At 43.5% G+C, this 288,358-nt stretch overlaps 2 protein-coding genes, 1 long non-coding RNA gene and 1 other non-coding gene across 11 annotated transcripts; 1 reads left to right on the top strand and 3 right to left on the bottom strand.

The window, feature by feature from the left end:
* Window positions 1-58,478: 58,478 nt before the first annotated feature.
* Window positions 58,479-64,719, top strand: LOC138819693 (uncharacterized). 2 transcript variants are annotated; one of them, XR_011369579.1, is made up of 5 exons: window positions 58,479-58,524; window positions 59,144-59,700; window positions 60,569-60,649; window positions 61,427-61,585; window positions 64,610-64,719. It is a non-coding gene; the product is annotated as an uncharacterized lncRNA (long non-coding RNA). The 2 variants fall into 2 exon arrangements; XR_011369578.1 differs by lacking the exon at window positions 64,610-64,719 and adding an exon at window positions 62,063-62,154.
* Window positions 64,720-85,497: 20,778 nt separating this feature from the next.
* Window positions 85,498-85,570, bottom strand: Trnaa-agc (transfer RNA alanine (anticodon AGC)). Its single transcript has one exon. It is a non-coding gene; the product is annotated as a tRNA-Ala (tRNA).
* Window positions 85,571-110,542: 24,972 nt separating this feature from the next.
* On the bottom strand, window positions 110,543-242,640 carry LOC138819667 (synphilin-1-like). 7 transcript variants are annotated; one of them, XM_070011158.1, is made up of 12 exons: window positions 242,409-242,640; window positions 173,046-173,148; window positions 162,413-162,485; window positions 148,763-149,625; window positions 146,200-146,379; window positions 139,730-139,843; window positions 130,685-130,810; window positions 127,155-127,324; window positions 123,118-123,210; window positions 121,407-122,475; window positions 119,757-119,827; window positions 110,543-111,200 (listed from the first exon to the last, which is right to left on the bottom strand). In XM_070011158.1, the coding sequence occupies exons 2-12, from the start codon at window positions 173,100-173,102 to the stop codon at window positions 111,116-111,118; spliced, it is 2,901 nt and encodes a 966-aa protein (XP_069867259.1). In that variant the 5' UTR covers window positions 173,103-173,148; window positions 242,409-242,640; the 3' UTR covers window positions 110,543-111,115. The 7 variants fall into 7 exon arrangements, with proteins under 7 accessions (XP_069867259.1, XP_069867260.1, XP_069867261.1 ...); XM_070011159.1 differs by lacking the exon at window positions 242,409-242,640 and adding an exon at window positions 241,954-241,979; XM_070011160.1 differs by lacking the exon at window positions 242,409-242,640 and adding an exon at window positions 241,559-241,624.
* Window positions 184,819-185,790, bottom strand: LOC138819683 (olfactory receptor class A-like protein 1). Its single transcript, XM_070011176.1, has one exon. It carries the CDS (start codon window positions 185,788-185,790, stop codon window positions 184,819-184,821), a length of 972 nt encoding a protein of 323 aa, XP_069867277.1.
* Window positions 242,641-288,358: the final 45,718 nt, after the last annotated feature.

Raw genomic sequence — 288,358 nt, 5'->3', positions numbered from 1 at the left:
TCAGGCCTGGCACACACAAAATTATATATATAATATATAATATGTATATTACATCTAATATAGATATTACATAGATTACATATAATATAGATATTATATATATTGAGATTCCTTAAATTGGCCATGCAGACATGATTTTGGTGTACAAGTATCTATATGTAGTATAAAACTAGATAAGTAGGTACACGGTATTGTCTAGTTTCTAGGCTAGAAAACCACAGCGTGAATAGTATTCGGATGTACAGAAGGGACACTCAGGCAATGGTCTCAGGATTTCGTGTCATGTAAGCTACCAAGCTTGAACGAAAGAACAAATATGAGCAGGACCCAATTTTAATTTTTGTGACTCAGAGTTTATGTAGTTGCATTCCCATGAATAAAATTAATACACTCACTACAAGTCCTGTGTGGGGTTTTGTTTCTTGCTCAAGCACTCTTTTTCTTTTTCTTTTCTTCCTGGTCTGATGGAGTAGTGTGCACAATAAAGATCATAGGTTAGAAAATCAGAATACTTGGTAATCTTGGGTCCAAAATGAATCCTATCTGCCACGAGTGGCAGGTTTTGTTTTCCATGCATTTTCCCTTTAATACGCCAAGAAGTCCTTGTCATAGTCTGTTGGTTTCTGTGGATGTCTAAGGATATCATCTGCCCTGATTGTCACACTGCAGATACTGTCTTAACAGACCTTTTCACAAGCTAGAAAGTAACACCTAAGGAGAGCCTGTAACCTTAGGCTCTTGAACTTCTTGGTGACAGAGATAAGTAACGTAAGATATACATCCTGAAATTATACTTCAAAGAGTGAAACCAATGCTAGACACTACCAAATAGATTCAGAATTAAAGAGCCCTGGATCAAATTCTATTTCAGCCAAGAAACCTGAAACCTTGCGAGTTCACACAGGTAATTTAGGAAAACAATCTTTTCCTACTATTTGAATTATTAAGAATAATATTTAAAACCAAATGGAGCTGAGTACTGGTGGCTCACACCTGAAATCTTAGCTACTCAAGGAGACTGAGATCTGGGGATCATGCTTTGTAACCATATAGGGCAGGAAAGTCTATGAGACTCTTATCACCAATTAACCCCCAAAAAGCTAGAAGTAGAACTGTGGCTCAAGTGGTAAAGCAGTGGCTTGAAGTCAAAAAACTAAGGGACAGAACCCAGGTCCTGAGTTCAAGTCCCAGTGTCATCACTCACACTAAAAAAGAAAAAAACCAAACCAAACCCAACCCAACCCCAAACCAAATCCAAGCAAAACATAAACGGAAGCGGATTCACTACCACACTGGGCAGGTTCTCATCTGAGGCACAGATAGACCGAAGAATGTGGGTGTGTTCCCTGGGCGCCATTCTCTGCAAAGCACAACAACAGGACAAACCCCAGACCAAACAGACACATTCGACTTCCTTTGGCTGATAAGATACAATCAAATGAAGGCGTCGTATTTGGGGTGATGAGAGGGTGGCGGAGCAGGAAGACCCGTGGGTAAGTCATCACTTTCAAAGGGTTAGCCTAGCAGAAAAGAAAGAGAAAAACCTGCTGTGAAGTATTTCATTTTTGTGATTCTTTCACAATTTGCAGAAGCAATGGCACATTAGGGAAGTTTCCTTCTCTTTGGGGAATCATAAATAAAACAGTGGTGTAATCAAAGGACAGAAGAAAAAAGAGACTTCGGGTATTTAATTCTTATTTACCTGCTTTTCTATTATGTATGACTCCCGGGCAGGCCGAGAGTCACAGAAAACCATCAGTCAGCCTAGCCCGGCTGCCGGAGCCCTCCAAACTCTGAGCCTGTAGCTCCATTTATTGCTTGCGCTCAGTGAGTAGAGAAGGATTGGAAAGTACAAGCCAGCTGTGAGGTTCCTGGTGGATGTGCTATCGGGGCTGTTTCATTTCTCTGATCGGTATTCCCCTCCTGTCCTCTCTCCAGAGAGCTCCTGCTACTGCTCGGTGAACTTTCTGGAAGCTTGGGCATCAAGGGAGGGCTGGAAGTCAGGGACCCAGGATGCTTCACTGAGCCTCCTGCACCCCTGAGGTCTCAGGGACACCCCGAAAACCCTGTGGCTGTGGCCAGAGCTCCTTCCTACTTCCAGGACCTGGAATCCTGCCTGCCCCTGGCATCTCTCTGTGTTTATCCTCTCAAGCCAGGCTCTGGGCAATAAAAGCCAGATGCTATTATCTCAGCAGCTTCCACTGAATACGAAGAAGTAATATAGTATATAGGAAGGAAAAGTTAGTTAGATGGATTCTGCCCGAAAAGATGGATGGCTGGGGCCTGAGAGATACCCAGAGACATAGCGCTGGCCGAGCCTTGTGCGCATATCTGCCCAGAGGCAGACCTGCTCTTGTGAAGTGATTCTAAATTCTTCCTTTTGTGTGAAGAATAGCACATGACTCCTGAGATGAGTGTGTGTGTGTGTGTGTGTGTGTGTGTGTGTGTGTGTGTGCGTGTGCATGTGTGCAGGTCCTGGGGCTTGAACTCGGGGCCTGGGTGCTAACCCTGAGCTTTTTTTGCTCAAGGCTAGTGCCTTACCACTTGAGCTACAATTCCATTTCTAGTGGGTTTTTTTATGTTTAACTGGAGATAAGAGTTTCACAGACTGCTGTGCTTGGGTCTGGCTTTGAACCGAGGTTCTCAGATCTCAGCCTTCTGAGTAGCTTACAGGTATGAGCCCAGAGAAGTCTTCTGAAATGCTTTAGAAACAAACGTCCTAACATTTCTCTCTGCAGGATCACGCACGAATGCGTCAAAGTGCAATGAAGGAACAGCTTGGGTGTGTGTCCCGGGACGGGTCTGCTGCTGTGTCTGACAAACAGTGACCATTTACCATATAAGCAATTACTAGACGTCCTTTCCAGGACCTTCCAAACTGTAACTTGACGTGTATTATTAAAATGAAGCATTTTAGAATTTAGTAATATTTTCCAAATTCAGTATTATTTAACATTTTGTTATAAGCCAAAATGTTTATTGTTTTATAGACTCACTATACCTTTTAGCTTTATCCCTACTGCTAATTACACACTAATGCAGTGGCAGGGATAAAGGTCCCATGTATGTCTTAAGATAGGTGTGGTAACACACAGCTGTAAGCCTAGCATTTAGGAGGCTGAGGCAGGAGGACTGTACTTCAAGGCCAGCCTGGGCTACAAGTGAGATTCTGTCCATAAAACCAAACCAAACCATCCCTGCAAGTTGGGCATGAACACAAATCAGTGACAAAATTGTAGCAATATGGAGGGCAGTGAAAAGCACGGTATTAGACTTTAAATCAATTGTAATCAGCGATGGGGAAATTAGTATTAGTCTTACGGTCAAAGTTTCCATTTGTGACATCACCACATACACCTTCTGGCCATAAGGAAAAGGGGGTCGTGGAATAATTTGCACACCAGGTATTGTATAGGTGAAAACCAAGAAGAAACTTTGTGTCCGTGAAATGGCACGAGTTTTCTGTCAAGAAAAAAAACAGAAATGATCTCTACAAGTCTTATTTTGGAATTAGAACTTGAAAGTCCAGTCATCTCCTGGGCACGTATTCCAGGAAAGGCAAAGCAACGAACACTAGAGACAGCAAGTTCACCACCGCACGACTCGCGACAGACAAGCTGCGGAATCAGCGTCAAGAAATGGTGCTGCACGAGCACAATGGAGGATTACGGTATTGAGCCGGAAGGAAGAGTGGCGTGTATCATGAATAAGAAAGTCGATGGACCTGGAGATGCTTACGTTGAGTGAGACAAGCCCATATCACGTGTTTTAGCACATGTGTGGATTTAAACCTGAAGTAGTGGAGGTGATGATGATGATGATGAAGAAGAAGAAAATACTGGGACATTAGCATAAAAGGAGAACTGTTTGGTGAGGAAAATTCAGACAGAAGGAAACAGGAGAAAGAGAGGGGACGGGGAAACTATGGTCAAGGTACATTATACATGTGAATATACATAGATTTACATACATACACACATACAAGATAGTGTGATGAAACTACTAAATACTGTGTGAAAAGGGGGGGGGGTGGAGGGAGTTATAGGGTGAGTTTGATTCCAGGGATCCTGTGGCAATATGCTAAAATCCCTTTGGACAATTAGCTTATACACATTAAATATAGCTGGGCGCTGGTGGCTCACTCCTGTAATCCTACTGAGGAAGCCATGATCTGAGGATCATGGTTCAAAGCCAGCCCAAGCAGGAAAGTCTGCGAGGCTCCTATCTCTGGTTAATTACCAAAAAGCCAGAAGTGGAGATGTGGCTCAAGTGTTAGAGCATTAACCTTTGAAAAACTTGTTTGTTTTTAATTGCAAGGGTGATGTACAGAGGGGCTATAGTTACTTAGGTAAGGAAGGAGTCCATTTCTCGTTAAACAATGTTACCTGCTCCCTCATTTTCTCCCATTTTTCCTCCTCCCTCAGACTCCCTTCCCCTGCAAGTTGTAAAGTTCATTTCCAGTACAGCGTCTAGTAAGGATCACTGGTAAACTGGTTCACCCTTGGTCCCACCATTTCTGTGACTCCCCTCCCCTTCCCCAATTCACATACACTTTTATACAAGACAAAGGGTACAGAAATCAAAAACAGTGACAACAGGGAATAAACCAAAGGGCAGAAAAACAAAGGAAAAAGAAATGACTGCAAACAGTACAATGAAAACGTCCCTCTTGATTCCATTTCTTTGAGTTTAATGAAATCATTTTTTTAAGTGACAGAAAAATTCTTCCCAATGTCAGACGATGTTGGTATGGTATTTCATTAAGATTTGCATCAGTATTTTCCCAATGGTCTAAAAAGAAAAAAATGGAGTTGGGGCTTTAGCTCGGTGATAAAAGACTTTTCTAGCATGTGTGAGGGCTTTCTAACAAAATCCAACCTAGCTGGGCACTGGGGGGCTCATACCTATAATTCTAGCTACTCAGGAGAATGAGATCTGAGGATCACAGTTCGAAGCTAAGCGGCGGCAGGAAAGTCTGTGTGACTTTTATCTCCAATTAACCCCCAGAAAACAGGAAGGGAAAATGTACGACTCCAGTGGCAGAGCTCCAGCCTTGAGTGGAAAAGCTAAGTGAGATTATAAGGCCCTGAGTTCAAGTCCTACCAATTAATAACAAAAGACAGACATCTAATGCATAGCAAAGAGGTGATCCTAAGCCCCTGTGGAGTTTTGAAGGAGAAAAAAATGTTTCTTGCAAGTGGCTCAATTTTCAGGCAAGATCTGTGTGCACCTGCATCTGTACAAGAGAGGGTTGCATCCATACATGTGCAATCTTAAAATCTAACAATAAATCAAGAAATAACTTGGCAATTGCAAACATTTTAAGGCACCGCACTTGTATATCACCTTACTAATCACCTTTTCAGTACATTTACAAAGACAGATTTTCTGCCTCCTACAAAGCCCCCCCGCCAATTCTTTGCATTTCAGTAAACCCACACAAATTAGAATGATCGCAGCTACGTGTCAATGTCGAAGGGTCAGCGCTGTGCTGATGACAGCGATAATTCAAGTTTCCAAGTGCGCTTGCCATCTCTCTTCTGCGGACAGATTTCTTCTGAGCCGTGGGTGGGCGCGTCCCCGGGGAGAGGAGGCTGCGGAGGCTGCCACCTGGCAGCCGCGGGCACAGACTGCGGCAGAGGCACAGATCGGAACCCAAGCCTCATCAGGCGCAGCTGGGACAGTGGCACGTTTCAGAAGTGGAGTGCAGATTTCACACCGGGGGGAGGGGGGGTCTTCAAAAATCATTTGGAGGTCTCCTTGGCTTTCACGGACTTTTAATGAAGTGAGAACACCTCTGGGGGAGAAAATATATATCACCACACTATTTGCAGGTGGATAGGAACTTTTGGTCACATTAAAACAAAACTGCAGTGGATTATGCTGTCTTCAAAATACCAGCTGCTAATAATAATTAGATCTCAGAGCAAGTCAGAGACCAGCTTGCAATCCTCACTACTTGGGTGGCTGAAAATCGAATTACAGTTTCAGGCTAGCACAGTCAGAAAAGTTGCTAAGGATGCTCTTTAACACATAGTTGGATTCAGTGGCAAGCATCTGCCATTCTCAGATCTGAGCACAGGGGAATTGTAGTTCGAGGCCAGCCCAGGAAAGGATCCACGGAGAGGAGCTGGGTACAGTGGTGTGTGCCTGGCAGCCCAGCAGCAACACAAGCCTGACATAGGTGGAATAAGGTCCAGGAATGTTTTCTTTTTTAAAAGGTAACATCCTACAGTCACAAAGAAAATGATTAAGCGGGGAGCCTGAGGAACTGAAGCGTACACTGGATTAGGATCATGCTAAACTCACCCCGGGGTCTCACACGGATGTCTAGGCCCCACTTCTGATGGGCAGCAAGGCTTGCAGGCAGCTCGTGGGAAGGGAGAGAGGATGAATCTGTGTGAGATTTCTATGAGTGTTAGGAAAACAACGCATGGAAGACTCGACTTTTCTATTTATCTTTAGTCTTAAAGACTCTGCAATGCCACCAACGTCATTTGGCAGAGCATTTGACCTCTTTTTAAATCAACTGGGTGATCACAAGCTTTTATCTTTTTTTTTAAAAGCATCCCTCAGTATGCTGCTCACAGCTATCCCTATCTAAGGCCCCGGTCCGCGTTTGGCTGTAAGGCTGGGGACTGGTTTTGAAGCAGATGGTTAAATCTGATCATTCCTGGTGGACAGTATGTTTACCAAAGGCTGTGGCAAGAGTGCTATCCCCCCCTGGCAGACTTAGGGGCCCCCCACCTCCTGCAAGGTTGTCAGCCTCCTAGAGAGCGACCCCGAATCCCTGCAGGGCAAATCTCACTCAGATTCCAGCTTAGTCCCTTAAAAACAACAGGAGCTAAGGTTTTCAGCTAAAGTTGACTCATGGTTCAAACGTAGTGGAAGTATTCTCCAGGACTGGTAGATGGAGAGAATATTAAACTCCAGTCAGGTAGGGTCAGGAGCAGGGCATTGTGGACAGGAAGAAAGCCTTTCATTCACCATCATTTGGCTGAGTCTCTTGACAACTCAAGTTGGATAGGTTTTATGTTTTTAATCATTTCATCCATACTTCCTGGTCCTATGCCTCCTCTTAGGGGCTCTTCCTCTACACTCACCCCTCCCTCCTGTGTATGAACTAAATGCTCAGTAAAATATGTGTGAATATTCCATTTCAGTGCATGTATATATATATATATATATATATATATATATATATATATTTCTTGAAGAATAAAACGCTAAAGGAATTGTATCACTGATCTAGCATTACACATTAAATGTAGCCTTTTAACACTTTAGAGTAGCGATGAACTATACCAACTGGCTAGATTCAAACAGAAGGCCTGCTCCCTATGGCTAGGAGAATGAAATCAACACCTTGTAATGTATAGGGTGCTGACAGGACTGCGTTCCGGCCGATGTCAGAAGCTGAGCTTTGTTGAGATTATACCTGCTCACGCTAGCCTCACCTGGAACATGGCATACAGGTGTACTTCACCCAAATGAATGACGGAGCTGGGGACCAGGAGACACAAATGAGACGGCGAGGTCCTGAGTGTCTGGGGTCCTCTCAGCTCACTAGACTCTGTCTATAGGAATAGATGCTGCCTTTTAATCTATACATATATTTTATAAACTACAAATCTTTATATTAGGCTAAAATCTGCTCAAAAGGTTATGGGACGTGAGATGAAGAACTGATCTTAAACTTGAAGCTCACAGCAATTCTGGACTCAACAAACGTCTGATCTGTAGACAGAATCGGTTAGAAAATTCTTTTGGTGTGAACTTGATAGATTCCATGTAAGTACTTTTTTTTTTTTTTTTTTTTTTTGCTGATCAGAGGACTTGAACTCAGGGCCTGGGTCCTGTCCCTGAGCTTTTGTGCTCAAGGCTAGTGCTCTACCACTTTGCCACAGCTCCACTTCCAGTTTTCTGGTGGTTACCTGGAGATAAGAGGTTTTTTTTTCTATTCTTTTCTTCTTTTTCTTCCTTCCTTCCTTCCTTTCTTTTTTCTCTTTCTTTCTTTCTTTCTTTCTTTCTTTCTTTCTTTCTTTCTTTCTTTCTTTCTTTCTTTCTTTCCTTCCTTGCTTCTTTCTTCCTTTCTTTCTTCCTTCCTTCCTTCCTTTCTTTCTTTCTTTCCTTCTTTCTTTCTTTCTTTCTTTCTTTCTTTCTTTCTTTCTTTCTTTCTTTCTTTCTTTCCTTCCTTGCTTCTTCCTTCCTTCCTTCCTTCCTTCCTTTCTTTCTTTCTTTCTTTCTTTCTTTCCTTCCTTGCTTCTTTCTTCCTTCCTTCCTTTCTTTCTTTCTTTCTCTTTCTCTCCTTTCTTTCTTTCTTTCTTTCTTTCTTTCTTTCTTTCTTTCTTTCTTTCTTTCTTTCTTTCTTTCTTTCTTCTTTATTAGAAAGACATACATGGCAGAGAAAGCGAGCACATGACATAGATATGCCACAGGGAAGACAAGACAGCCCTTCAACTCATTCTCAACCATCTTGAGCATGACAGAGGTTGGCCTTGGGCTAAACAGAATTGGAGTCCTCAAAGCTAGTCTTCTGTTTGGTGGGCTCCTTACTGCTTCCTGTAAGGCTGAGGTGCTAAGGATTTGAGTCCATCCATTCTTATTTGCTCCTTCTTACGTCCTCATTCTTGGTAGCCCTCTGCCCTTATTTTGTTGTCAGAGCAGACATTTTCAATTACTGAGCTAAGCACATAGTAGGGGCACAGCTATATTAAAAACAAAATATATATTTGTACTCCTTGTCCTACTTGAGAGAACAGTCACAAGAAGTCCAAACAAAGCCAGGCGCTGGTGCTCACGCCTGTGATCCTAGCTACTCAGGAGGCTGAGATCTGAGGATCGTGGTTTAAAGTCCACCTGGGCAGGAAAATCTCTGAGACTCTTGTCTCCAATAAACTACTCAGAAAAAGCTGAACGTGGCTCTGTGGCCCAAGTGGCAGAGTGCTGGCCTTGAGTCAAAAAAGAAGCTCAGAGACAGCGCCCAGGCCCCGAGTTCAAGTCGAAGGACCAGCAATAAATAAATAAATAAATACATTAAAAAGTCCAAACAATAAAAGTAAAAATAACTTCCCTGGGAGCCAGATTTTTCCCTCATGAGAGGCGCATATAATCTGTAGCTTTGTTGCGGGGAGGGCAGAGAGACAACTTTTACTGTCTTTTATCCTTCTATCCCTTTACTCAACGAGCACCCATTGAACAATGCTGCGGATCGGCTTTAGCTACATTCCAGGGACACAGAGATGAATGAGGCAGGATTTGCACACTCACCAAGCATGTATCTTTGTGGACAGCTTTGCTACTCCCGTGACCCAAGCATTAGGAAGGGAGCATGCAGGTTCTGCAAGCACAGAGTGAGTGGGCCTGGCTTGCCTGGTAGCCAGAGCTTACTGTGACGGTCACACTCGACAGGGTGACTGCAACGTCAGGTGGGCTGGAGGGTGTGACTTTGGATGCGAGCCTCATTATCAAGAGTAAACACGGCCAAGGGCAGTGCTCATGCCTGTACTCCTGAGATCTGAGGAACACAGCTCAAAGCCAGCCTGGTAGAAACGTTTGTGGGACTCTTATCTCCAATGAACATAAAAAAGCAAGAAGCGTTTCTGTGGCTCAAGTGGCAGAGTGCCAACCTTAAGTGGAAAATGCTAAGGGGACAAGCTTGGTACTGAGTTCAAGTCTCAGTACCAATATATACACACACACACACACATGTACAAACACACATATAGACACACACACACACACACACACACACACACACACACACACACACACACACAGAAAGGAAAATCCCCAGAGAGACTAAACATTATTTCAGATTCATTGTGTGCCTTTTAACCTACACGTAGACAATAAAGAACTAGAGAGTGATATGCTATACCTTTCACACTGCTAATTAGATACCTAATCTAAAATGTCTTCAGATTCTACTAAGCATCCTGCTTTGTGTTGGAGCAGTCATGTACAATCTCACACGTTGCAGGTGTTTCATTATTTATACACAAGATAAGCTCTGTTCTGAACCAGCTAGGTGTTGTGTGTGTGTGTGTGTGTGTGTGTGTGTGTGTGTGTGTGTGTGTGTGTATGTGTGTGTGTGTGTGTTCAAAGGTAGGATTCACAGGAGTGGACATATCAGGATTGATTTTTTTTCTGAAGTTTTAAAAATCAATGTTATGGTTATTATAAAGGTGATGTACAGAGGGGTTATAGTTACATACGTCAGGTAAGGAGCACATTGCTTTTTGGACGATGTCACCTCTTCCCTCACTCTCTCCCAGTGTTTCTCTTCCATCCCTGCCCACAAGTTGTATAGTTTATGTTCAACACAATGTCTAGTGAGTGTCACGGTTCCATTGTTCACCCTTTGTCAGGATTTTTCTTTTAACTACAAATGGCGAATCACAGGCCTTGAAGTCAGAAATTTCGTAGCAAATTGAATTAAATGGACAACATTTGGAGTAGAATGGTGACAAATATAGTCTCACTATTTCTGGTATAATTTTGTTTCAATTTTATGAGTGTGTGTGTGTGTGTGTGTGTGTGTGTGTGAGCGCGCGCGTGCACGCATGCGTGCGCTGAGGAATGTGACTTATTTCTTTCTGGGTCATAGTAGAGTCAAATGGAAAGTTCTGAGCGTCAACGCTCTGTCCCGAGCCTCTGTAGCAGGCTGGGCCTTCCCAGCGGTCTACCTGCGGTCTGCTTGCGTGGTCAGGCGATGAATGCCACATGCTGCGGCAGGCTGTAGGCTAAGCGGTCCATGACAGGAAACCTGAGCTGACGATCACATGACGGGAGAGAAATGCAAACATTCTAATTCCCGGGGAGTGAGGCGTCAAGATTCCAGAACTGTGCAAGAACAGCGCGGATAAGTAGGAACGTGCATAGAAAGCAGGGAGGCCTGGGTGTTTTCAGAACTGGGCTTTGCGCCGGGGCGGGGATGTTGTGCATAGTGTTGCTCAGCTACTCTCACCCAGTTTCTTCTTTGCTGTGTTACCTGGGTGGTGCCCGGAGCCGGGCTCCCACCTGTACAGAGACCCCCTGGGTCCACTCACTCAGCATCACACCCCTGAAGTAGTCCGTCCGTCCATCCTGGGTCCTGGGGCGGTGGACAGGAGGTCAGCTTTTACTGGAGGGGTTGGAGACCAGTCAGGACACTATGGGACCTACCTCTTGCTCCAGCCGTCTTGAGCTCAGTAGAGACACCTGTCTGCTTGCGGAGATGGGAGCATCCTGATTTCAAGGGCAGTCTGGGCCTGTGAGACCCTGTCGGAAAAAAGGGGGGTTGTCGGAAAGAGCAAACCGAGCAGCGTTCTTTGTTAGTTCCGTTGTTACTAACCACTGTGTGCTCCTGAAATTGCAGTTTTGGTTAGAAGCTGTGACAAATAAGATGACAAGCTTTGACAAAAAATGTTATCCTAGCAGACATGGGGGGGGTGGAGAACACAAAGCCAAAAGAATTAAGGAGACATCCATTCTCTACCTCCAGACCGACTGGTTTTGCTGCAAAGAAGGTTGAAGTTTCTTAGTACAGGCACCACGGCTCACTCACGCATGGATGGATGGATCCTTCCAGAAGCATTCCAGCTTCTAAGTCTCTTGTGCTACGTCACATACATACTTCAAAACTACTTTAAGTAAGATTTGATTGCTCTAGATCAGGTTTCTTTTTTAAAAAATTTTTATTGTTATTATCGAAGTGATGTACAGAGGGGTTACAGTTATATAAATCAAGTAATGAGTATATTTTTTTCTAGATAATATCACCCCTTCCTTTGCTCTCCCCCAGTTTGTTTTTATTTGACTCCTTATTTTCCCTCCTATCCACACCCACAAGTCGCATAGTTCGTTTTCCACGTAGTGTCCAGTGAGAACCACTGCTGCGTTTCTTCACTGTTTGTCCTTCCATTTCTGTGCTCCCCCTTTGATCCTCCCAAAGACAGATACATGAACAAACAAGACAAAGAGAAAACAACAAAGAAAAACCCTCTTGTTTTCATTTCCTGGAGTTCATTTTGAAAACTATTATTTTATATGATCAGAGGCCAAATGCACCTTTGCATTGCTCCTCTACGAGTGTTCTTCCCACTCCCCGTGTGTGAGCCCCGGGAGCCTCTAGATCAGGGTTCTTACTGTGAACGGATGAATGGAGGCCCTTCCAGGACTTCTCCACGAGTTCATTGCAGTGCTGTGCATCTAAGGAGTGCTGAATTCAAAGGGGAGGTCTCTGTAAGAATGCAAGGAATATTGGATTCTGCTAGGCGGTGCAAGTGTGTTGTAAAGGAGAGTTTTCTTCTGAAAACTATGAGTGCAATTCCTGATTTTGGTGAACAAGATGGTGCCCGGCTTCTGCCCTTCTCTGTCTAACTCGATTTTATCATCTCAGCCTCAGGCATGACTTTAAATCACTGTTGAGTATTTCACCAACTCTAAGGGAAAAAATTTTCTTTTCATTTGCTAAAACGTGTCTCTCCCTACCTAATTAAACATGAACAAGCTTTTGCCTTTGACCATTTCCACTTTGAGTACGTCATACCAACAGCAACAAAAAACCCACGGCAGACGGCTTTGTTGTGATCTAATTCCCTCCTTCGCCATTATAAAAGAATACAGCTTTTGAGATGGCACAAATGATCTGGGGGGGGGGGAAATGAATGATCTATCCAAATTAACTTCTTGGTAATTGTACGTGTCTATGTGGGAAAGAAGGAGAAGAACAAAAATCAACAAATGACTGAAAAGGAGAGAGAAAGAAGGAGGTAGACCATGTCTCATTTACATCCAGCTGTGAGAGCAGATCATTTGTTACGGAATCCTTGAAAGGAGAGGGCCGCTCTCGTTTATTTACATTTGTTCTCGGTTTGAAAGACAGCCCAAGAGGTAAAATAAAATGAGACTTCCTGCAACGCCTTCGAAACTTCCCCTGGAATTGAATTTCTTGTTTTATCAGGGAACAATACTTGCACTGATGTTAGGCAGACAGCTAAAAGGTCAGCAAGTTCCCGGTTGCCTTTTGTCAAGGGTTTTTGACTTGTCTGTGAATGAAGATCTCCCAGGAGAGAGGCAGGCTCTCAGTTGCTGTCATGCAGAAGACAGCCATGAATTTGAAAATGTTACAAAAAGCATGAGGGACCGCAGGCACACCTTCAGACCCGCTGCGGTGCCAATCGCCGCCCGTGTAAACATGTACACAGAAATGTTGTGGATTTGTTCTGTCAACTTTTGGTTGTGAAACAAATTGTTCTGCAGCTGCCCGCCCTGAATACGGAATGAAGCTGACGGATTCTCGTGTTGTTACTGCCTTTCACCTAATCAGCCGACACCGTGTTCCCTGTTCACGCACACTGTAAGATCGTGCTGTTAGGAGCCCTGGGCCAGAGGACTGGCGAGACTCCATTTTCCTTCCCGCTTCTGTTTCCTAAACCTCTGCAGATTGTGGTAGATTTTCCATTGTCTGAGATTTCTGTGTGCTAGCTTCTAGGTAAAATTATCTTTCTTGTTAACTGTTAAGTCATTTTTGGAAATTACTAAAAAATATTTTCCATATATACAGAGAGAAGTATATAAAGAAATATATAGAGAATTATTTACGTAAGTATATATATATATTTATGGAAATATAGATAGATGGAGAGATAGATAGATAGATAGATAGATTTATTTCTCATCAAGCTAAGGCTGAGAAATCCAATAGGAAGGAGCTGGCATCCATGGTTGATATTTTTCTGAGACAGGTTTTCCCTATTGACTAGGCTATACTTGAACTCCAGATCCTCCAAAGTGTCCCAGGATTACAGGTGTGAACACAACCCCTGGATATCTTCAGACTTTTCTTTTTTCCTTTTTTTTTTTTTTTTTTGCTGGTCTTTGCTGGTCGTTTTGAACTCAAAGCCTGAGCTCTGTCACTGACCTTCTTTTTGCTCAAAGCTAACACTCTACCACTTGAGCCACAGCAGTTTATTGGAGATGAAAGTCTCAGGGACTTTCCTGCTCCCGCTAGCTTCTAAACATGACGCTCAGATCTGAGCCTCCTGAATATCTACAATTCAGGAGTGAGCCATTGGTCCCTGGCATAAGCAGCCTTTTGTCACTGTTTTAGGGTGGGAATTTATTATTGTCTCTTGTAAGACCCATTTAGGGAGCTGAGGAGGAAGAGAACTAGGAAGAAATCACTTTGGCTCACTTCCTGAATTATTTATAGTATCCATGGAGTAAGGAGCATTTAAACGCCCTTATTCAAACAAAATTCAAGAACAGTATGGAGCTTAGTTAATAAAAATGCGACAAGATTGGATCATTGGTGTTAGTAAATGTATCCTGACGGAAAGCATGGTCAGAAGCCAGGGGAGGAGCGCTAGGGGAGGAGCTGAAGAAAGATGTTGGTTTGAAGCCAGCCTAGGCAAAAGCTTGTGAGGCTCCATCTCAACCAATGACAGGGTGGTCGTGGGGCTGTGGTCACCCACCTGACAAGTACAGGCACAGGATCAAAGGCTAGCCTGGCTTGAGTGAAATCTGAGACCCTATTTGAAAAATTATGAAGAGAAAATGATTAGGGACATGGCTCACGCGTAGGACCCCAAGTTCAAACTCCAGTACTGCCAAAAAATGGAAGGTTGTCCTATTTTTTATGTCAGTTTAAATAGTTGAGCTTTTCTAGGAATTTGCTGGTCTTGACATTTTGTCTGTAATACCACAATTACTATTATTAATTATACTATTATTAATTACTACTATTATTAAATATCCTTTCTTCCTTCCCTCCCTCCCTCCCTCCCTCAATCCCACCCTTCCTTCCTTCCTTCCTTCTTTCCTTCCTTCCTTCCTCCTTCCTCCTTCCCTTCCTTCCTCTCCATCTCTTTCTTTCTTTCTTTCTTTCTTTCTTTCTTTCTTTCTTTCTTTCTTTCTTTCTTTCTTTCTCTCTCTCTCTCTCTCCTTCCTTCCTTCCTTCCTTCCTTTCTTTCTTTCTTTCTTTCTTTCTTTCTTTCTTTCTTTCTTTCTTTCTTTCTTTCTTTCTTTCTTTTTTTCTCTCTTTCCCTCTCTCTCTTGCTCCCTCCCTTCTCCCTTCCTTCCTTCCGTCCTTCCCTCCCTCCCTCCCTTCCTTTCTTCCCTTGTTAGTGTGGAGATTTGACATTAGGACCTCTTGCTCTTTAAGCAGGTGTACAACTACTGAGTCATTCCTGTGGTCCTGTTATAAAATCGTTTAATATAATAGCTTCCCTCTTAATTCATTTGTTCGCATGTAATACATTATCCTCTCTGTGCCTCATGAAGTTTTTAAATTTAAATTTAAATTTATTATTGTACAGAGTGGTTACAATTACTTAAGTCAGGTAATGAGTACATTTCTTTTTGGACAATGTTACCCCTTCCCTTGTGATCTAAATTTGCTACGTGTGTGTGTGTGTGTGTGTGTGTGTGTGTGGTATGTACACGTCCATGCATGTGTGTGCATGTGTGTTTATGCCAGGGCCTACGCCCATGGGCCTTGGGCTTTTACCTGTCTTTCCTGCTCAAGGCCAGGTCTCTAGCACAGGGGTCATAAATCCAGCCTGGCTTTTGGCTGGTTATTTTGAAGATGAAGTTTCACGGGGTTTTCTGCCCAGGTTGGCTTTGGACTATGATCCTTCAAGTCTCAGCCTACTGAGTAGCTAGGATTACAGGCTTCATTCCCTTGTTGTTGTTGTTTGTTAATAACCTTGGCAGCCAGGCATGTTGTAGAATATACCTCCGTTTGGGTTTTCTGGTGTTTGTTCATGACCAGACTGAGATAGTTTGCCATTTCCTGAGTTCATGTCAAGGTAACAGGTTACTCACCTGTGCTTTCTTAAATATCTACAGGATCTATAATGATAGAGCTCTCACTTCAGCTCTAATATGGGCAATTTATTATTTCTCATTTTTTTCTTGATGGTTTTGACAGGAATTAAAAAATATGTCTTTTCAAAGAACTGATGTTTTTGTTTTTGCTGTGCTGTTATATATTTGCTGTGTATTTTATTGATTTACCTTGTCTTAATTATTTCCTTCCTTCTTTGTCTTTGGGCTTCATTTCCTGCCCCTTTTCTAATGTTGTGAATTGGATCTCTAGCTAATTAGTTTTTAGCTTTTCTTCTTTTCCACTAAGTTCAGAGTACTAAACTTAAGATCATAAATGTCTCCCTAAGCAATGTTTTAGTAGCAGCTACAAGTTTTGCTATGGAAAATCTACTAGTATGCTTTTGAAAATATTGTCCAGCTTGTCTTTTGATTTCATCTTTGACTTATGGAAGTCTTTTAAGTTTAGAAATCTTTTCTATTATTGAATAATATGAGGCTTTCTTAGATTTATGAGTATTTGTCCCAGATTTCTAGCTTCATTCTGCTGCTAGTGAAAGAATATATTTTATAAACTTGAATACGTGAAGTATAGCTTGAAGCCCACTGAGAGTTGCTTTCTGGGCTGGCATATGGTTAATATTAGCTAATGTTTCATACACGTTTGTAGAGCACAGAGATCCCCTTACCACTCTACTGTGTGTGATGACATGCCATCAATTCTGGACTTTTGTGGCTGTTCAAACCCTAGCTTCCTCCTGCAGTCCCCAAACAATAGGACCCGCTAGGGTTCTTTCGCAGCGTGACCCTTCTCGGGCCCTGTAGGTCAAATACAACCACTGAGTTCCTTTTACATTTCCAGTGTCAGTGACTCTGCTCTTACCAACCCTCCGCTGGTCATGAAAACAGTTCCTGCTTTTGCCTAGGCAGCATTTAGTCCTAGGGGGAGAGCTTTTGTTCTATTTCCATAAGCACCATACCCTTCTTTCCTATAAAGCATATTACCTTGTAAGTGATTACTGGTTTAAGCTGAATTGTGAAGTTTTAGGGTCAGAATGAATGACATTTCGCTGAAATGAATACTACTTTCTCTAGAAGAGCTTGGTGGTGGCCAAGGGACCCTCTGTGTCAACACTTCCCTAATTGGCAGCTGAGAGTCTATTTTTTTCTCATGCCAGTACTGAGGGTTTAACTCAGGGTTATTGTCCTTTGGCTTTTTTTGCTCAAGGCTGGTGCTCCACCACTTGAGCCATACTTCTACTTCTGGCTTTTTGCTGGATAATTAGAGACAAGAATCTCACGAACTTTCCTGTCCTGACTGGCTTCAAACTGGCTTCAAAGGTCCTCAGGCTCAGCGTTCTGGGTAGCTGGGATTACAGGTATGGGTCTTTTCAGGGAGCAAATGTTCTTCTTTACTGTGTACCAGACAAGTAGGCTTCCCGCAGCAGTGGAAGCTCCAAGGGCAGGCACTATGCTAATTGCTTTGCTGGTTTATTCCATTTATTTAATTTTTGGCAGTTCTGGGGTTTGAACTCTGGGCCTTGTGCTTGCTAGGTAGGTACTCTACTGTTAAGCCTTATTTCCAGCTCATTGTCATGCTGCTTATGTTTGAGCTAGGTCTTGCTTCCCGTCCGGCATGTATCAGCGAGGCGACCCACCTGTTTTGGGATTCCTGCTGTAGCTGGGGCTATGGGTTGAAAAGGGGTCTCCTGAACGGAACCCTTTCGTTCTCAGCCTTTCCAATGATCTTGGATTACAGGTGAGCCCTCCAGGCCTGGCTGCTCTCCTGGACTTCTCATTTGAAGGCTCCTACTATTACATTAGAATATATAACTGAGAGAGCAACATACGGTAAGTGCTGTCTTCCATAAGAGATTACAAACTTAACAACAACAAAAATCACAGAATTAGAGGGGCAGATTTCTTTGCAGGGATCCACGCGTTGATGCATTTCAGAGACTTCTGCTTCGAAGAAGGGTGAACATTGTCTTCTAGTCAGCAGTGGGGGGCTCAGGAAGCCCTTAGAGAGCTCACTGTGGGTCGTAGTTGGGAAGGCGCAAGGAAATGGCTTCCTTATTCTTTTTAAAGATGATAGATTAAAAACAAAATGTATACATCTTAGTGGAGTCTCTTATGGTTCAATGCACGTACGCATTAGCCAATGCGCAAGTCAAGTTAAACACATTTCTCTCCTCAATTACTTATCATTTCCTCATGGTGAAAAGTTTTCAAAACCGTTTCTTCAAATATTTTGAAAGGCATGTAAATACTGTGATGTATACTCAGCTCATGTTGCAGTTACTTCTACAGTTAAACAAAGAGTAGCTTCTGTCTAAATATAACTCAATATCGTAATATTGTCTTCTTCATGTATTCCTTAGGTATAGGAAGTTTGAGCGCCAGCCTGGACCTAAGCATTGGTTTCAAGCCTTGGCTTTTGGTTAGCAAAGCCAGCAAGCCTTAACTAGGTGAGAAGGCGCATTCTTCCCAAATTGGGGGTGGGAAGTGTAGGTAAGGGACATCAAGCCTGGGGCTGGCATCTGTGGAGAAGTTGGGTTTGCTCACCGGGGGCTTTGTGAAGGCTTTGCGAGCTCCACATATGAACTCATGGGCATCTCCTTTACTTCCTTGTGCTTTTTGTTGACACACACGCTTTAGGACCTTGAGAGTCCACTCTTCAACAGATTCTGATTTTCTGATTGTATTTCTCGATGCCTTTCCGGCCATTTTGGTGACTGGTTGTAGAATGTTCTTGAACATGACCATGCCCACCCCTAACTGGTTGGGAGGGGATCTAGAGCAGGGCTGTGTACATTCTTGGCAAGTGATCTACCATGAAGCAACATCCTGAGTCCACCCGACCTGCCCCATTTTGTTTTCGAAAGAGAGGATCTTGCTAAGTCTTATAGATTGAATCTTGCTGCTTGAGTCCTCTGGAGGGCTGACATTAAAGGCATTTACCACCGTACCTACCTCGACTGGTGACGTCGGAATACCTGTACCCAGGTACTTGCCTCCTTCTCTAGGTTTGGAAGTTTTCTGTCATTATTAGCTTGAATAAACTTTCTACTCTTTAGCATTCTTTTTTCCCCTTTAGCATCCTTAAATGCTTCCTGAGCATGAATACCCCAAGTATGGTTTCTTCTAAAGCATTTTAAAGTTCCCATAAGTTTTCTTCATTTCTCTCCATTCTTTCCCCACCCCCCCCCCCGTCAACTGTATATTTTTCAAGAAGTCTGAATTTTAATTCACTCATTTTTTTATGTTTGGCCTTCTTATTGAGGCCTTCTTTTAATTTTGTTGAGTGTAGTTTTTGGCTGAAGAAGTTGTTTTATTTTTTAATAGCTACCATCTCTTAAGTTGCTCTTTTAGGCTCCTAAAACATTTCTCTGGGTTTTCTTCAAGCTCACTAAATGGATTTTTTAAAACCAGATGTTTTAAATTCTCTGAGTTCTCCTATAAAGATTACCCTGTGGTCAGTTTCTGGTACTTTGTTAGGTGAGGTCACAGTTTCCTGAAAACTCTTGGTGCTTGTTGATATGTGACATTTAGCCATGGAAGCCCGATGGTATTTATTCCATTTTTCCTAGTCTAGCTTTGTTTGCACCTGTCTTCTTAGAAATTCTGTGTTTATTTTCCCTGAGCCTATAGATACATCTACTATTTTTGTACTAGATTCAGATTCGCTAGGAACCTGCTATCGGAATGTTGTACAATGTTTTAGTATTAGAGAGAAATCCAAGCCTAGGTCCCTTCCAAAACACACGATTAGTGTGTTTATTCAGTAAAGCAAAACAAAACAGGAGAATGTCTAGAAAGAGCTTCTTCCTAGGATGAGGATCGGCGTGTGTGCCTAGTCCACAGTGACCAGCCTGTGGTTAGATACTATGGGATTCTGTATGCAGATTGTTGATGTACTCATGGCCTAAGATTTGGGCCTCCAGCTACCATTGGTGTAGATTGAAGCAGAGTGGGGCCACGTGTCTCCCCTTTGCCATGGAGCTGCTCCAGTGGGGCCACGTGACTCCCCTTTGCCATGGAGCTGCTCCAGTGGGGCCACGTCTGCAATCAGTCATGGGGGTTGTGAGATTGGGATCTGCCCAGTGCTAAGTTTCACTAGTCTAGAACCAAGTTTCCTAGCCAATGAGGGTCTCAAGCCAGGCCGTGCTGCTGGAGTAAGGGTAGTGTTGATGCAGGCGGTTTTTTGGCCATGAAAATGGCCAGGCAGCTGGGTTAGTTTGCCTGAGTCTTACAGGTAAGAACTTACAAAGGCTCATGAGATCCCGCCACATCTTACAGTGATACAGGCTGAAGCACCCTCTGTCCCACTACGGTGCCAGGTTTCTGCCTGGTGATATGGAAATTCTAGAGCCCAAGTAGTGCCTGGGGGCTACCAGTGCTGCCCGAGATGGAGACAGGTTGGAGATGGGTGGTGTAGACAGTCCCTTGTCCATCAAAGCTGCTGTTAATTAAGCTAGTTTATGTCTGAGTCTCCCACACGGGGCTTTATACAGTCTTAGGTGGAGAGTGTCTTAGGCCCACTCTAAGGCTGAAAATGATGCAGGGGATAATAAGTGTCAGTCCCACTGACACCCGGGTCTCTGCCTGCTTCTGTGGCTAGTCTAGACGCTCATTTGTGAGTTCAGGTGTATGTATGGGTTGTATGTTTTGACCCAGCTCTGAGTCTCACCTCTGAGTCCTGGCCCTAGGATCCAAGTAGGAGATTTGTGCTAGCATTTATAGCCTGCTTTTTGCTCTGTCCACCAAAGATTGAAGAAAGGGTCATGGTTTTCAGTCATCTGCCTGGTCTAGGAAAGTTCCAGAGCTCAGAAATGGCCTCATTGTACAGTCATGGGTCTTTGCCCAGCACAAAGGTTTCGTTGTAGAAGCTTAATACTGAGTTTTAAATGCCAGGCTTGGACTTAATTGCCTCTTCCGCTCCTAGGAAGGTGAGTGCGCCTCCATACTGAGCTGCTTGGAATTGGAGGAGGGTCGCATGGCCAACTTATTCTTCCTGCCTTCTTCAAAGCATCTTTTCCTTTTGTTACATGGGAAGCAGATGCAATGGCCTCACCTCCCGTGAAGGGAGTTCAGCAATGACCCTTACTTGGTGGCCATCTTGCCCCACCTGGCCACTTAGTACAGCATGAGACGTTTAAAGGAGTCTTGTCTGTAACTTCTACAGAATTTTTGGTGACTAGCCCGAAAGGTGGCAGAAGAAGAGGGATGAGCTATGCACTCGGCACTGGTGGGCAGCCTGGGCTTTCTTGCAAACCAGGTGTAGGCCAGATGGAGAGAGCTGGAATGGAGCTCTTTCAAATCATTTTGAGGAACCCTGGCTAGGACAGTAGAGGCTCACAGGGGATGGTTTGGGGCGCGGGGAGATAGGGGAGATAGACGTGCAAGCTGGAAGTCATTTGTCAAAAATACAGGCTCATTTTATTTCACAATATGACCACAAAGTGGTGACACGGCTCTGAAAGAAATGTTCTCAATGTCCCACTTACATATCTGTGAGCCCTCGTATATTACCTTAGCGACAGTGAACAGTGTATTGTATACTTGGAAGTTACTGAGAGGGTAGATTTGGAATGTTCTCACCATAAAAAAATGTATGATAATGCACAGGCTAGTTTGTTTGACCCATTCCACAATGTATAAGTAGAACTTGGACATCTTGTAACATTATAAAAGTTTACAGTTATATATGTGTGTGTGTGTGTGTGTGTGTGTGTGTGTGCGTGTGTGTATATGTGTGTGTGTATGTGTGCGTATGTGTGTGTGTGCACGTATGTGTGTGTGTGCGTGTGTATATGTGTGTGTGCATGTGTGTGTGTGTGTGTGTGTGTGTGTGTGTGTGTGTGTGCTTGTGTGTCTGATACTGGGGCTGGAACTCGGGGCCTCTAGCTCTTGCTTGGCTTTTTCACTCAAGGCTGGTGCTCTGTCACTTAAGTCATACCTCACTTTCAGCTTTTTGCTAGCTAATTAGAGAGAAGAGCGGTGGATTTGTCTGTTCAGGCTAGCTTTTAAACAATCCTACATTCTTTATAGTTGTTGTTTCCTGTTTCTGTTTCTCCTTCCAGTGCTCAAACTATGCTGGGATCCCAAATAAGGCTTACTGAGCTAGAGAAGGGAAATATAAGCAAAATCATAGCATTAGCAGGGAAGTGCAACCTTTAAGTCTGCTTAAAGGGTGTGTTCAGGCTGAAGATTTTGTACCTGCAGATTATCTAGAAGATTCTTCTTCACAGGTGTGCACAAACACCGCCCATCTATCTTGCATCCTTTCTATTCAGTGCTGGTCCATCCCACATTACTTGGGAGTCACAAAGTCAGGGGACATCAGACCACTATGACGTTCTACACAAAATTGTATGATACCACCATTAAGAAAAATGCTTAAAAGAAGGAGAAAACTCAGAGAAAATATGAAAATGTTTTGATTTTGGCTAGGAACTCTGTCTTATTCACCTTTGCCTCAAGTGAAAAGTTTATTGAAAAGATGCTCTATGGACTGTATTTATGACATACCGAGAATGCTTGTCCCAAAGACAGCCTAAGACAACTTTCTATGAGAAACAACACCTCAACTGTGTCTGAAGTGAGATTTAAGATTTAGCCAGACAAAGCTCTTACAAACCCTAAGTTGAATGTTCAGGGTTAATGGGAAAAAAGGCATTTCTTCACAAAATGGAAATGTAGAAAGTGAAAGGAATGTGGTTAATAAGAATCACATTGTGTAAGTTTATCTGACTGGGGGAGGGGAGGAACACAGAAACGGCGAACCAGTTCTGCAGTGACACTAGACACTGTGCTAGAAAGGGACTATATACAACTTGAAGTGGGGGAGGGAAGTCAGGAGGGGAAAACCTGGAAGAGAACGAGAGAGAGGGGTGACACTGATCAAAAGGAAATGTACTCATTCCCTGACTTACGTAACTGTAACCCTCTGTACGTCACCTTCACAATAAAACTGAGAAGAAAATTTTTTCAAAAAGGAAGTACATTGCTAGTCAGGTGCTGGTGGCTCACGCCTGTAGTCCTTGCTACTTGTAAGATTGTGAACAGGAGGCTTGCAGTTTGAGGACAGTATGGGTAGGAAAGTTCTTGGGAGCCCTTCTTAACCCATAGCTGAGCACAGGGGCATATGTCTGTCATTCCAGATTGAGACTGGGGAGGATCACAATGCCAGGTCAGCCTGGGTAGGAAAGTCCATAGACTCTGGGTTCAAGGAAGGGAACATGAGGGAAGAAGGAGCCATGGGCCTGTGGCCCCAGAAATGACAGGAGGCCTGAGATAGGCACGTGGAAGTTCAGGATCACACCTGGAAGTGAGACCCTATCCTGCAAATAAGCAGTGAGATGAGGCAGAGGTCTGGATTATTCCTATCATTGGTCTAGCAGGCACAAGGGCCTGGATTCAAACATCAGTATTGCTGAACATTAAAATGAAAAGGATCATGTTTCTAAGCAAGGTTGGTCTCAGGGGTAATATTCATTGCATAGAAATAAATATGGTCAAGGGAGTCCTTTATTTTCTGAGCAAATAGACTTTAGTTCAGATTTCTTTTTTTTTTTTTAAATTTAAGACAGGGTCTCATTATTTGGCTCAGGCTAAGCTCAAATTTACTATCCTTTTCCCTCAGACCACTGAGAGCTGGGTTTGTACTATACAATCGATCGGCTTCCAGGTCAGTCTTTAAAAATAGACAAACAAACCATCAGGTGTGGTGGGTTGGCCTGAAATTCTAGCACCTGGGAGGCTGAGGCAGAAGAAACGCAGGCTGCGGCGGGGATGACAGTTACTCTGGCCGCCCTGGATAACACCAAAACCATGCCTCAAAAAACAAACCAAACCAAACCAAGTAAATAGGATCATGTCCATCAGCCTCCCAGGTCTCTCTCTCTCTCTCTCTCTCTCTCTCTCTCTCTCTCTCTCTCTCTCTCTCTCTCTCTCTCTCTCTCTCTCTCTCTGTCTCTGTCTCTCTGTCTCGGTCTCTCTCTCTCTCTTTCTTTTTGGTCCCGTCGTGGGGCCTGAACTCTGGGCCTGAGCGCTGTCCCTCAGCTCTTCAGCTCAAGGCTAGCGCTCTTCCTCTTGAGCCACAGCGCCACTTCCGGCTTTTTTCTTTTTGCTTATGTGGTGCTGAGGAATCGAACCCAGGGCTTCATGCATGCAAGGCAAGCACTCTACCACTGAGCCACCTTCCCAGCCCCCTCTCTCTCTCTTTCAAATTATTGTTAGTGTTTGCTTGTTTTTGTGTCAGTCCCAGAGCTTGAACTCAGGGCCTGGGTGCTATCCCTAAGCTTTTGCACTTAAAGCTAGTGCTATACCACTTGAGCAGCAGCTCCCCTTCTGGCTTTATTTTATTTTTTTGGTAATTAATTGGATATAGGAGTCTCAGAACTTTCCTGTCTGGGCTGGCTTTGAACCTTGATCTGTGGATCTCAGCCTCCTAACTAGCTAGAATTAATGGTGTGAGCCACCAGCACGAGAGTCACATTATCATTGGTGCTACAGTGGCATCTTGATAAAAGCAAGTTCTGTGGCATTTCACATGACTAGTGTTTTTGGGGTTCTGTCTATTTGTTTTGGTGCTGGCATAGAGGCCGGGTACTATCCTTTTGGTTTTTCACTCAAGGCTGGTACTCTACTGTTTGAGCCATACCGCTACCTCAGGCTTTTTGGTGGTTAATTGAAGATTAAAAACTCTCAAGGACTTTCCTTCCTCAGCTGGTTTTGAACCCCAATCCTCAGATCTCAGCCTCTCAAGTAGCTAGGATTACAGGCGTGTCACCAGAGCTCAACCTCACTGTTTGAAGACGGAAGCACCAAGCCGGAAGGATTCCAGCAGGAAAGGTTTTGTGCTTGACGAAGACGATGTACTTGACGAAGGCGATGTGCTTGCCTCACTTCAACCATCCTGTGGCCTGCCCGTGCGCCATCTCTTGGCTGTGTCATTGCTCCCAGAAGCTGTAGCGTTTGCAGTTCCCAGGCAGCCCTTCCGAGCCAGTTTGCAGGAAATCAAGCCTGAAAAAACTGTACAGGGCTGTGACGTAGACCACAGAGGGCCAAAACCAACATGCCAGAAAGACCTACTAAAACAAATGCCTTGCCAAAAACACACACAGATTAAAGTTAAGTTACAGAGTAACTCAGCAAGACACATAAAGTACAGATGCCAGTGCAGCTCACGGGTCCCCGAGAGCAGAAAGGCGGGCCTGTGGGCCGGCACATAGTTTCTTTTGTAGTTTTCTGTATGCCTGGCTCCTTTCTGAAGCCAGTAACATGCATTTGGACCTCTAGCAGTCTGGCCTTTCATCCGTGTGGGTTCTACCTTGGCTGGGGCATAGGTCAGCACAGACCAGCAGACAGAGTGAGTGGCCACGCCCACTCTGTTCTGCACACTTCTCGCTATGAGGGAGCAGCCCTGCCCTGAACCGTCAGAGCCAGCCCTGGCCTTTGTTGGGACATCCTTGCATCGTGAGCCCAACTCTGGACATAGCCTCTCGCTCCGAGGCTGTGGAGTGAAGGGCTCGGGCGGTGACTCTAGCCCCTTTCTGGATCTACCAGGATGGAGAAGGAGCAGTGTAGGGTGACTCACACCTGTGCTTCTGGAGCAGGAGAAAGCAGAGGTGCACAAACCCATGTTCAGGCCTCAGCACTAAAAACGTATTGTGTTTTGGAGTTATTTGTTATATTTCTCTCTCTGATGGATCATAGATAGAACTCTGTTGAGTGACATTTGAAGTACAGGAATTTGTTAATATGAAGAAATATCTATTATCCTGAGAAGATGAAATCTCTATAGGAAAGATGAACACAGGTTTGCTGGGCATGTGGATTCATGTCTGTAGTCCCAGCACTTGTCTGGTTAGGAGAAAGTGGGAGGATCTTAAGTTCAAGGCCATCTTGAGTGGCATAGTAAGACCTAGTCACAACTCTCTCTCTCTCTCTCTCTCTCTCTCTCTCTCTCTCTCTCTCTCGCTCTCTCTCTCCTGTGTATTCTCAAAGACCTACAGAACAAGCCAACAAACAACCACAAAAACCCCAAAGTAAAATAACAACACAGAATGCCAAGCTGAGGGCAGAACACTGCATTTAAGCAGAATTGTGAATTGAGCATCTCTGAATGCTAACAGAACAAGATGGTTTATGTTTTGCGGTAAAGGGGACTGCTAGGCAGGTGCCCTGCCAGATGGGCCCCACCCTCCTCCCCAGCCCAGATCTGAGGTTTTTACCATCTCACATGGCTTACTGTAGACATGGGCTCTTTTGTCTTAAGGTGTTACCCAGTAATTAGTCATATTGAAAACATTCCCATATGATAAGCCACAGATCCTTCCATCAGCAATTTGTAATTCTCATTGTTGGAAACATGCTGTGGCCAGAAATCAGACTCTGCCATATAGTCACTGTGTGACTTCAGACTAGTTCGTTAGATGATCTGGACCTAGACACAACAGTGTGCATGTTCTTGAGACAGAGGTGGCACTGGTGCAGGTGCAGTACAGAGTGGCAGGCAGGCGTAGATGGGAGCTCTTGTTCCTGCCCATCCATGGTGCTGACAAGCAAGCACCACCGACCCTACTTGGTGTGGCACGTGCTCCTTCCTCGGTTAAGCAAGGTAATAACCACTCAAGCACACAGCCGTGAGACAGGTGTCAGTGGCTCACATCTGTCATCCTAGCCACTCAGGAAGCTGAGATCTGAGGATCATGATTCAAAACCAGCCTGGACAGCAAAGTTCGTCAGATACTTATCTCCAGGGAACCACCAAAAAGCTAGAAATGGCACTGTGGCTCAATTGGTTGAATGCTAGCCTTGAGTGAACAAGTTAAAGGATAGTACCCAGGCCCTGAGTTCAAGCCCTAGTACTCCTACACACACACACACACACACACACACACACACACACACACACACACACACACACACACACACACTTCAAACCAAACAACCCAACATTGCTGATCTGGTTCAAGAATTTTACTAGAGCACTGATTTGTAGAAAAGTATAAAAATGCCCATTTCCCCATGGGTTCCAAAATAAGGTGTATTTTTTTCTCTTCTTTGTTATCCTTCCAGTTAGTTATTTCAGCATATCACAGCATTAAAACATTTTCAAAGGAAAGGTCATTCTTTCTCTGATCCAAACATTTCTCTGCTGCTCTGGTCCCAGAGGAGCTCCTGAGAACAGCAATCAATAAGAGAAGCTCCTGGAACCTTTCCCTCACCTTTGAGAGGAACAGCCATTCGACCACCCTCTCTTTTTGTTGTGATTTAGCGTCAATAATGTCTCTCATAATGACAGTTCCTAAACCACTGGGTGAAAATTACTTAGATATGATAATAGGGCTCCATTGGTAATCTTGAAAATCTTTATCAGAACTTTGACCGTAGCATTTTCTTTGCACATGAGCCTATTTCGATTATGTAATGAAACCAGCTTCTGATATTTCAAATGGAAGGAGTCGAGCTCTAAAATAAGCACTGCAACCCACATTTATTTTCCTATTTATTATGTGTTTTTAGCGAGAAGTAGGAAGAATGGAGATGAGTTCACTATCACATTTCTTCATCACTTTGCATGCTGTTTTTCTTCAGAATCTAAAGCCTGACATGGGAAGACAGGGTACTCTACAAGTTCACTGTATCACTGAGAAATAAAGATCAGTGTCAGTACTGGGGCTTGAACCTAGGGCTTGTGCTCTTGCTTGGCTCTTTCCTTCAAGGCTGGTGCTCTACCATTTGAAACATATCTCCATTTGTACCTTTTTTTTTTTTCTGGTGAATTGGTGATAAGATTCTCACAGACTTTTCTGCCCTGACTGGCTTTGAACTACAGTCCTCAGATTTCAGCTTCTTCTTCTTCTTCTTCTTCTTCCTCTTCCTCTTCCTCTTCCTCTTCCTCTTCCTCTTCCTCTTCCTCTTCCTCTTCTTCTTCTTCTTCTTCTTCTTCTTCTTCTTCTTCTTCTTCTTCTTCTTCTTCTTCTTCTTCTTCTTCTTCTTCTTCTTCTTCTTCCTCTTCTTCTACCTCTCCTTCTTTTGCAGGTCCTAGAGTTTGAACTCAGGGCCTCGGCACTGTCCTTGAGTCTCTCTGTGCTTGAGGATAGTGTTTTACCACTTGAGCCACAGCACCACTTCTGGCATTTTCTGTTTATGTGGGACTGAAGAATCGAACCCAGGGCTTCATGCATGTTAGGCAAGCCCTCTACCACTGAATCACATTCCCAGCCTAGATTTCTATGGCTAGGATTACAGGTGTGAGCCTGAAATGTAAAATTCATGATTTTTAACTTTATGGAAGTAGTCTCATTTTGTGTGTGTGTGTGTGTGTGTGTGTGTGTGTGTGTGTGTGTGTGTGTGTGTGCATTTTCTGACTTGTTTTTTGTGTTTGCTGAAGCTTTTAATGCTATTGCATGAAGAGATGATTCATTGGCTTTCACTGATTCATAGTGATCACGTATAAAAGAACTGGCATTTATTTATCCATCCACTCACTCTTTGGTAGACACGGAGCATTTGCTTTTGTAATGACAGGAAATGGTCTAACGTACTTCTGCACTGTCACTCTGGTAAACACAGGCAACAGTGCTGTCCGGGCGGTGCCCGCACGGCTGTTCCCAGCTGGAGTCTCGCTGTAGGATGTGGAGGGCCCTGGCGCTCACCTCCGACTCCGTTTGAGCAGCTTCACTCTCCACTTTACTCAGGCCTGGTGTCTCACCTTTCATCGCATGCTTCCTCCTAGAATAAGTGAGCGGGGGGGGGGGGGGGGGGAGCGTCTGAGACAGAGGATCTACTTTAGAGAGACGATCTAGCCCATTTATTGAGACGAGAAGGGCTAGACATTTTAGCATCCCCTGCCTCCCCCTCCCACAGACACAGAATCCTTCGCGAGACAAATGGATGCCCAGTAGCATGATGGGAGCTGCCTTCTTCTACCTCAGTCTCAGATAAAACTAGGTATTGAAGGTGAGGAAACTTTTGTGTGTATATGTGCTGATACCGGGGCTTGATCTCACAGCCTTGTGCTCTTGCTTGATTTTTTTTTTCTTCTCAATACTGCTCTTCTACCACCTGTGTCACACTTCTGGATTTTTGCTTTTTAATTGGACGTAAGAGTCTTTGATTTGTCTTCCTGGGCTGGCTGTGAATTGCAATTCTCAGATCTTAGCCTCCTGAGTAGTTGAGAGTATAGGCATGAGCTACTAACACTGGTCTTAAGGTGGGGAAACTTAAAGTAACCCATCAAAACCATAATTTTCCTAACTCATATATGCTCTGCTTAAATAATAAGTCTAGAGTCAGCTCTGACTGTGTCTAAGTAGCTCCATTCATCTCATAAGATCTTCATTTCTTTAGACTGGAGGGCTGAATAATCATAATAAATAAGATGCTTGTGTGTACCCCAGTCAAAACCCATTAGGACAGAGTTGATTCAGTGGTTGAATTGAATTCATTTACGTTCATGTGAAACATGGTGAACAGCCACCATAATAAATTTTCTTTCTGTAACTGAATGAAAATAGGTTTTTATAATTGAACTTCTTTGATGTTTGTCATATTTGCATCCTGGGGAAAAACAGAAAATTTATTATGGGTATGATATAAATTGCTCATCTGTAAAAATATTTTAATACCAGAGGTTTCTGTAATGACTGGAATACATGGAGAAATACAAATGAGTCTATCAGCCTTCTTTTATGATGGATTCGATTAAAGATACAACATTAACTTTATGAAATGATGGTGCTTGTGAATATTTAAAGAAATCTACAGGAATGGGCTGTGCAAGGTAGTGCGTGTCTATAATCCCAGCAACTGGGAGGCTGAGGGGAGAGGATCACAAGTTTGAAGCCAGCCTGAGTTACTTATCTCAAAAAAAATCTCAAACCAAGCTAACCCCAAACCAAAACTAACCAAGACAGGAGAGAAAGAAAGAAGGAAGGAAGGAAAGAAAAAAACCAGTGAGAGAGTAGAATAATAAAGAAAGAAGTAAGATAGACAAATCTATGAATATGGAGTAAGCCTTTGGACCAGAGTTTGAATCATTAGATTTATGTGATTTTCCAAGAAGACTGGATAATAGGTGAGTTGAAACCAGAAGCTTCCAATTCCTCTGACAATCTGTCAGGAGATTTTTGCATGAGTGCAAGGATTCAGGTTTTTTTCAGTTATGATTCTATGCCTAGGACTGCTTACCTGGAATATTGGTTATCTCTCTTGTAATTTATTAAAGTAGTAGTAATCTGCATAGGAAGCACTAATGCTCATTACTAATCCCAGTGAATTGACAGTACTTAATGCCATGCGTGGAAGATACTTAAGGCCAGTGCATGTTAAGTTCTTAATGCTGGTACACAGTAGATATTTAATACTAGTGTGTATACTTACAGCTAGTGCATGTTAGGTGCCACTTGATGCTAGTGCACAATAGGTACTTAAGTGCATGCTAGGAACTTAATTCTAGTATAGGTTAAGTGTGTAATGCTAGCACATACTAGGTAGTTAAGGCTAGTGCATGGTAGGTACTTCATGCCAGCACGTAACAGGTAACTCGCACTAGTGGAAACCATGCAGCTCTCTGCTCATGCTCTCCCTACGCTACCATGATCTATGAAGAAGTCAACGTGCTAAAATACCTACAAAGGTTTATACACAACCTCTTCTAGGGTCACACAAGCCATTCACACGTTTCTGACAATAATGGAAGCCCCGCAAGAGTCGTGTTTACTTAGTGCCTATGAACGGTCTGGAGACTGGATTAGACACTTTCTATTAACTTTAGAGCAGGAACAAATAATATCAGTTATATTATTCCATTTTGCACAGAAGTTAACTGAAACAGAAAAGGTCCAGAACTTAGATTCAGTTACTTCTGCTGCTATACCCCCTCTTCCACAAGAACATTTAAAAAGTCCTTCCAAGGTTCGGTTTATTATTTGAATCTCATTTTATTTTTTTTAATTAATGACTGAAGTTTGGGTCATTTTTGAAAAAATATTGCTATTGCTTCAAAGCAAAAGCTGTTTCGACCATTTTACACATGACGTGGAACTTTCTGGAAGTTCAAGAAGTCACCTTCAAATAAACAGACACCAGAAATACATGCCTCATTGTATTAATTTGCCAGAAAAGCAGAAAAATGCAGACCACTCAGGGGGAAATATTACAGTTTGGTCGTTTGCTAGGCCTAGAACACACATGGTCTGTGCAGGGTTGTCAGGTCACCTTTGCCTGGGCTGGAGCATTGTGTTCTTTCCTTCCAGAGCTCCACTCGGAGCAGAGGACTCTGCACAGGTCAGGGACTCGGTAGGTGGCTCTCTTGGAGGGACTGCTCCCCATCCATCTATTTCATCAAGGTTTCCTCCTTGAAAATGATGCAAAAACACCGTTTCCAAGCTAGGCGTGGAGCTCAGTGGTAGAGCATTTTATCCAGAATGCCCAGGTCCTGGGATTGACCCCAGAGCTGCAAGAAAAACAAAGCAAAACAAGAAAAAACCCAAACCACCTCACAGCTTTCTGCCAGTCTCCTTCCAATGCTGACCTTTAACCTTCATATGGTTTTCTGATTGAATAGAATCAATCCCTTCCTGGTGCGTCTTCTTCCCCTGTGGTGGGTGATTTCTGCGGGAAGGGATCGGCTAGAGGGTCTGCCCCTGTTAATGCTGAGCAGCATTCTCTAAAGACACCTGCCCAACGCTTAGTGACTTCATGAGGTCTAGCAGATGCGGACTCTCACCTTTGCCCTGTAGAACGACACGTCCTAAAACACCATTCGTTCCCACCCTAACTATCCCAATGATCCAGTACCTCATAGCTGAGAGCAATAACGAAACGCAAAGAACGGACACAGGGCAATTCTCTACTGCAGCAAAATTTAGCTCGCTATCTTGAAAATAGTCATACTAGTTTGGGATTTTCCAGTCAACTAAATCCAGGCAGCAGACCAAGGGGGCCATTTATGAGTTATCAAATTGCCTGGGTGACATCAGACAACTCATAAATGATTCAGTGAACTCACAGGATAAATCTTCCTTCTCCTAGGCACAAATCCACCGAAGACCCTGAGAGGTAAGGGAAGACGCACACGTCACATTAAGAACCTGACGTGACATTAGAGGAGCATAAAATGTTCAATTAAACATGGCAACTGCAGGACAAATGGCCCCCAGGATACAGTTCTTTGTTTGCCTTTAAGAACTTTAATGTGTCTTATTTATTGAGGGCCAAGAACATAAGGAGAGTACAGCCCGTCGGAAAGCGTTTGTGTGAGTGTCAGGACGAGGGATGGATGGTCCTGTCTCAGGATCTTGGCCTTTTCAGAAGATGGACCGAGCAGCTTCGGGCGGATTGCACCGGGTGGAATTAGAGCAGGCTTCAGGAAAACTGCTGTGGCATCTGTCTTCTTTCAAGAATGTTGTCAAGAGGAAAAACCAGCTTGGGGAGGGGTGGGGTGTGGGGTGGGGGCTGGGGGACTGGCAGGGAAGAGGGAGGGAAGGGAGAGAGGGCAGCAGGGCGGGCTGGAATGTGTGAGCCCCTACAGCTAAGCTGTCTCCTGGCCCCTTGACGGCCCCCAGAACTTGACACGCCCTGTGGGGAGCCCTCTAGGCCCCCCCACCCGTGGGGCTGGGCCACCACGGGCAGCCACTGGGCCGTGATGCCCTGCACTTGTCTGACCTGATATAATGGGCAGCTATTTACTGCAAACAAGGTAGATGGAAGAACATAGGCCTAAATGATGCTCTGGTGGAAGCGGGAATCCACTGGGATCTCCTGCAAACCAGTCAATCTCCTGTATTTTTTTTTAAAGTCTTCTCCCCCTTCCATTCACCGCCCCCCCCCCAACTTCTTTTAGGTTGGGACTATTTATTTCTTTCCCTTAGGACCAAACCACAGATGCTTGACTTGAAGTGATACTTCTCTCCCATCCAACCCAGATCAATAGACTGAGTTAAAGAAGCAATTGCATGACAATAAATTTAAAAAAAAAAAGAAAAGAAAAGAAAAAGGAAACCGTAAGTTTGGATACCACCACTTCTAAACAGACTGTTTACTGGCTGGCTTTCCTCCATGACTTTAAAAAAGAAAAAGAAAAAGAGAAGAACAAAAAGCTCAGCCCCAGGAGGCTTCCTGGTTAGGCTGTCAGATGGCGTCCACGAGAAACGCAATCAGATTTGATTTGTGAAGAGTGTCAAGGCTGTAGTGAATCATGTAAACATCCAGGTCTATTACGTGAGGCCGTTGGATGCACGGTGAAGCCTCCCCCAGTGCTCTTCTGAAGGCAGCAGACGTGGGTTTTTTTCCCCCTGCATCTCTGAACACACATTTGCTGGTCAAGGGGAACTATCAGCTCTGGTGGTGAACGTGAGTGGACTTGGAGAGTTTATAGTTTTAGCCTCTCTCCTCCAGGCCTAAGCTACAGCAGAAGAGGAGATGATCGAACAAGTCTTTCTGCCATTGTATCTTGCTTTTCTAAGAGCCAAAGGGCTTTTATTTCTGTGATCGCATTTATTTCCCACTAAGTGGAGCCGGGCAGGCAGGTATACAAAGAAGAATCTAAGACTCAGTGGTGCAGGGCAGCGTGTGCATAGTCCCTGTGGCAGAAGCTCCTTAGATCCCCTGTGATCTGATTTCCAAAGCTGTCCTTCCTCCCACAGACTCTGGAGAAAGAAAGCAAATCCTTTTCTAGAATCACATAAAAATGTAAATAGCACAGCCAAAAAAAATTCTTCTTTAAAAAGAACATTTTTTCCTAGTTTCCAGAGACTTGGCACATACCCTTCTGTCTTGCTCCCTTACAGAACAAGAAGCTCAAAGCCAGAGGCTCAGTTCCTGATTCCCCGCCATCAGCCAAAGCCAGGTTCCTATTAGAAAACAGTACTAGCTGTTTTTTTCCCCTCGTCCCTAGGGTAGGAAGCCTATGTTAACTATTGAGAAGAAAGACTTGCTATCGTTTTATTATCACACTGTAGTAGCTCTGTTGGACCTTCGTCCCAAGCAAGTCTAAGGCCATACCTGATTTTCAAATGAGCTCAAACATCTAGAAATTCACTTTGTATCTCTGCCAGCTGTTTCTGTGCAACCTCCTAGATGCTTCTTTTTTATTAACTCGCCTGCCACTGAATAATGATTTGCAGTGAGGTGCATTTGCAGTCCACAGATGACCTCTGCCCCTCCATGAAGGTCACCCTGTCCAACACATCCTCCGTTACCCGGCCTGGACACCGCGTCTCAGCAGAGCTGTTTTCTCCGCCTCCCTTGGGCAGTGCAGGCCAGAGGCTGAGGTTGAACAGGGTTGTTTTTTTTTTTCTGTTTAGTTTTTCCTTCTCTTCGTTTAAAAATAAACTTCTCTGCATCTGATTTTCTCTTTGCAACCTTCAGTTGCTCCCTCAGAAGGCCGAGCGTGGCTTTGTACATCAGGAGCACACTAGCCAATGCTGTTTCCTTTTTTAGGTTGCCAAGAGTGATCTCATGTTCTGGGTTCCTTTCCTATTTTCAGTAAGCTGTTGCTCTCCTATCTCATGTGAGAAATTCCACTCTCGGCTCTCAGCAGACTGGTCAGAGGCCATTTGCACAGCTCTAGTTTCACCCCCGAAGAAACGGAACAAAGACAACCAGTGTGAAGGCACCAGAAGGAGCCCAGGGAGCGGGGACGGCCGGGGAGGCCGGCGCGGGCACTGGAGGGAAAGGCCGAACTCGGTCTCATCCTCCTCCCCGGCCAGCAGGCCTTGTTGATCAGAAAGGCAGCTGTGTGGGAGCTGTGTGGCTACGCACACGTGTAGTCCCTCTCTTTCCTTCTGACAAAAGCGTAGTCCTCCCTCAACCCCGTAGACAATGGCGCAATCGATGGCCCACACGTTTCCAACCGTTCGTGAGTGAAGCCAGACCCCGGCAGAGCGGTGGCCTCTGTGTCATCCACCACGGGGGTGTCATTTATTTGACGGTTGTCACACTGAGAGAAGGCTTGAGTGAGGGCTGAGAGGAGAGTTTAGGGTCCGTGATAACAGGATGTACAGTGATGTGTTATCAGCGTCTCTGTGTTCGTCTCCTCCACTGCCCGCTCTGCCTCCCTCTGGACCCCATTCCCCCCCAGCCATTTCACCCTGCTAGGGCCTCAACCTGTGGTCCTCCTGCCTCTGACTCCTGAGTGTCGGGATTACTCGTGTGAGCCATGGTGCTCGGCTTGCATTCTCGGATCCAGGGAGAATCGCAGATCTTCTTTGACAAGTGCTCGACACTTTCTCAACTTCTGTAACGTAAGGTTCCTCAACCCGAGCGTCGCTGGCATCGCAACTGAGTCGGTTCTTCTGCTCCTCCGTGTGGACAGCTGTGCTGTGCACTGTAGGCACATCTGTCAAACCTTTCCCAAACCCACTGCCAATTCAGAATACCTGAACACAGGGCCAGGTTTCCAAGTCCCAGAACCGTTGAGGTAAAGTGACACATGACCGTGACTTTGTTTCCCTTGTCCCAGCAGATGGGCTTCTGGGGACAGCTGAACCAAGAACTCCATGGCTGCAATAGGATCCAGGCAGGTAAGCTCTCACTGTCCGTCTAGATAGAACCTTCCGGCTGTTTCCAGTTGCCACGACGGTCAGGCCTTCCCCAGGTTACTCCAAGCAGAAGACTTAGCACAGCAGGGTACTGGGCTGGTTTTTTTGTGGTGACATGGCTCTACCTGAACGGTATTCGCTGTTGGCTCCATGTATGCTCGCTCAGAGTTGCGCTACCATCTGGGGCCCTTTCTACCCAGCTCCCTTCCTTCCCTCCCCCCAGTGTCAGAGCTTCATCTTGGCCTGGGGGTGGGGGGTAATCTCTGCCTCCTTCCTCTCTCCCCTCAGTTTCACAGGATTTCCCGTCACCTCTTGCTTCTCCCGTTTTGCCTTGGATGATTGTCCTAGAGGACTTAGCCAGCCACAGTCACCATTGCACCCCTGCCGTTCTTTCCCCTTGGCCCTGGCTCCGTCTTCTATTACAGCTTGAGGAGCACCAGCGAAGGAGGCTCCTGGCTTGGACTGTGAGGCTTTTTACCCAAGCCTTGGGGAGTGGATGGAGAATTCCAAGAGCTCCGAGAAGCCTAATTGTCAGTGATTGTCTGGGAGGGAGGGAAGGAAGATGGGTACCCAGAAATCAGGTGAAATCATTTGGGTTGCTTCTCTGTAAGAATATGGATCTCTTGTTTGTTCAAGGAAATGTTTTTCTCTCTGGAAGAGCCTACTTTGGCTGGATCAATGAGCTCTGGAAAGATATTCCTGAACCCAAGACAGTTCCTGCGGGCTAGAGACCGGAGTCTCAAGGCCAGCTCTGGGTTGCTGCTCTCTGGTAGTCCCTAGTATGACAAGTCTACTCTTGTCTCCCAAGTCCACCTGGAGCCAATTCCCATTGTTTCCTGCTGGGAGAGGTCACTCAAGTTGTACTGGTGACTGATCTGTAATCCTGGCTAACAAGACCAGGTGAGAGGAAGCAATGGCTCCTTCTACAAGAATTAGCAGGTTAGATCCCACAGTTGGATCTTCCCAGTTTAAAGGAGACTCCTTATAAGGATTTGTATTGGGTTGTAAATGAATCACATGCTTGAGAATTCCAACTCTTTCCCAACACTGGGCAAAGAGATAGAAAAACCTAGTTCTAGCCAGATCATAGCAACTCCAACGAGACAGCAAGGAGGCACATTTAGCCATCATACTGGATGGAAGTGGCGTTGTGGCTCAAGTGGTAGAGCACCATACTGGAGACTACAGAAGAGAGGTGTTAGACAGATAAACAGTGTGCAGCAATAAGGAAGTGATTGTTAACGGGCAGACAGACCACTAAGGGAAAGATCATTCAAATGTGCTGGCGGGGAGTGAGGGGGCGAGGAGGAAAATAATGAATGAACAAAACAAAACATTACAAAACCCAAGAAAAGGAGGGGGGCAGACCTGTGGCCACAGAGACCTGCCGACATGGGTGTTTACCATCTCAGGGGGCCTCTCTTCTCCCAGGGCTGTGTAAGAGCTCAGAGTCAGTGTCTCTCCAAGGTTTTTTTGGCCTTCATGCAAATCACCTACACCACAGGGACTACACCCAAGTTTGTAGTGCTGGAGGTCCTAGTTGTGAGCCTAGACAACATAAATGCTTTTCTGGTGTGATTTTTCCATAGGGTTTCGAGGTAGAAATGGGCAAAGGGCCACCCGTATTGTCACCATGGCCACAGCCAGTGAGTAGTGATGGCTAAGGCTGCTCTTCATCCAATGAATCTTCTCCAGTAGCATCTTGATAGCCCATCATGCCTGCAAATTTCTTCATTGTCTAAGTGGAATCTACACTTGTGTAGAGAATGTAGCTTAGTGTAGGCATCTACGTTAGTGTCAACATTCTCCCATGGTTACTCCAAGTACAAACAGGGAGAGACGCTAGAATACATACTAGAATTCTCCTTGCCACAAATGGCCTCCAGTACCCCCTCTCCCTTGTTCCTTGGATCCTTTTCCTCTTCCTCTGCATCTTCCTGTAAAGATGTATCTAGATATCCGTGGGAGGGGTAGCTTCTAGACTTCTTTTTCAGTCCTGGGATTTAATCTCAGGAGCTTGCTGGACAAATGTTCTACCACCAAGCCACACCTCTAGCCCTGATGATTGCTGTTTTTTGTTTTTGTTTTTGATAGAATCTTGCTTCTCGTTCTGGGTGCACACCTATTGTGGGTTTGCCATTGTAGCTAGGATGACAAGTGTACACTGCTATGCTCAACTCCTTTTGTTGAGATGGACTCTCACATGGTTTTCTGACCAGACTGGCAGGGAAACATAATTCTCCCCTCTCTGCCACTGGGCCCAGCTATTGGCTGAGAGTCTCACTTGTATGTTGGGACTGGCCTCGAGCTCAGATCTTCCCAATCTCTCTCCTGTCGCTAGAATAACAACTGTGAGCCACTGGCACAAGACAGTCTCCAGATTTTTGCCGTTATTTGGCCTCACTCACCTTTTTTTTTTTTTGGTGGGGGGGGGGGGACTGGCTTTGAATTGTGATCATTCTACTTCTACCTCCCAAGTAGCTCGATTATAGGAGTGAGCTACTGGACCTAGTTCATCGAGTTTGCATTTTGTGTTAGCGTGCACTAGCTCTTGTCTGCCCAACTTGTAGCTCGAAAGGAGTATAGAGGAAGTATAGAGGAAAGCTCTATACTTCTCTAATGCTCTGATTTAGCCATTCTGGCTAAGTTAATTCCCTAGGGCTGTCCCTGTCCCTCCTGCCAGCCTCGGGCGTGTGATTGAAACGCTCTTCCTTCCCTCCCTGGCCTCCAGCTTCTCAGGAGTAAGCCCTTCCTCTTCACCTCTCCGCTTTGTTATTATTTCCTTAGAGCTTCCTGGAACCCTCCATTAGGGTGTATGTTTCCCAGTTCCACCCTCTCCTGGCACGGCTAGATCTCTCCCTCGTGAGCATTTGCCACGAGTTTAGTTTAGTTTATCAGCAGGTCATCTCGGGCTGATTGGCCGTGAGGGCAGATCTGCCACCTCAGGTTGTCTTTGTTTCAGCTCCATATGCTCAATACATAGCTACTGAATGAATGAATGAATGAATGAATGAGTGAGTGAGTGAAGGCAAGCCTTTCCTCTGAGGAAGGGCAGAGTAGGCCACGACGATACTCGTTCTGGGAAAATGGGAGTGTATTGGGATGTATGGAAACCTGGATTGCAGCTTCCACTCGGGATGAATTGTGGAAATGCATCTGTGATGATGCTTCTCAGGTGCTTTCTGGAAATACTTGTGGAACAGAAGTAGTCTGTGTCCCTGACATCGCCCCCCCACTTGTACTGTGCTTGTGCTGTTGGCTTTTACCTTGAGGATTTAGCACCTGGGAATTTCCCTTGAATCCCTGGACCAGCTGTTCCTATTCATTCCAGAATACTGAGCACTGCTGTTCGTGATTTAAATGCCAAATACTAGAAATTATAGAAAACACCGTATGTTAGAAAAAGTGAGAATGAACTCCAGAAACTACTAATATCTAAATGTTTTAATTTAAATAAAAACTGAAACCCCTCCCTCCCTCCCTCCCTCCCTCCCTCCCTTCCTTCCTTCCTTCTTTCCTTCCTTCCTTCCTTCCTTCCTTCCTTCCTTCCTTTCTTCCTTCCTTCCTTCCTTCCTTTCTTCCTTCCTTCCTTCCGTTGCTTGCTTCCGTGCCAGTTGTGGGGCTTAAACTCAGAGCCTGTGTGCTACCCGTGAGCTTTTTTGCTCAAAGCTATCACTCTACCACTTGAGCCACAGCTCTGTTTCTGGTTGTATGGTCATTTATTGGAGATAGGAGCCTCACAAACTTTCCTACCTGGGCTGGCTTCCAACCATAATCCTCAGATCTCAGCCTTCTAAGTAGCTAGGATGATGGGCATGAGCCACCAGTGCCAGACTCCAAAGCACTTGAAGCAGCATAAATTTAGGCTAAGTCCAGCCAGTTCCAGGTGGTGGAAACACCAGCGCTGGTCCCGGGAGGGCTCTGATGATTTGCATGGATCTAGGTAACTCGCACACATGACAGTTTATCCCTTGGCCACCTTTTGGCAGATTTCTGCAGACCCAAGACCCTCCTTACTCTGTATCTTCTCCTTTCAATAGTCAAGGTCTTTTTGAACAGATTTGTTGCCAGTAGTCAAAGTCACTCCAGCCTGGCACTGTCTTGTGAAGCCATGTGGTCTACTCTAACGCATCATTGCCGCTGTCACCGACTCTGAGAAATGAGCAGTCTAACCCCTATAGCTATCTTAGCCTCAATAATTTGGCTGTTTCCCTTCTGCCCTGGCACTTAGGACTGTATGAAAACTGAGACTCATTGGCTGCTCCACATGAACAGTTTACGAAGTGGGGCAGGTCCTCTTTGGAGACCGCAGGCCAAGGAGAAGAATGTTAAGTTCAAAGCTGGCAGCCTGTCCGAATGAAGGCCCCTCCACACCGGGCCTGGGCTCCTGGCACAGGAAATCCGCGCTGGCCGGGGGCCAGGTTCACACAGCAGGTAAACAGCTTTTTGCTTCTCCTTTGTTCTGTCAGCTTGCTGTATGTGTCTTGTACACACAAGTACTTATGCTAATAGCAAGATACAACCCAACTTTAAAAAGGCTGTAGTGATCAGTATCCATCATCTTTCCAAGTGTCTTGTCACCACATCAATTAATACAATTGAGCAAAAAATGTCATGAGCCGGGTGGAAAAAAACCTTTCCCCAGCCTTTCAGGGGGAAGTTTACTTCCAGCTTTTCCTTGCATTACCTCCTGTCATCTACAAAACAACAGAACCCAGTGGTGTCAATTATATTTGATTGACTGAGTAAAGCACGCACACAAATAAGCGAAAACAATGGACACAAAAATCTATATATGACTCCCCCTGTCAGACAGAGCGCTGGTCTCCTCCATTTTCATGCTGCACGGTGTCCTGCTGCTCTTGGCTTAAATGCTGCCTTCAGCCCCCAAACTATCACCAATTAAGTTAGCAGGGTCTTCAAAGGGTGTCAAACGACTCCCTAGGCAATCGGCTCTAACTGCTGTTCAATAAATGAGGTCTAATTTATCAGTTTAACTTCACTTCTAAAAACCTAATGCTTCACAGTGCTGGGCTCCATTTACCTACAGAGTGAGGCGCCGGGGTAGACAGTGTGGTGAGGGCTGAGGTTACCGCACGTTCCTAACAATGCCCGGGCTTTGGGGGTACGGCCACCATCTCGTTTCCTAATGTCTGCGCGCACACTCCATGTTTTACACGCACCCTGAACACAAGCTTCTAGAAGATCTGCTCAGGTCAACAGAAAACTGAGTGTGGCTTACCTGTGTTTTATTTTTAGTCATGGGCCTGGAGAAGTAGAACTGTCCTCTGAGTCAGACTGTGCCTTTGTGTTGTCACTGTAGAGAGAGTCACACGAACAAGACACAGCGACACTCCGGGAGGCTGACCTGGGCTTTGGAACAGGAGTTAATGTCTGCTCAGATGCTCAACAGAAATGAATGCAGGTTCATTACACAGCTATAAATGTGGTAAAAAGCACTTAGTTTAAATAGAAAGCCTTAGAAATAAACAGGCCAGAAATTTTAATTAATAGTTCATGAGTAAAAATCATTCCACTCCATTGATGAGACAAAGGAAAACACTATAACCTAAAAGTCAACAGACAAACAACATTAGGATTGCTTACAAGAAATGTCTTCTAACACCAGATAAAGACCATGCACAAAAAATAGGAAATACTTAGTTCAGCTCAGTGGTAGAGTGCTTGCCTAGTGGGTGTATAAGGCCATAAGTCCAATCTCCACCCCACCCCTTCCAAATCAAACCAAACCAAATCAACCAACTAGAAATGCCTTGAAAAGTGATTCATTTGCAGAGTAAGACCGTATGTAAATTGGGTAGTTTTGTGAATATATACTATAAATACAAATATGTACATATACATAGCATATATACACTGGAGATTTCATTTCAACGGGCATATATCCAATTTGCAATTCTACCCAGCTACGGACTAACTGAAGCTTGGATAAAAAATCACATTTGTGAGTAAATTTCCATCATTTTGGAGTCTCAACACTACTCTACAACGCTGAAATATTTCTAAGAGACACACGCACAGGATCAGTACCAGGGCAGTATTTTATTACTAAATTTACTCTAATCTACCTGAGGAATTCATCTGCCTACAGGAAAATTAGGCTTTCATTTCAGAAAGAACACATTCTTCAGTTCTCTCTCTCTCACTCACACAATGGAATTTTATAGCACAAAGAAGAATCATATAAACCAGGCTTGGGATGATATTTTACAGGCTCTATTATTCCCTCTTTAGCCTTTCACAAACCAAGATCCAGTTCATCAAGGGTTCCCATGATATAGACTCCTGCTTCCCCCTGACAGCTGGAAAAGTAGTGTGGTTGTTGTCTACGCAGGAGTCAAGGATATCTCCTCTTCTCAGAGAAACTGTGTGAGAGGAATTCTAAGAGGAGAGGAGAAGTTAGAGAGTGAGAGCCAGGGGAAGAGAGGAAATGCACAGACTGAACTGGGAAGGGCATGGTCTGCCGGAAGGGATTTTGATGTCTGGACTCCCTCCCTCCCTCCCTCTCTCTCTCTCTGTCTCTGTCTCCCTCACGGCCCCCCCGCCCCCTGCAGGTTCAGGTATTGGGGCTTGCATTCAGGTCCTTAGCTTTTTCACTCAGGGCAGATGCTCTATCACTTGAGCCACAGTTCATCTCTGGCTTTCCTGGGCTGGCCTCAAACTGCAGTCCTAAAATCTTAGCCTCTTGAGTAGCTGGGATTACAGACCTGAGCTAACAGTTCCTGGCTCTCTTTGTTGTTGATCTTCAGTCCCAGACTTGCTAATCTAGACTGCTCAGGCTCTGGTTGTTTTTTGTTTTTGTTTTTGCTGGTCCTGGGGCTTAAACTCAGGGCCTGGGCGCTGTCCCTGAGCTGGTTTTTTCAAGGCTAGCGCTCTACCACTTGAGCAACAATGCCACTTGCAGCTTTTTCTGTGTATGTGGTCCTGAGGAATTGAACTCAGGGCCTCATGCATGCAAGACAAGCACTCTACCACTGAGCCACCTTCCCAGCCCCTGCTCTGGTTGTTCTTAATTAAAGATTCCTTTGTCACCTACCTCCTCTGATTCTTCTTGCACTGTGTGTGTGTGTGTGTGTGTGTGTGTGTGTGTGTGTGTGTGTGTGTGTGTGTGTGTGTGAGCATGTGCTGATACTGGGGCTTGAACTTAGGCCCTGGCCTAGGTTCTCAAGACTAGTGCTCTAGCACCTGAGCCACATCTCTACTTCCTGGTTTTTGGTAGTTAGTTGGAGATAAGAGTCTCATGTCTTTTCTGTGTAGGCTGGCTTTGAACCATGATCCTCAGATCTCAGTAAGTAGGATTCCAGGTGTGAGCACAGGGGTTCAGTGACTTATTAGAGTCACTGGATTTATCTATGTGTGGTGAATTACTTTCTCTCTACTCAGTCTATGATACACCAGTTACTTTGGTATGTAGTATAATATTTTATTCTTTTGTATACATGTACAAGCTATGAGAAATTTGGACAGAGTCACGGAGAGGGGTTTACTTGGACCAAAAATAAATCCCACCAAAAAAACACCTCACCCCCACAAAGTAACAACCAAAAGCAAACCAATAAATCCCAGAACCAAAGAAAATCACACACACACATACAAAAAAAGCAATATCCCAAAACCAAAAAAAATCATACACACACACATACAAAAAAATCAGAAGCCATACTAAAATTCTTCTAATTTCTTATAAGCAAAACTATGGATTGATTTGCAGAATAAGATTATATTTAAAATGTAAAGTATTGGCTACTTGTTAGCTGTGAGATATAAAAACAGCTTCTTAAGCTGAAAATAGAGATAATCTTTATCCTATAGAATTGATTTGAGAATCAATTGAATTAATACAACAGGCTTAATCCAGAAACTGAGAGTTGCTCCTATTGAAAAAAATATGTGCCAGTTTCCCATTTGCCAGGCATCAATGGCTCATACCTATAATCCTAGCTACTCAGGGGGCTGAGATCTGAGGATCAAAGCCAGCCAGGGAAAGAAAGTTCACGAGACTCTTATCTCTAGTTAACTACCCCCAAAAAATCTAGAAGTAAAGCTATAGCTCAAGCAGTAGAGTGCTAGCCTTAAGCAAAGAAGCTCAGTGACAGCACCCAGGCCCTGAGTTCAAGCCCCAGGACTGGTGTGCACATGTGTGCATACCAAACACACACACATACATGCACACACACACACCTCTTAATACATTGACATGCATGGTCTAGCTCCTGCGTACCTTTCTGCTTGCCACATCTCATAAAACTAAACTTCATCCAGGACTGTGAGTGTGGCATGTTCTTATTCTCTCCCTGCTTGGAACAGCTGTGTTAAGAACTGTGTGACACCATACACATTGAATAGTAGAGGGTCAGAAAGGAATTGAGCGTTTTACCCTTCACTTTGCAATTTTACTTTATAGATGCTATCTTTAATGTCTGCAAAGTAATGAGTGTGACATTTGGATATTGTGGGTTTTCAGGATGTGAGTTACCAATTTTAGCTTCCTTGAGCCCTTGGCTGGTATATGAACACACCATACGATCTCACACGCACACTCAATTTCCAGTTTTTCCAAAAAAGACAGGGGATGTTTCTGATTTATAGCTGAAGTGAACTTGTAGAAAAATTGGAAATCACCTCACCAAAGCTCTTTAGGAGAAGAAAGAACAAATCCAAAGGATCCCATGGCAATAGCCTGATGAATCCTGTTTGTGTGTTACCTGCTTCTTGCTCCCATTTAGTTCAGAGACTGATTTTCTGGGCCATGATGGAGGCCTGACTGAATGGAAATCAACCCTGTGCTGTGTGAAAGAAGGTGATGAGAATTGAGAATAAGTGGGAATCCAGGCGATGTTTTTCATTTGTTTCAGGACTTCTCGTGGAGCTATGACTCAATTTTTCACATTCAAAGAGATCCTCTAGACAGAGTCAGCGGAGACAGGATGAGACGAAGAAAAATGACACCACAGTTCTTGAAGAAAACAAAACCCAATTCCGAACCCTGGCCGTCAGCTCCAGCCATTCATCTTCTCTCTCTGTCCTTGTCGCCTTGTTTTATTTCCATCAAAAACCCATCAGGCAGGGGTATTCCTTCTGAGTGATCTTCCCAGCACTGTGTGTCTAATTACAGCTTGGAGATTGTCAGCTCCAAGGCTCCAACAAAACTAAAGGAAAAGGAAGAACCAAATGGGCATCAGAATTAGGAGACCTGTCACTATATGGCAGTCAAAACAAGTAGAAATACCGTGGGAGATAAGTAAAAGCAATGAAGTTATCTTACTTTGAATTGCTTCAACACTCAGGGGTGTGTGTGTGTGTGTGTGGTGTGTGTGTGTGTGTGTGTGTGTGTGTGTGTGTGTGTATCTAAACGTGTTTTAGTATCAAGATGTGAATTTAGGTCCCAAACTTGCTTGGCTTGTTTACAGCAGGTGCTCTACCTCTTGAGCCATGCCTCTAGCCTTATTTTTTGCTGGTTAATTGGAGAGGGAGTCTCCCTGTGGACTTTTCTGCTGAAGCTGGCTTTGAACCAGGATCCTTCGGATCCCTGCCTCATGAGCAGCTAGGATTATAGGTTTAAGCCACTGGTGCCCACTTGGTGCTTATTTTTAAACCGACAATGTGCTATATCGGTTATTAAATTTTAATTCTTCAATTTGCGTTCAGGTGAAACACACTGAATATGCAAAACCCACCCTTATGTACCCAATAAATGGAAAAAAAACTATTGTCATGTTCCCCATATTTAAAATAAATGAGAATTCTAAGGGTGGTTTTAAGGATTACACAGATGCATAACACCATTGGTGATGTCTGGCTCCAAAGCAGTGATTACCAACATTACTTAAGACTCTGTCCCAGCTCACCAAAGTGGCTTGCAAAGTTTTCATTTAAATGGTATATACTTTCTCAGTACACTAAACTATACTGGTAATATTTAAGGATCTGGGATACTAAGTTGTAACTTGTGGATAATATCCCTTGTTCTTTCAAATTATATTTTGAGCAGCTGTTAGTTCAAGTCGTTTCTGTCAAAACACATTTTGGCCAGGCCTCAGTGGCTCACGTCTGTAATCCCAGCTACTCAAGAGGCTGAGATCTAAGAATCATGGTCCAAAGCCAGCCCAGGCTGGAAAGTCAGTGAGGCTCTTATTGCCGATTAATCACCAAAAAAGCTGGAAGTGGAATTGTGACTCAAATAGTAGAGTGCTAGCCTTGAGCAAAGAAGCTCGGGGAGAACATTTACGACCTGAGTTCAAATTCCAGTACTGATACCAAGAACAACAACAAACCACAATACATTCTGTCAATCTTACATAGCTCCCTGGTAACCAGGTGAGTCAGCAAACAACAGTAAATGTGCTATGCAGTAAAAGCAGAGAGGGAGGTATCTGTAAGATGATTTGGCCAGGATGGTCTCTTACTAATTACCTACCAATCCTCCCTCCCTGCCTCCCTCCCTCCCTGCCTCCCTCCCTCGCTCCCTTCCTTCCTTCCTTCCTTCCTTCCTTCCTTCCTTCCTTCCTTCCTTCCTTCCTTCCTTCCTTCCTTCCTTCCTTCCTTCCTTCCTTCCTTCTTTTCCCTCTCTCTTGCTCTCTCTTTGTCTTTCTGTCTTTCTATTTTTTGGGGGGCTGGGACTGAGGCTTGAACTCTGGTCCAGGGCACTGTTCCTGAGCTTTTTCCACTAACGGCTGGCATTCTAACACTTAAGCCACCACTCCACTTCCAGATATTTCTTATGGGCTTTCCTGCCTGAGCGGCTTCAAACCTCAATCCTTAAATCTCAGCCTCCCGAGGAGGCAGGATTACAGGAGTGAGCCACTGGCACCTGGATCTCACATAGTTCTTTGTGGAGGTAAAGTTTAAATCAAGAAAGTCTTGACAGGCAGAAAACGTCCATGCTGAAGATCAGTGGGCAGAAGACAAGGCCACACAGATGCTAGACCCATGGCGAGAAGCAGTGGAAAAGAAGACTTCACGAGGGACTGGGAAACAGCAGGATTCCTAAACCTCCCTTAGATGCATGGGCTATTCACATCACCACAGTGATGCTTTCTGACTTGTGTTTTGGTTGTTGCTATTAGAGAACAGGCGAGGTTATAGGAGAAGCTGTTCCTATGCATCTGGGTGGAGCATTTGTACTGTGGTTCAATCTACTATAACTAGAAGGAATGCTTCTAAGGTGATTCTTCTTCTCATGCCTAAAGACCTCCAGATCATCTCATTCAGGGAGCACGTTTCTATCAGACAGCCACTGTTTCAGAGGAGTACTTAGCCAGGTCACTTAGTGAGGATTACTCAGATTGAGCTTGGTTCTTACATCAAAGTTTCCAAGTCTGTCTTACCCACAGAAGTACTCACACCAGGAAAGCGTCCTGTCACCCATGCTAACAGAATTATTGAAGACTTCATTGACCCTTATGTCAGGATTGTTCTAGTTCTTTAAGGACAACCAGCCCCTAACACCTGAGCATTCAAGACTCACCTGATGGGAAACATGTGCTGTGAGATCCTGAAATGCAAAATATCCAAGTAACTTATTCTTCATTTCAGTGCCAAGGTGAGCCTCACGAAGTTGCTGATTTTGAGACAGTGTGTGTGTGTGTGTGTGTGTGTGTGTGTGTGTGTGTGTGTGTGCGTGTGTGTGTGAGCGTGCATGCGCATGCACTGAGGCTTGAATGAAAGGCCCAGGCTCTGCCTTGTAGATTTTTTTGCTCAAGGTTGGCTCTCTACCACTTGAACCAGTTATATTTCTGGCCTTTTGCTGATTAGTTGGAAATAAGAATCTCATGGACTTTCCTGTGGCTTTGAACTGTGATCCTCATATCTGTCAGCTTTCTCACTAGCTTGGATTATAAATGTGATCCTGTCAGATTCTTAAAAAATAATTCAAAACTGGCAATTTTGTATGCTGCAATCAAATAATGTTTTATATATATATATATATATATATATATATATATATATATAGAGAGAGAGAGAGAGAGAGAGAGAGGAGAGAGAGAGAGAGAGGAGAGAGCCTGGAATATTTTAAGAATCAATTTGGAGGCAAATTCATGTGGAGGGAAAACTGTGGCCAGCCTTCTTACTAAGAGGAAATGAGGGTTCCTTGTTCCCCATTCTGGGGAAGGATGAAGAGCCCCAGGCCAGGTTTCACCGAGGAGCATCCTCATTCCCTGTTGTAAGGAGGGAGTGTGCTCAACCGAGACCTCCTGCCTTCCTTCCCTAAGCCCGGCCCTCTGGTGCCTGAGACTCTTCTCCATTCCCGAAGCCTCCTTCCAGCCTTTCTGAAAAGCTCTTGGGAACCAGCTGTCAGCTGCCACAGTTGGATGCCAAGTGGGTCCAAAGCCACTGTGCTGTGGTGGCAGCTCCCAACTCCAAATCCAGCTTGTGTGATAGCTCCTTTCCTTTTTAGCCTCTGTCCCTCTGTAGGAGAAAGGATCTGATCCAAAACCACAGCAAAGCAACCCAAAAGTGGCCAGCCCATTGACATCCCTCTCACATTTGTGAGTTCTCTTTGTCCTAAAACTGCGTCAGGCTCTTTCTGCTATCAGCATAGGCCATGTGTGTAAGTCCCTTTATCTCTTATATTAAAAAAGTAGAAGAAGCCCCATGCCAGTGGCTCACACTTGTAATCCTAGCTACTCAGGAGGCTGAGATCTGAGGATCGTAACTCAGAGCCAGCCCATGCAAAAAAAATCCAGGAGACTCTTAGCGCCAATTAACCATTGCAAGTCAGAAGTGGAGCTGTGGCTCAAGTGGTAATACACTAACCTTGAGCCGAAAGGCTAAAGGACAGTGGCCAGCCCCGAGTTCAAGCCCCAAGACTGGCACCAAAGCAATGTAATTTGATCTAACCGAATTCTCTTGTTACCCAGTTGAGGAAAGATTAAATGTAGGAACGCAATTGTGCCCTCATTTAGGCAGAGAAATAGACAGATGACAAAAAAGGACACACGTAGTGGCTGCAAAGTAATTTCCTTGGCCAGTCTTACACTTTCAGTAACCTTCTCCATCTTCACGTGGTCTATGTCTACAGGTGGTTTCACAATTTCCTGCAGTGTTGACTTTCAGCTCAATAGCAACCTCGGCAGCCAAGCCTGGCTCTCTGCTTTCCCAATGGTTTCTCTCCTTTCAAAGTCTGTGGGTAAGTTGGGGATCGCTTTCCATAAGGATGGGAAAAGTAGGAGAGCCACTCAGATTGGTTTGAGGCCCAGGGTTCCAATGTCTAGAGTTCTTAGAGTTCTGTGGTTGGAAATCTTTGCTCTTTGCAAATCATTGCCAAGCTGTATAAAGGTTTCCAAATGGAAAATTCCAGGAAGCCTTTGGTTTTCAGGGTGCTGTGTAGGTCACAGGGATCCGTCATACTCGGCCGAAAGATTTTTATTTTTCTATTTCTCTCATCAGGCCAGTATGTCTCTATGGGGCCCTTTTAGGAGTTTGAAAAGCACTAGGCAGGAAGGACTGGCTAGAGCAACTGTGCCCATCTGTAGGATTTGTTGGCCCTGGAAGGAGCTGGGCACTGTCCAGGGTGCGGGGTGTGTGGATGGACGGACGGACGGGCCAGACCGCTTTCCTGCTTGTTTTATTTTCACAGTTCTGACACAGGACTTCTTCTTTTTTTCTTTTAAATGTAATTTATTGTAAAGATGCTGTACAGAGGGGTTACAGTTACATGAGTAAGGCCATGAGTCCATTTCCTATTGAGCATTGCTACCTCTTCCTTTGTTGTTCTCCTATCTCTTCTCTCCCTACCTCCCCAACTCCTCCCCTCCCCCGGAAGTTGTAAAGTTCATTTCCAATCTAGTGTCTTGTGGGTATCCTTGTTGCAATGGGTCATCCTGTGTCCTTGTTTCAGCGTTTTGTTATTCCCCTTCCCCTCCCCTAATTAGACAAATGTACACACAAGATGCAGGGCACCGGAATCAAATACAGTGACAACGGGGGATGCACCATGGAGGAAGAACATACAAAGGAAACAAACGTTAAAAACAACAACAACAAAGAAAAACCTCTTGTGTCCACAGCTTGGGGATCATTTTGTTTAGCATCATCTTATATGGTCATATGTACGTAGCTTTTGAGCTTTTCTGCTCATCTGATAAGATTCCGACTCAGGACTCCTATGACCCCAAATCTTATGGGCAGCAGAGAACCCTAGCTGTTCATTGGAACTCCTGCTTTTCTTCCCATCCCCAACGCCTTTCCCAGACTTACTTTGAGTTGGCTGAACTTTGAGTTCCAGCCAATAACATCAGAAGCCATGCTCAGCTAGGCCTGGGCGTCTGCTTTTTGGGGAGAGCCTGTGCTGGCTCCTGTATTTACACTGGCTCTCTCCTTGAGATGGTGAGGTGTGTGTGGGAGGGTAAACCTGAGAAGGAAGACTTTCCCTCCCTCCCTCAGGGAGGGAAACTCAGAAACAGAGAAGCCACTACTTAAGAGGCCAAATTATGAGTCTTTCTTGGAGATCTGGAGGACTACTGGTAGACTCTTGTCTCAAAGACCAGCAGCTCCAAATGCAGCTAGCACAAAGCTTATATAGGCAGGCATAAGAAAAAATGGAACAAGGAAACGTGAGACTAGTTCGGGAAGAGGAGAAAGAAAGGAGAAGAATGGAGGGTAAGGGCTTATGACTAAGGCTTGTAAACATAAAAGGACATATTAAAATGAACCCCTTTACAACTCATTGATGCTAATTTTTTAAAAAATGATGATAAAACTTACCTTAGTCAATGGCTAGGACTTGGTGAGGATTTTGTCCTGATGCCTTTGTTGGAAACATTTTGATTTTACTGTAATCTTAACTGTGTTTGAGAAGAGAACTATCAAAAGTGTACTGTTGACTAAACTTCCACATTGCATATGGAGAAGTCTAGCAGCAAGAAAAAGAAAGCACTGTGGTACAGGCACCTTTGAAACCACACTAATGTCATCCCGGTGACATAATTGCTAATTTCTCCAGCCAAGGATGGATGTGCATCTTCATTATGTTCAGAGATTTTGTTTAGTCAGACATCTTCCCTCATTAGAGATAATCAGTGTCTAGAAACTAGATGGATGGAGGTTTCTAAAATTTGGCTAGAATTAGGTAGAAGAAATTATGCTGGAATTATAGAAAAATCATGAGAAATTAGTGAGTAAAATATTCATAACCAGTTTACAAATAAAAATACCTTATTCTTCCTCTCTCCAGGACTAGACATTATTATGAGATCTTGTTATTTGATTATAATTAGGGGAAGGGAGAAGATTAAAATGTTTTATGTATTTATGAAAGATAGAAACAACTCACAGGTCCAAAGAGTTCTGTGTAGGTTATGTGTGTGTGTGTGTGTGTGTGTGTGTGTGTGTGTGTGTGTGTGTGTGTGTGTGTGTGTGTGTGTGTGTGTGCGCGCGCGCGCGGGCCTTTGTTTTGATGCCAGTAGTGGGTCTTGAACTCAGAACCTATATGCTTTCTTTTAACTTTCCTGCTCAAGTAAGGACTTTTTTTGGTTGGTTGGTTGTTTTTAAAAAGTTTAACATCCTGATTGAACAAATGATATCATTTTAGTTTTCCTAGCAGAATCCAGATTCTCACAGCCTAACTCTACTGTTAGAACACTCTGAAATGCTCTATGTCTACACTAAAAACTGCATGTTTTTCCTAGGCCAATTTAGAAATTGGTACACAACCACTGGCTTGATAGATTGAGATAAGAACAAGACAAATATAATGAACATCCAGAGGCTTAGCTTACTAGTAATAGTGGCAAATGTTTAGTGAGTGACAAGAAAAACACACGGAGGCGTGACTTAGACCCCAGCACCGCTGACGAGGAAAGCTCAGCACAGATTTAAAAAGTTAAATTTCACAGGCTGTGCTTTGTGATCATTTCATTTGGCCCAAACAAGAAATCAATGGGTGCAGAAATGTCAAGATTGAGGGTAAAGAATTACAAACATTAGTGAGTAAATATTGGCTGTAGACTGGGTTTCATGTAGTGTGCAACATGACAGTTCACGGATTGTTCTTGCTTACATTGGAGTATTTTTGCCCGTTTGTATAACCTGGCAGAGAAGATCAAGAATCAGAAATCTATCTAGTTATCTGTTTGCCGTGTTCTTTGGACTCATTTGGTACTCAAAAAAGCATGAAGGTACTCGGGCATGGAGGCTCATGCCTGTAATCCTAGCTACTTAGGAGACTGACAAATCTGGCAAAACAAATCCAAGAGATTCTTATCTCCAAATAACCAACAACAAAAAATCCAGAAATGGAGGTACGGCTCAAGTAGGGCAGTGCTAGCCTTGAATGAAAAAGCCAAACAACAATGGAAGACTCTAAGTTCAAGCCCTATGCCTGCACACACACAGAGACACAGACACAGACACCACACACAGACACACAGACACACAGACACACAGACACACACACACACACACACACACACACACAGAGTATTTATTGGCCTATGATTAATGACCTAATTACCAGGACCATTTTCAGAGCCATTGAGTGAAGCAGGAGTTGGGGTGATCACACTTCTGCACGTCAAGCATCTAGCCCACAAAACTGGGGATGCGGAAAATCAGACACAAAACTTGGATAAATAGTCTTTAAACAATGGACTGGTATTTCCAACTATGTTAATCTCAGATATAGATAGGATTAATTAGTAGGAGCTGAGTTGGATATCAGCCACAGTATTGGTGCTCTAATTACACCTGGGCACCACAACCATGTTGAAACTACAATCCAGGCCTTCCTGATGTTCAGTCGCCATGTCCCTGATCATAGAAAATCATGTGTTCCAGCGATTAATACTTGACGGTGGCTGGCAAAGAAATGGCCTCCTGGTGGCCAAGCAGCCGGACAGCACAGTCCATGGGGCATTCTGGTAAGCATTGAGTCAGTTTTCCTGACCAGGCTTCTCTATCTGGTTCTTAGGAATCTGGAATGTTCTATTCCCTTCATGGCTGCAACCCTAGCTACTTAGGAGGCTGAGATCTGAGAATTGTGGCTCAAAGCCAGCCTGGACAACCATGTCCACAAGACTCTTATCTCCAATTAATTGCTGAAAAGCTGGAAGTGGAGATGTGGCTCAAGTGGTAGAGCACTAGCCTTGAGCAAACAAACTCAGGAACAAGGCCCAGTCCCTGAGTTCAAGCCCCAGGACCAGCACATGTGTGTGCGTGCACACACACACATACATACAAAGTTAAGGCCTATCATGGAAAATGAGACTTGGAGAAAAGAAAAACATGTGTAACTCATGACTCATACAGCAATGCAAGCAATACAAGAACAATAAGAATCCCACAGACTTTCCTGATGGGGCTGGTTTTGAACTGAAATCCTCGAATCTCAGGGTCTTGAGTAGGAAGGAGTGTAAGCGTGAGCCTTGCACGCTCGATTTGATAAATCTATTTTCTTAGGGGCTCTATATAATAAATGAAAACAGTGTTTTAAAACAGTGGCAGTGTTTCCCTCAGCTACCTTAAATAAGAATATTCTTTAGTCAGTGCATTAAAATATATTTTCCTCCAAGTACCATCTTAGCTGCATCCCATAAGGTTTCATTCCTAGTGGTAAGAAAAACAAAAGGACTGATCTATCTTCTTAAAAGTATAGCACAGTATTGTTAATTGTAAACCTAATGTTGCATTCGCAGACCTTTACATTTAATTCACTTGCAGAATTGAAACTCCATGTTGTGTTTTGTCTTCCTCAGACTGAGGGGAAATGGTATCACTGTAGTTGGATACCTATGATTGTGACTATTTCAGTAATCTCTTCTAAATGGAATCATGTCATTTGCGTTTCTGTGACATACTTCATTTAACATAATGCTCTTTTTATTTTTCTTATTTCTTGTTTTGCAGAACTAGGGTTTGAACTCAAGACTCAGGTTTCTAGGTAGGTGCTGTACCACTTGAGCCACACCTCCAGCTCCTTAGTGTAATGTTCACAGGGTTCGTCCATGTGGCTGCATATAGAAGATCTGCTTTCTTTCTACGGTTGAATAGCATTCCGCGGTGTCTACATTCTGCAGTCTCCTTATTCATTCACTCACCGATAGACATTTTGGGTGTTTCTGTATTTCAGCCATTGTGCATATTGTTGCAATGCATATGGAAGTTTGTACATCTTTTTGACACTCTAATTTCAAATGTCTTGCTAAATACTCAGAAGTAGGATTGCTGTTTCATATGGTTTTTTTACTTTTAATTCTATGGTGGGGGGGGGGGTTCCAGCCTGTTTTCAGTAGTGACTGCGTTCATGTACACCCCTTCCAGCAGTGTGCAAAGGTCCCATGTCTGCACATCTATGCCCACAGTGTTAGGCCTTGTTTCTTAGGTGGAGGCCATCCTAAAAGGTGTGGGAAGACATCTCATTGTGCTTTTGATCTGCATTCCTCTGAAGATGAGTAACGGTGAATTTCCTCTCAGCTAGCTCTTGGCCTTTTATGTCCAAAAAACGTCAATCCAGATCCTTAGTTCATTTTTCAATCTTTTTTTCTATTTGGGCTATAGGAATTCCTTCTGTATTTTGTGCATTTGCTCCTTATCAAATGCATGGTTGGCAGCTATCTTTTTCCCATTCTGTAAGCTGGCTTTTCACCCTGCTGATTGCTTCCTCTGCGCCGCAGAACATTTTTCATTTGATATATCCACTTGTCATTTCCCCCTCTTCCAAAGCATTTCAAGTAGAGAATGGTCAAAATGATATACATTTTTTATGAGCTTGGGTGCATTGTTTATAGTTTTGAGGTTCTTTGAAACCTTAGAGAGAACTATAATGGTCTTGTTTCTAGTGGATGCTGCTAATCTCATATCTGTTCTAGTTGGAAATATATACACACATTTATATATGTCTAGGGGTGTGTGTGTGTGTGTGTGTGTGTGTGTGTGTGTGTCTCCAAGGATTGATCAACGGGTCTTTTGTTATTCAAGTAGCCAACTAGGGCTTGCATGTGCAGGCCTGTCGCTAGTACTCTTGTTTCAGGCTTCAGCAGCTCAGCACTTGTCTTCAGAAGACATCACTGTGGCCTTCCTTTCCCAGAGTGTGGAATTCTGTGAACATTTCCAGGTAATCTATGGCATCCCAAGACTCTGTGGCTACAGAGGTTTCTTCAGAGAAGAACTTTAAAGGCTTATTAACCACTGGGTGAAAAATCACGTTCTGTAGTAGATTTGATTACATCTCTGCCTTAGGAATTAAGGGTTTTTTTTTAAACAAATAAAATCAATGTTGAGTTGTTTTCATGCACAATGCATAGTTATTTTAGCATAGTGTAATAAAAATAACTTGCCTTGACACCAAAAAATATGTTTGTTTTTTTTTTTTAAGGAATCCGCAAAACCATCTTTGATTCTCTTGGGTGCTTTCTTCACAATATATAAATGAAAATCAGATCAAAGTGGCTGCCTGGGTGCCCAAAGTCTCTCAGAAGAAAAAAGTCTTCTTTTCCCAGACCACAGTGTAGTGAAATAAATTAGTATAATGATTTATGTTTACTGTTTTAGTCAATTCTGATAGAGATTATAGAGACAAAATGACAAAGTGCCTTAGTGGTAAACTTAAATCATGCCAGCCAATCTTTAGTTTTTCCTTACCCTAATTGCTCCTCCTGTTCATTTATCTTCCCAGGCAATCTTTGGAAGAAATACTAGTTCAATCAGTGCCTGGGCAAACCACTCGAGATAAAAAAGTTGTGTCTAATTTGTCTCACTAAATTGTAATGCCTTTGGTAAACAAATCTTGGTTTGAAAGGAGACTAAAGAAATCTGAATAATTATGGGTACAAAATGCTCTCTCTCTGCATTTCTAAAGGTACTATTCATATACGGGGTTTGTGATCTCCATGCTTAACCTTGACTTATTTTCTTTATTGTCTTTGGAGATGTGTCCTATTTCCAAATTAGAACTCAGCAATGCGTGCATTTTTTTTTGCATGCAATAGTTTTGTACACATAATTTAGAATCTGCTCCCTCTAAAAGTGAAAAATAGGGGCTTTTAAAAGGTGGAAATCTTTTTTCAGTGTCACACACTGAAGAAAGATGTGCAGTGAAGTAATTTTAAAAGAACTAGGCGATGCTACCTGGGGTAGACTTGGGAGTACCTAAGCTTTTAGGTGGTAACAGCAATATTTAAAGTGTGTCTGCCAACCACTGGTGGCTTATGTCTGTAATCATAGCTACTTAGGAGGCTGAGATCTGAGGATCATGGTTCAAAGCCAGCAGAGACAGAAAAGCCCGAGAGACTCTTAATCTTCAGTTAATCACCAGAAATCCAAAAGTGGGTTTATGGCTCAACTGATAGAATGCTAGCCTTGAGCACAAAAGCTCAGAGACAACACTCAGGCCCTGAGTTCAAGCACCAGAACCAGCATAAAAAAATGTGCCGAATTATAGATACATTACTTTTCACTTGGGTCAGGGAAGACCGGAGAATCTAGAAAAAGTGGGTTTTATGAGGTTGCGGTGTGCTTTTATTGAAGAACCATGGAATATCATATCCGCTGGTGATTATTCAACCAGGGAGTGTATGATTAAAGTCCTTTGCATGTATTTTTTGCTCTGAATACAGAACAATCCTGACTTCTTATAATTTCTCCCCTCAACCCTAGAAAGGAGATTGTGAATCTGAGCAGTTTTATTCAGTACAGTTGGATTTGGGAGTTTCCATGTTCCACTATAGGATGCTAGGACTGATATTTATGTTTACATACAGAAAAGTTGATCTTGGATTACACAGAAGTTGTTTATGCTGATACTTGCTTCTTTATTTTAATCCCTGCAATTTTGTTCCAATGGGAGGCTACCAAGTTGAACTTTCTTTGGCCTTGTTTTGCTATGACCAAGTAACAATGTTGGCTATTGTAAGGAATTGTTTATTTCAACATGGAACCTTTGGGCATAGAAGGGGATCCAGGTCAAGTTGGGTTAGTAGGTAGCTATCTAGAATAGTGAAGCCTGTGAGTTCAAATCTGTGGGTAGGTGACAAGGTGGCATTGAGATTGTCCTTTTTTTTCCTGATCAAATAAAAACTTTTTAAAACTACAAACTTCAAAAAGAAAAAAAAGCTGTTAAGTGGCCCGAGAGCATCCGGTGGGCTTGTCAGCAGCTGGGGGGCGAACACCAGCGGGTGTGAAGGCAGCTCCCGGCTCAGCTGCCTGAGAGGCGAGTCTCGAAGGCCCTGGTCTGTGGAAGTCCCTCCCCACTGCCCACTGCAGCTCGTCTGACGCGGTTCCCAGCATGTTCACACGAAGGCTCCTTGCGAGGTCAGGCTTCCCAGCAGCCCTGATACACACAAGATGGATGTTTGTGTTTGTCATAAAGCTTCAGAACTAAGGGCTCTCCGACGCCACCGTTAACATGGAAAGACTTGGAAATGAAGGAGATCACGTGATCTCAAAGGAGTAAGGAGTGCTCTCAGGGACATACGGGAAATAAGGTGAAGAGCTGGGACAATACTTGGGGGCCTGACTCCAGATTCCACAGACCCACCTTCAGGAAACAAGAACGACACAAAAACACGTGGGTGGAGGACAGCACTTGAAACACTAGAGCAAGCTTTAGCCTGTGCTAGTCAGGAGGCTCCTTTCCTAGCAACGTGCGTGGACCTGAGTGACAGACACACTTCCTACCGTGTTCTCTCCCAGAGGAGCGCGACGGCGGCAGCTCACTGCAGAAACCCTGGACGAAGTTGAAGGCTGCAGCACAACTTCTAGAAGCACACAGAGCTGCGTGTGGAAAAGATACCCGAGGAGGACGTCAAATAAAACACGTTTAAAAAGCTTTGTTTGTTTGTTTTTAATAGGGTTTTTGCTGGGTACCGGTGGCCCTAGCTACTCAGGAGGTTAAGATCTGAGGATCGCGGTTCAAAGCCAGGCCAGGGAGAAAAGTTCACGAGACTCTTATCTCCGATAAACTACTTAGAAAAAGCCAGAAGTGGTGCTGTGACTCAAGTGGTAGAATGCTAGCTAGCCTCGAGCACAGAGAGGCTCAGGGACTGTGCACAGGCCCTGAATTCAAGCTCCAGGAATGGCAAAAACAAACAAACAAACATAAAATAGGGTTTTTGTGTGAGGAAGGTAATTTGGATACAGCTATTTACTATCAGTTATTCATCTTAGCTGTGCAGGAATCTCTCATATATATATATGAGGAATCAACATATATATTGATATTTATATTGATATATATATATATATATATATATATATAGCTCTGTATCATCTATCTATCTACATATAGTCTATATATGTATATCTATGTATAGATCTCTATATAGCTGTATGTGATAGATTTATACCTATCTATAGCTATAGATAGATCTATGGTAGATCTATGGCTATATGATAGATCTATCTAGACATAGATATATATCTAGATATATAATCACACCCAGGCTGAGATGATGTAACTTAGTGGACAGTTGAATTACACAGTGCTTGGTTTTGTTGTTGTTGTTGTTTTTTGCCTAAATCAGAAGAAAAAGGATGGGCTGGGAAGGTAGCTCAGTGGTGGAGTGTTTGCCTTGCATGCATGAGGCCCTGGGTTTGATTCCTCAGCACCCCATAAGCAGAAAAAGCCGGAAGTGGCGCTGTGGCTCAAGTGGTAGAGCGCTAGCCTTGAGCTGAAGAGCTGAGGCCCCATGACTGACAAAAAAAGAAAAGAAAAGAAAAAGAAAAGTAAAGAAGAAAGACATGCAATTTATACAGACTAAAACAAATAAGCCCACTGTTTCCTTATACTTCACAATATAAAGCAAGTTTAGGGTACATGTAATCGTTTTGTTTTCCCTTTGTGGAAATTTGTTGCCAATGGGATGGTCTTGGGGTGAGGATCTAACGCAGATCAAATGGTTCTGAATCCGAGGGATCCTACGAAGCACTGTCCATCACAGTTGTCTTTTAAAGAACCATTACAACCCTCATTTTATGGATGGGAAAACAGGATTTTAAAGCAGATTCAACAATGTGCTCAAGAGTAGGTAGCTAATCGTTGATAGAGCCAGAATGCTGGAGATCCTAGTGTTCTGTCTCTCCTTTCTCCATCACTGAAGAGAAGAGAAAGGAAAATGGCTAGCTTCCACTAGACAAGAAGACCGAGAGGATTCTATGGTTTGGGCAGCCAGAGCACAGAAGGAAGGAGATCAAGGGGGATGAGGTGGGTTTCACAGACCGCCCTCTTCCTCCTCTGCCTTACCGTCTCTCCCAAGGACCCATCCCTGGGGGAGGCGCTTGGCCCGGAATGTAACCCTGAGCACGGTTGGTTTGAAGGAGGAGGGCGCATGCGGCATGGGTTGGAGTTGGAATCCGCATTTGTGTTCAGGCAGCGAGATCAGGGGCCATAAACATCCTGTGTGGCAGGGTGAGCTAGAGGGGAGAGGGAAGTGGGGTGAGGGGCAATGTATCACGGCTCCCACATTGTTACCATTTTGGCTTGTTTGCTATTTCCGTAACAAAATGTTTCTATTAAAGGAAAACAACTTCAATAATTAATAGGGAATGTTATCTTTTATTAAAAACTCTACCAACAATAAGAAAATCAACAGAATACACCCTCTGAATAAATAACCTCGCCAAGCTTAAGTTTAAAAAAAAAAAAGATCTTAGCGCAAAAGCATTCTGGTCAGACAAAACTGAGAGTGTTTTGTAGACTCACTGTTGCGTGTAGATTATTTTTTTTGGTAATTAAGAAATTAAAGCAGAAAGATAAGAGAATCTTGGCTCCAGTGAGGTCATAATTCACGGGGAGCCCTGGATTCTTATCACTTTCCCTGCAGGCTCTTCTGACACTGGCATCTTCCATTTATCAGTCCTGAGGAAGGGGAAGCATCAAAGACTCTGGGGACTTGGAAGGAGCCCCGACTTTGGGCACGACCTTTGAAGGTGTCACCGTCCAACAGAAGCCCTGCTGACTCTCTCACCAGAGAGAGGGAAATCAAGCCCAGGACTGAAGACCTGCGCCGCAAGGCCAACCAGAGCAGCCATATTTTTAAAAAAAAGATGAAATTCTCTTTCTTCTGAGCTCTTTTTATGATTATTTCCTGCAACCTATTTTGAGCAGAACGGCTGAGGAGCAGTTTGATGAAGGAAAGGAACGAGGAAACTACGTTGTTGAAGATGTAAAAAATAGGTTTCTCAGAGTCTCCTAACCTACCTGCCTAGCTGAAATTGAAGGCAGCCTTGAACTAATGTGGCTCACGCCTGTCATCCTAGCTACTCAGGAGGCTGAGACCTGAGGATCAGGGTTCGAAGCCAGCGTGAGCTGCTTCTCTCCAAGTTAATCAAAAAGCTGAAAGGAGAGCTGAGGCTCAAGGAGCGAAAAGGCCAAGCAACGGTGAGAGGCCCTCACGCAAACCCTAGGATCCGCACAAAAACAACCAACAGCAAACCACCACAAATTACTGGATTGACATGGAGAAGGACATTGGTTGGCAGGGATGGCATACATCTCTGAATTAGACATAGGATGCGACTAGATGCATCACGACAAAATTTCAGAGCTCGGCTGGGTGCTGGTGCTCACGCCTGGAATCTTAGCTACTTAGGAAGCTGAGATCTGATGATCATGGCTCAAACCCAGCCCGGGCAAGAAACTCCGTGAGACCCTTATATCCAATTGAACACACACACACACAAAACAAACACAAACTGAGCTGTGGCTCAGTGGTTGAGTACGTGCTTGGAGCAGTAAAGCTCAGAGACAGGGCCCAGAGCCTGAGTTCAAGGCCCAGGACTGGCACACAAAATATTCAAATCTCAAACCAGTTCCAGTGTCAATGCCTTTTCCCAAACCAAGGTTTTATTAGTGGCGATTCTCCACTTTCGTTGCCAGAGCTCCTTACTGCAGGCTGCCTGGTGCAACCCAGAGGGGAAGGGACTGGACCTTACCTCAAGTCTTGCTCCAAAGATCATTGAGCAGTGTCCTGCACAAAGCATGGTAGTGGCCACACACCGTCCTCTGCTCTGCAGTGACTACCGACTCAGCTGTGTGACACACTAATCTGTAGGCTCCTGGGCGGGGAGTAAGGGGTGCTGACAACAACACCCCATGTCGTTTTCAGAGCATGGGGTCCACATCTGATACCTGAGGGGTTTTGCATGGCCTGGGGTGGGGGTGGGGGTGCGGGTTGAACCAGAAACCTTTGGAAATGATTTGGAATATTTGTGGTATTGTTGTGTAAATGCACATTGTTTTCTTCTAGGTGAGAGGATTCCCAAACGTTCGCAGAATCCAAGAAGATTGATCCCTGTTTTAGAAGTGGGGAGGTGGGGATTAAACTCAGGTACTGTCCTTGATCTTTTCTCTCAAGGCTAGTGCTCTATCACTTGAGCCACAGCTCTACTTCTGGCTTTCTGGTGATAGAGATAAGAGTCTTAGAGACCTTCTTGCCCAGTCTGGCTTTGAATCACAATCCTCAGATCTCAGCCTCCTGAGTAGCTAGGATTACAGGTGTGAGTCACTGGGACATGGCTAGATTTATTCTTTTTATTCATGCTAAAATTTTAGCTTATTTTTGTAATAAATGATCAATCTCTCTATCACTCCTACACATCAGGGCCAAGGAAAAGTGAGACCCTCAGGAGCCAATTTGTCTTAAGTTTAAATATTTAAGGATTAATTAATTAGTTAAATATTTCTACTTCCTGATTTTCCTCTCACAAAGGAGGTTTAGTAGAGCAAGCAGATTAATGTAATTTTTACTTTAGATTTTTCAATCTTTGACCTGATCACAGTTAAGATTTTCCAACTATATGATAAACAGTTTAGTCTACAAATACCTTACATCTCACCAAACACCCCCGAAAGATGAGGAAAAAAGTAGAATTTTAAGCCTCATTCATGATCATTTCCAAGGGGGAATCATGTCGCTTTTCATAGGTTTTGAGAATCTTGGACCACAAAGCCAGAGAAAGCTAATCAGGCTTTTATCATTAGCTATGGAAAGGAGTTGCAGATTATTCCGTATAAATAATGCTTAATATGCAGGGAAGTTCCTTCTCCCTAAACTTTCTTCAGATATAAAATTGCTCCCTAATTAAGAGTCAAAATTTTAAAGCAGGACTAATTAAGGCCCGTGTTGTTATCGAGAAAGACGGCAGATCTGGGGGCATTGATTCACACCAAGCAACAGCCATTAGCACACAGAATCCAAACCTGCGGGGAAGGAAGAACACAAACCCGGAACTTAAATAAGATTCAGAGTGCTTCTAAAAATGCTGTAAGTCAATATTTAATCAATCAGAACAAATCTGTTGTTGTATAAAAATTTAAACACACAAAATGAACACCTTGAGACACTTTTGGAATATATAAAGCAAAGAATTTCCAAATAAACACGACATGAGCGTGTGAATGACGGCCTGGTGTCAGGGGCGGCGGGCAGCAGCCGGTGTAGACAAAGCGTGATAGGGCCATAGATCACAGTAATAACATTTGCAATAAACAATAACAGAACAAAGCCGACATCTATAAGAATCCCATGAGGAGTTTACGTTATCCATAATTTCTCTTTACATTTGAGAAACTATGGCAGGAAAAGCCATTACCTTCAATGGCACCAATTAATTTCTGCAACTTTTAATGACATTTTTTCCAAGTAAAACCTCACATAATGCCCTGGGCATATGATTGATAGTAGCTTAGGTTTGATTTGTACTGGATTCCTGATTTTCTTCTTCTTCTTCTTTTTTTAAAGTATTTTTAAAGAGTCCCTCTGCACTCAATCAAGCAATCAACATGAAATACTCAGATTCTCCCTCGAAAAGTACAAGAAAACAGAAAAGACAATGTGGCTTCCTACACGGCTGGTGTTATTTAAGTAATTTTCTGGATGATGGATCATAGAGATTTTTATTTCCAAGAGAAAATGACGCTTGTTCTATTCAGTATGTCTGCCCTTAAATATGGGTTTGTGATACTCAATTTCCCTCATTGACTTTCATAAACTCTATATATCCTAGAAAACACCCCAAGTTCTTATCAATGAAAAGATTTCAACTGCACCCAAGAACATGTTTTTAGAGGGCATGGTGAAGTGAACCCTTGGTTAGCATGGGGTTTGCTGGAACTTTCTTTCTCTTTGACCCTAAAATCTCTCATTAAAATTTGCAGGAATAGTTTACAAGATAGATCAACAACCTACAATAGAATGCACTTAGGCTTGGACACCCAAGGTATCTAATATTTAGAATGGCTTTCTGTATGGAAAGCACAGCCGCCTGGAAAAAAAGTGCTATAGCACGTGTGCAGTGACATGCTCCAAAGCAAAAATGACCCAGTGGAGACCAAACACTGCCTGGAACCATGCATCAAGAGCGATCACCAAGAGAACGTGGTGAAGGCATTTGCTCCATAAATATTCATTGAGCATCTATTACAGTCCAGACACTGTGGTAGTCTGGTGTTTACAAGATTATAAGCCACAGAGACAAGGGCAGGAAGACTGAACGGTTCACACAGACACAAAATGCAAAGTTGAGATTATCCAGTTTGCTCCCAATCCCAATTTATCAGTCATATGTATTTAATCCATCTGAAAGCAGTAACAACAAAGGGATGTAGAATTTTATAACTTACCAAATTAGAAATGAAAGATTGTCTTGTTAATTGGTGCTTTAGATATTGCCATTTCAATCATAGGGGTGTGTGTGTGTATGTGCGTGCATGTGTGTGTGTGTGTGTGTGTGTGTGTGTGTGTGTGTCTGTATGTGTGTGTGCTGTTCCTGGGGCTTGAATTCAAGGGCTGGATGCTATCTCTGAGCTTCTGTGCTCAAAGCTAGAGCTCTACCACTTGAGTCACAGCTCCACTTCCAGCATTTTTGGGTTTAATTGGAGATGGAAGTCTCATGGACATTCCTGTCTGGGCTGGCTTCAAAGCATGATCCTCAACTCTGTTTCCTGAGTAGTAAGGATTACAGGTATGAGCTACAGTGCCTGGCCCGACCACAGATTTGAACAGATTTTAACAACCACCGTTGTTAACAGTTTCAAGTGCACAGTTAAAGAAAGCTCAGTATCTACATAATGAGAAATGAAACACATCTTGCCTTGAAATTTCTGTAACTCTTCTAGAATTACCCAGAATTCCTGGTAAGGGTGCTCTAGAATTCTAGATTTCCCAGAAATCACCCAAACCCCAAAGCCCCTGCTGATGAATAAAGTTTGTGGGTGACAGAGAGCTTGATTAGAGATGATAAATTCAGGTGTCCCCCTAACTGTAAAAATGGTCACAGTACTGCTGTATGATTTTATATGATAGCAAGTCATGGGGTATGTTTTGATATATGCATTTAATGTAAAAGGAAGAAGAAAAATGATTCTTCAGATAGATAAACATGGACTTAACATACATTCGAACAATACACCACCTCTCAAGGTACAACCAAAAGTGAAATCAGGGACCCATGTTAGCAGCCGCATGAAAATGCCCAAGTGTTTACTGAAGAAAGAAGACACAGATAGATGATAGATAGATAGATAGATAGATAGATAGATAGATAGATAGATAGATAGATAGAGTGGAATATTACTCAGCCATATAAAGGAAGGAAATATTGATGCATGCCACAATGTGAATCAACCTTGAAGACCTTATTAAAAAAAACTAGTTACAAAAATACATATCTTATAACTTCAATTATATGGAGTATTTAGACAATTTATAGACAGAAAGGAGAAGAGTGGTTGGTTGCCATTGCTGGGTGGGAAATGATGGCTTGATGGGAAAAGAGTTTTATTGGGGAAACAGGAAATTTTTCTGGAGTTGAAAAAGGATAATGTTTCCTCAACAACATGAACATACTTGAAATACTTTAAATGGTAAACTTTGTTTACACACACACACACACACACACACACACACACACACACACACACACACACACACACACACATGTGTTGAGGAGAGGTTGGAAGCCAGAGCAGGAGGAAGTCAGTAAGACTCTGATTTCCCATTAACCACCAAAAAGCCAGAAGTGGAGCCGTGGCTCAAGTGGTAGAGTACCAGTCTTGAGCAAAACAAAACCAAAACCAAAGTAAGAACCCAAGTAAGAACATAATGCCATGAGTTCAACCCCTGTATCTGTGTGTGCACACACAGACACACACAGACACACAGACACACACACACACACACACACACACACACTGTCTTTTATGAAGCAATATGAAGTAATATTTGGTATTTTTAAGCAACAGTTATTATTTCTGTTCCCTTAACCAACAACCTTTTTTTTTTTCACAGACAAATGACTGGGGAATAATTCCTCATTCTCTTCCCATTAGCAGAGTTTAGCAGCGGGTGAACTCTGGCTTAGAAAAGGTATCAAGGATTTCAGAATTACACTCCATGGAGCCGAGGTATATATTTTTTCCCTTATGAAGTACAACGCTTACTTTGATTATTTCTATTTGAAAATAAATAGCCAAGTCTTCATTTCTCTAATCCTCTCTCAGATCAATCCCCAAGCAGCAAGGAATGAAATATTTGTTCTCTCTACTTCTTTACAGTTAGTTTTTCTTTAATTACCAGAAGCTCTCATTATAAATATGCTGTGAGTTTTCTGGCAGCTCTCGCAGGTACTTAGCCCACAGCTAGGTTGGTTGGTTCTCTATAGCTCTGTCCAGCTTCCTCCCACATCCTCCCAAAGATTGCTCCACCGGCATGCTGCAGAGGAGTGGCGTTTATAAGGGATAGCATACCTTCCTATAAGCATAGATACTGCGAAGCGACTACTTAAACCATGCTGGTTGTTATGGGCATAGAGTCTGCTGGGACGAATCCTAGAATCCTAGCCTGGCCAGCACAGTGAGGGGCTGGCGAGGTCGATACTGGGGGATGGGAGGAAGAGGCCAGTGTTCAGGGTCATGTTCCAGGCTCCATGACAGCGTCCGCAGACACGGCCCCTTCTCCAAACGCTGGTGCTGCTAACAGAGGGGCTATGGATGGATGGTGGGAAATGTGCTTTGTGGAATTTTGTGATTGAAACATTCCGGAGCAATACAGCCTCCAATATTGCTAGAAAAAGTCTTTCTCCTCTCTCTCCTTCCCTCCCTCCCTCCTTTCCCCTGCCTCTCTTTCTCTTCCTCTCTTCCTCTCTCTCCCTTTTACCCTCTCTCTTTTTAACTCTGTCTCTCTGGGCCAATAGTAGGACTTGAACTAAGGACCTGAGCACTGTTTCTTAGATGTATTATTATGATTATTATTTTATCTTCTCACTCAAGGCTAATACTCTATTACTTGAGCTATAGCTTTGCGTTGGGCTTTTGGCTGGTTACTTGGAGAGAAGAGTTTCCTGGACTTTCCTGCCAGGGCTGGCTTTGAACTGTGATCCGCAGAGCTCAGCCTCCTGAGTGGCTAGGATGACAGGCGTGAGCCCCTGGCTTGTCCATTTCTTTCTTTTTTTGGGGAGGGGTCTGGTTGTGGGGCCTGAACTCTGGGCCTGGGCGCTGTCCCTCAGCTCTTCAGCTCAAGGCTAGCGCTCTACCACTTGAGCCACAGCACCACTTCTGGCTTTTTTCTTTTTGCTTATGTGGTGCTGAGGAATCGAACCCAGGGCCTCAGGCATGCAAGGCAAGCGCTCTACCACTGAGCCACCTTCCCAGCCCCATGGCTTGTCCATTTCTTACTCTTCTTCCACAGTGCCTCCTACCGGTCTCTTACTATTGCACCTCTGAGATGGTTTTTCAACTTGACTGGACTGGGTGACGCCAGCTGATTAGCAAAGCCCACTTCCAGGGTTGTCTGTGAGGCGTTTCCAGACGATTAGAACACCGGGGCTCTGAGCGGATCCATGGATCACTCCACTGATGTGTTCAGAACTGGAACTGACTGTTGGGAGGTGGTGCAGGCCGCAGGGCAGCCTCTGGGTGTGTGTCTTTAAGGGCTTGTCCCCGCCCTCCCTGTACTCAGCATTTTCTAGCTTCCAGCCTTCAATTTGGCTTCTTGGCTCTTCCGGCCCTGGCTTTGCTTCCTGTCCTTACTGCGCACCTGGGCTGCCACAGGTCACTCTGTTCTGTTCCCCACGGCCTCCCGAGAGTGGGTTCTAGGCTCTGAAACTCTGAGCTGGGCTAGGCCACTCCTCCTCTTAAGAGGGTTTTTGCAGGTGTTTGTCACAAGCCCACCAAAGGAGCTAACACAATAACGTCACTATTTCAACAGCCTTCTCCATCTTGTCCGGGTCAGGAACTTCCGTTTATGATGGGGATTTCCTGAAAGATGGCAGCACTGGCCTAGCTTCTTGCTGTTTCTTAAGCACCGGAATGAGATGTAAGTCAAGGCTGGGAAGGTGGCTCAGTGGTAGAGCACTTGCCTCGCATGCATGAGGCCCAGGGTTCGATTCCTCAGCACCAGTAAACAGATAAAGCCGGAAGTGGCGCTGTGGCTTAAGTGGTAGAGCACTCGCCTTGAGTTGAAGAGCTGAGGGACAGCGCCCAGGCTCAGAGTTCAAGCTCCACGACAGATAAAAAAAAATAGCTCTCCTGTTCCCATATGACTTCTGCAAATGTGTTGGTTTTCACTCATGTACCTTGCCCTGAGTGACTCCTAGTCTTCTTCCCGATGGCTTTCAATGTGATCAAAGCCTATCATCACCAGAGATGAGTTATTAGAGTGAGAGTAGATTGAAGATGTGTTGCACTTTGTTCTTTCCTTCCCCACAGATTTTAGTCGTGGATCATTTGCGTAAGTACGTGTCTGCTTTGTTCAGAGACAACTATTTCATCCGAAAGGCCAATTCTGTAGATTTATCTTCAGCAATTACCGAGCTCTGATCACCCTGCAATGGGGGGTGTGATGTGGTTTTAGCTGTTTTCCCGGGTACGCTTCCCTTATCAGGATACATGTCTGTTGATTTGTGGGAAGCCGGTTGTTTTTCGTTCCTGACAAACCCCAGTGATTAAAATGTAGTGGCTTGCGTCTGTTCCCTGATAAAGGTGACAGCCACAGACTTTCCAGGGGTGGTGGATGTTGTCCATGCAGATTGCTTTTTAATGAAAGCGATATATTATCTTACCTTGAGACCCCGAAGCCATCCCTGCTAATGTATTCTAGCCTGGCACCACATTTATCTATAAATTAGTTATATTAAACACACTCCTTATCATTTATCCAGCCTTTAAAGAGTTTTTCTAGTAAGGGGATTTTTACTCTTCTTATCTTTGCCTTAAATATTACCATAGTTAATGACAATTCTACCAATATTTTTAAAGGGAAGTTTTGTGTAAAACGTTACCAGTGTGGAAGTACATTCTTATAATCACCTCTGTTCCCAACTTCTGGACAGCCCTTTGCTTAAAAAATCCCTGTTTCTAAGTAGTTCTTCATAGAGCTCTGTCCCAGCAGTATCAAAGTCACCAACTCAATAATGTTACTATTTCAAGAATCTGTTATCCAGATCTTTAACTTGGGCCATTTATTACAGGGATTTCTTGAAAAAACCATCAGCTCCTCAATGCAGGCCACAGTCGAAACTCAATTGTCCTTAAAAATAAAAAGAGAGGGCTCAGAAGGTGGCTCAGTGGTAGAGTGCTTGCCTTGCATGTGTGAGGTCCTGGGTCCAATTTCTCAGCACCCCATAAGCAGAAAGTGGCACTGTGGCTCAAGTGGTAGAGTGCTGAAGAGCTGAAGAGATGAGGGACAGCACCCAGGCCCAGAGTTGAGACCCCATGACTGACAAAAAAATATGACAAGAAAGAAAAGAAGGAAGGAAAGGAAAGGAAGGAAGGAAGGAAGGAAGGAAGGAAGGAAGGAAAGAAAGAAGGAAGGAAAGAAAAAAGAAAGCAGAGCACTGGTGGCTCACACCTGTCATCCTAGCTACTAAAGAGGATAAGCCCTGAGGATCATGGTTTGAAGCCAACCTGGGCAGGAAAGTCCGTGAGACTCTGATCTCCAATTAACCATCCAAAAAAGCCAGAGAAGGAGCTGTGGCTCAAGAGGTAGAGTGCTAGACTTGAGCAAAAGAAGCTCAGGGATGGTGATTCAGGTCCTGGATGCAAGCCCCAGCCCCAGCCCCCAAAAGTAAACAAATACATAAGCAAAATAATAATCCATACAATAAAAGAACAAAAAGGAAGAAACTGATTAGAGCATTAGCTTTTTGGTGGCATCTCTTCAAAGTGTGCAATAATACTGAAAACAGAGCCTACTCTATAGCGGGGTTCAATACAGCTAAAAAGGGGAAAGCAACTTAGAATGTGGTCTATAATTCCAGGGTTCCTCGCCAGCAGCTGTGTGCTGTCTTCCTGTCTCAGGCTGCAGCACTGCAGGGGTGAGCAGCGCCCTGGATCTCCCTGGGGGTGGGGGGGGGATGGAGGGGAGACTCTGCAGTATGGCCCAGTCTTCAAGCTGGAGCACTGGAAACCACCACAGCACCAAGGCCTTGAAACAACCCATGCGCCAACACTGGCAACAAACAGCTATTGTGCTGAATGTGTCCTTGCTGACCTAAACCCAACATTCACCTTTTTACAGAACGATAAATCAAATCCAGGAAAACAAAACAAAGCAAATAAACCCAGTGAACCAGTCTGAACTAAATCCAAGCCTACATAGTTTCTAAAACACAACTGAACTGTAACAAAACTAAAACATCAAAATATCCTCCAACCTGAATCGTTATGTCATTTGGTTTGAGTCTCTGAACCCGATTTTCTATTTTGAGATGGGATTATTGTTCAGTGTGAACCATTGTTTTCTAGAGGAGCTACAGAAGAGAAGTGAACATCATACTTAGTATTGAATCTGGAGATAAATAAAACGATGCCATAAATGGTGCGGGAAACATCCTTTGGTGCATGTTCAAAATAAGCACATCACCATTCAAAAAAGAAGCCGGAAAAAAACGGACAGAAAGAAAAGAATTAGATACAAGAGCAGTGGGGAAGGCTCAGGAGAATGGGTTCATGGCAGACAGAACACACAGGTAAACTGCGAAGCAAGCTCAAATAGCAGCGTGTAACTGCAGCTCCAGAGAGATGCGCCCTCTTAGTTGTTCTCTTATTGGCTCCTTATTTCCATTGGTTATGAATGGTAAACAATCACTACAAAATTGAAAGTAGTGTAAGGAACTGATACAGACCAACCCTGGTTTGTTTGAATGAGAAATTACAAAATTCAGATGCCTTAGGCTTTTTAAAGTTATCCTAGGCCTACAAGAATTTTTGATAGCTTAATCAAAGAAAGATTTTTAAGGAAACAGTGACTTCACATCTATTATTTTATAAGCTGTCTGTGGTGTAGAAATCTGAATATGCTCCTGAAGGTAACAAATGCATCTGTGCTTTGTATTTATCTATGCTTTGGCTTATACTGACATACACACTCTCACACCAATGGTATTATCATTAGGAAAGAATCACAAGTCACAGTCTCTCAAGACATGATTTCTTCAGACAACTTCAGGACTCTGATATAAACATTAACACATCCAATCCATCTTGTAGGCCTATGATGAGAAATCAGAAGGCAAACACCTGTTCAAAATACCCATAAAATAAGGAAATTTTAGAATATTTTTATTGTTATGATAAAGTTGATGTGCAGAGGGGTAACCATTTCATAAGCTATAAGTCCATTTCTCGGTAAGAAATCTCTAAATCACCAGGCAAAATGAGGACATTTCTCTTTGGACCATCGTAAAGCAATTTTATGAGCTAGGTGCAGGTGGCTCATGCCTGCAATTCTAGCTCCTCAGAAGACTGAGAGGAGAAGATCAAGATTTGAAGCCCACTTTGGTAGAAAAATCCTCAAGACTCTGTCACCTATTAACCAGCAAAATTTGCACTGGAGGCATGGCTCACACGGAGAGCGCCAGCTGTGAGTGAAGAAGCCCAGCGAGAGCACATAAATAAATAACAGAAAAGAAAGGAAGGAAGGAGAGAAACTTCCTGACTCTGAAAGGCTTTTCCTGTACAAGCGAGCTACAGTGAGGTTGCGCTTGGAACTATGAGCTTAGACTCACGCCAGTTTCCTCTGCTCAGGGGACCAGTTAGCTAGTGCTCAGAAATGCAGTAACGAGTTAAGTAGAAAATTCTACCCATTTAGTTTTTTTTTTTCTAAGCTTCATTTGATTTATTCTAATTTGAAAATTGGTGGCTTTTCTATGGAAGAGATGTTACAGGTTCTGTCTGAAAAGTCTTTCTTTCTGTGTGTTGTGACATCTTGCAGAAATCAAACCCAGCAAAGGAACCGGGCATGACTGGATTTTAACACTCCTAAGATTCATGTGGATTTGTTCCCTAATTGCCCTGCAATATACAAAAATTAACTATCATTTGGGGACTTATCCAAGGATAGAAGAACATATCCAATTTTGTTTTATGTTTACTAACTTTTGTTATTTTAACACTCATTTTGTGGCTATTACCCCCTTTCACAATGATCATTTTATGTTATATAATTAGCTTTAACTCATTTACTTTCATTAAAACATAATGAATATTGTCTTTTTTGCATAGTATATGTTATCTTAATTGACTTGTATGTAACCAACTTAACTAGAATAATCATGCCCCCCAAAGTTCTACATGCTGAATGAAGCCATAGTATATTGAGTATGTTCTCTTACTCAGAGTTTTTGAGTCTGAGATTTGATGCTACTTACAAGCTACTGAGTTTGGCTGATGAGATTTAATGGAGATCAGGCAGAAGGCCCAGGTCTCCTGGGTTAGAGACAGGACCTTATCACTCATGGGAGCAAGAGCATTTGTTTCCAAGGCTCTTAAAGTTATAGTGATAGCCCCAAATAGAAAAAACACTCCTATCACAAGCAGTAAGCAGGCTTACGTCTGTCTTGGCAGACAAGTTATTCATATTTCCCAAAGCTGCTGCATTAAAAGCTTTGAGAAATGGCCAGGTGCTGGTAGCTCACACCTGCAGTCTAAGCTCTGAGATCTGAGAATCTCAGTTTGAAGGCAGCTGAAGCAGGAAAGCCCACAGGACTCTTATCTCCAATTAACTACTAAAAAGCCCCAGGTGAATCTGTGCCTCAAAGTGGTGGAGTGCTAGCCTTGTACAAAGAAAAGCTCAGGAACAGCACCCAGACACTGAGTTCAAGCTTAAGGACCACCAAAAAAAGTGTAGATGACTCTTGCTCTAAGGTTACAAGTTCTTAAAGCTGTCACTATATTATTAAGAAACTGATGTTGAAATTAGAGAACATGCCCACAGGTGTATGAAAACATGTCCATGAAGAACTGCAATTCACACCAATCACATCCATTAGTGAAAATACCAGCAAATGTCTTTTTGGTGTTTGTGAAGCTTGAACTCAGAGCCTAGGTATGTCCCTTGGCTTTTTTCACTCCTGGCTGGCACTCTACCACTTGAGCCATGCCTCCAGTTCTGACTTTTTGGTGGTTGACTTTTCCTCCTGGGCTAACTTTGAGCTGTGATCCTCAGATCTCAGCCTCCTGAGCAGTTAGGATTACAGGTGTGAGCTACTCGGGCCAAGCCACAGTTAATTTTTAGCATAGTACTCTTCTAAGGAACGAAAATAACGTGGAAAAACACAGAACAGATCACACTGTCCACAGACAAGCTAGTAGGACCACTGAGAAGGAAGCAACAATAGTAGTTAAAAGATCTAGAATGTTGTTCTATACTAGCTACATTCAACTAGAAATGAAGTGGAAAGTCTGGGGAGGCTAGAGTTCGGTGGTAGAATGCCCACCTACCATCACAAAGCCCCGGCTTCAATTTCCAGTTCTACTCTCAACAGCCATTGATCAATAAAATCAATTTTTCAAAAAGAAATCCCATGGAAGGCGAGGAAAGGCAGTCACAGGAGCAAGCAGAACCCCAGGCCTCTGCGGATCACCAGCCGCACGCGAGGCTCCCCTTCAAGACTGAAACAGTGCACGCAACATAGATCGATTTGTTTTTGGATTATTTATAGGAATCAGAGTCTTCCTTCCTCAAGAAGAAGGGCAAGAATCGGAGGAACTGTAACCCTTCACAGAGAGGAAAATCTGGGAGGCAAGACAGACTTGGGTTTCTCTACTGGAATTTATGCTTGCAGAAGAGAGTCTAAGCAGAGTCTTCTCCATTGGCTGGGTGAAACCCACCAAGGCAGCGGCATCTCCTCGAATCCCAGGCAGCTGACTGGGTATCACTTGTCTGCGCCTCTGTCCCGATCCTCTTTCATAAGCAACCAAGGGCCTCGAGCCTGGCACACGGGACCCAGCTGTGTGCCTGTGTGCTTAGCTCCAGCAAGAATTCACATTCACGCGTTTGTGTGTGTGTGTGTGTGTGTGTGTGTGTGTGTGTGTGTGTGTGTGTGTGTATGTGTGTGTGTACTGGGGCTTGAACCCAGGGCCTGAGAACTGTCCTTGGGCTCTTTTGCTCAAAGTTAGTGCTCTACCACAGCTCCATTTTGGGCATTTTATGGTTAATTGGAGAGAAGAGTCTCGTGGACTTTTTCTGCCTGGAGTTTCCAACAATGGTCCTCAGATCTCAGCCTCCTGAACAGCTAGGATTACAGGTGTGAGCCCATGGCGCCTGTCCACACATCTCAAATTGAGACAATTCAGAAAGATGGGCATAAATATATTTAACTTTTCCCATTCATTGTAGTTGTTAGAGAAAAAAATCATCCTTTCAGGTTGTTGCAGACAATAGCAAAGCTCATTACTTTAATATTCAGTTCTGAAGACATCCATCCCCCATGAAGACATTTTGTTTACAACATGACAGCATCCAGGCAGAAAATCCACTACAAGAGGAAAACGCATCAGGAGCTACAGTGTATACTAGAGATTTGTGTGTGTGTATGTCGGGACTGGGCCTTGAACTCAGGGCTAGGGCATTCTCCTTTAGCTTTTTCACTCAACGTTGTCTGTCTACCACTTGAGCCACAGCTCCACTCCCAACTTTTTGATGGTTAATTGCAGGTAAGAGTCTCATGGACCTTTTGCTGTGGGCTGGCTTTGAACTGTGATCCTTAGATTTCAGCCTCCTGAGTAGGAAAGAGATGTGCTCTCTGGGTTTTTTATGCCTTTGACTTAGCTCCCGCTCTTTATTGGACAATTGAGATTCCCAGTTACATTTGTCTATAGCCAGAAGCTTGGAATGGAAGAAAGCACATGTGAATGGCCTTGTGTGAAGAGCCGCCAACCACAATGATCAGTATCATTGCATATCCCAATGGTGGCAAGGGGAACTTTGATTTCTTTATCTTTTTGTCAGTCATGGGGCTTGAATACTGAGCCTCAGCTCTTCAGCTCAAGGCTAGCCCTCTACCACTTGAGCCACAGCACCACTTCCGGTTTTCTGTTGGTTTATTGAAGATAAGTCTTGTGGACTTTCCTGCCCAGGCTGGCGTTGAACTGCGATCCTCACATCTTGGCCTCCTGAGTAGTTGGATTACAGGCGTGAGCCACTGATGCCCAGTGGGGGTGGGGGTGGGGACAGGGGAGTCTTGACAGGGCAGTAGTGCTGTAAACACAAATGACACAGTCACAATAACTAAACTCAAAAGTTCCCATGGTTATTTACACAGGACTCTAGCATTTACACAAAAACATTCACAACCGAAGGGGGGCACTCTTAGAATGTGCCACTCCTCTGAGCATTTTAAATACTGTTTCCAGGAAATGGAAACATGTGGGGTTTTGTTATGATTGTTGTTGTTTTTGCTTTTTTTTCTGTGTAGGGGAGCAGGTGGGGGGGGGTGCAGCAGCAGAGGAGGAAGGGGGAGCGAATGCGGGCACGATATTCAGTATACACTAGGTGGAAATGAACCACGCCACTTGTGAGCAGGGGTGGGAGGGGGCGTGGGGGAGGGGGGACATTGTCCAAAAAGAAAGGTGCCCATTGCCTGACTTATGTGATGGAGCCCATCTGTACACCACCTCAATCAAACACAACAGGAGTGTACTTACAAATAAAAACAAATAAAACGTTATCTAATGCACCGCATGGAAATGACTTGAAAATAATTTGTTCCCAATTCCTACGCAAAATAAATTGCCCAGAAAAATGCCACACCCCCAATCCTAGTATGGCAGATTGCTTCTTTCACCTGCATTGATCTGTAGGAAAGAAGGGGTGGATGTGGGTGTGGGTGTGGGTGGGGAATGAGGGTAGCAGTTCGTAAGGAAAAAAAAAAAACACTAAACAAAAAGCAATCCAACAATTACCAGCTTGATGAATTTTCCAGCCGTTCCGGAGTCCCGCAGAGCACGTGCAGACAGCCCCTGGAAAGGTCCGGATCCCCCACGCATGCAGGCACCAAACCCTGCTCACTTTGGGAACTCTTACCTTTGCGGCTTCCCTCTCCTCTTTTTTGGAGAGGACTCAGTTTCAGGTGCGTCTAAATAATTTGACTGACAAAAATGACTTCCTGAGACCAGAGAAGTGAGTATTTCCAGATTTAGGTTACCAGGGAAAAGGAGATTATCAAAGATCTAAATAATGCAACCGATAGCAGAACATTCTAGTAAATCATACTAAGCCAGCTAAATTAGACAGCACTGTCCATATACAATTACACTGCCCGGGATCCCACGGCAGCCTTTAAATGTGACATGTTATTTGACATGTTTGCAATTAGGGCTTAGGGAGAAAAATCAATTTTTTTTCTATTCCACTTAAAATAAAAAATGTACTGTTTTCCAATGAAATGTACCTTTAAAAAAATTCAAGGCAGACACAAAAAGTAATAGCAGAACAAACATATCACAGCTGCATTATGAAGAGAGACAGCGGAAGGCCGGTTTTATTAGCTTTTGCAAGAGGGCAGCACCTGGGCATAATCACCGGTGTGCGGTACTTCCGCTCATACGGTCATCCTGGGCCAGCCTGCTCCTCAGCTGTGCTGGGCAGCGAGGTGGACTGGGGAGCGTCACAGAAGCCCCTTGGGCAGCGCATGGGCCCTCCTCCCACCCAAGCCAAGAGCTTCTCCTCCTCCTTCAAGGTCCCCAGGGATCCAGGTCCCCAGGGGACTGGAGAGGTTTGCCCATCCTTCCTCTCCGCCCCCACTCCCACCCACCCTGGTTGTGGTCCTGTCCACTGAAGAAGGAGACCTTCAGCTTGAGATGAGGAGTTTCACCACCATGCCCACGTGTCCTCCTGGGGCTCCTCAAAGACTTGCAGAATTGACGGCAAACGTCGGAGGTTTGTCTCTTCGGGGAAGATGTTTGGATTTGTCCTGGACTTCACACTATCTTTACGTCTAAGCATTGTGCTGTAACAATAAAGACAGCGATGGTAACAATACACTGACGTTGTCTGTGTACAAAGTGATTGATACAGATGAGCTCGGCCGGTTTCACCATTATCTGCAGTTCCTCGTTCTCAGCAGATTAAGGGATTTCAACAATAATTCCTAAGTCAATCATTTTTTTTTAAATTTTATTTTATTTTATTTGTGAACATACTGTACAGAGGAGTTACAATTACATGGGCAGGATAATGCGTACATTTCTTACCAAGCATTGCAGCCTCCTCCTTTGTTTACCCTTCACATCCCTTCCCAGAAGTCAATCATTTTAAAAGTTCTCTTTCCTTCCTTCCTTCCTTCCTTCCTTCCTTCCTTCCTTCCTTCCTTCCTTCCTTCCTTCCTTCCTTCTCCTTTCTTTCTTTCTTTCTTTCTTTCTTTCTTTCTTTCTTTCTTTCTTTCTTTCTTTCTTTCTTTCTTTCTTTTTCATTCTTTCTCTTTCTTCTTTCTCTCTTTCTTCTTTCTCTCCCTCCTTCACTTTCCTCCCTCCCTTCCTCCCTCCCTCCCTCCCTTCCTTTCTTCCTTCCTTCCTTCCTTCCTTCCTTCCTTCCTTCCTTCCTTCCTACCTTCCTTCCTTCCTTCCTTCTCTTTTTGTTCCCCCTCCCTCCATCTCTTCTTCCATCCCTTGGCCCTCCTTCCTTCCCTCTCCCTTCCTTCCTCTCTGCCTACCTCCCATGTTCCCCTCCCCGCCATCTCTCTCTCAGATAGGATCCCACTGGGCAACCTGGCTCAGGCTAGAAGTTATGATCATCCTCCTGCTTCTGTTTCCCAAGTGTCTTGTTAGTTACTTTACTGCAAAGTCAGGATATCTTTTTTTTTTAAGTTTATAATACTTAAATAAACCCCCCAAATAAATTTTAGGCAAGATACACCAATATCACAATCAACAGAGTTATGATTTGCCCAAACTTGTCATGGTCTTGATTCGCCAAAACTCTGACTGCTGGGACCTGCCGGGCAAAGGGACTCTGCATCTGTGAACTGAGCTAATCCTGAGCGAGAAGGTGATCTGGGATTATCCAGCGGGCTGTCGAAGGCAAAAGTCCCTCTGAGAAGATGACAGGAGCGTCAGGAGTGAGAGCTTTGCTGCCTTTGAAAATGGGGGTCGTGGCCACCAGCAGGAGCCCAGCTCTGCATGCTGGGAAGGGCAAGGCCAGGCCAGCCGCGCTTGCTCCACCCCATGATCGGGCTTCTGACCTCTACAACTGTGGCGTAAGACACGGCGCTGCCCGAGGTCACTGCCCTGGTCATCTGTTACAGCAGCCCTGGGACTCTACCGCAAGCAGAATCCTGGTGTAACACATTCATTGTTATCCCAAGGTGTGAAGTCGTAGGAGCCAAAAGGACAGGAGGCCCAGGAGGGGGGTCAGGGCAGAGTCTGGCTCAGTCTGATGCCAGTGGTCCATTCTGGGGGGGCCTTATGCACCCTGAACCTGATAGCGTTCCAGGACGTGCAGGGCGTGCTGTCCGCTCCTGTTTACCGCAGGGAATGGATGCAGACTCCTGCCACCGCGGGGAGAGGGCGCAGGGCAGGGTGCTGGAGAGCCCCACGCGGGTCCCCGCGGGTGGAGGCCAGCCTGGCTTTCCCGCAAGGCCGTGGGAAGCAGCGGAGATCGCAGACCTCCGTGAGGCTCCTCTCAGGGGCACCGTTAACCTGCTGATTGCCTGCAGGCTTGATCTGCTTACCAAGTCAGCTACACTCCATCTTCTACTGTGCGTTCCTGGTCAGCATCCAAAGTGAATACTACCCAGTGGAGTGAGGCTGTCCCCAGGGTCACAAGGTTACCGGTGGCCAACACAAGTAAGCATCCTCCCTCCCTCCCTCCCTCCCTCCCTCCTTCCAGGCGCTTGGAGATCATCTCCCAGACCAGGCCAAGCCTAGGTCTTCTGTAGGATAGAGTAATTATTCTGTAAAACAGAATAATTCTGTTTTATATCACACACACACACACACACACATACACGCACAGAGTTAATTTAAAGTGCAAGTGGTATTTTTCCTTCAGGGGTAAGGGAAAGGAAGAGTAGGTCACCCAGGATACAGAAAACAGCATGGACAAACACAATTTGTGGCCTGTGCCCAGAAAATTCTGAAAGCTGTTTGCAATTAGAATAGAGGGAGATGGGCACTAGGAAACAGGAGCGGCTGGAGTTCATGGAAGGAGCACTGTAGCCTGAGCAAGGAACACTTGGAAATCTGTGCTGAGGAGTAACTTGATTCCATCGTCCTTTCGTGCTATGGGGAGTCATGGTCTGCCTTATTTTATATGAGCCCAGGCTTTGATGTATTGGATTTATATTTCAATAGGGTAATTTGTATTGATAAGGAAGGAGAAACTCTCCTGTTCTATAATCACACTGATTAGGAGTTAGGCAATCTGCTCAGGCTAAATCAGGTCATGTCCCAGAGAGCTGGGCAGGAATTCCACAGGGATGGCCGACATAAAAATATGTTTTATAAAAAGAGTTCGTAACAACTAATATGGAATACAGTCTCCTTTTATTGTATTCCAGTCCATGTCTATACCCATGTAGGTACACACACATACACACACACACACACTCACATAGGATGGAGGGAAGAGGAAAAGAGAATAAGATAGGAGAGGTATTGTATTTATCTCCATATAGTACGATTCAGGAGGATTGTGTGTGTGTGTGTGTGTGTGTGTGTGTCTGTCTGTGTCTGTGTCTGTGTCTGTGTGTGCGTGTGCATGTGTGCTAGTTCTTAGTCCTGGGACTTAAACTCAGGGCCTGGGCACTGTCTCTGAGCTTTTTTGCTCAAAGCTAGCATTCTGCCACTTGAGCCACAACTCCACTCCCAGCTTTTTTTTTTTTTGTAGTTAACTGGCAATAAGAGTCTCACAGGCTTTCCTGCATGGCCTGGTTTTGAACTTTGATCCTTGCTCAGCCTCCTAAATAGCTAGGATTACAGGTGTGAGCCACCAGTGCCCAGTTTCAGAAAGATTTTTGTGTTGATATTGAACAGTATTTTTTTTTACAGTAAGATAGTGTCCTTTTTGGCCTTACAAAGTATGCTATGATTAATATCTATCTACCTATCGATCTATCGATCTATCTGTCTATCTATCTATCTATCTATCTATCTATCTATCTATCTATCTATCTATCTATCTATCTATCTATCTATCTGTCTGTCTATCTATCTATCTATCTATCTATCTATCTATCTATCTATCTATCTATCTATCTATCTATCTATCTATCGCCTTTACTTCTTGCAAGAATCAGATATTTTTCTATATATTGTATTTATAACATAGTTGGAGTGGATCCTGGGAAAAGATTTTCCTACTTCATGTACTGTACAAGGTGACCTGAGCCAATTCCTAGGACGTTCCCTTTTTAGGGCCCTCCACTTCAGGGGCAGCAGCAACCCCAAAAATGATGGTGTCCACAGAGACAGTCCTAGACCATCCCTACAGAAAAACGAGAAGCCAGGGGACAGGGACTCACATCTGCAGCCCCAGCAACTCAGGAGGCTGAGATCTGGGGAACAAGGTTTGAAGCCCATGAGATTGTTGACTCTAACTACTAAAAAGCCAGAGTGGAGTTGTGGCCCAAGTGGTAGAGCAACAGCATTGAGTGAAAAAATTAAAGGACAGTGCCTAAGTCCCGAGTTCAAGTCCCAGAACTAGCGCGTACACACACACACACACACACACACACACACACACACACACACACACACACACACACACGGAAAGAGAGTGAGACAGAGACAGAGAGATGAGAGAGGGAAAAGAGACAAGTAGAGAGAGAATCCTTCCCATTCTCAATGTCTAATCTCTTTTTGGTTGGGGAGTGGGAGGAGAATACTTTATTGTTTCAAACCGTGCCTTTGTCAAGATTAAGAAGTTATATGAGGAGTAAAACATTTGTAAAAGTATTATCAATGATGTGGACAGCTACTTCATCAAATTCGGAAATGTACCATTCTTTTGAAGATGTGCTCTGGTTTTCTTGGTCCATAGGAAAAGCTACTGTCTGCATTGGTGGCTCATGCCCGTGATCTTAGCTATTGAGGATTATAATTTGAGGTCAGCCTGGGCAAAAAGCCACAAGACTTCATCTCCAAAATGACTAGCCAAAAGTAGGACTGGAGACATGGCTCAAGTAGTAGAGCACCAGGTGAGTAAGCAAGCTGATGAAGCATGAAATCCCGAGTTCAAACCCAGTACTATCAACTTAAAAAAAAGAAAGAAAAGGAAGGAAGCAAACCTACTCCTGAAAAGGAAAGAGAGAACATAAGATGCTATTTGTTTGGATTTTGCATGTGCATGTTGTAACGAGAGCTTGACTTCAAGGCTTTGTGCTCTCAGTTGGCTTTTTCTCTCTGGACTGTTGCTCTACCACTCAAAGCCATGCTTGCAGTACTGGTTTGGATTTTATTTATTTATTTATTTTACTCTGACTCTGTGTGTGTGTGTGTGTGTGTGTGTGTGTCTGTCTGTCTGTCTGTCTGTCTGTGTCTGTGTTTCTTCTCACTTTAGAAAGAAGGTACAAAATAAAACAAAATTGGACAAAAACAATGAGGAGAAAACCCTGGAGTCCTTCGCGCATCTGCCTCTCTTGCTCTGCTGGCAAAGGGCATACATCTTCCTGGGGCTCCACGAGAACATTATTTACTTTGAATTCTCTGTTCAAACCAGGTTGTTGAACACGTTAGAGCCACCATGCCAACTAGATGTTGCTATGAAAGTTTGGGCGATCATTCAACAAAGTGATACGGTGAACAGCACCGGATGTTAAGGTCAGAAGGGGCACGGGTTAAGACGGACGCATGCTCCGAGTCTCCTTCCAGCTTTTGAGCTGTAGGAAATGAAACTGCACAAATTACACCAGAATTAGAAGGATGCTAAAGAGTGAAGCAGGCTAATGGTCTCGGCAAATATGAAGAACAAGAGAGGAAAAAGCTCAGTGTCCCCAGTTTGGTTAGGGAATGAGCAGGTCTGGCGGAATGGTCAAGGTGAGTGTGGAGGTAGAGCGGGAGCTGATACCGCCAATGACACAACACGGGTAAATGCAAAGGGTCTTCAGCAAAGGGAGCTTGATCTGCTTAAGTTCTAGCAAATGGCTGGGTGCCAGCTGTCTCATGCTTGTAATCCTAGATACTCAGGAGGCTGAGATCTGGAGAGTAAGGTTCAAAGCCAGGCTAAGCAGGAAAATGCCACCCTTATCTCTAATTAGCCAGCAAAAATTCCAGACGTGGAGGTGTGTCTCAAGGGGTAGAGCACCAGCCTTGAGAGAAAAAGTTAAAGGACAGCAGCCGGGCCGTGAGTTCAAGCTCCAGAACTGGCACACACGTCCATACACGAGTCTAGAAAATGAGGTTGGCAGTGGCTCACGGAAAGTGTTTGAGGTTGAGAGTTGGTAGAAACATGGAATTCAGGAGCAAAGAGGGGAGCAGGAACTAACTCTGTGGCTGAACTTGAGGTGGTTTTGTTTTTTTCCAGCAGGCAAAGTAGGAAGAATTGGGTAGCAAATTTGATTTTGTGTAGTAGGATATAGAATTCTGTTTTGATTCCTCAGTTTCTGGCATAAGCGATGGAAGGATACTGGCATTATTCCTAAAAAAGAATAGGAAAAGAAATGTCCAGATATCAAAGGCAATATTTACTAAGAAGCAGGAAAGGATTTAGGGGCAGGAATGTTGATGGTTTTAATCTGACAAGGTTTCAGATAGGTGGTAGGTCATATTTCCCAGAGATGGCTCCCACTTTAACCTCCTCCAAGTCTTCTTCCAGTGTGCCTTTGGTTTGGCATGGGATTATGAGCTATGTGGTCTGTGTACTTCTCCTTGAGAGTGGCAGGTCTGGTGAATTCCTTGACTGGTATGGTGGAGCTGATGCTGTGTGACCTCTCAGGTCACACTCCATGCACTTGTAACCTTGTTCTCTTGCTTGCTTTCAAGCAGCTGCCATATTGGGAGGAAGCCCAACTAACCCCCAAAGAGAGGTCACATGGAGAAGTCCTGTGCAAGTCCCCCAGCTAACAGAGGGACTTAGGTCCTAGCCCTTGGGAGTATCAATCACTATCTGTGAGTGACTGTGCAGCCATCCGATTCCAGGCGTAAACCACCAAGTGTGAATCTTGGACTTTCTAAGGTAGGGTTCCAGATGCAATACATAACGGACCAACCATCTCCGTGGTCTCTCTTGTTTTGTTTTGTTTTGTTTTACTTCTGACCTGTAGAATAAGAATCATGATTATTCTACAGGTGAGAATAATCATAATAAAATGGCTATTTCATACATCTAAGATTTGGAGTGATTTGTTACCCAGCAGTATTCTGGAACTGATGCATGTGCGACAGGCTCTTTCAGAGTGTTTGGCATGGTAAAGCAGAAAGCTCACAGCTGTACTCAAATCCAGATTAGGCTGCTTTGAAGCCAGGTGAATCCAGAAGCTTCATTTATGTACTGGAGTAAGAGGTACTAACTTCCTCGCAGGAGTAGTAAATGATATCAGGTGTTGTTTACTGAACTTTGTACCACATGCTGAGCTACATACGAGCATCGAATTGTCTCAGAATAATCCTAACAGGGTTTATATCTCTAATCTAGAGATAAGGAAAACTGAGGTTTAAATAGATTAAATCATTTTAGCCAAGTCATACAGATAATAAATGTGCTGAGAAGCAGGATTTGCACGCCAGTGGATGGTGGGGCCTAGACCAAGACTCAGCATATAGGAGTGCTCAGTAAATGGAAAATATTATTTTTGTTATTGTATGTATATGCCTATACTGGGGCTTGAACTCAGGGCCTGGGTGCTGTTCCTTATCTTTTTTTGGTTCAGAATTGGCACTCTACCACTTGAGCCACTGGAGATAAGAATCTCACAGACTTTTCTGCCCTGGCTGGCCTTTGAACCTTGATGCCTGGCAGAAAATGTTAATTTTGAACAGTGGGGTTCTCCCTTCATATGTTGGACCATATCCTGGTTTACAGACTGGCTTTCAAAGGGACAAGGCCAGAGTTAAGCCTGACCTTTGCTCAGGAGACTTTTACTTTACCATCTTTTCAACATTTAATTCTCTCTAGGAAGATTTAGGGTGGACACTGCAATCACATGTGCATGACAACAGCGCACTCTGCTGGTCACTGGAAGAAGTGACCCTGCTATGAACTGTAGATCCACTACAGGGTTTGCTTACCATTAACCTTTCGGTTTTATCAACCTTTGATCCTGCCTCTTTCTACCTTTCCAGCCTCCTTAAGGGGACAGTTTTGTGTCCTTCACTGATTAATTTTTTAATAAAAAGCTATCTCTGGTCTTTGAAAATCTGCCTAGAAGAAGGGTAGAGCCGCTCCCTATGCTGTTCTCTGCCTCCATCCTTTTGTCCAGGTCCCCTCCCAGCTGGGCATCGTAAGGATGCCACAAACTGCAAGTGTGCTGGTGAGGAAGAGTGTGAGGAGAACTACCCCACTGAGATGATCTTCAGTGGAAACGTTTAAAAGTGTGTGTGTGTGTGTGTGTGTGTGTGTGTGTGTGTGTGTGTGTGTGTGTGTGTGTGTGTGTGTGTTTTATGCCAGTACTGGGTTTGAACTCAGGGTTTGGGGCTCTCCTTTAGTTTTTTTTTCTTGCTCAAGGCTGGTTCTCCACCACTTGAAATACGGCTCAACTTCCAGCCATGTTGGTGGTTAATTGGAGGTAAGGGTCTTATGGGCTTTCCTCCCTGGGTTGGCTTTGAACCTCTATTCACAGATCTCAGCCTCCTGAACAGCTAGGATCAAAGGTGTGAACTATTGGTGCCTGCCTTTTAAAGGTTTTTTTTAAAACTATGAATCAAAAATGGCTTCTAGAAAAAGGTTTAGAAATATATTCTGCAGAACCTCTTGACCTGTTATTGTAGGAATCCAACAGGCTAGTGTTTGGTGACTCATCTGTTGAGCCAACATTGGTGATTTGGAAATGATAAGCACATTGATTAGTCAAATCCCCACTAGATCTGAGGGGTTCAAGAGCTTATGCCTTGTGAGGTGCCTGGCACAGGATCACCTTGACAACACCCGACTCTTCCACTCCCCAGGCTCCTAACCAACCTCCTTCTCCACACTGGGTGTGGGCAGGACTTTGGGCTGAGGGGCTGTTTGCAGATACCGAGAGAAATCACTTCCTTTCGTGGCCTTTATTTTCAGGTTAGTAAAAATTCACCCCAACTTTCCATTGATCACTCATTTCCTGCAAAGGAGAGGAGAAAGGGCCCGGGGAGGCGGGGCGCTCAATCACCGCGCCGACAGGACCTGTCGATAGCAGCCTGGAGGGCATTTTCCGTCTTCTTTAAGTGGCATTTTCACCAGGAGGGACCGGGTGGCAAAGTCCTCGTGATAGATGGGATCCACAGGCGTTTGCTGCTGTCCAGGCTGACTGTATTTCTGTACTCATTTCGTTTGCAGAGGTCAGTTGGTTAAAAGGCGAGAATAAGACGGTGCTGAGCTCAGGAGCCATGTCAGTCACCTGCCTGCTGGGCAATCCTAGGTCATCTGTGACTGCTTCGAGGTCTTCAACCCCCCAGTAGGAATCACAACGGCGGAGGGTGTGCTGGCATCTCCGTGAGGATGATGTGCCTGGTGGCACATGCACGCCGCTGGGCTCCGGGTCTGGCACAGAGGATCCTGGTGTTCACACACAAACCCAACACCAATGAACCCACACAGGGTCACGTGCCAATGAGGAGTACACCATCGTGCTCCCTATGATCAGCCTTTCCAAAGGTTAACCCAGAAGCTTGTTTAACTAATAGATAGGAAGGTTGAATAGACCATTTCAAAACTAGGTATGGACTGTGTGTGTCCTTCGGGACAGAGGAGGTAAGCTCTCAGATTTCAAATGAGAACAATCACAAGGCAGAAACCTTCCTGAAAGTGTAAGGCTGGCTGGGAGAGTGTGTCACAGGCCATCCAAGGCTCGGATGAAGCTCACGCACCCGGCTGCTCTAATCACAGGCAGAGTCTTGTTTGGAGATGCTCACCAGGCTTCATTTCCCCATTCATGGAATGTGTGATATAATAATAATAATGACTCTGATTTGTGCTGGTCCTGTGGCTTGAACTCAAGGCATGGGTGCCGTCCTTGAGCTTTGTTGCTCAAGGCTAGTGCTCTATCGATTTAGCTACAGCTCCACCACTGGCATTTTGGTGGTTAATTGGAGATAGGATTCTCATGGGCTTTCCTGTCCTGGCTGGTTTAAACCTTGATTCTCAGATCCCAGACTCCTGAGTAGCTAGGATTACAGTGCCAGCTGCCACAGATGCATTTTTATCTTTTATCCTTTCTTCAGTGTCCTGGTACGAAAAATAATTTTTGGAACCTAATGTTTCCTAGAAGCATGAGGTTTACATTTCTTAGGCTTTTATGATGATTTCAGAAATGTCTGTTGAGAGACTAACAATCCATGTTCCCTGGCACAGAAACAGGAAAAAAAAAGTGATTTTGAAAGTATCTGGAGCTGAAATAATAAGACAAATGTCTCGGTGTTCTTTCCCCTATTATTCGCAGCTGTGCACTGAAAACCACCATTCCTGTTTTTTGTTTTGTTTTGTGTCTGTGTTTCAGCTTGAACTCAGGGCCTGGGGATTGTCCCTAGCTTTGTCCACTCAACATCCCCACTCTTCACATTCTCCACTTCCGTGTTTTGTTTTTTCAGGCTCACTGGAAACAAGAGTCTCTTGGACTTTTCTGCCTGGGCTGGCTTCGAACCGTTCATGCTCAGACCTGAGTCCCCTTGGTGAGCCACCAGTGCCCAGTGTCAAGCGCTCCATTCTGCCCATGTGGGCATCCACACTGCCCTGTGGTTAGGCACAAGGATGCCAATGACCGTCCAAGAACAGACAGCTCAGCTGTCACCGTCAGCTACTTCTTCAGTGTGCACACTGCTATGTTAGTTAACCTGAGGTGCTAGGGATTGAACCCAGGACCTTGCGCTTGCTAGGCAAACACTCTACCAATTGAGCCACACCCCTCTCTTTATTTTTCTTTTGTTTTTGAGATAGGGTCAACTGGTCCAGGCTGTCCTTGAACTCATAATCTTCCTGTCTCTGCCAGGAGAGTAGCTGGGAATACAGACCTGCACCTGGCTACGTTCAGGTCTGGCCAAATAGGAAAATTCCCTTTGGGAAGATTCTATCAATTTAGATGAAAATTGGATTTGTTCTGGTATTGGCATGTGATCTTATAACAATTTATTTCAGCAGGATGAAAAATCACGAATTGGTGTAGACTATGGATCTGAGGCAAAACAAGGTCTCAGGAACCATCCCTCCTCTTTACCTGGAAAATCCCTCCAGGTACAAAGGAATTATAAATGTTGATTTCGAGGGCAGAGTTAAAGCCGGGAGCCAGTAGCCTAGGCTTGTAATCCTAGCTACTCAGGAGGCTGAAATATGAGCATCTAGGTTCAAAGCCAGCCCTGGCAAGGGAAAAATCCACGTGACTCTTATCTCGAATTAACCAGCAAAGAGCTGGAAGTGGTGCTGTGACCATTTTGATTGGAAAAGGCTAAGGGGTGGTGCCCAGACTCTGGTCTTAACCCCCAGGACGGGTATCAACAAACAAACAACCACAGAAGAGAGTGCAGAGCTAAGTAATCGAGAAGGAATACCGAGGAGTCCAGGGTAGGCACTTGCTTACTGATAAGCAGCAAGACCTTTGCCAGAAATGATCTCCTGATAATTTTCTCCTGGCACCGAAGCAAACAGCTCTGTTTATGGTGAGAAGAAAGGCTCAGCTCAACACAGAAATAAACCAAACCATAAGAAGCACGGGAGTAATCACGAGCCTTTTTCACATACAGTGGAGTGATTTCTGCAAAGTATACTTCCCTGGCACAATGTGCATGCAGTATTGCTGAGGCTCATCTGAAGAGCTGGGAGGTAAAAGAGGCCGGATGCAACTAGAAGTGTGCTGGCTTCAAGTGCTTCACAACTTGCTTTCAGAGCCGTAAAATGTGTTTGGAAAACCAGTGCTTACAATGAATATTTGCTTTTTTCACTCCAGCTCCTCATCGGTGATATATGGGTGTTGTCACAGTAGCACTGTACAATCAAGGCAATGAGGATTTCCTCCTGAGTGATTTTAATGGGTTTCATTACGTTTGTACATGCATATGAAGTAGTTCAATCACATCCCCTCCTTACCCTCTCCTTTACCCTCCCCTCTACCTTTGTTCCGGTGGTTCTTACTTTATCCTTGTGTTATTTTACACTTTTGACCTTTCTTTTTTGTTTTTGTTTTTATTGTGAAAATACTGTACAGAGGGGTTACAATTACATGGGCAAGATAATAAGTACATTTCTTATCAAGCATTGTAGCCTCCTCCTTTGTTTCCCCTTCCCATCCCATCCTCCCTCCGCCCCCCCACCTAACTCCCCTCCCCCCCCACACCAAAGTTGTAAAGTTCGTTTTTGACATAACGACTTGTACATCTCATTGTTGCAATGGGTCCACCTGTATCCCTATTTAAACGACTTGTTTTTCCCCTTCCCCTCCACAAATTATACAAACATCAAATACAGTGAAAGCAGGGGTTATATCGTGGGGGAGGGACATACAAAGCAACAAAGAAATAATCTTATAGATGCGTTAGAAACAATCGCATGAAAGAAAAAAACATTTGAATACATATCTTAGGGTTGATTTCCCTAACATTACCTTATCTGACCTTTTCTGCTTGACTCAGACATATACTAGTTATTGCAAATAAGGGAAACCATGGGACCTATGTTTCTTTGGGCCTGGCTTACTTCACTTAATATAATTTTTTCCAAGTCTTTCCATTTCCTAACAAATGGGGCAATGTCATTCTTTCTGATGGAGACATAGAATTCCATTGTGTATATATACCACATTTTCTTGATCCATTCATCTAGTGAGGGGCATCTGGGTTGGTTCCATATCTTAGCTATAGTAAATAATGCTGCAATAAACATAGTTGTGCTGGTAGCTTTAGTGTGGTCTTGTTTATGAACATTTGGGTAAATGCCCAAAAGTGGGATTGCTGGGTTATAGGGGAGCTCTATGTGGAGTCTTTTGAGGAACCTCCATACTGCTTTCCAAAGTGGTTGACACTTCTGACCTTTCTTTGTCATCTTTTTTATGCAGTATTTGTCCTTTTCAACCTGGCATAGTTCACATAACATGGAGTCTTCCAGTTCTTTCCTTCAAATAACTTAATTTCATTTTTCTTTATGATTGTATGATATTCTAGTATGGTTGATTCATTTATGAAAATTCCCCCTCCAGTCCAATTCCTGGATCATGATAAATGATCAACAACTTCCTCCTGCACAAATCCATTGTAAACAGAAGGAGTCCATGAAGACACCCAGGGAAGCTCAGGACCAGAATCCCACAACCGAGGATATGCACTTGAATCTTAACCTCTTCCTGGGAAATGGCCATACCAGAATCCCACACCTGAGGATGCGTGCTTGAATCTTAACCTCTTCCTGAGAAACGGCCATACCAGAATCCCACACCTGAGGATGTGTGCTTGAATCTTAACCTCCTGAGAAATGGCCATACCAGAATCCCACACCTGAGGATGTGCGCTTGAATCAACCTCCTCCTGAGAAACGGCCATACCAGAATCCCACACCCGAGGATGCGTGCTTGAATCTTAACCTCTTCCTGAGAAACGGCCATCCACAGTGCAGGCTGGAGGGAATTTTCATCAGAAAGGCTTTTATAATAAGCCCTAAGACCTTAACCCAGATAATATAAAGGATTAAAACCTAAAAAATGAACATATGAGCCAATGATTTTGAAATATACACTCAAAGCTTTAGTAGGAAAGATCTTCCCAACAAACATTCCAAAACCTATTTTAGAATTTTAAAAAAAAAGTGCTTCCACATTATCCCATAATGTCTGAGAACTCCCGATAGCAGACTGCAGAACGTAACATAGACAAGCAACCACCACCATCTACAGCAGAAGTAAAGCCAGCAAGAGAGTTTAGCTATCGACTTGCCATCTTCCTGAATACTTGGAGCACTGAAAGCTGAGCAGAGCCGCAGATCCCGCTGGTTGAGTGAGTCTGCCCTGGGACGTGGCAGTCTATTATTCATCACAGCAAATGAAGTTTTATGGGGGTTTTGGTGCCAGTCCTGGGCTTGATCTTAGCACCTGTCCCCAAGCTTTTTTGCTCAAGGCTAGGGATCTATCACTTGAGCCACAACTCTACTTCCGGCATTTTGGTGGTTAATTGGATATAAAAGTCTCACGGACTTTCCTGCCTCGGCTGGCTTTGAACCTTGATCCTTAGATCTCAGCCTCCTGAGTAGCTGGCATTATAGGGCTAAGCCACCATGCTCAGCACCACTACCGTTCTTTATAATAGCATTTGGGAGAGTACAAAGCCCTGAGTTCTAGCCCCAGCACCACCACCAGAAATTTTCTTTGTGTGTGATAAATCCTACAGACTAATTTTTTTTTAATCAAACTCTTGCTTACCTTGAAGATGATCCAGATTTTTTTCTTTAAAAATGTGTATCTAGCCTTGCTTTTGTGTTTGTATCAGGAATGATGGATCTGACATAATAAGAATTACATAGATTCTGTTCATTATTAACATCTTGTGCTTCAGAAAGCAATGTTTTCCTAGACCTTGCTCATTGAAGGAGATAATTAACCTCATAACTTCCTTTTGTTTTTCTTTCCTCCTCCTCCTCTACCTCTTCCTCCACCTCCTCCTTTTCTTCCTCCTCCTCCTCCTCCTCCTCCACCTTTTCCTCCTCCTCCTCTTCTTCCTCCTCCTCCTCCTCTTCCTCCTCCTCCTCTTCTTCCTCCTCTTCTACCTCTTCCTCCTCCTCCTCCTCTTCTTCCTCCTCTTCCTCCACCTCTTTCTCCTCCTCCTTCACTTCCTCCTCCTCCTCTTCTTCCTCCTCCTCCTCCACCTCTTTCTCCTCCACCTCCTTCCTCCTCCTCCTGCTTTTCTTCCTCCTCCTCCTCTTCTTTCTCCTCCTCTTCCTCTTTCTCCTCCTCCTCCCTTTCCTCTTCTTCCTCCTTCTCTTCCTCCTCCTCCTCCTCCTCTACTTTCTCCTCCTCTTCCTCTTTCTCCTCTTCCTCTTCTTCCTCTTCTTCCTCCTCCTCTTCCTCTTCCTCCTTCTCCTCTTCCTCCTCCTCGTCCTCTTTTTTGCAGTGCTGGGGATGGAATTCAGAGCTTTTTTGCCCATGTGAGGCCTGTGCCCCATCATGGAGTTCTAGCCTCTCACTTTCTGCTCCTTTCCTCTTTAGATTGCACGTGGCGCTGTAGCAGCTGAGAAATGAGCGGAGGGAGGGGAGAGGGCAGCAGAGGGCAGGACGGGCGTGGGGCTGGCAGAGCTGAGTCAGCAGCAGCGGGGGAACAGACCATGTCCCAAGCTCTGTCTCCCTCTGGTGACGGCTCTTCCTGTCTCTGCTCGCCCACAGCGGCTCTGGCCACCCCGTGGAGCCGCTGAGGCCTCCCGGGGAGAGTGCTCCCTCTCCTCCTTTCAAGACTCCGCTGTGAGCTGCAGTGAAATGCTACCACCAGCGCCTTGGGTTGAAGGCCAGCTGTGCCACTCGCGGTGTGGCCAGGCCTCTGCTCAGCACCACTGCCCTCTTGCTGCAGACAGCTTCCTGCGACGTGAAGGGCTTGGGGCAGGGGCCATCCAGAGCATTTCTGTAGAGGCCACTGAAGAGAATGCGTGCACGGCTGGGTCTTGCCGTCCTTCCCACGCTGTGGACTGGGTTAGCGACAGCTCGTCCCTGACCACCTGGACACAGGGCGCAACTCTGACTGCACAACCGCGCCCCGTCCACTGCGTGGAGGAGCGTCCCGAGTCCTCCCCGACAGCTGCGAGGCTGTGGGGAGCTTCCGACGGTGGGGGAAGAGGTCTGCGGGGCCTCGGCCTGCCACACTTGCTGTGTCAGGTCTGGAGGGCAGGACCCTGGACCCGCTTCAACTACACTTTTACCCGGGGAATGTCAAAAATGAATAAGCTAAGCCAAGCACCGGAGGCTCACACCTGTCATCCTAGCCACTCAGGAGGCTGAGAACTGAGGATCACGGTTCAAAGCCAGCCTGGGCAGGAAAATCCATGAGATTCTTATGTCCAATAAACCATCAGAAAAACGGAAGTGGTGCTGTGGCTCAAGTGGTAGAGCACTCGCCTTGAGCTGAAGAGCTGAGGGACAGCGCCCAGGCCCAGAGTTCAAGCCCCACCACTGACCAAAATAAAAAAAAAAAAAATAAGCTCCCCATTTAGCTCCAGTCCAAGGAAAATAAGAATCAAATAAATAAGAATCAAATGAAAAGAAAAGTAACCACATAAAAGGGAAAGGTCCCCCAGGCCTTCACGGGTGAAGGCCTCAAAGCTTCCCAGAGAAAGATTGCTCAAAGGGTTCAGCGTTTTTAGTATTAATTAACATCTTCCATTCAGCGTCCCACGAATTTCACATCTGCCGCTAATTTTCTTCCTAATTAGAAAAGCTGTTGGTGGAGGAATTGTTAGTGTGCTCAGTACAAACAGGGGCATAATTAGAGAGCAGGGTGGGTGCTAATGAGCCTCGGGGCGGGTAGGCCAGTTCTTACAGCAACAGAAGGCTCCTTCCTCGGGGTCCTTGGGGCTACTTTCGATGAGAATCTTGTGCGGGGAAGGGGAGGAAGGTAGGTACAAATCTCCTTTGGCAGGGCTATGGGAGTTGTTTGAAACCATGTAAGAAGATATGAAGTCTCTGAGTCTGGAAAGCCAGTCCTGTATCCTATTCAAGCCCCGCAATCCCTGCTCTCCAGTGTGTAACCAAGAGAGACCTCAGGGCTTCCACAACCACCCGTGAGTTAGTTACATGTCAGCATGCTGCTTGGGAATGAGTCTTAGAGAATCTCGCTTTTGTGGAACCCCATCCTGGTTGGGAGAGAGCAGGAAGTCAGCCCGGAGAGCCAGAATTCCCATCGCTTGGCTCTCTCCAACTCCAAAAGGCTGTCAAACCAAGGAAGACAAGGGCTGAATTCAGACTGGGGCCAAAAGCCAGAGGACCCGGGGCCTTGTGTAACTTAGGGCGTTCCCATGGTCAAGGCAGCAGAGGTAAACTCTGTCCCAGCTCCCGGAGATCCACTTGATTTCGGGATCTGCTCACATTAGGCCCTTGGTGAGCTGGACTGTGCCACCCTTGTGGAGGGTGGTCTTTGCCGTCGGGCTCAGTGACTCACACAAAAAACCTCCTCTATTAACAATCTTGCCACTTCTCTTTATTATAGATTAAAAATCATTGTCCCCACCACAGTGATCATTCTTTTTTGCCCGGTCATGTTTGATTTTTTTATTTTTATTGTCAAGGTGATGTACAGAGGGGTTACAGTTACATAAGAAAGGTAATGAGTACATTTCTTGTCGACTTTGTTACCCCTTTCTTCAATTTTCTTCTACGTTCTCTCCTCTCAACCTGCTCCCACAAGTTGTACAGATCATTCCCAACATATTGTCTTGTGAGTATCGCTGTTGCATTGGTTCCCCTTGTCCTTTGTCTTACCATTCTGTTGCTCCCCTTCCCTTCCCTAATTCGCATAAACATCTCTGTTTATTTTTATGCTGCTACTTGGGCTTGAGCTCAAGGCCTCGCACTCCTGTTTGGCTTTCTCTGTCAAGGCTGGTGCTCTACCGCGTGAGCCACAGCTCGACTTCTGGCTTTTTGGTGGTTAACTGGAGCTGGGAGTCCCATGGACTTTTCTTCTTGGGCTGGTGTCGAACCTTGAGCTGTGAGGATCTCAGCTGCCTAAGTAGCTACAATTACAGGCGTAAGCAATTGGCACCCAGCTTTAGGGCTCTGTTTTGACATTGGAAGTAAAATACAATCTCAAATTTAGGCTAATCGTTTCAAATTGTTCTTTACACACTCATTCAGCGATTTTCAGCTCCTGTGAGCATACTAGGGCCTGAGAATAGAAGACAGCAGGTGTGGCTGCTGCCCTCAGAGCGTATTTTGTAGGGGAGCCAGAAAGCTCAAGGTAAGCCTTCAGTGATGGATACACACACCTCACTCCCATTTATCTGCTCGCCTGTCGGAATCAAAGCAGGCCTGCACGTCAGGCCTTGCACTGCGCCAGTCTAGGCAAGCTTCTCGGCCATGCTGGGGAAACAGGAGAGCCAACAGAGAGAGCTCCGGGCGATGAGGACGGTGCTCAAGTCCCGTGTCTCCCTCCCGCCCAGCACAATTCTGGAAGGCACTGGGAACCTCTCAGAAGGGTAAAGAGGTTGCCTAGTCGATTGACGAATGGCTGGTTAATGACGGGGAAGACGCACGAGAGAACATTTATACAACTCCAGTCCAAGAAAGATTCTGTGTTTCATGCTCCAGTCAGCATAGAAAAATGGTTGTCTTGCCGACGGGGAGTCTACGCTGGCAGCGCCAGGAAGACTCATTTATTAGTCAGGGGAGGACAGAGAACAGGCCTGGTGTCTGGTACCAGCTCCCCCCTCTCCCCCCCGCCCCCCCGGCTCCACCGGCCTCCATCCAGACGCTGACAGCCAGAGGCTGGACGGGTGATGGAGCAGATGCTGGCAGGGCCATTCCAGGCCAGCCAGCCACAGGTGCTAAGATAGGCGGGCCCAGTGGGGGGCTTGGGCTCCCCCATTAATCTCGAGACAGGCCTGTGGTGGCCAGGCTTCCTAGACCCAATTGCCTGGTTTTGTCCAGATCCATCCGTCTGACCCGCTGTGTCCCTGGAGTCTCTTCCCTGGGCTCTTCTATGGGATGGATCATTGAAAGGATTGGGAAGGCTTCTGTTCCCTGGTGCCTCCTTTCCCCTCTACTGTAAATGGATGGAAATCTCCATTAAGCCAGAGGGCCATCTGCAGCCAGCGCCAGCAGGGCCACAGACGCCACCAACGCCCAGACTTCATGGATTGTCCCCAGAGGGCAAATGTTCCCTTTGTTGAAAAGAACTGCTGAGCCCAGAGCACAGGGTTCTCATCCTGTCTTTGCACTTATTGACTTGCTAGCCTTCCTTGGCTGTGACTTCCATGTCTAGAAAGTATCTTCTACGGGGATGTAACAGTTAGAAAATTTTTTAAAAAAGAAAAGAAAAGGAAAAGTGGGTGAATTCCTGACGTTTGGCTTCACTCTCGAGCACAGCTCTTACGATCATTCGGCACCTGAGTCCACGGGGTGGCTTTTAGGTTTGATAATTCCAGGCTTCTGGTGGCAAGACAGTTCAGAGGGATCGCGGGACATCCGGAACCATCCGTGGCATTGCAGGTGGCCTGGTGTGAGGGTGTGATGGAGGCCTCTGCGGGAGAGCTGCCTTCCGGATTCCATTCCGCGTAGCCAGCCGCTGTGCCAGCCGCGCAGCCTGGCTGTGAGGGAGGCCCTGTGTCCACACCTCTGCGCTTCCTATTCCAAAAAGGCTTCGGGAGCCTCCATCTGAATCCCCCAGTCTCCGGGATCCAGGCTGCAGAGCAGAGGTGAGCACTGGAGCCCTGGGGCTCCGCAGGTGCGGGGGGATCACACCTGCGATCTTAGACTCTCGGGAGGCTGAGGTGTGAGGATCCAGATCGGAAACCAGCCTGGCAGACACACCCTCCAAATTTTTCTTATCTCCCACAAAGTAGCCAAAAGCCAGAAGTGGGCTTAAGTGGTAGCACCTGCCATGAACAAAAACCTAAGCAGAGTGCAAAGCCCCATGTTCAAGTTTCAGTACACACACACACGCATGCACACGCGCGCGCGCACACACACGATTTAAAATGTTCTGTAATTATATTTATTCTTATTTATTATTTATTCTCATTCTCCTTCCCTCCCTCTCACCATCCCTTCCTCTTTCTTTTCCCCTCCTTCCCTCCCCTTCCCATCCCATCCGTCCTCAGTCCATTGTTCTCTCCATGTCTTCCATTGTCTCTCCTGTTTTCTCTAAGACCTGCTCTTCTCTGTGACTCCATGATAGTACAGAACCAGGACACAATAACTAGAATCAAAAATGGAAAATTAAAAAAAATTGCTGGAGGAACTGGCAATCGCCTTGAGCTGAAGAGCTCAGGGACAGCGCCTAGACCCAGAGTTCAAGCCCCACAACTGACAAAAACAAAAGAAAAAACAAACAAACAAAAACATTGCTGGAGTAAGCTGCATATAAGTGCACAGTGTTATATACAGAGAGAGAGGAAGGAAGGGAAAAGGAAAGAAAAGAGGGAGGGGAAAGAAGAAGGAAAGAGGGAGGAAGAAAGTAAGATGGAAGGAGAGAAGGAAGGAAAGGAGGGAGAGAGGAAGGGAGGGAGAGAAAGAGGAAGAGGAAAGGAGGAAGGGAGGCAGAGAGGGAAGAAAAGGAGGGAGGAAGGAAGAAGGGGAAGAATTCTATGGGATAGTCTATGTTAAATAGGTTAAATTATAAATGGCATGAAAAGACAGCGGTTTCGGAATGTGGAATTCCACAGAGCGCAGACTAGTCAGGGTAAACATGGAGAGACACATGAAATGTCTAATTGAGTAGAAACAGAGGCCCTGGTTTAGCAAACAATTTAAATATTTCTAAGAGACACTCATCAGACAACATTCTACTGAACATGAACTCTGGAATTGCTAGAATTTTTTTCTCTGCTTCTTGAACGATCAAAATAATATAGAAAATAATAATAAAAAAACTCATTGCTTCTTCACAGCAGCAAAAATCACTATTTTGTAGAGCTAACACACCTCATTGCTCCATTTTGTCTTAAGCAGTGTTCAGAACACAGGTGTGTGAGACTGGCCTGTGTAGGGAGCATTTTGCATCTCCAGGGCTTACTTAGGGAAAGACCCAGTGGCCATCCTCCCTCAGGAAGCAACGCCCCAAACACATCCCACCTGAGCCTGTGGCCACGCCCCTCCGTGCAAGGTTGTAAATCACTACCTGTACAGCTGGACTTTCTTGTGTTGATCCTCAAGTTCCTCTTATAGACTCAGAGATTCATAACTGAATCTCTCACTAGTCCCTCTCTCTTATGCGAAAAAATCCAGTCAACCCCCCTACCTTATCTGCTGGGAAGCACTGTTGGATTTTGCCCAGCGATGGCCTTAGATCCATTCTGGGGAGAGGGGACTTCTTGATCCTGGCTCATCTGAGAAAACGAGACCACAGATGGTCTGGGCTCAGAAGTCTGTGTAGAGGGAATAATTTTTCTGCAAGCTGATTACATCTTTGCATGTTTGCTTAACATCTATCTATTAGTATAGGTAAGGAGAGGAGGATATTTTTCTATTAGTGAATGCTCCAAATAAAGATGTATAGCGTGTAAAATGCAAAGCTATTTTTTCTCTGTAATTGTCTAGGAATTTTTCTTTGGCATTATAAGGAAATACCAGCAGATTAAAATTATCACTGGTTCTTAGTAAATAGCAATCTGCCAGGCTCCCTGCTCCCCAGAAAATGATTAACTGACTGCTGACTAGCTTCCAATTTGCCTTGGGCAGTCCTGGGCAGGGAGTAATGTGTCTCCATGGTCCCCTTGGGTTCTCTACATGGTGGTGAGCAGAACCTCTTTATAGTGCAGTGGTGTAATCTGTGATCTGTGGTCTGGACGGAAACCCCAGATAACAGATGCTATGTCTCTGATTGACTCTGCTCAGCTGGCTGGCCCCTGGATCTCTATTGGATGGTAAAGCTGGACACGGGTCCCCTGCTTTGTAAACCTGGGGCTCTTTGCTGGCCATGCCTGGAAGACTCAAGGGAGTTGTTCATGAGTGACTAGACTTCCAGAAGCTTCTTTTTACAGATGTGTATCACCAATATTGACTTAGAAAGAGGTATATAAGGGTCACATAGAGATATTCCATATGGGCCTTATCAACGTTTTTCATGGTTAAAAACTTCCAGTCAAATCTCCCAGGAGATTTCCTTTTGGAATTGTATTAGTCATCCAGTTTCTTTTGGGGATTTCTCATCTCTCTTGAGCCTGCTTCTATTTTATGATCGACTTCATAGCGCATTGTAACAGAGCCCATGTGATATGGTAAGGGGAGACTTGGAGTTTTGGAGTGACTTTACAATGCTCTGTGGAACGTGGTAGAGGTGGGACAACTATATATCCGTGACCTAGAAAATCTCTGCATCCTACGTTCCCTCCAAGTCCCCAGGTCTCTACACCTCTCCGTGTGCTCTCCTTGCTTATTTCTGACTCCATCTCCTATCACTCTGCCTCATTCATTTTATATATCAGCTACAATGCGGTTGTTCTTGCAGTAGGCCAAACTCATCGCCACTGCTGCAGCTTTGCATTTGTGCTCGACTCCTCCCCTTTATTCTCCTCTGACTCCATGCCCCCCTCTTCTCTTTCCTCTTCCCCTCTCTAGAGCTCTCTTTTGGTCTGGAATACTGTTTCTAGATCTCTGTCTAGCTCATTTCTCCCTTCATTTACATGTCACTGGTGTTGTATCTCTGGAGTCCCAAAGAGGTAAATTTAGATACAATATGAGGCATTACTAGGATAGTGAATCATGGCTTAGAAAACTTACAACCCCACATTAAGAAAAATTCATGGAGCTCGGGCAGTAACTCAGGTCGTAGAATACCACTTTTTTCCTCTTTTATGAAAAAAAAGAGAAAAAATTGCTTGGAGCCTATGGTTCATCCTTGCTACACAGAGGAGAGATCAGGAGGATTATAGTTTGAGTCCAGCTTGGGTACAAACTTGAGATTTCATCTCAATTAATAACCAGGCATGGTGAGGTACACCTGTCATTTTAGGTATGTGGGAAATGCAAACAGGTGGATCACAGTCCGGCTTGGCCTGGGTCACATGCTCTTTGCTATTTTCAAAAAGCAGTGAAAGGGGCTGGGAAGGTGGCTCAGTGGTAGAGTGCTCGCCTCACATGCATGAAGCCCTGGGTTTGATTCCTCAGCGCCACATAAAGAGAAAAGGCCAGAAGTGGCGCCGTGGCCCAAGTGGTATAGTAGTAGTCTTGAGCAAAAGCAGCTCACGGACAGTGCCCAGACCCTGAGTTCAGGCCCCAGGACTGGCCAAAAAAAAAAAAAAAAGCAGTGAAGGTAAAAAAGAGCTGGCAGAGTGACTCAAGAGGTACAGCACCTGTCTAGAAGACCCTAAATCCAACCCTTGGTACCAAAAAAAAAAAAAGTGAGGAAAGAAAAAGAAAAACGAGGTCATATCTCTAGATCTTTCTGATCCTTCAAAAAAAGAGTTGAAACTCAACAATTTCCAATGTCTTCCTAAGTTCTACATTTTTTTTTTTTTTGGTCGGTCATGGGGCTTGAACTCTGGGCTTGGGCGCTGTCCCTCAGCTCTTCAGCTCAAGGCAAGCGGTCTACCACTTGAGCCACAGCGCCACTTCAGGTTTTCTAGTGGTTTATTGGAGATAAGAGTTTCATGGACTTTCCTGCCCGGGCTGGCTTTGAACCACGATCCTCAGATCTTAGCCTCCTGAGTAGCTAGGATGACAGGTGTGAGCCACCAGTGCCCGGCAGTTCTGCATTTTTAAATCTTAAAAAATCCTAGAAATCTTATCCATTTCATAAAATAGAGAGCACATCCTATCCGAATTCCTGAGACCCTGCGTGAGGAAATGCCTGGAGACCAGATGGGATGTTTGGGCGTGCGATGAGCCTGTTGTCGATTCCGCCTCACCTCTACTGGAAAGAGTCAAGATGACGTAAAAATGATTTTCAGTGTTTCACTAGTGAAAAATCACATTGAGCCGGTGCCGGTGGCTCACCCCGTCATGCTAGCTACTCAGGAAGCTCAGATCTGAGGATCACAGTTCAAAGCCAGCCCAGGCAGGAAAGTCCATGAGACTCTTATCTCTAAGTAACCCCCAGAAAACCAGAAGCGGTGCTGTGGCTCAAAGCGGTAGAGTACTAGCCTTGAGTGCAAAAGCCCCCAGGCCCAGAGTTCAAGCCCCACCACCACCACCAAAATCACATTGAGTCACAGCAGATGTGTTCTTTGCTTTCCCAAGTAGCCCTGTTGGCAAAGAAGTAGAGAGGACTGAGAGTTAACAGCTGTCACCAGCCCCTCTTCCTCTCCCCTCCCACACCCCCACCCCGGTAAAGCTGCTGAGGAGGTCAGGCTTGCATTTTGCATTCCAAACCACCCCATTCTTTCTGAGCCTACTTTCACCCCATTTAGAGCACTCCAGCTATCGAATTTCTTCCAGCTGCCATCTGCCTTCTATGCTTTGGTCTCTCTCTGACTGCTCCACTGATCTGCACAGAGATTTATCTTGCTTCTTCCTCGCTGAGCTGGCTGGTGCTCAATCCCATGAGCTCTCATCAACTGCTCTACTGTAGCTCAATTGATTCCAACATTTATATTAAAAGGCCTACAAGGTCTAAAGAAAAGTTGCAGTATAGAAAAAAAATGATCTAATGTCATACCTGGTCTTTGAGGATCTACAATGAACAATAGGGTACACACACACACACACACACACACACACACACACACACACACACACACACACACGTCCACGTTCTTAGGAGCGGTCTCAGGGAAGAGTCATGACTATCTACATGTCAAAAGCCTCACACACATCTTGAATTCATAACTTCGGAGGCACAAGTATTGACATTTTTCCTAATCAGATGAAACCAGCAAGTAATGGTTTTCAGACAAAGGGATTTCCTACCCACTGCAGTTTTTAAGGTTTTGTGGCACAGACTACAGACAATAGACTTGTGATTTAGCAACACAGTTAAAGCAGTAAGAATTCCTTAGTCATCTTGACCTGGAACCAGAACAGAGATCTTTCTTGAGTTACCATGAAAGGATTTTCATCCTTAATCCTGGGTCTCAGGGGAAAAAAATAAAGCTCAAGACCCTACTTCCCTGACACAACATCACAAAGAGTGGAATTGCTCCCTGCACATGCACAATCTTGTCTCTTTGGATCATGGATGGGGAAAAGATTCCAGAAACTTTCTTCTTGTTTGTCTAGAGCCCTCATAACCTAGTGGATAAATGATAAGTGACATCTTTGTCTTCTAAGCTGCTTAAATTTGGAAAAAGTAATTTAAAAAGTAGGGTCAATGGTACCTTACAGAAGGGGAAACCGTTTCAGCTAATGGGCCAGATCTAGTGCAGCTGTGAGGAGTGGCCACAGCACAATTTGCCCTTTGCCTTGTGGTAAAGGAAAAGTAAGACCAGTATTCGGGGGACAGGGCACAGGGACTTTATGGTGATGCAAAGCCAGATCTGAGCTCTTTGGAGGATTTTTAGATCTTTGGGGGATACATGGACCCCTCCCTAGAGGCAGACAGCCTCCACCTGAGCTGTGGCACACCAGAGGCCTTGAACAGCACTGGGGCAGAAGTAGAACACTCTTTACCAAGTATTTTAATTAATCAACTTCATTCAGTAGAAGTTTACAGGCAATCAGTAGATTGCATCCATTTTGACAGTTTGATGAGTTTAAAGTATCTATCTATCCTCCCTCCCTCTCTCCCTCTCCCTCTCTCTCTCTCTCTCTCTCTCTCTCTCTGTCTCTCTGTCTCTGTCTCTGTCTCTGTCTCTGTCTCTCTCTCTCTCTCTCTCTCTCTCTCTCTCTGTCTCTCTCTCTCTCTCTCTCTTTCTCTCTCTCTCTCTCCATCTGAGTAGTAACAACCCCAGTTCAGGACACGGAACATTTCCAACGCCATGATAATACATCATCCTTGGTGATCCACCCTCATGGACCCAATCTACACATTAGACACCCACTGTTCTTGTTTCCTTCAGCATAGATTTTTCTTGTCTGTTCTTAAAATGCAGAGACGAATCACATAGTATGTATTCCTTCAGATAGGCTCCTTTGGCTCAGCACAAGGATTTTTTTGAGATTAATCTATGGTATATTGATCAATAGTGTGTTTCCTTTTATTGCCATTATGTGAATGAATGTAGGAAGACTTGTTAGATCATTCACCTATTAGTGGGTATTTGGGCTTCATCTAGTTTTGTAACCCTGTATGAAAGCTGCCAGGGACCTATCTGTGGATATATGCTTTGGCTTCTGTTGAACACTCGCTTAACAGTGGAACTCCTGGATCATATGATAAGTGTGTAGTTCACATGGCAACAAGTTGCCAGATTTCTAACAAGGTTGTGTCATTTTGTCCTTCCCCAGAAATGTAAGGGAGTTCCGTGGGTGATGTCTACAGCACCCTATGTTGACTACAGTGTTTCCTCACAATTCGCCCTGGCGACTAAAGATAATAAGAATTTCTTTCAAGTGTCTATTAACTATGTGTGTATCTTCTTTTGGGAATATTTTGCCATAATGAAATATTTTGCCATATTTTAGGAAGGATTGCTTTGTTTTTATTTTTTATTTCATAAACACGTATCTACTTGCTGTGTTCTTATAAGTAAGAATTGCTTTATATAGATCATCAGAGGTATGGCTCAAGTGATAAAGCACCAGATGCGAGCAAGAAAGCCAAATAAGACATCAAGGCCCCAAGTTCAAGCCCCAGTACAAGCAGAATAAAAATCATTTACCAGAACTATTCATTGTGGATATTTTATGCTGTCTGTGGCAAATGATTTTTATTTTGCTCAAACTCACTTTCTCATTTTTTTCCTTTATTCACTAACGTTTATTGGCTATCTGTAATGTAACAAGATTGCTTAAGCTCTATCTTTTAGAATCCATCATCTTATTTTATGATCTTTAAGTAGCTGTACAAAGGAGGTGCCCTTTAACAAAGCAGTTGATGAATACAATGCATCTTGATCAGTGTCACTCCTTTCAACCTAGAATCAATTTTAAGTTATTTCTTTTTCTGGCAAAGATTGCCTTTCTTCTATAGCTTCAAGTATATTTCATAAATTTATTTAGGACTATTATCTTACTATTATTATGTTTTTGAAAACCACGTCTAGTAAGAGACTTTTTTTTTACTACCTACAGAAACAGGGAAGAAAGGAGAGATGGTCAGGGAAGGGCAGCGTCCTGGAACATGGCCTGCCATTTCCCCCAGGACGGCTTTCCTCATCTCCAGGAAGTTTCCCCGCATGCTTCCAGCTCGCCGTGCCCTCCTCTGCACTGGCCAATGTGGTGCTGGCTGCCCGCATGGAAGTCCATGCAGAGAGGGTCATGGCTGTTTGCACACTTCCTTCCGGAGCTGAACAGAGGCCTCTGCTGAGCACACCGGGCACATAGCCCTATGAACTTGCTAGCTGGCCCCTACCAGCTGCTGTCGGAGTGCACACCTGTCTCACCTCCCACACCATGAGGTCCACTGGCCCTGCGTCCACCCGCTTCATTCCTGGGTGATGGGTATGTTTTTAAAATACAGGTCACCACTTTCCAGCGGTGGCTCCCATTACGGTTCAAGGCTTGCTCGTGAGGATGGAGTTTTCTTCTCCCTCGGATTTCACAGGCCTGGCTGCTATCCGGCCCTCCTCCCCTTCTCCATGCCTGCTCCTCTGCGGGCAGCAGCTGCAGCCGTGCTGGGGTCTTCTCAGGAACTGGGGGGCGTTTCTGCTTAGGATGCGAAGGGGAAACAGCAGGCCTGGTGCCACTGGCCACCCTTCTGTCCCGTTTGTTATCCAAAGACAACTGATGGTAAGAGGGCAAGAAAGGGGTTGAAGGACAGGGCACCATCTCTCCTCTCTGCCAGGACAGTGGACGTGGAAGGATCTGAGGGGATGGGGACGGAGTGGCCCCCAATGCAGCTGATGTTACTTGGACCAGGTGGCCAAGTTCCCTGTGTGTCTGCTGTTGGAGTATTAGCTATGTGATCGTCGCCTCATTCGAATTCCCGTTTAGCAAGGTTTCCCAGATCTCACGTCACAGGTGACAACCAGGACAATGGAGGCCTGCGGGGTTGGGATTGTCTCCTGGAAGGACCCAGTGAATATTCCTCACTGGCTGAGCCCTGTGGGCCTCGGTGATGGGTGGTACCATGGGCCTCTGCCCGGGGCCCAGGTTGAGTAACCCAACTATGATGTTTCATTCTTCTGTAGAAAGGTGAAGTCGAATGGTCCTGAGCATGGAGTACATCACACACCCAGGATCCAGAGGTCTATCTTGGGGCCAGGCTAACTTTGGTCCTGAAATTGTTTGGGGGCAAGGAAAATGGGTCATCTGGCTGCCCTGGCCATGTGATAAGAACAGAGTCATTAGTCCTGTTGGTTAAGACATGTTCTTTCTGTTTTGCCATCTCTCTCACTTAGCTGCCGTCACTGGGTTAAAACACAGCTTGATTCTTCCAGGCATTTGTTTCTGTAATTCCTAAGTGTGTAGGATAGACCTAGGAGAAGATAAATGCTAGTCAGGTATAGATATAGACAAGCTCCAATTCGTGATTCCAAACCAATGGACAACGGAGTTTACATTTAGGCTTAGTTCCTCCATGCCAGACTGCGGTGTTGCTGCAGCTCCTGCCATTTCCTTCTCCGAGAAATTGGTAACCAGAGTTATACTCCTACCGGAAATGGAGTCCTTTCAGAAGCATAACAGAGATCTTCCCTGTGCTTTTGTAGATGTACGCTTTATAGTCAAACATTATTTCTAGTCTATCTCTACAACTATAGAACTATGCAAATATGATCTAGACACATATCTCTGTTTTTCCATTTCTCAGTTTGAAGGGTCTATTAAAGTTATAGCTATGACCCTTAGTAGTTTTTCCTTTTTTATCTTCCTTTCTCTCTCTTTCTTTCTCCTTTGTTCCTTTGTTCCTTCCTTCCTTCTTTCTTTTCTTTCTTTCTTTTCTTTTACTCTTTCTTTCTTTTTTTCTTTGATGCTGACATTGGGTCTAGGTGCTGTTCCTTAGCCTTTTTATTTTGCTTAAGGCTGCACTTCTGACTTTATTGGAGACTCTCATAGACATTTTTGCCCGGGCTGGCTTTGAACTGTGAGCCTCAAATCTCAGCCTTCTTAGTAGCAAGGAATACAGGAATGAGCCATCTGTGCCTGCTCCTGGTAGTTTTTAATAGCGGTTTTCCACAGCATAGTTAAGTATGTGTGTTGGGATCAAACGACGCTTCTGGGATGTTTGCCATCTAGTGCCCTATCCTGCCCAGCAGAGAGAATTCTGTAATTACCAGATCAATTTCCTGCTTCTTTTTCATCCTAAGTACAGATTTTTCTCTGGCAGGGAGAAGTAAAATCAGTCTACATAAAACATACTACAGAAAAGACAAATGACATAGGGTAGACAATGATGAATCTAGAGAAATTATGGGCAATTGTGAGTTGAGAGGCCTTGTATTGGCATGAGGGGGACAGAGGAGAGAGTTTTAATAAAATTATTATGGCTTTTGTAAAATTCGGAGGTCCTTTGTAGTTCTTAAGAATCTTAAGTAGAGGGTTTATTTGGAAATCACTTTTGGCTATCGGGAGTTGGTTTTGACTGCAAAACGACCCCGAGACTGTATATGTGACAGAATGTGTCCCAAGTTTCCAATGTCCCAGTAGTGTAGAAATAGGATTTTCTTATTCATGCTGGCTTGGGCTGTGCTTTCATTATATTCATTTGTTGTTCATGAATCAGTAAGCACTGGCCATCTGTTTAAACAGATTTAAGGTTATTCATTCTGGCCTAGAGTTTCTGTGTACTTCTTTTAAAAAAAACCCTCTAAGACTTGATAGTTAAGACAGGCTCTTCTGCTCTCTTTTCTGATTATATTTCTCATTGTATGGTTTTCTGGGGTTCTGAAGCCCACATTAAAGGTCGTGCTGCTTCAGGCGCTGGGATTTGATTTCTTAAACACTTCCCAGGTCAACCAGAGTGCTAGAGTTTATTACTCTGCAAAAACCAAACCCTTTGCCAAGTGGAAGGAGAGAAGGGCATGTTTAGATGAAAGTGCTTGATGTTCAAATCCTGTCGTTTGTTGACATTATATTGTTCAATGCAATTTCTTCTACCCTTCAGGGCATTTTTAATGTTTTCCCAAGACCAGTATGAAGAGGCTTCAAAGCAGCCTCTTATACCAGTTTATGTGAGTCACACATCCCAAACCTTGTATCAATCTGAAGTGTATCCCCTACACACACCAAGAAAATAGGGTATGTTATATTAACAAGCCATATTGGATATCACACACTGGTATGGGAATAAACCAGGTAACTCCCACGTGGGGACTAGTGGGTGGAGAGCTGAACCTTAAGTAGATCGCAGATTGAGCTATACGATAGTAAATTCATCCAAAGCTCTCTGTTGCTAGTGGTCTGATTTTGCTATTGGCCACAAATTTGTCATGAAGAACGGTTTGTGTTGGTTGCTTTAGAGCCTCGAAATTTTTTATTAAACAACTATCAAAAAGATAATGCATGAACACCAGAAATTTGTGCTTCATGCTTATTCCACGGGTGGAGAAATATGAGGTATTTATTAGCCTTTTTAAAGTGATTTTCACCTTATTGAACCACATACATAGCAATAAAACACGGCTTTATGAGGAGATACATTTTAGTTCTTTTTATGGTTAAAAATGAAGTGCCAAGTCTTACATTTGAAGAGTTATTCAGTCTTTTAGCAACTGCTCTCTGCTTCTAGAACTGATGATACCCTTCTTCCTTTCCCTTTGTGCTGGTCTGGGTTCTTTTCATGGTCAAGTGAGTCTGTCCAAACGCGGGGGGAGGGGGGGCGGCTTTCTGAGAAGGCAAACCCAAGGAAGCCCTGGGGGCTGGAGGAAGAACTTCCGGGCATTATGGGAGTTTCAGACCTTAGAGCAAGTTGGATGAAAATGGAGGCGTGCAAGCAGAGCTGTTAAGAGTTTTCATTGCCAATGGTTTCTCGCAGGACACTCTTCCAGAAACTAACATCCACCAAAGCTGCAAATTTAGGGGGCTGGAGGGGTCTGAACTCCTGTCTGGTAAAGTGCTAATATGTACTTGAAACTCATCTGCAATTCACATTGCACAACGGAGGAAATTGTCAGCACTAGTTTGAAATTTTCTTCTTTTGTGGGCTTGGGGACAGACTTCAATGTTATTTTAACTGAGTGTCCTCCAGGCAAAGATATTTACTTAATTGGGCAGCCAATAAGAAACCTTGTTACTGAACAGTTTATAGAGAACAGGCTGTGTGCTCACGGTTCGTGGAGAGTCTGGGAAACAAAGGAAGTGTGAAGAGGAAGCTCAGCCTTGTAAATGTGTCTGGAAAGAGGCTGAGCGAGAGTCGAATAAAGCATCCCGTGTCCACTGGGCCAACATAAATTCCAGCAAAATGGTCCTAAAATCAGAGGTGCGACTTCTCCTGCTTGTCAGAGTTGGCGCCTGGGACGCACAAGAGCTTCACCTGACCTGGGGATGCTGCTCTCTTCTTGTCTCTCTGTAATGTAATGAGTGTTTTCTGCTGCAGGCTTCACTCCGTCTGGCAATTGTGGTGGATGGGAAGTGGCAGGTTTGTTTTTCGATCATAGATACGTGTGGGCAGATACAGCTCTATGGGGCAGTTGTAGCCAGGAGCCCAGGAATCTAGCAAGAAAGGCTATACCTAGAACGGTTCCCTTTGTAGATCCTTTACAGGGTTTGGTGATTGCTATAACAGCAACAGAAATCCTTCCCATGAGCCAGCAAAGGTAACCACCGAGAACTTCTCAACCTCACTTGATATTTTCTGGCTGTACCTGCTCTGTACTCACTGTTTTAAGTTTGGTAAAAGTTTGAGTGCTGTTAAAGGCATGTCTCTTTCCATGTTGAGCTGAAGATCCTTTGTGCAACTACTGAAAGATGATTAGTAAAAACTTTTAACAGTATGTCTTTTTAAATCCAGGTAAGTGTAAAATAAACAAACCCAACAAGAGCGAACAGCCAGGAATTGCTTGTGTGCTCTTAGTACTAAATTAATATAAATTTGGAGAATAGCGAAGGAGGAAGTGACCCCTACCACCCCCACACGTTATGCCTGCAGCTACATACTTTCTCCATCCTCCATAGACAGTTTAGCAATTTGAGGGCAACAATAGTCCTACATGTTGAATTAATATTATTTTGCATGTAACAAGTGTGGGTTTCAACATCTGTTAAATTAAATGAATCAGCAGGATTGTCAGGGGAAACCGAGAAAAATAATGGGACCTTTATAGTTATTTCAACCTACTTATTTTCAGAAGGTGTAGAGGTAGCTGGTGAAGAAGACACAGGTACACATCAATGAGTAAAAGGTGGCGGGGAGCTGCAGGTGCTGCTGCTCTCACCTGGAATCCTACTTATTTGGGAGGCTGAGAACTGAGGATCAAGGTTTGAAAACAGCAAAAATGTGGCAGCAAAGACCGTGAGACACGTAGCTCCAATTAAGCGAAAAGCCTCACGTGAAGCTGTGACTCAGGGGCAGAGCGCCAGTCTTAGACGAAAAAAGTCACACAAGAACACACAGCCTGAGTTTAAGGCCATGTACACACACACACACACACACACACACACACACACACACACACACACAGAACAAAAGGATGTGGAAAAACCGATATTCTATTCTAGTCTAAGGACTGCTACTGTGATTGAATGGAAACTTGATTTTCTTCCCCCCTGTGGCAAGCAAGACAAAAAGTTATATAAGGTTCTTATTAGCTAATAACAAGAAGCACGCTGATTTCCCCCATAGCACGAACTCTAAGAGGAATTTATTTTATGGCCCTTTATAGAATGATTGTTTTTTTTTTCAAAACACATGATGGTTTCAATAAGCTTTATAAAATATATGGAAACATTTTTCTACATGGCTATGTTTTATATTGATTTTTGATGAATGCCATAGTGCAGAGATGATAGTTCTATGGAGATTCAGGATATATCCCAAGTCAGCAATGAAATAGGTTAATGGGTTACATCTGGGCCTGGAGCCTGTGGAAGGGTCCTGGTAATGTATGCTTCAAAAATAATGACCACAGGCTACTACACTGACATCATTACTAGAATGTTACATTACTGGAACGTAACCTGGGCTACATTTTTGATGAAATTTGTCTAAATAGTTCTCCCTTAGTACATGTAGTTTGATTTGATCCTGGCCTTCATAATAATAAAATGGTCCAAATTCCATGTATGTATCTGAAATTGATTCGAATGTGTCCCAATATTGTTAAGAGAAAAACCACTGTAAGGGGGGTGAAACGTGGTCTTAAGGAAAGGTCCTCTGACGTAGAAGTCAGTTTAAGTATCAAATACAACGAAGCAAATTTCCTTGGGATGTGAAGTCTTGAACATGCGACTGACGTCATAACTTGGGCCTGACCTGGAGATTGACAGTTGACTGTCAACGGCTCTCAGGATCAGTGCCTTGGACGGGAAGGGAACTGGAAGTGGAAGGTTTGCTCTAGTGCGGAGATGGGACTTGTGGAGTGTGGAGTTGTCCAGAGTTGAGCAAAGGGCTCCAGGATGCCCAGGGAGGGTGTGTGCTTTGGGGCAAGAGCTTTGGGGCTCTTGCTCTCTTCAGCTCAGGAAAATACCCACAGAAAGCCAGTGGCAGAGGCCTCTGGAGGCCAGATTTAAGAGTATGGAAAACTGTTATCTATTTTGCTAACCACCATCTAATAGAGGTGCTACTGAGATCATACTGAGATAAGAACTTTAGAGTCTCGTTAGGAGACAGGAATCAGTGTTTATACTGATGTATACTGTTTATGCCAAATAAAGGGATGAAAAGGGGGATGCGGTCACAATATTTAATGCCTATCCTATGAAACTAGGGAAACGGAGGAAAGGGGGAAGAAAGAAGGGTGAGAAGAGTTACACTGACCAAGATGCATTGTGCTTACGAACTGCTTTCTGGAATGGTAATCCCTCTGAACCACCACTTATAGCTAATAAAAATATCATTTAAAAAAGAATAATGAGGAAACAATACCAGTAATAACACAGAGCATAAAGGCAGGCCTATCCACAGGGGGTCATGGGCGGCAGACATAGTGAACTCCACTTTTTCTGAGAGGACAGTACTGACTCTTGCAATGAATTCCTCGTTCTTATTTAACTTCCTCAACATCCATCTTATGGTGCTGATGGTCTGGTATTTTGTTATCCTTTCTATGAAACATTATTAATTTGATGTGCTGAACTCTGGCAATACAAGTCCTTTTAGAGTCATAAAAGGAGCCAATCTTTACAAGATGCTGACAGATGTTGTGATCGTGTTTTTGCTTTTACGATAGAACCGGGTTTTCTACTCTGCTCCGTGTAATTAGGCATGCAGATAGAGCTGCACTCATTTTACTAGCTCAATAGGAAGGCTTGGAGCTGGGGCCCCAAAGCGCTCTTTACGTGAGCATGTAAATGTCTCCTGATTCCCATAGAAAAATAAGACTTGGTGTTTTCATGTGGAAAATGCTACACAAAATGGAGTTGTAAGAAACACAGTCATCATCTTGACTAAAGTCAAAGAACCCTAATTTACTCACATCGGGAAGAATTTGAACAGTACAGGTATGCCTGTGCATGACCAAAGAGCCACACACATTTTTAGAGTCCCAGCAACATCCTGGACTTTAGAAACATAGAAACGCTGTCTTACAGTCTGCTGACCTGAATCTGCTCAACCTCTCTGTCTTCCCTATTTCATTCTCTGCTTCTTTTTGTATCTAGTGCTCTAGGTGCTAAAAATGTCACCTGCACCGAAGAGTTGAATTGGCAGTTTTCTGGAAGTTTTCTCTGCTATGTTTGACAAGCTTCTCTGTCTTGCTTCAAAGCTGATTTCCTAAGGCCCACATCCTTTGTCTTTCTCAAGTGAAAACAGAGTTTCAGAAGGAAATGGAGCTCTGGGGGCCAGACACGGCGCTCTCCGGTCCCTGGTTCTTTACAGGCCCCACTCTTGGCTGTGTCCCAAGGGTGCCTCACTGCGTGATTCCCAGTCCCTCCTCTGCTCCGGGCAGAAAGCACAAGAATCTACATTTCCTATGTGCTTGCCACATGCTCTCCATTAAGGATTGTGAGGAAACAGTAAAAGGGGGCAGATGAGGCCATGGAGCCCAAATCAGACACAGGGCATCTCACTCAACAAAGAGGCAAAGCAAGGCATGTTGCAACTACCTGTGACATCAGACCCGAAAACAGCATCTCAGCACCGGAGCCAGGACACAAGAAGCTGACTGAAAACACACACACACACACACACACACACACACACACACACACACGCACGTTGCTTGATAAAAGTTGGCTGGAGTCCATTTCCTAGATGTGTATGTAGGTCAAGCTCTTCCAGATTTCTTATGGAGACAATGCCCACAACCAAAGAGCTGTCCAGAAGTGCAGCAAGGACCAAAGCTCAAGCTCCTGTGCACAGTGCACTAACACAACACGGTGTGGAGGCCAGCTCAATAGGGCGATAGAAAAAACAAGCAAACGTATACAAAACTTTCCCGAAGTTCGCGTTTCCACTCTATAAAACCTCTAGTGATGATCATATAGTAGTTTCTGGTACCTATTAAGTCCTTTCTCTCTACCTCATTGTATCTCAGCTTGCCCAAGTGACCTGCGTAGGGAAGGAGTTGCCTCTAGATTCAGTTATTCATACCAGGACACAGAGCTGTCCCTGTGGGGTTTCAATAACCTTGCTAGTCACTGTAACAGTATATAGCACCCTGTCCTGTATTCTTCTTTGAAACTAGAACTTGACAGGCCTTTTATAGGCCCTGCCAACACTCTGCAAATAAAACTCTTGAAGTTTCAGCAGAAATGTATTTTTATATGATAAGATGAAACCTTCTGGAACTTACTACTTGCATGGATGGAAAGGGCGGCAAGAAAAATAAGGCTGGAATGAGCCCGGGCTCCACGCTGTCTCCTGACGGGATTAGGCAAGCCTCATAATGTGCTAGAGAGAGGAAAAAGAGAGGGACCCAAGGAGGGGACGAAAGACTTGGTCGTCATTAGCATTTTCCCATGTCAACGCTGAGATCTGAGAAGGCAGAAGGATTGGCTTACTTTACATACTTGTCTGGTCCGTTAGTACTTAATAAAATATAGAATGTTTTATTTGACCCCCTAGGGGAAAACAGCTAAACGGGGAAGTTTGTTCTTGAAACCAAATATCAGCCATCAAAATACTTCCAAAGCCCTTTAGAAATCAGAACATCCTGCATTTATTAGAAAGTAGGTGCCCCGAGCTTATAGGTGGCTGTTAACATCATTTTATTTCCCTTATACAAAAAAGTAGAAATGACAGAAAAAACACTCTTGACAATACCACTGACCTGGTGTCACTGAAGAGCTGAGCCAAAGCTGCCTGTGTTCTGGGGAAAGAGAAGTTCTACCACCATTAGCAAACACTCATGCAACTGACGGAATAGAAATGGCGTCAGTGGTTTGGCAAACATCCTTCACATAGCTTGAATCAATCCAATATTTAAAAGCATACATTTGCCCAACCATGCTCTTAAACAGCATCTTTCAGGAACCAAGTTATATATATATGTATATATATATATATATCCATCCATATATATATACATATACACACAAATATCACCCACAAATGTATCTTATTATGGTTTCATACGATATATACATTTAAGGCATCCTGATATGTGTTGCTGGTGAATGTGGTGCTCATGGTTCTATTTCCACAGTGGGTCGTCCAGTAATTTCCAGTGAAGTCCAATGGGCAACAGTGAGGACATTAGGAAAGTGATTTACAAGAAGAGTTCTTTGGACTCTGGCTCAGCAATGTGCTTTATGCTTCTGGATTTCTTCATTTTTCTGTAGGTGTCATTATGCCTAAGAAAGAGGAGAAAACACAGGCTCACATTATACAATGATGATCAAGGCATCAGGCCACGTCCCGAAACAGCTCACTCCAAACGGAAATTATCCGTCCTCAAACCATACAGGAGCATACCTCATTCCTAAAGGCAAGTCATTTTCTTTTTGTAAGAACTATTCTTTTTTTTTAAATTTAAATTTTATTTTTTATTGTGAAAATACTGTACAGAGGAGTTACGATTACATGGGCAAGATAATGAGTACATTTCTTATCAAGCATTGTAGCTTCCTCTTTGTTTCCCCTTCCCATCCCTTCCCAAACTCCTCCCACCTCCCCCCACCTGATCCTCCCCACCCCTCCAAAGATGTAAGTGTAAACTTGTTCAACCACTTTGGAAAGCAGTATGGAGGTTCCTCAAAATACTCCACATAGAGCTCCCCTATGACCCACCAATCCCACTTTTGGGCATTTACCCAAAAGATCGCAAACAAGACCACACTAAAGCTACCAGCACAACTATGTTTATTGCAGCATTATTTACCACAGCTAAGATATGGAACCAACCCAGGTGCCCCTCAGTAGATGAATGGATCAAGAAAATGTGGTATATATACATAATGGAATTCTATGCCTCCATCAGAAAGAATGACATTGCCCCATTTGTTAGGAAATGGAAAGACTTGGAAAAAATTATATTAAATGAAGTAAGCCAGGCCCAAAGAAACATAGGTCCCATGGTTTCCCTTATTTGCAATAACTAGTATATGTCTGAGTTAAGCAGAAAAGGTCAGATAAGTTGATGTTAGGGGAATGAACCCCAAGATAAATATTCAAATGTTTTTTTCCTTTCATATGATTGTTTCTAATATAATCATAAGATGATTTCTTTGTTGCTTTGAATGTCCTTCCCCCACAGTATAACCCCTACTTTCACTCTATTTGATGTTTGTATAATTTGTGGAGGGGAAGGGCAAAAACAAATAATTTAACTAGGGATACAGGTGGACCCATTGCAACAATGAGATGTACAAGACGTTATGTCATAAGAACTATTCTTTAAGCGATAAACTACTCATGCAGCAATATGCTGTCTGAACACATTTGAATTTGGCTCCAGAAGTAATTCTTCAACCATACTGACTTGAGCAAGGCAATCTATAGTCAGGTGACTGGGATCAAGGCAATGTCAGGTGATGAGCAGATGCAAGAGGGTTTTATATTTTACTCACATTGGCATCACTTCTGATACTCTTTACCCTCCAGTAAGCTTGAGTCTTAAAAGTCTGAGAAGAATGCCTTGTGTTTGGTCACATGGTAACTGAGCAGAACATGAAAAATTCACAAGTACTAAGCTAGTTTCCCCTTCCTGTAGTTTTACCTACTTGTATCTTTTTCACATGCTGGTTAATAATCATAGACCCAAACAGAGAAATTGGAGGATAAAAGATTTTTAAAAAAATTATATGAAAGCATTTTTTAAAATAACCATCACAGGAATGAAAACATACTCATATCATGGCCAAGAATCAAGAAGCCAAAATAGTAGGAAGTAAAACAAGAATCATAAAAGCACCTAAAGTGTCAATGATCTGAAAAGATCTAGGCTTTCTCTACAGACATAAGGAAGTAAAAGAAAATGAAGCAATGTATTCAAGCTACTTTGGAGACTGAGATGTGAGGATTGTGGTTGGAGGTTGGCCTAGGTAGGAAAATCTGTGAGACTCTTATCACCAATCAACCAACAGAAAACTGGAAATGGAGCTGTTGCTCAAAGTGGTAAAGCACTAGCCTCAACACAAAAGTCCAATTGCCCAGGCCCTGAGTTCAAGTCCCACAACCGAAGGGAAAAAAAAAGAATCCCAGAGAATTCTTCATAGTACTCCACACACAGCTAAACACCCCTAATCCAGCAAATTTAAGATATTCTAGGTCTACAAGGTCACAAAAACCTCATTACTTACCATCTTCCTTGGTGTGAAGACATGTCTGCCTAATCACAAATAAGTAATCAAGCAAAGACAGAGAAAAGGAAAAGGCAGACAGGTTCAGCGGTAGTGTCTACATAGGTGAGCAGCCAAAGGAAGTCTGGGGATGATACTGATGGGGAAGCCAGGGTGGTCAGGAGAGTGTAGACTGGCTTGTGGACCAACGCCCAAAGGCAGAGGAGCAGGTCTCTCCAAAAGAGAGAGAGTAAGACAATCGAATTGTCTGAATGCAACCAAAGATGGGCTTTGTCTTAAGCAAAAAGTGTCTGATTCGCATGTTGTAATCTAAGAAAATAGAGTAATTATTCTCAGGGGAAAATTTAACCATATGAGAAGGAGACATGTCATTTACTGGGTCACACCAAACCACTGCGATTAATATTTAAGAGCAAGAACAATAATGAACACTAAGGCCTGACCCAAATCTCAAATGATTTAGCTGAAAGCGAAAGAGAGGATTGAATGCTAAGAGAGCTAGATGTTCTGTTGGTGGTTCTCTCTTAAGAATATAGCGTCTGGAGCCAGACTGATCAAATCTAAATCCTGGCTCCACAGTTTGTAACATCATTGCTGGGTCATCTCATGTAAGCACACGATCATCTTACGCCTCATTTCTAGTGTTCAGAATTTGGGTAATATTAGTATCTGTGTCGTTGTAAAGATTAAACCAGTAAATATTTAGAAAGCATCTGGAATGCTATGGTTATCTTTATCTTCTGTAGCAGGATGCCAAGAGATAATGAGGATGTTATCTGAAACTGAAAATGTCCATGAGCATGTTATCTAGACATAAAGAATACTGGAGAAGATAGTGGAATCGAAAGCAAGGGATAGAGTCCGAGGAGTAGGAGAAGGGATAAAATAGTGACTGGGGACAGCCAGCTTTATTACAATGCAAGTGTTACTCATATGTGTCACATCATCTTGACTTAAAAAAAAGTCTATTATAAATAAAGAATTCAAAAGAAAGCACAGGTTGCATTCTACAGATAATACTTGATGGGACATTTCTGTTTTAATACAGGGGGGTGCTGTGTGACAAATCGGTGTGACATGGGTCAAGCCTGTAATCCTAGCTACTTAGCATGCACAACTCTAGGAATCCAGCTCCAAAGCCAGCCTGAGCATGAATGTTCAGGAGCCTACATCTCAGTCAGTGGCTGGGCACAGTTGCATCTGCCTGTAATCCCAGCAAAAAACCAGAAGTATAAATAGGAGGATTGCAGTCCAGGCTGCCCTGTGCTTGAACTAGACCATAAAAAGGGTCTGGCGGAGTGACTGAAGTGGTAAGAGTGACTGTTAACAGCACAAGGCTCTGAGTTCAAATTTTGATGCCACCAGAATAAAAACAAAAACAAAAGCCCTCAAAAGCATACGCTTTCTGCAGGATACAACCTGGATGATCAGAGAGAGCCGAATCCAAACAAGTAAAACAGCACCTCACAACTGAGTAATATCAGAGCAGTCCCAACTTGCCTGAACCTTTTGATCATCAAGTCCTGAGTTACCAGTATTTGAAGCACTAAAAGTCCTAGGATAATTCTGGCCTGAATCATTCTGATAACCTGCTCTCCTGGCGTTCATTTTTGGATATGAGAGCACACTCTGAGTGACCAAAATTGAAAAAGAGAAAAGACTTAAAATCACATAACAGATTTTTTCCCCCCAAGTAACTAAAACACTGACTCGACCAGCCACAGCGTTTGGTTCCACCACGCAGACGCAGCATGAACGAGCGCCCACAGCCTGCAACGATGTGCTTCCACTGTTGGCCGAAGAAAGAGCTTGCTGGCCCTCTGACCTCCGTTAGAGTGTCACTGAAAGCCCCGTATGCAGGTGATCTATGTCTTTAAGAAAGGATTTTGGTTGAAAGTATGAAAATGTCGTCGTGAGCCAGATTCACCAGAGGAGTCAGGCGCCACTACCCCACAAGCCTACGGCAGGCAGAGCGGTCCCGCTCTGGGATAACAGGCCCAGAATTTTCCCTGTTATTTCTCTTTATCCCTCTCTCTCTCTCTCCCTGTAGCTCTGCTTCTCTGCGAATATTTTTGAGGTTCACCTATGTGCCAGGCACCAAGAGAGACACTGGGAGTTCAAATGGGGTTCAATGAAGCTATGTGGGGTCACAGCACAGGTGTGCTTTCATTTCTGGTGTTTTAACTGTCTTTAATTCTCTGATTATGACCTCCCGAGTCCAGGGATCAGGCCTGATTCGGGTTCAGCAAAACCCAAGGATGGGGTCCAGGGACAATGCGTCCCTGCACGGCTCTCCGCCTAGCAAGGAAGAGTCTGACAGAAAGTATCAGAAGGCTTTTCGGCAAAGTCTCTGTATGGTGCATATTAAACTACCACTATTATTTTTCCTTAAAAAAAAAACTCAACCTAGGCCTGTAATCCTAGCTGTTCAGGATGCTAAGATCTGAAGATGAGATTCAAAGCCAGCTCGGAGAGACGAAGCTGAGATTTTTGTCTCCAATAAGCCAGCAAAAAAAGCTAGAAATGGAGTTGCGGCTCAAGGGGTAGAGTGAAAAAAAAAAAAAAAAGCTAAGGGAAAGCTCCCACACTCTGAGTTGTTCAAGCCCCAGGACTGGCACAAACAAATTAATACATCCATAAATAAGTAAACAAACAAACATATAAAGAAATGAAAAACTCCATCCTAGAGAGTTTATTGATAAGTTAGCCTCTGTGTGCGCGCGCGCACGTGCTGAGGATTGAACCCAAGGTCCTCACACTTGCTAGCAAGTGCTCTTGAGCCATATTCTCACGCTCTTGTTTTGAAGGTGGCATCTTCCCAACTTTTCCGGGGCTGTCTTTTGCCTTGCCAACCCTCTCAGGACATGCTCTGTGAAACGCACGAAGATGTCCCCAGTGATGGCCAACCCTTGGAAGGATACAATTTGTAAGTGGGCTTTTGGAAAGAGAGGCAAGGTGGGCAGAGATGAAGAACTAAATCATTTGTTCTCAGGTTTCCTGGCTCTCCTAAGGCAGGATTAGCTTGCTGGAGAGAAGAGGCTATGCTGTTGGGATGGCTGATTCCAAGGCCGGTTTGGCTCTGTAACTTCTATGGGGCCCAGCAGGGGACCACTGCCACAGAACGGCTGTGTCTGGCCACCATGGGTTCACCACATTACTCTCTTTGAAGTAGCTTTTGAGTAACTTTGAAGTCTATGGAAAATTTGGGCTTTTGGCTCTGGGCATGTGATTCTACTGTGACTAACTCATTTGACAAGAAACCCTTAATAATAGCGATTATTGTTTAATAGACTTTTAAGGAGTCTCTTTTAGTGCTGGTGCTTGGGTCAGGGTTTACCTGCTGATAACCACTCAGACAGTAGGAGTGCTGTGTAGTCAGAGAGGGTGAGGGGTGGGGGGTGGGGAAGAGGTAGCTGGTGTTACCACGCTCTACCTGTGGGTATCTGGATCAACATTCACCTCCCACGTTACAGTTTTCAGACACATTGAAACTCTGCAGAGATGAATGCTTCGTTGGTGTATTAAGACCATTCATTGCAAATATTTCCTTTGCGTTCTAATAACTCGAAACCAACTTATCCTTTGCAGGAGAAAGTTCAGATAAATCTGCTCGTTATAAACCAAGCCATCTTCTGCAGGTGAAACAGTGGGAAAAGCTGTTCAAAATAATAAGGCTGAATCTAATTTTAAATGGTGTTAAGAAGAAATTTAGACTCTATGCTATCACGCTGTGTCGGTTGGAAAAATAAATAGCAAGCAGAAACCCCTCCACAGAGCAGACGCGCTCTAAAATGTTGCATTCATTGTCTCTGTTTTTTCAAAAATTGTAGAAAGTAAAATGTGATTCCAGAGCATCCATACCCTGAGACCCACCGTCCCACCCATTTCCCCAGGTCCTTGACTGGGCGTTCAGAAGCTCCAACCCTTCCAAGGCGGAGCTGGCCACCTAGAAAGGAGCCACTTGCTAGCCAAGCAAATCTTGGGCCAAGATTTGAAGTGATCATCCACAGATGACTGCTTGAGTTCCTTCCTTGGCAAAGTGGGGCAGGCATGAGAGTTAGTTATTTTTCACACCAACATTCCACTCTTAAGTTCTTTAAGAAATCTTCATGTTAATTAGAAAAATTCACCTTGGTTTATGTTTTGTTTTGCTTTGTTTTGCTGGTCCTGGGGCTTGAACTCAAGGCCTGGGCATGATCCCTGAGCTTTTTTGCTTTTTTTTTTTTTCTTTCAGGCTAGCACTCTACTTCTTGAGCCATAGCTCCACTTTTGGCTTTTTTGACAGTCTTGGTTTTTTGACATGGGTTTTCCTGCTTGGGCTGGCTTCAACCACAATCCTCAGATCTCAGCTAGGATTACAGGGTGAACCACCAGCACCTAACCATCTATGATTTATCTAAGGAATGGATCAGGTTTGTTCTACCTGCCTTTGAGCGGTTCTGAGTAACAGAACAATATTTTCTCTTCAATATGAAGAAGGAAGAAGGGAGAAAGAAGGAGGAAGAGGAAAGACTAGGAGAAGAAAGAAATAAGGAAAGAATGGAAGAGAATGAACGAGAACAAAAAGGAAGGGGCTGGAAAGTGGCTCAGTGGTAGAGTGCTTGCCTAGCATGCATGAAGCCCTGGGTTCGATTCCTCAGCACCACATAAACAGAAAAAGCTGGAAGTGGCGCTGTGGCTCAAGTGGTAGAGTACTAGACTTGAGCAAAAGAAGCTCAGGGACGGTGCCCAGGTCCTGAGTTCAAGCCCCAGGACTGGCAAAACAAAACAAACAACAACAAAAAAGAGGAAAGAAGGAAGGAAGGAAGGAAGGAAGGAAGGAAGGAAGGAAGGAAGGAAGGAAGGAAGGAAGGGAGGAAGGGAGGAGGAAAGGCAGTCAGGAAGGAAGGAAGAAAGGCAGGGAGGCAGGAAGAAAGAATGGGAGGAAGGAAGGCAGGCAGGCAAGCAGGAAGGCAGAAAGAAAGGATAGAAGGAAGGTAAGAAGGAAGCAAAGAAAGATCTAAGAATCTCTTCCACTTCTTATGGAAAACACATGCCAATCTAAAACTGTCATAAAGGATAGGTTAATGTATAGCGGAGTGAGGAGAGTAAAATCGCTCAGCTTTGTTCCCTTCAAGGGATAAAGTATTTCCGGCAAGAGAACCTATCCTGCTACTGTCCTGCTTGCAATTGCTGTGGAATCCTGGAGGAGTGAGAGGCCCGCTCCTTCCTGCTTCCCGGACTTGCCAAATCTTTGTGCTTCCTTGCCTTGGGTGTTGTCTAAGGACAACATCAGAATTTTCCAGGCATCAGAGGGCACGTTCAACCCGGAAATGGGGAGCTTTGGTTGAGGGAAACACGGGCGGGCTAGCTCCAATGCCAGGGAGGGCTGGGATATTTCTTCCTAGTCCTGTTCCATCCCCCTGGCTTGGGCTCCGGCGCTGGCCGGTTCTCTGCTCAGGGTGGCTGAAACAGCCCAGTGGCTGCCTCACACCACAGCACAGCAGACCCCAGCAGACCACCGGGGACCAGTAACTGCTGAATGACTGCCAAAGCTCTTCCTCCAACGTTCTCATTAGTGTGGCCGGGTCTTAGCTTCCCTCCAGCCCATTACAGGCCTAAAACAGATCACATTTGATTTGGGGATGGGAGGTGAGGAGATGCCCTAGTTTCTTTCACCTTAGTATTCTGAACTGAAATTTACACACTCAAACACACACACACACACACACACACACATACACGTGCAGCACACACTGTCTGTCTGTCTGTTTCTCTGGAGGATTCTGGAAGAGTGGTGGACAGCATGCCATCATTTATGTAATTCAATTGTTTATTCAACTGTTCAAATGATTTAAAAGGAATGATTTCTTTTTAAGATGAATTTGGGGTTTACCTTTTCTCAAAAAACCCCAGTCAAGCATCACTGAGGGCATCAACTCCCCCTGGCTGGCTTGCTCTCTCGCTGGTCCTCCCGCCCGCCCGCCCAGTCAGCACAGGACACGCCCTGGCTGCAGAAGGACGCTGCCACGGAGATGTCCCAGTCACTGGTGGCATTGTCCTCTCTCCTTATGCACACATACTCCATGCATGTGAGCGGTAAATTTTTGTTTAAGAAAGATACTTGTTTTGTTGGGTCTTCCAGATTGGTTTCTGGACCCAAATTAAAGCTCATCGTGTGAAGCTGGGGAAGTTCCAGTGTAGTGAGACCTCACTTCTGAGATCGGCAGGAAGGGACAGAAGAACCGTTCCGCCAGCACTCAGAACCGAGACTGCTCCAGCTCTGACCCTCAGCTCTGATTCGAATCAGAGGCTCACAAAACACTTAATCTCAATGCCCACTGGGTACGTTGTTCTATTTAGAAAAAAGATGGAGAGTTAAACTCAAATAAGAAACACAGTAATATTGGGAACGAAGCTGATTCTTCTGACTAAGGCTGGAACAAAGTCCCTATTTTCCAAAGAGCTAATTACCATCGACTACTTCTATTTGGAGAAAGAGTCCCAAGTTTCTTTTGCTTCCACAGTGTCACATCTGCCGAGAGTGCTACAGGTCCACAATTTGCAAGCTCATGCATTTCAAGCAAAGGAAGAATAATGTGGCACAATAAATCTTGGAGCCTCACGTACCGTGCAGAGTTACGCAGATGCTCTTCAACCAGCATGTTAGAAGAAAGATTGAAGCAGCTGCCGTACATCTCCTAAAGAGGCGCAATTAAAAATCATCGGAAAACATGCAACAAGCTCAGCACGTGCACAAGTCTCAGAAAACGTGAGGCATGCTAGCAACAGACCAGAGAAGAGCAGCTTAGGATCCACTTTAAGGAGCATGCGAAACCAGGGGCGGGGCACGATGCTTCTTTTACTACTGATCCAGAGAACCTATTAAGTTACTCATAAAAATTTGACATATGGCAGTTTTAAGTTTAAACATATTTAACACAGAAGGTCTGGGCACTTAACCACAAGTGTGCCTTTTCTAGATTTCAAAACAAGGACGTTGAGTTGAAAATTGGATATAGATGCTGAAGTTTTATAACAAGGAACGTTTACAGAGGAAATTGATTTGTAATTTAAAAATACAGTCAAGAAGGTTCTAAAACTTGACTTGGATAACGAATTTAGGTAGTTTTTAGACTTCATTTTACTAGGATTTTTTTTAACATTATAGCAAATAATAAACTATGGAGATTCAGACACTTTGGTGTGTGTGTGTGTGTGTGTGTGTGTGTGTGTGTGTGTGTGTGTGTGTGTGTGTGTGTATGTGTGTGTGTGTGTGTGTGTGTTTTGTCAGTTGTGGGGCTTGAACTCTGGCCTTGGGCACTGTCCCTGTGCTCTTCAGCTCAAGGTGAGCGCTCTACCGCTTGAGTCACAGCGCCACTTCCAGTTTTCTAGTGGTTTATTGGAGAAAAGAGTCTCATGGACTTTTCTGCCTGGGCTGGCTTTGAACTGAGATCCTCAGATCTCAGCCTCCAGAGTAGCTAGGATTACAGGCATGAGCCACCAGCACCCGACCAGGTGAGTGTTTTATCTAGCAAGGATGATGGAGGATTTCAGCTATTTCTTTCAACAGAGAGTTTTGCATTTTGGCTTTTACACTGCGTTTTCATGATGCGACTAGCACAGGATATGCAGACAACACTGCTTCAGAGAAATGTTTGTATCTCTTATTTGCTGGATGCAAATCCCAGATTAGAGGGCATGTGGTTCCCCATAAATGCAATCATAAACTAGAGCATATGTCACACGCGCCCATCCCCTGGGTACTGGAAAGCTCTTCACCTCTATTTAGCCCCCAACCAACACTTAGAGGTCTGGGTTAAAAACGGCCAATGTTCATTTCAAAGGTCACTCCAAAGTTGAAGCAACGAAAAGTCTCTAGAGATGTAGTTTCTATTTATGTGCTTTTAACATTGGGCCTGTACATAAGCTATCTGGTCCCAAGAACAGAACCAACTCTCTTGCCAAGGCCGAATCAGTGCCAAGGCAGGGCTTGATTTTGTCGTATTCACTGGTGGTTGCACTGTGTACTAAGACCACCCAGCCCCTGATGTCTAAAGATCAAGCCATTGAGGGGAACCCCTCTCTAATGATTCTGCCTCAGGAAGGGGTTCTCTAGGCTAACATGTTTCAGTGGAACGGTATGAATTTGGCCTTCTGCATACGCTTGTGGACTATTTCTGCGGATTCCCTCCACGGCCACACCGGTCAGGGATGTGTGACAGTACAGGAAGCGTGTGACCAAGGGTTCTGCAAGGGTATTCTCTAAATAGAACTCACTGCCTTATTCTTTGCCTTGCTGGCATTGCTCGCAGGGTCTCCCTTGGCGTCTGGTGCCTTCCTTCCAAGCGAGGGCAAGGGCAGCGTGGAGGTCTTCAGCTGGTGGGCTGCCTGATAGTTGTTATTGTTGTTCTGGTTGCCGCTCAACGTCTCCATGATGGACCGGAAGGTTCCAAAAGGCCTTTTCAGTGGCTCCCCTGATTCACCAGCCGCGGCGCTCCGCTGGGGGGTCCTGCCCGTCTCCTTTTCTTTCTCTCCATTTAGTTCGGGGCTCGTCTGCTCCATCTGCACCAGAGGCTCCTCAAAAGTCACCCTGAGTTTCGAGTTCTGAGATGTCCTGCGTTTGGAGGATGGAGATTTGAGGGCGCTCTTGGGGCTCGTGGCGACTTTCTGGGCAGCAGTGCTGTCGGGACCGGGCTGGGGGTGCTCCCCAGAAGGCTGGCTAGGGGGAGTGCTCCCCGCAGCCGGGCACTGCGATTCCACATCCGGCTCGCTGCTCTCGGAGGTGGGAGACGGGCTGTGGCCGTCCAGGGATTTGGAGGCCTTGGTGCTGAAATGAAACCGGCGTCCTGAGGCCACCGAGTGTTTCTTTATCATCAGGTGCAGGCTTTCGGAACTGTCCACGCTCTCCACGCTCTCCACAATGGGCTGGGGCCGGGGCCTGTCTCCTTTTCTCACCGGGGTGTTCTTGGGGTCCTCGGAGTGGTTGGAGTCTGTGTCTGACTCACTCAGTGACCTCTGCATCAGCTGCCTTAGTCTGGCGAGCTTTAATTCCCTCTTCTCTACAGGGATCTTTTTTGAATTTTTAGAGGCGGCCTGTGCATCCTGGAATTCCAAAGACAGCTTCTCCTGGGTGCAGACATTCTCTGAGATTTCTTTCCCCAGCAGCTGCCGCAGGATCTTATCAGAGTCTTCGTCTTTTGCTTTGGGTCTGGGCCGGCTCGCTGAGGACAGGCCTCCAAGAACCTGAATTCCCTCTTGCACTGCTGGCTTGCTTCTGGCTGGAGACTCTTCGTCAGCGTCAGCAGCTTTCCACTGGGCCGTCCTGGAAGCTGGTGAAGGGGGCGAGCTGGAAGGAAGACGGATAAGTGAGAGGATGGCCCACCACGTTCACATCACTCAGCCATGGCACGGCAGCTAGCATTACTCAAGTAAGCATGCAGTCAGGGCTGATCACTTCATGGCTCTCCAAACCACCTGCATGCAAATACTCCATTGTGTCAAATGTAGCTAAAGTACTCCATGCTTCATATCTGATGACTACTAAATTTGTGTATTTCATTTCGCTACTTTTTCCCCTCCTGCACCAGGGTCTCCCTGGGGAGCAGGCTCAGGGTGGCCTTGAACTATGTAGTACAGACTGGTCTTGAACTTGCACACCTCTTGCCTCAGGCTTCCAAGTGCTAGGATCACAGGTATGTGCCACCAGCCCATGAATTTGACATGAGCTTTTTCGATTTCATTTACAATACCTTATCAACCTATACATCCTAATTATCCTAATGCCCACTGCACATCTGTTTGTGGAAGAAGTCAGTAGCAGAGGCAGAGATGAACACAGCTCCTGTGATATTTCATTTTTATTCTTCTTTGTACAAAAAGAATGCTTCCTACATCATGGTCTTAAAAGACATTGAAAGGAATCCAGAAGACGGTTTAAAGGTTTCTTAAAGGCTTAAAGAGTTTCTTCTACCAACCTGAGTGGTATTACCTGGGTGTGGAAGGAAGTGATTTGCTCTCTGATTTCTGGGCTTCTAGAAGTTGTTGGAGTTGTTTCTGTAGTGTAACTCGTTCCACTGTCTGCCTGCAGAAGACAATCAGAACATACATTCTCCAGTGTATGGTATGGCTATCAACTACTATTTCCATGATAATGCGGTAGGCAAAAGCCTTGAACTGCGTCAATCTGCATACTCATAGTTCAGAAAATTTCCAAAGGAAATAATGTTCATGAACTCTGAGCAACTTGTTCTTCATAAGACTAGTAAACAAAATGTAATTATTTCTATAAGGACATCTATTAAAATAATAATTTATCTAAGTATCCATGGACATACAAAAATTGACACATATATATCTTACTTTAATATATATAAGTAAAAATAAGTAAAATGCTCTATATAGTACAATCTCATTTTAAAGAAAACTCTCTTCTTCCCTACCTTTCAATTTTTAACTCTATATGAACAGGAAATACGCTGGAGGATGTATTTCAAAATAATACTTTCTTAATTGAATTTTAAGTAATTATATCAATTTACTGATCAGAAACAAGCCAAAACAAACAATGATTAGATTAACAATGAACTAACTTGGTATTTTCTTTTTTCTTTTTTTTTTTTTTTGTCAGTCGTGGGGCTTGAACTCTGGGCCTGGGCGATGTCCCTCAGCTCTTCAGCTCAAGGCGAGCGCTCTACCACTTGAGCTACAGCGCCACTTCCGGTTTTCTGGTGGTTTATTGGAGATAGGAGTCTCACAGTCTCTCCTGCTCGGGCTAGCTTTGAACCTCGATCCTCAGATCTCAGCCTCCTGAGTAGCTAGGATTACAGGCGTGAGCCACCAGCGCCCGGCTAACTTGGTATTTTCTTATAGAAGGAGTAAACAATGAATGGTAACAGTGCATTTTCCCTGGATGTAAGAGTATGTATATTAGAATGTGCTTTGAAGTTAAGGAAAAGACAAAGTAGCACAGGCTGCAGGAAGTGCACATAATACAGAAGTTGCAATATGTGAATCAAGCTGATTCTTCCTTTACGGGAAGAAGCGGCATTTACTGGACTTGGTAGTGATAGTGTGGTTCCCCAACATGTCCATTTACACCATCATCTCTAGAAGTGGTTACAGGGTACCACCGCATGACAAACGGAAGGCAGCTATCCATCAGCTCATCTTGAAATAGGAAAAGTTAAAATAGATCATGGGAGTGAAACCAGTCTAGTCACTGTGTGTCTCTGTAGTGGGAAGAGATCAGAAGGAGGGAGGGGCTGGAAGTGGCAGGGCGGGAGGGGGGAGCGTGGGGGGGCGGGGAGGGGAGGGGGTCAATGGGAGAAGAGGCCTGTGAGCCACAGAGGATGACTGTGAACCAACCCCTCTCCTCAGCTGCAGGTTCTGTCTGTAACTTGAATGAGCAGACAGCCATCCTAGAGCTTCCAGAGAGAAAGGTGGACTTTTCTCTTGATTTTGGTCTTGTCAGACCTGCCACCTGACCTGCAAAAGTAACAAAATTCTTGGTGCTATTTTAAACCACTCATTTTGTGGTAATTTGTGGCCGCAATAGGGAACTAATCTACAATTAGCATCAAGATTTCATGGGGCTGGGAAGGTGGCTCAGTGGCAGAGAGTTTGCCTTGAATGTAGGAGGCCCTGGGTTCCATTCCTCAGCACCACATAAGCAGAAAAAAGCTGAAAGAGGTACTGTGGCTCAAGTAGTAGAATGCTAGCCTTGAGCTGAAGAGTGAGGGGGTGCCCAGGCCCAGAGTTCAGGCCCTACGACCGACACACATGCACACACACACACACACACACACACACACACACACACACACACACACACACACAAGCCAAGACATAAAGCAAAATGAAGAGTTACAAGTATTCTTAAGATAACAAGGGTATCTTAGAGACACGTTAGAGATGAAGCCTAGCACTTCTTGCAGGGGATTACCATGTCTGTCTAAATCTAATCCTGTCAGATTCTGAGAATATTTCCCATAAGCCCCAGCACTCTTTGTTTTTCTCAGCAGCATTTTTACTCCTAACATTTCATTCCTTAGACAAGTCTAAGATCTTATTTGATCTCATCCTGATGACTGATCTATTGAAAACTGAAGTTGTCTAATGTATTAGGATCCAGCAAATGTTTCCTTGAAGGTTCAGAAGATTACATATGTTAGGCTGTTGAGTCTGACAGTTTCTTTGAACCACGATCCTCAGATCTCAGCCTCCTAAGTAGCTAGGATTACAGGTATGAGTCACCAGTGCCTGGTTACTTTAAATGTTTTAAGTCTTAAAAGTTTTATTTTCTAGGAAGTCTAGATTGCTTACAGAGATTATTTTAGCTATTGGAAGGGGGAGGGGCAAGAAAGTAGAAGCAGAGCAATAAGGGAGGCTTCCCAAGAGCCTAAGACCTTGCCATATTGTATGATATAGACTAACAACAAATTTAGGCCTCCTACCCCTCCTGGCCATTGTTTTATTGAAATGAGCTGTATTTAGGATGTGTGTGTATGTGTGTGTGTATGTATATGCATGTGTGCATCCACTAAGCTATACCACATGTACTATATAATAGTTTGTGCATATTTCACTATTACACATACATGCATGCTGTACATACAAATATACATTTAGATTTTAAAAGATTATATTTTCCATCTAAAATTAATTTTTAAGGGTTTTTCCCTTCTAATCTATCAATCTTTCTTTGAATACTGATTCTGATTTTTGGTACGTCTCTGCATTATGGCAATGGTTATTTGGTTGGTGCGATACTCGAAGGCTTTGCTAGCCTTGGTCCCTCGGCTGGGCACTAATTAGCTCCTAAACATAGCTTCTACTTGCTAGAAACCCACCTGGGCTCTCATTGCTGGCAGTCCCCAGAAATGCTTTCTAGTATGCAATGGGTGTCGGTGTCATAATCAGATCAAAGAAAGAATTGACTTTCTGATGTCAATTCACTTATGAGTGAACACTTGTATATTCAGAGGGAGCGTTCATTAAGCATCAGCTTGATTTAAAAAATAAATTTGCTGGAGATGAGGATTATTTAATCTGTAATTCCAATATATATATATATATATATATATATATATATTTTCTTTTTCTTCCTTTCTTTTCTTTCTTTCTTTCTTTTTTTTTTTTTTTTTTTGTTGGTAGTGGGGCTTGAACTCTGGGCTTGAGCACTGTCCCTGCGCTCTTCAGCTCAAGGCGAGCACTCTACCACTTGAGTCACAGCGCCATTTCCGGTTTTCTGGTGGTTTATTGGAGATAAGAGTTTCATGGACTTTCCTGCCCAGGCTGGCTTTGAACCGTGATCCTCAGATCTCAGCCTCCTGAGTAGCTAGGATTACAGGCGTGAGCCACTGGTGCCGGGCTTCTTCCTTTCTTTCTTCTTCCTCTTCCTCTTCTTCCTGATTCTTCGTCTTCTTCTTCTGCCATCCTAAGGGGCTTAAACTCCAGGTCTCACACTAGCTCAGCTTGCTCGTTCACATCTAACACTCCACCATTTGAGCCATACCTCCAGCCCAGATTTTTGCTGGCTAATTGGAGACAGGGTCTTGAAGACTCTCCTGCCTGGGCTGGCTTAGATCTGTGATCCTTTAGCTCTCAGCCGTGTGAATAAGTAATATTACAGGAATGAGCCACACGTGTCCTATATATTTCTCTTGCTGAGAGAGCTGAGAAGCAGGCCCATTTTTAGCCTTTTCCTCTCTGCCATGCTTGTTAAGTTTTCCCGGAGCAAAGGTCAGAGACGATGCCCGTGTGGTCTGTCGGGTGCTCGCTCTGCGGTCTGGCCCTCGGAACCCAGCAGAGGCCCTCTCCTCATTCCCTTTCAGGGAGCCTGTTCTGTACTTTGTGGTTTGCCTTGGCAAAGATGGCGGCGTGGTGAGCCCAAACACTGCCTGTGCATGGCTAGGATGGTGGAGGACCAGAGGCAGCTCCTAGGGATTCAGCTCCCTTGGCTGCCACCTAACCACTGCGGATGACAGGTCCGGCTTCGTTCCCTCCCGGGCCCCGCACACCACTTACTCTTTGAGCTGCTTGGTTAACTTCACCACCTGCGAAGCCAGTGACATGCAGGTCTCCACCACCACCAGGTACCGGGAGCACAGGGTGTGCCCGTGCCGCTCAGCACTCTGGGAGGGCTTCTCCCCAGCGTGGTTCTGCATGGTGACATTTGCTCCATACTCAACCAATGTCTGTCAGAAAAAGCAGAAGGACGTGGTTATATCATGGCCTCCTTCTAAACATGACTGTAACGGCACCTTGTGTATTTGCTTATTCAATGATTGTTTTTATTATCTTTAAATATCTCTGTTGTAGAGCTATTGTTAAGTTTTTTGAAAAAAAATTATTGTAAAAGTGATGAATGAGGGGTTGCAGTTACCTAAGTCAGATAAAGAGTACATTTCTTTTTCTTCCCTCACTTTCTCCAAGTTTTACCCTCCCTTTCCCACCCACAAGTTGTATAGTTGATTTTCAACAGTGTCTAGTGAGTCCCACTGCTGAATCGGCTCACCCTGTGTCCCACCATTTCTGTGCTCCCCCCCTCTCCAAATCAGATAAACTTACATATGAGACAAAAGGTACAGAAATCAAAAACAGGGACAACAGGGGGAAAACAGAAAAAAAACCCACAAATAGTAAAATAAAAAACCTGTTGCTTCCATTTCTTGGAATTCATTTTGATGCGAATCATTTCATACGATCCTGTGCACATAGCAATCGAGCCCTTGTGATCCTCTCCTAAGAATATCCTCCTTTGCGAATGTTTAACTTGTCATGTCCAAGTGTAATTTTTTGTCTTTTACTATCGATTGGATTTACTTGTAGACTTACAGGCACAAATCAACAGGTCAGTTTGTGAGTGCAATGCATCTTGATCAATGTCATACCTTCTGTCGTATTTCCCCATCTCTCCCAACCCTCTCCCCCCCATCCCCTCAGTGTCCCTGGTTCCATCTTCACATACGTAATACGTACACTGAATATTGTGACTGCATTCTCCCATCTTTCCTCTCTCCATTTGTCTTCCCCTCCTCCTAACCTCATCCCCCTTTGACACCTCCAGTTTTAGCTTCCTGGTATTCATTTTGTTAGACTGTATGTTGGTCGTTCCAAGAACTTCTACTATTGGAACTCTCCCCTGTAACAGAATGTTGAATAGGACTTGTCTTCATTTCCCAGAGCCAGTTTCCAGAACTACGGCATTGGGGGAAGGACGGAATACCAACACCTACAAACGAGAGCTGCCAGAGACCGTCCAAGGCTGATGACAGGTGTCTCTGTTTAGGGTCTGATGAGCCAGCCCAACTACTATCAGTTCCCACCTGCTGCTTACAGAGGAGGAGGCTGGGAAGAGAGCTAGATTGCTGTGTCTAAGAATTCCTTTCCTTTCTGAAATGCACCACACACATTACTGAATTCACATTAGTGCAATGTTTGTGGTGAGACATTTTTTCCCCCTTTTGATGCTTGGTTCCCAAAGAACTTTCGTAAAGTCAGAGACGCCTGTAGGAGGGGAGAATGGACTCCTGTTTACCATTTCTATTTGCTTGTGCTATGGGAACTGGCTTTGCAATGCCACTTGCTAACCCTCCTTCCTGCCTCCCCCTCTAAAATAATGTTCTCTCTTTACACCGTTCTGCAGATTCTGATAGGAAATTATGCCCCTCTCATATCTATACTTTGCAATTTCTTATCACTCCTTGTGAAAAATGGTGCCTGAAATGAGAAGATGCTTGGTTTGCCCACAAAAATGGGAAGCTGTTCAGGCCCTGTGAGCATTTCCTCTCGCGTGAGCTCTCCTCAGAGTAGAACTGTGTGAGCAAACACTTCCGGCAGCTTCTTGCTGTCATCTCTGCTTTGTTTTTAGGAGTCTCTTGTATTTCATGTTTTTGATTCTGCCTTAGATTCTCCTGTTCTGTTCTTCCTCTCTTCCTGCTCACCTGCTTTTCACTGCCCAGTTTTCTGTTGCAGTTAGTCCACGTGCACACAGTAGGACCTCAATGGGCGTCTATTGGATAAATAAGCATGCAGCACTTGCCATACAGAAAACAACACATACGTAAGACAAAATATGAAGCTGGGAAACATGTAATATGTTATATATACATCACATATTGGACTGTATGAAATCATTGAGGTGGAAGAATTTTCTCTGAGTCACAGACTTCAACTAGATGTTGTCTTTTTTCCTTTCCCTGAGATGTAGGAACAAATTCATAATGCTGTTTTCAGTAATATGAATGATTTGATTAGTCTGGTTCTGGTAACTATGATTTACTGTCAAAAATAAAATCCCAGAGCTGAGGTTGTAGCTTGGTGGTAGAGTGCTTGCCTAGCATGTTAACAAAGGCCCTGGGCGCAGTCCATAGTCCTGCAAAAACCATTTTAAAAGTAAATGAAATTCTTGGCCCAACCTCAGTTTCAACTGTTTGCCGTTCAATGCTTCCCTGTCTGTGCGCTCTAGTTCCCCAGCTGTCTACCTTTCCTCCTCCTTCTCTTTCCTCTGTCCCAGAGAAAGGAACCAGGGGTCCACATGGTTTTAGGTTCAGACCTCAAACTTTCAGAAGACCAGTTCCAGGCGCACTCCCCCGCCCCCCAGCTGGCCGTGGCATCTGGTTTGGCTCAGCTGTATACCATACACAGCCAGCGGTCAGCTGGCGGAGGAGACACCATCTCCTCTTCAGGAAGACTGCCTTCCTGCACTCTTGGATTTCCTCCCATGTGGCTGCGGGTGGGGGCGCCAGCTTCCCTCTCCTTCTTGTGGCTCTACAATCTTTCAACATCGTTGCATACTTAGAAGATGAAGAAATTCAAGGGCATGCCGCCAGATGCATGGTGTTACTTGAGTTTTGGGTGGAATGGTGGGCCAGCCATGGCGGCCTCTTCTGCCAAAGGTCTAAGAGGATCCGTGTACCTAAATGCTCCAATTCTGAGCCTTCAGATAAGGCCCTTCTATAGAGAACACAGGAAACCATAGCTCTGTTTCTCTCTGCTCTGTTTCTCTCTGCTATGAAGAACTTCTAGATCTAGCCCTGGAAAATCTGTCCTACTTTTTCATATACCGCAGGAAGAAGTGGGGTGTTGGAGGACAGGGGCTAATAAGGAATGGTGTACCACTTGAGAGACAAGGTGTCTGATAGTGCTTTCCCTGCTGTCTTTAGAATATGGAGGTTAATGTCCACCTTCCCTTGACACATGATTTACAGTAATGTTGAGAGAGCAGAACAAGTCCCTTTTCTTTTCTTTTTTGGTCTGCACGGAGACTCAAACTTGGTACCTGAGCTTGTACTCATTGTCTATAGCGCTCTGCCAACTGAGCCATGCATCCAACCTCTAGAACAAATCTCTTTCAACACCTTCTGACATCCAGGAGACACTGTTAGGGCTGTATATGCTTACATTTTGTGGAGTTTTTGAAACATAAAGATACCATTACAATTCTTCATTGCTTGTTGTAATACTAAAGCCAATTCAATGCGCACATTCTCCCGGGGAATGTAGTTTGCACGTGTGTGTGATTGCTTTCTGCGTGCACAGCAGCGGGCCCATACCTGTATGCACCCGAGGTAGCCGTGCTGGGAGGCCACGTGAACCGCGCTGTTCCCGTCCTGGTCCACTTCGTCCAGTGAGATGCCTTGCTCTTGCATGAACTGAAGAAGCCACAGAAGAATCTTCTCCTGTAAACACAAAAACATTGGAATTAGCAGAATACTCGGCACAGAAATCAAATGTAAAACCAAGGAAAGACAGTACTGTAACTTGTGAAGAATATCTACAAGTAAGCTTACTATGACAGAAGGAAATTCCCAGGATGCACTGAAAAAAAATCAATAATGGAGGATATTGCGTGTGTGTGTGTGTGTGTGTGTGTGTGTGTGTGTGTGTGTGTGTGTGCATGAGTGCATGCCAGTGCATTAAGGCTGGTACTGCAACTCGAATTTGGCATGATGCTCTTGCTTAGCTTTTTCCACTCAAGGCTAGTACTCTCCCACTTGAACCACATCTCCAAGTCTGGCCTTTTGCTGGCTAATTGGGGATAAGAAGTCTCTTGGATTTATCTGCTCAAGCGGCTTCAAACCTCCATCCCTTAGACCTGAGACTCCTGAGCGTAGTTAGGATTATAGGCATGAGCCTTTTAACAGCAGGAAACTACCTTGAAAATGTTCTTGTTCGATTCCTTATTTAACGGGAGACCAGACTGCAGAAAGTCTGAGTGCTTTCAATACACAGCTAAGTAGCTCCCAGGCTGGGAACAGACACCAGGTCTTTTGATTACAGGACTCTCTCAAGACAGCGTTTTTTTATTATTGTGAGAAACTGCCTGTAACCTTGAAAACCTTGGAATATCGAGATAACCTAGCTTCTATTTTTAAATCTTAAACTATGCCCCACATACCCGCGCCCCGTTCAGACTTAACAAAAAGAAGCAGTTCCTTAAGTTGTTAAGTATAAGGGATTTCATGGAAACCTGAGACCTTTTGTTTTTCTCTGACCAAATGTTGGCAATGTTTTAAAGGTAAAGTTGTTTTCTGCTTCCCAGTGACTCTGAACACAAACCTTTCTACAGCTAAGTCAGTGTCTCATCACAATCTGTTTGCCTTTTGCCCACTGAGCATTCTGTGGTATTTTCATGTTATGTTTGGCCTTTGTAAAAAGCAGGGGGATGGGATTTCATTGTTTTAAAATAGAAGAATTAAATATAATTTTACAAAAATCCAGAGAGTGGTAAAAACAACAGCATGAAGTTTAGAGGGTGGAATGTGACATTTAAAAAGATGATCCTGTGTTTGAAACAGCCCTGAACTTCTTTCTTTCAAAGGATTTTTTTCCCCCTAAGTTATTTTCTCAGACTGGTCATGAACTTTTATGCTTTTCTGGATTAAATTTGCCTTCATCTTCAGAACATGCCAACTAATCTGTTAAAGGAATGTTGGCCAAAGAATAACCAAGTCTTTTAACAGTTCGCCCCTTACTATGCAAGGGAGCAGGGCACGGTTTCTGAAGGTATCTGAGACATGGGGGCAGGGGAGGGAGATATTTGCACCACACTTTTTCCAAATGAGTAAGCAAGAAATCAGACCCCTAAAGAGCAAGAAGAGAAAAAACAACAACAATGTAATCAATGCCACCCACATCCCAGGAATGCACCTGGCAAAGCAGACTGCCAGCTGCTAAGGGTACACAGCCCCTGGAGAAAGGGAAGGCCCTGCGTATCCCCAGAGAAGGAGGGGCAGTAAAGCCTGGAGCCTGGTGTGGAGACTCTGACCTGCTCTGTTAGTCTCGGTCGGAGGCAAAATCTGGGAAATCTAGACCAGGTTTGTTATTGGGACCAGAGCAGGTAATGTTTTCCTGGGCTTGAGATAAAACCATATATCCTCAACTTTTCAGACTAAGCAAGGGAAACATTCTGCATTCCTCTTTTTTATTTGGGAACAGATGATTATGCTATATAGTTTTAATTCTTAACAAAATTCAAGGAGTAGCAGTGTCTCAGGATAAAAGACATAACCAATTGGTTTGTAGCTGATGGCTAAGACATGGACAGTACCAGAGAGCCGGCTGCTGCGTCTCTGCGAGTAAGGGCAGAAGTTCTCAACATATACACCAGTCCTCAAGGAGTTATTTCCAAACTTGAGTTGACTCAGTTTGTTCCATGATATTAACTCACAAGTTCGCACTGGCAGCGTTTCGACAGCATCATTCAACTTCAACAGCTTTACCTTATAAACTGGAAAACTTAAGGACAATTGCTTTTTTTAAACGTCACATTCCACCCTGGAAACTGTATGCTGGTGTTTCTACTACTCTCCTGTTTTTTAAAAAAATTACATTTAATTAGAAATTGTTCTAATTTCTACTAGCTTCTTTATCAAGTAAAGCTGAGAGGAAATGTTGTAGCTATACTTTCTGACCATGCCAATTTTCATGTGTTTTCAGACCTCATTGTTACGGGAGAGATGTGCATTGCACACCCCAAATCATAATGTGCTGAATTTTAGTAATGGGGTTGTAGGCAATGTAATGCCACATTTCATCAGACTACGAGTTTGAGGAGGAAAGTCTGACACCTTCATCTGGGCTGGAAATCTGAGGGTACAAGACACGTGGGATCCTGGTGAGTCAAGAAAGCGTTGCTCCAGCTCGTGAGACTCTCCGTGCCAGGATGAGTCTGTATTACGAGAATAACTTCTTTTTTTCATTGCTGTTTAAAAATGGTGAGCAACAATTCCAGTAGACATTACCAATTCCATATGCAAGAATTACGTTAAAAAAGACTCACAGTTTGATCATTAAGCAAAAACAAGTATTCACCCAGTTCCTCAAATTCAGTTCTTTTATAAGAAGATATACAATTGTCTTGTCCACTGAGATATATGGAAATTACAAGTATCTCCCCTATTATACTGTGCAGCGAAGTATTAACAAAAGGGATTGTCTAACTATACACCAGACCTTCTAAAAACCCACACAGGATTTCTGGGGTGGGCATGAAGATGGCTGGTATCTCTAAAAACATTCTTAGCCTCACTTTCAGAGAAATTCTATTCTGTTTCTAGAGAACATACCTGTGGACATGCAGAATATTACAATTAAAACAGTGACTTATTACTTCAAACACCTCATAAGGAGGTCAAAACACACAACCACTTTCTTCAACTAAGAAGGCCCTTACCAACACATGCATGTATTAGACATCTATTCTATATATATTAGATAGTTATGCAATGGTGGGTACCTGCTCTGGAGCTGTTAGCTCTTTCTTGCATTCTGTCTGTCCTTCTCTCTGATTTTCTGTTTGTTTCTCTGTCTCTCTCTCTCTTTCTCGTTCATGTTTACTGCATTTCCCCACAAGTACTGCTTTCAGAGAACAACTGACATAATCACACGATGTATCTCTGCGTCATAGAATAACCTCTCCAATTTGAATTTCATCTGCCCACCATCCATTCACTTGTGTCTACTAAGAGCTTCCTTCATGTACCAATTTCTTTTCCTGGAGATTTTCTGAACATATGGTAGCTTGTTTTATGCATGTGCCGGTCCTGGGGATTGAAGTTGGGGCCTGAGCACTTTCGCTGAGCTTTGGTGCACTACTCCTGGCACAGCTCTACTTCCATGATAACTTGTCTAATGTTGTGTTTTATGTGTTCCCAAAGCAATGCAAGTTGTTTAAAGGGGACATTAATACATGCAATTTATGAGACTTGCTGTACAAAGTCTAATAAAAAATTAATTGAAAAGTATGTCACAGTTATTGCTGGTATCAATAAGCTCTCCAGAGTCTGTGGTATAATTGTAACTCCTGAAGGAGTCTGCTTTGTTTGAAGTCATAGATCATCAAGTCTATTATGCCATCAATTTTAAGGTTCACTGCGGTTTTTGAGATGTTAAAATGTGAAAAAAGTCAGCAATAAATTCATAATGTCACTTATTGTATGATGAATGTAGTATCCAGAGATGGTAAGATGTGGAGAAAAAAATTCATGGAAGGACTGATTAAACAGGTTGAGATCTAAATAATTCTTTGGCAAGTTTCTCATATGGTTTACTCATGGTGAAATAAGTAAATAAATAATACCAATAGCAATAAAAACAACATATTGAAAGACATTCAATAATCCTAACAGCAACATTTGTCCAGTGCCTGAATTGGGCTGGGCAATGTGTCTTTTTTTTCTGACACAGTCCTCTGAAAATCCTGGTGAGGAAGGATGGTCAGAGACCTTCTTTCCCCTCCTCTTTTTAAATGAACGCACCTGTGCCACCAAGATGGTACTTGGTAGGGACACGGTTGAGTCCCAGGCAGCCTGAGTTAGGGCCCCATGTTCTTCATGCATCTGTTTCCTGTCCCCCGCTTCCTCCCAAGATGAACACACTCAACCACTGGTTCCCAAATGGCTATCTCTATGGGACACACTCTTTGTGCAGAAATCATCATTAACTGCTTGTCAGTCTTGGGGGTGAACTTCGTGTCCGTGGTGCTTCTTGGTACTTGGGAAGCTGGACACTTGTGATGCACATCTGTAATCCTAGCTATTGATGAAGCTGAGATCTAAGAACACAGTTCAGAGCCATCTTGGGCAAGAAAGTCTGTGAGATTCTTTCCTGTGATTAACCACCAAAAAGCCCAAAGAGGAGCTGTGACTTAAGTGGCAGAGTGCCAGCTTGGAGCAAAAATGCTAAGGGATAGTGTCCAGGCCCTGAATTCAAGCTTTTAGTACCATACCGGCACCCACTCAGAAACAGGAGTGATACTCATGTTAACTAAAGTAGAGTGATACTCATGTTAACTAAAGGTTTTTCAGTTAAAATTAGTGATGTACTGCTGAAGCAGGTGGATTGTGAGTTTGAGGCCGGTCTGGAATATATCACAAACAATATATAAAAGGGTTTTCTCTTCGTCTTTCATCTGCAATCAGAGCCCTTTCAGATCATCTAGTTCTTTCTGCTTCATGACAATGAAACACTAAAGTCAACCAAACAGGAAAGTCCAGGAGGGATTCATTGTTTTCAGAGTAAATCACAGAACTTTAGCAGTGTGTTCAAAAATCCCTCTTGGCATGCCTGCCACTTCTCAGAACCATTGCCAGGAATTGCTGAAACTTGTTTTTTTTTAATGCCTTTTCGAAGATGGAGAATAGCCAGGGCAGGCAAAGGTACTGTCGGTCAGCTCAGCATCGTGCCGGGGTTTGTGTTTGTAGATGAATGTCTTCACCTCAAGTCATGTGAATGGATAAAGAAAAGGTTTGATGCTGTATGTTACCAATGTTACCAAGGCCCTTGGACCAAAGCAGATCAAGGTGGTTCAATGCCCAGGTGGGGAGAGGGAACTCTGTGGGGCGGGAGGGAAGAGGGGGGTCTGTGGGGCGGGAGGGAAGAGGGGGGTGTGACTGGAGCCTCAGAACACAGCAGTGGCTTTGAATCAGCAGCTACTGGTCTCCATTGCAGTGCCAACAATATTCCTTCTAGGACACCCCAGCTCCTTCTTTGTGTATCCCTAAGATTGCCTTCTAGCTCCCTGTGGCTAGTTCTGAGAGGTGCAATCAGTCAGTGACATAATTGCACGCTCTGAGACTTCAAGTGTCAAGATGAAGGAAATCATTGCCTGTCACCCCCCCAAAACGTGTCCATCAGTCTGGGAGGCCTCTGAAGCTAACGGCCACTGTGCTGGACTCGAAAGGTAAAATTTATAAGAAAAGAGACACAAATTGCGAATCAAACGGAGTTCAAACTTTAAGAAACGACAGGAGGGGTAAAGGATGACTAAAATGAGCTGAGATGAATTGTCCTCATAGTATCCTTTGCAGAGGTCAAAATCAGAGCACACTCCAGTGCATGCTGCATGTAGAACAATGTGCATGTGCCAAATCCATCACAAAACCTCTCGACAGCATCATCCTTGTGCAAATATTAGCTTTGCGAGGTCTCCAAGTCCCGTGCCTCTGCAGGGCACCTGTTATGTAAGTGGCTGGACAAGAACTCCCAGATCTAAAGGGCTTCCTCCTCCATCTCCCACCGGGTTAGGAATGCTCCCCCAACAGTGCTGCTGCACTGCTCCTGAGAACTGTATTTCAGGTCATACAAGTGCTGACTGGGTTGAAATAACAACCTTGGGATGGGGAGTAGATGACATAGTTCTTCAAGGAGGTCGCTTTCCCTTAGCTCACCCAAGAAAACCACCTTGTCACCCAGCCAGTCCCGCAAGGAGTGCTTTCTTCTGTTCTAGCCAAACAGCTGAAAAGTAACAAGAAACCTGCTGTGTGATTTGAATAAAGAAACTGGGGTATACAAGTGACAAAGACTGTGGAAAGCCTGTTATTTACTTAGGGTCTCTGGACAGGTCTGCAGTCCTTTCCGACTTTCCCCTGGCCATCATGGTGACAGGTATGGGTAGCCTTTCCATTGATTCCTGAAAGTCTTTGTTAGGGTTGAAATAAGCAACCATCAGTGATGTTAACCCATTATTCCTATGATTCTGAAAATGATTTACATAGATTGGCAGTCATCAAATTCTTGTGATGATCTGAACTGAAATTTCTGTTCTCCCCTCTGCCAGTATGCTGATGAACTATTGTTTGGTTTTGGACATTGCAGATGGGGTTAGAAAGTACACTACTTGAAGAAAAGAGTGAAATAGTGCAGGGACAAATTTTACATGTTCTTCATTCTCCTTCATTTTATATGTTGGGTAGTTGTTCACTTCCACATGTGATATGAAGAGCTCTGAGTTTCACAAGGTATTTATTGCTAGATACAACTGTAAAAAATTGAAGTCTGCAGGGTGAGGCTCACGCCTATAATCCTAGTTACTCAGGAGGCTGAGATCTGAGGATCACAATTCGAAGCCAGACCAGGCAGGAAAGTCCATGAAACTCTTATCTCCAATTAACCACCAAAAAGCTGGAAGCAGAGCTGTGGCTCAAGTGGTAGAGCACCAGCTTTGAGTGAAAAACCTAAGGGATTATATGTCTGGGCCTTAAGCTCGTGCCCCAATATTGGTGAGTGTGTGAAAACATACACACACACACACACACACACACCCTCAGCTTGATCACTGCTACCACTGTAACAGTGAGCACAAATCATCTGTATCACTGGGGGCAAAACAGAACCTGACTGTGATGTCAGAGGACCTGAGCTTTGAGCTAGCCTTTACTCTTCCTGGACACAAAGCCACATGTAAGTAATTGAATATTCTTTCTTCAGTCCCTTCAGACTAGGGATTGTTTTGAAATCAGGTTTATATATATATATATATATATATATATATATATATATATATACACATATATATATACACACACACACACACACATATATATATGTATATATATATATAACTCCACGGTATGGAGTTTATAGCTTGTGTGCATATATGTAGTTATATACATTATATGTAATATAAATAAAACAGATATAAACTTCATATAATAAAATAAATCTTGTGTGTATATATATGTATATATACATACATATATACATATATAGAGAGAGAGTTTTAAGTATATAAAATGAAGTTACTTTGGTACAAAGTAATCATGTAGCATAACTCCCACTAAAGAAATAGTGGTAATTCATTTATTTATTTTTGTGCTGGTCTTGAGGCTTGAATTCAGGGCCTGGGTGCTGAGCGTTAGTGTTCAAGGCCAGAGCTCTACCCACTTGAGCCAAAGTTCCACTTCTAGCTTTTTGGTGGTAAATTTGAGATAAGAATCTAATAGACTTTTCTGCTTTGATTGGCTTCAAACTGTGATCCTCAGATCTCACCTCCTAAGTACCTGGGACTACAGGCATGAGCCACCAGTACCCAGCTAGCAATGGTAATTTTTCAGCCTCTGTTCTTTGAATGTGAGACTGCCACTCTTGAGAAAGTACAGTATGTTCTCTTCCTCAAACATAACTTAGGGCCACTGGGAAAGTTTTTGAAGCCAAAGAGGGCACTGTCATAGGTAGGAGAAATAATTTTTGTGTCACAAACAACTATGATCAGATCTCTTTTGATGCTGTGCTGACTTTATTGCTTTTTCAGACTGAATGCGCTTTGGTTGCTCTAGTGTTTAGAAAGCATACATTATTGTCAAAAGGAGGAGGTGAAAATATAATGGAGTGAGATGTGTGTGCATTAATGAATAATGCTGGGTTTTTCTAGTGGAAACTAACTATGTAAGTCATCTAGTCAGAATGCATGCCCATCTTCCCTCCAGCAAGACTTTTTTGAGTCATGTTTTATGAAGATTTTCCTTTTACTTTGGGTTTGATAAATATGTCCTTTTTTACTCTAGATAAATGTTAAAACTATTACACAAACCTTGGAGAATACAGGAGGAAAAGCCAGTTGTAATTCTACCATAAGTGAAAACAATTCTGAGCATGCTGCAGTGGAATTTTCTCTATCAAGCTTTCTAATTTTTTTTTCTTTCAGTTTTGGGGTTTGAACCCAGGGCCTTGTTATTACTAAGCAGGTGTTTCATGTCTGAACTGTGCTTCTAACCCCTATTTATTTTCCATCTCTCTAAAATTAAAAGCTGATTTCAAGTTTCAGGGATAATTTTGTATCATATCTTAATTGATTTTATGTAATGAGCACTTTTCATAAATTTCTACCATATGGATATAGCTTCCTTGTTTATTCACTATTCTATCTTACAATATTTGGATTTAAAAGTCTTCTTCATTAAGAAAATGCTACAAAAAATATCATTGCTTATGTATCTTTGGAGACAGCTCTATCTATCTATCTATCTATCTATCTATCTATCTATCTATCTATCTATCTATCTATCTATCTATCTATCTATCATCTATCTGTCTGTCTATCTTTTCTCAGCTTGCTTCTCACCAACCCCACTTAACCTGTTAAGCCATACCTCTACTTTAGCTTTGTGCTAGTCATTTGGAAATAAAAATCTTGAAGACTTTTCTGCTCACACTGGCTTTGAACCATGGTTCTCCAGGCCTGAGCAGCTAGGAATGCATGCACGAGCCACTGGATATGTTTTTGATAGTTTCTTATGTCTCTGTCTTGGTTAACAGATCATAAAAAATGAAATAAGATTGTATAGCCCACAAAAGGAAGGTACTTAAAACTTCCATACCTGGCCGTAGCAACCCGCATAATGAATGAGGCTTGGGAAATCCTTAGAACAACTTAATTCTGCGATGGCTTCTGTTTCACTCACCATCCAGCGTACACACTCCAACTGACCATTCTAGATTTTAGAAAAAGAAGAAAAGAGCAAGAAATCCAATGTAAAATTTAGATTTGAAACAATATCTTAAGATTAAAATTTTTACCAAGGAAAGTTATAGGAATTTTGGCTTTTATATCTTGTTTATTTACCATCTAAACAAAGTCCCTGTAATAGTCAGGACCTGTGGTTTTGGCTCAAAATCAATTGCAGAATTTTTATTGAAGTACAGTTTTACAGTTTTAATGTTTGCAGCACTGGGATTTGAACTCAGAGCGTTGGGCTTACTAGGCAGACCCTCTACCATCTGACCCCTGTTGAGCCTTTTTGGTTCTGGCTATATTTGAGATAAGGTCTTACTTTGTGCCTAGCTAAGCCTGGACTGCAATCCTATTTTATTTACACTTTTGACTATAACATGCACACTCTTTTTTTTCCCCTGTTGAAATGAGGTTGTTTGGACTGGACTTGAACCACAATCCTTTCAGTCTCTACCTCCTAGGTGGTGGAGTGGCTAGGATTACAGGTGTGAGTCACTGGCACCCAGCCTTTTAAAATTTTTAAATACTTTAAATCAGCTATTTAAAAAAAATCACTCTATTGTGGCAGGAGGTAGCCTGATGTTAAAGTGCCCTCCTGGCACTTTAGATAGAATCCTGGTGGATTCTATCCCTAGACTGTAGAAATAAATAAATAAAGGTATTATTTGCATACTGTCTACTGAATCGTTTGTAAGTCACACTCTTGCAACTAGACCCCTAATTAAGATAGAGACTACTTTTTTTTATCACTCCCAAAAGTTTCATCCTTCTCACCTTGCCCCAGGTAGCCACTGTGAAGATTTCTGCTACTATAGATGAGATATGCTCTTTTGTGTAGAAGAAACATGACGCTACAGAGATTCAGCCAAGCTATTGCTTGGATCAGTGGCTTATACCCTTTTTATCGCTGAGAAGCACTTTCTTATATCACTTTTCCACAATTTATTTATCCTACTGATAATAACCTGCTGATAGGCATTTGGGTTGTTTTTATTTGGGGGATATTATTATGAATACAGTTTTTATAAATTCTTTGTGAATTTACGTTTTCATTTCTTTTGGATAAAACCCCACAACTGGAATTTCTGGGCTATCTGGTATGTGTATATCTGGGTTTATAAGAAGCTGTCAAACTTTCCATGTGCACTCATGTCCAAGACAACCAGTGGGGTTAACTGATCAGTTATCTGTGATTCAAGTTTATGTGACAGAGCAACGGTTTATCCGACCCCCAAATACAATGGTTTCCTATTTGTTAATGAAAAATTAACAAATTCATACTTGAAATATTTTTTTCATCAAGCTTGATGTCTTAATCTATAAAATATTAATCTATAAAATATTAAAAAATATTAAAAAAATTGTACAGGGAAAATATTCTTCTGAAAGAACTGTCATTGATAATGATACTCTTGATACAAAAAGTTAAAACACCCACAACTTTTTTTTTTTTCAGACCTGGGGCTTGAACTCTGGGCCTGGGCACAGTCCCTGAGCTCCTCTGTACTCAAGACTAGTGCTCTACCACTTGAGCCACAGCACCATTTCTGGCTTTTTCTGTGATTAATTGGAGCTAAGAGGCTCATGGACTTTCATGTCTGGGCTAGCTCTGACCTCCTCTATGGTGTTGTCACTGAGCAGTTGAATCCCTTCACTACACAAAGATCAATAGTTGGCCAATCCTTTCTGCTCAGCCCCCACAGCTCAGGCTCCAGTAACCACTCCTTTTCCACTTACCCCCTTCTCTCTCTCTCTCTCTCTCTCTCTCTCTCTCTCTCTCTCTCTCTCTCTCTCTCTCTCTCTCTCTCTCTCTCTCTCCTCCTGTCTTCTTCTTCCACCTTCTTCATTCTTTTTCTCCCCACCATTAGACCAATTCAATTAAAGAGGTCTCCTCATTATCTTTCCACCCCCCCAATTTTGCTGATATTTTGATATTTTTCTACTCTCATTTATTTCCATTGTAAGGTTTGTTATTTCCTGTTATCTGCCTGCTCTGGAATTAGTTCTTCCTTTTCCAGTTTCCTGAGGAGAATCTCCTTCTCTGCAGGGCTTTAGCTACGCCTGTAAGTATTAATACGCTATGTTTCCATTTTCCTTTGTCTCCAGATATATTCTCTAGCCTTTGTGACTGGTTCTGACATATTAATTAGTATGTGTTAATTATGCACACTTTTGAATATCCCACATTTTCTTTTTATAAGGAAGAGTTTTGGCTGGTGCTGGTGGTTCATGCCTGTAACCCTAGATATTCAGAAGGCTGAGATCTGAGGATTGCAGTTCAAAGCCAGTCAGAGCAGACAATCCTGAGAGACTCTTATCTCCAATAAACTCCACCAAAAAAAAAAAAAAAAAACCAAAAGTGGATCTGTGGCTCAAATGGTAGAATGGTAACCTCGAGCAAAAGAAGCTCAGGGACAGCGCCCAGGCCCTAAGTTCAAGTCCCAGGACCGGTGCTCCCCCAAAACCAAAACACAAAGAGTTTACTGTATTATGCAAACAGCAGTCTCATCTATCATATGTTTATCACACTTATTGTTTGTATTAAGAGGCCATGTTGCATGACTATTGATTAATAATGATTACTGATATCTATTAGTCTTCTATTATAATCAAAAGACACAGCTTTGTATTTCAATCTTGTTTATTTATTGAGATTATTTTATGTAATGTATCCTGAGGAATGTTTCTTGTACCCTTGACAAGATGTACTTTGCTTCTGCAGAGTGGAATGCTCTTAGAAGAATGCTAAGGTCTGGTGAGTTGGGTGCTGCTTAAAAGGTCACAGAAAATATCTCACTACTCTGAGTCTGAAACCAGTTTCCCTTGCCATAAATAGAAATACCAACAAAGAAGCATCTTGAACTTGCCAGTCTTGGGCCAAGGCTCACTCACGTATATGTTAACAAGAAATGTCAGTAGGCTTTGGTGTCTGAAGTCATCCTATCACCTGACTAACACACTGCCTCTGGGTTTAATCAGAATGACTGAGTGAGATATGAAAAAAGAACTAAGGTTAACTTTCCCCCTATCTCTCTAGGTCTGAAAATAATTTCTTCAGCTACTTCCATGTTAGATAGCAGACAGCTTTCGACCTCTTCCTTTCCATTGGCTTTGCTGTTTCCAAAAGGAGCCTGAGACTGTCCTGAATGGCGAAGCAATTAGCTGCTTTCCCTAGAAAGCACTTAATAATGTCTCATCTAAACGGCACAATTTACTCTGGGGAGGAGTTAAGGGGGGATACTCATGCTTGATGGCATGACCCTTCAACCCATTTTCTGAGGTCGTATCTATGTTTGATACTTTATCTCTGACTCTGCTTCATGTCATCCAAGGCATAACTTTCCAAATTTTCTGCCTGTTTGAGCCACACGTTTGTCCTTAACAACAGCAAGGCTCTCAGAACTGTTTAACAAAGTGCAGCACTATCAGCTGTTGCCGGTGCGCCAGATGAAGTTCTAACTTGACTTCCGAAGGTCTTATCGACCTCACCAAGACCTAGCCAAGTGCAGCAAACACACTGAGGCAGGAAATGCATCAGGACACACTGAGAAAGGGGTAGGACTTGGTCTGAAATATTTGGGCTTATACTGCTTTTTCAAATTCTAGATTCGATATCAGAACAGAAGAAGATTGCGACCTCTCAAATCATTGCCTAGAGTTCTTGTGTTTTATGAGTTTGACAAGTGCTTTGCATTCAAATAAATTAAAACAAAAAATGGTGTTTACGTTTTGCGACTGCTTTACGAGGTCAGTGTCATGCTAACCACAGAACCTTGAGAATGACTGACATGTCATACATGCAAACAGCAAAAGGAGTTTCTATGGGGGTTTGGCTTAATGATCACTGTTTCTTATGTACATTCCTATTCAGAGATTTTTTTAATCCATTCAAGCAATCACTACACTTTATAAATTAAGAAACAAATGCTGGGCACCAGTGGCCAAGCTTGTAATCCTAGCTACTCAGGAGGCTGAGATCTGAAGATCTGGGTTCAAAGCCAGCCCAAGCAGAAAAGTCTACGAGGTTCTTATTTTCAACAAATGAGCAAAAAGCTGGAAATAGAGCTGTGGCTCAGTGTCAGTGACACCCTTGAGTGAAAAAGCTAAGGACAGCACTTAGGCCCTGAGTTCAAGCCTCAGTACTGGCAGAAAGGATAAGAAAAAAATGTGTTTTCATCCAATTATATAGTTGGGGAATATTCAATAATGGACCACAAATCAGGAAAATGAGGACTGTATTTTATGAACAGCAAAACATCATGGCTAATGTCAACATTCACTGGCATGGTAAGACTTTTTGTCATCGTTAGATGCTCACTGATAACCATATCTAACCCAACCCCCATGGCCCTACAGGATGTTGTCACAGGACAAGACCCTGAGCTTTCCATCTGGCACTGGAACTCTGATAAGTAACAAAACTTCCCTTTTCACGGGACTCTCAGGTCTTTAAGGACAGGTTCTATCTTTTAGACTGGGAGCCTGTAGCTCATGCCTGTAATCCCAGCTATTCAGGAAGCTGAGATCTGAGGATCACAAAGCAAAGCCAGCTCAGGTAGAAAAGTCTAGAAGACTTTTCTCCAATAAATTATCAAAAAAAAGCCAGGAAATGGAGCTGTGGCTCAAGTGGTAGAGCACCAGTCTTGAACAAATGAAGCTCAGGGCAGCACCCAGGCCCAGGCCTGGCAAAAAAAGAAAGAAAAGAATAGGTAGGTACTGTCTCTTATTCACAGGGTCAGCACCTAACACAGCTGCTGGTAGAGTCAGTACACATCGCTCACATTGTGTTTTTTTCTCTTCTCCACCATGGCTGCTGCAGGATGGGCTGTTAATTTGACAGGCCATGGAGAACAGCCACAAGAAGATGCCATCTACCACACACACCGATTGCTCACTTTCTGTTTAATATTTCTGTGTACTAGTGCTCCTGCTCATTTGACCCTTTTGTTCAAGGCTGACACTCTACCATGTGCTCCACACCTCTCGTCTACCTTTCAGATCTCCATCTCCTGAGGAGCTAGTGCTATTGTGATGAGCTACCAGTGTCAGGCTCAGGTTTTTTGCTTAATAAAAAATGATTTTCTATGCTATGTTTGAAGTCACACTTTAAAACAAAATCAAATCAAATAGAACATAGTCTAAACATAGGAAAACTTTACTGACTGGTAAGCAAAATAAAGTTTCAAAAACTTAGGTTTGTTTAGAAGATATATTAGGAGCAAGACAGATACTGATTATTAAAGTTTTCTGTTGAGACAGAACCTTATATGTAGCCCAGAGTAGGGCTGAAACTTCCTATGTAGCCCAAATCGGCCTTGAACTCTCAAACTTCCTGCCTCCATCTACCAAGTCCTGAGATTACAGGTATACATACCTCATCTGGCTAGCATGTTCTTTAATGAGTTCACAAGTAGGTCTTTTTAGCTAGGAAATTCCCTTCCATATTCTAGTAGCAATATAATTCCACTTATTAAAATATGATTATGCAATTTTTAGAAGGCACAGTTATTACATAAAGCAAAATACATATGAAATGCAAGTTGTAGTATCTTTCCCTGACCTTCACTCTGGCCTTTCAGTGAATATAACTGAATTCCACATTTATTTGCTAAAGATCTTACAAATAATTTTAGCTTGCTATCCTCTAGGGATGTGCTGTCTTTCACTGCAGTGCTGTAAAAGTCTGTTTCCTTACACCTTGCTTTCTAACTTTTAACTCTGTCCAAGTTGGCATTGTGTGAGTGTGAGTGTGTGTGTGTGTGTGCGTGTGTGTGTGCGTGTGTGTGTGTGCTGTGTGTGGTTGACAGCTAGCATCTTGTGCTTTACAAGAGCTGAATGCAAAATCCAGATTCATAGTCTACCCAAGTCTTGATACTGAGGATATTTAACCTTCAGATCTGATCCACTAAAAGCCTACTTTATGAGCTGGAATCCTTCTGGGTGCTATCATCCCTTCAAACACACCATCCCTTCACCTGTCCCTATCATGCTCGTTAGGAAAAAATGACAAACTCTGTAGATCCAAGTGTGTGTAAGAATCTCACTGCAGCTGCCACGAATGACAACAGTTCTCAGCAATGAAATACATGACTTTCCTTTCTCTTTGCTGGCCAGGAAACTGGAATGAATGCAGTCTCAAAGAACCACTCTGAGGTCAAAGTGGTTCGTGCCTAAAATGACCACTCTCTTCCATTCCTCTTAGAAAGTTCACTTGCAGTTTGCTTGATCCATCGCCCTCCTCTCTCCCTTCCAACATTGAGCTCACCATAGCTCTTAAGCAACAACAACAAAACTCCCCCAACGGAAACACCGGAAGGCCAGGGTCCCAGCCGTTACCTTGATGGCCAGGCCTGCCGGCGTCAACTCGTCCGCGTTGCGTTCGCTGAGGCAATCTTCCCCCATCAGAGAGGTGAGGTGCTGCAGGCACTCCGCGTGGCCCTGCGACGCGGCGATGTGGAGCAGGTTGTTGCCACTGTCATCGTGAATTTTGTCTAGATTGTCTGCAGCGAGGTGTGGCTGGACAGAGAGGAAGATCAGAACACTTACATCAATCAAGGAAAACAAGACCCAGGCGGGTCTTGGATCTGGAAGGGAGAAATGAGTTTACAGAAACTTCGGTGGCAGTATGCAGACGTAGAACACCAGTGTCCCCTGATATAATTCTCTGTTGTAATACGCTTTAGAACAAGAGTTCTTAAGAGACTGACCTTCCTACAAGACAGAGCATCAGGGCTAGGGCATGAAGCTCATTATGCTGTGGAGGCTTCAGGTGGACTTTCCAAGTAATGGTAGTGACTTTTGGGGGTGCCTGGCAGCCTCACTGTCTGTTGGCCCCCACTGACTGTCTAGCCCCTGAGCACTGGAGCTGTTTCATTCCCTGCTGCAGATCTGTTAATGAGCAACTTGTTTCAACTGTTCGCTGGGAATGGTGGACCGCTGGCTCTGACTGCTAACTTCATGAGGATGACTGCTGCCCGCACTCTGAGCAGACACTTATAACTTCTGAGGGGCAGTGGGGGGGGGGGTCACGTGGCCTTTGGGTTTCTCACCAATGGAACCCCTTGTGGATGAAGTGGTTGGCACAGACTGTTGGCGGGGGAACTGAATGGTGTTAGCATTTGGGAAATACGAAAACAAATGGGAGAAGAAAAATCTGGGCTCTGGTAGTTCATTCTGTAATCCTAGCTACTTGGGAGGCAGAGATCTGGAGGTCTGATTGGAGGAAAGCTGGGGGCGGGGTGGGATTTATGACACACTCATCCAATGGAACAAAACTATCATTCCAGCTACAGCTGAGGGCATCAGTGTGATGGTGGTACAGGTCATCCCATCCCCAAAAGCAACCGTAACCAAAAAGACCGGAGGCTTGAGTAGAAGAGCGCTTATTTAGCAAGCAGGCAGCTCTAAGTTCACTCCTGAGTTCCTCCAAGAAGAAAAAAGGAAGAATAGAATGAATCACAGAGAATTAGAGGAACGTGCCAGGAAAAATGGAAAAGCTACTTTCAGGAGAAATAAAAACTCAAATTCAATCATATTGTCCTGTTAAATAATATTTGTGGTAATGGACCAAGCACACTGCACTTCCTCTATGGCTTTCCACTAAGTAGAATCACATTACCAAGATGCAATGATTGTCTTGAATGAGATTTAATTAGCATCATCGTGTGAGTCCAGGCTGGCTACTGTTTGATCCGCGGCTGGAGGCCAGAAAAGAACAATGCAGCAGATGGAGAGCTATTTCAGTTGGGCTCTCTCTGAGCCTGAGCAGACCCAACTTTTCTTACATCACCATCCTCTGCGTCTGGAGTCTTTGGAAATGCTTCTCCATGCTCCCTAGATAGGCAGAGCTGGAACTAAGTAAAAACTTCATGGGGTCAGAGGACAAGCAAGCTCGAGGGTAAGCTTCTATCTGCAAATGTTTTTCAAGCAGCCTGCTCCAACTCTTCTGAATAATGATCAGCCCAGGACAGAGACTCTCTGTTCATTTATCTGGCAGGTCCACCATGAGCAAGGAACTGATGTTCCCACAGCTGATTGAGCGAGGGCATTGGGCACCATTTGGAGAGAGGGGGAAAAATGACATGAAAATTCAAGTTTTCAAAGAAGTGCCAGGCTCTGTTAGCTCTTTCAGATTAAATGTCTTTATCCTAGCTGAATGCATGAAGAGCTAAAATGAAATAACACTGCTTCAGTAGTTGTTTGTTTTCCCTCTCACAACTTCCGAAATTTTTATTTTAAAATTCAAAAGTAAGCCAGATACCAGTGGTTCACACCTGTAATCCTAGCTACTCAGGAAGCCAAGATCTGAGGATGGTGGTTCAAAGCCAGCCCAAATAGGAAAGTCAGTGAGACTCTTATCTCAAGTATCCTCCCAAAAAGCTGGAAGTGGAGCTCAAGTGGCAGAATGATAACCTTCAGAGAAGGAAGAAAGAAAAAAAAAAAAGCTCAGGGACAATGCCCAGACCTTGAATTCAAATCCCAGGACTGGCACAAAAATAAACAAAACCAAAACCTCGGAAGCTTGATGAGATCTGACGATCAAGGTTCAAAGCTAGCCTGGGCAGGAAAGTCTGTGAGACATTCCTCCAATTAACCAGTACAATCTAGAAGTGGAGGTATGACTCAAGTGGCAGAAGACCAGCCTTGAGAGCAAAAAAGCAAGGTGGAACTCAAGAGCCCTGAGTGAGAAGCCCAGGGCTGGCCCAGACAAAGACAACACCATCAGAGGTTCCCCATTAAAACCTCAGGAAGTTTAACAACAACAGAAATTGTTATGCTGTTATAAATATAGTCCCTAGACTCTGTGTGTGTGTGTGTGTGTGTGTGTGTGTGTGTGTGTGTGTGTGTGTGCGTGCGTGCGTGTGTGTGTGTGTAACTAGAGTAGATAGATTATACTCACCAGGAGAGATATCTGTCCTTCTTTCACAATGTTCAGGATGCTCTTGACTTTTTTCAAGTGCTCAGTCGTTTCTTCAGGGCCTTGGGAGCTGGGCCAGGCCAGGCCGTTGACCTGCTCCTCCAGCCTGGGTTCTGTGGTGGAGGACGGCAGGTGAAATGACCTGAGCTGGCAGTCTGTCATTGTCTTTTCCATTTTTCGGCCCGGTGGGTCGCTGAAGGACTTGTTTAAGAAGTCTTTACTCTGGCTTTCCGGCTCGCAGGCAGAGCCACAGGGAGGCAGAGGAGGCGAGCTGCTCGATTCCTCCACGGAGGGCTTGTGTTTCTCCAAGAGCACTGCAGATGCTTTTCTCAGGTGAGGGCTTTTCATGGGAGAGAGGACACAGAGCGGCGCGGCGCTGGGCGGTGAGTTCTCATTGCTTCCCGTGGAGCAGGCTTTGCCAGGAAGACCGTTGATGGTGGTACACAACCCCAGAATTCTTTTTTCTGAAGTCGCCTTGGTAAACGAGGCCAGCTGTTGGGTAGACTTAATGTAAGGCACATCCAGAATCTCATCCATGTCCAGGTCGTAATGCTCCAGCTCGTCCAGGGCACTGCCAGGATCGGCACCCTTGCCTGGCGGCAAGCCTCTTCCTCCATCATCGGGCCTGAGCTGCTCGGGCGGGTCTGGGCCGCCCCCTTTCTGGTACTCTACTTTGTGATTCTTTTGGTCATCGTTTTCAGTGTTCTCCAGAGTCTCTGGCTGATGTTTCAGCGGGGACACGCGCTTCACAGGGCGGAACTTGCTGTATATGTCAGCGATTCCTGTGGGCTTTTGTGTGTTTGTGATGAGAGTGGAGACGCCGCAGCTCCAGCCAGAGCTAGAAACTGGGTTTAAAAAGAAAAGTTAAAAGAGGAGATTATTACACTGGCATGAGGGCCACGCGGGCAGACGCGGTCCATTCAAGTTAAGCTCAGACTAAGACCCTGTGTGAAGGAGCAAGCAGAAGAGAATGCATGTCCACAGAACACATGATTTGTACTTACCACTGGAGACAGTGAATGATAAAAGCAAGTCAGGACACAGGGACTCACAGCCCAGTGTAGTGGTGATCATGGTAAGAGCAGAAAGTTAAAGAAAAGCAATTCAAGCCAGGTGCTGGTGGCTCATGCTTGTCATCCAGCTTCTTAGAAGACTAAGATCTGGAGAATCATGGTTCAACGCCAGCCTGGGCAGGAAAGTCTGCAAAACTCCACCTCTAAAATAACCACCATACAGCCAGCCTGGAAGCGTGGCTCAAGTGGGAGAGCATCAGCCCATAAGCATGAGGACTTGAATTCAAACAAAAATACAAGACAGTGCAGACAGATAATTAAGTTTCTTTCCTCACAATAGTTCTGGAAATATTTAAACACTTGCCATCACCCTGAAGAACAATATTAGAGGATTATCCGTGTTAAGTAAGCCTCCAAAGTAATTTAGGAATACGCACATATGCATGCCCACAGCTGTAAGGTTTAAGAGGTCTCCTGTAAAGATAGACTAAGTGATCCAAACGTGAACTGTACAATGTGAGCGACTCACTAGTTTTCCTTTAGGTGGTTAGGGAAGGAACAGAATGGAATGAGGTGGTCAGGGATTTGCTGAGCCATGAGAGACAAGGCATGGTGAACTTAACCCATCCAGGACGAAGCACCCCATTCCAACTTCCTGCTGGGATATCTTAAGGTCACTGATGTATAATTCCCACTCGTCATGTCCTCTGCTTAATTGTACCACTCCCCATCAAAGACGTGAGGTTTCAGGGCATTCCTTCCAACTAGAGACCAACCATGTGCCTTTTTAGAACAATAGCATGCAAGAAGGCTCCAGAAGTGTCCACGTATGGTCTTTACTATTGGCACAACCAAGAGCAAGAACCAGGGACAAGAGTGAATGTGCAGATGTGTAACTTCTCCAATGGTCCCTAGCTGGGTTATGGGTAAGGTTCCTTGTTAAAGTTCCCTACGTTGAAGTACTAAGTCTTGTCACTGGGATCTGTTCTAGGACTGAAGAGCTCTGGAACCAAGAGAAGGTGGTGAGATGTAAGTATTCTGAACCCGAACATTACCTAATTGTGAGTTTTATCTCCCAAATGGACAAGAAGTTGGCATTCACTTTCAAGGGGTCTGCTGTGGAGGGAGGGCTGCTTGGGCTGGGAATGTGGCTTGGTGGTAGAGTGCTGGCCTAGCATGCATGAAGCCCTGAGTTCGATTCTTCTGTACCACATACTCAGAAAAAGCCGGAAGTGGCTCAAGTGGTAGAGCGCTAGCTTGAGCAGATGAAGCTCAGGGCCCTAGGACTGGCAAAAAAAAAAAAAAAAAAAAAGGAAAGCAAGAAAAGAAAAGAAACAGTCCAGAAGAGAACAGTGGCTAGCTGGCTTCAGACTGCTGCACTCCTCTTATTGGCTGATTTACAGAGCTAAACATAGTGGTTGGCCCAGAGCAGGCAATTAACATATCCAACAATGACAAACTTGAGTCCCCATTTGCGCCACTCATTAAATTTTTTTAAAATGCATAAGGTGAATCCCTCTGAGGGATTTACAGCTTAATCTCACAGGGGACAAAAGTCTGGCTAATAAATTTAGAGGAGTGATAATCACCAGAAAAGATTAGATTTAGTTATTCATGAAATGTCATTATGCTGAAGCAAAGACTCATTCCAGTTGGTCCCTTATAAATTTAAGTTTTCTATCTTTCATATGTTCTTTTCTTTCTGAAATGTGAAGCTATGAAGAATTAATGTCTGCCAGAAATGTCTGCAGAGATGTTCTTTTTTTTTCCCTTAAGAACAGATGGTTAGGCTGGTGCCCTTGGCTCATGCTTGTAATCCTAGCTACTCAGGAGGCTGAGATTCAGGTTTGAAGGCAGCCCAGAGCAAGAAAGTCTGTAAGACTCTTACCTTCAATTAACCAGAGAAAGCTGGAAATGCAGTTATGGCTCAAGAGGTAGAATGCCAGCCTTGAGCAAAAAAATCTAAGGGACAGTGCACTGAGTCTAAGACCTAGTACCAGCCATAAATAAATAAACAACCCCTACACAAAAAAATCCTGTATGTTCACTTACATCTAACAGCAGAGAGAGGACGTGGACATAGAAGGTGTAAAGATGCTTTTAATTTTATTCATCTGCCTTCTGAGAACCTTTAAAAATGGCAGAAAAATATATATTCACAGACATTTCTGAGAGGCATACTTAGTGTAAATACAATGTTTGCTAATATCTGGCCAATTACTCTGATTTTTTTTTCTGGCAATTCTAAGAAATGTGCATCTCTGAATTTATTTAAAAGATTTTTTCAAGCCACATGACTTGCTGGGTCAATACAAGGAGTGCACTGTACTGATATATTTATGTGTTGTATAAGGCCATGGGTTCAAAGGGCTACTCTTTTATGTTGGCTTTATTTACATGCGAAATTTTTTCCAAGTGATACAGGGAAATGGATACCATATGTCGCCCAGCTGTTTTGTTCTGACAGGAGCCATTAAGAATGCTCTATGGAAATAGATTCTGAGCCTTACAAAAACACTTCTTTCTACAGAAGGATCTGGGAGAGTCAGTATTTAGACGGTTGGCCTTCCCCTTATTCTTTTTGAGGCTCAGAGTGAAATCTGTGCAGAGTGAAGTCTGAGTCTTGAGTGCCAAGAAAATACTGCTAATGAAAAAATGTATTAATGGGTTTTAGTGAGAATGCTCCAGTTATTTACTAACATTATATACTTGGATAGGAAAAAACTTTATGCTACAGTTGAAAGAAAAATTCAATTAGTTTATTTCCTCTAAGCTAGACAAATGCGCAAGAATAAAAGGAGTAGTTGCTTAATGGGTAGAATGTCACTTCCAATCCTTCCTTCTGTCCTTCCTTCCTTCCTTCCTTCTGTCCTTCCTTCCTTCCTTCTGTCCTTCCTTCCTTCCTTCCTTCTTCCTTCTCTCCCTTCCCCATCTCTCTCCTCCCCTTCCTTGTTCCTTCCCCTCCCTCCCTCCCTTTCCTTCCTTCCTTCCCTCTCTCCCTTCCTTCCTTCCTTCCCTCCCTTCCTTCCTCCCTCCCTCCCTTCCTTCCTTCCTTCTTGTGCCAGTACTACAGCTTGAACTAAGGGCCTGCTCTCACATTTGTTTGTTTGTTTTTTCACTCAAGGCTTGTTTTACCACTCAAGTCACACTTCTACTTCCAGATTTTTGCTAGTTAATTGAGAAAGAGAGTCTCACAGACTTTTTTGCCCAGACTGACTTGAATCTAGATCCTCAGATCTCAGCCTCCTGTATAGTTAAGATTACAAGTGTGAGCCACAGTGCCTGGCTTCATTTCCAATTCTTATGTTTACTAAAAATTTCACTTATGCTGTTCTATCTCAATGCTAGAAATTAACTGTTGTCTATAGAATTTAGTTTCAAAATAATAATGCTTCTAGGAAGTTTTTTGAGGCGAGATCTGCTTTCTTGCGATTATGAGAAAATTCTTTATACACAAAAGTTAAATCCCTGAAACTTTTGTCTTAGATCTGTAGGCAGCAGGAGACCAGGACCTCTACCTAAATTTCTCTTTGTCCCTCAAAGCTTCAAGAAGACTACTTAACTCAGTTCTTGATGCCTCTTGGGTTTGAATGGCTTCATTTTTAACATCTTACAAAAAGTAATCATGGCTATTATTTACCAAAGCTAAGACATGGAACCAACCCAGATGCCCCTCAGTAGACGACATCAAGAAAATGTGGGCTATTCACAATGGAATTCTATGCTTCCATCAGAAAGAATGGTATCGGCCCCATTCATAAGGAAATGGAAAGACTTGGAAAAATCATATGAAATGAAGTAAGCCATATCCAATGAAACAGAGGCTCCATGATTTCCCTCGTTTGTAATCATTACTATGTATCTAGGATAGCCCCAGCAGAGGATCACAATAGCTCAATAGCTATGTACACATGACCACATAAAATGACGATGATCTAAATGAACTCCAAGAGATGGAAACAAGAGGGTTTTCTTTGTTGCTGTCGTTTAAAAATGTACTGTGAGAAGTTCTTTCTTCTTTCTTTTGCTCCCCTCCCTCTCCCCACCTTTGGTTTATTCCCCGTTGTCACTATTGTTGATTTTGGTACTCTGTGTCTTCTTATCTGAACTAGGGAAGGGAAGGGGAATCACAAAATGGTGAGACAAAGGACAAAGGTGAACCAATGCAACAGCGATACTCACCAGACACTGTGCTGGAAACGATCTGTACAACTTAGGAGGGAAGGGAAAGTGGGAGAAAACAAGGGGGTGGGGTAACCATGTTTGACAAATGTACTCATTGCCTTTCTTAGGTAACTGTAACCCCTCTGTACATCACCTTGAAAATAAAATTAAACATAAAGACAGCAGGCCTAATACGTTGACTCTGTTCATCTGACCAAAATTTCTAGACTGGCCAGTAAAATAAGTGGACATAGCTGCTGCTGACTTCTAGGCCGCATTAATGTCTTTGAAGCGAGCTGGCATTTGGAGTGCTTCTGACAGTCAGCACCCATCTCCGAACCCAGCCGTGTGTCCACAGGCACTGGTGAGGAGCGAGGGCCTGCTAGGTTCCGCGGCGGGCCCCGTGTTCCAATCCACGAGTCTAGCTCTACTGATCGTGTCTGCTTCTTGCCCTCCCCTTCTTCCTGGACACACGCACCATCTCCCCGAGCAGCTCCCTCTTGATTGTGGACCAGACGACCACAGGAACACTGACGCAGTCTCTCAGACAATTCATCTCCAAGGCACTGTCGACCCGACTATTTCCTCCACCCGGGTCCCACATCCCTCAGGCACCCTCCCTCAAACGTATCCTCAATCGCTGTTAACATGGACCGCTTTCTGTATCTTCTGGGAACTCACTAGGTCATACGAAAGCCTTCTCTCCCCACAGCCTGCAGAAAACTTTCCTTGCTTCTGGGGATCCCCTGTCCCATCCTGAGTTCTCCCTCTTCAGGTAAGTGACTTTATTACTCAGAACCAGATCAGATCCCTCGGGTAGGCTGGTGTTCCTAAAATAATATTTTCCCACATGTGGCGTGCATATCCCTGCTGGGGCTACCGTGACTCATAGAAAAAGGGCAGAATACTCCTGATTTATGGAGGAAGAAGGGGAAAGGAAGTCCTATTCCAGATCAAATATCAAATGCTAAATGCAGTAAATTAATAAGAGTTTTAACCCAACAAATCAGCTTTGCCCCACTGAGGGCTGCTGAGCATTTCAAAGACAGTGCTAGTAAGCTATAAGGCATTCAGACATTTTGAATATGAAACTGCAAAGTACTTTCATTCATTTCCTACAAGAAGTAATAAGGTTCTTCATCTGCAAAATAGAGGTGAGACGATATAAGTACTCAGATTTGATCCAACTTTTACATTTCTATGATTGTATGAAAAGTCTATAAATAACAGGGCTTCAAAAATCCATCTGACTCACCATGAAACACTATAATTTTTTCTGGATTCATGTATTTGACCAGATCCTCACAAATTTATAATTTTGAGGTGAAGTAGATCGCTGACACACAACAACTCGTTGGCTCTTGGGCCTGATAAATTAGTATTTTCTTAAGAAGATAATGGACAGTTTGCTGTAGCAATGGTGGACCAAAGTTTTAAGACTAAATGTCAATGCTGGCTTCTTAAACTCGTGTTTAATTTACTTCTAAATATAGAATTGTGGGTCCATATTAGAATTTTTGCTTGAGACATCAAAAAGAGAAAGGGGTTATGTGAAGCCAAATGAATTCTACTTTCCATGAGACACTTTGGATGCAACTGCTTTTCATGCACACAGCCACACGGTGTACCTCTAGGACACACCTTCTTTGTTCTCCAAATGTTTTCTTTCCATTCATTTCTACACCAAACGGATAGACAGGATGAAAGATGAGGTCTGTCAACACGTACCGTCCTGAGTTTCCTTTATTCTAGCTAAGGTGAAGTCTAGAGTGGACCTACTTACTGCAAACACCTAGGCTCATTGGAAAGTGGTGACAGACGGCTTCCTCCACCTTATGACAGCAGCTAGAGAGCCCAAGTCGGAGTGGAGTGAGGACCACTTCCTGGTTGCTCCCTGCACTCTCCTAAGAGATCTGACTGTAACCTTATCCAAGAGAAGATTCCGTAAACTCTGGATTTGCAGGGTTGTGTCAGGGCATTATGTCAGCAGAGTGAATATGTGTAAGGAATACCTATTTCTGGACTGGTCCATGGGGTTGCTTGCCTGTCCATCTTATTGATGACACAGCTTCTTTTATTGAGGGTATCTTGAGACTGAGGGGAAAGTATAGAGGACTCTATTCTTATAAGACAGTCAGTCACTGGTCTAGCCACCTTAGGGTCTTCAGATGATTATGGAAAAAGAGCCATTGATTTGGGCTCTAAACATCCTGTCTCTCAAGTGGATGTCGAGCAGTGGCCGCTCTGAGCAGTGCAAATCCACTCAGTTAACTCTGCGGCCTGCCTATGTCCATTCCTTCATTCTGTGAAAATTCCTCAGTGAAATACTGACGTCCTGCAACTCTGGACAGAAAAGTTGATTTGGTTTTTTTTTTTTGTAGTAAAGAAGCATATTCGATCATGAAGTCAGACTCAATATTTTGACAACTTTAAGCCTTCAGGTTTCAAAAGCACAGTCTTCACAGAATGGCGTCTGTTGGGTCTGACATGCAAATGCTTTCAGAGTCTCCTGTCAGCTCTAAAGGACACTGACCTTCACTTTGACATTAGCAACACTTTAGCACAGGACTAAGTTTTGAGTCACTCCAGGCCATTCACTAGCCTTCCTTCCTTCCTTCCTTTCTTCCTTCCTCTCTCCCTCCCTCCTTTCTTCTCTCCCTTTCTCCCTCCCTCCCTTCCTCTTTCCTTCCTTCCCTCCTCTCTCCCTCTGCAGTGTGGAATTGTAGAAAGACGTATACACCACCCTGAAAAGACTCATCAAGCAGAGACCAGGAGCAATGCACGGCTTGTGAGCAGGCTGGGGGCTGCAGACACCGCTTCCCACTTCAGGCTGCAGGTGGTGCTGTTCTTCACTGCTAATTTACCAGCAAGGACAGCACCAGAGCACCAAGGCAGCCAAGGTGCCTTCTACCACAGAGCAAAAGGCAGCTCAGCCACGGTGGAGGCTTGATCCGCGACACATTTTCCAACATTCTCTCCATCCCTCCAACCCGCCCTTTCCCTTTTCTTAGTTCTTTTAGGCTCTGTGTTGATTCTTTGCCATTAAACAAAGCAGTTTAAATATACAACATATCTTGATCTTTGTGACCCCTACAACATTTTCACCCCCTTCCCTTACTTTTCTTAATTCTGTGGTATGCACAATGACTTCTTAACTGCATTTTTGTCACTTCCCCCTTTCATGTATCTACCCCTCTCCCTCTGGCCCCACAACCCCCTCCCACCCTTGTAAGTACCCATTTCCTGGTACTGTTTTGTGGGGCTTTGACTTAGTCTTTCTAAAGAATTGCCCTATCTGAGCTCTCCAGAGAGTCTACTATTCATTTGTTACCCCTTGCATATACTCAGTGGGTTTACTTATATATTTATAGGTACACACATTTATGGGCACCACAAATGAGAAAAACTATGCAAGCTCTGTTTCTCTGGGTCTGGCTAACGTCACTTAATATAATTCTTTCCATTTCCATGCCTTCCTCCATTACCCTCCCCCCCCCATAAAAAGAAAGATGGCTGTATATATCCTACAGCAGAAGCACAGCATAATAAAAACCAGGAGATGAAGTTAGCCACTCATCACCATTACAACCACATCAAAAGTACAGGTAGGAAAAAGCTAAAAAGAAAAAAAAATCGAGCAATTTTGTTTTGACAGCATAGTTAACTATATGTTTATCTACTTTGAAAACAATGGATTACATCACCGTTATATTTTGCTAAAGAAATAAAAATAACTGCTTTGCAGGACAAATATCCTCATCTGAATGTTTTACGGTTTGCAAACCATTACTGTTATCAGGAGCTGGACTCCGCCACGTGTGTGCATCTTGGCTGTATGGGGTTGATATGGGGTTGACTGGTCTCTACCTATTCAGTGGAGAATCACCAGCGGTGGCTTAACCAGCACTCTTGCCAGGTTAAATGGCCAAAGCAACATTCACTGTGATGCTCTTAGCATTAAACCTTAAGACAAATAAGAAACAGGCTTATATATTTAGTATCACCAACTATGGATGTTACAACAATGTCAATAGGATAAATTTCATGCCAATGATGGCTGAGCTCCTTGAGAATCTTCAAGTATAAGTGTTTGTTTTCATCAGTTTAGGGTTTGTCACAAAAATTTGCATGTGTAAGTTCTAAAAGCAGACCGTATTTGGAATACTTTTAATTATATACACAGAATAACTTTCACAAGATACCAAGTTTAAAAAAATATGGTATTTCCACTCATTGTCATACAAGTAACATGTTACCTCACTATTAGACTTCTTTCAGAATATATCTTCAAAGGTATCACTGTCTGGGTACTGGTGGCTCACACCTGTAATCCTAGCTACTCAGGAGGCTGAGATCTGATGATAGTGGTTCAAAGACAGCCCAAGCAGGAAGGTCTGAGAAACTCGTCTCTCCAATCAATTAGGAAGAAGCCAGAAGTGGTAATGTGGTTCAAGTGGTAGAGCTCCAGCCTTGAGCAAAAATGCTAAGTGACAGCACCATGGCCTGGAGTTTATACCCCAGTACCGGCTCATGTACAACACCCTCCCCTCCCCCCCCACCATACCACAGCATTATTTATTGTCACAGAATTGAATTGTCTAACCTCATTGCCATCTAAATTCTGATACAAAACTGCATTAATATTTATTTGCCTTTTTTAAAAAGACAATTTCTCCATGAGTTTAGCAGATACATATTTTGAAATAATCACAAGGCATTTAAAACATGGTGAGCAAAAACAAATGTGGATTTGAACATGTAATTGACTTAAGAAATTTTAGGTCAATTGACTTGAGCATGTTTTGATTTGTCTACCAGATGTTGCCACAATGCATTTTTACCCTCATTTGGAGAGGACCATAGAGCTGAATGAACATTCGTGCAAGAAGCAGAGAGTGTGTGCAAACACTTCACCCACAACTCCCTCATTTTCAAATCCTTCCCTTATATTACTGGCTACCGGCTTCTTGGATCCTATCAATTCATATTCACAGGGTCCCTGGACACAGCTGAGCTGATGTCAGATCCACTTCTAGCCCCCACACTCTGAAAAAATACTTATCTCCATAAGCCTCAGTTACTTTATCAGCAAAATGGGCCCAGTGATAATATTCCCTCAGAGAATAATGTGAAGATAAGGAAGCTGTTCGAGTACCTGGAACCCTGCCTGGTAAGATGACTGTCTTAAGAAATGGCTCAGAAACCTCCGTAGTGCCTGCTGAGCTCTAGGCCCGGGCAGGGTGTGTGCTTCGGTGTCCTTTGTCTAGAGGAACAGTTACAGGAAAAGTCTGAGACCAGGGAGTAGACAGTTAAGGGCCACCAGCATAGTTAACCTTTTATGGATGGCCTAGGACATCACGGAGGTGATGAAGTACAGCCGACGACCCCAGGGCTGGGAGTCACGGTCACCTCTGCTTGAACTTCGACTGAGGAGAGACCCAGTCACCTTCAAAGACCTTGCACCAGAGCTTTATAACAGATCTCTTCCTTTACTTCCCTCCCTTCCTTCCTTTCTTCCTTCTTTTCCTCCCCCTTTCCTTCTCTTTTCTTCCCCTTCCTTCCTTCCTTCTTTCCTTCCTTCCTTCCTTCCTTCCTTCCTTCCTTCCTTCCTTCCTTCCTTCCTTCCTTCTCTTTTCTTTCTGTCCATCCTTTTCTTTCTTTCTCTCTCCTCCTCTCCTGTCTTTCTCTTTTCCTCCCTCCCTTCCCTTCTCCTTCCCCTTCTTTCTTTTTTCCTTCCTTCCACCACTTAAGTCATGCTCCCACCTTTTCCACTTCAGTTATTTTTCAGAAAGGGTCTCCACTGTTTTCCTAGGTAAATGAGAACCTCCTGCCTCTGCTTCCCACGTAGCTAGGATCACAAGCAAACAATCTCACACCTGGCTCACTGGTTCCCATGGGATCTTGCTATGCTATGGCTCAGGATGAGCCCTCTTCCAATCTACCTCTCCAGTGGCTGGATTTCAGGCATGCAGCAGGTAAGGCCCAGCTCTCTAGTTTCTCAGCCCACGAATGGTCCTTCCACTTGGAGTTCTATGTGTGACTCCTTCAAGAGGTGTGAGTCTTTCCCTCGAACACCAGATTCTTGTCCTATCTAATTATTGTTAATCACCTTGAACACTAGATTCTCGCTCTGTGTAAAGTTCAAAAGATTCTTAACTTCATCCTGACCTCCTCTACCACAGAAGAAGTCTAACCATGCTACTGCAGAAGTGCTTAGACCTGCAGATGTGAAAAGGATGAAACACACCAGACAGACCCAGGAAAAATAATTGTCAAAATTGCTGTTTATTCTCATTAACTCGGTCAGAGTAGCTATTTAACTGAGGCAGTGTGTGTCAGTGTAGGGGGTGGGGGGCTGTTTGCTGATTTTAAAAGCTTTAAAAGGATAATGTCCCAAAGTTAAATAGCAACCACTACTACTACTACGTCCAGCTAGCTGAAAGGTAGTAGTATATGTAGAGCACAGGGCTCCTCATAGTCTGAGATGCAGCTCTATCACATAATCACTGTAAGGTTCTAAGTGAGATACTTAAAGTCTGTTTTTCCCCTTTGCTTATCTATAATATAAATAACCTGAAAGAACCTGGCTCACAGGGGTGTTAGGATTCACTGAGCTAATGTAAGGAAAGTGCCCGCCACAGTACCTAGCACATAATGGCACCTACTTCCTCAGAGTGTATGAGATATTTGTTATGATTGTTTTCTCTCTTGCTCTTATACCCCCAATTAAAAAAAGAAAGAAAATCTGATATTTCGAAGGTGCCCTCCAGTACAGAACCTAATTGGTGTGTGTGGCAGAAATGTTTTATTTATTTTAGAGATAACTAGTTGCAGACTCAAAGTCATGTTGGTGAGCAATGGCTGAATTCTAATCTGAACCCAGGTCTTCAGGCTGGTAGCTCTGTGGCAGAGTGTAGTCTGGGCAGAGATAGTACTCCAGCTCTGGAAAAATATACCACCTTGAGGAGAGAAATCCTGAAAGGACACTGCAGAAATCCTCTCTTACACTCAGTGGAAACAGAAGCATTTTGAAGTATACAATTCAGAAAAAAAAAAAAAAGAAAAGGAAGTGTATACTGGGTGCTGGTGGCTTATGCCTATAATCCTGGCTACTTAGGAGGCTGATATCTGAGGACTGAGGTTGGAAGCCAGCTCAGGTAGATAAATTGGAGACACTCTTATCCCCAAGTAATCAGCAAAAAGCTGGAATGGAGATGTGGCTCAAGCAGAAGAATGCCAGCTTTGAGCTAAAAAAGTTAATGGACAGCACCCAGGCCCTGGGTTCAAACCCCAGTACTAACATATACACACAGAGATACAGATACACACACACACACACACACACACACACACACACACACACACACACACACACACACACACACACAATTCTATTTGAGCCTGAAACCATCTTCTGTGACAGCTCTGACCCCAACACGGTTGCCTTACTTTCACCCTTACGCATAACCCACAAAATCAACAAACCTAGGAAGACTGATTTTTCTTGTCACATCTAGGCAAAATACCAAAAGCAAACAAGCATTCCAGACAAAGGTGCATTAGTGTGGCAAAGCCCTTCCAGCTAGAAACCTAGACCACGCGTGGCAAGCCAGGTGAGACACGCCTATTTATTTTCAATCCTGCTACTGGTAATTTGAGGTTTATGTTAATCCTCCTGCCAGCTTGCCATCTCAGGGTCATGTGACTATCAGCAGAAGGGGTTCAGTTTGGGGCAAGGTTAATGAAGATGCCTTAGAGTGATTACTTGGAGAGAAAAAAAATAAAACATCATTTCATAGTTTCATCTGAGGGAATCATTCCTGCCAGTATCCTTCTTTATTTTTCTTTCTTTTTGCTCACCACAGAGAGAACCGTGTAGAGGTTCAGTTTGATTTATGGAGGGAAAGACAACCCTGGATGTCCCTTTTGTTTCTTCTTCCGGCTGGGGGAGGGGCGCGGGTGGAAGGAGGAAAGGTCAGGCAGCTGGTTTCGGGTTTCCCTGTTGAGCTGCGTGTGCAGTCCCCCGCTCCTGGCTGTCTCCGTGTGCCTGGCTGCAGATCTGTCGGGCCGCACGTGTCACAGCCCTGTCCTCGAGCTGCTCCTGCCAGATGGGCAATCAAAGCCTCCAGGAAAGCTTTTTTTTCCCCCATTGGCGCCTGTGTCATTATGTGTTGTCACCAATGGTTTCTCGGTTTTTCTGTAAATTGCTGCATACACTGTGGTTTGGCCATGCCAAGACCTACTCGCTGCTGTACAGAGCCAGGGCCTTCCTGGTGAGCACTCCCCGGGCCTGGCCGGCTTTGGTGGGTGAGGGTGGGGAGGTGGAGTCCATGGAGAGAGACATCAGAAAGGGCAAAGAGCACAGAACGCGGGGCAGCCAGTGTGCGGGGACCCCTCTGTCCCGGGGGACCTTCCCACTCAGCTCAGTGCAAGGAGAACGAGGGGCCACACCTACCTGGTCTGTCTTCATTTTGGGAATCACATCGTCGGCAGAGCTCGGGGATGGTCTTGAGTGACGTGACTGAATACTGAATGAGAAAAAACCAGAGGAGAAAGGCTGTAAAGCAACAACTCAAAATGGGGAGCACTGAATGCGGGGGGCAGGAACGCTGATGCAGATGCCGCGCACTCAGAATCCGACATCTTGACTGGAAACCCCTTTGGTACAACTACTGAAACATCTAAAAAAATAAATAGCAGGAAAGCTCGCGCTCCAATCGCCAGCCAAAAGGCACACCCAAAAGAAGGCTAGCTCACCCACCCTCGTGGGATTCCAGCAGTCTGGCAGCCTGCTCTCTTCTGCCTATTAGCATGGAGGCAGTCACAGAGACCTTGAACACGGTGGGGGTGTTAGGCAGCACAGTTCTGTCTCACACTGGGGAAAGTTGGAACGATCTGGCCTTGAGCGTTTACTGAAGATGGCCAAGGTCTTGGTATAATAGAACCCTAAGGGCCAGTTTAATGCGTCAAAGTCAACTAAGGGAGCACTGAGCTTCTGCAGCTCCAGGTAAGTGAGTATGATTGCAGGGATACTCACTGACTGCAAAAGCCCCCCACGGTCACCCGGGGGGCCGGTTTTACTCATGGGCCCCTGGAGGCTCCACAGGAAATACCAGGGTGATGACATCACCAGGGAGGGGAGCTGGGTCTGTGTTTGAAAGCTCATCTGTTTCGTGTATAGATTAGTTTGAAAGGAGAGAAAGCACCTTTCAGTGTCCCAGTGCCAATTCGGGGACTGGCTCTCAGGATAACAAATTATGACACCAGGTGGCACAAAATCCGAAGCGCTCAAACAAATGTAAAATCAATAGCGATGATTTATGGGAACTACATTTGATACCGATCAATCTTTCTTTCGAGAAGGGTGTTTTAAGACAAAATAAATAGGATGAGCTCTTTCTTTAATCGAAGGCAAGGGACTGTCTTCAATCATGCTCATATTTTAATTGGCAAAACGCAGTTTGGTTAAAGGGAAAAAACCCCACTTTGCTCTCTACCTCTAAATAAATGAGCATGTATCATGAGTTACTTCTCCAATGCAAATTGTTTCTTTTGGGGGGTGGGATTGAGAAAATATTTACTGGAAAAGAAAAATGAAATGAGAATAGACATTAGGATTATTCCAGCATCGCAGAAGAGGGCTGTGTAATTAGAACGCGTTTTTCAATACGAAGGTTCTGGAGCGGTCTTAGCATCGATAAATGATAGATGAAGCTTCGCCTTGCAGCCACAGGACAGCGGCCCAGCGGGGCCAGCGTGGGGGTGGAGGAAGCTACTGTCAGCTTGCCAAACTGCACGGCACACACCCGTGTCCAGCGTTCCTGAGTGAAACACTAAATAAGATCTCTCCTGACTAATTAGAGAAATTACCTTTACCTATCTGATGCAATACCATTCTGTTTTTCTGGGCCATTCCTCAGAGACTACAGGTGCTCTAGGAAATCCACTGCCTGGGCAGAGAGAGGGATGGTTGTCTCTCAAACCAAAAATGAACCCCAGCTGACTTTTCCTTCCACATTATGTTCTTGCAAGGTCAGGGAGGACACAGGTGGCAAAGGCATCTTTCTTGATACCACTAAGTGATGTCACGCTTCTAGCCACATACAAGCTCTCTAAGGGATCCGGTAGCTCCTTGAGACCAGCTGGTACATGTTAAATAATTACACAGTCCGTCATTCAATTAAAATCGGGGACTCTTGTTTTGGTTGTTGTATACACCCTTTGGCAAAGTCTAATCCTCCCTCCTTTTCTCCCCCAACCCCCACTTTTCTTCCAAGGCCCAATTTTAGAAAGGCAATTTCAGAGGATGTTTCAATATAGTTCATGATAGATGCCATAAAGCTGGCAGCGTTGGCTGGAGATACAGCTGATTTAAATGGGTCGGCGGTTACCTGTAATTTCCAGAGCATATATCCTACTCCCAATCCAAAGGCAGACACACGAGGGTCTCTGATTTGTTCAGCCTACTTTCAAGTCTTGGCATTTGACCACAGAGTTTTCCTTGGATGAGGTTTGTGTTTGAGCCGCACGGCTCCCTGCGGCGTGAGGGAATGGAGTGAACAGCAGTGTTGCCTGCTGAGCGGCGCCCGGGCCTGAACCACCGAGCGTGCCGTTGGGAGCCGCGCCTCTTTTGTAAAGAGATACTTGGACTTTTTGAATCATAGGCATGTAAAGGAACAAAATCACCTTTAAGAAAAAGTTACGTGTTGCTCCTGGGAATAGAAGTAGAGTGGCCAAAGGTGAAGATGATGTGTTGGTCAGGAAATGACAGTTGTGAATACATTTAAGGGTGTATGGAATGGGCTGGGAAGGTGGCTCAGTGGTAGAGCGCTTGCCTCCCATGCATGAGGCTCTGGGTTTAATTCCTCAGCACCACATAAGCAGAAAAAAACAGAAGTGGTAGAGTGCTACCTTGAGCTGAAGAACTGAGGGACAGCGCCCAGGCCCAGAGTTCAGGCCCCACGACTGACCAAAAAAAAAATATGGAATGCCCCCATTCAACAGAAACCCAATCTCTGGGCAAATCCATCATTATTTGTAAAGGCACCAAAAAAAAAAGGAGCAATGTGTCGATTTTTTTCAATAAGTACAAACACTTTATCAGGACAGAAGGTAAGCCTTAAGGAATGGCCATAGAGCAGAGCAAGCTGTCAAGTGAGGAAATGCATAGGAAATAAGCCAGAAAACATTCTGGAAACTCGTTTACTTATTTGAAGACTTGAGAGTAAGCACGTGACCCAGGAAGTCTTTTTTGCAAGATTCTACCATCTGGAAGCTGGAATAAAAGACCTTCCACCCAATTTACAGGACAGATGGCCTTTTATACAGAGCTGTCAGAGTGCCACCTTACCTCATTCCCAGGACACCAGCCAGCAGCAAGTACTGTTGCTTCAGCCTATCAGAACCAAAGCCCAGCACCTCTGTCCCGCCTTGGGCCTCCCAATGAAAAGGCTTAGTTAGTTCCCTTGGTTCCTATTATCCTTGGTGATGAGAAAAGAGAGGACCTGCAGCTACTTGAAAAGCTTTATATTGTACTCCCTTTTCACGACAGTACTCTAATACATTCCTTTTATCTAATTCCTCGAGGTGATGCCTGTAGAATCAAGTGGAATTCCCTCACTTTTCTCTACCACATCTCAAGAGGAAGCCTATCATGAAAGGCTGAGTAGTCCTCCAGCTTCTCCATGTCCCAGTGAGGCCAAAGTGTAACTGATTCTTTTGTTCTTTGACTCTGAGTTCACCTGTGCTGCAAGGTTTTTCTCAAGCCACACAAATAGGCCAGCTTGTGTTTTGCTTTCTCCACCCAGCCCTGGCTGACGGTTCATTCTAACCGACCTTTCTCTTTCCAGCCCTCAGTAAATACCACCTTGTCTTCTGGTTGTTCCTTTTCTGGGAGTGTTGGCTCCCATAAGCAATGAGGAGGAAAAATATCTTTGATTTGTGTATAGATGATGCACATAGGACTGACTAACTGTTTGAACGACTGCACCCACATGTGCATACATTTTACTACATCCTGCTCCTGGTGCTATAGATATTCAAAGGAGCTTTTTCATGTTTAAGTAAAAACAGGGGAATTTCTTCCAAGTCCTCACATTGACACTAGAATAATTCACTTTATCAAATGCAAATTTGACATAATTTCCTCTTTTGTTGCAAATCCTTTAGTGGCTCGGAAAAGCCTACGGGACAAAGCCTGCGTGGCCTGGCTTGGAAGGAGCTCATACCTCTCTCCCTTTTATGCCCTTCTCTCTGATAGCATAATAACAAATACCTTGAGGTCCCCCTGCCTGCGTATATCTTTATGTATGCCTTCCACCTGCCTACGATGATATCCTGCCCAGTTCAATAGGTAAACTCCTTTGAATTCTTCAAACTTTGCCTGGGGAACATTTCTACGGTATCATCTCTGACTCTCCCAGATGGAAATAACACTTCAGATTTCCCATCTGTGGTCCTTGGAGCAGTGGATCAGCATCATCCAGGAATGTGCTGGGAATTCAAATTCTTGGGAGCCATCCCGGAGCTACTGAGTTAGGAAATCCGAATATGGGCCCACACAGGAGATTCGAATGTGTAAGGTAGCTGAAAGATCGCTGCTGGGTAGTATTTCCTTCTACTACAGAATCTAGCCTATTACATTTCTTCTATATGTTTATATAAACATTTTGATTGGTTCCTGTGTAGGTGGACAATATTTTATTTACATAAGAAACTAGGAAGTTACTAAGCTGAATTAAACGAATTAAGCTGAATTAAATGACTTAAGTGATTAGTTTGTACTTATGGAACACTCTTTCAGTACAGACTGTAATTTAAAATCTAGCAATGTAATCATGGTGTGCTTAAAAGGAAACAACACTAATGTAATTCTAGCAGGAGGACTTGCTGATGCCTTCGCCTTTTATATAAAGGACAAAGGAGGAGCCAGAGATCTGGATCTAAGTTGTATCTCTGTGGCTCTAGGTAAAGAAATCATTTCACGTCTTCAGTGCCCAGTTTTCTTATCTATGCAATAGAGATAATTACACGAGATAAGGAAGGTGAAGCCATTTTGCAAACTGTGAAGTCCTGTTAAGTAAGCCTTTTGCCTCTTCTCCCTAACCTGTTTTCCACGAGTGTGTCGAGTGCCCTCCCTCCTCACCTTGATTTCTGTCAGGATGGTAAGTTCCCAAGATCAAGACATCAGATAGATAGAAAGAGCTGGGAAGGGAGGGGCAGAGCTGGGAAGGGAAGGGAAGGGAAGGGGCTCAGCACACCCCAGCATGTTATCTGACTCCTCATTCTTCTTTCCTCACCCAAGAGAGTGGGTGGCGGAGGGCCGGGTCTAAACACAGCTTCCTTCACAAGCCACACAGTCCATATAACGCAAGAGCTTCTCCTCAGCCGGCCCCCGGCCAGGTCTGTCAGCCTGCCATGCAGAACACTGAACACGCACAGGATCTATAATGACAGGGCGTGATTTCCACACTGGGCTCCTGGGGTCTCCGGCCACCCTAGACATGTTGCAGGCCTGGAGGCTCTGGCACTTATTCCCGAAACCTGGAGCCAGCTGGGAGAAGCGGCAGACATGACTCAAATGGTCATGAGCCACAGAAAGGAAAGAAGACTGTCTCATGTACCTTTCCAAGCGAGAGACTTTCAAGATGAAGGCCCTGTTAAGTTTCTCAAAGAAACACTGGAGTCATCCACTCCAAGAGCTATCCAGAAATCCATCATTTCTCACGGAGCTTTCCAACAGGCAGGCCAACATCTCGACAGGCACACAGTAAAACACCGCCGATGATGGACCCACGCGAAGTAGACAGCGAAAGAAGTCGTGCAGTTAGTGGCGCCTTCAGAGATGAATCCGTTTCCAGCATCCTGTCCTTCAAAGACTCAGGAAGGGCGTCCTGACTTGATGGACCTCTGGTGCTGTGTGCCCTGCTGTCCACTTCTGCATGCTAGCTCCCCGCCCCTTCTCCATCTCCTCACAATCTTCTCCCAACAACTTCCCCTTCCCTCCTCCTCTGCCCCTCTCTTCAGAATTGGCTGTCTCCAGGGATCCCGTCAAAGCAAAGAAGTGCTCCGGCCACCTCGGAGTGTTCTCCATCCCACCATGGGCTTTCCTGCTCTTGTTAAAGCCCTGCCCTGCTCCGCCTTTCCCCTCCGGAGCTCTGCCTTCTCCCGCAGAGCTCCAAGCTCCACCGCTTTCCTGTGGGTCTTTTATAGGCAGGAGAAAGGGCTTAGCCAGAAAAAGCCGGTGGACAGTTTCCAATCCTTCCAATCCTAGGTGCTAACACTGACTAGTTCTTTCTCAAATTCCTTAAATCCTGCTCCCCCTCCCAGCTCCCTGGGCCTCGCTGCTTTTTCTCTCAAAAGTTCTTTCCAGTTTCTTTCCCACCACACAGAAGGCGCACTTGGCACAGGCCCTTCCTGGGACACTCTTCCCTTCCACATCTACGGGCTCGCAGATGACTCGCTTGGTTGGCACCCGTGGCCCTCCCCAGAACAGACACGGGCGGACCACACTTTAAATTATCTCTTCTACTGTGCTTGAGTTAAATTACTTTTCACCAACTGGGAGGAACTGACGAACATAATCAGAATCAACCCTATGCCCCAAACCATCAAACCGCATTTGATTTCTGTTCTGGTTTCTTGTCTTATCTTCCAGGATGATTTAAAAAATAAAATTCTTTCTTATGACATATTGTTTACGGTTAATATCTGAGAGAACGTGGTCACAGTTTTTTGATGATTTTAAGAGCTCCCTGGAAAGTGACTGCATTGTAATACCGATGCAATTAATGTCATGTCCGGGGCTATAAGTAAAGATGACTATTACCATTGCAGAAGAGAAAGTTGAGGTGTAGTATAATTAAGAGTTTTAAGTTCATTTTAGTTGACTTTACTTGTTTTTATTTGAAAAACTGACCAGCTTATTGTTATAATATTGGGATTTAACTCTTTCTTTTCTCTATCTGGTTTTACTATATTTCTTTCTAATGAGCCAGAGCCTTACTGCCAAGAAGCAAATTACACTTCCATGCCAGCTGGGGCTGGTGGGAGGTGAGGTGGTCAGAGCGTTCTTTACTCAAGCTCTGAGCCTGGCCCTTACCTATCTGTAACCTTATGAGAGTTGTGCTTCCCTCTAAGCCCCGATTTTCTCTTCTGTAAAGTGGAGTGAACATAGAACCCTTCTGTCAGAGTGGAGGTGAGACAGGATAACCGAGTTCAGTTCAGCGTGTGACATGACCAGCACTTCACGGATGGCAGCTGGGAGCCAAGTTGTCCCATGGACCTGCAGCTCCACCTCCGCTTTGTTCACTCAGTCCTGTGCATGATACTATTCAAGAGCAGCAAAGTGACCTGTCAGGGGTTTTTGTGTGTTGTTGTTTTTTTTTTTTTTTTTGCCAGTACTGGGAACTGAACTCAGAAACTGAATGTTGTCGTTTAGCTTTTTCACTCAAGACTGGTGCTTTACCAGTTAAGCCACAGCTCTACCTTCAGCTTTTGGTTGGTTAACTGAAGATAAGAGCCTCACAGACTTTCCTGCCCACGTGGGCTTCAAACCATGATCCTCAGATCTCAGCCTCCTGAGCAGCTAGGATTATAGGTATGAGCCATCTGCACCCAGCAAAACTGGCCTTTCTTTTTTTTAATTTCTTTCTTCTTTCTTTCTTTCTCTCTTTCTTTCTTTCTTTCTTTCTTTCTTTCTTTCTTTCTTTCTTTCTTTCTTTCTTTCTTTCCTTCTTTCCTTCTTTCCTTCTTTCTTTCTTTCTTTCTTTTTGGTTGGTTGTGGGACTTGAACTCTGGACCTGGGCGCTGTCCCTCAGCTCTTCAGCTCAAGGCTAGCGCTCTACCACCTGAGCCACAGCACCACTTCCCAAACTGGCTTTTCTTAATAAAATGAATATATGATGGTTCCCAAGAATCCCAGAGGGTTTGGGGTTTTGCATTTTAGTGACAAGGTGATCTGGATTCCACAGGGAAAAATCTGTGAACCAACTTGCAGTGATAGAAAAGCCCTCGGCTGGGCCTTCGTGTTTCTGAGTTTCACCATCTTTCCCCTCCAGTCTTGTAGTAACTGCACAACACGTTGCTCTTTGGGATGGCAGCTTACAAGAATGTAGGGTTAAACTCTGCATTTTGCAAGGAATGCACATTATTTTCCAGCCTGGAAAACTTCACAATAACTTGGTTGCCTCTGGGTTTTTTTTGGAGGGGGGGGGCGGGGAGACAAAAGAAGTTCTATTTTTTTAAATACCAATATACAGCTTGTGCTTTCATTAAGACAAGAACCAGGCTGAGGATGGAAGGAAAAACTATGAAAGTAGGTAATAAGGTTACTAGGGTTTGAGAGTAAAAAGAGGGGTTTTAAACCCAGGTATGGGTTTTGTAAGCATCTTTTTCAAACGCAATGTGTTCTGTTCTCCCCACTCCTGCCACTGAACCAGGAAAAAAAAGAGACAAAAGTGCCAGCAGACAGGGAGGTCTACAGAAGCCTAAAAATAACAGCACATTGTTCATGGGAAACTGCATTTCCTTTTATACCAGTGAGTTCGCACCCTGAAAACCAGCTTATTTTTCAGTTTTAACATTTGAATAATCCCCAGTTTAGTCCTTAGAGCAGCTGTAACATTCATTGCTCCTAGGTTTTGTAAACAGGTTGAGAACACTCTTCCCCCTATTAATGAGGATATGGTCACTTATTCTGCATGAAATCATTAAGTAAAGCAGCAGAATCCTGGCATGTTTCAGATGTTAAACCTGGATCATACTGAATTAAGGTAAAACAATCCATATGCCTTAGATGTTGTCAAAGTAAACAAGGGCATTACAAAGATCCGAATTTAATGCTAGAGTAAACGCTAGACAATTCTTTACTGTGGCGGACTGTCTTGCCCATTGAAGGATGTTCTAGAAACATCTCTGGTGCCTCCAGTGAGCAGCCAGTAGCACCTTCCTAGTATGACAATTAAAAAATGCCTCTAAGTAGAAACCTTCCTGGAGGAGGGGTGGGGGACAGGCAAAATCACCCCTGATGGGAACTCTAGCGATGATCTACATTCATCTGGGAGGCGCGGTCAAGGATCGCAGCAATGCGTATTGTTCTGGAGGTGAGTGCTCCGACTGGCTGGCTGACCCTTGACTATTTATCTAAGGTGTCCTGCTTCAGCCTGCCCATCTGTCAAATGGGCAGATAATATCCAGCCTATAGCACATGCTCAACAGATGTTAACCATTATTATTGTTTTTATCAATTCTATGTGATTTAAAACCTGATCATGATGCAAGTTAAAAATCCAGACAACAGAAACCTATTTACAGTTTAAGTGCAGTTATAGTCTTACAGATGAACATCCTTACTTAGGCTTCAGAGAGGTCAAAATGTAGAAGCTCAGCTCTTGCATAATTCTGTACCTAATTTGCTAAATAGCTCCGGTTATTGCTTAACATATTTTTATCTCTCCAGTAGAGCTTCCTAATTCATCAAAATTATGGGCTGCTGCCAGCTGATCCTTTTGCAAATACAACTGCTCTGTTATACTAAAAAAAAATCTTGACATTATGCCTGGTCTTTTCCCTTGAGTTCTTTCTTCACCAATGGTCATATAAATATTATTATATTATCCATTGAAATGATAACAAAAGCTACCATTCTGAAGAGTAACTTACTGTGTGCCAAGCTAAGTGTTTCACATATGTTATTACTTCACTCAATCCTCCAAACAGTCTTAAAGACTAGGTGAGTATCTCAGAGAGGTACAGTTAATGCGCTTGCCCCAAATCATCCAGCCAGCGAAGATCAGAACAAGCAAAGAACCCAGGCAGTGCCTTCAAGGCTGTGTTTTCCAGACCCAACCTTGTCCTCAATCCTCGGAGACCCCCTACTCCCCTCACAACCCAAGTTTCCCTTTCCACACCTTCCATCCCTTCCATGAACCCCACACTGCCACCCACTGCCTTGGCCTGTCTCCACTGAAACCAAAACAAGCGAGGGGCAGGGGCAGTGCTCTGAATCCTTTCACAAGTAAAGCAGAATGACGGAGAGACAGACAGACAGACCTCATGCAAAGCAAGAGCCTCACCTGACATTAGTCTGAAGGAGGACAAGGAAAAATTGTTGGGAAGATGAGAGGGTGAACTTACATGTGTCTAGTACAAAAAAAAAAAAGCTCATCCAAGATTATACAAAGCAGGAGATTCGTCCACACTATCTCAGTAATCTAACTTCAGGTTTAATATACATAGTTTATGTCCAGGTGAGGAGGAGAGGTACAAAACTGCTTCTAGAGTGATTCAGCTCATTGTTTGGGGGCCATTTTACAGTCCTGACACAAAAGCTGTAGGCCCTGAGAGACCAGGAGAGGATGAGGCCAGGAACTGTGAGCTTCCAGGAAGAAAAGTTACGTAGGTATTTAGTGAGAGGCCAGTGTTGCTAGAGTGCTAGATACCAGCAGAACTGTTGCTGGGGCAACAGGATCAATCACATGAAGCTCTAAGCAAGGAACACAGAGAAATGCACTCTGAGAGGGCTGTAAGTGAACCCGGACATAGCAGCTCTGAGCCTTACGGGAGCTCAGAGACCACTCGGCCCGGAATTGCAGAATTAGACAAGACTTCAGAGGTCAGCCAGTCAGCGGGGATCAATGCATCATTCTTCCGCAATATGCCAGCCAAAGTGATTGGATAAGTTCCCTTTAGTTGTTATTGATGAATAAAAATGCCAAGTTGGCTTCAGTCTGTTCTTTTAAATGGAGAGACTACTGGTTACTGTAGAGCAGCAACCGTATTAAAAAAAAAATAGGGGTGATTGTGTGCATACATCAGATCTAGGCCAGAATCAGTCATTCTGGCACCCTGGAACTATTAGGAATGGGAGACTCAGCATGGCCTTGTTCTCCCCAGGTCACAGACAATCAAGCGGCATTCAGTTCTTGGCTCAGAGACCCACAAACCACCCTGTGAAGCACAGCATCACTCTCAGTTTGAAGTCATAAATGTAGTTTGAAGGGTTTGGATATACAGTACAAAAGCAAAACCAGCACAAGGACAAAGGCAGAAGCGCTCCCAAAACATTGCTCGTAATCAGTAATACTTACAGATATGTCATCACTGAAGTCAATTTCATCCAAATCAAGGTATTCAGGGGCTTCCATTATTCTTCTTTGCACATTTTGGGTAAGATTAAATGCTTATAATTTCCTAGACAAGACAGAAGAAGAAAAGAAAGGCAAAAAGGTTAACTGTTTAAAATTAGAAATATTCCCTGTACACAGACAAACAAAACAGAAAATGATGGTGGTGTTGCATGGGAGAACATTTCCTCTCTCCAAAGCCCCTAGCCGGGGGCTTCCAGAAGCACAGCTCTGCCCCCGTAATTCTCTGCTTTACTTGATCTGTGTCTCTGCTTGTCTTTGCCATAGTAGAAACTTGGGTAAGAATTTCCCCTCATGACAAATACTGCAGCCCATACACGGCTTTCATCACACTTTGGGTAAAAGTTTAGGCTTCAGAGAATGGGAGACAGCCGAGAAATCATAGGACACTGTGGGCATATCCTTGGGTTTTGTGCATACTAGATCTCCATAGTACCCTGCAGGTAGGTACAAAACATATCAACGAATCAAGGTAACAGCTTGGGAGAAAGAGAGGAGAGGTGGAGAGGTGGGTCTAAGTCCATATTTAAATATTTGAACCATAGTACTTTAATCACTCACACATACTGTGTGTGTGCACGCGCGTGCTTGCTTGCTTGTTCTGGAACTAGATTTCGGGACTTGGAGCTGTCCCTTAGCTCTTCTGCTCGTCACTGATGGGCCATAGCTCCACTTCCAGCTTTTTGGTAGTGAACCGGAGATACAAGTCCCGTGGACTTTTCTGCCCAGGCTGGCAGATCTCAGCCTCCTGAGAAGCTTGGATTACAGGTGTGAGCCACCAGAGCTGAGCACAATCACCTCTGTCATCGGTGCTATGTGACTGGTCCACAGATCCTCAGTTAGCACTTGCCTCAAGACTCCCTGTGGTAATCCCTTAAGCACATTCTGGTGATAAATGCCTCCTCCTCCTTCATCTCCATCACTTTATGCCCGTGGGCAGGCCAGCCTCACCGACAGAGCTAAGAACAGGGCTATCTTTCTCCAGGCAGCACCTTGGGGTGTAATTATCCTCTGGCTCCACTTAGGGGAAGGACAGCCCATTTCCTGCAACAAGTCTTTCTTATTATAAAAACTGTCTTATGCAACCTGCCTGAGTTTCTGAAGCTGACTTTGCCCTACTTTGGTTCTGTAACCTTGCTGAACAGAGAAGAGACATCACTGGAAGATGAAATGACATTCAGACTGATGGAAACAGGCTTCCTGATGTAAGAGCGAGAGCGGTGAGGGACGCTCTCAGGCTAAACGCATTGCTTTTCTATCTTGAGCTGTGCCTCATTTTAAGCCACAAAATGGCAGAATGTTGATGAACAGAAAAACGTATCATCCTGGAATCTATCACCTAATTTCATTTGTTATCCTTCCTCTCCTTCCCCTCACAGAGGTACATATTACTTTTACAGTCTTAGAAAGTCCATCCAAGAAACCATGACGTTGTCTCTCCAAGCTCAAATTACATTTGTCATTTGTGATATATCAATAAAGCTCTTCTGAAATCATGTTAAGTTTTCCTTTATTTCTGTTTACTGCAGAAGTGATGTACAGAAGGATTACAGTTACATAGGTCAGGTAATGAGTACATTTCTTTGTGAACAGTGCTACTTCTTCCCTGATTTTCTACCAACTTTTGCCTACCAAACCCCTCCCCCGAAGTTATAGTCTTTGTTTCTAACATAGTGTCTAGTGAGTATCACTGCTGAATTAATTCACAGTAAGTTTTAAAAGAGGAAAATCGCTGGGCACTGGTGGCTCACGCTTGTAATCCTAGTTACTCAGGAGGCTGAGATCTAAGGATCGTGGTTCAAAGCCAGCCCAATCCATGAGACTCTTATCTCCAATTAACCACCAGAAAACCAGAATTGGCACTGTGACTTAAGTAGATGAGCAGCAGCCTTGAGCTGAAGAGCTCAGGAACAGCACCCAGGCCCAGAGTTCAAGCCCCATGACTGACAAAGAAGAAGAAGAAGAAGAGGAAGAAGGAGGAGGAGGAGGAGGAAGAAAATCATTTTATATGTGCAAAAACTTTTTTCTTAATGCCACTCCTGGAGCTTTAAGTCAAAGCCTTGTCTTGTCACTCAAGGCTGGTGCTCTGTCACTTAAGCCACTTCAGCTTTTCCAGCATTTTCCTAGTTCTTTGGAGATAAGGTTCTCTTATTTGCTTTCACAGCCTAGTTTTGAGCTTCAATCCTCAGATGTTTGTCGCCTGAGGAGCTAGATTACAGGTATGATGCACTGTAATCCTCCTCAGGAGGCTAAGATCTGAGGATTGCAGTTTGAGGTCAGCCCTGGCAGGAAAGTCCATGAGACTCTCGTATCTTATCTGTAATTCACCACCAAAAAGTTGAAAGTGGAGCTGTGGCCCAAGTGGTAGAGTGCTAGCCTTAAGTGCAAAAGCCCAGGAACAGTGCTCTGAGTTCAAGTCCCAGGACCACACAAGTGCACGTGTATGTACATGCACACACACACACACACACACACACACACACACACACACACACACACACACACAGAGTTACTTTCTCTCTAAACCTCACATACATATTCATTCTTGTAAACTATTCAACAGAACTTTATCTCAGTCTGATGGATTCAGAGACAATACATATTGTTTGGATTCTAGTTCTTCAATTAACAGATTGACTTCCAACCCAACTTCTTTTCACCGAACCCATCTCCTGTGGTGAGCTGATCTACAGACTATCTCCTGGGCTTGGTTAACAGCCCAAAATGATGCAGGGTGTTGGGAGGGTTGCAGACCCAGACAAAGAGCACAGAAGTAGCATCCTAATCCTTTCTTGGATAGGCTCTTTGCCTACTATAATTATAATTATGCAACAATGATATGTGCCTGTGGGAAAGAGAAAACAGACAATTAAATTAAGTAGATTGTTCTCTGTTTTTGTAAGTTTATTCTTTTGGAGCTGAAAGAAAGCAAAAGCAAAAAAGGAGTAAGTAGCCAGGCACCTGTGGCTCACGCCTGCCATCCTAGCTACTCAGGAGGCTGAGATCTGAGGATCACAGTTCAAAGCCAGCCTGGGCAGGAAAGTCTGTGAGACTGTTATCTCCAGTAAACCACTAGAAAACCAGAAGTGGCGCTGTGGCTCAAGCAGTAGAGCGCCCACCTTGAGCTGAAGAGCATAGGGACAGTGCCCAGGCCCAGAGTTCAACTCCCACAACCCACAAAAAAAAAAAAAAGAGTAAGTGATGCATTCAGAATCACAAGGAACATGGAATTTTAAGGCAGACGACATCCACAAAACCTAGGCTGGAGTTGGGGAATAAGTGAATCTTGAAATATATACGAAGACCAAGTGTAGGTGAATGTTTCCTAACTATCAAATCAATCATCGAATCCCTATTTGAGATGCTCTGAAAATAGAGAGGGCAATATTCACTGCAGTGAAGCCATGCTTAACAGAACCTAGCCAGAGGGGTATTAGATCAAGACAACAAAGTAGAAAGCCTTTGTATTACTCCTTGGGGTCAATGAGAACGACGTCAGCCACTGCTCATGTCTGCATCGGTCAGATGAACCAGTCTCAAACTAAGGTCTTCTGGCATCTGGAACTTTCCATTACTCCCTTGTAGGCTTTGGTAGACAGCCATCTGCTTTAAGGTGGTTTTATTTTCCCGTCTCTAGCATGGCTCTTGTGTCTGGCTTCAATGCCTCTCCCTTTCAAGGTGTCATTTTCACGGTGTTTACATTGTCGCCGAGTAAAGAAGTCCCCACGGTTCACCAGCTCTGGCTACATTTCCAGCTGGTGCTTTACAACGAGGAGCCAATCCTCAGTCGTCTCTGTGGTCATTACTACGCCTCCCCTTCGCATCTGCCCTTCCGCTGGGCACCTGGCCCGGCGGGGCCTCCCCTCCCAGCAGCGAGGGTGACAGGCGGAGGAGGAGGTCGGGGTAGGGCAGCTGCTGCAGAGCATCCACAGCAGGAGGAAGCCAGACTGAACTTTGGTCATTTTTCTCTTGTTGCTCTTCTGTAACCGCCCATCAATCTGCAGTGGAAACCAAGGAATCCCCTCCTTCAGTGGATGACACCTGCGTTCTACCCAAGTCCAGCTATGCCAGGCACACACTGGAGATCCACGGGCTGAGTCTGGCCCACAGATGTGATTACTTTGGCCTTAGTCGTAGTTTCAAAGTCAAATCAGTTGCCAACGTGTAGACACAGAAGTCTCAATCTCTGGCTTTGCTTGAAGAAATATCCGTCGTTCTGGCAATGTCTTCATCCGACAGCAGATGGGTAGGGCTGTGTGGCAGCCGTTCCTACCTGTCCAGTAAGCATCTGCCCCTGTGCTAGGGACCCCAGTCCTACTGCTGAGCCGGGGCACTGAGCAGTTGACTCTTGGAAGGCATTCAGTGTGAAACAATCAGTACTACCTCTACATGGATAACATCAGTCCTACCCGTGTTTAATCGGTGTCCCCTGCTCAAAACATGGATTTCGTTTGTCTTCAGAGATCGAATGTATCTCAAGTTCATTTTCCATTCTCATAACACAAGAACAACAAAATAAAAACTTCTTACAAATGTCACAATTTTGTGCGTCTAGGTTATCTTCATTTTTTTAAAATCTCTTAGGACTAGAAGAAAAAAAAGCCTTTATAAACACAATGAAATATTATGAGGTGAGGATTACGTCCCCTTTGCTTTACAGGGGGGGGGGGGGATGGTCTTGCTCTGCTGTGACATGGTACCACTGCCCTGCTGTGTGGAGGGAGGAAGTCAGAGCCTGGGAACAAGCCCCAAAGCCCCCCACTTGAGAGGAAAGGGCCTCCCCATCTCAGGCCAAGAGTGGGTCAATCCCATTCCAGCTCCCAGAACGGGATGCGTCAGCCTACAGTCCAGAAAGTGGGATTTCAGGGCTCAAGACCTGATCATGTGGATGTTGATCCCATCCCCGGCCCTCGGCCTCACCGCTAAAGGCTGTGTCCAGGTTCTGGGAGCTGTCCTGAGGCTTTCGTCTGCACTGCAACTCTTCTTTGTCAAAGTCTTCTCATGACCTGCCCATTGTAGGCGACTGACTGAAATCGTGTGATTTCAAGCTTATCTGGGCTTTTACTCTTTTTCTCCCCTGCACTGGCTCGTTTAATGTGTCATTCGGTTAAGTGATAGGTCTGTTATGTGTTACAATTTCTTTTTGAAGTGAAGAAAGAAGATTCAAGTTGAGCAAGAGGTAAAAGACAGGAGAAAGGTAAAGGAAGCCTGTTTTACTAGTCTAACTCTCCTGACTTGGGTAGGAAGAATGATAGGGAGAGAAAGACGAATATTAGCATGTGGAACACAAGCCAGGCGTCTGGCACCTGTGTGCTAGGCGCAGGTGTGATGTTCCTTTGGATAGCCCAAGGCTCTGGAAGAAAGCTTATCCCAGCTTCACACTGATGCTTGGCTTGAAAAGATTAAAATGAAGGCGAAAGCAACAGACCCGGAGTCTGCCAAGTGCACAAGTCCTCTCTCGAGAGGGGTAATGCTGTACACCTGCTAATGCTGTACACCTCTGCACGAATGTCTTCACATATGGATCCTGGCTTCCTTCAAGGGAAAACTCAATTGAGAAACAGCTCAAAGTAAATCAGGGTCAAACAGGTTAACAAAAAGTACCATGTTTTTGTCAGGTGCTGGTGGCTTAACACAAAAGGCTAAGACCTGAGGATCATTGATCGAAGCCAGGCCAGGCAGACAAATCAAGAGACTCTTGTTTCCAATAACCCAGCCAAAAGCTAGAGTGGAGGTTTGGCTCACATGGTAGAGCACCAGTCTTGAGCAAAGAAGCCAAGCAAAAGCACAAAGCCCTGAGTTCAAGCCCCAGGACAGGCACAGTTTTTTTTTTTTTCGAGGATTATAGTCTGAAAAATAGCTTCACCCTTCTATGATGATTTGTAAGTGCTATTTAAATTTGTCTTTGGGTTGTAACTTGAAAACAGACTGTGAAAAAAATCATTCCAAATAAAGACTTCAAAAAATCTGGCAAGATCACTGGAAAATGCCTGGGGTAGCCAACAGAATCTCTTTCGGCAGCTACCCTCCCTTTAATGTACACATTCTAGCGTGCTGGGGTCATAAAAGGCTCATTGATTTGTGTCTATAGTCACATACCACATTCGTTGCTCTGCTGAAATTCTCTTAAAACGTATTGCCTCACTCTGTTTTTACAAGGAGTCAGTATGGGCTGATTCTAAAAGCTAACGTTACACACACTTCTCTTTTCCTGCCAAAGTCACTCTTCTTGCATTTACCAGTATTCTATGAAGCCCAATAATTAAAAATAAGCTGAGCCTGTCAAAATGCATGAGCAGAGTAAGTCTGGTGATGAGGTAACTTCAACTGATTTGCATCCCAACTTACTGCTGTCGTCTTTAATTCACCAACACTTGGTGGGGTAACCCCAGTCACTTCCCACACCTTCTGCCTCCACACACCAGCGCCACATTTACACTGCGACACATGTTCAGTCTGAAAGGGATGCTGGGTTTGCTTCAACCTAAGAACTCAAAAGAAATTACGAACCAAGAATTGGAAGGCTGGGGTGGAAATGTCGTCCCTGGTAGCTTGGTTGGCAAGGAAGCAACTCATTCCAAATGTTGGATTCCGTTCCTTTGGCTGTTTGACTCAACAGTGGCCAGAAGACGGCAGCTGCTAAATGCCTAGCCTTGAAGCAGAAAAACGAGAGGGGCCAGAAATTTCTACACGAGAAAGGCAACTGGAGGAAAGCCAGGGAGTGTGCATAAGGGAAGAAGATGGAGACAGCCCAGCTCCGTGGAGCTTTTCCACTTCCTGACTCACAGAACAGGCTGGAGGGGCGTGCCGAATAAAACCTTCATGTGCTTCCAAGGTGACCAGCTAGAAGCCAAGCTAAGACTTCAATACACAGGACCCCACACACCCAGTGTAGGCCGTGGAGATGTGGCCCGTGGGCCTGGTGAAGGAGAGCTGAAGGAGGCACGTGTGAGTGGCAAGCGGGTCACAGAGCAGGAAGCCAGGTTCCAGGAGCACTCGCAGCATGCTCAAAGCCCTGGAGGGGAAAATCTGGAGGATTTCACACACACGCATGCACGCACGCATACATGCACGCACACACACACACACACACACACACACACACACACACACACGCACGCATGCACACGACTGATTCAGCATCTACTGCTGTATTTTGAAGGGTAAGGGCTAGGATGAATGACAGAGCAGGGTGATCAAGAGAGCATTTCCAAGCCAGGCACCAGTGGCCCCCACCTGTAATCCTAGTTACTCAACAGACTGAGATCTGAGGATCACGGCTCAAAGCCAGCAAAGTCCATGAGACTCTTATCTACAATTAGCCACCAAAAATCAGAATGTTGAGCTGTGGCTCAAGTGGTAGAGGGCTAGCCTTGAGCACAAAACTCAGGGACAGTGCCCAAGCCTTCAGTTCAAGCCCCAGGACTGGCACCCCAAAACCACAAAAAAAGACAGATTATTTCTGAAGCCAGAGTGTAACCAGAGCACATTTGTTTATCATAACAAGTTTTCTAGGATGTTTGGGAAAAATACAAGTGAATATTTTATCTAAAACAGGAGACTTCAATGAAATATGATAAGCCTGTTTGCAGCTCAGGAGAAGGGATACGTTTCTTCCTGGCAGTAGATAAAAAGATCAGAAAAATCTGAAGAAATCACAGTATGTGGGACTTGGGGCTTTAATATACACTTACACACTCATTTGGACTCACAAAGACCCTAGGAGACAAATCTCTTCATACACTCCATGATGCAGCTACAGAAACCAAAGCTTTGCCTGGTAGACATATCACCAGAACTTTTTACTTTAATTTCAGTATCTTTTTTTTTTTCTCAAAGCGGACACTCTACCAATTGAACTACATCTCCATTTCTAGCTTTTACTGATAAATTGGAGACAAGAGTCTCTGCCCAGTCTGCCTTTTAACTTTGATTCACAGATCTCAGCCTGCAGAGAAGCTAGAATTACAGACGAGAACCACAGACCTGTAGCTAGTATCTTTATTTCAGTTGGTCAAAACGGCATTGGCAAAGTAATTGTGTATCTGTATTAATGTTTTCTTTTTTCAAATCGTCTTTGATATATTTAATCTGATTTTATTAGAACTTTGTGAGGGGGACAGAAGGTATGCATCACTCATGGTAGTGCATGTATGTCCATACTACTTAATACAGTAATACTGTGGTCAAGATTGTTTACTAATAAGTGGCAACTAAGCCACTACACACAAATCATTTCCTGCTAATAGTGTACAGCTGTTCTGTTTCACCTCAGACTGCTCCAAAGTATGAAATTGTCTTTAACCCATTTACATCAGAGATCCATGGATAGTATCATCTCTGAGTTTATTGCTTTGGGTATTCACATAGCAAAACTCCAGACAAATTATTCTTCCCAGCAAGAAATGTAGACATGATCACCATCATTAAAGGAAAATGTATTGATGTTCATGTTCCCAACTACCTGATCCATACATTTTTTTGGATCAATCCTTGAAAAGTATACTCTATAGTCAGTTGGCATAATAGCTCATCTTCAAGAATAAATTGGACTATGATCAGTTTTTCTTATGTCTTATTTAAAAGGCAGTGAACAAAGCACTATAGTAGGACCCTACTATATAGTAGGACCCTGCTAGGAACAGGTCCCTCTTAAGGGCTGTTCCTTAGTTTTGAGCCCCAATTTTTAGTTTTAAATCTTTCTAAAGGATCTGGGGGTCATTTCATGCATTCAGACATCAGAATGAACTTACGTTACATTAGAACTTTACAGCTTGGAAAAAATCGTAGAATTCAGACCTAGGGTGGTTGTTGTTTTTTTTTAATACTTTTAATCTGTCTTTGTGTCTATGTGTGATTTAAGAGATGAGTTTAACAGTTAAATGTTTTTGAAAGAAAGAATCCATGCTCACAGCAGCTGTCCAAGAGAAGATAAAAAATGTAAAGTCAGAAAAAACACACAGAAACAAACACACACAATATAAAACAAACTTCGACTGTGTTTAGTTCTGGGTGCCATTTCTTAGGAAGGACACCTGGACTGTACTAAGACAGAGTAAGGAAGCCAAGATATCCAACAGCTGGGAACTCTTGTCTTTTGTAGCACTGCTAAGGAAATATCTAACTTGAAGAAAGACCAACCTCTATTTTCTCTCAAGAATCTCAAGACGCAGCACATCAGGATGAAACTTCAAGGACAGTTCTTGGAGAAACTTTCAGAGATGTCAGTCGCAGAAAATACTTCTTTATAATGCTATTCTAAATGGGCTTAATAGGATAGGATGCTTTCCAACTCCAAACAATCTCAGCAAGACATTATTCAGCCTGAAGCCTGGAGGTGCCCTCTGAGGAACACAAACACTGCACTGGGAAGGCGGGCTAGATGGCCAAGAAGTCCAGAGTTCTGCAAGGCCCTTACCTCAGGCCTGACTCCCTTTTCCTCCTCTCCAGAAACCTACCTGGGCCCATCTCTTTTGATGCTCCCTTAGCCTCATTCATCTGCTGTGTAGATTCCCATCAGAAACTTGAATGAGACACAGAGGTTAAGGAGAAGGGGAAAAAAAAGAGTTGAGCAACAATTCATGCAAGTCATTTTTAAAAGAGAACATTGTTCATTCAGTGAGCATATGTCCTATCAATTCCACAAGGACAAAACTATGAGCTAATGAGCTCCAAACAAAAGGAAAAAACCTGGAAAGGGAAAGGGAAACGCTTCTAGTACCGAGAGGCTGAACATGAACATCAGCCAACTCTGTGTCTTGCTCTGGCTTCTGAAAAGGAGCTAAGGGACACTCTGGGAATGGATCCTTGGTTACGTACAAGGAACCTATCCAAATACAAGTTCCAAATTTTTGGCTCACCTGAAGTGGTCAATGCTTTATTCCTGATTTTGAACAAGTTAGTTCATTTCTGGAGTAGATTTATTTGTTGGGTAATTGTTGTTGAGAATGTATGGAACACAGATGGCGATCCTGATTGCCATTTTTGAGAGAAGCAGACATTGCAGCAAGAGGCACAGAGCACACTGGACACAACATCTTGAGTCAGTTATCCTGGCTTTATTTTGATCATTTATGGGGAATAAACTTTGGACCAACCCTCCACTAGTGGTTCTCAAACTTCACTGTGCATGCGACTCACTCAGAAGGCTCATTAAAACAGATTTCTGGGCTCAACTTGGAGTTTCTGATTCAACAGGTCTCAGGTGGGATCCAAGATTCAGCATTTCTAAGAAGTTCCTGAGCGCCGATTCTTCTGGACCACTACCTAAGATCAATGGCTAGTCCCGCTCTGGTTACAGCTGCATCTAATGAAATGATGGCAACCTCTTCCCCACATCCTCTGAACCCAGATGTTAACTTCATTATACAGGATCCATGCCTACTGCCCTTCTGATTAAACTGCCTCCACGGACAGGGCTGAGCTTTTCCCATGAAGACCACCCGGAAATCTCAGAAGGCCTTAAGTCTGTTTTTGTTTTCCTCTTCTCCTTTCATTCCCTTTACTGTATAAGGGGCAGACGTTGGCTCACAAAACCCTACAGAATTTGAGATTAAGTTATTGTAAGTTTCCCTTTCTCTGCAGTACTTCATGGTAACAAGGATATTCTAAATCTTTTCTATAAATGAGATCCAGATTTATAATTTTTGATACAGCGTTTTGAAAGCAAGGATGTCAATTTCAAGAGAGCTATTCACTAGGTTTATGGTATAATCAATCCCGGGTTTATTACTGTAGAAGGACATTGAAAAGATACAAGAGTGTGATAAGAATTAGGCTAAAATTCAATGCATATATAAATGTATGCATAGATACTTAAAATAATTATTCACTATATCCAAAGCAGTCCGAAAGGTAATAGATTGTGAAAAATAACCTGGCTATGTGTTTTTCATTAGAATTATAATGTGCTTTTTTAAATTAAATTTAACCAGAAACCAAGTTATTGTAAGAATTTATAATTTTTAAAATAATTTGTGAATATACAATGTGATAGCCAAAACAAGTAATAAGTTCTCTATCAAATAAATGTACTTTTTATTTATTTATTACTTGATATACATGTAGGTGATTAGGCAATTTCAGTGGACTACGGGTCTGTAGTAACCAAATATCTGCACATCTATGCATACACACAGAGTACAATTTAGCAAGTGGAAATATTTTAATGCTCTTATCTAGTCCAAATTTGCTAAAGACACTGAGAGGAAAGCAGTTGAGCAAAATGTGCTTCCAACTTATCTGATGTGCTAGGATTAAAATGGCAAACACTGAACACGTCACACCTATTGAATGCACCTCTGATACCTGTGGACACGTATCAAGAAAAACAAATGATGAGAACACAAGACAGTTCAAGGCATCTTGAGGAATTTACCTAGGAAGCACTGTCCTCAGTTTCAACAATATGTTGGCTTTTTTCCCCAAGCAATACATTGAATAAATTGCTTAATATAGTGCTGTTGAGTTCCTATCCATACTATGCTTAGAATGTCTACATTAAAAAGCTTGGTATTATCCTAAATAACAAACACTGTGATAACTAATTTTTTTCAAGTTACAACAACTTAATATTTTCACGTCTTCTTCTCTAATCTCCCTGAGAAGTCTAGTTTGGAAAGAAGTCGATGACCTAGAAGTCCTTTCAGAAGCTACTGATGAGGGCTGGGTAGAGGTTAGCCCCACCCTAGGGGAATTAGAACCAAATTCTCTGCCATCAAGCATAGGGAGAGAGAATGGCATCTGCAGGCTGTGGTGGAGGTTTTTCCTGTCTGGCACCACAGAGAGACACCAGCTTCATTTTGTAATTAATCAACATGAACAGGAAAGGACTGAGAGCCGAGAAACCCGAAGAGAGGGCGGTGAGGATGGCTGGGATGCAGACCCAGGCTGCCACGTCCTTCAAGAAATACACCAAGATGAAGTGGGAAACCCACAGCGGCGTGATGAGCAGCATTAACACCACGCTGAACTTGGCCCCTCGGAGGACTTCTGTTTCTGAGTCATCCTGTCCAATCCAGATGTCACCGTATGTCATCTTCCTTTTCTCTGAGAGGAGGAAAGACATCCAGAAACATACCAAGACTAGGATGGCTAAAGGAAGAATATCAACTAGAACGAGAAATATTTTCCCATAGTAAAACTCTACCTGCTTGTCTCCAAAGTGAATCAGGCAATCCATGTAAATCCTGGGCATAGACAAGCTGTCTGTATCGTTTCCCGTGTTTGGGTATTCTGGTTTTCTTGTATAAATTAAAATGGGGATGTATACAGCCACACCAGCCACCCAGAGGGCAGAAATCCCCACCAGGGAATGTTTCTGCTGGGTCTGGGGTACAACCTCACTCGAGGGGTGCACCATCTGGTAAAGCTTCCGGTGGTAGAACAAAGCAAAGTGCAGCATGAACCAGATGGCCAAGGAGGTGGTCAGGGCCGCCGTGAAGTGGAGGACTTTGCAGCCGACTTCGTCTACCAGGATCCCAGAGGAATACACGATTTTCATGACGTTCACCACCAAGTTCTTCGTAAGGTGGACGAGGATAAGACTGAAAATGAGAAGAAACGATGTCTGCGGACGTCCAGTGGCACAGCGCCTCGTCGAATAAAACAGACACGTATTTCCCACGAAGCTGACCAGGATGAGAATGGCACAGGCAGTCATCTCCAGCATGTCTGCGGAGAACCTCATGGTGGATGTCCAATCAGTCCTCCAGGATCTTCCTTCCCCACTCCGTTTAAGTCATTAGGCTCCCGAGCAGAAAACCGAAGACGTCGTCACGATCCAGAAGACCTGTTGTTGTTGTTTTAACCCACCAGGTTGACAAACACCATCCCCGGGTATCACCAGCGTACAAAGCTGGTGTGTGACAAGACAGCGTTAGCTGCAGTGCCACAGAGAACACAGCTGCCACCCCGGAGAGCGCCGCCCTGGGCTCTCCAGGGACTTGGCTACGATGGAAAGTCTTAAGTATCAATGCCTGATTAAAGGTTCCCAGCAATATATTTATAGCACTGTACCGAGGGGGGAATAAGATGGACTGCGCAACAGTCCGGAAAGGGGGAGAGAGGTTGGAAAGAAGGTAATGGTGTCTGGATCGCGGTCAAGTTTCAAAATCAACAAAATGATGAGAGAGTGATAGCGTGGTAGATGTATGCAAGGGTTTCTAGTTTCTGTAGCTTTGTACAGTCTTTTATTTTGCTGGTACTGGGGTTTGAACTCCGGGTCTCAGGCTCTGGCTCAGCTCGCTTGCTCATGGCTGGTACTCTCCTTGAGTTATGACTCCAGCCTTCTCTACCATTTCTGCAAAGCAATGTAAGGATTTTGTCTATTTGTTTAGGGTATTTTTTGGATGATCTCTTGGGCTTGTTAGAAATACAAAAGAAGATAATAGAAAATACCTGTGAAAAAAGTGGGAAAGAAGAAGAAGGAGAAGGAAAAAGGGCAGGAGGGAAACAAGGAAGGAAGTGATTCCCTTTATAAATATTAAGTAAGTATGTATAAGTAAGTAAGTATATTATGTAAGTATGAAGTGATCAGACAGACTTTCTCTCCTGGAGCACGAGATGCCAAGAAAAGACTTCTACGTATGATTGGAGAATAACAGCCCCAAAGTGGAAACCTTAAAATGACATGCTTAAGTATCTGATATTAACTCACTTTTTGGATGAATCCTATTTGCCAACTATATCGTAACAGTCTATTCTGGAGGTAAAGCACTCGTATGCATTAGTTAATAATGGGAATAGGTTCACTAAATGGAACAGGCCTCACTGAACCCTTTGTTACTGTGCAAACATTATAGAAATGAAGACGGTTCTCACACTACTACTTTCTTCATACGATCGTATGGGGCTGATGTTGCATATGTCCGTATGGGACACGTGACTGTGTGTGTGGATGTTGCTGACAACCACACTACCCCGTGTTGTCAAAGCAGGTGCTTTAGTGTGATCTAATGGTGTCGTGGAGTTAGCTTGTGCCAATGTGAGAAACTTCCAACTGGTCATACTGAGAATATGTATGCCATAGAAATTGGAAAAATAATACAAATCAGGAATTTTTTGGGGGTGGGGGGAAATACTGTTTCTAAGCACAACATTGTTCTGACCCGCCCCCCCCCAAAATCCATCAGACCAAAAAGAAATAACTTGTATTTTAGCTACGTAAGAAAGTCAGTATTTAGTCTTTACTACGCCTTTCTGTGAGGAGTAGAAAAGTAGCAAGCCTGTGATAAGAAGTTTATGACTGTTATAAGCAGGTAGGAATCTGCACCCCCAATCCAAGGTGCAAGGTGACAAGAATTGGGAGGTTATACCTTGCTATTAAGCATGCTTGCCTTAATTGGATTCTATGATAGCTTTCCAACTTAGAATCCTCATACAACTTTAGAAATATTTAGTCAGTGTCAGTTACAGTCAAATAGGCATGTCCTGTGTTTAGGACAATAGTAGTCATGATGATAGTGATCATAAATATTATGCAACAATCATACTCATATTGGACAGAATTTATCTAACACCCACTTGAGCTAGGCACTGGATTGTTGTTTTGCTTTGCAAATTTAGTATCATTTAATCCTCAGTGTTTTTCTCATTCCTCTGATGATGAGATCGAAGACCCAGGATGGAAAGGGTGGCCTCTCAGCCTTCGGAGACAGTCTTGATGCCTTCACCCAGTTCTCTTGCCACATCACCATGTTTTCTACGTGCTAGTGGCTTGCTTCGGAAGCTCAGCTAGGACCTTATTCTGTTCTTGTAACTTTTTTTTTTTTTGGGGGGGGTCCGGTCGTGGGGTCTAAACTCTGGGCCTGGGCACTGTCCCTCAGCTCTTCAGCTCAAGGCTAGCGCTCTACCACTTGAGCCACAGCGCTACTTCCGGCTTTTTTCTTTTTGCTTATGTGGTGCTGAGGAATCGAACCCAGGGCCTCAGGCATGCAAAGCAAGCGCTCTACCACTGAGCCACCTTCCCAGCCCCGTTCTCTTAACTTTTTGTCTCTCCTTCTCTGGCCAGGTTTTCCTTTTGCTTCCCGTATGTGCAACTAAAAGTATTCAACATAGTCATGTCACAGCATGATGCTTTGCTGTCATGTCACAGCATGATGTTTTGCTGCTCAGAGGTGCTTCCATCAAATACCACAGGTGAACACTCTTAAATTAGACTTTGCACACCGCTCCAGGGCAAAACACCAGGCCGCAGCCAGGATTTTTCAGCGGAACAAGGCTAACAGCAGCTTTGGTGCCTTTCACTTGAGTTTCCAGCAGTGCCACCCTTTCCATCCGGGGCCAGTTCTCTAGCCTTATGGCCTGATGAGCCACATCAGAATCCCTTTGCACACAGCATCTTTCCCTTCTTCTAGCATTGTTGTTGTTGTTGTCGTCACTGTCGTCATCGTCCTCCTCTTCCTCCTCCTTTCTTCCTCCTCCTTCTCTTCCTCTTCCTCCTTCCTCCCTCCTTTCCTCTCTTTCTCTTTCTCTCTCTGTACATCAGTCCTGGGGCTTGAACTCAGAGACTGAGTACAGTCCCTGAGGTTTTTCACTCTAGTACTCTACCATTTGAGCCATGGCTCCACTTACAGCACTTTTAGTGGTTATTGGAAATAAAAGTCTCACAGACTTTCCTGCCCAGGCTGGCTTTGAACCATGATCCTCAGATCTCAGCCTCCTGAGGAGCTGGGATGACAGGCGGGAGCCACTGGTGCCCTCCTTAGAGGCTTAAGCTCTCCCCACATCTGCCTGCCAGTTCCAAAGCCATTTTACACTTTCAGTTAAAGTTACAGCAAAGACCCCACTTCTTAGCACTAATTTTTTTTTTTTTTGCATTAGTCCATTTTCCATTACTAAAACAAAATGTCTGGCAAGGGGCACTTTCCAGAGAAAAGACCTTTGCTTGGCTCCTAGTGTGGGGCGGTCAGGGCTGCAGTGCCAGCATCCACACAGCCCCACACAGGGCTCGTGGCAGGTGGCGGCCCGGTGGCGAGAGTGCATGTGGAATGGAGGGACGGCGTCACCAGAGGGAGAGACCACGGAAGGAGACAGCCCATTCATAGAATGACCCAGGGCTGCAGAGGACTCGGCATCCGTTCCTCCTGACTGCAGAGCTCTCAGTGACCCGATTAGCTCCTGTGGGGCTCTAGCCCTTCCACCACTTCTCAACATGGACATTTAGAGAACAAACTCCTGGAGATGCACGCAAACCATGTGGAGACCATGGCATGCACCTGAACAGGAGAGTTAAGTTTAGAATTATGGATGAAGAAATGACCCGTGTTTCAAATATGCTCAAATAGTAACAATTATAGCAAAAAAAAAGACCAGATAGACACATGTATGAGATCAGGTTAATGGCAAAAGTACAAACTAATGTGCCTGAATTTTTCTGGAAGGTTATAACAAACAGGATATATGCAACTATAAAAGAAACAAAATTTTGTGAATATTTGCTTAACAGATGAAGATTTTGTTAAATGTAAGACACTAGGATGAAGAATTCTTTACTGAGAACTGCGTCTCCAGAATTGACACACGAAAAGTGTGTCAACTGCCTGCTAATCATAACACCATGCTAATACTGTATGCACATTTCATTATATTCCATGCATATGTATAATATTATCTAGGATATACTATTTATAGTTTAAAATTTATTAGTAAGCAAAAAAAAACAAGAAGTTCAACCTAATAAGCCATATGGCTGTGGGTACTAGAGCAAAATACTTAAAAACAGAGAATCTGGGCAGGCAGTGCTGTTTTTGTGGCAAGAATTTTTTTTATTACTAGCGCAAAGGGGTCTGCTGTGATATTTGCATGCATGTATATATTGCTCTTTGATCTATTCACTCCTTCTGTTACTTTCTTTGGGGGGGGGGTAATTTGTTTTTCTGCTTATGTGGTGCTGAGGAATCGAACCCAGGGCCTCATGCATGCAAGGCAAGCGCTCTACCACTGAGCCACCTTCCCAGCCCCTCCTTCTGTTACTTTCTTATACTCTCTTCTTCACGTTTTTCTACAATCTTTTTCCCCCCAATCCTGGGGCTCAAACCCTGGGCACTGTCCCTGAGTGCTTTTTCTTGCTCAAGGCTAGCACGCTACCATTGAGCCACATTCCCAGCCCCTTCTACAATCTTAACTGCATTATTCTGTTTTGACACATGCACAGAATATACTTTGATCACCCCCATCAGTTCCCTTTTCGGCTTTTATGTCATATATCTCATTCTAGATTCTGCACATGAGAGAAAAATCTGATACCTGTCCTCCTCAGTCTGCCTTTAAAAAAAAAAACTAACCTTAATGACAAAATTGCATTCTTCCTTATGGCTGAATACTACTCCCTTATATCATAAACCACACTTTCTTTATCCATTCATCAGCTGCTTCTCACCTGGCTGGATTCTGGAATCAATAGCTTGGCTATCATGAATAGTCTAATAGCACAATAAACATGAGGTGCAATTATCTCCTCTATTTTATGCTGACTTACACTGGTACAGGGCAGTGCTGTCTTCCATCTCCAGTTCAAAGACAATGGAGCATGGAGAAGTAAAAACCACTTTCCCTTACCAGCAGGAGGAGCTGGCGTTGAACTCCAAGCCACATGATTTCAGATGGGATTTTTTTTTAAAGTTAATTTTATTTTATTTGTGAACATACTGTACAGAGGAGTTACAATTACATGGGCAGGATAATGCGTACATTTCTTACCAAGCATTGCAGCCTCCTCCTTTGCAGAAGGGATTTTTTTTTGAAGAGGGAAAACAGAGCTGCCTGAATTGTGATGCTAGATGTGTGCTGAGGAGCCTGAATGCCAGCCCCAAGAACCTCTGACCACCATGCTGGGAGCTCCTTTAGCAGAAAGCCTGCTGCTGAGAGACACCAACATGGCCCCAAGCCAGAGAGCCCAGGAAGCAATACCACAGCTTCACTCAAAGAAGGTAAGTGATGTGGACACTTGAGGGGAATGAAAAAAATCTCCCTTTAAAAACCAAACTTTGGCTCTGCCAGTCCAGCACCACTGAGATCACTTGAGAACCGAGCAGTTCAAAGGTTCTACAGCTTCCATTTACTTTGGCAGAAGATTTAACAAAAAAAAAAAAAAAAAGAACTAAAGGAGAATTATATGGCCCAGGCAATTTTCCAACACTCAAAACAGCTACAAGTTATTTCAAATTTACTTCAATAAACTCACAATCACACGGAAAGTGGTTCAGATACAAATGTTTTTGGTGTGGTTTAAGGCAATTTATATTTCCTCAAAGGCACTTGTAAGGTTCTAATATTAAGGATTTTGATTGGAAATCTCAGAACCCTGGACTCCTGACTAGAGGCTGCAGTTATCTTATGTGGTGTTGGGTTGGGAGGGAGTGAAGTAAAACATTCATTGTGTTGTCACAGGCCCACAAACCTCACAGACTGAGGAAAGGCATTTACTCCTTTAAATTGAGGATGAAATCTAAATAAATGCCTTCTCAAAAGAGAGGCCTGAAGTGTGATTCTAAATCTGCATCCATGAGAGGGCGGTGATTTATTTTAATGAGGATCAGGACGAGAGCCTGCTTCCTGAGGTTGCCTAACCAAGCAGGACAATGCACACACAGAGAGATCTGTCTATTGGCCAAGAGCTAATGAATATTAGCATTTTTATATAGAAGTAATGGAAGGAATTACCAAAATGCTTTCCTGGTAACCAATGGCTGCCTGAAGTTATTTTCAATTCTTTCTGAGACAGTGATTTTGTGACCAGCCAGGGATAGGAGTAAAACCTCTAACCTCAAATTAGAAGTGAATGGAGAAGAACTTCAAGCTGGCTTGGGCCAGAGCAATTAAATAGTAATTGCCTTTTAGACGTACTAATGTTGCTGATTATATTACCGTGCTAAGCACTGGGAAATGAGGATCAGAGCTGCAGGCCACTTGAGTGGGAGAAAGGAAGAAAGATTGAGTAGCCTGGCACCGAGTCAGAGCTTTCATATATGTTATCTCTTGAAATCCTTACAATAACCCCACGAGGTATTATCAGAGCCAGTAAGAAAGAGTAACCTGATCAGTTCCAGTTGGTCCGGGACACACCATCAGCTTTGTGTGGCTCCAAAACGCAGCAGGCTGGCAAGAGTTTGAGTAAAAAGAGAAACTTCTGACTTGTGGATATACTGCATTCAATGACAGGGAGAAACTGGTAGCAGAGGAAGATGAGGAAATTGGAGAAGTAGACCATCACTTTACAAGCCTACAAGCACGAGGACCCTGGAAGTATCTTGCTTTGTTGCACATGAAATGGAATAACTCCAACAGGAAAGCCTTGGGCGGAATCAGGGGCAGCCTCCTATGAGAATCCAGGCAGCTGGGAGAGGACGACTTCTCTACAGCTGACCAGTCTGCTCAAGAAGCCACCTCCTACCCTGAACCCTGCTATGCCCGGCTGCCCAGACTGACTGTGGTGGAAAGGCTGCTGAAATGGGAAGAAAGGAACCTGTGTCTGTACACGTGGTACTTTCTAAGCCAGTCTGTCAGAACAACACTGGGTTAGGAATCTAGATACAGAAGATCTGGAGTGATCACACATGGGTTGTAAATGATTTGGCCAGCCTTGTCCGCACTGTCTCCGTTTTCTAACAAGCAGCCTCTTGGACACAATGTAACAGAAATAGGCATGTTTGTGTGTGTGTGTGTGTTCATAAGCATATGTGTATTTACCTGCGCATGTGTGAATGTCTAGTTACACGCAGGACTACAAAGATGATCATGGTGCTTAGAGGAAGCTTAAAGTGGGCGAACACTACATGACAGCTAGTTCTTGATAAGGTTTGGTTCCTAAAAATCAAGCACACAGTACCCCGGGTGCTTTCTGCTTGTACTGGAGAAGCGGTGTGGACTCTTGGCCATCGAATGGAATCTCAAATATGGTTTAATCATTTGAAAGTAACTATAAGATACACTGAAGTTGGGGGACAAATAGCATAAAAGTAGTTATAATTTTAAAAGAATGAAAGGTCCCTGGTTCTCAGGAGTCCAGACAGAGGATTGCGAGAGATGTGCATTTCACAGGACTAAATAAACTCAGAGAGATGGGCAAAGGTCGGGGCAGAGCACAAGAGAAGTCACCAAGCAAGGAGATGAAAACTAAGGGCAGGTATAAGTGTAATGGTAAGTTTTTCTGAGATTCATTTTACATTCAGATGGTTGTCTGACTCAAATGCTTTGTGTGTCCCTCTTTTGGGATTATTCTGTTCCCTTTCAGTAGAAACAGCCACTGAATACTGCTACTTACAATATTACAGCTTTGTCTAACACATTCGGATCAGCTTATAAAGGATGAGAAAGCAGGTCGATGCCTAGGGTAAGGTCTTTCTAATGAGACTGCCAGAGAAAAGACACAGGTCTATTGGGTGGGTTTGCTCATTTAACTTCGGCATATTATTTTCAGGGTCTAAAGAATTGAAAATTCTTTTATAGTATTACATGTAAAATGTGTAAACATTTGTACACATGTACATTGGTGAAATCATTATGGATTTGTAGCTAGTAAATAGGAATGTGCCAAAGTCAAATCCTGATAGTACCAATGTACAAGGTGTTAACACTGGGGAAGCTGGATAGAAGGCTCAAAGGTCTTCTCTGGCTTTTTTTTCTAAAACTTTCTTTAAGAGTACAGATTTTTTTGTTGCTGCTTAACTTTGAAATTTTATGAAAAATACGGTAACATGAATGAAAAAGTTCTGACTTTAAAGCAACAACTCCAAGTTGGCAGCCACCTATTTCCTTCTCAGAATGCTCTTGGTCCAAACGGCTTCATTACTACGACATGCTTCTGTTTTCATTATCAGCAAGCTGAAGACATGGTGCTTTATATCCAGGTTTTCTTTTTTCTGTTTCTGAGGCTGTTGTGAATGGACTTAGGGAATAGTCTCAAGTTACTGGCATATAGAAAGGTTACTGGTTTGTTGTATCTTCATTTCGAATTCTGCTACTTTGCTGAAACATCTAAGAGGTTTTATGGAGTCGTAGGTATTTTGAGTATAGAACCATCATAAGAGTAAACAGGGTTAATTTGACTTCTTCCTTTCTTATTTCTACATCTTTTCTTTCCCTTGTCTAATTGTTCGAGATAAGATTTCAAACATTTTATTGAATAAGAATGGAGAGGGAAGATCTCCCTGTCTCATCCTGATTTTAGAGAAAAGGCCTTTAGCTTTTCTCCAGTTTGTTTAGTTGGCTGGATACAGAATATACAATGTTGAGATAGGATCCTTCTATTTCTAGTTTCTTCAGGGATTTTTATTATGAAGAGATACTGGATTTTGTCAATTTTGAAACAATCAAGTGATATTTGGGTTGGTTGGTTCTATTTGTATGTTGGATGAATGAAAAAAAAATATGTTCTACATACTTTTATTGAGACAAAAGGAAGAACAAAAGCATATTATCTTGAGTGGAATAAGCTAGACTCTTAAACGCAGTATCCATGTTTTGTTTATATGTGGCAGGTGGCAGGGGGTGAGGGAGAAAAGAATGAAATTGAAGGGAGGACCACTAAGGATGTGGAAGAGGATTCATGAGAGAAAAAGCATGAGCATGGGCAAGTCAGGGGCGTGAACATGATCAAAGCATGTTCTGTGCAGAGGACACATGTTACAGTAGTGTATAACGTACACAAAAGACATGATGGCACAATACCATCTGTCTGTACAGCAATGTTTAAATATTGTCTAAAATCGTATCTATGTCGAATGTACTGGAACAATAAAGGGTTGAGTATAGGTGCCTTTTCATAGGGACCTTTCTTAAGGATATTCTCAGTTTCACATCATTTAACTAAGAATATTTTCTCTTCTTTATAGTTTCTAACACTCTTCTACTTCCAACAGGAAGCAAAAATTTCTTCCTTCCTTCCCTCCTTCATTCCTTTCCTCCTTCCTTCCTTCCCTCCCTCCTTCCTTCCCTTCCTATTATGTTTACTTCTAGTTTGACACTGACTCTTAAAGGCAGCAAAGCTCAACCCACAGAGACCCTGTCAATCCCAGTCACTGCACACAGGCCTCGGGGGAATGAGCCTGCCATTTCCAGACCCAGCTCCTCCCTGAGAGCATTGACAACCTGCAAGGTAATATGCCACTGGAATGACTAGCATTGAGCACCGCCACATCAGCAAAAGAACAAAGCCGTGGTACCTGAAATCTCAATCTATGTCGCCCACTTCTTTTGTGTGGGGCTTGAACGCTTATCAAACTCTTCAGTCAATAAGAGGCATATTCAGGATGTTAAGGCCATACAGACCTTACAGATCCTTTCAATGACTCCATCCCCCAAGATGAAGCAAGCTGGGGCATATTTCATTGCATTAGTTCATTTGCATGTGTTTGTCGTTATTGTATCATTACAAAGGGGATACTGCCAAAGCCCCTCACCTATGGTTCATGCCCAGTTCACACGCATTGGACCCTCTGCTTCATTCCAGTAAACTCTGAGTTCTTGGCTCATACCGTTTTTTGTTATCTATGGAAATGCAGGCATTCACCAGCCCTCCCACCAGTTCCTAGTTGATCTGATTCTGAACTTGGTAACGAGTGTACATTCCTTTCAGTTCTCTGGGTTGAAACATTCCATTTCTGCTGATAAGCCTTAAATTTCCCCTTCTAACCTACTATATTTCCCTTCAAGTCAATCCTGTAGTTCCTCTGAATAGCTGTGAAGTTAACAGAAGGAAAATGTGACTCTTCACTAATATTCTTTCCATGTGTTCTATTCCTGGAGTCAAAAAAGCACTCCGATAAAAAAAAATAATCACTCTGATTCCGAAATTCTCTATGTTCCCCCACTGGCTGAGCCAGATGATAACCTTCATGGGTCTAGGCCTTTGTACTTCAATGGGCAACAACCACATCCATCTTGAACTCATGCCAGGTTTCTATCCAGCACCAGCACCCACAGGCACAGAAGAGACGGCTGCTTTGTTCACATCCATAAATTGGACATTTTAAGGTGTGATGGAAATACTTTTGAGGGTATTGTAAAGGTTAAATGAGATAACATAAGCCAAGTCCTTAGAACAGTGACTGGAATAATCACTAAGCAAATGACATTATGTTATTACTATTCTCATTTGATTAGAATAGCACCCACTGATTAGACAAGTAGAATCATTCACAATGGCCAGGTCAGTGATGGCTAGAAATCAAGATTTTGCTTTGGAACTTAAGAGTGCTCACACATATTATTCCCCTGTCCCCTTTTTTTGATCCCCTAAATGAATCCATTCACCCAGGGGGGGAAAATTACCAGGATCCTTCTTTCATAGTTATTACTAGTCAGTTTTGTTTCTTCTTTTTCTTTTTATTAAAATTATCTGGTCAATTTCATAGATGCCTAAAAGTTGATTGTGCATGAACTATCTTCCCCCCTTTCTTCTATTTGTAGGCTGCTCTATTTGTGGTGGAGAAGCAGAGGATCCAATTGTGTTGATGGAAAGCTATTCTGCAAAGCCCCAGGGACAGGATGAGCAAATATGCTGAGCCAAGATCATGCTGGGGACCAGCAGGATACCGTGTAGCTCTTCATCAGAGAGTCACAGTAATTCTACCCCGGGACTCCTAGCTCTTCAGCTTCCCAGTTTTGATGCTGCATAAGGATCTACAAGTCATCATAACATGAAAATATTCATGAATGGGCTGTTGTTAAAAATAAAAAATACCCCTTCCATCCCTGTTTATAATAGCAGATATCTCTCCTCTCCTCCCCACCCCTCCATAGCTCTTTCTCTCTGTATTCATTGAATCAGTGTGTTTGGAATCTCATTGATCTGGACAATTTCAAACCCTTCTCTTAATGCAAAACATATAAGATGCACTTAGGATTGAGGTGAAATTGAAATACACACAATCCATGAAGTCAGAAAGTGAAATTGAATAACTTAAATACACATCAGACAAAAGGAAAATCTCACCAGCAATGGTGTTGTGACTGGCACTTTACAGAAGAGAATGATTTGACTATTTTAGGTTAAAAAGGGGAGTTTAGATAAGTCGCTAAAAATCCAAAATATTATTTTCTTCTTTTTTTCAAAAAATTGACTCTGATTATGAACTCTGTGTCAAACAAAATAAGATAGATCATGTGATTGCATCATGTAATGCATGGATAAGTTGATAAAACCCAAAATACTGTTTTTCTTTTTTGCAAAATTGACTCTGAGTATGTACTCTGAAGTCAAACAAAATGAAAAACATTATGTAATACAAACGTACAATGTAGTTGAAACCCTTGTTTGCCAATTCATTCTGTAGATCTAATAGAAATTTTATTGAACCTAGGGGTCAATAGACTTATGTTCAGTTTAGTTTTTCAGGAAGAATTACAATCAGGTTATTTGCTTATTATTATTTTACTTTTCATTCTTAAACATGGTTCCAAGTTGTACTGGCTTCATTTTTTAAGTGTTTTTTCTTTCTTCTCCTGATTATTCATAGCATACAGAATTACGTTTATTTCTTATGGAGTACACGTAGAGACATTACAAAATAAAACTATTGTGCCATGTAAAGCAGTCCAAAAAAGTTGAGCTGACCTCTTTCCCAGCTAGAGTTCCAGCTAGCTGGGAAAAGCTGAAAGAGGTATTACCACTTTTTGAGCAAGTATCCTATGCCAAGTTAGCATAACTAACTTCTTTTTTAAGAAAATAGTAATAATATTAAGGTGCTGTAAAGAAGGCACTGAGTACCTTTATTTTGGGACAACGTTGCCCCTTCTTTCGCTTTCCCTCTGTTTCCCCCCTCCTATCCCTGCCCACAAGTTACACAGGTCATTTGGTCATTTTCCACATAGTATGTATACTGAATAGCATGATTGCATTTATTTACCCTTCCTCCCTGCCTTTCTGCATCCCCATTTACCTCCCTAAAAGAAAAAAAAACAGTTTAGAGATAGGAAAACTGAGGCACGGGTGAAGTAGCCTTCATTAATTCTCAGCGCAAATGACTGGTGGAGAAAGGATTATGATCCACCTCCGAGCCAGGACGATCCGTGTGGTCCTGGACATCGCAGGGACCAGTGGTTTTCATCTCCATGGCCAATCCCGCCGTACCCATCGCCAGTCTCACTCAGAAAGCAACTGAAATGTGCCGTCTGTCAGGAAGATGGAAAGTCCCAGCCCCAGCACGCTGTAGGCTATCTGTTCAACTGGTGCTGTTCCAAACCTCGGAAGCATTTGTCAGCTTCTTCCAAGCACTTGCTTGTGGTGGGGTAGTCTCTCAGTAGACATGCTGGTCATGTTGCTAAACATTTAGGTGTCAACAAGCCCCAAACAATGCTGACATCAACAGATGTGCTTCCAAGTGCTCCCTGAACCAATGCCTTCCTATTGCTGTGTGAAAAAGCCCCAGCCTAGTGGGGCTGATTAACCCCGACAGCATGAGAGGCGCTTTTGTTTGTTTTGTTCTTGTGCTGGTCCTGGGGTTTGAACTCAAGGCCTGGGCGCCATCCCTGAACTTTTTAGCTCAAGCCTAGTAACACTATGAACTTAAGCCACAGCTCCACTTCTGGCTGTTTTAAGGTGGACATAAAGAGTCTCAGGGACTTTCCTGCCCAGCCTGGCTTTGAACTTCAGTTCTTAGGTTTCAGCCTCCTGAGGAGCTACGATTACAGGCACGAGCCACCTGCATCTGGCTCCTAATGAGGTTCTTAACTTCCAGCAGCCCCTTGGCTGCAGCATGTCCATACTCAGAACCTCCTCGGAGAGGCTGACGCCTGAATTATGAGTAGCGGTACATGTGAGAGAAGAACATTCTTATCTCAAAGCACACAGATCCCCGGGCTGCCGATCACTCAGCTTTTAGAGACAAATCACACTTTACCTTTTCCGATTAAATAAAAAGAATACCCCTTTCCACTAATGGCTATTAGAGTTCTCGTAATCTCCTATTAAATAAGTGTTCACCAACAAAACAGGTCTCCAAGGTATATAATACAGAAATCTCATTTCTCAAGATGACAGAGTCTCAGATATGAACCCTATTCCAAAACAAATTCAATGTGCACTATATAAAAACTTAACCATGTAACTAGAGGGAGGGTAGGGATGGGAGAGGGAGAGAAATGGGAGAATGAGGGGCATTGTACTTATAGCCTGACTTATGGAATTGTAACAACTACTTAATAATAAAATTCAAACAATGCTTGGCAAGAAATGTACTCATTGCCTTACTCATGTAACTGTGTATAGCATCTTTTCAATAAAATAAAATTTACAAAATGAAAGCCAAAAAAATGCTTTAGCACTCTACTTAGATAGTTCAAATCTAAACATTTCTAGAAACTAAACCTCAGAATATGACTTAATAAATTATTTGGGGTTTAAATATTTGTCTTACTGTATCTGAAACTTATTTCCAAATAATTTTCATATCTACTTTATGGAATGGTATTTTAATCTAGGAATTTGAAGAACTCTTCTTTAAAGAACCTTCTATGAATAATGTTTAAAGAGCATAGATAATTTTTTTAAACCTTTACTTACAAGAAACCAAGAATCAAGCCAAGAATCAAGCCTGCACTTTTTAATCTATGTGATTTGCCTCAGAGAAGACACGAATTCTCAGAGCAAGATTACTTACTTCTTGTGACTCCTAGACAGAAGTTTCTCTTGAGTTCAAAAGTTCACAGTAACTATGTATACGGGCATTATTGGCTCTGAAGCTAGCTGGAGTAAAAGCAACGCTTTTAATCAACACTCAGCAACAGAGCTTAGAGCAAAGTGCATCCACCAGTCCCACGCCACACAGGGCGGTCAGGTCATACACTGTTAGGGAACTTGAGAAAAGTAGAGTTTTTTCCACCAGGAAAACTAATTTTTTTTTAAGAAAAAGCACAAGTAACTCGCAGGCAAAGCATTTCATATTTCTAATCTTCAGGAACTGAAGCCTCAGTGGTTGCTGGTGCATACATATAGAGATACCTGGAGGCAAGGGCTTATCAACCCAAACAGAGCCTGGGGAAAAGGGCCTTTATTTCAAATACATAGTCCCAGAAAAGAGGTTCTAAGGAGACAAGGCGAAAGACTGCATTAGGAAGATGTCCCTCAACAATTAAATATTCCCCCAAGTTCCCGCTTTCCTATTTAAAAATAAAAACTTAATTTTTTAAATCGTGAAATATGTCTATTTCAGGATATGGAAGGACTGAAGACAAATATTAGCGTGAAGAAGGTTTCTCTTCCTTTCCTCATTCATTCTATTCAATGTTGTCTGAATGCCCCATGTCACATCTAGCTGTGAACCACCAATAGGTCCTCTTCCCTCAGGGGACTCTTATTATTTTAACACAGATCTGATCAGTAGAACTCTCTGGCTTAAGGGAATATTCTGCATCTGTGTTATCCAGCAACATGGCCACAGATAACTGAGCATTTAGAATGTGGGCAAGTATTATCCATTTTATTTTAATTTCTTAAAGTGTAAGTAGCTACTGGCTACTTACTAGTGGCTAGTGAGTGCCGTATGGGACAATATAGTTCTAATAGATGAATCAGGGAATATGTAAGTAAGTACACAAAATCTTTTTGATCTTAGATAAATGAAAACAAAATCAGCTTGGTGAAGGTGAGGTAAATATGAAAGGCCAAGAAAGATCTCTTAAATCAGGCACTAGTAGCTCATGTTTGTGATCCTGTTTAATCAAGCGGCAGAGTCCTAGAGGATCAAAAGTCAAAGAGAAGTCCCCGAGAGTCCATTTCCAAAATAACTGCAAAGTGCCCGACAGGAGATGTGACACAAGTGATAGAACACCAGCTGAGAGTACGCGAGCTGAGCAAGCACAGGGTCTGAGTTCACATCCAGGTACCGGCACGCATGCACACACACGTGTGCGCACGCACACACACACACAGAGGCATTTTAGAGCTGAATTCACAGCAGAGATCTAAGGAACAGAAGAGAGCGAGCCATGAACAATATGGCGACGAGGATGAAGGCAGAGCGCACATCCCCAGCCCCACGTGGGGCTGAGCTTGGTAGAACAAGGGGCCACAGGGCCAGAGAATGGGAATGTTTTGAGAGGAAAGCCAGAAAGGTACCATGTGTCCAGGCCAGAAGCTCCAGGGCTGTGTGCAACAACACCGTGGTCAGACTCGCCATGTATCACGTGAGGGCAAGCACACAGCGCAGGGTCTGTGGTTGCTCTGCTGACAGGTGGGCAGTAGAGACCCTTGGCTGCCAAGCCACTAGCAAGACCACCCCACAGATCTACCCCCGAACCTGCTTCTGCCTGAGGAAGGCCGCAAGGCCCCTCCAAAACAGAGTCCTGATACAATCCCTGTGGCTGGCCTAACAGGTGCCACGTTATGATCACCACAATGCTCATCCAACAAAGCAGACCCCTCGCCCAGTGCGCATGCACAAGAGACAGAGACAGAGCACTTACAGTGACCTTTTGGCACCGCAATGCCCAGGACCCCAGTTAGAGACTACACAGTCTCTAAGAGGAACCACATGCACATTCATCCCATTAAGTCCAGCCAGGTTTAACCTTCCCCTCCATCTGCTACACAAGTTCCACCTGTCAATGTACCTGGCCGTCAGAGCCGATGCCAGGGAAAGACTGGTCCAGCTCCACCCAATCTTCCTGCATCATGCACAAAGGCACAGAGGAGCATTACTCCTGAGGTTGTAACACGGGCTCAGTCTCCTGTACTCTTCTTGGGGAGTGGACTTTGGCTTTCAATAAACCGATTTCGCTGCCCTTGTTTGTATCCTGCTCAATTATTTAATTGGAGTGTAAAGATCAGGATCAAGACCCAGCTGCCAGTCATAACACGATGAGGACAGAAGCATCAGGCTTGAACATACCTGTGAGAGGAATAGAACAGAGTGGCTGAGGCTAGCCTGCAAGTTATCCCAGTGTCAGCCCGCCAGGCCCGGACCTTGCAGCCAAGAGAAAGGGGCACAAGTTCCCAGAAACAGTCAAACCAGAAGCCCCTTACAAATATGTTAGAAAGGATGCCAGCATCTGTGTGTGGGCATAGGTGCAGGTGTGAGTATAAAAAAAAGTTTAAGCAAAATGTGCCAAATTATTGCAATCGGATAAAAAAGAATTCTGTTTAACTTTAGGTATATTAGCAGTGTAAGCAGTGTAATGATCCTTTAAAAAGAAAATCAGTGGTTAGAACACTATGTTGTTGCCAAACTATGCTTCAGTGTCATATTAAACACCATCTACATATATTTAAACATGAATAAATGATACCTACCTTCAAAAGCAGTTATTCTAAACCATAACTAAATATAGCTATAGAATTGGGGTCTGGGCTATGTGGTGTTTTTTCCTAGGGTTTCCCTCTGGAGTTGAGTATATTTCCTGACTTGTCCATTGGCAAAGGTCTTCAGGGACTTCACAGTTATAGAAGTATCCCTGCACTGAACTGAAATTCAACTACATGGAGAGAGAAGAGAGGAGAGAGGCAGGTAGTAAAACCAGTGATGTAGCATAGGGAATTCAACTTGCACTCCCCTTAGTGAAAATAGGCCTGATAAAGAACATGGGAGACGAGAGAATATATGAGCTGTTCCCTCTATTGATTTGGTTTCTTATTTCTTGGCATGGGGATTTTACCATCCTGGATGCTTTTCTAGTGTTTAAAGATGTACTTTCTCCTATAATGTGGTTCTACCTCATACAATGCTCAAAGACACGACTTTTCCAGTACAGCAGGAAACCTGACAATGTTGGGTTATGGGAAGGTGGATTTTATGGGCTATTTCATAGGCTTTCAAAGGTCAGGTTGAACTAGATGTGATTTTCCTTACATGGTGAGTTTATAACTTACTAGTCTTATAAGATCTGAGATTGAGTATCATTGTTGGTAGAGTTAATTCAGCTTTACTCAGAAGGAAAACAGGACATGATATTACAGTTCTGTATCGTAGAAAGAACTTGAAAATCAAGTTATATGATTGAGCCATCTTATGTATGAGAGATTAATACAAGAAATTAGCTTGACTTTTCTCTTTTTGTCCTCTGAAACAAATCTAAATTTTTGTCAGGTCTTTGGTTATACAACATGTGGACAAGAAATAGGAAAGTCTTTGCGAGGAATTTAGTAGAAATGCCCTCTGGCACGATGCTTGAACAAATGCATGTACCCCCTTCGTGTAAATTTTTTTTCTGCTAAAGATTATATGATCTCAAAGCCTAAAGTCTTTTGGAATTTAAAAAATCAGAATTTATATCCTGGTACTTGCAGATTTGGGAATAAGGCCTAGAGAAACAAACATGTTTTTTTAAATTAGTCCTAAAGGAAAGGAAGTACCACTGGAAATTAATATGGCTTAAAAAGGCAATTGAAAGCATTGTTCGGATATACTGAAAAAAGTAAATTTGGACTCGGCTTTAATCGGAGCAAAAAGGTATAAAAATAAAGGCCAATTGACCTGTTTTAAAAGGCATGTTTCATTTACTGTTTTTGATTAGTCTTTTGCTCAGATTTAAACTCCTACTAGGCTGATCATTGAACATATCATATAACTCGAGACACATACTATGAACCTGATTCCTTCACTATATAAGTGCTCCAAGACAATCAGCTCAGTCAGGGCAAATGTTCCTTTAGATTGCCCTTGCTGAAAAGCTGCATAAACATCCCAAGCCAGTGAATGTCTTTCCTGGGCTTCAAGCCTCATTGACATGCAGATGAGAGCTGATCAAATGAAAACCCTGGGAGCCAAGCACTGTGACTCAACCTACCCACCCCAAAAGCTGCCCACTCCAGCCTGCAAGCCCCCAGGAGCACTCCAAGAGTTCCCATGGAACTCCCTGCAAGACTCGGGTCTCTCGTAAAGCATATCAGACGATCCTCAATCCTCAAGACATTCCTCCTTGAACACAGTGAAACAGCCGAGCAGCAGCAGGAGGAAATGACAATCCTGTCGGCACCTTCCCCAAACGCAATGTTTGCCTTTCTGAAATAGGAAGATGAACGTACACGGAAGAAGTACAATCTCCCGTGTGAACCGACAGGTCGAGTGAACCAGTCAGCCAGTGTGCTCAGGGTCTGGCTGCATGGGCCTGGTTTCTAATCTGTCAGGAACTCAGTGCCACATCTGAGACATACGAAAGTGTGCTCGGTGCACATGTATCACACCAGTCACAGAGTGCTCTCATCAAGTAGCGGTGCCAGTTTGGCTAATCACGAGCTCTGGCAAGGTCTGCTTTGCTCAGCTCCACAACAGAATTATTCGACCTGTGATTTCTTATACTAGCTTCCCTCCACCCCATTTCTACTCTTAGGTCCTCATGTACCTGCTCGGTTGACTCGGTACCCTCGACCCAAGTATCTCAGAACTGTTACGACTCCAAGCTTTTTGTTAAAAGAATTATATGATTTTTAACTGCACATCTCAATGAATTCCTACACACTGAAGCTATCTCCTTCATGCTTCATTTCAATCACTCTCCTCCTCCAGAAGGGTAGACAGGCCAACATGAATCTCAATCTAACACAGTGATTTCCCTTAATTTTATGTCAATGGAGCCACACAGGATGTGGTCTTATACCTTTAAAAATATCCTACTCAACATAATCTTTGGAAGACATCCACATTGTTGTGCCTAATTGTTGATTCCTTCAAGATCTTACATTCTACTGCTGTAAAGAATTCACCCAATAGATAAAACATTCAGGGCAATCATATCTTCACAGGAATGACCAGAACCATTGGCAGGCAGGTAGACCCGATAGAGTTCAGTGATGAATCCAAACCTGTTATAGTTAAAAGATTCCAGTTTCTGATGCATGTACTCAGTAGGAGTCATGGAACGTCATTTGAATAATCCAAAATGTGTCCGAGAAACAAGGTGATTTTGACTGCCTTTAACTCATCTGCATGGAGATAACAGCAGCGGCAAATTGTCACATGAATGGATTCCAAATTGTATTCACATGTGGTGTTATTTGTTCATACTATTAACAATATTTTTCTTTTGTCTTTATAACTGTGAGGATTCAAAAGCCTGACTCTTTGTACACAAGACTGATAGTGGACTAGAAAAATCTAAAATTTTCCATAGGTTAAAAACATGAAACATTGAAAACCCTCCAAGAACCTTTTTTTGCACTGGAGAACCACAAAAAAATACAAAGACTGCTAGTCATATTTAAAACCACACACACACACACACACACACACACACACACACACACACACAGTGCTTAAGGAAAAGTTATGATACAGTAGAATCGTGTAAATACTAATGAAAATTCCATATTTACAATTTGTTCTTTGGCAAGAGTAGAAAACTCAGCAATTAGAGAAAATAACTTAGGCCAACTAGTAAATTTTAGCCCCAATAATGAGTTTAATAGAGATTCCCATAATATGCAAGAAAACTGGATATTTTAAACACAAAAAGTCTTAATTTGAAACATGGGGTTTTTTATAATTGCTGGCAGCTTGGTAAAGACCTCTGAGTTGATTCGGCAAGCTGTCATGATCTCCTTTGATAACCAGCACTGGGAACACCGGGAATTATTTTCTGGGAGATTCTGGCTGAAGTCTGATAAGAGGGCCAGAGACAAAAAGAGAACTGATTTTCACCTAAAATGCCCACCACCCTTCCCATCTTAATCCATTTGTGAAAACAAACAACATTGACCACGCGAGATTTTATTGCTTTCAAGATAGCCATGATGCCAATGGGACAAGGCCTGTCTCCTGGAGGACAGCGATTCATGGCTGAGTTTGGAACAGCCAAGAGATCAGCTCTGCTGACAAACCCCTCCTCAGCAAGGCTATCATCTGGTCTTCTGGTATGCGGCTGACACATTGTGTACAAATTCACTTGGTTTTGGTTAGAGTTGGCCAAACTTGTTAGGCAGCCAGCCGTGCCAGATGAGGTTAGCACAAACATCCTAGCTAAAGCTAGAAGCAGACACAGACAGAAAATGTTGCATGTTGCTGATTACTGCTCTTTGTTGAGGCCTGGCTAGATCCTCCTGACATTAAATGCAAAACAAAGAAAAGCTGCTCACTGGCTATGCTATGTGTGCAGCACCCCAGAAGGAAGAAAACATGTCTTTAATCAGCTCATCTTTGTAATTTTCTTTGGGACTCAAAGAAGCACATCTTTTAAGAAGGGAAAGATGTAAAATGAGGAGAGAATACATTACAAAACAGAATTTAATAGGGCAGAAAGAGCCTAAAGAGGGGTAATAAGTTTATAAGCAAGAGATCAGAAACTAAATGAGCTGAATAATTAGAAAAGTGCGGAGATCATATAGATTATATACAGATACATATGCTAGGATTATATATCATATGTTACATGGTATACAGAGTAAAATCTGATCATGGTCATAATAAGTGATATGTGCTACATACATCAAATATAATCTAGACTATCAAAAAGAGCATGGCCTAGATGTCATTTTAGCAAAACGTCTTTGATATTCTAATCCGTTTTAAAGACAGCCCATGTCTAGTCTCTCACTTTATCACGAAGAATATTCAAATCTCCTATTCCATCTCTCCATCTGAGGCCTACTTTTTCATCAGACTTTGCTGGGAAGCGATCTGCCGGTGACTCGGAAACCTCTCATGATTCCCCCACACCCACTGCATGGCCTTTAGGTTCTGCTACACATACAAGCACAAATGTAATTGTTGCCCCAAATGCTTGCAAGTAAAGTTGGTCAGCCATGTCCTGTGTGAGTCCCGGTCTGAGTTAATACCCAAAGAAGTCATTTATAGGCTTTTCTAGTAATCAATGTTGATTCGTGCAAAACTCCAATCCTTCTAAATTCTTTGTGATGTGTTATTTGTGGACACAAGAAATGCATGAACCCAAACTATAATGCCTACTTAGTACATAGTATCATAATATTAAAAACTCATAATTAGCACCCAAGTTTTAAGTGGCCATTTGTCGAAACTAATTCTGGGAGCTGTATGGAGAAAGAATCTTCTATAATTGGGTGAAACTTAAGTTATTTCTGGTGTGTCTTTCCTCTGAATGTAAAGACTGGCAAACTTGTTTACATGCTACATATGTTTTGGGCTCAGATTAATACACTTAGACATGACCAGGCTTCTCTTATTACACATGTAAAATTGTGACATGACCGAGAAAATGCAATTCTTGAAATAAATCTGCATAAACTTTTATTACACGGAGGTAAAATTAAGAGCTTCTTCCCACTATTATCCCCCTTTTCCTTACTGACATTTATACAATGCGGGAGAGTTATAACAGGCATAAAGGGAGGAATGCTCTGAAGCTATTCATTAAAAAAGAAGCCAAGCTACACAAGTCCAGAGATGGGTCTTCTGACTGGCCAGGATGTGCGATAGGTATATGACTTGAACAGCCAAGGGAGCATGGGGCTTTGTCCAAAGCATTTTGTCCTGATTAATCATCATTTACTTCTTACCAACAGTATGTATGTGTGATTAGGAAGGATGTGCAATGTGATAGAGATTAGAAGAGATGGAGATTCACAAGCACAAGATGTTGCAAGAGTAAGGAAGGCCCTTGCTCCAGTCTTCACCCTCTCTCTGAAGCATACACATCAGCAACACGATGTTTTCTCAAATTAGCAAGTAATTACAACCAACATTTGTTGCAGGGGAGATATACCTAGTTCAAAAGACAGAAATGAGCTAACTCACTTAAGGTTTTTCGCTTTCTTGGCCTAGCATTGGTGGCTCACGCCTATAAATCTAGCTACTCAGATCTACGCATTGTGGTTCGAAGCCATCTCAGGCAGGAAATCTGAGAAATGCTTATCTCCAGTGAACCACAAAGGTCACAAGTGGAGTTGTGGCCCAAGGGGCAGAGTGCTAGGTCTTGAACAAAAGACCTGAGGCCGTGAGTTCAAGCCCTAGTACTGGCACCAAAAAAAATTTTTTTTTGCCAGTGACAATCTGTTTGTGTTATTTTTTAAGTTAATTTATTAAAAGGAAAACCTAAAAACCTGAGTGTTTTTCAACATATTAAAACAGTGTGGACAGGGTGCAAATGTCTCTGCTGTGAACTTTGGTGGAAGGCGTTAAAAATTGTTCATTTCCAGCCATATTTAGCCAGAGATTTTGATTCAGTTGTGCTAGAGGAAGCCTGTGCTACAGTATTTTCAGACTTTTCAGGTAATTTTAATATATGACCTGAATTGAAAATCACTGCTCTAAACTTGAAAAGAGATAAATTAATAATCTGAGGCTTAAATACAGCGGCCAAGTGAGGCACATTATATTCATAATTTATAGTGCTTGAAAACTCAGAGTTGTGGCTGCATTCCAAAGGTCTTTCGAAACTAATTGGTAACAAAGAAACAGTCAATACCATTTTTCTTGAAGTAGTGAGCAAGATCACACTGGTGTATTAACTTAAACGAAGTCATTAAATAGTATGTCATAAGAAACAAAAGTTGAAATATAATTGCCGCGGTGAGTAAAGACTGAATCAAGTGTTGATTTTTTTTTTCAGAACCTGCTCTTTCATACAAAACTGTAATAACAGATCAGGTGAGACCAGAACTATTATTGCAAAGATGCAAAAACGTCCGCACTTTTCCCAAGCGCTTCTCTTATCCTTGATTCTGAAGTAATTCTCATATGGAACATCTACTGATGACCTCATCAATTTTTGTTCTCTCATTTTCAATTGTTCATTGGTCTAATTCTGCTGACTCCTCAATTATCAATGGATTTATATGTGATTCAGGCAGTTTCTCAACATCAACTTCTGTTAACAAAATTCTGGCAAATCAGTTCACTTTGTTACAGGGATGTTGTGTTTATTATATACATAACATTGTATTTTTGCATTCACAGCTGAAAATATCTTATTGTAATTGCTCCAACTGATGAACAGAAACTAACATGAGTGGCTTTTAGAAGCAAACTACATTAATAAGTAGCAATTTCACCAGTGAATATTTGTGTTTTTGTGCATATCTGACACTTTACTACTTGAGTCACACCTCCAAATATATACTCTTCTAAGTCAACTCATCTTATAACTACCTATGGGGCTATGATGATGTGGACAGCGTGCCATGCTATCTATCCAAGACCATACAGGCAATAAGCAACAGTAATTGTCTAGACCATTTCCACAAAGTGACATTGGTTTATATACCCTTCTCTCAATGAGCAAAGAGCTTTCCAAAGATGAAGAAATGTTTCATAAGTAGTTTTTTTTTCCTGTGGCTCTTTTTAGTTAGGGCAATATATAAAGTACTTGGTGATTAATGATTTTCAAGTAGTATCTTGTTAAAATATTTTGAATGAAAATTAGTGAACATAAAAATCGGGAATAATGAAGGGGCATATGCCAGTAATTTAGCAAAATTTAAGTAGGATCTTACTTGTAGCATTTTTTAAGCATGGAAAACAATTTTTTTTTTGGGTCCGATAATGGGGCCTGAACTCTGGGCCTGGGCACTGTCCCTCAGCTCTTCAGCTCAAGGCTAGCGCTCTACCACTTGAGCCACAGTGCCACTTCCGGCTTTTTTCTTTTTGCTTATGTGGTGCTGAGGAATCGAACCCAGGGCCTCAGGCATGCAAGGCAAGCGCTCTACCACTGAGCCAACTTCCCAGCCCCGGAAAACAACTTTTGATTCAAGAGATAAAAATAAAATATCTATAAGCTGGGTTCTCTCGCAACATGCTGGATAATGTTTAATGTACAAAGGGCTGTAAAAATGGGAAATAAGAGGGGAAATGCTACTTTTGAGTTATTCAAAAATGGCATCAGAAGAAAACGCAGGATGTTTCCCAGATACAATATTTCTCCCCTTTGAAAAGCTTCATGGGTGTATTTCAGATGGAATGAAACCAAACCAACCCCCTCCCCCCCAAAAAAGGCCCCAAACAAATGTAAGATGCTTCTTTGTTTCTCAGCATTCTACAAGACCTAGATTTATTTCAATAAAGTGCTATTTAAAATGTAATTAAAATGTAATGTAATTACTGTAATTAAAAAATGAAAGAATTTGTAGAAACGGAAACCTTAATCAAGAGAGCAAGGGAAAAAACACATCTACATATCTGTGGAATGACTTTGAAATTATCTGGAGATACAGAGCACATTCTTAGGCTTAACATGCTTTTCACATGAGAACACACACACCATATACACATACACTTACACAAATATGCACATACTATTGTTATTTCTGCAGTCTGGCTTTAAGCACAGAAGCATGTCAAGAGAGAAAGAAATGATTCCCCAAAGCACACCCACAGCCGGTCAAAGAAAGCAGAGCTGGTGCACAGATGTTCCCCACGCTGAAGATGCTAAGACGGCCACTTTAGCCCAGTAAGCTTTGTGAAGCATTTCTCCCACAGACCTTCCAGGAAGCTGCAACATATTAAGGATGAGAGAAAAAAATTCATAGTCTATTTTTTTCACATAGTTTGTGTGTAAAATGGAGCCAGGAAAACAATAATGGCTTCTTGAAGTTCCTACCAAAGTACCAAGCGTTGTGCTCCATCAGCATTAAAACACTGGGCTATCTCTAATGCGATGATAAAAATCAGCTCACCATCTAGGAATCGTTCCTGCAGCACTTCCCTCAAACTCTGTTTTAATTATTTGGTGATACAGTTAATGTGACAGAGAAAGGCCCTACCCCATCCAGTGCTTTCATTATATCCATCATTACAGCTATCATTAGCGTCTCATAGCCTCACAGTTCAAGTATCTCAGTAGTCAAAATCATTACTTTTATGTGGCCAGAAAAAGGATTTAAAATTGGCTTCTTGGCTTTTACTACTATGAACTGGAAATGTCAAAAGACTTGCAAATAGATCATTTCAACCCTACTTTCATTTACCCGAATTTGAATAAGTCATTAGAGATGAATGTGACAATCCTATTAGTCAACCATTAGAGGGAATATGTCTACTGATTTCGCTGTCTAGATCCTCTATAGGTTTACAGCGCCAAAACACTATCAGTGCATGAGTCTACTCTTTGCAGCAGGCATGTTCTAATTAATTGGTCAAACTTCCTTCCCCTTGAATTAAAGGCATTTTTTTTTTTAATTTTTGACTTTGGAAAAAATCTTCAGCTATTTAAGACAAGCTCTATTCCTTCATATCTACCCCTGGAATCCTTCTTATAAGATCATTTAATGATGTTAATGCATCAATTAATGCATCAATGACACTAATGCACCTAAGATAAAATACATTTGGGAATTTAAAAAGAAATCCCTGAGAGATGAATTCTAAAGAATAGTAAAAATGCTACTAGCTAATCCACTCTGGAGTAAGCTTTCTGTTTGGAATCTAAGAGTCACAGAACCATGATTTCCTGGAGTCTAGCACTCCTTGAGAGATCTGTGGCTTTGGACTATACTCGACCAGCCCATGGAAGTAAACCACTAGACAGCTTGCCTTCCTAAATGGGAGGGCCAGTTCATGTTCATCTTTATAACTCTCACTTTACCTACAGTAAGATGTTTGTCCTTAATGGAAACCTAATGTGTTCTACTGATAGATCAAGGAGTTATCTTATCAAGGTAGAATTGGGGATATAACAGCCCTCTACTTTTTTTCCTTAATCTCTCCCATCTCCACTCATACCATCATCATCATTATAAACCTACACATGAAACCTAGAAGGGATGAGAAACTGTCGTATACACCATGAGGAAGGCTGGGCTAACAGAGATCACGAGGACCTGAGTCGCAGGCACCATCTACCACTAACGCCCTTTGAGATTGTGGCAATCAGTTCCTTTCCAAGACACAGCCAATCAGAAAGAACCCAGAATTTTCACTGGTTCTTTCAGTTCAGCAACAAATGTTTAATAAGAAAACGTCAATTCCACAGTCATAGGGTTTCTTCAGCCTCCCAAGGCCTCTCTACATATGTGCCAAGAAGCAGTAAGGGGGAAAGGAAAACACGCCAAGGTCTAGCATTATTTCTTATTTCAGCCCCATGTTTCTGGCAGAACTCCGTGGCCATACTGGTTATTCTTTTTGCTTTTTATTTTAACTTAAAAATGTGAGACAGGGTCTTACTTACCTATCCCACTATGGTTCCAAACCCATGATATTTATAGCCCAAGCTGGCTTTGAACTTGATAAGGATCCCAGGCTAGCTTCAAAATGTTACTCTTCCTCAGCCTCCTAAGTGCCAGGATTATAGATGTGAACCGCCACATTCTGCCTGGTCATCCTTGTTCTATAAAATGTCAGTACCACCCAGTATATAGCTGTAAAGGATGCATTCTTGACCTTCCTGGCTAATATGCCCATAATTCTTCAAGACCAAACACAGGTGGTGGGATGTATATCTGTACTATTTACCTAGCTTACAGAATTCTAAGCTTTGTAACTAAGCCAAGAATTTTGTGTTCCATCTTTATATGAAGCATGCATTTCTTACTGAAGACAAATCCTTCAACAACATATATTTTGAAGACACTTACAAAAACAAATAATTAGTCTAGGCAAGGTGGTGCAAGCCTGTAATCCATGCTACTTGGGACACAGGGCTGGGAGACCACAGTTCCAGGCAATCCTGGGGCAGGGAGTGTTCTCAGGATTCCATCTTGGCCCATGGCTGGGCGCCATGGCACAAGCCTGTCATCCCAGTGACTCACGGAAACACGAAGAGGAAGGTCACCCACGTTTAGTCCAGCCTCAGGATTAAGCAAGATCCCACCTCAAAGGGAACTACAGAGTGGCTTAAGTGGTAGAGCAACTACCTAGCAAAGGCACTGAGTTCAAACCCCAGTACCACCACCACCAAAACGTGTGCATGCAAGTTCGTGTGTGTGTGCGTATATGTGCATGTGTGTGGTGTGTGTGTGCATGTGTGTGTGTGTGTAGAGAGCTGATAAAAAGCAAAGCAGAATGAGAAATGTTTTAAAAAATATAGTGTAAAATCTACAAATGCTGTTTGAAGTTCAGAACCCTGGGTTGCTGGTTGTAAAACTCAAAGCGGCAAAGGAAGCGGTGCTTGTCCTTTACCCGCCCAGTAAAGCACATAGACACGTGGGCCTGGTCTGCTGAGCATCGGCCTTCATTCCTCATTTCCTCACAACACTGAGCATCTTCCTTTCTGAAGCCATTGTTTGCTGGACATGAAAAACAGCCTGGAAAAATGAATTACCTAAAATGAGGGAAAAAGCTAAATCCCAATTATGGAATAATTAATTATAAAGCTATTAGGAAGATGAGCCATACTTAAAGCTATTCTTTGATAAAAAAATTCTCCCCACCAATTATTTTCAGCTACATTTGTGATCTTTAATATGTGCGCTCTTACTTTTTTTTACAGCAAAATATCAGTAAATAATTGAGTCATTTAGTTAACAATTACTTCTGGATTACAAATTACTTGCCAGGCCTTGGTCCATGCTCTGGGATTATTGCTGCGAATAAAAGAAAAATGGCCTGTTCTCACGAAGCTTGCATTTTCATGGAGGATAATAATGTTATTTATAACTTCTAGAGGAGGTGAAGGCTGGTTGGGCTGAGGAAGACAGACACTGGTTCTATTATTTTTTAATGCGCAGTCATAGAAGACTTGAGAAGATGACAGGTGGGCAGAGGTGCCTAAAAGGAAAAGGAAAGAGGCAACATTCAGCCCCAGAGCTTAGATACACAGAACTGACATGCGGACGTCGATTGTGCCTCATCATCTAGTTAAGAACCCCCAAACAAGGCTCCTCAACCTGGGATGATTTTGTTTCTAAGAGACAGTGCAGACATTTTTGATACTCTATAGGACTAAAGCTGAAGAGCCCTGTCAGGAAGAGAAAGGCATAGCTGGCCTGTCCCAAACCCTCTCTTCCTAAGATAAAGCACTGTCATCTACTTAGCATCTGAGCAGGTTTATGTACAGAACATTCTTACTGATTCATTAAACCAACACATAATTACTGCAATTACTAGTATTTCAATACTTCCATTAAAAAACTAAAGTCCACGCTGCTATTGTTTCAGATATTCAGAAACTACAATTCACTCTAATCGGGGCGTGTGTGTACTGAGGCTTGAACTCAGAGCCACATGTTCTCAACTGACCTTCTCGATCAAGGCTGGTGCGCTACCACTCAAGCCACGCTTCAACTTCCAGCTTTTTGTTGCTTCACTGGAGAAAAGGGTTTCATGATTTCTCTGCTCCGGCTGACTTCAACCTGTGATCCTCAGATCTCAGCCGCACAAGTCCCCATTTCTAACCATTCAAATTTTAAAATTGTATTCCAACTTGAGTGACGTCCTCTTATTCGAATAAAAAGGATGTCAGACAGTAAGAATTGTTAAGAAGAAAAGTGAGGTGAAGAGGGAGAAGAACACTCTGGTGAATAAGAGGCTAGTCAACTCTGCAAGCAAACACTGAACGATCTGTAACTAAGGTATGCGGTAAGTAAAAGATGGAGTGGATTTAGTGTGAGACTAAGCACCTCTGTGTCAGCACTAAAGAAGTTGCTTTCATTGCCAGTGGGAAATCTGCTTGGCGTAAATTTAACTTATGAACATATATGCTGAAACTATTTAAGATGCCATCTGCCCTGGCATCGCTTCCAGAACCAGAACATGTGCAAGAGGAAGGGAAGTGAAAAGGACATTCCACTTTGTTTCTCAGTTGAAACAAACACAGAGAGGGTGATTCATAGGCAATATCCATCACACACCACACGACCGACACATCTTCAACACTCTGGGAAAAGAGCAATGTCTGCTTGTCACAGTCACGGGGAAAACAAGCAAAGGAAAAGGAATGGGAGCCAGGGAACACGTAGCACCCGTGGACAGGCAAGGGGGGCAGCGGGGATGGAGTCCCTTCCTCACAGCTCACCCGGGGAAGAGGGACGTGTTAGGGACACTGGTCACAGGTCCATGCCTCGGACTAAGTGAGACAATGTCTAGAAGCACGTCCACTTCACGGCTGGCGGCTGTTAGCAGCTCTGCTTAGCCACAGGTGCACGGAAACCAGCCCGTCAAGTCTGTCTTTATGAAGGCATCGACGTGAGGAGAGGCTGAGCCTCGTCTCGCAGGATTGCCTGCAGTTCTCACCCCGGGAACCACGCCAGAGCCTCCGTGTCCTGGAATCACTGGTTCTCCAGGAATGAACAGAGGAGTTGCTGCTGGGTCCATTCTTCCCTGCCCCCGCGGCTCGGTACTCCAGTTTCTGCCTTTCAACCTAGACACGCGGCTAGTGCCATCTTTAAGTGGATTAATTTCCAAAGAATTAAACCTAAATCTTCAACACACTTTCTAATACACCAAGACAGCTGATCAACATACCCAACTGAGAAACAAATTGATTCCTTGAGTAAACAAAACAAAGTATATTAAAAAAACCCAGTATGAACACATTTTTTTATATTTCAGCCATGTATGATTTTTATATATTAGCTAGAAAACGTTAGTGACTGAAGTACATGATTTATTTAACTGACCACAGTGCTTTCACTCTGACACCTGAACACAACTTACATTTCCAAACCTTCGCAAGGCCAGGGAATTGAGGCTGTCCAACCTGTGAGCTCTGTATACTTGCCTTTCAACACTTTCAACATGTTCCCTGTCAGTTTTAAGAGAGACAAGGTGCTGATTATCCTCACTGCTTAGCCAAGATGTGAAGTAGGAATTTCTGGCATGAGAGAGGCTAACTTTAAATATGTCTCTCCTTACTAAATCAGGCTTTTAAGCTAGAAAGCCAAGGAGGGGTGGTGCTCCCAAAATGCATTAAAAACCATTTTTCTTCCCTCAATGTGTGGATGCTTAATTCCATTTAAGCTTAAATTCTTAGACACTAAAGCTAATTTATAAAAGTCTGAAGCTGAAAAATCACCTTAATAAATAGATGCTACTCACTATGGGCAAGGGCCTAATAAATCTGTCTAAACACAGGTAGGTGATAGGGCAGTAAACGTTTATATTTTCCATGGAATTATTGTACACCCCTGTGTTGAATAATGTAAATGTTCACAAAAGAGACCATGAAATAACTGTTTTTTTCTGTATAAGGGAAATACTTTGGGTATTGACAAAGCTGTTTTCTTAAAGGTCAGATTGACTACATTATTTTCATTTCCTTTTGACGTGTCACCAACTCCTAATGGACGTGTGGGGGGGAGCACCAATACTGGGGCTTGAACTCATGGTCTCACATTCTCCCTTGGCTTTAGCATTCAACGCTGGTGCTCCACTACTTGAGGCATACTTCCTCTTTCTACTTTTTTTGGTGAAGAGTCTCACAGACTCTTCTGCTTGGGTTGATTCCAAATCATGATCCTCAGCCTCCGGAGTAGTTATGATGACAGGATAAACCACTGGTATCTAATGGATTTTATTTATTTGTTTTTTAGTTTACTGTAAAGGTGATGTTCAGAGGGGTTACAGTTACATAAGTCAGGTACTGAGGATGCTTCTTTTCAAGCAGGGTTACCCCTCCTGTTTTCTCCTGTGTTGTCTCCCCCAACTTCCCTCCCCCTCACCTTGTAAAGTTCCTTTCTAACACAGTGTCTAGTGAATATCACTGTTGCATTAGTTCACCCTTTGTCCCACCATTTCTGGGATTCCCTTCCCCAAATCAGATAAAATTATAAGCAAGGCAAAGGGTACCAAAATCAGAGATTGTGACCATGAAGAATAAACCAGAGGAGAGGAAAAAAAGAAAAAAGATACAACTCCAAATGGTTCACAAAAGAAAAACAAAACCACCACCAAAAAATACTCTTGTTTCCATATCATGGAAATCATTTCAATTAGCACCATTTTATGTGGTCATATGTACGTAGCTATTGAGCTATTGTGATCCTCTGCTAGCACTGTCCTAGACAGATGTTAATTATTACAGATGAGGGAATCCATGGGGCCTGTTTCTTTGGGTCTGGCTTACTTCACTTGGAGATTCCTAGGACTGTTGATGAGAGAAGGGAACTGAAGCTTTCCTGGTGGAGGAAGGAAAAGAGGTGTGTGCCGAGGACACTAGAATATTGTGTCACTTGTTTCCACACATTTCCACCTGCCACTCAGTAATTCTTACCAGACAGCTTAGTAAAATGAGGGGAAAAGGTGGCAGGTCTCGGTGTGCACACACCCCACCAGCTATGGAACTGCACAGTGTCATTTACATCTGTCTCTGACGATTCAAGACCATGCCACTGCATTCTGACCTCTCCTCATCTAACACACGTTTAAGAAGCAGAGCAAATTCCCACACCCTCTGCCCAACAACCAAAATGAAATCAACACATGGAAAAAAATACCTCAAGAGTATTAAGGGAAAAAAATCTCTTTCCAGTGTCCAGTCCAGGTTTCATACAGTGTCTTTTTCTAACGTGCTTGCAAGGCAATTTATGAGTTCCTGATGACTATAACACATTGTACTCTCGAAAAGAAAAAGGTAATGGTTGTTTGGCTTCTTGTTGGTATTCCATATTTTACAGATTATTATATTGTCTTCAAGTTGCATTGAGTCTGATATTAATAAAAAGAATTAACCCCCTGCGTATCTACATGCATTTATTTTCCATTTTCATTCATCTTTTCCCTCTGCCCTGGAAAAGAGACTTATAAAGGAAGAAAACTTGTGTTCAATAGGCTAACATTCATGCTTAGTTCCCAGACTTCAGTTCTACAAGTCATCATCAGCTGAATGGGAAAACAACTTGAGAAATCACAGGAGACCCTTCACACCTGCAGCTTGTGTTCTATAAACAGCACTTACATTTTCTGTTTAAATGTTACAGAAACTTTCAAGAATAGCCCAGACAAATAACCACATAGAAACTGATCACAAAGTTCTGAATCAAGACAAGAAGTCTCATGCTGAGATGTAAGTGGAAAAGAGGAAATTCAGTATCCAGTTTGAGGCCAATCAATAATAAGAGGAAAGATAACAAATAAGAGCCCAATCACTTCCTCTCCTGTTTGATAAATGATAGACATAGCTTGAACCATGAACCTAGAGTGTTCCTGTACTTGAAGAAGAAAACAAATGGATGCAAAGTTAGTTTTGATCCTGACTTGCAGATTCTGTTACAAGAAATAATTTTCTGCCCAAAATATATTGACAACTTGCATATTATAAAACAGAAGAGCATCCAGGGCTCTGGTCTCTCATTGACTTCGGTAGGAATGGGGACAATAGGCCATATGTAGCCCACAAAAAGAACTGACTTGACCAATGGATTTTCAAGAAATTGGGACCTTTCAGCAAAATATCCGTATTTTTTTTCTCCTTCTGAAAACAAGGCCATGCAGAGAAACTAGCACTAAGTTCCAAGTGACCCTTCAATGTGCCAGTCTGCACAGTCCCCTGGATGCAGAAGACTGTGGGATCCCTGGCCTATGAGCAGGGGGAGTGGGCTGAAGCTTGCCACGAGCTGACATGTTTAGACCAGTTGGCATTTAGACCTCGGCCAGCAGCCTCGAATGACAGACAAAACTTGTGGGGATTTCAAACACAATGAAACCCGTAAGTCTTCATTCAATCACCACGAATTCTCAAGATACTATGATAATACTTGATTTCTCATTTCACGTAGTCAGAGAGAACTCAGAAGGCTGGCTTAACTTGATGCACATGCATAAATCTTGTTAAATGATGAGTAACTGATTTAAATAAATTCTTAGGCTTTACAGCCTCAATTTATAGACACTCAAGTTAGTACTGATAAATCATGCACATATATATTTTTCTTGTTTCCATTTCCTGGAGATGAATTTTTTTAAGTTGATAGAACTTTTAAAAATAAATATGCATGTAAGTGTACGTGCTCAATACTTTAAAATCCTTATATCTGTATATATCAGAATCCCTCTTTCTGTATTTCAGATGGAAAACATATTATCATCTGTTTTTAATATGAAAGTCCCAAATAATTTATAATGCAGTCATATGATATTCATGGGACATTGTATCAATCATGCAGAAATAGCTGTGCATTCCGACTGATCTCCAAATCTTCCATTAAATCAACATTGGAGCTGAACAAAAGACACGAAAAAGCAGTATCTGCTTGAGAAAAAGACATTAAAACACTTCAGCCTGAAATTACCTGACATTTTTACTTTTTCTGTCAACAAATAGGCAACTGAACGTATCACAACTTATTCCTCTTTTTAATTATAGAAGATAAAATATATTTTTTTTAAAATCTGATGTCATCAGTATCCTGTCAAAATAAACAAAGGAACAAGAGAACCTTGTTTACAATTAGCCAGAGGAATGCCACCAGAACAGAGTAAAGGGATTCTGGGTCTCTGGGCTAACACCATTCATGGGCAAGGGAGGGAAGACTCAGTGAGTATCTCAGAAAGAAACTAAACTTAGGCATTCTAGAGATTACTCAGATTCCAATGAGCTTTAAATTCAGTTCAAATTCACTTAGGTGACATACTTAGAGTACATATTTACATTGTTCTTAATGGCCAGTCAAATGATTTCTTTCTACTGCTTCCACAATAACCTCATCATAAATTAGAGAATTATGATAGAGGCTCACTTGGAGGCTGATTTGTTTCTGTACTTAGGACATGGGTATACTCAAGGTTTCACCTTCCACAGAGCAGTAATCAGTAACCCATGCTCACCTCTACTTCCTACCACCATGAATCATAAACTTACGTCCTTTATTCTCTGCTCATTCTAGAAAGACAGGGCAGATTGAAAACAGCTAGGAAAATGGAGGAGATGAGTGGGACTGGGACTGGGACTGGGAGGGAATGGTGATCATCATAGTTCGATGCATCGTGTTGACTTGAAAACCTTTTCAACAATCACTTAGAGATCATAAAATTCTACTTAAAAAAGAAGTACAGGGCCAAAACCCTTCCAGAATGACACATTTTCTTCATCTCTGTTCTTAAAAACAAAAACCAAGATGCAGGTTTTCCCTATGTAGCTCAGGATCACCTGGAATTCACGATTCTCCTGATTCGCACCTGACACGCTTTCAGCAGCGCGGCCAGTCCAGCTAACACGGGGGGGGGAGGGAGGGGGAAACACGTGCTTCCTTCCCACAGAGGGTGCAGCAAGGGTCCAATGTGCTCAGCTGCCCTCAACTTTCATTTTAAATGCCCAATTTCAGAGATCCATGAAGACAAAGTACTGGATGAGAAAACACTGTTGCAACTGAGGCAATAGTTATCTTTAAAGCAGAAAATTTCTAGCGAACGTTCAAGGTCTAGAACTAGCAACAGGGGACTTGGCCAGGTTTGGGTATGTCTATTTCAATCACTGATCTCAAGTAAATCCCTTAACAGCTCTGATGTGTCTACTTCAGAATCACAACAATGGGATGAACGTTGCATGGAAGTTTCAAATACTAAATGAAGAACATTTACGTACTTCACACCATCACCCATTCATCTGGCAACACACACAAGATATACCTCCCCCATTCTCTGAATAACTAGTATGTAACTATATCATACTCTATTCCTATGCAAAAAGCTTGATTCAAACAGAGTCTGAATAATTGAGTGAATCAATAAATAATAATAAATGAACCCAGTGGTCCCGGGCTAGGGTTTGTCATTAAATATTTTTTACACTTACCTTATGGCTCCCTCCCATAGCTTCTTCACCTGCTTTTATCATCATCCACTCACAGTGATGCCGTGTGTGTGTGTGTGTGTGTGTGTGTGTGTGTGTGTGTGTGCGCGCGCGCACGCGCGCATGCCTGAGCACTGTCCCTTAGCTTTTTCACTTATAGCTAGCACTCTATCACTTGACCATAGTTCCAGTTCTAGTTTAGTTTTCTGATGGTTAATTAGAGATAAGAGTCACACAAACTTTCTGCCCAGGCTAGCTTTGATGTGATCCCCAAATCTCAGCCTCCTGGGTAGCTAGGATGACAGGCGTGAACCATGCCCAGCCTCTTTTTGGGGGAGGGGGTCGGTCATGGGGCCTAAACTCTGGGCTTGGGCGCTGTCCCTCAGCTCTTCAGCTAGTGCTCTACCACTTGAGCCACAGCACCACTTCCGGCTTTTTTCTTTTTGCTTATGTGGCGCTGAGGAATCGAACCCAGGGCCTCAGGCATGCAAGGCAAGCGCTCTACCACTGAGCCACCTTCCCAACCCCTGCCCAGCCTCTTAGTAGGAATCATTCAGATGTTAACCTTGAACAATGACCCAACAGGCAATTTATTCTCATATATTAAAAAAAAATATTGTTACCTAAATCTGCAAAAGGACAGAACAGTATAATCATCAAGAGTACAGAAATGGATCTGAAGTTCCCTGGGTCTAAATCTCTTCTTGCTAGCTCTGTGACTTGGGCAAGTCACCTTAACACTTCCTAGAGGCTTTTTCCCCTCCAACTACATAATGGAGAGATTAATAATCCTACTTCACCAGGTTACTGTGAATATAAATTAGCACGTGCAAAGTATCATACAGCCATGCATGTGTGTGGCATTTATGTCTATGGAAGCAGTAGCATTATTAGCTTGTCACTCCATTTCCGGTGCTGCTTCTAACCCGGTTGGAGAACTTGAACACCCCTGTACCATGCTGTCAGCTTGATGTTGACTCATTCTCTTGATTCACTTTTCTTCACAAAAACTTAAGTCTTCCCAACTGATCTACTCTTTCTTAAGGCTTTAATCTCTTCCAGCTCTACTACAGGGTATATTCCATTTCTCCCAAACTTCTGGTAACTTAACAGTCCATCTCCAAACAGTTCAACCCACTTTGTGGCTTAACTACTCTAAATGTAGCATGCTGCAGGGTGCTGGTGGCTCACACCTATAATCCTTGCTACTCAGGAGGGTAACATCTAACAAGGTTCAAAACCAACCCAGACAGAAGAAGTCCCCGGGAGTCTTTTCTACATTTAATCACCAAAAAGCCAGGAATGGAGGTGTGGCTCAAGTGGTAGAGTGTCAGCCTTGAGCAAGACCAATGCCTAGGCCCTGAGTTCAAGCCCCAGTGCCAGCATACACATACAGATAAAAAATTGTAATTTACTAATATTGATAAGCCAATTGAATGCATAATGCTCAAGGCATACAAAATGAAGGTTCCCTGCTGGGTAATCTGCCGCTGTTGGTTCTTAAATTGGTTAGATAGCAAGTCATACCTTGGATCCTTGTGTTAAGAGCAGCTGTGGTGGCCACATCTTTCTAACAAATTAGGGGGAAAAAGTATTCATTAAATTCATGTTGATAGTTTTAATGCTCAAGGGAAATTGGTACAATGGCTAGACGATGTAGTTTCAAGTTCAATATGAACTCAATTTTTAAGAAGCCCACTTGCTCTCCTGCAAATGTGTTATCTTTGCAACAACATACCTTTATTTCTACTTCATTGAGTGCCATCAGCATCGGCGTCAACCGTGGCTTAAGGTTCTGAGACTTGGGGGACTCTGTGAGGTGGAAAGGGCTGGTTTCCACTTCGACATTACGTACTGCATATTGGCTGTGCAGAACAGGCAGTAAAAGCCTAGTGGGAATCAATAAACACAGTAGATAGAACTCGGAAAACACCTAGCCAACAAATAGGTTCTGTAATAATGTGACATTTTTATAGTCACATTTTTTAACCATAACAGCACTTGAATGGTCCACATTATAGTATTTCAATTTAGTCATTTATCTAAAAATGAGTTTTATCTTGGCTCATAAATAAACAGTGACAGTTCAGCAATTTGAAAAGCTCAGCTTCACCTTTTGCTGCAAAGCCCGTTTCCCAGTTGCAGACACACATGCCGCTTTTGTGCCACGTCGCTTCATCTCTGATTTATGACTCTGCACTGCACGGTAACCTCTTTCTCTAAACTACACCAAGTTTGCCCAAGCTCAGCTATTTCGTTCTTCCTTCTAATCTTAATGGCTTATTTTCTCGGTAGTGGCCGTGTCTCTTCACCAAATAGATTAGTCAGAAAGTGTTCACTCTTTCAGTTCACTGAATACTATTAGTGTCTTACTGTGTTAAGTCGGAAAGAAGTGATGTATATCCCTAGAGCCTGGCTAGGTCTTCCAGGAAGCCCTTGCTTTTTGGTCCCGGCTCCTTGCGGTGCTCAGTCTAACATGCTCAGCTAGGCATCGGTTCTGCCTGATAGCGTCTTTTCTCCACCTCCCTTTCAGCTCCCCAGCCAGACAGCAAAGGAAAGGAGATTAGAACGGCACACCAGAATGCTTTCCCCAGTTCCATCCTGCCGGTCTTTACATGGTGACACTTGGATGTTTACAGTTCCTCCAGTGGCTTCTCCAGTCGAGCCACAGCTCTGGGTCTGGACACATAAATTAGAGGACACTGGAGATGTCTCTTATAGCAGTGAACTTAATTTGAAAGAAAACAGTGTTTTGCTCAAGGTCCAAAGAGATAAGTGTAGATTCTTACATCCTCCCTCACCTGTATCTAAACCGTTCAAATTTGGCAGGTGTGCTACAAGCTTTGTGCTCTGGGGTGATTGCCAATGATTTGTCCATTCCAGATGTAGGTTTTATTTTTCCTTGTGCTTTGGCATTTCTGCTATTCTGAAGGGCGCAGAGAAATTCACATTTAACCCATTGTTTTAAAATACAAACCATTATATTTTTGTAAAAATATAAAACCATGCTGATGATTGAATATTGTATCAAACCCACAGCATACAAAATAATATATCCAAGTATGCAGAATCATGGTATGAAATACACAAAGCAAGAAAACATACCAAAGTGTTGGAGAGTGACCCGCGATTTTCTGCTGATATATCTTTATATTTCCAACATTTTGTTTTGTGTTTTCAGTGAAGAATTATTAAATTATAATGATGATTGAACAATATTTACAAAAAAGCCACTCAGATGATAGCACATCTGCTTAGGATAATCTCTGCTAAGCACTTACATCTGTCCACTTATTCACACAACGAATAGTTACTGGCCTTCTGCTATAAGCCAAGGACTTTGCAAGGTTTCAAGAATACAGCACTGAGCAAAGGAAAGCTGTACACTTGCCAGCTGTTATTTTGGTGAGAACATATACAATAAACAAGCCAAATATTATGGGATATGTGAAGTCGCAGTTAGAGCCGTGACTAGAAAACCTTACAAGTAAGGTAAAGGTGCAGCGAGAAGATCAGGGGTTGAGTCTAGATCCATCACAGAAAGCAAGAAGGAAAAGAAGATAAACATAAACAGGTGCTGGGAATGTGGCTCAGTGGTAGAGTGCTTGCCTCACATGCGTGAAGCCCTGGGTTCGATTTCCCCAGAACCACACATAGAAAAAACCAGAAGTGGCGCTGTGGCTCAAGTGGTAGAGTTCAAGCCCCAGGATTGGCAAAACAAAAACAAAAAAAAGTAACAAAACCATAAACAGAAGGTATGGCAAGGTTAACACTACAGGTGCTCGTCATTCTTTAATTCTTGTTAGTTGTTAGGAAACAATTTAAAGGAACATCTGTGTCCCCTCCAATTCCTTTGTTGAAGCCTCCAGTTGAGTGGTATTAAGAAAGGGCCCTGGGATTCACGTCCTCAGAGGCTCCAGGGGGCTGCTGGCCGTCTTCCAGCATGTGAGGGCATAGCACGCATGTGCCATCCGAGCCAGAAGTACGTCCTCTCTGTACGCTCAATGCGCTGCTGTTGGAGCTTGGACTCTGCAGCCTCTGGAAGCTTACCAAGTAACGGCCTGTTATTTAGAAGCATCAAGTGGTGTTTGGTGAATGTGGACTTAATGTGGGCTCTGTTTCCAGGGCCCACACTTCCAACGGTTACCCTCCACTAACGAGTGACTGCTGATGGATCGCTAATTTATGGTCCTTCCACTGGCAGCTTCATTTTGTAATTAAAAACAATTCTCAATCACTGGACTATGCTTATAATCCTAGCTACTGAGGCTGAGAGCCAAGGATTTCGGTTCAAAACCAGCCCAATATGCAAGTCCATGAGACTCTGATCTCCAATTAACCGGCAAAAGAGCAGGAAGTGGAGATGTGGTTCAAATAGTAGAGTGCCAACTTTGAGTAGAAAAAGCTAAGCAGGAGCACGAGGTCCTGAGTTCAACTTCTAATACCAGCTTTGAGAGAGAGAGAGAGAGAGAAAGTAAAAAAAAACCAAATCCCCAGTGTACAGCAAACTGGTATTTTTGCTATGTTTATATATATTTATATATTATACATATTTTATATTTTACTAGCACATTTGGTTTGGACCTAATGTAATAACTAACAATTTTACATGTACCTTTATAATGTTCAGCATCTATGTTATCAGCTATGTCAGTTTACTGTCTCATAATATGTCCTCTGGGGTTTTTTTCATGCTATTACCATCCAAGCTGCTAATATTTTACACAGCAAAACCACTGATCAATAGTAGAAGTTGTACAAGAACGAAGTAAAAGAACTCAATTTGTGAAGATGTTCCTACAGTCAGCAGAGGGGTAAGTGACAGTTATCTCAATAAAGGCACTAGAACTGGGGATGGGAAGGAGATGGAAAGGCTGAGAGCAATTTAATACACATGGCTAGATATGTGATTCTCAGGATGCTGGGAGACACAGGGTGTGCACAAGAAAGTATTATGCATAATTTTTGTTCCTAGTATCAGGGATTGAACTTGAGAGCCTTGTGCTTATAGTTGGTACTCTACCACTTACGCCATACCTCCAGTTCAACTTTTTGCTGATGGAGTCTGGAAGACTTTTTTTTTTTTTTTTTTTTTTTAACACAGATTGGCTTCCAGTGCAATCTTTCAAGTCTCAGCCTCCTGGGTAGCTGGGATTCTAGGCATGAACCACCTCGCCTAGCTAGGTAATTTCTTTGAAAACTGAGGCCATTTACTACAGTAGGAAACTGAGATAGAGCCAAGATTTTGAAGTAAAGGTGATGAATTTTCTCTGAGGGTACAGACATTATGAGAATGGATAAAACATTAAGATGCTGATGGCCAGAAGACAAACAGGATCTCTAGCCTAGACTAGAAATAAAACCAACAGAAGTAATAGCATACACCTTGAGAATGGATGACACAATCTATGGAGGGTTATTTATCAGTACTGCCCATTGAAAAAGATCGATGAACTCCTTTCTTCCACAGTGGGAAACAGATCAGACTTTGGTTACAATAGCCAATGGCTTTGTCTCATGCAACTCTATACCATTTGCCTAACTTTGAAATTACATCAAAATAGGATTTCCGAGTTCTGTCAGCCCCTAATATTCTCTCCTCAATTTCCTGTCTGGTGAACACTCACTTGGCCTTTAAATCAAATGTTATTTTTGTGGGGGACACTTTGGTCACCCAACAACCTCCCAGCTTCATACTATAGCTCACAATCCATTCCCTTACTATTAATATTTTAACTTTTCCAGTTGATAGTTATAGAAGGAGAAGACGGCATCCACACCATGCCAGAAATATCCCAAAGCATGTTTATAGAATGAGGGAAGTAATGCATCCTCCATCTGCAAATAGCATCCATCACTCTGCTTTAAAGAAACTATGACTACTGTTTGGCAAGCAGTCACACACGGTCCTGGGCATAATGTCATGTTTTCAGTGTGATCCACTAAGAACTTTCTTTTCTTCTCACACTACTGGTATTTGTGTCAACACAACAGATGAGGAAACAGTGCTATCAGTCACTTAAGAGTAATCATTACTGTGAACATAGCAATTATTCTTAGTAAAGATGTTTCAGGGCCAACACTAGGATGGAATCTAAACAGAGCAGAGGGTTGGCTGCCTCTGGGAGAAGTCTTACTAGGATCAACTGGAAGGTCATTATGGGCCTGGGCTGTGGGATGGTACTGTAGCTCCGTGCACAGCTCCTGCTTAGAATACGCAAGGCTGGGTGCTTTCATTCCCAGCACTGCAAATTGTTTTCAAAAGGATAACTTCAAGGACAATAGTAGTTGAGAACATTGCTCAGTTCAGTTTTTAATACATGAAAATATATTTTGTATGAAGACAGAAAGACCTGACCAGAGACTGCTCTTAAAGAAAATGCTAGTGCAAAAAGAGAAAAAAAAGAGATCCAAATGTTTAACTTTTCATGCTTCTAGAAGCATGTGGTCACCTGGCAATAGGTACTCATGTCTGCCTGCTCAGCTTGCTCAGAAGGGGCAATCCATAAATCCTTATTTGGACTGACATCAAAAGACCTTTCAAATTGCTATTTCTCCCTTGACTGTCCTTAATTGTAACAAAGACATTTCTGAAATTTCCTTTTTATTCTAGATTGTTGGAGAATAACATGGACAATTTTCCCAAGACACTAAAAGATGCATCCACACAGTCTGAAATTTCAATAATGATGACAAATGTATTATCAAATGGAAAGAGATTGTACTAGGTTTTATCTTTCAAACTGGCTACTAATATAGGAATTCTTTTTAGTTTTCATTCTTGATAAGCTAACAAGGATATTACACATTACGGATGGGCTGACATTAAAGATCGCTACTTTGTGTGGCTCAAGAATAAAAGAAAGAGGCTAGAAAAACAGTTTGGGTAAAATAACACACTCCACAACCATAAGAATGCTGGGATGATTAAAAATAAACAGATTGACCTCTAGGAGCTTGTAAAAAATAAAAAGTCAGCCCTCAGGGTCATCTATCTTGAAACTACTACTAAGAAGATAAAAATGTGACAAGCTTTTTAGCTTCCGTCTTTACAGTAATTAAGTTGAAGACGCTACACTGTTTATGATTCAACCTCATGATTATTTATTGAGTGGTCACTGATGTGTCTCCACAATTATCCCTAGTAGGTTATTTTGTAATTCACTAAGCCACAACTTTTTCTTCCAGATACGTTATAGCTGTGCTAAGAAATAAGGTTGAAAATCCTTACTTCGTATTTCAGTTCTGCCATTGGAGCACTGTATGACCTCGGTCCTTGAACTCTATTATTCTTTTCTCCTCTGCAAGACAAGTCATTTTCCTCCACTTAAAAAAAAATAAGCAACAAATCAAATACTTTGTTAAAAGGAAAAGAAGAGGTGAGACTGGAGTGTAGCTCAGTGGAACAGCAATTCAGTACTGTAGTTACTGTAGTTGCCTACTGTGTACAAGTCCTGGGTTCCATCTCCAGTACACACACACACACACACACACACACACACACACACGCACACACACAAATATGTAAACGTGCACACATGCACTCACACTAGCTAAAGATGATAGCCACTTTCCAGTGCTTCAATCGCCATGGACTGTGTATACAACAGTAGTCCCAGAACATTACACTGCCTGTGTAAAGTATGCTTTATGACAGTCACACAAGAACTGAATCACCCAACAGTGCACTTCTCGGTATGTACCCCGTGGTTATGTATGTACCCCTTGTTGGATGTATATTCACAGCCAATTATTATATTAAATTTTATCTAATGCAAGTCCTTCTTGGCCTCAGGGCCTGGCCACTTTCTCTTCGCTTTGCCATCAAGGCTGGTGCTCTACCACTTGAGCCACAGATCCACGTTCTGCCTTTTCTTTTTGGTGGTTAATTGGAGATAAGAATCTCACAGACTTTCCTGCCCGAACTGGCTTCCAACCACGATCCTCAAATCTCAGTCTCCCCAGCAGCAAGGATTACAGGCCGAGCCGCCAGGGCCCAGCACACAGTGCCTTTTAAAACAGTTAATTGCTTGTGTTATTCAGGTTCCCATGAGGAAACAGGTAGTACACTCAGATGTAATTTGAGCACAGTTTAATAAAGTACATTTGCAAAGGTGTTTATAAGCAATGTTTATAGAAACTATAAAAGACTATAAAAGACAGTGTGGGACCTAAATATTAAGACTTCAGCGAGCAGTTAGCTATCAGCCCCCAGTGTCTAGAAGAGTGACAATCCTCAGAATCCAGAGTAGCCTTGGAGCGGCCACTACTGCCAGGAGCTGTGGCCTACAGTAGGTGGAGGTGTGTCCGGGTAATGAGTAATTCACACTCATTGGCTAACGTCCTGCTCAAGTCTCCCATGGGCCAAGAGCTAAGCAGAAGCAGAGGACAGAGGAGCTAATCAAACCCATCCTGTGGGCCCTGCAGGTACCTCAGCACTCAGACCCAGCAGAGAAAGTGGGGTGGCTCTGATCTGTGATTCCTGATGTATGCCAAGCACTAAAACTCACCTCGGATATATGATAAATACTTGTTAGTGAGGAATAAAACATATTAAAATGTGGTTTAACAAGCCAGGCCTGAGTCACGCTCGGCGTTAGCAGTCAGGCTAGGTCCTGCTCTAAGGTTCGAGCTGAAGCTTAAAAGCAGGATGATCAATGCCTGCCTGTCGTCATACCTCCTGCCCTGCCCAGGCTGTGTGGAGTGTGGGAGAATGGAAATGACTAGAATAAACACCCCAAGAAGCTTGGCGTTGGTGCGGCAGGTTTCCATTTTGTTTTGGGGCTCATGTTATCCCTTAGTTTTGTTCCCTTAAGACTGGTGCTCTACACCTTGAGTCGCACCTACACTTCCGGATTTTCGCTCATTAAATGGATATGAGTCCACTGGATTTGTCTTCTTGGGCTGGCTTCAACTTTATCCTTCAATCTCAGTCTCCTGAATAGCAAGGATTAGAGGCATGAACTACCAGTATCCAGCCTTTATGTTACTTTCCCCGGCCATTCTGTCTTCACGTCACAAGCTCTATCAAAGCTCACCCTAAACCCAATAGCTAGCGGGAGTGACAACGTCCACCAGATGGCTTGGCTTTTCCGAATAACAATGATACATGTAGCACACTGTATTCTGTAACCACCGCTCCTCAGCCCTATTAACTGTAATTCCGTGAACCTTCCATCTTAGATCTGAACATGCTTATGTGTAAGACAATCTGAAAGATTCATTCACTCAGTCCATATATAAGAATACAGCGGCTACCAGATGCTGTGCTAGACACTTGCAGAGACTTGAGAAAACACTTCTTACCGCAAGTAGCGACTGGCTCAATAATCCTCCACGCAAGTGTGGCTGAGCAAGGTCACCCACACCTGAGCTGGAGCATGGCCACGGTCCCGCTCCTGGACCATGCACCGAGCACCCCAACTCCCTTCCTCGAGCCCCTCAGCATTCTGCACTCCTCTCTTAGGGAGGGGCCCTGCGTTGAAATACCAGTCCCTCTATGGCCTCAAAATAGATCAAACAGGAATTTGTCCCGGCGCGTTTTTTTCTTAGTTCTGCTTTTAAATTTGGGCAGGACATTTTTTCATGACGATCTTGATTGAAATAGCACGCCACAATCTCACAGCTTTCTCAGGGTCAGGCAAATGAGCTGGCATAGCCCCCTCTCTCTCATGATGTACAAACACCAGCTTTGCATTTGATAGTTTTACAAAACACCCTAGTGTCCAATGTATCACGCAGGGAGGGTTGCCAAGAGCAGGAAAAGAAAGAAAAGCAGAGCAGAGCTGCTTCCTAGACACAAGTTTCAATGGTTCTGGAAAACTGCATAAAACTGGATCAAATTTCTATACTAATCTGACAGTTTCCCAGTAGCAGCAAGAAGGAAAAACCACTGATTATCCGCAAGACAATTAGATGACAAAGAGCTATTTATTTTCGTGTTAATTCTAACAAATGGAAATTTTTATTTCACTAAAACCCAATCCCCAACTCTCTCCCTCCCTCTACTCTCCCAAGCCCCCCCCTTTTTTTTGCTCTAAAATTGGGACTTGAACTTAGGTCCTCTCATTGCCACTTGGTTCTTCTACTCAAGGCTGGCAGATCACCATTTGAGCCCCAGCACCACTTCCCCCAAATACTTCATGATGCATATTTCATGAAGGAGTTCTAAGGTAAATCAAATGTCCTCTGATGGAGTACTGACTTGAGTACACCTGCACACCCATTGCAAACTACGGCTTTGATTACACAGAACCTGCTGCAGGAGATACATCTACAAACATCCTCAAAGAAAAAAAGCAGTGATCAAGTCCCTTGCTGGGAAAAGCCTGTCTCCCTTCTCACCAAATCAATCTGCACATTTTGAAAAGCGCTGCTCTATTTCCTAGCAACATGAGTAAACATTGTACTACATCCAGTGCCCAAGATTCATAACCATGTTAATCTGTGAATACTCAACTTAATTAGAGATTGGAGTTTTCAATTGTATTTTTAGTGCACTACAGTTTTGCTAAATTATGATTATCAGTGGCTGAGTGTGCTTACGTCTGCAGAAACTCAAGGACTGAAAATGAATCATTTATTTCCATCCTGACACGGCCGCTTTCTCGAAGGCGCTGTTCTCTCGGGCCTTGGAGTGATTGGAATTCTATGGTTAAAACACAGCTTGGAGGCCTCATTTATGAAAATTCCTTTAAACCTTTCACCACTTTGACAAATCCAGTCCAAGTTCACTGAGCCAATTCAAAAGTAGCTCTCAGCCTTTTTTTAGGTTTTCAATTACACCAACACAGCACACCAGAGCCATCATGTTTGAAGAAGTATATTTTAGCTGCAGAAAAACATGAATTTTTTTTAAGCGATCCAAATGAAAGCAGCCTTGTCCCAACTGAAGCCAACAGACATGAAGCTTTGTCTAGGTTGAACCATCCTTATCTTACTAAAGACAAGATCCTCAAGTTACTTCAGCATGGTTAATATTCATTTATTTACCATAGGATGTTAGCTTCTTTTCTGGCTTTAACAAATATACTTTGTAAAAAAAAATATTGGCAAGCATCTCACCCCTCAAACTGTTCCAGAAAATTGAGGAATTGTTCAAACCTTCTCCCAACATCATTCCTCCCTCTAATACATAGCATGAGACAGCGAGATTTACTTTTCTTATACATAATCAGAAAAAAAAATTCCCAAGCAGGCCAATGAGCTCTTCCGGTCAAAATTGGTCATCAACGGCCAACTGAGGTTAGACCTAATTCCATGCTCTATTCCAGTGCACTCTCTAGGCGCCCTGATGAAATCAGACTCATTTGTCCTGTCTAACAGGATTCTGATTGCCTCCTCAAGTCTGCCTTAAAAAAAATGTTTATAGCTGGGTGCTGGTGGCTCACGCATGTAACTGTAGCTATACAAGAGGCTGAGATATGAGGATCACAGCTCAAAGCCAGCCCAGGCAGGAAATTCCACAAGACTTTTATCTCCAATTAACCACCAGAAAACCAGAAGTGGCGCTGTCGCTCAAAGTGATAGAGTGCTAGCCTGGAGCAGAAAAGCTGAGCAATAGCTCTCAGACCCTGTGTTCAGGGCTCAGGACCTACAAAAAAATAAGTTTATCTAGCTAAGTGCTGCTGTTTCATGCCAGCCATGTTACTCAGGAGATCTGAGTGCAAAGCCAACCCAAGCAGGAAAGTCTATGGGACATTTATCTCCAATTAACCAACCAAAAGTCAGAAGCAGAGCTGTGGCTCCATTGGTAGAGCACTTGCCTTGAGCTCAGGGACAGTGACCAGGAGTTCCAATTCTAAGATTGGCATAGACACAAAAGAACGTCTTTTTAATTCAAGTGGAAGGCAATTTGACCAGAAAATTCAATTAAACCATGCCTGTTGCAAATAATAAATTAATGGACTAATAAGAGTTTCGAGCTGTAAAATTACAGATGATCTAGACAGCTGAACCAGCAGACACTTGGCATCCAAATTCCCTCTAACGGTTGAATGAGAGAAGTGTCACACTCACTTTTAATGACTTACAAGGATGTGCATAAGTGAAAAAAACATGTTTATATGGCTTAGCAGCTCAAGCACTGATATTTTCTCCCAATTTCCCACTCTGATTTTACATGAATTGTGATTAGTACGGGGGTGCCAATCTTTGTTATACAAATTATTTCAAATGGGATTTATCACTGGAGGTAGACTAGCAAAATATGCACAGTTGTTTAGAAGGACATGCAAACATTTAACGACTGTATTGCAAAAAGCAAATTTACTCAGGATTTATATAAATCTCCTGTTCTCTCAGGACAAGCAGAGCTGACTCTGAAATTTAGCAAGCTCATCATGATGACTTTAACAGCTCCCTGCTGCAGCCTTTCCCTTCCCTGGACATTAAAAGTTAATGTTCTGTATGTCAGCTGGCCTTTTGGTGATCTCTCTGCAAGGCTTGTTTGATGGCTGAGCTCTTGTGTTTGGTCTGTCCTATTGTTTGCTTCCTCACTCTGCTACAAAACTATTACAATATAATGTGTTAGGCTGCTTCTAGGTTCCTTAGTGTTGGATATAAAGATGCGAAGCCAAAGTTGTACAAGTCGTGTACAGGTTCAGTTCAGTGTTTGGGCAGAGCTCCGGCCCTGTGAATATGGAGGCCTGAATCCATGCAGTCTGGCCCAATTAGGTTCTTGGGCTCCAGGTAGGGCTAGGAGCTGCAAATGGGAGACTGAGACAGGGGAGGAGACTGGGGAAGTGTGCCTCTGTATGCCCTCCCTTCAGCTCATGGTATTCCTAATAACCTTCTGTCATTCATTAATTCATTTGCCCCATACTGAGTGCTCACCATGTGCCTATCAACCTCTGGACCCCACTGGGCACAGAAAGATGACCAGATACCCATGCCCCACTCTCAGGCCGAGGTTAGAGAGCAGAGAAGGCTTTGTCCACCTCCAATGGGAGCCAACCACCAAGGTTTGCACTGGCCGGTGAGAGGGAGGGAGGAGATGGTCGTGGATTCTTCCTGAGGAGTTGGAGTCCAAGCCTGCCACCTTCTTCCATGGGTCTGCTAGCCACACGTGGCTGGGAAGCACTGCAAAGGTGGCTGGTCTCAGTAGGAAATACACATCAAATTTCCAAGACCTTAGAGTGGAAATGAAAAGAATGTCTAATCTGTTACATTGGTTGGATATGGAAAGGCTTGGATGCAGGTTACTGTATTGGGCCAAATAAAATATACTAAAATGTCACTTGTTTTCATGTAGAATGTATGATTACCAATATGGTGACGCTCACAGATCCTTCCATCTATTCACCGGTGCTGCACAGACAATATGTACACAGAAAAACCTGGGTGAATGTCCTGAAGCAGGGAGGTGGGTGAGCAGTCAGAAGTACAGAGTAACCAAGACAAAAACACAGCCACTGGGCTTATGTTCAGGGAGAGAGAACAGAGAATGGTGACAACTTTTCTTTCTGAGCCAAGGTTCTTTGCCGGATATGCAGCAAAGAGGGCCCAGAACATAAAGAGCACCATGATACCGTCGCAAGCAAATCAGAAGCTGTGTGTGGTTAATGAGCAATGGTCTACTGCACAGACTGGACTAAGACAGGTAACGCTCCATCTGTGGCTCCCATCTGGCTACTCACACCTTCTCATCTGCAAAGGCAAGGCTTATGAACTGTTCTGCTCTGTGTTCCCCTGATTCTGTCAAGATGTCTGGAAACCTGAGCATCCTGAACATCTTGGGGAATGAAAAGGATAGGCTAAAGGAGCAGAGACTGGAATTCTGAACCTGCCAGGGACTGAGAAACTTCTGTAGAAGTATGTGTGTGTGCCTGTGTGTGTGTTTGTGTGTGTTTGTGTGTGTGCCTGTGTGTGCCTGCGGGTATGCCTGTGTGTGTGTGCGTGCGTGTGTCTGTGCATGTGTGTGTGTCTGTGTGTGTATGTGCACGTGTGTGTCTGTGTGTGTAACTGTGTGTTTGTGTGTGTGCGTGTGCCTGTGTGTATACCTGTGTGTTTGTGTGTGCGTGTGTGTGCCTGTGTGTGCATGCGTGTGTGCGTCTGTGTGCGTGTGCACAGGTGCGTGTGTGTGCGTGTGCGTGCGTGTGTGCGTGTGTGTGCGTCTGTGTGTGCCTGTGTGTCTATGTGTACCTGTGTTTATGTGTGCGTGTGTGTGTGTGTGCGCGTGTGTGTGCGTGCGTGTGTGTGTGTGCCTGTGTGTGTTTGAGACTGCTTTTACCCTGAAGTCCAGGCATCTTCCTGCTTACTTCTCTCATCTTCCTGCTTACTTCTCTAAGTGCTGGAATTACAGGCATGACCCATCACTCCCAGCCCAAAACGATAAATTTATTTCTACTTTTTCTTTCATAAAATGTACATGATATTTAAATTATGTACGGTTCTTCCTGGCAAGATATAAATAACTGCAAGTGCAACAAGCTCAGGACCTATGTCTGTGTTAGAGTGAGCACAGGTCTTAGTATCTGTGCAAAGATCACATGGAGACTCTGTGGACATTTCGGCTGATGAGTATCTACTGAGTTGGAATTTTCAATGAACATGTAAACACCACCCAGCAACGTGGCAGGAATTTAACCTAGTATGACCAAAGCAGAAGTCCCACCTTCAATAATATTACCTTCTCTCTGTGTGAGAAAGTTAACAAGGCAAGTGGAGTGAGCTGAGATTTTTTTCCAGCCCCAGAAATTGACCACTCCTATCTTGGAGCCCTCTAGAGTATAGAACCTGTTCTAGTGAAGTAGATACTCAACCTACTTTGTGCAGGGCTGTGGGGGCTGAGGGAGCACCGTCAGAAGCTCAGAGTTCCCCAGCCCACGTCCTGTTCTCATTTGTGGGCCATGTGGAGCACACAGTCCCCGACACACTGATCTGGTTCTTCATTCATTCCATTTTGCCATTTGTCAGTGGACACAACGCCTTTTCTTAACCTCATTCTCTACAGGTGAAAACAGGATTCGTGGTGCTTCTCTTGGAGAGGGACTGGCTGGAACATGCTTTCCAAAAGGGGCTGACAAGTAGGAAGTGCTCAGTAATGTATTTCCTGGTCAATACTCAATTCTGACTATTAGCTTTCTTCTGGATCCTGGCTTTTCAAGAGCTGTTTAACTTGGTATCCATGAGTCTGGGGGAAATCCAAAGATGGGATACGGTAGACTCTTGAAAGCACCTTAAAGTGGCGGATGTTCCTGTGCCTGCACATGCCTTCTTCACCAAGCCTCAACACGATCTCATCCTGAAAACAGGTTAAGTACCACAGAACTCCTGGGGCTCCCAATGTGACTGGGATTGCCCCAACATGTCAACAGGATCTCCCTAAATGGCTCAGAAACACGCCGCTGCTATGTCTGAGTTTTGTCCCCAGGGGTACGACCTCCCTCCACAGGCGGCCTTTATTCCCTGGAAGCATTAGGATCACAGGAATGTGGCTAGACTTTTAAGGCAGAATTCATCTTTAGGTCAGCTATAGACCTGGAGGGCTTCTCTACATCTTTCCCATCATCTTTTTTTTTTAACATAGCCACTTCACCTTAAACCAACGAAAGTCATTTTAGGGCTAAGGACATATTTCAAGTGGGAGATCTATGCCTCGATTGTAGGAGGTCCCAGATTCCATCCCCAAATGAACCTAGATGAACACAGAGTCAAGTTGATGTTTATTTCTATTCCTCAGCTACTCAGATGAGTGCTGCCAGCTTGGTAATCTCCAGAGAGAGTGCTTCAGGTCAAGCAAGCCACCTGACTGCTCAAATAGTCATATAGCAGATAACACCTCCTTCCTAGGCCTGCTGTGAGAATGAAATAAGAAAGCAACTGTAAGGCATCTGGTCAAACACCCAACCCCACAGTACCTCATAAATAGTAACTATTAAATATCTTCTTTGATGGGAAAAAAATGATTCCTCATCTGGCCCCCAAACCACAAGGTTTTAGCCTAAAGGTTTACTTTTAAGTCAGTGGTATTTTTCAGCCTCTTTCTTAAGGAAGTTGTTAGTGACCAAGTGAGAAAACATTCATACAACATTTAGGAAAATTTAAGAAAACACCTGAGCAGCCAGACAGTCCTCCTTCAGATCCAATATTCCAACATGCAAATGTGAGAGTCAAGCTAAAGGAAACAATAAACCTACAAGAAAAATCACACACACACACAAATAAGTGAGTCGTTCAGCTCACACGTTGCATTCATGCATTTACACATTCCTGAGCATCTGTGGTATAGGAAGCTCTATCCTAAACACACTGGTCAACAAAGACTGCAAACTTCATCCCTGCTTGAGAGCCATTTGCCTAGAGCTGAGGGATGGTGATCCAAGAGGATAAAGCAGTATGCAGGAGACCACGAGGGGGAGAGGCAGGGTTCAACAACGGCTTCTGAAAGGAGCAACACTACGGTGGAATCTGGAAGGATGACAGATGCTCAATGACCCAAGAATGCAGCACTGTCACCCACTTCACCTAGACAATCACAAGCAGAGGTATGAGGGGAAGAGAGTCCTACAAGTTGGGTTTAAATGTCTAATTTTATGAGTGGCGGGTTAAAAAAAATTCTACATTACTGTGACAAAAGTGTCTTAAAACATTTAATTCCACAAAAGGCACTTAGGGATTTTATAGCAACCTCTATCCTGAATAATAAGAAGCTAGAGCAGACTGTTTTAGAAAATGTTACTGCACCAGATAATGGCACATTCACTCTTCCAATTAACATTTATTGCGTATCTTCGGGGTTCTTAGGACTGTGCAATAAAACTATCAAAGTGTTCACTCAGGTTGGAGCTGGTCATCCAAGGCCCTTACATAAAGAGCAGTTGAGTGTACTATGCAGACTAATTGCGTGGACTCGCAGGCCGGGTGCTTCTGTCTGCCCTAACTTGCATTGGTTGGTAACCACTCACCTGAACTCAGTCTGCCTGCCTCTCCACAGTGTCTGGTAAAGTTACAATTCAAATGGACCCTCAGACGAAAGGTGAGAAGGGGCTTGGAATTTCTCTCCCCTCTACATTTATGGAAGAATGTAGATGAGGTACTGTGTGTGTGTGTGTGTGTGTGTGTGTGACAGAGAGAGAGAGAGAGAAAGAGAGAGAGAGAGAGAGAGAGAGAGAGAGAGAGAGAGAGAGAGAGAGAGAGAGAGAGAGAGAGGAGAGAGGGAGAGAGGGAGAGAGAGAGAAACGATCTTTCTATGAAGTTGGTCGGCCTCCAATCTACCATCCTCCAATCTCTACCTCCTAAGTGCTAAGATTAGAGACCCACACCACATGCATGGTTTTGCACAGATTTTTTTTTTTATTAATGCACCTGTATCTTCACACAAGTCTGCCCAAGTTGTTGCCATCTGCCCTGACTACTTCCTGTACGTAAATAAATCTTCCAAGTTTTACTGGGTTTGCCGCTCCACAGCGACCCCCACCTCTGCACACAGTGCTCATGTTCTTTGAGGAAGCACTTACTTCCTATTCTGCAGATATTCATGTAACTGTCAATACTGCTCCTGGCTCAGGAATGTCCACACCACTCAAAGCAGGCCAGGGCCTTTCTGCCTGCTAGATATTCTGAGTCCACCGGCAGAATACTGCAGGAAGACAACCAGGTGTGCCTTGGGAGAAAGAATTCGTCTTCCGAGCAGTTGTTTCTGGGTTGAGGGTGGTCCCAACTTTCCTTTGATTTCTTAGGGTCACCTCAATTCGACTGTCTGTTGCTTTACAGCGAAAGACACTTCACTACATGCAATAGCCCACTGCAACTTGAAAAGCAAACAACAACCCACATCAGAGCATACACTGCAGCTTACAACGTACCTTCACCTTCAATTTATCTCTTTTAGCCAACCTTTCGGGAACTGAAGTTTTCTCCTCCCCCCAAATAAATCACTTATTGATTTCTCTATTTCTCAGAACAGCACCATCATTCTTAGTCACATAAGCCTTTTTAAATCTCAGAATGATTTTGACTCGGAGCTTTCCCTAACCCGCATCATCCCTCACCTAATCTTCATTTGGGGTCTGCTGGAGAAGGGTCCCCTGCTTCTCACTTCCCTAACGCCACCTGTGCCAGAGCCTTCTCTTCCTCCCGATCCCGCTCTGGACCCTGCCACCAGCCTGCTGTGCTCATCCCAAGGCCGCTGCCATGAGCATTTGGCTACATACGTTCTGCAGCTGTGGTCTACAGAACCACATTACAAGACAGTGCAGTGCTGGGGAAGAGCAACCTATGTTCTGAGTTCTCAATGAGCAACTCTCCCCTCTACCTCCCATCCCTTCGCAGAAGGGATCTGCCACACAAGAGCTGACGAGGCAACACGAAGCTACACCAAGGTGTAGCAGGCTGAACCTTACAAAGCTGTAATTTCTTTTCATTTCTTTTCTCTGTGCAGCGCCTTCTCCTCTGAAGTGGGAGCTTTCCTCTCCTCTTGAATCTGGATGATCTTACTATGATCTTGCTATGCCCAGGGGGAGGACAGCGAATGTGATACAAACGTAGGTTAAGTCACTTTTGCTTCTAGAACACAGGCTTGGCGCTGTGTTAATCAGCTCAGGCTGGTCTGCTGGAGAGTGGAAGTCGCGGTCCCACTCACCTGTGCGCATGGCCAATAGCCCGACAACTTCCAGACACCAAAGGGAGGCCATCCAAGGCCATCCCACCAGCTGACTTATTATTCCCCAGGGACCCCAAACAGAATGAGTGGAAGAATCATCCAGCTGGACCCAAGCCAAACTGATAATCAACAGTCATGAGCCATCATAGTTGATTTAAGCAACTACGTTTTGGGGTGACCTCAGAATTGACCCATGGATAACTGATAAAAACATCTCAGTAGATTTGGTTATCTTTGCCTCCAGATTCCTTTTCAATCACTAGTTTCTTGGGCACTCAATTATAAAATATTCTCTTTTCTGTTTTAAAATATATTATTTTGGCGGGGAAAATGTCGGTACTGGGCCTAGAACTCAAGGCCCGTGCTCAAGGTTGGCTCTCTACCACTTATACTTCCCATGATTTAATGTTTCATGTGTTCTGTTTTCTTCCTTTTTAAAAGGTACTTGTGCTGAGGTTATTACAGACTTAATTTTATCCTATACAAATGTGCAAAGTGAACAGACAATACCTAGAAGTCAACTAGAACATTTCCAGGGCCCAGAAACCAGTCATAAAGACCAAATCACTATTTTTTTGTTCATTAACTTAAAAATCTTTAGAAAAAAAGAGCTAAGATGCAAATAAAATACAAATTGGGTTATCTAAGTAAAGGACAATGCACATTATACATTTAAGTAACCCATTTATGGACTCTGTCAGTAAACTCTGCCCTGCAGGTGAATTTACATACCAATCCAAGAAAGGACTAAAGGAAACAAGTGGATCTCCCAAGACACGAACTTCTCCTGTGCGGTTTGCAACAGTCACCTGAAACATTGCCAAGAATGAGGCTTTTATTCTAAAAGCGCCACCAATTCTCTAGTGGCTCTTCAGTTAGATTTTTGCATCTAAAAGAAAAGCCCCTTGTGTTTCTTATAATGTGGCACCTGCTCCTTTTTTTTTTTTTTGACAAGAAAACAGCCTGGAATCTGGCAACAAAAAACAACAACAAAACAAAGGCTCCAGGCTTCTCTGATCATATCAAAGACCACTTGTGTGCCTTAGGTGGCTGGGTGGGTTTCCTAGTACGTGGCCACCCTGCCTCCGACACAGCAGCGCGCTCCAGGCTCTGCCTTTCCAAGGCCAGGGCCCCAGAACCAGCGCCCGCACCCAGCCGGCCCGGTGGGAAGCCAGTCACTGGCTTTAGTCACTTCCTTTCAGGAATCAACAACCGGCCAAGGCCAACGCAGGATCGCCACTCCACGGCACACCCGCTGGCCTGGAAACTTTCTTCACCGGGCGGTGTGCGGACAGCGGGGCGCGCGGCCAGGCTGTGGCACCCCACTGCTGTGTCCTTTCACGACCCCTCTCTGTACCTGACGTCCAGGGTCTGGAGCGGCCCAACACACCTCTCTGCGGGACTTCTGTCAGGAGGACCAGCGTGTCACACACTCACACACACTCACCCCTGCCACCTCCCTCGCTGAGGGCCACTGGACTGATGTGCATCGGTCGCCGCCCGTCGCGTGGGTTGCTCGGGAGGAGCGCGTGTATTTCCCACGCCCGCCCTGATGGACACCTGTCACTCACGGCCTCCGGAGGCCCCGTCCCCGCGCTCCTCCCGTCGTGAACTTTCCCACGGGAAGAGAACCCCGTGGCCCCCCCTCCCCACCCCCGGGCCATGGAGCCGGAGCCGCGGCGCGGCCGCCTTTGTGTGTCCGACCCGCGTCCCTGCGCGCGCGGCGGGCCGAGTTCCCCGGAAAGCGCGCGGCGGCGGCGCCCGCGTGCCTCCCCCACCCCGCCAAGCCGCGCCAGGCCCGAAACCCGGCGCTTGACACGCGCCCCCCAAACCGGCCCAGGCCACTTACCGCCCGCGGATGACAGCCGTGCGCGCGGCGAGGCCGACCACCGGCGCGGGGCGCGGGGCGCGGGGCGCGCGGGCCGGACGGGCCCCTTCCCCGCGCGCGTGACCACGGCCGCACGGCTGTCACGACGGCCCGTCCCCGCGGGTGTCACCGCGCGGGGCGCGAGCGCGGCCCGGCCTCGAGGCCGCCCGGGGGCGCCCGGAGCCGGGGAACGGGAGCGGCGCCCCCTTCCTTCCCGGGAGGACCGCCAGGCGGCCGCCGCGGTTACTATAGAGACCCGCACCCGCCCCGCCCGCCGCGGCGCCCGGCCCCGCAGCCCCGGACGCGCCGCGCGCACAAAGGGAGCCCGGGGGGCCGCGGGGGGCGGCGGCGGCGGCGGCCCGGCCGGGGCCACACCCGCCGGGGGCGCCCGGCGCAAACTTGCCCGGGATCCGGGGCTCCCGCCGCCGCCGCCGCCGCCCGCCTCCCAGCGGCGCCCGCGCCCTGCAGATCGGGGCTCACCGGATCCCGGGGCGCGCGGACCGGCGGGCGGACGGCGGCGGGAGCGAGGAGCGATCACGTCGGGCGCGGGCGGGCGGCGGCGGCGCTGCCGCGGCCCCGCTACGTCACAATGCGGCCGGGCCGCCGGCGCCGCTCCCCGGGCCCCCCACGGGCGCGCGCGCCGGCGGACGGGGGGGCGACGGGGCGGCCGCGGCCGGGACGGGGGTGGCGGGGTCGGTGCGGGGGGGCCGGGGCGCGGGCACCCGGGTCCGGACTGCGAGACCCTCGGCGCCCGCCGGCTGCCCGCTCCCCCGGGCCTGACGGACAGCGACCCCCTCCCGCCGCCCACCCCGGCGCCCCCAGCGCCCCCCCCTCACCGTGGCGCGGACCCCAGACCTGCGGGCTCCGCCGCTCACCTCCGCGCTCCAGGCCGCCCTCCAGCGCCTGGCTCGCCCGCGCGCCGCCTCCTCCCCGCCCACCTCCCCTCCCCTCCCCCACCGCTCCCCCCACTTGCTCGGCAGGCCCTCCCCTGGAAGCCGGGTCTCCCCTCGCCGAGATCCGTGCGCCAGCCGCTGCCACCTCATTGGTCCCCAACATATCGCAGGGTTCCTCCCGCGGGGCGCGCGCGGGCTCCGGGGGGCGGCGTTGGGGGGATCCGCCCCGGCACGGAGTCGTCGCCCCCCTCCCCCCGGCTCCAGACTCACCCACTCTCGGGGCCCCCGAGAACGCTCCGGCCCGCGGGGGGCACGGGGTGCGGGGTGGGGGTCCGCACCCCGCCTCCCGCGGATCCCCGACGCACTCGGGGGGGGCTCCCCGGAAGCGTGGATACCCACCGGGACCTAGGCACAGCTTCGCATGGGTTCTTTCTCACCTCTCCCCCGGGCGAGGTGACCGGGAGGCGATCCCCGAGCCGAGCATGGGGACACGCAGTCCGTCTGTCCCCGGAGCCGGGTCTGTGCGGGTCCCGGGGGAGGCGGGGAGCCCGCGCCCCGCGCCCCGCGCCGGCCCCGGGTGGCGCATCCTGGACCAGCTCATCACTGACAGTGCCTCGGGGCTCCGGCCGGGAGTCCGGGGGTGATCAGCCCCTCCCCGGGCACCCCTGCCCCGCACCCGCCTGGCATCCCGGGTAAGACGTCCCGGGCTCCCGGGACCTACGTGGAAAGTGGCTCCGTCATTTTCGAAACACACAGTGTCCCTCCAGCCGAACGTATGAAATTAGATGACGTCATATGGCCCTAAAATACTTGCCAATATTGGGCTTAATTTGTTCACATCTGGTTAAAATAAAACTCTTTTTCCCCCTATTGTAAACTCTGAGAAAGCACATCTTGCCTTCCCTCCCGTTGCCACTACCTCTGACGGGGGCGAAGAAGCATGGTCTTCAATAGTTCCGCCCTGGGTTGAACTCAGACCTTCGAGGCTGGTGCTCTACCACTTTGGCCACAAAGCCATTTCTCTCTTTTCGCTGGTTGGTGAGAGTGAGTCTTCTAGGACTTGATTGTTTGGGCTGACTTCAAACCTCAGTCATCAGATCTTAACCTCCTGAGTAGCTAGGATTTCATACAGGAGCCACTGATGCCCAGCACCCCCTCCTCCCCCCCCCATCTCTTTTCTTTCTTTTGGTGAATATCAGATTTTAATGTACGGAAAGATGTATAATTGTAAATGAGTGTCCCCTTCCAACACCCTCTAGGGCTAGCAGTGAGTTCGGCGGTCAGTACAGCGCTCAGGATTCAACAAGCAGGAGCCCGCCCATCGGCTTATGTGTAGGGAGCTTGCATTGTCCCTGGAAAGTACTTTTCTGTCTGCAAAGGAATAGTATTCCACATAGTGTGAAACAGTCCTCCTGGAGATGTTTCAGATTATTGCTCCTATTTTTTTTGTAGTTCTTTGGTTACTTTTTTTTTTCCTGTGCCTAACATGTTTTTGATTACATACTTACATTGTTTCCATGTGATTATTTTTACACTGTGATTTAAATCTATGCTTGTATACACTTTCCCACATAGGCTGTGAGGCTGCTTTTGTTTGGACTGTTTGTTGGTTTGCTTCTCCTATGTAAACTCTTGCCAAATCCAAACCACAAATTGATATACCAAAGTGTGGAAGTAGTAAAGTAGTTCAGTTAAGACAGAGTTGCTAGATTTTAGATTAGATGGCAAGAATGCTAGTTTCTCCCACATAATGTTGACTTGAAGAGAGAAAGAAACCCAAACTAACAGCGTTTCTGCTCTGTCCCTCAGTTGCTTCTTAGAGACATCAGTCTCAGTTCCTCAGTATTCTGAGCAGACAGGCCCTCTCCTGGCTGTGTAGCAAGCATGGACGTGGGCTATCCTCGCTCTGGACTCTTACAGACCCCACCGGCGATGCCTCTCCAGCAGAGGGGTACTCTAGTCTACAATTCAGTTGCCACTTCCTATCACAGTGACAGGGAATTCACATTACTGCATCCCCAGCACTGAGCACGTTTTTATACTCAGCGATAGCTACTGAAAATAATTAGTGCAGAAGTGTATTTTACTATATATCATCTGCCAAAGAGCTGCCATGTAATTGTTCATTCAATTATTACAATTAAACATCTGCCTTCTCGATCCTTTCGCCCAATTTCCATAACATATCTTTATTGTGCTATAAAAATGGAATGAAACTACCATAACACTGCTAGTCATCAAACCAAAAGGGATGCTCTATTTTTTCTATTTTGAAAGTGCAGATTCTATTTGATAAAACCACCTACTTTGTAGTAAACTCTCAGATACTTCATTGAACGAATCTGAGTCATGAAAGGAACCCTATTTAAGAGTCTGTCTGATTTCTGTTTGGGAAACTACTATTCGATTACCTCAGAATTCTCTTCCTAAATTCTAGAATCAACTTTTCTGGGCACTCTGTGTACGTGGTAAGAAGTAATTACATCAAGAACCAGTCAAATCTTTTGCAAATGTGATTGTATCCATCAGAAGAAAGTAGGCTGTGTTCCGCTAATAAACACACCAATTATCCCAAAACTTTGCGCTTATTTCATGATTTCAGATCAGCTATATATTTCTCTTTTTTATTTTATTAATTTTTTGTGCCAGTACCAGGCTTTTCTTACAGCTGGTACTTTACTGTTTGACCCAGTTGTCCAGTTGAACATTTTGCTGGTTAATTGGAGATGGAATCACATGGACTTTTCCACTCGGACTGGCTTAGAAGTGTAATCCTCTAGCTCTCAGCCACCGAGGTAGGATTAGCGTCATGAGTCTCTAGCACTCGGCTTGTCCTCACTTTAAGAACCCAGACTAATGGAACAATGTTATCCATCACTCCAGTGAGGGGAAGAAAGCCATAGAGTTTATTTTCTTTTCCTAGGGCTTACCTTGGGGCCTGAGTGCTGTCCATAAGCTTTTTCTCTTGAGGTTAGGGCTCTACCTCTTGAGGCACAGTTCTACTTGTGGTGTTTTTGCTAGCTAGTAGGAAATAAGGGTCTCACAGACAAACCGGTTTGGGCTGGCTTCAAACGGTGATCCTCAGATCTCAGCTGACTGAATAGCTAGGGTGACAGGTATAGGCTATGGGTGCCTGGCTTTAGAGTTTCTTATACTAGGAATTAAGAGCTTCAATGCCATTTCATTCCATTCAATTCCATTCACTGACAAGAATTATTGTGGAGATCTTACCCAATCACAAGAGAATGAGGAAGTACAATCCTAAGAAGAAAAGATAATTCTATATATTATATAAAAACAAGGATGTATGGACATGCTATACTTACATATACATTCTCTGGGTGCTTTGTAGAAAAGCTGTAGAAAAGTTGGAAAAATGTATGCTCAACAAAAGTAGATTCTTGTGTTTTTTTGTTCTCCCCCTACCCCCCCCCCCAGTCATGGGGCCTGAACTCTGGGTCTGGGCGCTGTCCCTCAGCTCTTCAGCTCAAGGCTAGTGCTCTACCACTTGAGCCACAGCGCCACTCCTGGCTTTTTCTGCTTATGTGGTGCTGAGGAATCGAACCCAGGGCCTCTCGCATGCAAAGCAGGCACTCTACCACTGAGCCACCTTCCCAGCCCCAAAGTAGGTTCTTTAGTCAAGTAGTCTCTAAAATAGCCACAGAAACAAAAGAAATAGGACTTTGACAAAGAACGGCGAGAAAGACAGTTTTGAAGCATTTCAGAGTTTCATACAAGGAATGATGCTAGATATGGTGTTGCCAGTTCTCCACCAGGCTGTAGGGCATCCTTGGCTTTTTCTCCCCTCTCCTTTTCCATGTGCAAGCTCCACTTAGCCTCTCTTCTTTAGTACAGTATCTCTTTGTGTGCCTCAGCCAAGTGTGAGGAGCAATTTGGTACTTCTCACTTGCGCTGTTCTCTTCAGTCACTCTTCACTAAGGTCCGTGCCCCTCCCCACTTCCTTATGAATCCCTTTCAACTTTTATCCTTTGGCTTCATCTTCCAGCCTCTGAGGCAGCTCTAACTGCGGAAGGTGATGACATCAAAATCTAGAAGCTTAGCTGCTTGTAATACAGAAGCTAGACTTGCTGTAGGAGAAATTTTATGGATTGTTAATCTGATTCCCCAGGATTATCCTGGGATTCCAATTAATCCTATTGCTCTGCTTTATCCAATCTTACGGATCAGGAGAAGTTTCAGAGTTGGTATTTTTAAAGGGAAACAATTAGGTAGTGTGCAGAAATAAATGAAGAAGTGGCTTGTGATGTGTTCTGAGGGGGCCTGGGCCAAAAATAACAGAGAATATCTGTAAGAGACCCCCTGGTTTGGAGGTAAGACCTTTTCCTTGCGCTCAGCTCCCCACTAAGTTAGCAGCAGGGAGTTGCCAGTGCATTTGCTGAAATACAAAGAAAAGCAGCGAATTTCAATCTCTACGCAGGCAGGTTTATGTTGTTAGATTTAATTGCTCAGACTTTCCGATAACCCTAAATTCACTTGACTTTACTCTTTACCTTGGCCTTCAGAGAGACTCTGTCAAACCTCATAAGCTTCATCTGTAGACCTCCAATTCTGATTTAAAGGTAATATTTTTGAAGCTACCTGAAGTTCAATTAACATCTCTTTTTGGAGGGATTTCACCTGTGTGTGTGCGTGTGTGTGTGTTTGTGTGTGTGTGTGTGTGTGTGTGATACTGGAGTTTGAACTCAGGACCTTGTGCTTGTTTGTTTTGGCAGGAGTTCCACCATTTCAGCTATCTTCCCTTTTTTTTTTTAATTTTAGTTATTTTTGGGCTAGAGTCTCATAATTTTCGCTCAGAGCCAGGCCGTGATCTTCCTACCCAAACAGTGTCTTTCACAGGTTTTCTTCCTCAATAGTTTATTTCTGGAAAGTTTTTGGTCTTTAGTTGAGTGCCTTCCCTTTGCTTACATCACTTAGTCTTACTTACTCGTGGATAATTCTGATCTGAGTCAGATTGTCATTGATGACGATGGAATCTACAGGATCCTTGATCTCCTAGAAAAGAGGAATTGTTGAAAAATCTCCCCCTCTCCTCTCACATGCCTTTGTCTGAGCCAGGAAACGGCTTGACACAGGACGGCCCTTGCTCCTGAAATCCACAGATCCACAGATAGCCCCTGTTTACCTACCACCAGGCTGATCAGAGACCTTTCCTTTTGTGCCAGAAGGTGCTGACAGCATAGACAGACTTTCCAACTTCCTATTCATGAAATGATTGGCTGAGATTAAAACTGTTTGTCCCTCTAAAACTTGCAAGACAGAGAGATACACTTTTCCTGTTTAGCTAAGGCATTGTCTAATCTAGATTTATCTCACAGACTTGCCGCAGGTTCAAAGCTTATTTTTAACTGGTCAGATTCTCTCTATAAAAGGTAGAAGGCAAAAAGCAACCTGCAGAAACAGTGTGATATTCAGGCTCAGAATGTTTTATTTTTCATCTTACAGGAATCTGAATAAGATCCAGGTAACTTGTCTGGATTTTTGCTGATGTTTTGTAATAGGTCTTTCTCTTACTGACTACTTTCCTAATTTAATTGCTGCTGTGTACTCATGTCCCACAAATCCATCATTTAAGCATAAAATAGTTATTTCTAAGAAAACTTTTACAGCTAAATTTTTTTCCTGTATGAGAAATACCTAACATTCGATAACAATAACTAACGAATGTTTAAAACCTTTCCAGTTGTCTCCCTGTATTCTTCCGATGGTAAAATCAGTAGCTCTTGTCTTTGAGGTTATTCAAATTAGGAATGAATGGAAAAACGCGATGCTTTCAAATGGTTGCTACTTTTCTTCTCATACTATAATATGGATATAAAAGCACATTAGCTACAAAATATTCAGTCAGGTGCCCTTGCTGTGTCACAGGACTGGTAACATTCTCCAAACTTCCATATGAGTAATTGGCCTGCCAGTTACCTGCTTTCCAGCATGGGCTGAGAGGACTAGTAGAGCTTTGGCAGGCTGCAGGCCTAGGATGGTGAGGTATACATTGATGGCCTGTCACTGAAGAGAGCAAAAGAAAGAGGAAGAAAGGAAGAGGAGAGAGAGAGACACATGGAGAGAGCCTAAGAAGGGTTGTCATTCATTTCCCTCCCAGAATGAGCCCCTGATTGCAGGCCAATGTGCATGAAATCCAACAATCTGACCTTGCCTGGGGATTTCCATTTTGGGCCGGGGTGGGGAGAGGGAATGAGAAAGTGCATTGAAGACTGGAAAGTTTAGGATTGGAAAGTCTTACAAAATTCATATTCTGTACATGTGGGATCACTGTGAGGCTTTAGACACTAGTGATTTTACATGTGTGCATAAACTCAGCTTAAATCTCAAGCTAGAGGTTTTGGTATTTGAAATGAATTTAATTAGTAGTCTCCCTCCCCTTCTTTCTCCCTCTCCCTTCCTCCTTTCTTTCTTCTTTCCTCCTCTCTCTTTCTCTCCCTCTATTTCTCCCTCCCCCTACTTCCAAGAATGCCAAGTGTGGGTAAGTACAGGAAAAGGAATGCAGGCCAACCTTAACACACTCACAGGACCCCTGCATGGCTACAGACTGCAAACCCGTGAGAAGGCATTGCATCGATTACTTCTCAATTCTAACTAAGCAGTGAACTTAATTGTATCTGGCTTCATAAGCAGCTGCAAGATCTCCTTTCTTCATGTTGATTATCATTTGTTCTTAGCATAATACTGTGATAGATGTCCATTTTAGTCGGATTCTGAGTTTCCGTTGTCTTTATATATAATTTACCTTTTTTCTCACCTATTATGCCAGGAGACTAATTAGATGCCTATGGAAATGACTGATAGATTCATGGATGATGCACATGGCTCTTGAATAAATAGAGGGATTTAGATCCCAAGGGGATTAATGCTGTAACGACAGTAGGTCTCTGGCTTTATCTTTAAGTAGCTTTTAGTGGGTGCATGGAATAGAAACTTTCTCTTGAACAAGTCATGCAAAGGCTTTAGAGATGCTCTTGGCAGCAGCCAAGAGATGCAGAAAATGGAATGCCTAAGTAATTATAATTTCTACTGTTGCAAACCAAAAATAAATCCTACTTCCAGACAGTATTGGGAAAGAAAGACTAGCTCTGCAATGGAAAAAAACAAAAAAAGGCTTCCAGTCTTGTTGAGTATCACTAGCCTTTGAGTTTAACTTTCTTCTCCAAATTTATAGATTTTAGTGTCTAGTCCCTGCCTGACAACTTAGTCTTTTGAGAAGAAAACATGTTGAGCTGGATGAAAAGAAAAGCAATAGCTAATTTTAAAAATTTCAGGTAAACCATGGGAATTTTATAAAGTTGATTTATAGGAATAGAGATATTTATAATTGTTTATTTTGGGGGTATGTGCAGGTCCTGGTGCTTGATATCAGGCCTGGATGCTGTCCATGAGGTTTTTTTTTGCTCAAGGCTTTCTGTCTATCACTTTAGCCACACCTCCACTTCTGGCTGTAGGGGGCTAATTGGAGATAAGAATCTTTGCCGAGATCTTGGCCTCCTTGAGTAGCTAGGATTACAGATGGGAGCCAGAAGGTGCCCCCTCTGTTGGTTGTTGGTTGTGGTGTTGTGTGTGTGCTGGTATTGGGCCTTGAACTTAGGACCTGGGCACTCTTCTTGAGCTTTTTCACTCAAGGCTAGTACTACTAACACTTGCGCCTCACCTCCTCTTCCGGCCTTTTGGTAGTTGGACTTTTCTGCCTTGGCTGGCTTTGGACAATGGTCCTCAGATCTCAGCCATCTGCGTAGCTAGGATACAAGGCCTGAGTCCCAGAATCCAGCCCCAATAAGTGTTTTTAAGTCCAAAGTTCAAGACAGCTTTGCAGTTTAAAGGTTAAGTCCATTGAGCTGAGTCAAAGCCCCTCGACTCAAACCTCAGTTTTGTTTTTCACATCTTCAAAGTTATTAACTGTGATGTTGATTTCCTTAATCATAAAATAGCAGACGATGTTCTTTACAGGATTGTTGTAAGGATTTAAAAAAACTACTATGTTAGAATAATTGGAAATTGAACAGTTTTAGAGAATTGTTAAGTACTTACAAAAGGATATGCTATAAAGCCTTGGCTCTTGGGTGACTCTACCAATGGTAATGCTGGGAGCTGCCAGATGTCTGCATGGGTCTGTTTCCCTGCTTATGTCACGGCGTTGAATGGGACCAAAGGTCTGTATTGTACCAATAATATATACTACTAATAATACTATAACAATAATAGCCCATCTTGGATTTTTATGTACTATGTACATACTTATCTGAAATTCTACTTTTATTATAATTTCTTAGATCTTGAGAAATATTATTTGGAAAGCCTTTTAGATCATGTTTACAGGTTGCTATGGGCTCTCTGGCAATTTAAGATATATTAAGTTGAGATGCTCTCATTTGATCCTTCACTTTGGTTTGCGAGCAGCACTGAACATTTTCCCCTTGCCTCAAGTGATGATTTGACCAGCCAGTCAGGAACAAAGGAAGAGGAAATAGTTTCAAAAGTGAACCATCTTTAATGAGATGAATATCATTAGAGTTTTTAACTCTAGGGCTAAATGGAATGTAATGTGGTTCTGATATCTTTGCAATTAATGTGATATAAATGGAAAAATACAGTTCTTGGGGAAAATGCAAAGGACTTTATCATTGATGTATGCAATCAGTATTCCTGAGATCCTGCTATGCCCTTAGTACTGCCTTCATCATTTAGTATATACCAAGGTAAACAGAACAGATACTACAGTCTGCCATGACAAAGGTAATAAAAAGTGTATCGTGGTACTGTTAGAGTTAGAAGACTAGAAGCAGATGCCTAGCTGAACAGAGATGCGCTGACGTAAAGCGGGATGATAAAATAAGGCCTTTGGTTTTCAAAGAATGAGAAGCCAACAAGGTGAGTAGTGATAAATGGAATGCTCTAGGAAGTGAGAGCCGTTTGCACTACTGAGCATTCACCCACCAACACTCAGAAGAGAAGTCTGCAGACCAGCTCTCAGAGAGTTACGCAGTTAGGGAGCATCGTCTGCAATCTCCCCCTGAGCCTGGCATACATGCTCACCTCTTGGACTGGCATGCGCACATACAAAGCAATAGTGAACTCTGCCACCATTAACTACAGCTGCAGAAAATGTGAGCGGAAAGTGTGTGCAGAGCTTCTGGACCACCCAGGTAACTGCTTATTTCTCATTCCTAGAAAAGAGGACTTTAAAGAAAGTAGATGGTCCCATAGATACTCCCAAGACATCCTTCTTGGTACAGTATGAAGTCAAGAAGCAATATCATAAATATGTAGCTGAAGACACATAAGAAACCAGTAGTCTCAAACATTAGGGGGATTGGGCTGGGAAGGTGGCTCAGTGGTGGAGTGCTTGCCTTGCATGGATGAGGCCCTGGGTTCGAGTCCTTAACACCACATAAGCAGAAAAAGCCAAAAGTGGCACTGTGGCTCAAGTAGTACAGCACTAGCCTGGAGCTAAAAAGCTGAGGGACAGTGCCCAGGACCGGAGTTCAAGCCCCATGACCAACAAAAAAAAAGAAAAGGAGGATTGAGATTAGAACACAAAATAAAGTTATGACCAAGTAGTCAAAAATTAAGATGATGAAAATGTCTATAAGAATCATAAACACCTACATAGATGCTTTGCAAATAAATGTTACCTAATATGGAATATAATCAAAGAATTATGACCTAGAAGTTTAAAGTGATTCTCCTTACTTTTAACATTCCACATTTTCTGCAATCTATTTTGTTCTGGAAATGGTTTTCAATTACTATATCGACTAGGGGCAAAAGCCTAAAAATTTGGTATAGATTTGAGGAAACAGGATTAAAAATTGTATATGTTTTGACATATTAATTAAATGAAATATTCAAAGTTAATGTTAGCTGTTATTTTCAGTTTTTTAACCTTTAAAAAATCATAAATTCCACTTGACAACTCTGTTCTAAAAGAAGGTGAAAAATCCTCCGTCTCATATCTACTTTCTGACCATCCATCCAAGACCACATCTCAAAATGGATGGCCGTGCTGTTGCCAAAGAAGGAAAAGCAGGTGTCTCATCCGCTACCGGGTTTCGGAAAGGGTCACAGCTGGGCGTGACAGTTAAGTGGTATTAGAAAAATTGATGCTTGGTAGAAAACTCATTGATAAATGTCAGAAGGAAATTACCTGTGTGTTCTGTAAATGTTCCCAAAGAAGAGGATCACAACAAAGCACTATTTTATCTTTGTACTTTGTGGCCGATGGAGTCTCTTCTCAGCCTCCTTCTCTGTATCTCTTCTTTCTCTCTTCTCTCTCCCCTACCCTTCAAAACAGTTGGAAGATAATTCACTTTTTAGTTTTATTTTTGCTTTTGCGCCACTCCTAGGGTTCGAACTCAGGACTTGGGCTCTGTCCTTAGCTTTTCATCAAGACTGGCACTGAGCCAACTTACGCTACAGCTCCACTTCTGAATTTTTGGTGGTGGATTGGAGATTAAGTCTCACAGACGTTCCTGGGCTGGTTTCAAACGGCAGTCTCCAGATCTCAGCTTTCTGAGTAGCTAGGATTATAGGCATGAGCCACCAGCACTAGGCCAGACAAGTATTTACAACCAGTGGGTTAAACATCCAGTGTCCAGTGTACATTGCTCAAACTTCAGAAAAATTGTCTCGCTTCAAGCAGACTATGAAACAGATGTTGATTATACTATTGCTTTTTTTTTTTTTTTTGGCAGTACTGGGGTTTGAATTCAGGGCCCAGTTAAGCAGGTGCTCACTTGAGGAATAATTCCAGCCCCCAGATATTGATGATATTTAATGTGAGCTGAAGACAAGAAAAACCATCATGTCTTCAATACTTGGCTGGAGGAAAATCCCTTGAAAAGATCTGTGTACATTCATGCCTTTAGCACACTAACTAATATGTCAGGCTTCACAGTGACCAGGCTGCACACTTACTGTTTGTACTAATCCTCTGGTTTCCCCTGCTGTGAAATGGTCACGGAAAAGTTCATTTTGGAATCGTTTCCCTTTGGCTTCCATGCTTGGCAGATGAGTTCAACATCCTCTGCTCTTCCTCCAGTTAGTTGTAAAGCTGTTGGTTATCTCTAGTATCCGGAACACCTGCTCTTTAAAGGACTGCTAGCCCAGGAAGAATGAACATAAATTATTCGTACACAATAACTTGCCAGGTCAGGACTTAAAAATCCTATCTGAAATGGTGTGTTTTCTTCCCTTATAATCAAAGAAGCACTTTTAAAAATAAAAAAAATTCAGTTTACTAAATTTGCTTTTGAAACAAATCAGTGAAAGGAAAATGAGCAAATAAGAGAGAGAGCTTCAGATTCCAACAGGAGACTCCAGGGAACAAGTTACTGAGACTTACAATCCAGGGAGAAAATATAGAAACATCTTCAAGACCAAGAAGATGAGGTAGCACTGTATAGAATAGGACCCATGTGGAATCCATGCTTATTTATAGCTATTTCTTGTAGGGCTTTATCTTTCCTTTCCATCGACAAATCACATTGATAGATCACTGGGCTGGCCTGCTTCATAGAAACAGCACGTGACCAACACCGGCCAATCAGTCTCTCATCTTCATGGTCATTTCAGCTGATGGGAGATTGGTGGGATCTATGGGGAAAGAGGTACCTTTTCTTATTCTCTTATGAAAGTCTACGGCCGGTGTAGTTTTCATCTTTGTTTTGCTGAGAAAACAGAATGGTATGGAATTAAACCCATATAGAGAAAAGTAGCACTCAGAAGAGGAAAAACAGAAAGAAAATCTTGATGAAAACATTTCAGTCCCTGGATTTCTTACTGATATGATCACAAAATTTCCACCCCCGATTTTTTTCTCTTCTCCCTTTTTCTGCATGAGCAAATGTGAGATGGGTTTCTGTGTACTGTAATAAGTGATTCATGACTAATACATGAGCTCCGAGCACAAAGAAAACTGTAAAACAAAAGAGAAAGGAAGGAAGTAGGAGGGAGCGAATAAGAGACTTGTATAGCAACAAAGGGAAGAAAAGTTACAAATAATACTATTTCTCTTCCTTCCTTCCTTTTTTTTTTTTTTTTGTTGTTTTGGTGGTGGTGGTCATGGGGCTTGAACTCTGGGCCTGGGTGCTGTCCCTCAGCTCTTCAGCTCAAAGCTAGTGCTCTACCACTTAAGTCACAGTGTCATTTCCAGTTTTCTGGTGGTTTATTGGCCATACGAGTCTCACGGACTTTCCTGCCTGTGCTGGCTTTGAACTGCAATCCTCAGCTAGGATTACAGGTGTGAGCCACTGACACCCGGCTATTTCGCTTCCTTTCTATCAACGTGTTAGCAGAAACTAGTCACTCAGATTACACACACACACACACACACACACACACACACACACACACACACACACACACACATACACACACACACCACACACACACACCTCCTAAAGAGAAAACATTGGCTTAAGCTTAAACACAAACTAACTGCAATAAAATTAACTATTGATGGTACAAAGAATCTCTAAATTGAAACTGAGAAGTTTTAACCATAGCTTTCAGATATTTATATTTGACTTTGTAACTTGTTTCTTTATTTTTTTCTTACTTCTCCCTTCCTCCCTTCCTCCCTCCCCCCGCACCCTCTCTCTCTGTCTGTGCTGGTCCTGAGGCTTGAACTCAGAGCCTGGGCAGTATCCCTGAGCTTTTGTGCTCAAGGGTAACACTCTACCACGTGAACCTTGAGCCACAGCTCCACGTTCTGATTTCCTTTGGTGGTTAACTGGAGATAAGAGTGTCCTGATGGACTTTGCTGCCAGGCTGGTAATTCTCACATCTGTAATAGTAGCTACCCAGAAGGCTGAGATCCGAGAATTGTGGTTTGAAGCCAGCGTGGTCAGGAAAGTCCATGAGACTCTTACCTCCAATAAACTATATTCCTTTAAAGCCAGAAGTGGACCATGGCTCAAGTGGTAGAGTACTAGCCTTAAGGAAAAAAGTTCAGGGACAGTTCCCAGGCCTTGAGTTCAAGCCCCAGGATGGTGCTCACACACTCATGCACACACACACACACACACACACACACACACACACACACACACACACACACACACACACAGACAATGTATTTTTTGGGACTCCTTTCCATGAAAAGACTTATAGGTCCACCTTAGCTCACTTAGTAGCTGGCCAATATGTCAATGTATTAGTAGGCACTTAATTTTCTCTAGTTTTCCCTTTTCTTTTGTTTTTGTTATTGCCCACAATGATATTTTAAATATTTTTTCCTACCTGCCCTCCTCATGCTAGATATTGAAGTCAGAGCATTTTATATGCTATGCGAGTACTCTACCATTACCGGTTCATATGTTCTTCCTCTTTTAAATGATGACTTGTATTAGTGTGGCAGCAATTTCCTAATCACAAACTATGAACTAATCATCAGGACATGGGCCACTGGAAACCTTCATCTTGTCCAAGTCCCGTTGTGAGCTGGGTTTAAAGAAAGAGGCTGCTGCCAGGGAAACCTGATTTGAAATGTGACAGGAGGGAAATCATCACTACCTGGCTTGAGCCAAGGTGAGTGATCTCAGCCACACAAAGACTGTCCCTTCCCCTCATGTTTATGTATCACATTCAAACCATGGGCCAGCCTTATGGGGTATTGGCAGAGAACTGACCTCGCACCCAACATCGTGGCCCGTGATTGCCAGCTGCTGTCAATTAACCCGGCAGACAGCACAGCAGGGCTTCACCTTCGGGCAGATGTCTGTTGTCCATTTGTCTAGATCAGGAGGTGTACAAGCATCTCTAATTCTGAATTCTGTTGGGGCATGTGAGTCCTGGCAGAGCTGACAATACAATTGCTGCTCTTTAATCAGCCCAGTAGACAGGAATCGTTTATTTTCCCTTCTTCTCTGAATCCCTCTCCAAGTGAACTTTTAGAATTCTATACCGGTTCGGGCCTTCCTTGTTTATTTGCTTTGGCGTTATTATTAAACCTAGTGATTACACGAACCCTTCTTGGGGAGGCGGCGGTGAAATATTACCCTTAAAAGTGACTGAAGTCTGAAACAATTGCCTCTAATATTTTCCTCTACCTTCCTCAGGCGAACAACAACAAACACCTGGGAAAACAATCCCCTCCGGTGGCTGTCTGTCTCCAGTCTTCCTTGGCTTTGCACGGGCATTTTTATGTCCTGAAACGCTGTGGCCCACGCGTGCCCACTCACGTCCTCTCTCGTTTGTGCACCTCTCCGAGAGGTACAGATGTGCCGGTAACTTGCCTCGAACCCCCCCGCCAGGCCACAGAGCCCACTTTGCTGTCTGTCTTGTTGTTTCCTTTAATTCTACCGAAAGTAAGACAATCACGAGGCCATCTTAGAACACAGTCTCCAATTGTGGTAAATGCATGGCCAAAATATACTAACCAATGAAAACAGCACGTCGCGTCTCTGTTGACCAGGACGATCCACTCAGGACAGAGTCCTGCTCGCGTGGAATTCGGGCCAGAGTCTGAAGTCCCTGTCAGCCAGACTTGCGAGTGTCTGTGTGCCCGTGTCCTCAGCGTCTTCTCCCATAAATCAAGGCAAGCGTTGATGGGCAACAAACGCCCTGTCCCTCCTTTCCTTTGCCTTCAATATCACACTTCATCGTGGGCTAGCTAGGAACTTCTTTACTGGCTTTATTCCTAGATCTCAGGCTTTCCTGGTCCCACCAACACTCCGTAACAATATATATTTGATTCTTGCCCTGTTCCCTCCAGATCCTAATAGGATAGGATGCCAAGCCAATAAGGGTCATGAAGGAGTACCTTCCTTAGACAAACTGCACAACTCTGAGGCTCCTCTTGACTCTAGGCAGGACTTTCTTTATGCCAAAGACATGAATGGTTTGGTGATACTCCTGAGCACTTCCCGTGGAGGTGCGCAGCGGCAGAGGTGTGCCGAGAACGTACCTCACCCACGCAGGCCTGGCTCTCTGTCATTTTGACGGGGAGCTTGGTGGCTGTGCTAGCGGAGCTGACACTGCGGCTCAGCAACTCTAGGTTCCTCTCCCCGCCACAGGGAAGAGAACTCTCCAGCAAGAGGCAGCCGCTTGACGCTCCGGAGGGCTGCAGGGAAAGATCTTGCTGTTTGAAATGCGCAGGTTTCCATGGTTACTTGCTTTTTCCCATTGCTAGCTGACTTTCTCTATGCCTTGTCTGCAGTAGGGCATGAGTGACAAGGTGTGCTCTGTAATTGTGTCTCTAGAACCTCAGTTAGATTCCTCCATATGGTGTTCAACTAGGAAGCTCAGAAGAGACAAATTAGGTCAATTCCTGATTTAAAAAAAAAAAAAAAGCATTGGCAGGGCACTCGTGGCTCATGCCTGTGAACCCTACCTTCTCAGGAGATGGAGATCTGCAGATTGAAGTTTGAAGCCAGGCCTGATAGAAAATTTTGAGACTCTTATCTCTTATTATCCACCAAAAATTCAGAAGTGGGAGTATGGCTCAGACCTGGAGTTCAAGTCCCAGTATAGACGCACCCCAACCCCAAGCATTGCTTCAACTGAATTAATGACCGTTTTTCTCTCTTGTCTTTCCAGCTCAATGTCAAGATTTCTGATGCCTTCAAATGCCCTGTTCAACAAGTACATCGTCTTTCAGCAATATATAGTATTCAATCCTCTATTCCAGGCAAAGCTAATAAAGCTCTACTATAAGTGAACTATTTTTTAATTAAGATAATAGGGAAAAAATTAATAGGGAAGGGAAGGTTAACCTAAGGCCCTAGTTAGTAGATCATCTATAAAAGTACATTTCACAGACTGCAATACATTTTAAAAAATCCTTAAATAAACATTTAGGAAGCGATTTCTTTTTCTATATTCTGTTGATAATTCTGTGGCACAGTCCTTTCATTCTGTTAATGTCCTTTCATTAAATTGTGTTATTTTCCCCTTAGGGTCTGGGAAGGTGGCTCGGTGGTAGAGCGCTTGCCTTGCATGCATGAGGCCCTGGGTTCCATTCCTCAGTACCACATACACAGAAGAAGCCGGAAGTGGCACTGTGGCTCAAGTGGTAGAGTGCTAGCCTTGAGCAAAAGGAGCTCAGGGACAGTGCTTAGGCCTTGAGTTCAAGCCCCAGGGCTGAAAAAATTAATTACATAATTAAATGAAAATAAAATAATAATTTGCTTTTGTTTTTTTTTAGTTCAGAGTAGATGGCTCTTACCTAGACTAGGACTGCATCCTTTGGCTCCCCACAATCTCACCATGTGTCTGTCCAGTCGCAGCGCATTCGAATTCTTCCAAAGGCTAAGATCTTCGCTCAATTTATTCAGCTTTAGTTAACACATAAATAGAATTTATAGGTACATGCGTGCATTTTATATCCAGTGAAGTGGGTATTTGAAAGATTGAAGAATAATTGATGACTTTGATCTTGAGTGCATCCTTCCATAAATCAGGTACCAAAAGAAAATGTATTTACTTTACACCACTCAATTAAATATGTATTCAGCAATTACACTCAAGAGAGACAAATTATACACTCTAGGAAATTTTCTCATCTCAAGAAAAATAGTAAAAATGAGATTGCAGTTATAAATCCCTAATCAAGGGATCTTAATATTGGCCACAAGACATTAGGAACAAGCTAATTGGCAATATAAGGAAGGCCTCCGTTAGGAAGGAGATCCTCAGATCAATAGTGTAAACAATTAGCTGACACTGGATAGATAAGGGAAACTTGTTTCTATACAGCTGTCTGTAAGCTGTGTCTCCCCCTGGCTCTATGCCCAGGAACGGCTGAATACATAATGTAAGTGGGAAGTCCTAGCTACTCAGGAAGCTGAGATCTGAGGATTGTGCTTAGAAGCTACCCTGGGCAGAAAAATCCCTGAGACGGAGACTCTTATCTCTAACTAGCAAAAAGCTGGAAGTGGAGGTGTGGCTCAAGTGATAGAGTCTTGAGCAAAAGAGCTAAGAGCATAAGGCTCCAGTTTCAAGGCCTACACACACAGATCCGTGTGCATGCACGTATACACATACAAATATACACTCAGAATTTATAAATTATTTGCCATTGAAATAATGGTTGGGTGCTGGTAGTTCACACCTGTAATCCTAGCTACTCAGGAGGCTGAGATCTGAGGATTGCAGTTCAAAGCCAGACCAAGCAGGAAAGTCCATGGGACTCTTATCTCCAGTAAATTCCAAAAAAAAGAAAGCTAGAAAAGGTGGTGTGGCTCAAGTGGTAGAGTACTAGCCTTCAGCAAAAGGAGCCTAGGTCCCAAGATCAAGTTCCAGGATCTCCAAAAAAATTAATCAAATTAATCAAATTCTGTGGTTTAGAAAGAAGGGGAAATTCCTTTGAAGCTTTACATTTTTTGAGAGAATACCCAAAGATTTGAAACGGCTTGGCTGTGCTCGTTGAGCGCCTTCCTTTCCCCAACCAGGTCTAAAAAATGCTCTCTACTTTGTGGTGTAATTACCCCTTCTTGGCCTCAGTGTCTTCTGTGGATTTCTATCATGCATATCAGCCTTTTTCCTTTTTTTTTTCTGGTAAGTATGCAAAATAAAAGCTTGTTTGTATGTCTGTTTTGTTTTTGTTTTCTCTTTTAGCACTGAGGCTTGGATTCAGGTCTCAAGCCCCTACCACTTCAGCCACATCCCCAGCCCTGGGTTTTTAGTTTAAGAGTCTTGCTAACTTTTGTCTGGGCTACTGTGGAACTCCAATCCTCCCTTGCTAGTGGCTGGAGCACAGGCATCTACATCCATACCCGATTCTTAGAAAATGGCTTCTTGAAGCTGTTCTGTCACTTCCTTCCAAGACATCTGCAGATGCAGAGGTGAGAAGCACTTCTAGAGGTGTGCGATGGCAGAGCATTTGGTGTGTCCAGTAGGATAACAGAGCGTGGAAGGAAGTGATCAGAACAGGCGCAGGAATTCAGGGAAGCTGACAAGTGGGAGGCCGGGGCCGGAATGCCCTCAGGAACCTGGAAGACATGAGGGAGGATATTGGGAGTAGGGTACTGATCATGTGTATCTGATCAAGTAGCTCCAGTAGGCTGGCAATTTGAAGACAGCTCCAGGGCGCTCATTTGAAATACGTTTCCACGAATATATGTTCTTCTGCATTTCCTGTCAAGATGGGCAGCTGTGATGTTCTGAGCTTGCTCCTGAAAGAGCTGACCGAGCATAAAGGATTTGACATTGCTGGAGTGAGGGGTCTGATCACCTCCTGAGAGTCATCAGCGGTGAATCTAGTCTCCAGCTGGTTCTTCCTTCCATTCATGAATGTCTGCATGAGAAGCGGGAGCCAGTCCTGCGGCCCAAGAATTGAACAGAGTTGATTTGAAGATGTTTAAAATGAATTTTAGTTAAATGTCTCCATTCCTAAACAACAAACAAACAAAACGGTTAAGGAGTAGGTGTCTGTGGCTCATGCCTGTAACCCTAGCTGCTCAGGAAGCTGAGTTCTAAGGATGGCAGTTTGAAGCCGGCAGGAAAGTCCACGGGACTCTTATCTCTAACTAATGAGCCAAGAGCGGAAAGTGGAAGGATGGCTGAAATGGGAGATACCAGCTTCAAGTGAGACACTGAGGGAGAGCAAGAGTCCCTGAGTTCAAGCCCCAATACTGGTACACACACAGTAAATCTATTCACACATAAACACACAGTGATCGAGTCTCTCTCTCTCTCTCTCTCTCTCTCTCTCTCTCTCTCTCTCTCTCTCTCACACACACACACACACACACACACACACACACACACACTCTCCCACACTATTGACAAATTAGGTAGGAAAATCAGCTTAAGACTTTTGGGTTTTTATACAGGAAATTAGTTTTTCTTTCTAGCACAATTTTTAGGAACACTTTGGTCCTTTGCTTCTCACCCATGAAACTCTTAGACACTGGAAAGACAAAATAACCAGAAAGAAAAGTCATTAAACAACACATTTGGATTCCCTCCAGGAGCCCCTCCCTCTTTGAAACGTAGAAAACATGTCTTTTCATTTTAACTTAAAAGATCAGAATTAAGGCACTCTGAACTAGTATGTATCTGATTTTAAATATTTTACATGTAAAAGAGCCAAGTTCCAGCATGGCCTGTTTGGTGTTCAGAGTCATGTGACACCTCAAAAGAAAGCACTTAGGGGCGGCTGTTCCCAGCGAGACAAATAAGAAGCAGCTTGGGCTGCAGCCCACGGTCTCCCCTCAGCCCCCCAAGCTGAGGACCCAAGTGGCCGCTTGGCGTGTGCTACAAGAGCTTATCTTTTTTCCTTTAAATTCGTGCGTGTGTGTGTGTGTGTGTGTGTGTGTGTGTGTGTGTGTGTGTGTGTGTGTGTGTGTGTGTGTGTGTGTGCGTGCTGGTATAGGGGCTTGAACTCAGGGCCTGGGCACTGTATATTAGCTTCTCGTTCAAGGTTGGCGCTCTACTGCTTGAGCCATAGCTCCACTTCCAGCTTTTTGCTAGATCATTGGAGATAAGCGTGCCACAGACTTTCCTGTTCAGGCTGGCTTCAAACTGCAACGCTCACATCTCAGCCTCCTGAGTAACTAGGATCACAGGCATGAGCCACCAGTGCCTGGAAAGAGCGTATCTTAAAATAGTCTTTCTCTTAGATTGGTCTTTCTCCTAGTCATAGGATCACCCTTCCTCAGCCTCTATATATACAAAGAGTCCTGGAAGTGAATGGCAAAAGGAATGGCTGGAGTAAGAATCTGTGTTCTTCTCTGCTTTCATGACGAAGGGCTAGGCAATGTATGAATCACCATGAAATATAGTTCCCATAAACACAAAATACAAATCTGCCCTAATATTGGATAAGAAACTTGGCAGTTGAAAAGTAAATGCCTTTGAAACAGGCAATGCACCTGGTGAAGGGATTTTTACCACGAGCCAAGAAATCTGGAATATTCCACCTGGAGTTTGTCTCTTTTAATACCAGCATAGAATTGAAAGGCCAAGAACGGTTTAAACATAAGGAAAACTTGCAGGTCCAAGACAATGGTAAGATGTGTTAGATACTGTCACCCTGGATCCTATTCATGTTGTTCCTGCATGGAAGTCTTGGCGGGTTGTCAACTTTATCTGCTCTCGAGGGTTTGAAGGGAAGTTGTGGGGTTAGGAGCTCGAGTTCAAGCAAGGGGTGTATTTGAATCCACCGTTCCTTGTGGCACAGCAGTAGCAACAGGGCAGTATCACCTGACAGCAATTGCTTTGGGGCTCCCTAAAACATTCCATCTGCCCTGTCTACCCCCAGCAGCAGGAGGATCTATTTATTTATTTATTGCATATGGGTGTGCGGACAGAGTCTGAATCTCTGTGAGTTATTATGGAGAGTAGACGTTAAAGAACAACTTGGGGACTTTGCTATTGACGTTGCCTGAGGACAAACCAGAGGAAAACCTGTACTCCTTCTTCTCAGGAGTAGGGTGTATACACCTATTCTTCCTGCACCACCTGCTGCTCACAGCTGCTGAATGACTCCATGGCTACACTGCATTGTCCCATAGAGCTCAGACTCCCAGGGGATGTCTTCCCAGTCTTCAAGGTGACTGTGGTTCCATACACTCTTCTCCCAGCGCTTGGGAAGTCCAGGCCCAGTCGGGGTCAGGTGAGAAAGGAAGACACCACAGAAGCTGCTCTCTGCACTTGGCCATGTGAAGCCAACCCAAAGCCTGGTCGTTTAGAGACTGCTGTTTGCGGAACCTTCTGGGAATTCGTGTTCTCCTGGACTGCCAAACAGTCTTGACATGGCCCCAGTGATGTATGGGCTGGGTCACGAGTCTACCTGACCAAGACACATTTGCCAAGCCAAATATTTCTGTAAGTACGGGATAAACACGCTTGCCAAAAGCTACACACCCATAATTACAATCTGTTAACACTTAGGAATTCCAATAGAGATACAGTCAGAACCATCAGTTTTCTTGAATTCTTTTGTCTCTTATGTTGCCTTGGTGTTACTTTTAATTACATTTAAGTTCTTATTTGAACAGCAACACAAGTATAAATGTCAGGGGTCGGGGGAGGACCAGTTATCAATCTGATCTCACAACAATTACCAGACGTCCTGGTGTGGAGTGGTTTGTCCAGGGCGAGCAGTTCACAATTTGGAATCGATGCTTTAAAATATTGTACTTGACACTATTCAAATGGCAATGTGCACTTTAAAAGACTTGTAGCCACAGCTATTCCAAGAAACACAGTCTTTCCATGTTTCCACATTAAGTATGATCCAAAGAGGAAAATTCTGATCTTATGGTGTAAGGTTTCTAAGAGGCCAGTTTATTCAGGTGAGTGAACTAGACCTTCACACCAAGAAGAAACCACATACTGGAGAATTCTGGAAGGTATCTGGTATTTGACTCTTGTTTTCTTTAGGGACTGTACATCTGGGGAGGATTGCTTGGGAAAATGTACACCTCCCCTATTCCAATTTTTCGAGTGCAGTTTAGATAGTTTGTTTATGGGGTTAATGTGAAATCCACACATCACAGCTGGGGGTAAGCTCTGTGGAGCCGTGTGGTAATTAAATTTCCCTGTGAAGTTATGGGTTCTTGGATGACATATCTCCCAAGAAGTTCACTTCAGTCCTGCAATCTTGTGATCAGCAGACTTTGTTATTATCAAACGAATAGAGGTGTGTGTGTGTGTGTGTGTGTGTGTGTGTGTGTGTGTGTGTGTGTGTAAGCAAATGACCTGTCTCCTATCTGCACAGATGCTTGAAATAGAGTTCATACGTCTAAATTAAAAACACTTTATTAAGCTGAAAATGTGCTGAGGCAGACAGGTCTGCTATGTAGATAGACACTCTCAGGAATTAGAGAAGGGATACAGAGCCCCGCTGAGTTCTTGTCTCAAGACCTTACGTTTACGTTGTTTACGTTATATCATCATTCACCAAATTATATATGGTCATGATAAAGGGCAACTGTTTTAATGTCTAAAGATTTTTCAAAATCCAATATGAGGCTTCAAGATTTAATTAATATTTCTATTGTATTTGGGATTTTAGCAATGCTCACAACCACAATGCACTTTACAATCATGTATAACTCACTAAATGTGGTATAATTACTCTGTGTGTGTATGTGGGGGTGGGATGGTATGCCAGCTCTTTGCTCAAGGCTAGCTCCCTCCCCTTTGGCCCACAGCTCCACTTCTGGGGTAGTTAATTGACGATAAGAGTCTCACAGCTTTCCAGGTCAGGCTGGCTTCTAAGATCCTCAGATCTCAGCCTCCTGAGTAGCTAGGATTACAGATGAAAATTATAGATGAAAACCACCAGCACTAGCAGCATCATTACTTTTTAAAAAAATAAAATCGGTTTCAGTTCAAGAGTAGTGGGTTCTTAGAGTTTTAAGAGTAGCTTTCCAGTAGTTCATTTACATTTTGAACACTTTTCTCTATTTACTTTTTTCCTTCCCATCTCCAAGACACGCGCACGTGCGTACACACACACACCCCACACCAATGTCTAGCCTCTAGGAGATAGGAAAATAGAAAGATCAGATTTGTGACACTTTGCTGGACATTCAGACTCCAGTGTCTAATATGCAAATGTGTAGCTGGATGAACACAAAGAAAGGATGTCTATATTAACAGACATCTCAAACCCCTAGTTTGTCTTCCTTCCTTCCTTCCTTCCTTCCTTCCTTCCTTCCTTCCTTCCTTCCTTCCTTCCTTCCTTCTTTCCTTCCTTCCTTTCTTCCTTCCTTCTTCCCTCCCTCCCTCCCTCCCTCCCTTCCTTCCTTCCTTCCTTCCTTCCTTTTTTCCTTCCTTCCTTCCTTCTTTCTGTCTTTCCTTGTGCTTGAACTCAGGGCCCCAGCACTGTCCCTAAGCTTTTCTAATCAAGGCTAGTTAGTGCTCTACCACATGAGCCATAGCTCTGCTTTGGCATTTTTGGTAGTTAACTACATATAAGATCTCATGGGCTTTCCTGTCTGGGCTGGCCTGAAACTTTGATCCATTCTCAGATCTCAGCCTCCTGGAGTAGCTAGTATTCAGGCATGAACCACTGTGCTGGCCTAGTTTCTTTTTTAAGCTCTTCAGAGAAGATAAGTAAGTAGAAACACTTAAATGATTTCCCAGCCTGAGATACACCAAGCAAAATAGCCACAAATTGAAAGAACTTTGCATCTGGAAAAAACCTCCCAATGATGTCTCAAAAGATAATCTCTAACAGTATCCTATGACAATGAATATTATTTTTTCCTTTTTATGTTTTGGTTAGTTTCGGGGCTTGAGCTCTGGACCCGAGCCTGTCCCTGAGTTTTGTTTTTTTTTTTCACTCAAGACTAGTGCTGTACCACTTAGAGCCACAGTACCACTTCTGTTTTTTGGGGGGTTATTCGGAGATAAGAGTCTCACAGACTTCCTGGCCTGGGCTGGCTTCAAACTGTGATCCTCAGATCTTAGCCTCCTGAGTCACTAAGATTGTAGGCATGAGCCACGGGCGCCTGGCTAAGTATTCCATTTCTTTAGGCACCACCATTGAATCTCTCAGTTTCCTGGTACTGTAGGACAACCACCTGTAAACGGAAGTGCCAGAAGAAAACGTTCTTGTAAATAATTTCCTATTTGAAGGTGATTCCTTGACAGGGTTCTCTTATTCTATCTTCATTGTAAATGAGGTTAGTAAAATGTTTAGATAGTTAAGATATACTTTGCTCTCAAAGTTCTGTCAAGTTTATGTTTCTTAAGAGGAATACGTACAATAAGACAAAGGGCTGATGTTTTCTTTTGGGTGTGGATCTTAGACCCCAAATACAACCTCCTGTGTGCACACACAGCAAAACATATACATATGCAAATGATTTGGTGAGCTCAAGTATAATATAGAGAGAAGTGAAACTCCACGAATAAACCTTTTAAAGAATCAAACCGTTTAACACAATGAATATGAGGAAGCAGAAACAAGCTTACATGGGGGAAGGAATCTAGAAGCTGGGGTGCGGATGAATGAAGAAGGGTTGGGGCAGGAGAGTCAGAATACTCGGTGTACCCATGCGATGAAGGAGGTGGGAAGTGGAGGAGTCTGGGGAGAACAGACAAGGTGGGGACAGAAATGGAAGGAACAACTCTAATCAAAAGGCAAAAATGACCTTCACAGCCTTTGTAGACCCGTTTCAAACACGTGCACCCTTCGTGATTTTGATCATATTCACCCTGCTTCACCCTCTCCGTTCTCCTTCCCACCAACAGTGACACTTGGTCAGTCATTTCTTAGTTTATGCTCATTGTCCAAAAGGATTTCCTCCCTGCATTTCATGCACGGATATACAGTATTTTATTCAGATTGACCCCCTCATTCTGATGTGGATTAACTTTTACCAAATAACTAGAAAAGAAGAAAGATCAGATTATTTTTAATTAAAATTTCAGAAAGTTAGACACTCTTAAGGAGTTTTAAGAAAGAATACTGAGATTCTGCATATGGTTTTATTCCTCAGCAACTTAAAGAAAGAACAGCTTCATTCTGGCTCATAGTTTCAAGGTTTCTGGTGGAAACGGCGAGGTGAATGCAGAGTGTGGTGAAGCAGAGCAACTTCAACGTGCTTCACAGTGGTCAGGCAGGAGAGGGAGAAAAGAGGAGGAAGAGGCGTCCTTTTCAGAGGGAGAGAGAAAAAGAGACAGACAGAGACAGAGATAAAGACAGAGAGAGCTTCTTCCAGCTCCCCAGCTTTCTTCTTTCTACCCCTCTTATACCATTTGGGCTCCAACCTATGGGATTATGACACCCGTATTTGTAATAATTAGTATACATCTAGGATAATCTTAGCAGATGAGCAGAATAGCTCAATAGTTATGTACATATTACCATGTAAGATGATGCTAAGCCAAATGAATTCCAAGAACTGGACACATGAGGTCTTTCTTTGTTGTTGTTTTTAATGCACTACATGATTTCTTGTTTCTTTTGTACGTTTTTCCCCCCTATGGCAAATTCCCTGTTGTCACTGTATTTGATTTGGATGGCCTGGTATTGTATATATGTTTGTCTGAATTAGGGGACCGAAGAGGAACAACAATGGTGAGACAAAGGACAAAGGGGAACCAATGCAACAGTGACACACACCAGACAATATGTTAGACCCAGAAATATGCTGCATTAATTTCCTAGACACTCCTCAATCTAATCAAGTTGACAAGACTAATCCTTCATCTGGTTTCTGTTGTGGCAGCATCTCAAGTTATACTTCAGTGTCATGACAAGCACACGGCATAGATATACCTCAACTCTGTCAGCTCTTCTAATCCACCCCCCACCCTAATTCCAGTACCGACAGATAACTGATCAGTAATCTTTTCTTTCTTTTTATCTTTTCGTGTTCTTTCTTTTTTTCCTTCTTTCCTTCCTCTTCTTCTCCTTCTTTCTCCTCCTCCTCATTCTTCTTTTTGTCCTATTCTTCGTGTGTGTGTGTGTGTGTGTGTGTGTGTGTGTGTGTGTGTGTGTGTGTGTGTGTGTGTGTGTGTGTGTGTTATCTTGCTGGAATCCAGGAATTCACTAGTGAAACTATCTGGGTCTCGGGATTTCTTTTTCAAGAGCTTGAAGTTCTTCTTTACAGTCCTAGTATCTGTAGAACTGTTTTGCTTCTTCTTGGTAGAGTGCAGGCAGCTTATGGATTTTTAAGTCCACTTCTCCTGAATTGCCAAATTGATGAGCCTAAAGTCGTCACTTCATTGTTATCTTTTTGATGTCTACAGGCTTTGCAGTGATATCTTCTGCTTTATTTTTGATATTGGAAAGTTGTGCTCTCCCCCTTTTTCTGGCCAATCATGAAAGAAATGTATTAATTTTGTTGACATTTGTCCAAAGCTTTCTGTTCCATTGACTTTTCTGCTGTTGTTTTCAATTTCATTGATCAATGTTCTTATCTTTAGATTTCTTTCCTTTGGTTCAATGGTTTATGCTTATATATACATATATATATATATATATATTCATTCTGAAAGCATATGGTTTCTGAATGGACATTTCTGATGCTCTATTCAAAAATATAATTTCACTTGTTTTAAATAATAATACTTGAATAAGTAAGGGTTCCTTCCTTCCTTCCTTCCTTCTTTCCTTCCTTCCTTCCTTCCTTCCTTCCTTCCTTCCTTCCTTCCTTCCTTCCTCCCTCTCTCTCTCTCTCTCTCTCTCTCTCTCTCTCTTTTTCTTTCTTTCTTTCTTTCTTTCTTCCTTTCTTTCCCAGTCCAGGGGCTTGAACTCAGGGCCTGGGCACTGTCCCTGAGCTCCTTTTGCTCAAGGCTAGCACTCTACCACTTTAGTGACAGCACCACTTCTGGCTTTTTCTGTGTATGTGGTGCTGAGGAATCAAACCCAGGGCTTCATTCGAGCTAGGCAAGTGCTCTCTCTACCACTGAGCCACATTCCCAGCAAGAGGACATTTTGTGCTAGTATTTAACTTATGTAATAACAAGAACAGTTTAGGTAGGAAATGAGAATCAGCTAGTTAGTACATAGAGAATGAAATTCCTACTTGTGTTTGTACATGAAGCAATTCTGGGCATATAAAGTATTCTCAAACCCCCCAAAAAATCATATTTGAGAAAAATTTGCAACACACCTCTAAATCACTGTGCTCATATATGTTCAGAGGTAAGAACATTTAATAAGGAGTCTTTCTTCCAAGGAGGAATAGGGAAACTGCAGAGTAGAAAATAAACTGAAGAGAAATGAATTACCCACAGGAAAGAAGGGATTTTTGAGCTGTAATATAGTTGGAAAATTTAGGTAGAGGTTGTACACAAGAGAGAGCGAAAGGCAGACATGTCTACGCCAGAGAAAGATGGTTCCCTAAAGAGAAAAAAGCTGCCAAAAAAGCCTGGGGATTTCATCTGAGTTACACTGGAAATAAATGTAAAGAGAAGAGAATAGAACATACATAGGATTTTACAAAAAGAGCAAGATTACAGGCAAAAGTGCCAATTCATCAATTTTAGGAGTTTATTAATTCAGCATATAATCCCTGTCCCCTCAGATTTGCAGCAGTCTGGACCTTGATTCTGTTTCTCCGGTTTGCTTTCAATTGTATTACACTCAAAGCTAATGTTCATATATTCATTTACATTTCATTTACTTAAGAGAAGTTATTTTAAAAATTACAACTGATGAACTTATATTAATCTCTAATCTTTAGCCACTGATGTAACAGTCTCATTAATTTAGAGAGTTGGGTTTTTTAAAGACTAAACATTGGATACTGAGCTAGGTGTTCACTGCTAATATCTTTTAGGTTTTAATAGCAACCAATATACAATTTAATTCCATTTTTAAAGTTAGCTCTGGGCATTAGTCTCTGAAGGTGTCCTGTCTACTTCAATTTTCATTTCTTCGTTTAGCTCCTAAATGGAAGCCTTTCTTGATGTTTTATCTGCAGGCTACTTTTCTTCTAATCTTAAATTCCATTACATCTGTAATGTCCAGCTACTAAGCCTCTCAGAATCTGTCAGGATCCCATGTATACTTTCAAACGATGCTTGGAATCACCCCCTCTGAGGAGGGACTTCTCACGATGCTGTCTACACTGCTAATGCCTGTCACATGACACTGTAACTTTATTTTACACTTTCCCTGCAAACTACAGTTGATGACAGAAGTTTTATTTTTGTACATTCCAAGTCTCTGATACAAAGCATGTATTAGATAATAAATGGACACATTTCTATTCTATTCTATTATTTTTTATTATAAAGAGCAATGGCTCTTTACAACTTTTCATTAAGAGGGCTTTAACATGTCATAAAATTACTCAACATTTTCATCTACTCTTCCTTTTCCTAAGCAATAAAAAGACAGTTTAAAAGATTTTTAGTATATGTGCTGCCAAAGTGAGTACAATTTAAATGATTTTTGAAATAACTCATAACATTTTCATGACATAGAATCAGTACTAACTAGTAAACCTTGGATTTATGAAACGATAAGCAAGAAATAATGCTTTAAAATTATTATTATGAGAATGAGAAAGGCTAGTTATAAGCCAAGAGAAAATATTCACAAAAGACATAACTCTAAAGTGTGGTATATGCAGAAGAAAATTCCAGTGGTGTAACTCTGAACAGCTCTGTAACTCTGAACAACTATCGTTCAGTTTAACAAAATGAATACCAAGAAGCTTCCTTATGTGTTACTGAATGGAGAGAGAAAGGGTAGGTGAATACAGTTATAATATCCAATGTACATATGTGAGAATGGATCCATATAACTTGAAGATATGGGTGGGGTTGGGATAGATATTGGAGAAGGGTGGAAGGGATGACAATAATCAAGATGCAAGTTACTCATAAACTGGCATGTTGAACTGAAACCCCTTTGTATAACTTCTTAATGTAATTTTTTAATTAAAGAGAGCCACTGAATTTAAGCCCCACTAACAGCATATTGACTAAAAGAAAAAGACATATCCAATAAATCACTGTTAAGCAAAATATACAGAAATTTCTTCAAACTCAATAATACGATAAAGGAAATCAACATTATGACTGAAAATGGGCAAAAGATCAGAATAGAACTTCACAAAGACAATACACAGATGCCAAATAAATAGATGAGCAAAGATTCCATATCATGTCATTACCAAAATGCAAATGAAAACAACTGTGAAATAGCACTTCACACCTATCAGAATTGCCAAGAACAGAACAACAGAAGCAGGGATCACAGCTAGTAGAAATGTAATAGCCCCTGATGGTGGAACATAATTTTGTGCTCTATTTATTTAGCATTTACTCAAATGAATTAAATGAGTTAAAACTTATGTCATACGAGCCTATAGATATGTGATAGCTCTATTCAAGATTACAAAACCTAAGAATCAACCAAGATCTCTGTTGGCACCTAAACGGATAAACTGTGGCAGATCCAAACAATGGAATATCATTTAACATAAAAGATATTGTCTACCAAGTGATGAAAAATAGAGGAAACTTAGAAACAAATTACTATGTGAAAGTGATTTCAAACACACTTATCATCTGATTGTGACAGTGACATCTGGAAATGGTAGAAGTGTGGGCACACTCAAAAGATGAGTGATTTCCAAGTCAGAGGAAAGAAGGTAGGGATGAAGAGATCACCTGAGGACTTGAAGACAATAAACATGAAGTTGGTTTGCTTGATGCTGTCGTGGATATAGGTCATTACATATTTCTCAAAACCCTGCAATACATGAGTAGTTCATGTGAGCTGAGTTTTGGGTGATACTGAACTTTCATTATAGGTTTATCAATTCTATGTAACAAATACAGCCCTCCGGTGGAGGAAGTTGATAGTGGAGAAGGAAGCCATAGAATTGGGGAGGAAGATCAGAGTGTACCAGAAATCTTGTCATCTTTTGCCAAATTTTCTGTGAACCTGAAATTACTTTTTAGGTAAACTAAAACTACTTTTTTTTTTTTTTTTTTTGTCCATCATAGGGCTTGAACTCGGCCTGGGCACTGTCCCTCAGCTCTTCAGCTCAAGGCGAGCACTCTACCCCATAAGCCACAGCGCCACTTCCGGTTTTCTGAGCGGTTTATTGGAGATACAAGTCTCACAAAGTTTCCTGCTTGGGCTGGCTTTGAACCTCGATCCTCAGATCTCAGCCTCCTGAGTAGCTAGGATTACAGGCATGAGCCACCAGGGCCCGGCTTAAAACTACTTTCTTTTAAAAGTCCTTCTTTAAGAAAGGACATCTCGTAGGACTTGGATGACCCAACTGCTCAGGAGGTTGAGAGCTGAGGATCACAGTTAGAAGCTTGGGCAGCATAGTCCCTGAGACTCTTACCACTAACTAAGCAACAAAAAGCTGGGAGAGGAACTGTGACTCAAGTGGCATAGTGCCATCCCAGAATCAAAAAGCCAGCTCAGAGCATGAGGCTTCTTGAGTTCAAGTCTCAGTACTGGCACACACACACACACACACACACACACACACACACACACACACACACACACACACACACACACACACACGACTGTCATACATTCTTAAGGGTAAATAAAACAAAAAGCTAACAGCTTTGTGGAAATGGAGAAGCAAAAGTAAGTTTCTTCACCTCAACAATCACAATCACTATCTGTATGTGTGTATGTACACAGTTATTTAGCTAGTTGGTTATGACTGTATACATGTATTTATTTTTGTCCATGCTGAGCTTGGACTCAGGGCCTTTCACTTGCTCGGCTGGCAGTTTACTACTTGAGCCACACCTTCAGTCCAACATTTTGCTGATTAATTAGAAATGGAGTCTCACAGAGGTTTCTGCCCCAGCTGACTTCAAACCATAATCCTTCAGATCTCAGCCTCCTTAATAGCTAGGATTACAAGCGTGAACCACCCAAGCCTGGCTCACTGTCTGCATTTTAAAAAGTTCTTCGGGTCTGCATGCTTCTGTGTGGCTATCGGAGTTTAGGGAAAGCCACAAGTGACAGTGTGATCGATAAATCACAAAGAGAAGGGCTCGGGAGCTCAGGCTCTTCAGCTCACCACACACAATAGATGTACAACGCCATCACGATGACATTCTGCCTTAAACCCAGAGAGATGAGCCCAGCTGACACTGGGTTGAAACTTCGGAAACCATCAGCCCAAATAAACCTTACTCCACTCAGTTGTTTGTCACTGAGACAAAAGGCCGACTAACACATCAGTTGTTTCGTGTCGGGTAATGTATAGAAAATGCATGTCTCTTCCCTGTATCACACACCGGCTGGACCAGGCCAGAAAGCCGCTCGGTGTCTTCTCTGGGATTAACCACATGAGCCTCCCGTGGGAAAAATTGGGAATCCAACATCTCCTGATGGGAAGCTATGGGGCTAAGCTCATGAACGCGTTTTTAACAAGTCTGAACAGCGATGTCTAGTTTTGGCTGCTTGAGACTCCTTTGATGTGAGCATTCTGATTATTTAGAAAACTTAAATCTCACAAGATCTTTTTTCCCCCCTGATGTCTAGCCACGCTCCAGTGGCTCCTGCAGATAATCCTAGTGACCCAGGAGGCTAAGATTTGAGAATTAAAGCTCCAAAAAACCCAGGAAGATAAACCCATGAGACTCTTATCTCCACTCAACCAGCAAAAACCCAGAACTGGAGATACAGCTCATGTGGTGGCATATCACCACTGAGTAAAAAAGCAAGAATCTGGGGCCCTGAGTGCAAGCACTACTACCAGCACACACACACACACACACACACACACACACACACACACACACACACACACACACAGTATAAATCCACATACATAATACAAAATAATAAACAATAAACTCCTATATTGGCAAAATATAAAGTTCTGTTTATACATAAACAAGTAAATATGCATATTATATAAACATATTAAAATTTTTGAAGTAATAAAAGCAATTTCTTGGAAACAAAGGGAATAATTGTTTAAAAATACCTGTTATACAGGAAGTAGACATGTGGCTTAAGGGGTAGAGCACCAGCCTTATGCAAAAAAGCCAAATGAGAGAGTGATATCAAGAAAGAAAGAAAGAAAGACAGACAGACAGAAAGAAAGAAAGAAAGAAAGAAAGAAAGAAAGAAAGAAAGAAAGAAAGAAAGAAAGAAAGAAAGAAAGAAAGGAAAGAAAGAAAGAGAGAAAGAAAGACAGACAGACAGAAAGAAAGAAAGAAAGGAAAGGAAAGAGAGAGAAAGAAAGACAGAAAGAAAGACAGAAAGAAAGAAAGAAAGAAAGAAAGAAAGAAAGAAAGAAAGAAAGAAAGAAAGAAAGAAAGAAAGAAAGAAAGAAAGAGAAAGAAAGAAAGAGAGAGAGGAGGGAGGGAGGAAGGGAGAGAGGGCAGGAGAGAGAAAAGGTGGGAGGGAGGGAGGGAAGGAGAACCAAAGAAAAGAAAAAGGGAGGAAGGAAGGGAGGAAGAAAAGGAGGAAGGAAGAAAGAGAAGGAAGGAAAGAAGAGGGAAAGGAGGGAGAGAGGGAAGGAGGGAGGGAAGGAAGGAAAGAAAAGAAAGGAACAAAAGGGAAGAAAGAAAGACAAAAGAGAGAAAATATCTCTTAGACAAAGCACCTCTGAATTTTCTGTCTAGACTGAGGGATGGGTAGTAATCTGACATAAGAGCTTCTCCCCTCTATAGTTAGCAAAGCACTCATAACATAGTTAAGGTCTGGGATGGGTGGCTGGGGTAATTTTCATTCTCCTAGTTCCCACTGAAGCATATGGCTGTTTCTTTCATCCAGCGGGAAAATCTAGGGAAAGCAGCCGATGTACACTTTAATTTGCTTAATCCCAGGTAGGAATGCATGACCACACACTACATTGTGAATCCTCTTAGCATGTGACAGGCGTCAGGAAGAGAGTGGAAGAGGTAACTTCCTGTCTGGCTCACAGAAAATGAGAGAGTTTGCTTTCATTTGAAAGCCGGTCAAGAACAGCACGGATAAGTACTATTTTTAGCTCCTAATTTTATCATTCCAGAATTTGCAGGGTAAGAATTAAAACAGTGGGACCGCTGGCACTGAATCCAATAGCTCTGTTTTCATTATCGGGCAGTTATTAACATCATTGTGTGGCAAATTTATTTTTCCCCTACAAAAGCAAGTTCATGGACCATGTTTGCATTCATTCCACAAAGAAAGCACTTGGTTCCAGTGCCTTTCCCCCATGTTCTGACTGCTGAGTCTCTCAAAGGGTAAAAACACGGTAATGGGAGGTGATGTATTTGCATGTCTTTCATGTAAAGCACATTAACCAGCCTGGTGTCTGTGGCTCTTACTGTAATCCTGGCTGCTCAGGAGGCTGAGATCTGAGGATCCTGTTTGAAACCAGCTGAGGAAAGACTGTTATCTCCAATTACTTGCCAAAATAAAGCAGACAGTGGAGCTGAGGCTCAACTGATGGAGTACTAGCCTGAGCACAAAAGCTTAGGGACAGAACCCAGACACTGAATTCTAGCCCCTAGCTTGGCACCCCCACAACAAAACAAAAGGAACCAACAGAAATTATGATAACCATTTCACTTCTGATACAGAATCCCTGGAACCCAAAGGTGCTATCATCATTGGCTGACATAGTCTTAGCTCTCCATGGTTTTTATTTGTTTTTCTCCCCAGTATATGCATTATCTTGGTTTTTTTGAGTTATGACAAACAGAACGATTCTACAAACATTTCTGCCCAGGGTCTCAAGGAACAGTGTCCATTTTTGTGAAAGAAGATTGGCTTTATACCTTTTATTGTATTGAAAACAAGTTGCTGTCTTTAAACATAAATCAAAAGAGACATCTTAAAAATAGGAGACTCTGAAAAGAGAAAGCTATGGCCTAACGACACTAAATCAGCAGGAGTTTAATTTCTGGTAAGGTGCTTGGCTCTCTAACATTCTGCCTGGAAATAGTAAATGATACAAAGGGTCAGCTTGGACCAAGGATGAGGTATTGTGAGGTCTTCCTTCCTTCCTTCCTTCCTTCCTTCCTTCCTTCCTTCCTTCCTTCCTTCCTCCTTTAGCTTTTATGTTGAAGGCTAGCACTTGAGACACAGCTCTACTTCTGGCTTTTTGGTGGTTATTTGGACATAAGAGTCTTACAGACTTTCCTGCCTGGACTGGCATCAATCCTCAATCCTCAGATCTCAGCCTCCTGAACAGCTAGCATTACAGGTGTGATCCACCAGCACCCAGAAAAATACCTCTTGTTTTTACTGACATAGGCTTAGTGAAATACTCTGGGAAAGAAATCCAAATCAATTATATCATGTTCAGTGATATAATAAAATGGTGTTTACTTCTGTTCAACTGGCTCATAAGCTCATATTTTATTTGTTATTAACCTTGTTTTGTGTGTTTGGTCTGGAAATAAGCTTTTTCCTTTTCTTTCCTTTCCCTTAAATTTTTTTTTTCATGCCAACACTAGGGCTTGGAAACAGGGCTTCCTACTCTTGTTCGGCGTTTTTGTTCAAGGCTAGCAGCTATGTTATCCAAATGGGGTACAAACTTGGATAACTACTCTTTACCTTATTGTAACAAGGGCTCCTTTAAAACAGATGATTGAAAGAAGCACCCAGGCACTGTCCTGACTGAACTCCATGCTGTTCTTATAACCCGTTCTCTTTAAGCTGTTTTTCCTTCCTAATCTCAGCTCACGCGGGGAGCAGTAACTGCTTCCTAAACCCTGACCCCAGTGAGCCCAGAGAACCAGACCTGCCTTGTGCATAAGTACCTCCTTTGTGCAGTGCCAGGGACCGATGAGACTGCCACAGGTATACCTTCGTGTTGGCTCACTGTTATTTTCCTTCCTGTAGATAATCCTTGAGCTGTTGAGCTGATTCCCGACCGGCCACCTGCCAGGGCAGTCTTGCTGCTCTGTCCACTTATTTCTTTCGTGTGCTTGCTCATGTGACATTATAAGCAGAGTTATGTGGCTATGTTGCTGCTCGTGCATATACATCTACATGTTTGTCAACTGGTTTCAGATACTTCGTTCTTTTTTAGTTTATATGTATATATAAATATATAATATATGTAATACATAAGTACATATATTTGGCCCTCATTCTATCACTTGAAGGTCGTGTTCTAGACAGTGATATGGCAGGGTTTGATTGAATATTTCCCTTTCTTTGTCTCCCTCCCCTCCCTTACTCCGTACCTATACTGTTACCTGTACTGACCTTCTTCCTTCCCATCTAGGTCCGCTTACATAGGGACAGCTTATAGACACAATCTCCTATTTCTTCTTTAGTCTATTAGACATTATTTTGAGGTTATATCTTATTTTCAGTGAAAATTTGTCTTTCCGTGGTAGCTCAATGTTTTCAAGTGATGTCAGCATAACTTATTTTAAATTAAAATTTCTTTTTTATTATCAATTATGAATATTCTGGAATGTCATTTTTACTTAAAGTTTTGCTTATATATGAAAATGTATGTTAGTAGTACTGGTATTAATTTGTTGTATTTTACCATTTGGACGAGTTGCAAAATATTGGTGCTGTTCTAATTATCACTCCATTTTCTTCGCTGTGAGGCCAAAATATAATTAATCCCATTTTAATAGTTTCATATTTTTTCATCTATTTCATAACCTAGAGAATTTTTAACTTTATGAAAACAAATCTATTAATGGAACACACCAAAGAGACAAGAAATAAATCAAATTCTATAGAGTCAACTTTTTTTTTTTTGTCAGTTGTGGGGCTTGAACTCTGGGCCTGAGCGCTGTCCCTCAGCTCTTTAGCTCAAGGTAAGTGCTCTACCACTTGAGCCACAGCAACACGTCCGGTTTTCTGGTGGTTTATTGGAAATAAGAGTTTCACGGACTTTCCTGCCCAGGCTGACTTTGAACCGAGATCCTCAGATCTCAGCCTCCTGAGTAGCTAGGATTATAGGCGTGAGCCACGAGTGCCTGGCTTCAACTAATTTTCTGAAAGGGCACTAAGAAGACACAACTGGGAAAGGACAGTCTCATCGGTAATGCTCCTGGTGTAGGGGATGGTGATGTAGGTCTGTAATCCCAGCACTTAGGAGGCCAGGAAGGAGGACTGTAAGGCTGAGCACAGCCTGACACGCATAGTGATGTGAAGAAGGAAAGAAAGAAAAGCGGGGGGGGGGGGGGGGAAACTGTTGGGAAAACTGGATATCCGCATGAGAAATAATTGGAGCCTCCTTACACCATGCATAAATATCAACTCAAAATGGAGTAAATACCAAAATGCAAGACCTAAAATTACAATATGCATAAAAGAAAGCAGGAAAGAAAAGCTCTCTGGCATTGGTGCTGGCAGTAACTCTTTGGTTAGCATACCAAAGAACATAGGCAACCAAAAGCATAAAAAATAAGTAAAAGTTGATCAATATAATGCTAAAATTCTTTCCACAGCAAAGGAAATATTCAACAAAATAAAAAGGCCATCTCTAGACTGGGAGAAAACATTTATGTGATAAGGGATTAATTTACAAAATGTATGAAGAGTTTACAATTCGATTGCTATTGATTTACATGACATTTAAACTGCAATTGATTATAAATGACATTTAAGGACAATTAAAAATGGACAAAGGATCTGAAAAATATGTTTCTCAAGGAAGTCACGAAAAGGAGCTCAACATCATCAATCAGCAGAGAAAGACAAATCTAAACCTAAGTAGGTAACACTTCATCAAAAAAGTGAGCAGTGGTTTATTTGGTAGAGCACCAGCCATGGTAAAAAAAAAGCAGGTGGTAAATATTAGCAAAGTTATATAGAGAAAAAAGGAATCCTTGTATACTACTGGTACAAATATAAATTATTATGTTTATGTTCCCCCAGCCTAAAAATTAAAAATAGAACTACTGTGTGCTTTGAGCATTTCTATTCAGGTCATAATATCCAAAGGAAGTGAAATCAACAGAGATTTCTGCGCTAGGTACTTATTACTGTACTATTCCAATAACCAAGGCATGGAAATGATGTCAGTGCCCATTAACAGTGGTTATCAAGGGCAAGACTACAAGGAGAAAAAGAGGAGCATCTTCTGCTTTAGAACTTTTCCTTAGTCCTGAAGTCAATTGAATTGCATCAATTTTGGACTGAACACCAATGGCTCATGCCCATAATCCTAGCGACTTGCAAGGCTGGAATCAGGAGGATCTTGGTTCTAAGCCAGCCTAACAGAACAGTCCATAGGATTCCAGGTCAGTGGCAAGATGCTAGATGTCATTGCACAAGCCTGTCATCCCAGCGACAACAGAAAGCCTAAAACAGGTGGATAACTATCCAGCATGTACCTGGGAAGGAAGTGAGACTCTTACCTCAAACGACGAAAAGCAGGACTGGAAGCATGGCTCAGTAGTGGAGCAACTGCCTAGCAAGCCTGAGGTTCAGAAGCTAAACAAACAAAACAAAAGTAATCTTTTTGTTTTGTTTTGTTACAGGGATACTCATCGATAGATGATCAGGCAGGAATGAAATGACTACGCACTGTGGCTGTAAAAGCAAAGTAACACATTCTGCAAAGAGCGTGAGACTTTCCCAGCTGGGGGCTTGTTCCGAGGTTCTGACCTACCTACCTCTTCTACCTTCTTTTCCAACACCATGGATTCAAACTTTGAATTATAGGACTTAATGTGTATCAGGGCACATAAGACACAGTTTGCTGGCTGTGGTCCTTTATGAAGTAGCCTGTGCCTTTCGTGTTTGCTGATGTGTTCCTGCAATATCATGTTGTATTAATTATTGTATTTGTTCCTTCATTTTCATTGCTAAGCAATGGCATTACATCTTTTGTAATATAATAAATATATTGTTTATAGGCCAGATACTGGTGGCTCACACCTGTTATCCTAGCTACTCAAGTAAGCTAAGGTCTAAGGATCTCAATTTAAAATGAACCAGGGCAGGAAAGTCCATGGGATTCTTATCGCCATTTAACCACACACACACACACACACACACACACACACACACACACACACACACCTGATAGGTGAATAGATATATAGGTAACATGATGTGTTTATTCATTTTACTATTGATCATCAATTAGATTGTTCCCAGTTTGGGAACAATCCAAATGCTATAGGCATTTTTGTACTCATGCTTTGATACACATATGGATTCATTTCTGTAGGTTATATATCTAGGGATGAAAGTTTAGCTCATAGAATAAGAATGATTTCAGGTTTAATATATATGGCACATAAATGTCCCCCAATAGTTGCAATTTGCATTTGTTCCACCCAACTATAGAACTTCCACACTCACACCAGCCCTGGATATTGATAATCAGTTTTAAATTAAAGTCACCTGTTGCATGTGTCATTTTTCATGTGTGGTTTTGACTTGCATATCCCTAATGACTGATAAGACTGATTATATTGAGCAGATTTGCATGTTTATTACCCATTTGGATATTGTCTTTTGTGAAGTGCTTGCTCAGCTTTCTTGTCCATTTTTCTCTTGCGTTACCTTTATCCTTCCTGGTTTGAAGAGGTCCTTTATATATGTTGAATATAAATCCTTGCAAGCTTCTACATAATGCAAATGTCAGCCCCATGAGGGCTGAAGGTTTTACTTCGTTCATGACATCTTTTCATAAATAATTTACTTTTGATGCTGTGTAATTTATTAATCCTTTTAATGGTTACTGCTTTTAGGTTATTTTATAGCTATCTGTGGAATCCTCTTGGTTTGGTTCTCCTTTTCTCAAATACAATATTGCTTTAATAATTGTAGATTCATGATCTATCTTAATATTAGAGTAAATCTCACTTGGTTTTTCCGAAATAAAAGCAGGACTTTCCTTCTTATTGCATCGACACATATATTTTAGCTTAGCTTCCTTATTTGTAAACATACACAGCTGAAATTTTTGTGGGGACTTCAGAACTTGACAAGAGCATTCCAATAATGAAAGCATAATGTCATTTGAACATATATTCAAACAATTTAGGTAGTGTTTGACTCAGCACTAGATCCAGTGTGGTTTTGGTTTTTGGGGTGTGTGTGTGTGTGTGTGTGTGTGTGTGTGTGTGTGTGTGAGTGAGTGTGTGTGTTTTAATGTGATCTCTAAGCCAGGTGGCCAATGGCTCACAGCTGTTATCCTAGCGACTTCAGAAGCGGAGAACGGAAGGATGGCAGTTCAAGGCCAGCTTATGTTGAAAATGTTACGAGACATTTAGCTGAGCTCAGTGACTCATGCTGGTCATCCTAAGCTACGTGGTAGGTTGAGACTGGGAGGATCGTTGTACCAGAAAAGCTCTAGAAGCAAAATCAGTTTCCATAGAGGGAAGCTGGATGCGGTGGCAGCAGGGACACTGGGAAGTTCACAGGTGAGCAGCTGCAGCTTAGGCTCACGCCTAGGTGGGATGTGAGGTCTTATCCCTAAAATAACCAGCAAAAACCAGTGCTCAGGAGAGTTCCACCAACCTGGCGATCACAAAGCTCTGAGCTCACAACTCATCACCAGGGAGGAAGGAAGGAAGGAAGAAAGGAAGGGAGGAAGGAAGGAAAGAAGAAAGGAAGGAAGGAAGAGGAAGGAAGGAAGGAAGGAAGGAAGGAAGGAAGGAAGGAAGGAAGGAAGGAAGGAAGGAAGGAAGGAATGAAGAAAGCAAGGAAGGAAGGAAGGGAGGGAGGGAAGGAGGGAGGAAGGGAGGAAGAGAGAGGAAGGGAGAAAGAGAGAGGAAGGGAGAAAGAGAGACAGAGAGAGGGAGGGAGGGAGGGAGGAAGGAAAGAAGGAAGGAAGGAAGGAAGGAAGGAAGGAAGGAAGAAAGGGAGGGAGGGAGGGAGGGAGGGGGGAAGGGAGAAAGAGAGAGGAAGGGAGAAAGAGAGAGGAAGAGAGAAAGAGAGACAGAGAGAGGGAGGGAGGGAGGAAGGAAAGAAGGAAGAAAGGAAGGAAGAAAGGAAGGAAGGAAGGAAGGAAGGAAAGAAGAAAGAAAGCAAGCAAGGAAGGAAGGATGGAAGGAAGGAAAGAAGGAAGAAAGGAAGGAAAGAAGAACTGGGGGCCATGGTTAATGTGGTAGAGGACCCTGAGTTCAAACCCTCAGTTAAAAAAAAAACACCTCTCATTTAAAAAAACAAAAACAAACACATGGTCTGTGATACTCATGTACAGGAGCAAGCTACTTAATGTTTGTATTTCTAGTCTACTATTGTAACCTTTCCTTACTGCTGTGTGAGGGACAAGTGAAAGCGTGTATGGAAAGCACTTGCGAGAGCCGCACACAGCACCTACCTCCTCTTGGGTGTTGATGCTTTGCATTCCTTCATTTGGCCTCCTAGAACAGGTAATTTACACCTCTCGGCCCCTTGCAGAATTCTAAGGTCTGTGTTGGCACCACTCGGCCTGCATCCAGGTCAAAGAGGCCCGTGATCCTTGTAGGATCCTTGTAGAATTAGTGGTGATCACCTATATGACAAGTACCAAGGTGTAAAATTGAGTAAGAAGCACAGCCAGAGAGTCTACACTGCATATTGGCACCCTGGTGTGGCCACACCAACTATGACCAAAACCCTCTTATCTCTGTCTGCTTTCCTTGTCTGTGTTCGCAAATCAAAGATGATGCCCGCCATTGCCGTGGTCTGAGGCTTGCTATGCACACGTCAGAAGTCAGTTGCTCCTCTGAGGGGAAAGAAAATCTGCAACAAAGGAGGAGGCAACAACGCTCCATAGGAAATGCACTTAGTAGCTTGCTCGTGTAACTAACGCCTCTGTACAGCATTTTACAATTTAAAAAACATACAAAATAAAGAAAGAAAATCTGCAAGAAACAGAAAATGCAAAATTATTAACTGTCATTTCTATATAACGTGTACACAGTAGAATTTTGCCCAATAATCATTTTTAGTAATGTCATCTTTTTTTTTTCTTTTCTTTTCTTTTTTTTTTTTGGTCAGCCATGGGGCTTGAACTCTGGGCTTGGGCGCTGTCCCTCAGCTCTTCAGCTCAAGGCGAGTGCTACACCGATTGAGCCACAATGCCACTTCTGGTTTTCTAGTGGTTTATTGGAGATAAGAGTCTCACGGAGTTTCCTGCCCAGGCTGGCTTTGAACCGAGATCCTGAGATCTCAGCCTCCTGAGTAGCTAGGATTACAGGTGTGAGCCACCAGCGCCCAGCTAATGTCATCTTTTTTTCTTTCCTTGATGTTACAGTCTGTTTCTAGAGGTCTAATATTCACAACAATTGCTCATAGTAATTGAGGCATATTTTGAAATACTAAATACTGGCTGGGAGACAGTGGCTCACGCCTAGCTATAATCCTAGCTACCCAGGAGGCTGAGATCTGAGGTTCACAGCTCAAAGCCAACCTTGGCAGAAAAGTCCCCATGAGACTCTTCTCTCCAATTAACCACTCAGAAAACCAGAAGTGGAGCATGGCTCAAAGTAGTAGACCGCTAGCCTTGAGTAAAAGAACTCAGGCCCTGAGTTCAAGCTCCACAACCAGCAACAACAACAGCAAAAGAAATATTCAATATTTCTGTAATGTACACAGATCGAGATATAACACCCAGGGAGCATGTGACTAAATCTTTAGTTTGCAAAGGAAAAGATGCCTAATGATGGAAATGAAAAATATACTTTATATAAAAATATTAAAATTTATTTTATTTTCTTTTTTATAGTGAAATTTCATTGCTTTCAAAACTTAAACATTTCTAGCATCACTTGAATGATTGGGCCTTTTAAAGCTAATTTCTAGTTTTTTTGTTTGTGTTTTTGTACCAATACTGGTACTTGAGCTCAGGGCCTGGACACTGTCCTTTGGCTTTCTCATTTAGGTACTGGTACTCCACCACGTGAGCCACAGTCCTACTTCTGGGTTAATTGGAGATCAGAGTCTCACAGATTTTCCTGCCTAACCTAGCTTCAAACCACTCAACCTCCTGAGTGACTTAGAGGCATAAGCCACCAGTGCCTGGCTTAATTTCTAGCTTTTAACTCTTTTGACAGATAGTGCGTGGGCTTTCATTTGTACTCTTTACAAAAGTGGACAAATACAAAGTGAATCTTGCCCTGAAAACAAAGACAAGCCTCGCTCCCAGGCTGGGCATACAGAAGTTCCCAGCACATCTCTCCAAATGTCCAATCCCCCAATCATTTTTACTGATGGAACTTGCCAGGGGCTCTGCGGTACTTTATGGCTGAGAAGCCTCTTGTCATCCCTGAACTGGTCACCACTATGTAGTCCATCAAGAAGGCTACCCCTGCACCCCAAATCACCTCCTCTCCCAGAGCCAAGAGCGCCCGCAGCAGTGGGCTCTGGGGCTATCAGATTCAAGCCAGCAGGAAAACTGGTAGAAAGGTTAAAACGATTGGATCCAAACCTTGGAATGGTTTAAATTCAAGGGTTTTCATTTCTAATTTTAGGCCTAGGATTAGAATAGTCAAAAAAAAAAAAAAGGAAAACTAGTCCTCTGTTTAAATAATCTCTCTTGATGATGATGTAGTCAAATAAATGAGTTTTAAAGTGTCTTGGAGACAGACACATTTTTTTCTTTAGCTTTTTGGTTTTTGCTGATGTCCATCCAGACTGGGCCTACATGAGCATAACCACGTACCAGTGCCAGTTTAGGGAGAAAAGGACTCAATATAATTTCAGATTTATTACAAAATGTAAAAAAAAAAAATATACTATAGACCTCCCACCGAGTGGCACTCAATCAATTTTACCCGTTTTTGCTCAACCATTGTGCTGATCGCCTTCTAGAACTTTTCTGCCTCCTGCCCTCCCCTCCTGTTCAAAAATAAACCGGATGCCAAGTATCTCAGTGTGTCTCAGCGCTGTCTGTACCCTCTATTCTGTGCTCCCTCCTGGCACACTGTGTGGCATTCATTTTCGCGTGGCTTATTTAGTTAAACTTTCATGCGTGTGGCTCTAAATAGAATATGTTCTTTTCTGGAGAAACTGAAAAAGAGTCTGCAAGGCTTCAGTTCTCATTACTGCTAGGGTTGTAATGGCTTTTCTCTTTCCCAGCCCAGCACCTTGTACTGAGCAAGATGTGTGTTTAGAAACCAATAAATAAGAAAAATAACAGCAGCCTTGTTTATCAACTCAAGCTCTCCAGGCCTGTCTTCATCATGCATTTTGCCACTTAAGGCAAAATCAAGGCCTTGCTGTTTGCTTGTATTTATCTATTGCTTGCCAAATGGCCGTCTGGTCTCCTCCACCCTAAAGCAACCTCAGAAGAAGGACTAAGCTATTCTGATTTGATGACTTTATTTGGTCCTTATTTTCAAGGCTTTAACTTTTCATCCATAAAATTAAAAATAGAAGTGAAAGTCATCTTTGGCTTTAAAAAAATTCTAATTGTACCCTCATTTGGTTCCATCGGATTCCCCTGGCAGAACTTAAAGGCTCGGTTCCACTTCCTATCACCGTGCTTTGGCATTCCCTCTGTCCTTACCTCTGGGAGATGTTTGTGGCCTGGGCTTTGGTGCTGGTTTTGAAATACATGTCCCTTCATGTTCTTTGGAAAGCGGCCATTATCCACATGGAAGGTTATTCCAAACTTCGAAGATTATGTGTGCCATATGCTCTCGAACAAATGACTATTTAAAACTTACTTGATGCCTTTCCCTCTTCTCCCATAGCTTAAGCTTTATATCCTCAAATCAGTGAGCTTAAAACATTATTTTCTTCTTAGACATTTAAAGTGCCAGTAGGACCCCTGGATCCTGATGGGGAGCTGTGATACATGGCAAACGTTTCTCAGGATGAGGGGAGAAAAGGTAAATGAATCGCAAGCCAGTGGAGGGCATTGTGGTTCAGGCAGAGAAGAGTTTATTGGGAGAGCTGAGCTGTCCTTCTGGACTCCAGAGCGAGGGGGGAGGGAGGTGTGACCGAATGCCTTTCCCAAGTGACCTCAGAGCCCAGGCCTCGTTGCTGACTCACGGCCAGGTGATGGACAGTTACAGGTGCTTCCTGCCTCTGGCAGGTGATCTCTGGGAAGGGTGGGAGGGCTTGTTCTCCCCAGAGGACCTAACGGTTTCACATTCTTTGCATCTTAGTAAGCCAGGCGTGATTGGAGGAGGCCTAAAGTTGGAGAGGGTAGGTGAGGTTTAAAAATACGAAAAAATGCTTAAAATGATTGTAACCCAAACTAAGTTAACCGAGACACAAAAATGTTTTCCACGGGTTCATTGGCTTGAGCCCTCAGACGTCACTGATGTTGAAAACCGGGGTTAGATTGTGTCTGCTGCGGAAAGTTACCAAAACCTAGGAGGAGGAGGAAAGCCACCACATTCACAAGGGCAAATTTAAGCTTTAAGATCATGTTTGCTCCAACCGGAGTCCTCAATACCCTGCTCTTTTTATCCTACAGGTCATGGGTGTTAAGAACAACACAGTGAAAAACTACAGCTCATGAGTTTGCCCCTGACAGAGCACCTCCTCCGAATCTCAAGTAATAAAGCCCCATCCAATGTAATTCAACACTGAATTGAGCAATCTGTGGTTCTATAACAAGAAACATGGCACTTAAGTTGGGCACAGAATAATGTGTTTTTTTTTTCTTCAGGAATAATATAAGAACAGATTTGGGGTTTTATATTGGATTGTGGTAGGGAGAGAATTGAAATATTTATACGTCAATTTTTTTGAAGATGAGGTAATACAGAATCAAATTTTGTTGGTTTTCCTCTATTTAACCCTAAACAGATAAACTCAATGGCATTTAGAGAAAAAAAACTAAAGCATTTGAAAAATGTATTTTAGTGAATTTTTAATTTTAACTTAAAACATGGCTAGTTTAATCCTGTGCTCCATGGATAGAACTGTGTTCTCTGAATTCTTACTTTTCAAAGTATGGCCAATGGGCTTGTGTGATTAACGTGGCTAAGGCTGTGGGAAGTGACCAGGCTTGGGTTCCACTGCAAGCCACGGGCCAGGATTGCATTTGAACAAATCCCACGTCACTCGGAGACACAGGGAAGTTTTCTGGGCACTGAGCTCAACTCACTACTCACCAAAGGCAGCATCAAGTAGACTTTGAAAACGACCAAAAAAAATTCTAAGGGCAGTTAATGTTTGCCAGACAACAATAACTTCAAGACCCGTCTTCTAAAACTCTTCTTACATATTATAATTGAAAATTCTCCCCTGCTTTCAGTTTTTCCATTTTTCTTTCTCCTTCCAGTTCTCCTTTCAGACTCCTCTCCCTCCTCTCTCTCCCCACCTATACAACATTCTAAATGATACATTAGTAAACATAATTTAGCCATTTCACCGGATACAGGTGAAGTTTCTCTCTAAAGGCAGGGACTCTTAGGGTCCTTGACTTCAATCACAGAATAAGGATTTCCGGACAAGTCATACTGGTAAGAAAACTTGGCGGCTCTTTATTTAGTGAGTAAGTGAGCGGGCCAGCAGACCAACAGACAAGTGGCAAGGAAGAGAAGGCTAACAGAGTGGGCGCTCTCCAAGGGAGACACATGCACAGGTCTTCGGCTGCCAGGGGATTTATATGGTCTGACTTAACCATAGGAAAGGATAGGAGTTTCTCTTTGCTCTCAGTCACTCTTGGCTCTATTATAGTTCTAAGTTTCTGGCTCTTGTTTACCACTCTGATGGGAGCCTTTCTCTGGGGAAGGGATACATGTGGCCAAACATGTTAATTCTTGGGGGAAGAACTACATCTCTCAGGAAGCAATCCATCCTGTTCTCATGCTTTGAAGCAAAGACAGTGCTTCAGTGTTTCTTTCTTTTTTCTTTTTTTTTTTTGGGTCCGGTCGTGGGGCCTGAACTCTGGGCCTGGGCGCTGTCCCTCAGCTCTTCAGCGAGCACTCTACCACTTGAGCTACAGCGCCACTTCCGGTTTTCTGGTGGTTTATTGGAGATAGGAGTCTCACAGTCTCTCCTGCCCAGGCTGGCTTTGAACCGCGATCCTCAGATCTCAGCCTCCTGAGTAGCTAGGATTACAGGTGTGAGCCACCAGCACCCGGCTTTCATTAAGAACTTTAAAGTATTCCAAAACTAATTCTAAACATGAATCAACGAAAAAAGAGCTGAGAAAACGTGTAGGAGGTCCTCAAAGGGGAACTTCAAGCTTTGATGTTCTGCTCAATTTAAAACATATAAATTATAGTATCTAAAATAGAGCCAACACAGTAAGGCACAGAAATAGTCTGAAATGAAACAGAATACAGTAGCCAGGAATAGACCCAAGAATATGTGGTTGTTCAGAATCTGAAAAAGATGGCATTTCAAATTGTTCAGAAGATAAGTTGAATTTCCAATAAATAACACTCAATTTCTGACTAAACATTTGGGGAAAAGAAACCTGAGACTTTTATGAGAAAATAATTTCCAGATGAATCAAAGATTTAAATGTGACAGAAGGAAAAAAGACAGGAAATAAAGAAGAAATTACAAAATACTAAAAGGCAATTTGAGGGAATAACTTTATAATCTTAAAATGAGGGCACCTTTCCAAGAAGTATAAAAACTCAGGATTCATAGCAAAATGTAGATCATTTTCAACTTGTTACATCATAATGTAATATTATTCATTATTATATTATCCTCTAATATAAATTAAAAGAAAGCAAAATAGAAACTGGGCTTTGTACCCCCCCCCAAAAGAGTTAAGACATAAATCACACACATCTCCCACTCCAACAACAAAAACAATGGAAGCAGAAAAATACAGGCTGATCAATAAAAAGAACCAATTAATGCAGATAGCTACTTTTCATGATAGAGTAAGGGAAAAGGCATTTTGTGCTGTTGTTTGCTCAGGAAATGAGTTGAGGGTTTATGTGACTGCAAGGCTCACATCTAAGTTTTTTGTAATCCTAAGAGAATTTCTGGGTCAGATAGGAATTTATATAAAAATCTTAAATTCAATACTTTCTAAGCTAACAATTCCACTTTGATAAATTTAACCAGATGAGATAATAATATAGGTTAACGAACGCATGTATGAGAAGATCATATTCAATAATGAATAGCCATTGTATATTCGATAAAGTAGTTGGCTTCGTGGCGCACACTGTA

This window comes from Dipodomys merriami, unplaced genomic scaffold (genome assembly GCF_024711535.1).
Source record: "Dipodomys merriami isolate MVZ:Mamm:240054 unplaced genomic scaffold, mDipMer1.0.p SCAF_81, whole genome shotgun sequence".
Lineage (NCBI taxonomy): Eukaryota > Metazoa > Chordata > Mammalia > Rodentia > Heteromyidae > Dipodomys > Dipodomys merriami.
This window is presented reverse-complemented; position numbering and strand designations above follow the sequence as displayed.

Coding starts and splice junctions, on each gene's coding strand:
- LOC138819683 (XM_070011176.1), bottom strand. CDS start 185,790: ATGAGGTTCTCCGCAGACATGCTGGAGATGACTGCCTGTGCCATTCTC.
- LOC138819667 (XM_070011158.1), bottom strand. CDS start 173,102: ATGGAAGCCCCTGAATACCTTGATTTGGATGAAATTGACTTCAGTGAT. Junction 149,626..162,412: donor CCAAAATGAAGACAGACCAG/GTAGGTGTGGCC, acceptor TTTTAAACCCAG/TTTCTAGCTCTGGCTGGAGC. Junction 130,811..139,729: donor ATGCGGGTTGCTACGGCCAG/GTATGGAAGTTT, acceptor TTGTGTTTACAG/GAGAAGATTCTTCTGTGGCT.